We start from the raw sequence: 228370 nt of genomic DNA on the forward strand, positions 1-228370 counted from the left end.
ATACAATGTTGTATATCACCATAATAACCAAGAATTACTTAATTGGTGCCAATGTCAGTGTCCTTTTCCGTAATAACTCATTAAAAATACATCAGAAAAATAACTAAATATTCAAAATATATCAAGTGGAGAAATCTACCCCTTCCCCTATCTTATGCAGGAAACATGATTGAGGACGGGGGATAACATATCGACACACCCGGAAAAGAAATCAATGATGTAAGTTCAATTTTTGGCCAGCCAAAAACAAACTTTAATGTAACACCCAACAAATTCCCCCAACCCCTCTCATGTTCCCCACTCCTCTCTCACACACACAGCCATAGTAATCAAGTGTCATTTTCATGCAACATTGCATGCAATTTTGTTATTTATGTCCGGAGAAATAAAGGAAAGATAAGCCACCATTCCATGTGGAAGGTGGCGAAACGACTATGATTCCTTTGAATTCTATGGGGATATGGAAAGGACATGGAAATCAACATGAACATTTATGCTTATTTGGAAAAATGATTTCAGGACATAATGTAGAGCATAATAGAGTGGAAATTTTTAGGTAGGAAAAAATATTTAAATTGCCATGAGACATGAATGGTCAAGAATTAATTAAAAGAATACAAATTAGATTGAAGATTCCAAATATTTTTCAAAGACATTCATCAAAGCCATAGAATATAACATGCCTTCAGATTGTAAGCTATCCATTGGGTGCCAATTTTCTCCTTAATAGGAAAATTTATTTTTTTAATTAATTACAATTTATTTCGCGTTCCAACCTATTATATTTCAATATTACCCCATTATTGTTTACAAAGAAATTATGAAATTATATTTCCCATGGAGTTCATTTTTCGTTTTTTTTTTGCCTTTCACAGTGGAGAGAGATAATGAGGTTTTATTGTTGCTCACAGTCCTGACATTTCATCAACAATTCAAAACAAAATATTAGTTCAAAGGATAGCAACACACACACACAAGTACAGAGTTTTACAATATTTAATAGCTCAATGGGTAGTCAAATTACAGGACAACAAAGTTCAATGGACTTTGCAAATGAAAAACAAGGATATTTGGGATCAAAACTCAAATATAAAAATTGAAATTGTAATTCAGCTAGGCTGAATGGAAATTTTTCTAAACTAAATCGTATTTAAGACACGGTAAATTGAAAAATACCCATGAAAATCAACATTCAGCCAGGCTGAATTGAAAATTTCCTATAGAAATTCTCATTCAGCGTGGCTGAATTGAAAATTTCCTATAGAAATTCTCTTTCAGCTAGGCTGAATTGAAAATTTCCTATAGAAATTCTCATTCAGCTAGGCTGAATTGAAAATTTTCATATAGAAATTCTCGTTCAGCTAGGCTGAATTGAAAATTTTCATATAGAAATTCTCATTCAACTAGACTGAATTGAAAATTTCCTATAGAAATTCACATTCAACCATGCTGAATTGAAAATTTCCTATAGAAATGCACATTCAGCCAGGCTGAATTGAAAATTTCTTATAGAAATCTACATTCAGCCAGGCTGAATTGCAAATTTCCTATGGAAATCCTCACTCAGCCAGACTGAATTGAAAATTTCCTATAGAAATTCTCTTTCAGCTAGGCTGAATTGAAAATATCCTATAGAACTTCTCATTCAGCTAGGCTGAATTGAAAATTTCCTATAGAAATTCTTATTCAGCCAGGCTGAATTGAGTCATTCACAAGGAAATTTTCATTTAGTCAGGCTAATTAATACTTTGTAAAGAAATACGAATTCAACTAAACTGAAAATAGAATTTAATTGTAATGAAAAATAAGCAGCATAGTTTCAGGCTCTTTTCTCTATCATCAGTTCACAGTTAACAATCTCTGTTAGATATTTAACAATAAATGTTAATTGTGGATAGCTGTTAAAAGATGGTTTAGACAAACGCCTGAAGGTATGCTAAGAATTTTATTTAAATTGTGAATTATTAGTGAAGTTTTAATTATCCTGATAAATATTATTCGGGCTCAATGGAACATGTTATTAAGTTACTACAATTCAGCTAAGCTGAAATGAAATTTTGGTATTATAAATTTAATTCAGCTAAGTTTTAGTGAAAAGTGCATTCATTATGATGACTGTATATTGCATGCATTACACATATTATGTTATGCACAGCGCCATTCATGTGTTTGTTTTTATGCCATAACTTCAATGGACAAAGAAGAACAAAAACAATTACAAATTTGCAGTGATTCATAAACCATAAAAATAGCAACAACAACAATTACATCTGATATCCGAATAAAAACATAACATAATTTTATTAGAACGATTATGAGGGATAAAAGCAAAACAGAGGAAACATAAAAAAATATTTCATGTAAACTGTGTTTATGGTGATGGTTCTGCTGCGAACGATGATGATGGCGTCGGTGATTGCTCCAAACTTTTACTCTGCACCAAAATATGATTTAATTTAAAAGTACACTGAGAAAATACCAAATTCAGCCTGGCTGCATGTGGTTTTCCATAGGAAATTTTCAATTCAGCCTGGCTGATTGTGGATATCCATAGGAAATTTTCTATTCAGCCTGGCTGAATGTGGATTTCCATAGGAAATTTTCAATTCAGCCTGGCTGAATGCGAATTTCTATAGGAAATTTTCAATTCAGCCTAGCTGAATGTGGATTTCCTTAGGAAATTTTCAATTCAGCCTGGCTGAATGTGGATTTCCTTAGGAAATTTTCAATTCAGCCTGGCTGAATGTGGATTTCCTTAGGAAATTTTCAATTCAGCCTGGCTGAATGGGAATTTCTATAGGAAATTTTCAATTCAGCCTGGCTGAATGGGGATTTCTATAGGAAATTTTCAATTCAGCCTGGCTGAATGGGGATTTCTAGAGGAAATTTTCAATTCAGACCGGCTGAATGTGAATTTCTAGAGGAAATTTTCAATTCAGCGCGGCTGAATGTGAATTTCTATAGGAAATTTTCAATTCAGCCTGGCTGAATGGGGATTTCTATAGGAAATTTTCAATTGAGCCTGGCTGAATGAGAATTTCTATAGGAAATTTTCAATTCAGCCTGGCTGAATGGCGATTTCTATAGGAAATTTTCAATTCAGCCTGGCTGAATGGGGATTTCTATGGGAAATTTTCAATTCAGCCTGGCTGAATGGGAATTTCTATAGGAAATTTTCAATTCAGCCTGGCTGAATGGGAATTTCTATAGGAAATTTTCAATTCAGCCTGGCTGAATGGGGATTTCTTTAGGAAATTTTCAATTCGGCCTGGCTGAATGTGGATTTCCATAGGAAATTTTCTATTCAGCCTGGCTGAATGAGAATTTCTATATGAAATTTTCAATTCAACCTGGCTGAATGAGAATTTCTAAGGGAAATTTTTAATTCTAAACTGGCTGAATGGGAATTTCTATAGGAAATTTTCAATTCAGCCTGGCTGAATGGGGATTTCTTTAGGAAATTTTCAATTCGGCCTGGCTGAATGTGGATTTCCATAGGCAATTTTCTATTCAGCATTGCTGATTGTGAATTTCCATAGGAAATTTTCTATTCAGCCTGGCTGAATGTGAATTTCCATAGGAAATTTTCTATTCAGCCTGGCTGAATTAGAATTTTTATACGAAATTGTGCAATTCTACCTTAGTGAACTACAACTTCTTTCGAAAATGTCTTATTCAGCTTAGCTGAATTGCAATATTTTTACTAAATGTTTACTTATGCCTATTTAAATTATGATTTCTTTAAACAAATTGTACTTCAGCTGAGCTGAATTACATAAATTCTTCCAGTGTATTGTTACTAAGCGGCATAGATGCGTTAAATAAACATTGTTTTGAGTTTAGAACAGTTATTTGGGTTTCTTGGTTGAGCAATTTTTCAACTTTGCAAAACAAAATTTAAAGAACGGAAGAAAGAAGAATTGTTGATTTGTTTGTGGGGTTTTTGTTGTTGTTGTTTTTTTAGCTGGTTTTGATGATCGTCATGCCAACAGAAACAACGAACACGACTTGAAATCAAAAGAAATATTGTGATAATTTTAGAACAATTGTTGATAATTTCAAATAGGCCTAGGTAAGCGGCAGTAATTTGAAAATAAAATGGAATTTAAAAGCAGATTTCGAATTTCGTGTGGGGGAGGGGGATTTCCTTGTATTTTTTTCTGAACATTGTTTTCTAATTTAATTTTAATTGCCCAATTGTGTATTGTGGTGACTATTTGACTCTTTCTTGAGTGGGATTTCCGACCCAAGATTAAACCGCACTTTGAGGTGTGTCTAATTACCCAACCCTTTGTACGAGTGCATCTATCGTGTGGGTTGGATTTCAAAACGCATTAATGCATCTTTGAAAGACATGTCGGAATTGGTACTCCATCATTTCGGTTTGAGGGTGGGGGGCATTCATCTCCTTTTTGGGTATTAATCCCAGGTGTGGTTGTACCTCAAAGGAAAAAATTGTGACATATTTTCTAAATGTCACAATTTTATATGTGGGTCACTCTTTTTACAGAGACTAACAACAATTTTCCAATTACTAATCTCCACTTTCAGACCTCTATAATTCCAAATTGTCTTCCTATAACCATCAATCACTCATCAGCCACTTCGTGTTGATTAGCAGCAGCATTGATTTTCCGTATGGTTTTTTGCCTACATCTTCAGACTTTTTTCTTCATCTTCAGATTTTTTTCTTCCTCTTCTTCTTATTGTTTTTCTATGACGTTCCAGTCCAATTTTTGCGTTCCAATTGGCGCTTTCATTAAGTTTTTGTTTTTTTGCTATCCACTTATCCAAGACGTCGGATGATCGAAAGCGCTAACACCGATTCCACATGGCACACAAAAATTATGACTAGACTAATGGCGAACCAATTACCCCAGTGACTAAATATTGGCGAGGAAAATCCACAAGAAAATGGCAGAAAAAGTGAAGAAATTGATTTGAAACAGAAGAGAAAAGGGGACCACAACAAAAAATAAGTTTCGCTGGCAATAAAAGTGATCTAATGGCCCATTTATTGATTTGGATCGATGTGATCTACATATGCAAAGAAGAACAGTCATTCGATGTTCTCAAAAGCACAAATGGTTAACTAATAGTTCTATGAAAAAAACTCAGGGGTCTTCAAATAGGCAGTGAAGAATTTGTTTAAAACCTCTAGACTTTCTATAGGAAATTTTCAATTCAGCCTGGCTGAATGAGAATTTCTATAGGAAATTTTCAATTCAGCCTGGCTGAATGAGAATTTCTATAGGAAATTTTCAATTCAGCCTGGCTGAATGAAGATTTCCATAGGAAATTTTCAATTCAGCCCGGCTGAATGAAGATTTCCATAGGAAATTTTCAATTCAGCCCGGCTGAATGAAGATTTCCAAAAGGTAATTTTCAATTAAGCCCGGCTGAATGAAGATTTCCAAAATGAAAATTTTCAATTAAGCCCGGCTGAATGAAGATTTCCAAAAGGAAATTTTCAATTCAGCCTGGCTGAATGAGAATTTCTATAGGAAATTTTCAATTCAGCCTGGCTGAATGAGAATTTCCATAGGAAATTTTCAATTCAGCCTGGCTGAATGAGAATTTCCATAGGAAATTTTCAATTCAGCCTGGCTGAATGAGAATTTCTTTAGGAAATTTTCAATTCAGCCTGGCTGAATGAGAATTTTTATATGAAATTTTCAATTCAGCCTGGCTGAATGAGAATTTCCATAGGGAATTTTCAATTCAGCCTGGCTGAATGGGGATTTCTATAGGAAATTTTCAATTCAGCTTGGCTGAATGTGGATTTCTATAGGAAATTGTCAATTCAGCCTGACTGAATAAAGATTTCCATATGAAATTTTTAATTCAGCCTGCCTGAATAAAGATTTCCATAGCAAATTTTTAATTCAGCCTGGCTGAATGTGGATTTCCCTGGGAAATCTTCATTAAACCAGGCTAAATGAGGATTTCCATAGGAAATTTTCAATTCAGCCTAGCTGAATGAGAATTTCTATAAGAAATTTTCAATTCAGCCCAGCTGAATGAGAATTTCTAAAGGAAATTTTCAATTCAGCCTGGCTGAATGAGAATTTCTACACGAAATTTTCAATTCAGCCTGGCTGAATGAGAATTTCTATAGGAAATTTTCAATTCAGCCTGGCTGAATGTGGATTTCTATAGGAAATTTTCAATTCAGCCTGGCTGAATGTGGATTTCTATAGGAAATTTTCAATTCAGCCTGGTTGAATGTGGATTTCTATAGGAAATTTTCAATTCAGCCTGGCTGAATGTGGATTTCTATAGGAAATTTTCAATTCAGCCTGGCTGAATTAGCATTTTCATAAGAAATTTTCAATTCACCTAAGCTCAATTACAATTTCTCAACTTAATTTTTAAGAAAATTCGAAGGTCTCGTTTTTGAACAGGTTAATCCTCAGTACTGATTGCCTGAAGATTTTTTTAGTTTATTTCACCCTCCACGTAATAGAATTCCGGTGGTTAGTAGTTCTCTTCCGATTCCCAGCACGTGTTTGCGGCGTTTCAGTCAAACCAGAGCAAGGCCCGAACAAACATTCCCAAACAATTCAGATTTAGAGCACTTGTGTGTAGTTACATTTAACCACCGCCCGTCAATGCCAAGTGCGGATGTTTAAATAATTTACCCACCATAAAAAAATCCCTTCTCTAACAACAGCAACAACAAAAATGTTCCCCCATAACTAAAAATAACAACAAAAAAACCGACTGACCCTAAACCAATAATTAAAAAAAATGGAAATAAAAATTATGCGCTTTTTTTGTTGTTGTGGTGGTGCCTAGTTTCTGTCAGTCCATCATTTAGTTATTAAGTCATGCAGTCAGTCATTCCGTCTAGTGCAGCTTATTTTCGAAATTGACAACAATTGCAATTCCACAACAGAATGTCTGTCCGTCTGTCTCTTTGTCTACCTTTGATGGTTGGTTATTCAAAAAAACTAAAAATGAGTGACAGAGGGTCATAACGTTGGACACAGACAAAAAGAATAGCAACAAAATCCAAATAACAACAACAAAGGGGTATTTGGTCAGACATTGAAACAGAGAGACAGACACAAAATGGAAAACTTAGCACCAAAAGCAGCTACGGCGAACTCGAAAAAAATGTTGACCCAGAAATAACATCAATTAAAAATTGTATGAATGTCAGTACGTGAGGCCGGCTGAAGAGTCCAACACAACGACTAACAAAAAAGCGGAATTTTATTTTTGTTGTTGTTATTTTTTTGCTGGTGGTGGTGATGGTAATTAAGTAGTATTTGTTTACTTTTTTGTGTTTTTGTAGTTCATGAAAAACCCCACCAACAATAAAAAAATTTTTTGATCGTGCTCTCGATTTTTTTTTTTTGGATATAAACAAATGTTCCGATTTGCTACCGGCTGTTATTGCTCTGCAGGTCATATTGTGCTTGATAGACTTGATCGTCATCATCATTATAATAATTATTGAAAATTAGTTCTATTTTCACTTCGAGGCAAAAGGGAGGTGATCATTTTCTCTAAAATTTCCAAAAGAAACAAAGCTTAGTTCAGGTGGAGGTAGAAAAAATACCTACGAATTGTTCAATACATTTTTTATAAAAAAAAATTCCCCTCTAAGGTCTCCGATTTTTTTAATTCGAAAAAATGCCTCACTGGGTCATAGACTTTTTAGGAAAAAATTCCTTCTTCTTTTTCAATTTTTTCTATAACAAAATGCTCCGAATTTGTTTTGTTAGAAAAAAAAATACCAGTAAAAAATTATCAGTAAGGCTTCCGATTTGTTTCTATACAAAAAATGCCTCACCCCAAAATTTTTTTCTAAGGAAAAAATGTCTCGCTGAGGCCTCCGAATTTTTTTCTATACCAACAAAATGTCTCAATGAGGCTTCCGAATATTTTTCTATAGAAAAATGCCTCACTTAGGCCTTCAATTTTTTTCTATCGAAAAATGGGCTCCAAATATTTTTATTCCCTACCGATTTTTGCTTTACAAAAAAATTCTCCACTGAGGCCTCCGAATTTGTTTCTATAGAAAAAAATTACGTCACTAAGGCGTCCGCTTTTTTATACGAAAAAAATGTAAAATGTATCACTGAGGCCTCCGATTTTTTTCTCTATACGAAAAAAATATCTCACTGAGGCTTCCGTATATTTTCTATAGAAAAAACAAAATGCCTATAAGGCCTCCACTTTTTTTCTAAAAAATGGCACACTGAGGCCTCCGAATTTTTTTCTTTACCATAAATGCTTTAATTTTTTTTCTATAGCGAAAAATTCGGAGACTTCTGTCAACCAATTTTATATCTATAAAAAATGCCTCTCAGAGGCTTCCAAATTTATTCATAAGGAAAAAATGCCGTTCTGAGGCTCTTGATTTTTTTATTATATGTTTTTTCTATAGGAAAAAATGCCTCACTGAGGTCTTCTGACTTTTTCTTTATGACCCACTGATGCCACCATTTTTTTCTATACCAAAAAAAAAATGCCTCACAGAAACCTCCAAATTTTGTCTATAGAAAAAATGTCTCACTGAGGCCTCCGAATTTTTTTCTATAGAAAAAAATGACTTACTTTAGTCTTCTGATTTTTTCTATAGAAAAAATGCCTAACTGATTTTTTTCTATACGAAAAAAATGCATCATTGAGGCCTTCGAAATTTTTTCTATAGGAAAAAATTCGATAACTGTGGCTTTCGAATTTTGACTTATTGAGGACTTCTGATTTTTTTCTATACGAAATAAACTTCCTCAATTAAGCCTCTGATTTATTTCTGTCGGAAAATGCCTCACTGAGGCCTTTAAATTTTTTCCAATGGAAAAATGCCCCACTAAGGCCTCTGTTCCTTTAGAAAAAATGTCTCACTGATACCTCCGAATTTTTTCTATAGAGAAAAATATCTCACTGGGTCTCCGAATTTTTTTCTATACGAAAAAAATGCCTAACTGGGTCTCCGAATTTTTTTCTATACGAAAAAAATGCCTCACTGAGGTCTTCAAATTTTTTCCAATGAAATAATGTCTCATTGAGGCCTAAGATTTTTTTTTTTTTGCAGAAAAAATGCCTTACAGAGGCCCCGACATTGTTCTATACGAAAAAAAGCCCCACTGAGGCCTGCGAATTTTTCTATACCAAAAAAAAAGCCTCACAGAGACCACCAAATTTTTTCTATAGAAAAGAAAATGCCTCACTGAGTCCTCTGATTTTTTTTTTCTACTGAGGTCTTCTGATTTTTTTCTATACGAAAAGAGTGCCTCAATTAGGCCTCCGAATTTATTTCTGTATGAAAAATGCCTAACTGAGGCCTTCAAATTGTTTCCAATGGAAAAAATGCCAACCAATTTTTTAAGGAAAAAAAATTACCTCACTAAGCCTTCCAAATTTTTTCTATAGAAAAAAATTACTTCACTTAGGCTTTCGAATTTTGTCTATTGAAAAAATGCCTCACTGAGTTCTTCCGTTTTTTTTCGAAAAACTGAAAAATGACGCCACTAAATTTCTCTCTGTAGGAAAAGTGCCTTATTTTGGCTTCCGAATATTATTCTATATCACAAGATTTTTTCTATACCAAAAAAAAAAACAAAATGCTCACAGAGATCTCCAATTTTTTCTATAGGAAAAAAATGCTTCACTGAGGCCTTAGAATATTTTCTATACAAAAAAATGTTTCGCTGAGGCCTCCGATTATTTTTTCTATAAAAAAATATGGCTCACATAGGCCTTCGATTTTTTTCTTAGGAAAAAAGTGCCTCACTGAGGCCTCCGAACCCATATATAGAAAAAATGCCTCACAGAGGTTTTTTTTCTATAAAAAATACCTCACATAGGCATCCAAGTTTTTTCTATAGAAAAAAGGCCTCCGTTTTTTCTATTCGAAAAAGAATGCCCCAAATTTTTTTCTTTGCGAAATAATTCCTCACTTTGGCCCCTGAATTTTTTTCTAGAAAAAAAAAAATGCCTCACTGCAGATTTTTTTCTATACGAAAAAACCCCTTCTGAGGCCTTGGTGGCCTCAGTGAGGCATTTTTTCTATAAAAAAAAATTTGGAAAGCATTTTTGTATAAAAAATCGTGGACCTCAGATAGCCATTTTTTATTTAGTTTCTAATCAAAAAACCTTTAGTTCATCTTGACCTTATCTAGAAGGTAATGACCTTATCGAAGTGCATCCACTTCCACATTTGGAAGTCAATTGAATTTGAATAAATGTCAAAAAATGTTTGACAATTAAACAGTGAAAAAAAAAATGTCAAGTCACCGAACTCAGGTGCAGAGTACACACACATAAATAAATATGTATGTAAGCGTGTGTTGTTTCAGCTGTTATTTTTTGGGTTTGAAAGCAATCTAGAAATCCATAATAAGAAGGAGAACACATGCACACACACACAACAAAAATAGTTTATGTTCAAAAAAAATATGTAGTTCAGTAAACTTGGTTAGGCAAGGTCAGCAAAAAAAAAAACATAAAAAAATAATTGTTTCAGTTTTTTTTCTAGGGGATTTTCGATTTATATTTTTGCTCCATTAAATTCCCAAACACGCATTCGAATAGCGATTATTTATGATAGGTGTTCGTTCGGCTACAAAATACCGAGTGAATCCAAACGTCAAATTAGTTCATAAATTCAAAAACAACTACTACAGCTGGAGCGAACATTTATGATGGAGGTTGGATATTTTTTTTTAAATATTCCCCCCACAGTTCCCCGTTAATTAGTTTCAAGTTTTGTGTGTTTTGCATTTGGAGGGATTTTTTTTTTTTGGTATTTTTCTGATGTCCGAAAAACATTATTTCTATAATTGAGCATAAATCGCCGGCAATTTGATTTTCTCATTTAGTTGTTGTTGTTTGTTTCTTTACTTGGACGCCTGGACATTAATATTCTGTGCAAGATTTTGAAGTGTGGGAAATGGGTCACCACTACCACAGCAACTTGAAAAAAAACAAATTTTCTTAACCAACATTAATTGGAAGCAATTTAGGAACTTGGGAGGAAGTTCGGAAAATGAGTTTTACTTTAGAATTAAGGCTTGATTTTTTCTAAAAAAAAATCTGAGGCCTGATTTGAGGAGTCATATTTAAAAACAATCTGAGGACTTCGATTTTTTAATAGAAAAAAATTCGGAGACCTCAGTGCACACTGAGGAATTTTTTGGTATAGAAAAAAAATCGGAGACCTCAGTTCACACTGATGTATTTTTTCGTATAGAAAAAAAATTTTTCGTATAGAAAAAAATTGGAGACCGCTGTTCGCAATGGGTATTTTTTTCGTATAGAAAAAAATTCGGAAGACCTCAGTTCACACTGAGGTATTTTTTTCGTATAGAAAAAAATTCGGAAGACCTCAGTTCACACTGAGGTATTTTTTTCGTATAGAAAAAAATTCGGAAGACCTCAGTTCACACTGAGGTATTTTTTTCGTATAGAAAAAAATTCGGAAGACCTCAGTTCACACTGAGGTATTTTTTTCGTATAGAAAAAAATTCGGAAGACCTCAGTTCACACTGAGGTATTTTTTTCGTATAGAAAAAAATTCGGAAGACCTCAGTTCGTATAGAAAAAAAATTTGGAGACCTTAGTTCGTACTGAGGTATTTTTCTTCATATAGAAAAAAAATTGGAGACCTTAGTTCGTACTGAGGTATTTTTTTCGTATAGAAAAAAAATTCGGAGACCTCAGTTCACACTGATGTATTTTTTTTCGTATAGAAAAAAATTCGGAAGACCTCAGTTCACACTGAGGTATTTTTTTCGTATAGAAAAAAATTCGGAGACCTCAGTTCACACTGAGGTATTTTTTTCGTATAGAAAAAAATTCGGAGACCTCAGTTCACACTGAGGTATTTTTTTCGTATAGAAAAAAATTCGGAAGACCTCACTTCACAGTGAGGTATTTTTTTCGTATAGAAAAAAATTCGGAAGACCTCAGTTCACATTGAGGTATTTTTTTCGTATAGAAAAAAATTCGGAAGACCTCAGTTCACACTGAGGTATTTTTTTCGTATAGAAAAAAATTCGGGAGACCTCAGATCACAATGAAAAAAATTCGGAGACCTCAGTTCACACTGAGGTATTTTTTTCGTATAGAAAAAAATTCGGAGACCTCAGTTCAAACTGAGGTATTTTTTTCGTATAGAAAAAAATTCGGAGACCCCAGTTCAAACTGAGGTATTTTCTTCGTATAGAAAAAAATTCGGAGACCCCAGTTCAAACTGAGGTATTTTTTTCGTATAGAAAAAAAATTCGGAGACCTCAGTTCAAACTGAGGTATTTTTTTCGTATAGAAAAAAATTCGGAGACCCCAGTTCAAACTGAGGTATTTTTTTCGTATAGAAAAAAATTCGGAGACCCCAGTTCAAACTGAGGTATTTTTTTCGTATAGAAAATAAATTCGGAGACCTCAGTTCAAACTAAGGTATTTTTTTCGCATAGAAAATAAATAGGCCTCATTATTTTTTGTAAAGAAAAAAATTCGGAGACCTCAGTTCGTACTGAGGTATTTTTCTATTGAAAAAATCCACAGACCTCAATTCACACTGAGGCATTTTTTTCTAATAACAATCGGAGACCTCTTTGAGCATTTGTTCTATAGAAAAAAATTAGACCTCTGAGGCATTTTTTCTATAGAAAAGAATCGGAGACCTCAGTGAGAAATTTGTTTCTAAGAAAATTGGAAACCTTTTTAATCCAAGCCATTGTTAATAAATCAACGATTCTACCAAATCCACTTAACTTCGTGCTACTAATTATAATCGCTAATAAAATTCTTTCAATGTCCTCCCTTAGGCTTAGGAGCACCTGTGTTTTGTAAGTGCGGAAAATTCCCTCCTTCAATTCCCTTCAATTTTTCTAAGTGCTAATTTTTTATTAAATATTTAAATAATTTGGCAAGAAGTGCCAAAAGCAACCTACTATTAGCGATAGTTAAGCCTAATGGGTTTTTTAATAGTTAATAACAAAAAGAAAACTTTTAATGACTAAGAATCACTTTTTAAAGTTTATTCACACCTTGGCAAGAGGTTATTAACTGAGAAGGTGTTATTTTTTAATTTACTTAGCAATTAAAATGGTTAATAATTATAAACGCCAATGTGATCACCTGCGATTTCTAACTTGGCTGAATAGCTTACCAATTTTTTTTTACATTTCAGTCTCTCAGCATGTGCGATAAATGGAAAGCTGAAAATAGAAAAAAGAAAAATAATTAAAACTTAGTTATAATTAAAAATAAAAAAAATAAAATAGTATATAAGAATAAAATAAAATATATTACTAGAAAAAAAATAGAAACAAATTCGGAGGCCTCAGGTTCGCCACTGAGGCATTTTTTTATAGAAAAAAATTCGATGGCCTCAGTTCGCGACTGAGGCATATTTTTCTATAGAAAAAAATTCGATGGCCTCAGTTCGCGACTGAGGCATTTTTTTCTATAGAAAAAAATTCGATGGCCTCAGTTCGCGACTGAGGCATTTTTTTCTATAGAAAAAAATTCGAAGGCCTCACTTCGCAACTGAGGCATTTTTTTCTATAGAAAAAAATTCGAAGGCCTCAGTTCGCCACTGAGGCATTTTTTTCTATAGAAAAAAATTCGGAAGCTTCAGTTCGCAATTGAGGTATTTTTTCTATAGAAAAAAATTCGAAGGCCTCAGTTCGCCACTGAGGCATTTTTTTCTATAGAAAAAAATTCGAAGGCCTCAGTTCGCCACTGAGGCATTTTTTTCTATAGAAAAAAATTCGAAGGCCTCAGTTCGCCACTGAAGCATTTTTTTCTATAGAAAAAAATTCGAAGGCCTCAGTTCGCCACTGAGGCATTTTTTTCTATAGAAAAAAATTCGAAGGCCTCAGTTCACCAATGAGGCATTTTTTTCTATAGAAAACAATTCGGTGGCCTCAGTTCACCACTGAGGTATTTTTTTCTATAGAAAAAAATTCGGAGGCCTCAGTTCACCACTGAGGTATTTTTTTCTATAGAAAAAAAATCGGATTTTTTATATAAAAAACATAGGCCTCAGTTCGCAATTGAGGAATTTTTTTTTTCTAAAAAAAATCTGAGGCCGCAGTTTGCCAATTAGGCATTTTTTATAGAAAAAAAATCGTAGGCTTCAGTTCGCCTTTGAGTTATTTTTTTCTATAGAAAACAATACGGTGGCCTCACTTCGACACTGAGGCATTTTTTGCTTTAGAAAACATTTTAGATGCCTCAATTCGGAGGCCTCTGTTCGCCACTGTTCTCCACTGTTCGCAGTTTTTTTCTATAGAAAAAAATTGGAGGCTTCTGTTCGCCTCTGTTCGCCACTGTTCGCAGTTTTTTTCTATAGAAAAACAATTGAAGGCTTCTGTTCGCCAGAGTAATATTTTTCTATAGAACAAAATCGAAGCCAATTTGTCACAAAAGCATTATTTTCTATAGAAACAATCTCAAAAGGCATATAAAAGCGAGCCAACTGATGGATCACGTAGAAGGTGAAGGTCACGAATCCGATCAAAAAATTCGGAAGCGTCAGTTCGACCCTGAGGCTTTTTTCTATAGAAAAAATTCGGAGACCTAATTTCGCCACTTAGACATTTATTTCTAAAAAAATTCGAAGGCCTCAGTACGCCTCTGAAGCCTTTTTTATGGAAAAAATCAGAGGCCTCAGTTCACCACTGAGACATTTTTTTTTTATAGAAAAAAATTCGGAAAATTCTGTCATCCGACTACTGAAGAATTCTTCCTAAGCAAAAGACCACAGAAGTGTTTTATTCAGAACTTCTAATAATTAATTTTGCAATCACTTCTGCTTAGCTTTTATTTTCGTTTCTTATCTAAGCGCCATGTGGGAACCGCCCGACCCCAAATAGGCAAACCAAAAAACAACAATAACAAAAATGTGATAAAAACAAACAGATGCTAGACACCGTTCGTGTAACATTCTCCCACATGTGAGAGAGAAATTGGTGTGGCTTGGGTCGGACGGTTGGTCGGTCGTCAGCAAATGTCATAATGATGTTACACGATCGACCGACTCAATGCTCTTGCCTCCAAACACAACATGGCTGTTGTAACGTCTCTGATGCTGAATTTAATTTGATTAAGTCTGAGATTTTTTTTGTAACGAGTACTTCAGCAGATCTGTATTATGTTTTCATATGAGATATGGAGAGGGGGGCAAGATGGGAGAATTTGAGGTTATGTTTGTAAAGATTTGTTTTCATTTTTCATATGTATGAGGAGAGGAGGGGGCTTTCGTGTTATTGTTTTTTCTCTACTTTTTTCAATATTATGCAATTAGTATGGGATCTCATATGTGCGGTGTTGTAATGTTACATGGGAGTGGGAGAGAGAGAGGGAGCTGCAGATGAGGAGCGATGGGCGATCACTTGTAAAAAAAGGTGATTAACCAGCGACCCAAGTGTTGGCGTGCCTGTGCACCCAACAGTACAATAGCATCCAAGTGAATTTGTATCGGTATGTATGTGTGTCGGAATGTTCCGCTGAAAGTGAAATGCTCACTTCAAGAGGTGTTAATATCAATCAAAATTGTTTTGCTTTCTTCGTGAGATTGTTGAAGTTTTTTTGTCTTCGTTTCTTTCTTTGACGGCGATAAGCATTAATAACTATTTCACGGTCACTTTAATTTATGGAATTTCACTTTGGAATTGAGTCGAATATTTTTTTCCAAAGCGTTAAATATTTGTGGGGTATTCCAAGAGATATACATATGAAAAAGTGGGGTTGGAATTATGTGTAATAGGGAAATAGTTGCCTTAGGGTCAACTGAGGCATACGAATTATTTTCTATATGAAAAAATACCTAAGCGAGGCCTCTAATTTTTTTCTACAAAAAAATTGCGTGAGTGGTGAACCGAGGCCTACGAATTTGTTTCTATAGAGAAAGAAATTGCTCAGGCCTCCGATTTTTTTATAGAAAAAATGCCTCACTGAGCCTTCAGAAATATTTTGTATGGAAAAAATGCCTCACGGAGGACTCTGATTTTTTTCTATGCGAAAAAATGCCTTACTGTGGCCTCAGATTTTTTTTTTATACCAAAAAACCCTCACTGATGCACTTTTAGAACAAAATACCTCATTGAGGTCTTCCGGATTTATACGAAAAACATTTTTTTCTATGATTCACTGAGGTCTTTTATGCGAAGAAAATGCCTCCTTAAGCCTCCGATTTTATGTAAAAAATTGTTTCACTGTGGAATTCTGATTTTTTTCTATACGAAAAAATGCTTCACTGATGCCTCCGATTTTATACGAAAAAAAGCTTCACTGAGGCTTTAGATTTTGTATTAACAAAAAAATTTATCACTTTAAACTTCCGAATAATTTTTTGTACGAAAAAATACCTGCGGCCTCCGATTTTTTTTCTATGCGAAAAATTCTACAAATGTTTTCTAAATTTTTCCTATAAAAAATATCTCACTCCGAATTTTTTTATAAAAAAAATGTCGAATTTTTTTCTGTACGAAAAATGGCCTCCGTTTTTTTCTTTATGAAAAACGCTTCACTGAGGCTTCCGTTTTTTTCTATAAGAAAAAGTGCCTCTCTGAGGCCTCCTTTTTCTGTTGGAAAAAAATCGAAGGCCTCAGTTCGTCACTAAGGCATTGGGTCATTTTTTATAGAAAAATTCAGAGACCTCAGTTCTCTACTGAGGCAGTTTTGTAGACAAAAAATCGGAGACCTTTAAAAAAATGTTGAGATGTTTCGTTTAAAATTTTTTTTCTATGCGAAAAAATGCCTCCCTTTGGACTTCAGATTTTTTTCCATGCGAAAAAATACTTCAATGAACTGAGGTCTTCCAATTTTTTTCCAACAGATTTTTTTCTATAGCAAAAATGTTTCAGGCCTCCGGAATTTTTTTATAGAAAAAAACTTCAGAGTCCTCATTGATGCCCTTTTTTCTATAGAAAATAAAATCGGTCGCCAAAGTGAGGTATTTTTTTCTACAAAAGAAAAAAAAGACCTGAGTGAGGCATTTTTTTTATAAAAAAAATCTGAGGCCTCTAATATTTTTGTAGAAAAAAGACCAAAAATCACCTATAGAAAAAATACCTCACTTTGGCGACCGATTTTTTTCTATAGAAAAAGGGCATCAATGAGGACTCTGAAGTTTTTTTCGATTGGAAAAACTTCCTCACTGAAGTCTCCAAATGTTTTTCCATTGCAAAATTCTTCCCATTGAGGCCTTTGATTTTTTCTATAGAAAAAATACCTCAGTGTGAATTGAGACTCTACTTTTGTCTATACGAAAAATAAGCCTCTAATTTTTTCCTATACGTAAATATGCTTAGTGGGTAACTAGAGGCCTCCAATTTTTTTCTATACACAAAATACCTCAGTGGGTAATTAATGTCTCCATTTTTTTCTATACGAAAAAAATACCTCAGTGTCAACTCAGGACCCGATTTCTTCTATATAGAAAAAAAACCTTAGTGGTAAATGAGGTCTCCTATTTTTTTTTATACAAAAACAAAATACCTTAGTGCAAGCTGAGGTTTCTGAATTTTTTTTCTATACGAAAAAATTGCCTCACTGAGACCTCAGATTTTTTCTATAATATTCTAAATTCAATTTTCAGTTTATTTTGGAATTTCCAAAATGTTATTGAAATGCGCAATACTAATTTCAAACCTCCCAACCAATCAATATCGTGAATCCAAGTCATTTCATTATTCATTTTTATTCCCTGAGGAAGACATCCGTTCAATTTATAATAAATTGTTGTAGAGTCTCATTAAAGATTTGACGTTAAGTTGTAACATTTGGCAAACCCTTCTCCCTCCCCTTGTGTTTACTTCTGCTTTTCATTAGAATGCAAATCACGTTTATCTAATTAATGAGACTTGGTTTTTTTTTTTCGTGTCAGAGGCGCAAAAATCGAAAATCCCTTAGCTAATTAACATTCCTAATTATAATGGCTAATAAATTAAATAACAAAAACAATAACAACAAAAATTGAATATAAACAATTGTTTTCAATAAGAAATAAAAAAATAATGAAAAAACAAATTATAAAAAAAAACAAGACTAAACAAATTCTGGATTATTTTACGACTTAAACAAACAATTTTGAATAATTGCAAAATTAACGGCATATTTCAATTTTGTTTTTAATTTGGCATTTTGATTTAAAAAAGAAGCACAATTTCCATCTGGTCGAACTTGAAATACCCTCCACCATGTGTTGACCATTCAAAATACATAAAATCGATCGGAATTATTATATGGAGGCTATGCCACTCAGGTGAGAAAATTGGGTTGGAATCTTGAAAAAGATGGACTTATACTGCAAATAATCTGTGAAAGACAAATGCGGCTGGAAATGCGCCTATCATCGTACAAATACCTATAATAGAGCTGGACCTTTATATGAGGGCTATACACAGGGATCGACTGATATTTAAAATTGTTAATAGGAAGAATTGCCTCCCAAAGAGAACTTAAAATTAGAGTCAATTCGAATGAAAATCCTAAACATATTTAAATTTCGGATGTACTCTTATATGGGGGATATACCAAAACGTGGACCGATTCTTATAACTTGTGTTAGGAGGATTAGTCACTCAATGATAACCCAGAATTTAAAATTACAGCCAATTTGGTGGACAAAAATATCGAAATTTGGGAGGTACCATTAGGTGGGGACTACCCTGAGGTACCATTATGTGGGAACTACCCTGAACATTAGACTAATATTCCTAAAAAATTGCAACTCAAAAAGATAATACCATAATATCAAATTACAGCTAATTCGGTTGAAAAATTTGCCCAAATTCCCCAAAATATCAAAAAGTGGTACCATTATATGGAGACTACCTTGAAAAATGGACCAACATTCCAAAATATCAAATTACAGATAATTCTATTGAAAAACGTGTCCAAAAATTCTCAAAGTACCGAATAATGGTAGGTACAGTTTTATGAGGGCGATCCTAAAATATGGATCGATATTGATTATGTTTGGTGGGAAACTTTGACTCCCACTGAGAACCAAAAAAAATCTCTTGAAAAATGTGTCCAAAATTCAACAAATACCGAATATTGAGGGATACCCTTACATAAGGGCTAAGAGGAAACTTTTGTCAATATTGATAATTTTTTGGTAGTTAGATTTTCTAACCACTAAAATTATTCATTACCGGCAAATTTCGTTGAAACAGGTGCCCAATCTCCCCAAAATATCGAAATTTGGAAGGTAGTAAGTAGCGTTATATGGCGGCTACCATAAAAAGTGAATCGAATTTGATAATTGTTGGTCGGAAGAGAGAACCCTTAAATACAGCCAATTTGGTTAAGAAACGTGCCTAAAATACCGAAATTTGGTAGGTTCCGCTATATGACGGCTATCCTAAGCAGTGGATCAATATTGATAATTTTCCATGGAGAGATTTTGTAGCTTATGAGTATCCAAAATATATAACTAGGGCCAATTCTGATTATATACGGGTGCAAAATCTTTAAAATACCGAATAATGGGCGGTTGGGTACCGTTATATGGGAGCTACCCGAATGATTTTGACAATATTGATTAATTTTTCTACCCACCCAACTATCCAAAATGTCCAACTACAGCCAATTCAGTTCAAAATCGTACTCAGACTCCGTAAAATAGCGATATTTCCTATTGGTGATGAAAGACATTGGTGAGTATATGAAAACCACAGAGGATAAATTCGTCATAGGTCAAAGTGTGATCATTTTTTTTTTTTTTTTTTTTGTTTTGCTGGCGACCCTATTATACTTGAAGATATAGCTTCATATCTTGATTTGTAACTATTTTTAAAATTACGTTACTGCAGTAAATTCGAATGAGAATTTTTTTGGGCAGTACATTTCGCCCTTCCAACTCGATTGAACCGGACTCAAATGCTATGTTTGCTACAAAATTTGTCCTCATAAGATTTTGGGTGGGGCCCTCAAAGACGAGAAATCGATATAAATATTACCGTTTTAATGGTCTATTCTCAAGTTTACCCGTTTCTTGTCACCAAATCCCAATATGTATATATTTTGATAAACTCAGTTTACATTCCTTATTATATAGAACTGTCGGATTCGTCCGACTTATTTTCTAAACACAAATATATTGATACCAAATACGTAAAAAATAAATTTTGAACCGATATTCAGATAATATAACCGGTTTCAATGCCTTATATGCATATCATTAGCTAGTAAACATACATTTATTGACTTTATTATCTGAATATTCGGTTAAAAAATTTAGAAAAACGGTTCATTTTTCCCTCGAGCAATTAGTTACGTATTTGGCATAATTATATACATGCCTATGTCCTCCTGTCTGTCCATTACATATACTCAAATTACAACCCATTGTTTTGCCATTTTAAATGTAGACTCGATTCTGACCAAAATCGACTCCTACAGTTTTTGGTGATCTTCTTACAGAATTTCAATAGGTCTTCTCATAGACGACCAGCAGAATTTCTTAAAGTAGACATGAAGATCTTTCGGAGAATTTTTCTCTCAAACACCCCAAGAGCTGCCTCATCTGCTTGCACAAGTACGCATGCTTCTGATCCATATAATAGCACGGGTAGCGGTCTTGTAAAGTGTGAGTTTAGTCTGGCGGGAGGTTGCCTTGTTTCTAAACTGCTTATTACTATATACCCTATAAAATTTCCTGATGATCAGGTAATAATGTTTTTCGTACCTTTTGCGCCTCTAAATAATAACCGAACATTTCCAAACCTTATTGTCCTCAACACGGAGGCAGTTCGGAAAGTTCTTAGCCTAGCACAAAAGCGCGGTATACACAGAAAAAGTTGAGTGTTTTGGAAACTTCCATCTCTGGTATAAACACATGTTACATTTTGTTTCGATGTGGCAACCCCTCATATAGAAAAAGGTGTTCAAGAAATACGCATCCGTAATTTTTTAAAATGGAAAAATTAGAAATGCGTGCTTTCATTGTAAAAAAATTGCGGATGGGTGATTTTTGAACACCTCTTTCTATATGAGGGGTTGCCAGATCGAAACAAAATTTAACATGTGTTCATACCAGAGATGGAAGTTTCCAAAACACTCAACTTTTTCTGTGTATACCGCGCTTTTGTGCTAGGCTAAGAACTTTCCGAACTGCCTCCTATGGAACAGAAGCATGCGTACTTGTGCAAGCAGATGAGGCAGCTCTTGGGGTGTTTGAGAGAAAATTTCTCCGAAAGATCTACCGGCCGATTTGCGTCGACGGTGAATATCGGCGTCGAATGAACCACGAGCTTTACAATTTATACGCGGACATCGACATAGTCAGTCGTATTGAGCTGCAGCGACTACGGTGGCTAGGCCATGTTGTGCGGATGAATGAAAATGCCCCAGCTCAAAAGGCATATAAAAACGAGCCTACTGATGGTACCCGTAGAAGGGGAAGGCCACGAATTAGATGGAAAGACCAAGTAGAAAACAACATCTTGGAACGTGGTCTTCCAAATTGGTGGACTTGCGCACAAGACCGACGCGTCTTTTTTAAGCTCGGATTAAGGAACAACCGTTCTGTAACAAGCCAGCTAAGTAAGTAAGTAATATGGAAATAGGCTTGAGTGTTTTGATGGCGATCGGCCAACATTTAGTGGGCACGAAAAGCATAGTCTGGAGAAGTTGTCAGTGTATCAACGTGGAGCAGAGGAGGTCAACTTTGAATTATTATTAATTGCAAATGCCCTCTTCATAGGTACAGATTTGAAATATGTAAAAATATAAAATATTTACAGGGGTTTACATATTCGGGTGTTGTCTAGTATTACCATTATTATACTAGATGGCGCAGGTTGCATGCATATCTGAGACAGAGCCCTGCAGAAAGTTAATATCCACTGTATCACATTGGTCTATAGTCCCCTTTATTTATTTTTTATTTTTCCAAAATGTTTACAAAAATCTCTCATACTACTTCCAACACCCTTTCTCTTAAGAATGTATAAAAACAAATATTTTAATTGTTATTAGTTAAAAAGAAAACTTAGTATGCTTTCAAATCGCCTATACGATTAAACAACAATAATTTCATATTGGAATGTTTTGCCGGCATTACCAATTTCTTTTTCCCATTTTAATTTTCATTTTATTGTTGTTATTGTTTATTTACATATTTTTTTTCCTCACCCGGTGAAAGATATTCAACAGAGTCAAAGATTCCCCCGTCAACTAACTTCTAGCCATGGCTACTTGGATCTCACTCTTCACCCCGGTATAAATGGCAAATTAACACGTGATAGCTGTTGCTGGTGCTGCCGCTTCAATAGCTGTCCATAGCCATGGCCAAATGGGGAGAAGATGCGAAGACGAAAAAAAAACAAATCTTAAATGAAAATTTGTGTCTTGGAATATAAACAAGTTTCTTCAAGGTGGTGGTGGAAAAAAGTAAAAGTCTGTTAGGCATCGAAGTGGCAAAAAGAAGAGAGTGGTATCAGAGGAGATTTTTCCACTGTACAACGAAATTTTTCCAACTGATGCAAGAAGCAGAAAACTAAGGTTATTGCCTGTTGTTGTTTGGTTGCTCAAAAAATTACACATTGCTACCGGCAAACGTCGTTAATTTGTTATTTGACAATGAACATAAAAAATGGAAAATTGAGGGGTGGGGTTCGAAATTTGTAAGAAATTAAAAAAAAAAAACAATTACTGAAATTGTTGGCCATTGAACTTTCAACAAAAAATTATAATTTTAACCCCCTACCATCGGGAGGAGTGTATATTAAATTTGTCATTTCGGTTACAGCATCTTGAAATATTCTGCGAAGGTCTCCTATAAAGGTTAAGATTACGGTAGAGATCGCAAAATTGAAGGTAGAAAATTCTACACTTACATTGCTTCTACCCCTAAGATGTTGGCTATTGAAAATCGTATCCACATTTTGGTATTGATCCCATATAAAAAAAAACCGCTACGTTTTTGGAAGGTTTTGTCGAATTTTCTAATCAAAGTGGCAGTAATTTGGAAGTTCGGGTTATTATTTGCAGAAAATTGTCAATATAAGTCCATGTTTTGACATACCCTCCAATATCCAGGACCATTCCGATTACAGATAACTTGATTCTCTTAAGCTCACATTCCAAGCAAAATAACTGTTATTTGACATTCTGATCCATTTTTTGGCAAAAAATATTGAATATATGTAAGTCCATGTTTTGACATAGCCTCAACAGATTCTAACCGTATTTTCCAAGCAATTAAGTTATAAGTTGGCATTACCAGACTTCTGAGGATACAACACCACTACCTAGCAGGTCTTTCTATAGAAGCCCAGAAATTATTCTTTTAGAATACCAGAATATTTTCTTGTTGAGGCCGAGGGCTTCGTATAGAAGACCAGAAGATCTTCACATTGAATATCAAAATGCCTTTAAATACAAGAAAAACAGAATACCCAAAGGGCATTCTTATAAAAGACTAGAAGGTCTTCTTATAGAAATATAATGGTAATCTTATTGAAGACCAAAAGGTCTTCTTATAGCAGGCCTGAAGAAGACCTGAAAGCCTTCTTGTGAAATACCAAAAGGTATTATTTCAGAAAATCAGAGGGTTCACTTATAGAATACCAGTAGGTCTTCTCCTAGAATTCCAATAGATCTTCTTATAGAAGACCAGTAGGTACATAAAATACCAGTAAGCCCTGTTATAGAATTCCAGTATGTATTTTAATAGAATACCAGTAGGTATTTTAATAGAATACCAGTAGGACCACTTATAGAAGACCAGTAGGTAACTTATAGAAGACCTGTAGGTCTTCTTCTGTGTCCTCTTATAAAAGACCAGTAGGTCTTCTTATAGAAGATCAGTAGGTTTTCTTATAGAAGAACAGTAGGTCTTCTTATAGAAGACCAGTAGGTAACTTATAGAAGACCTGTAGGTCTTCTTCTGTGTCCTCTTATAAAAGACCAGTAGGTCTTCTTATAGAAGATCAGTAGGTTTTCTTATAGAAGAACAGTAGGTCTTCTTATAGAAGACCAGTAGGTAACTTATAGAAGACCTGTAGGTCTTCTTCTGTGTCCTCTTATAAAAGACCAGTAGGTCTTCTTATAGAAGATCAGTAGGTTTTCTTATAGAAGAGCAGTAGGTCTTCTTATAGAAGACCAGTAGGTAACTTATAGAAGACCTGTAGGTCTTCTTCTGTGTCCTCTTATAAAAGACCAGTAGGTCTTCTTATAGAAGATCAGTAGGTTTTCTTATAGAAGAACAGTAGGTCTTCTTATAGAAGACCATTAGCTCTTCTTATAGAATACCAGTTGGTCCTCTAATAGAAGATCAGTAGATTTTCTTATGGGAGACCAGTAGGTATTCTTTTAGACGCCACTTCTATAAGAATACCCTTATAGAAGACCAGTAGGTCTTCAGGTATGTCCTCTTATAGAAGACCAGTAGGTCTTCTTATGGAATATCAGTAGGTTTTCTTATAGAAGACCAGTAGGTCTTCTTATAGAAGACCAGTAGGTATCCTTATAGATGACCAGAGGATGTTCTTATATGTCATCTAATAAAAGACCAGTAGGACTTCTTATAGAAGACCAGTAGGTCTTATTGTATGTCCTCTTATAGAAGACTAGTAGGTCTTCTTATGGGATATCAGTAGGTTTTCTTATAGAAGACCAATATATCTTCTTATAGATAACCAGTAGGTCCCCTTATAGATGACCAGTTCGTCTTCTTATATGTCATCTTATCGAAGGCCAGTAGGTCTTCTTATAGAAGACCAGTAGCTCTTCTTATATGTCCTCTAATAGAAGACCAGTAGGTCTTCTTATAGAAAGACCATATTTTAAAAGGCCACAATGCCATCATACAGAAGGATAAGACTACAATATAAGACTGTTGTTAGACCATTTGTTCTTCCATAAGAAGTAGACCTATTTTTTATACAAGACGAGCTTCTGGAATTCAGGTGTTATTCAAGAGACTAATTGGTCTTCTGGAAGAAGACATAATTGTCTTCCAACATAATACCTAAGAGTTTTTATAAGAGAGCGTTCTATAGGAATACATTTTTGTCTTTTGTGAGGTGGCCTAATGGTCCTTTATATATGGACAACTGGTCTTCTATAAGACGGACATTATCGGCTTATATAATTCGCATTTCATATTTTGTAAGAACACCTTCTGATTACCTAATGTTTGCTCCCATTCCAAAAACCACCACCATTTCAAATATCATTCGGCATTACGTCAATTATGAAATACATATTCCAAAGTATCTCAAAACCGATAAAGAAATCCGATCATTTTCATGCCACTGGCCTCGTTTAGCAAATCCATAATTGCAATTTTGTGGTCTTTTTTCATTTTGGTCTTCAATTCGTTTTGCTGGTTTTATTCTTTAAAGTTTATACACCGCGATTATAATGAACTTTATACCAAGAATTAATTATGAATAAAAAACCAGAAAACAACAAATAAACAAAATCCGCATAAATCCCAACTCCACGGAATAGCAACACCTCGCCACACCACACCAAAGCTCTGAGTAAGATTTTCAAAAAGAGTCACCTCTAAAGAGTCAGACTCTAAGTGGTGCTTGATATTCCAAGCAACAACCGATGACGAAGTTGAAAACAACAACTTTGCCGCCAGAAGTTGTATTGCATACCAACTAACCAAAACAGCTTGGCTTAAACCAGCAAAGCCGGAGTCGAAGTGGCAGTATGAGTCATACAACAGTCCTCCATCGTCTTAACCACAAACAAAAAGAAAAACAGAAACGAAACCAAAAAAACCATTGTGAAGAGATGTGGGTGGTGGTTCTCCGTTTGTGCTGCTCAAAGTAAAGTGTTGATCAATGAAAGGATTTTTACCCAAGGCAATTGAATGTGAAGTAAAATAAATATAAATTTGAAACCAATTTAAGAGGGAGAATGATTTGTTTCCGACAGATAAATTTTGAAGATATTGGAAGAATTAAAAAGTTTACAAAAAACATAAGAAGAATTTTTATTAAAAAACTATAAGTCTTCTATAAGAAATTCAAAAAGGCTTTTTTATTGAAGGTCTTTTAATATTATATAAGAAGATATACTGGTCTTATATAAGAAGACTTATCGTGTTCTATTTCGAGAATTCTTTGATTTATCGATCTTCTTTTAGAAGACCCTTAACTCTTCTTCTACAGATTTCTATAAAAAGGAGTGGATGGTACTTTAAAAGAAGTATTACAAGGGCAGTTCGGAAAGTTCTTAGCCTAGCACTAAAAGGTCAGTATAAACAGAAAAAAGTTAAGTGTATTGGAAACTTCCATCTCTGTGTTAAAATTAGTTTCGATCTGGCGACTCCTTTCTATAGAAACGTATGTTCAAACCAGTGAGCGGAGCAGTATAGTCGGACGGGGCCGACCATACGATACCCTACACAACTACCACGGAACTCTAACTTTCTGCGGATGTATATTCCGAGCCTGAGCAATATTTCGTGATATTTGTACCCTCTTGCCCGATTAGAGGTAAACAGCTCCTTCCTCACACTGACATATTTTCCGAATATTACGAGTATTCAGTACAGCTATTGTCCAGATTCCCTTCACCGTGGGTTCTGTTGTGATGTTCGGCTTTCATTTGTGGTCTATAGATCGACTCGAAAATAACACAAAAAATTAACACCTTGACCATTACTGGAACCTCATGGAACATTTCAAAGCGATCAGCGATATAGTTCCGCTCTCTAGAGTGATAATGGGTTACTAAATAATATACGAATACGGAGATACCTGTAAATATTTAGGTGTAACTCCCACATCCGAGCAAATACAACAATATAATTGGTATTAATTTAAAGGTCTACCACTCCTCTTTGATATAATATAAACTTCTCGGGACTATGTCCTTCAGTGGTAAATATGTACGCTATAGAATAAAAATTTTGTCATTTTTCACACAAAAGTCAGGGTTCATTTGACCCGCTAAGTATTGACCGATCTTTATGAAAACAGGCATGCTTATTCCTTGGCCTGCTCACCTTCTCCATGGAAAATTTCACGATGTTCGGGCCATTATTGCGGCCTCTGGAGCGACCAGAAAAACCGACAAACATTTAGCATTTGGTCCATTTCATCCCCTAAATATTAACCGATCCTTCCCGAAAACAATAGGGGTCTTCATTGGCCAGAACCCATCCTACATGCAAAATTTCGTGAAGATTGGTCCATAACTGTGGCCTGTATCGTGTTTACAAATTATAATGGACAGACGGACGGACGGACACACATGTCTAGATCGACTCAGCTAGTCGAGATATGACGATCGGTATACTTAAAGGTGGGTCTAGGAGGCTGCACAAAGCTATAATACCCTGACAACATAGTTGTGTAGGGTATAAAAAGACACATCCGAAATTTTTTGCAATGGAAAAATTAGAAATGCGTGCTTTCATTGTAAAAAATGCAGATGCGTCTTATTTGAACACCTGTTTCTGTATGAAGGAGTTGCCAGATCGGAACAAAATTTAACATGTGTTCATAACAGAGTTGGAAGTTTCCAAAACACTTAAATTCTGTTTATACCGCGCTTTTTGTTCTAGGCTAAGAACTTTCCGAACTGCCCTCGTATGTATCTTGTACAAAATGGCTCACTACAGAAGAAGTCCTATTAATCTCCAAAAGGAGATCAATATAATTAACACGTTATGGTATTGTGGAAGGGGTTCATATAGAGGCCAGAAGGCCCTCAACGACTTCTTAACGAACACCAGAAGGCTTTTTATATAGAGAGCAGAGATGGTCCGTCAGAAATAGTGACGTAAATGACATACATTTCCGACGTATAATACATACGTCAGAAACGTCGGAAACCCACCCAAAACCATTAGGTTTTTTACAAAATAGCTGTTTCAATTAATCAATTTGGAAATTACGTACGCTTTACTCAAATTCAAATTTCGACGTTTACACCTTTTTGACAGTCGAAAACCTAAAAATTCGTCAGACGGACCATCCCTGATAGAGAGATTAGAAGGTCTTCCTGGTCTTCATAAGAAGATTTCTGATTCTTTGTAAGAATACCATCTTCTATAAGAAACTCTTCTAGTCTCCATTAAGACAGTCGAAAACCTAAAAATTCGTCAGACGGACCATCCCTGATAGAGAGATTAGAAGGTCTTCCTGGTCTTCATAAGAAGATTTCTGATTCTTTGTAAGAATACCATCTTCTATAAGAAACTCTTCTAGTCTCCATTAAGAAGATCTGATTATCTTTGAAGGAAGGTTTTATTATGGGAGACCGGAAGGCCTTCTTGTAGAAGATCAAAATATGTTCTTATAGAAGACCAGAAACTAGAGTATCAAGAAGATACGATTGTAGAATACCAAGAAGGCCTTCTTACAGAAGAATAACAAGGACTTCTTATAGAAGAAAATCTTTTATCGTGATTTTCGAGAAGACCAGGATTTCTTCTAATAGAAGAACAGTCAGTCCTTGATAGAATACCATAGATTAGGTTAGGTTGAAAAGAGGGGTGGATGATACCACCACATGTCCAACATGAGAAGGACAAGAAGAATACCCTAAATTCATCAAAAAATCTTCTTGTAGAAAACCAGAAGGTCCTCTTATTGGAGGTCTTTATATAGAAGATCTTCGATAAAATTACCTTCTGAACTGTACTTCTATCAGAAAAACTTCTGATCATCTATAATAAAAACTTCTGGTCTTTTATAAAAAGGCCTTGTAATCTTCTATAACAGAAAAATCCAGTTTGTCTTCCAACGACGATCTTCTGCTATACTATAAGAAGACCTATAGGTATTTTATAAGAATATCTTCCGGTCTTCTATAAGAATATCTTCTGGTGTTCTATAAATCGACATTTCCATCTTCTATAAGAGGATCTACTCATATTCTATAAGATGACCTTCTCAACTTCTAGAAGTAGATCTTGCCTTTTATAACGTGTTAATCTTCTATAAGAATATATTCTGGCCTTCTCTAGGAAGTACTTCAGGAACTCTCTACAAATACCTTCTGATTTTCTATACAAAAACCTCTTTGTCTTCTAAAAAATATGTTGTGATCTTCTATAAGAATACCTTGCGAACTTTTTTAAGAAGATCTCTTTATCTCCTATGAAAATACATTCATCTATGCAGAACAAATCGATACTTTTTAATATATGCCCCATATAACGGGTCAGCTACATTTTCGGTATTTTGAGGGTTTTAACCCAATTTTCAAACTGTAATTTTACTTCCAGATTTCTGACGAATAAAAACCATCCTCCCAGAGGTGTTTCTATACGAATGTCCCGTGAAGGTTAAGTTAAGTGGCTGTAATTTAGCATTCCTGGTTTTGGGTGGGTAAAAAATATCTATGCAGATATATTTCGATAAAGGTCTTTATTTTGACATAGCCACATATAAAGATCCCGCCCAATTCCGATATATTTAAGCCAAATTTTCTAAGGGAATTAGCTGTAACTTGGCATTCCTGATATACATCTTTGCCGACACATTTTAAGATTGCTTCATGTTTGGACATAAGTACTTCGAAGGTATAAGTAGAATTTTCTTCATTGGCTGTAATTTGTTTAGGGTGGAAATAACCGAAAATGTATAGGTTCCGCCATATTTTAGGTATTTTGAAGGTACTGATATCTGTTTCTCCATCATTGTGGATTTAATTTGGCATTCCAGATTAGTGGTGAATAAAAAAAAAATTTGTCATATAAAGGCTGGGACTTCTGTAGGGTTGTGACATTGACAAATATAAAAATATTCTATTTTAGCGAATAATGTAACTTCCTCACTGAAAAATTTTTCAGGTTTTGATAAGTTCTATGGTTGGTCATTGGCATTATTTGGCATTACAGCCTTCTGATAGGCAAATTTGCAATGTGGATCCGTCCGTCAATGTTTTGACATATAAAGCTTCCAACCGATCGACTCAAGCGAACTTTCAAAGTTTTTACAAATTTTTTGTTCATCTACACCAATTGAAAACATTGCACAATTTCCGATTTTTTCTTCGAAAATTCGTAGAATTTTAAGGGAAATCTCGCCGCACAGCTTATTTATATGTCGGACAACAAATCAAATCGAAAAATATCAAAAGATGAAATTAAGGAGAAAGAAAAAAAAATGAAAACATCAGCAACTGCTGATAACAAATGAAATGAAAATGGGAATTACGACACAATACCGAAAGCGTTTTAATTGAATTTTGTGTGTTTGTGTCCAAAAAAATGACAACAAAAACTACAACAAAAAGACAACCGAACAAGAGGCTTAATAAATTGGGCTGCTCTGACTTTGTAGTAGTTGTTCGAGTGTCTTTCAGTCGTTGTTGTGGTTGGGTAGATGTTGGGGATCAGGGGGTCCGATAACTGAATAACACTTGAACATTTGATTGAATGTAATTGAATTAACAAAAGAAATCTTAACATGATGTGTCTTGTTGTAAAATCTATTTAGCTGTTACTGTTGTTGTTGAAAATCTCATTGGGAGTAGTTCAATTATGAGATATGGACATGGGGATGGGGTCGCCAGACAGCAGAAATCTGGTGGATATTTGTGTGGCTCCCTTACTGTCTGACAGTATAAACAACTATTAAATAGATAATAATGAAATGGTGGGAGGAAGGGAATAAGCAAAAGAGAGAACAAAGGGTGTAGAGGTTGCAACGGCCACCCTTCCACTTTTAATCTTTGTTCATGGACATCAAAAGGGGCGCAGATTTTTTGTATTGCTCCATCAGTTCAAGTTTTAAATTGTAATTTTCGGTTTCTATTGTCGTTGTCGTCGTTGTTGTTGTGATTATAAATGTCAATGATGTGATTTATTTGATGCTGTTGTTATAATGGAGTGGGAGCGTGAGATATTCTGAGGGGGAATGTGAAAATACTCCAACGTTTATTCAATTAACCCGCAGTTAAGGGATTAACAACAGCTGGATATCTTAATTGCTGTTCTGACTTCCTTGTCATCGAATTTCGCCATGTGGGGGTAATTGGTGGGATTTTTCTGATCATTATCCCAATGGGATACTCAATTTCTTTTAATCAATTAATAAGGAATCGCCATGTGAGGAAATTATTAAATAGAATTAAAACTAAAAATTTAATTGTATGATTACCCTACTCTGAGAAGACGCATTTTGCTCCTCAGGGAAAAAAATAATCTCAAGAGCTAATATAGAAATACCAAATATAGAAGACCTCTTGGTCTTCAAAAAAAAAGTTATCTTAGCCTCGTATAGAAATACCTTTTGGTCTTCTAAAGGATGACATATTATTCTTCAATAAAAAACCATTGCAGGTCTCCTTCTGGTCTTCTATTAATATACCTTCTGATCTCTTATTTCCTTTTATTTGAATAAGTTCCGGTCTTTTATAAAATTGTGAGACAAAATCGAGGTCATGACCTTGGTGAGTATATGAAAACCACAGAAGGAAAACCAGTAAGAAAAGTAGTAAAGTCGGACGGGGCCGACTATATGATACCCTTCACCACTTTGGGTATATTCAACAGATGAATCCTAACAGACGTCGCATTTTTAAAGGCCCGCAAAATGAAATTGGATCCATAAACATGCCATTCTGCAACCTATACTAATTTCTTTCATTTGGTTAGATAAAGAAGCTATGTCTAAATCTGAACGGATTTCAACGATTTCAGGAAATTTAACTCACATGATTCTAGAACTAATTCATTACGCTGTGCCATATTTCGTGCAAACCGAAAGATATATAGGGAATTTGGTGGACCATTTACTTTAAATCGGACGAAAATATATATGGGAGCTATATCTAAATCTGAACCGATTTTCGGGAAACTTAACACACACACAATTCATTATGTGCCACACTTCATTCATTACTATATATGGGAGTTATATCTAAATCTGAACCGATTTTCGGGAAACTTAACACACACAATTCTATACTTCATTCATTACGCTGTGCAAAATTTCGTGCAAATCGAAAGATATATAGGGACTTTGGTGCACCATTTACATAAAATCGGACGAAACTATATATGGGAGTTATATCTAAATCTGAACCGATTTTCATGAAACTCAGCACACATCATTCTAGGCCTTATTCATTACGCTATGCCAAATTTCTTCCAAATCGAAAGATATATAGGGACTTCGGTGCACCATTTACATTAAATCGGACGAAAATATATATGGGAGCTATATCTAAATCTGAACCGATATTTTCCAATTTCAATAGGGTTCGACCATAGGCCAAATAAGTGACCTATGCCAAATTCCAAGTCCAAATCGGATAATAAATGCGACCTGTACTTTGTTCACAAAAATACATGGACGGACGGACGGACAGACGGACATGCGTAAATCGACTCAGAAAGTGATTCTATTCATATTCTCAAAAGGAACCATGTGTCTATCTCGTTTCCTTTTGCCTGTTACAAACATATGCACAAAGACATAATACCCTGTACCACAGTGTGGTGAAGGGTATAAATACGACATAGATCAAAGTTCGGGGATATGGCGTGTTCATTTTTTTCTGGCGACCCTATTATACCTGATTTATTACTATGTTGGTATTTATTGAGATTACATTTCTGCAGTATCGAATAAGATTTTTTCTGTAAGACATTTTGTCCTTCTAACTCGATTCCTTGAGAGTCCTTTTTGTCCTTAATTTATTGAACCGGACTTCAAATATCACAAGATGCGATTTTTCATTCTTGCAATGTTCTACAAAAATGTTGCTCATACAATTTTAGATGGGGTCCACAAAGACAAGAAATCGATATTATAACGTTTCAATGGTCTATTCTCAAGTTTACCCGTTTCTTGTCACTATTTCGATAAACTCGGTATAAGATTCTTATTATATACAACTATCGGATTCATCCGAATCATTTTGTAAAAAACATATATTTATCCCGAATACGTCAAAAAATAAGTTTCCTGGAAAAAAGAACCGGTTTCTTTTTAAATTTTGAACCGGATATTCAGATAATAAAACCGGTTTCAATGCCTTATAAGCATATCATTAGAATCCTAGTGAACTATCATTCTAAATTTATTTATCAAATTATAATCGGTTTAATTATCTGAATATCCGGTTCAAACATTTAGGAGACCCGGTTATTTTTTCCTCGAAATGTATTCCTTGTTATGTACAATTATCGGATTCGTCCGAAGTTATGCCAAATAATTAAAAAATAAATATATAAATTTCGAATCAGGTTTTCAGGTGAACTAACGTGCTAAATTTATTTAATCGGACTATTATCGGCATTATTATCTGAATATCCGGTTCAAACATTTAGAAAACCCGGTTCTTTTTTCCTCGAAATGTATTCTTTATATTGTAGAATGTCGGATTCGTTAGATTTTTTTTCTAAAACCATATATATTTCTGCCAAATTCGTAAAAAAATTTTATGAAAAAAGAACCGGGTTTTCGAAATTTTGAACCGGATACTCAGATAATAAAACCGATATCAATACCTTATATGCATATCATTAGAAAGCTAGTGAATAAACGTGCTAAATTTATTGAACCGGACTATTATCGGCATTATTATCTGAATATCCGGTTCAAAAATTTGGAAAACCCGGTTCTTTTTTCCTCGAAATGTATTCCTTATTATGTAGAATTGTCGGATTAGTCAGAATTACTATATAAAACCATATGTATTTTCATAAATAAATTTCGATGAAAAACGAACCGGGTTTTCTAAATTTTTGAACCGGATTTTCAGGTAATAGAACCGATTTCAAAACCTTATACGCATATCATCAGAAAGCTAATGAATAAACGTGCTAAATTTACTGACCTGGACTTTATCGGTTTTATTATCTGAATATCTGGTTCAAAAATTTTGAAACCCGGTTCTGTTTTCCCCAGTTTTTGTTTTTTTTTTTTTTTGATTTGGCATAGCTTTATATGCTTTTAGAAAATAATTTGGACAAACAGTTCTACATAATAAGGAATATATACTGAGTTTAGGGTTTTAGTGACAAGAAACGGGTAAAATTGAGAATAGATCAATAGAACCTTTAAATATCGGTTTCTCGTCCTTTAGGACACCACCTAAATCCTTATGAGCAACATTTTTGTAGAATATTGCCAGGATTACAAATTGCATCTTGCGATAATTCGAGTTCGTTTCAATAAATTAAGGACGAAATGGACACACAAAAATCGAGTTTGACGGATAAATGTTCTACAAAAATATTCCTCATTCGATTTTACTGAAGAAATGTCATTTCAAGAAATACATTCGATAGCTACAAATCAAGATATGCGCAGCTATGTCGTCAGGTATAATGGAGTCGCAAACAAAAAATAATCACTCCATATCTCCGAATTTTTTATTCTAGGCTTTTCATATACTCATCAAGGCCTTTCATCCCCAATAGGAATTTTACACTTCCCCAAAATCTTGTCGCACAGTATTATTGTTTAGGGTCGAAGTCCAATGGCATTGATCTGAACACCATTCACTTTCAACTGTACAAAGTATCGAAACCATTGCTCTTTTTCGGGAAAAGCTTCCGGTCCGAGTTTTCTCTTGAAGAGGTGATCCCAATTGACCAGCGATACCCTGTGATTCAATCTTAACGGGTCATGCCTTCCTCCTTATTATAGGAAATAAACATTCGATCGTTTATCTCCAAAAATAATTTTTTTCTTTGAGTGGGAAAATCCTTTAAATCATATTGAAATTTTAAATGCCACATAATTGGTAATAACCCTTCGAACCTCTTTATTACTATAATCTCCACAATCCCTTTTTTTGCCCCAAGTGTTCCACATCAAAGACTTTTCGAACCATTCCATTCCTTCTACAATCTGTCAAAAGTCATAACCTTTTCCCATTATAACACATCGTAGTTAATTGGAACGACTTGCATGGCAAAACAAAGAGCTGCAAAAACTCCACTCGAAGAGAACCCAACCTTAAGCAGATCTCAAAGAGAGAAGAGAATCAAGAAAACCAAATAATCCGCCAAGCTAAATTAAAAAACTAAGTCAAAGCTAGTAACCTGGCCTGAACCACAATAACAACAATAGAAACAAAAATAAAAAACCTAACCTCAATATGAGACGTGTGTTACAACATTGCAAACAAAGCCCAGCAACAACAGCTTCATGCGTCGTGTTAGCTAGCCAGCCAGACAGCCAACGATCCAACCGATTTGCTAGCCATCCAACATGTAAACAAACAAAAAATGGGAAAAACCAGAAAACAACTTGGAACTGGAAGTAAAAAACAGAATTGTTTTTGTTTTTTTGTTACTCAACAAACTCTGGAGGCCAGAAAGAAGGGAATAACTGGAGGCTACAAAGTAAAAACAACAACAAAAAGAGATATGAAATAAAAGAACGCGGCATAGGTCAGGTATGTGTGTGACCATAATTACATTGACCACAAAATCTCGGGTCAAAAGAATATTTTGCAAGGGAGATAAAACGTAGATGACAACGGACAAAGTATTTACAATGTATAGAGGACGGGTATAACATTTAAATTATATTTCATAATTAGATAAATTATCTAGCACACAGAAAAAAACATTTAGATTATATACAAAAACCTGATTTATCTGGTTGGTAAGGATGGTAAAGTGTTTTATCTGTGTAAAGAATCGATATTATCTGGAGAATGTGGATGTAGATAACATGGATAAAGTCTTTATATTATTTAGAGAACGTTAACAAAGTATCTAAATTATTCGGATAAGGGAGACAAAATAGTTACGGTATCTTGATAACGTGAATAAAGTATCTACGTGACTTAAGTATCTACGTTATCTCGTAGATAAATCATAAATGAATTGTTTGGAAACTAAAATCTATCTAATGTATATGTATAATATTGACATGGCATTTTATTATCTAGATAACATGATACTGCATTCATACTACATTATATGGATACCATGGATAAAGTATCTATATTGTACGGATAACACGGATAAGGTATCTATGGTATCTAATTGGCATGAATAGGGTATCTAAGTATCTAATTTAAATAATGTGGGTAAAGTATCTAGGTTATCTAGATAATAAAAATATACGTTATCTGGATAATGTAAATAAAGTATCCACGTTATCTTAGATAAGGCATATAAGTTATCTTTATGACTTAAATGAGGGTTAATTCCAGTGATATTTTTAGAATATGAATAAGGTGGATAATTTATCTAAGGTGTGAATAAAGCATCTATGATGTTTCAATGATATTGACATAATTTTAATAAATTATCTAAAGCGTGGATAATGTATCTACACTATATGCTTGACATGGATAAGTTATCTAAGGTGTGGATACTGCGTCTAAGGTATTCCAATGATATTTAAATTTCTTGGATAAATAATCTAAGGCATGGATAATGTATCTACGCAATTTAAATGGCGTAGATAATTTATCTAAGGTGTGGATACTGCATCTATGACGTCTCAATAATATTTAATTGATCTGGATAAATTATGTAAAGCGTGGATAATGTATCTACGTTATTAAAATTCATGGATAATTTATCTAAGGCGCGGATAATGCATCTAAGGTATTCCAATGATATTGAAATTTCTTGGATAAATTATCTAAGGCATGGATAATGTATCTACACAATTTAAATGACGTAGATAATTTATCTAAGGTGTGGATAATGCATCTAAGATGTTTTAATGAGATTTCGATGCCTTGGATTAATTATCTAAGGCACGGATAATGTATATACGTTATTAAAATTACATGGATAATTATCTAAGATGTTGATAAGCCTCTAAGACATCTCAATGACACTTAAATTAGAACTTGGATAAATATCTAAGGCATAAATAATGTATTAAACAATGCTATTTAAGCACTCACAGATAATTTATTAAGATGTGGAAAAATTATATAAACTGTTTCAATTGTATGTAAATGCCTTGGGATAATTATCTAATGCGTGTATAATGTATCTACGCTATTTAAATGGCATGTATAATTTATCTAAAGTATTTATTATGTATCTAAGGCCCTTCAATGATATTTCAAAGACTTGGATAAACAAAATAAGGCATGTGGAATGTATTTTTTTAATATGGATAATTTATCTAAGTTGTGGATAATGTATCTAGAGAATTCCAATGCAATTTAAATTGTACATAACTGTCGTAGATAATATATTATAATGTACGTGCGTAGCTTTTAAATTATCTGAAGTGCATTTACGTTCCTTAAATAATATTAAAAATTATCTAAGGAGTGTATAATATCTCTAAATCATTTTAATGTTATTTAAATTACGTGGATACATTATCTGAGGTATAATTAATGTATCTTTATTATTTAAATGTTGGTTAAATAACGTGGATACATTATCTGTGGCGTAGATAATCTTTCTACGTTGTTAAAACATATTTAAATTCCATGGATAAATTATCTAAGGGGTGTATAATGTATCTACATTGTTTACATGTTATATAAATGCCATGGATAATTTATCTAAAGTGTGGATAATGTATCTACATAGTTTAAATGCTATGCGCAATGTACTTATGTTGATAAAAAATATTGAAATTGCATGGATAAATTATCTTAGGTGAGTGCAATGTATTCATATTGTTTAAATGTTATTTTAATGACATGGATAAATTATCTAAGACATGGATAATGTATCTACTTTAATTAAATGTCATTTATATAATATGGATAAGTTGTCTAATGTGTGGATAAGTTATCTAATGTATCTACGCTGTTTAAATGTCCTTTAAATTATGTGGATACATTATCTAAGGGGAGGAAAATGTATCTTTGATAAAATGTAATGTAAATTAAGTAGATAAAGTATCTAAAGCGCGGATAACGTATCTACGTTGATTAAATACTATTTAAATTGCGTGGATAAGTTATCTATGACGTGGATAACTTATGTGCATTGTTTAAAGGTTATTTAAATGAATTGGATAAATTATCTAAGGCGTGGATAATGTACCTACGTTGATTAAATATAATTTATATACTATGGATAAGTTATCTAATGTGTGGATAAAGTATCTTCGTTATTTAAATGTCGTTTGAATTGTGTGGATAAATTATCTAAGGTGAGGTAGATGTATCTTCGCTGATGATATGTTATTTAAATTAGATGGATAAACTATCTAAAGCGCGGATAACGTATCTATGTTGATTAAATGCTATTTAAATTGCTTGGATAAGTTATCTATGACGTGGATAACTTATTTGCATTGTTAAATGCTATTTAAATGTCATAGATAAATTATCTAAGGCCTGGATAACGTATCTACGTACATTAAATGCAGTTTTAATTAGGTGGATAAACATCTAAGGTGCGGGAAATGTATCTACATTAATTGAATGTTATTTATAGCACGTGGATAAATTAACTAAGTCGTAGATAATGTATCTACGTTGATTAAATGTTATGTTAATGTAATGGACAAATTATCTAAGGCGTGGATAATATATCTACGTTGATTAAATGTTATTTAAATTATGTGGATATATTATCTAAGGCATGGATAATGTATCCATGTTGACTAAATCTTTTTTAGTTACGTGGATAAATTATCTAAGGCATGGATAACGTATCTACGTTGATTTAATGTTACTAAAATTACTTAAATATATTATCTAAGGCATGGATAACGTATCTACATTGATTTAATGTTACTAAAATTACATGGATATATTATCTAAGGTATGGATAACGTATCTACATTGATTAAATGTTCTTAATATTATATGAATAACTTATCTAAGGCTTGGATAATGTATCTACGTTGAATACATATTATTTAAATGGCTCGTGAAACGTATCTAAGACTTAGATAACGTATCTACATCATTAAATTCTATTTAAATGTCATCGATAAATTATCTAAGACATGGATAATGTATCTAAATTGTTAAAATGTTATTCAAATTGGGTGGAAATATTATCTGAGGCGCGGATAACGTATCTACATTAATTAAATTGCATTTAATTACATGGTTTCAAAGTTAACTAATGTGGATATATTATCTAAGTCGTGTATAATGTATCTACATTCATTAAATTTTATTTAAATTACACGGATATTTCATCTAAGGCATGGATAACGTATCTACGTCATTAAATGTTAATAAAATGAAGTGGATAAATTATCTACGATATGGATACGATATTTAAATGGAACTAAAATACATTTATTTGAAAATATTTATTATTCTTAACTAAAACAAATATCACAAAATTTATAATTTGTCATAAAAATGTTTTTATTAAGATGTCATAATACAGATTTATCGCATCACATATCACTCACAAGCCGCCGTCAGTGTCACATTTATTAAATACATAAAAAAGGCAGAACAATAAAAATCCAGTAGCATAGCTTTAAAAATTCGTTGTTCTGTCAGCCCGTTGTTGATGGCGAAAAAAACAAAAGCATTGGAATTCGATATTAGCGCCAAAAGTGTAACTGACAAAAAAAGATTGTGTCACCAATTCTCTTTTCTTGCCCAGAGATAACGTCAGATTACAATCAGAGATGCCGCCGACAGCTAGAAGAACGAAGACATCAAATAGACGAAGAAGTAAATTTTGTAATCAATGTTTGAGAGTGGGGATATTAGTTTCAGGTATTTATTGGCCATGACTGTACGGGTTTACATTCCACTTTTTTTTTACTTCTGAGTATTTACAACAATACACAAGAAAGGAAAACTGGTTATTTTGTACAATTCAAGTTGTTGTTGTTGCTATTTGTTGTAGTAGATTATTATCTGTGTGTATTTTTCTGTTTTGTTTTGTTTGTGTGTGTGTATTTTGGCCCTAAAGACATCCAGAATCTTAGCACAACAGAACAAAACAAACGGAAATGTGTTTAGACGGAATGACAGACAGGCAGACAGACAGACGGACAGTGGTGGACAGACTGAACGTCTGTCGGACATTAAGTAATTGTCAAAACGCCACCATGTTAGACAAGTGGATGATGAGACAAAAGAAGAAGAATACGGAGAAGAGGTAAGGGAAGGTGATGGTTAATGATTAAACACAAGAAGACAAAGTCGGGGTAAAGGCTGCGTAAAGGGGAAGCAGGCTTTGTGGAATGCTTATAAAATAACCGATTAAAATTATGCAAAACTGATTATAACATTAAACAATAAAAATAAAAAGAAATACAAATACAAATAAATACGGCCGCCGGTTTGGCCCCGGGCGAACTTCACATTCCATAGAACAAACAAAACCCCCTAAAAAATTAAAAATTCCGAATTGAAATCTTTTCTGTAGAGTTATGAGACAATGTATCGAACAATGTAAACATATTTTTTATACACCAGTACCACCTCCCCCAACACCGAATGAACGAAGCGACTCGTTACCTCACTGATGAGGGTTTCAACAAACAAATCACGTACTATGATCGGAGCCGGAGTGCTGTATTTCATTTTGGCCAAATCAAACACGTTTATGACACACACACACTCACACATACATAAAAGCAAAACAAATGTCCAATTACGAATGACAATAACATTAAAGAAATTAAATAAACAAAGAACCGATTTTAGAGGGTGGAGCAGGAACCTAAGGTAAGCTTGGAGTTAAGGGGATGGTAGGGCGAAAGGTGGAAGCATTACCTGGATTGAATTATATTTTTAGGTTCCATTGAATATATCTACGCCCTTTAGATACATTTTATAAAAATTCCAAACTACATAGATAATGTGGATAAAGTTTAGATAATTCATGTGCCTCAGTTAAGCAGATAAATAATGTGAATACAAACATTAATAATAAACAATACATATCTAAATTAATAAAATGTTATCTAAATTAATAAATGTTATTTAAAGTGCACGCATAAATTATCTAAGGTGTGGATATTGTATCTAAATTGTTTAAATGCTATTTTAATGACATATATAATTATCTAAAACATAGATAATGTATCCACACTGAATAAATACTATTTGAATGATCTAGAAAATTTATCTAACGCATGGATAGCACATTATTAATGTGTTTTAAATAATTCTATATTTATCTAAGTCGCAGATATTGTATCTACGGTGTATGGATAAATTATCTAAGGTGTGGATAATGTATCTATGTTGTAGAAATGCTAATTAAACAGTTCTGTTAAATTATCTAAGACGTGGATAATGTATCTACGTTGTAGAAATTATGATTAAAGGAATTTTATAAATTATCTGTGGTGTGGAAAATGTATCTACATAAGATACATACAATTTGAATGATGTAAATGAATTATCTAAACCATTGATAATGTATAAAACGGCATTAAAATAATTTCTATATTTATCTTTGTCGTGAATAATGTATCTATGATGTACGAATTAAGGCGTGGATAATATATCTATTTTGTAGAAATTCTACTTAAACAAAGTTGATAAATTATCTGAGGTGTAAATAGTTTATCTATGTTGTAGGAATACTAATTTAACAAAGTTGATAAATCATCTAAGGTGTTGATAATGTATCTACATTGCATAAAAACCATTTGAATGATGTAGATAAATTATCTAAAGCATTGATAATGTATAAAACGGGATTTGAATAATTTATATATTTATCTAAGTCATGAATAATGTATCTATAGTTTACGGATAAATTATCTGAGGTGCAGATAATGTATATATGTTGTAGAAATACAATTAAACTTAGTTGATAAATTATCTAAGGCGTGAATAATGTAACTAAGATATAGAAATGCTAATTGAAATAATGTGATAATTTATCTAAGGGGTGGATAATGTATCTATGATATAGAAATGCAAATTTTACTATATGGATAACACATGTAATTTATCTAAGGCATTTCAATGATATTTAAATGTTTTGGATAAATTATCTAAGGTGTGGATAATGTATCTACGTTATTAAAATGACATGGATAGTTTATCTCAGGTGCGGATAATGCATTTAAGGCGTTTCAATTGTATTTAAATGACTTGGATAAATTATCTAAAGCATGGATAATGTATCTACCTTATTTTATTGACGTGGATAATTTATCTATGATGTGGATAATGCACCTAAGGCATTTCAATGATATTTAAATGTTTCGGATAAATTATCTAAGGTATGGTTAATGTATCTATGTTATTAAAATTATATGGATAATTTATCTAAGGTGTGTCAAATGCATATAAGGCATTGCAATGATATTTAAATGTTTTGGATAAATTATCTAAGGCATAGATAATGTATCTAAGTTATTAAAATTATATGGATAATTTATCTAAGTTGTGGATAATGCCTTAAAGACCTTTCTATGACATTTAAATGATTTGGATAAATTATCTAAAGTATGGACAAATTATCTACGCTACTAAAATTACATAGATAATGTATCTATAGTGTGGATAATGCATCCAATGTCTTTTAAAAATATTTTAATAACTTGGATAAAATATCTAAGGTATGGATAATGTATCTACGCTATAAAAATTATGTGGATAATTTATCTAAGATGTGGATAATACATCTAAGGCATTTCAATGATATTTAAATGTTTTGGATAAATTATCTAAGGCATATATAATGTATATATATAAAATTATATGGATAATTTATCTAAGTTGTGGATAATGCCTTAAAGACGTTTAAATGAATTGGATAGATTATCTAAAGTATGGAGAAATTATCTACGCTATTAAAATTATATAGATAATTTATATAAGGTGTGGATAATGCATCCAATGTCTTTTAAAAATATTTTAATAACTTGGATAAAATATCTAAGATAATCTGGATAATGGATATCTGGATAATGTATCTAAGTTATTAAAATTGACTGGATAATTTATCTAAGGTGTGTATAATTCATCTAATGCCTTTTTAAATATATTTCAATGACTTGTATTAATTATCTAAGGCATGAATAATGTATCTACGTTATTAAAATGACGTGGATAATTCATCTATGGAGTCGGTAATGCGTCTAAGGTGTTTCATTTATATTTAAATGGTGTGGATAAATTATCTAAGGCATGGATAATGTATCTACGTTATTAATATTACATGGATAATTTATCTTAGGCGTAGATAATGCATCTAACGTGTTTTATTGATATTAAAATGGTGTGGATAAATTATCTAAGGCATGGATAATGTATCTACGTTATTAAATTGGCGTGTATAACCCTTCTAAGGCGTGGATAATGCACCCAGTGCCTTATGAGGATATTTAAATGACCTGGATCAATTATGTAAGACATGGATAATGTATCTATGTTATTAAAATTACATGGATAATTTATCTAAGGCGTGAATAATGCAATAAAGGCGTTTCACAACTGTATTTAAACAATTTGGATAAATTATCCAAAGCCTAGATAATACATCTTAGGTGTGGATAATGCATGTACGGTGCTTCAATGACATTTAAATGACTTGGATAAATTATCTAAGGCTTTGATAATGTATCTACCCTATTAATTGGACGCGGATAATTTATCTAAGATGTACATAATGCGCCTAAGGCATTTCAGTGATATTAAAATGTTTTGGATACATTATCTAAGGTATGGATAATTTATCTACGTTATTAAAATTACATGGACAATTTATCTAAGGCGTGGATAATTCATCCAATGAATTTTAAAGATATTTTAATGATTTTGATTCATTCTTTAAGTCATAGATAATGTATATATGTTATAAAAATTAAATGGAAAATTTATCTAAGGTGTGGATAATGTATGTGTAATTCAATGGATACATTATCTGAGACATAGATAATGTTACTATGTTGTTAAAAACATCTTTATATTGCATAGATAAATTATCTGAGATGTATAAAATTTATCTACATTATCTAAAAAACTTAGAAAATATTTTATTTTATCCAGATAATGTATCTACACCATCTCCGCAAAGGAAATGATGTCATATATGCCATAGATAAATTATCTATTGTATATTTAACCTATTTTATTTGCCACAAATCATCGTTTCCCAACAAATTTGTGATGAATTTTGTATTTTTTTTTTTTTTCAAATAAATTGAAGCAATTACTCGTCCATTGTCCGCGTTATATATTGCATTATGAATTGGCAGTTTAACCCATATATCAATGCCGGTTTTTTTTTTTTTTTTTTTGTTATAAATTCCATAATTAGTCCATAATATTGCAGTTTTTGCTTACAACATTTATTACAAAGCTTTTATATGACACGATGTTTACACTACTAATTTGTTGCTGTTGCACTGCAATTCAATTATTTTATTAGCTTTTCAGGTTGGAAACAGAAAAATGTTCGTTTCGTTTTTTTTTCGAAAACAAAACAAACTAAAAAAAATGTTGTGCGAAAAAAACAGAAAACCATTGAAAGGAAATAGCCACAGTGTTGAGTGTAGAGCGAGAAGCCGACAACCACAACAGCAGCGGCAGAAACAGCAGCAGCAGACAATAAATTAAAAGTGGCAAAACGACTTTCAACATCAATGTTAGGAACGGAGCTATTAGAGTTGTTTGTATTCTGTTTTATTGTTTCTATTTTTTCGGTTTTTTTTTAGTTTTATTTTTTCCGATTTGGTATTTAATTTTTAGTTCTCAGCTCTACTCTTTGTGCCCTGAATTTATTGTCGAATTCTCTTGTTTTTATACTTCGTTTTTGAATTCTAATGGAGGAATACAAGCAAAAATAATGATTCTTGATCTAAATCTCCAAGTCCAATGATAAAAAAAAACAAAACAAAATTGAATTGAGTTCGTTTTCGTTGTGGTTGTTGTTGCTATTTCAAAATTGAATTGTTTAGTTTTTGTGACTTAAAGTTGAGATTATTTTTTTTTTTTTGGAAAGGAGCCATTGATTAGTCATACTTCCGCCAGATCATAACATGACATGCTAGTGAAGTGACTAAGAACACAAAATTTATAATTTTTTTTCAGAACAATTCTTAACAATCTTAATGGTTCTGAGTTTTTTTTTTTTTTTTTTTTTTTTTTGGTTTCTCCACATAAGTGGCTTAAAACAAAAGACTATTAAAAAGACAATAACCGATAATTTTCGGACATTAACTAGGCGAAGTTGTTATGGTTGGAAAAAATTCTCTAAATTGTCTTCTATTTTTTTTTAATTCTTTGGATTTTTTAGCAGTCCCAGATACATCGATTTCCTATTTCTCCCATGTTTTGCCAAATACTTCCCACAAAGTTATCGTCTTTTGTTATAGAAAATTAACATATTCATAAAATGTTCTAATAACGACGGTATATAAACTAGACAGATTTGACGAACCTCCATGGTGGATTATCGATTACAGAACTGGTTCTTCTGAATAGACAAAAATAATGCAAAATATTTTTAAGTTTCAAGAACATAACTTCATCTACCCAAGTATTGATATATAGGTACATTTTAAAAAAATAAGTTTATTTTCAAGCTTCAATTGAGTTATAATAATTTAAAAAAATGTCACCTATTAATTAATTTTTTTTTTCAATTACGAACTCTAATGGAGAAAATTCGGTATAATTGATCGATACCGTAATAATATTAATCGATAACGGTATTGACCATTGGATTCTATCAAAGTGGTCAGAAATTGACATTTTGGATACTCGAGGCTTTACACCTCGATTTTTAATTGGTATCCCTTTCAAAACAAATTCCTCCCATTTCTGGGCGATTTGAAAAAATCATCCAGATGATATGCCTTAAATGACTGCAATTTGACATTATGATTTTCAAACGAAATCGGTAAGTAATATGGGTCATTGTTGAACCCACATACAAATTTTTGCCAGCAGTCGAGCTCAAAATTCAACTTTTCAATTTTTGCCTCTGACCAAAGAGTAGATTTTTGGTTTTAACTAAAAAGTCGACTTTTTCACCTTTGGATTTTGTCAAACATGTTCAATATCGATTTTCGACTTTTAACGAAAAATCCAAAATCGAATAAAAATTTGATTTTGAGACAATAAACCCAGATGTGAGGGAAGAAATCTCCAGATTTAGAAAAATGTCCCTTAATTTTAGTATTATTAAATCGGTAGTTGCATGACCTGAAGCTAGTTCTTATCTCTTGGCGAGCATTCAAACTACTTATTAGAGTCGATAGCTTGCTCAAAGCTGAGATACTAAGACCCGCAGGGGCATTATTTGAAACCGAACTGGATGAACGAGATGTCTGCTACCAGATGGTGCAGTAGAAGGCGTAGATTGGGGGTTGATCTAAACCAACTCCTTGTCCCACAGAACTCAAAGAATTCATCGTTGTTATTGGCATGTTTTTATTGTCCTAGTTATATTAGTTAACACCCTTTTCTTCAATACTTTTCCACAATAAAAAAAATCCGCACAAATTCTTCAACCACTACTTTCTGGTGAAACCAATAATCGCTGTGATGTAACAAAACAACAATCATACACAACAACTTCGTTAAAACCCAAAATTTTCAAATTTCCAACAAAATTGTCCGCACAGTTCCAAAAATCACGTTGGACGCTAGATTATAAAGAAAATCAAACGACGACTTTGCGATTTTCTCAAAGATCAAAAGTCGACCTCGACTTTTTCAAGACAGAAAAAGGTGAAATATAAAATTTGCCATTCCGTTTTTACACCTCTAAATATTTGTCGGATAAGGTACATTCAAAAATCAATTGGTCTCAATAAGCGACATTTCTCGAGGCCTTTGAATACTTTTATCACATTTCGGTCATTTTAAAATTCTTTACTCGCTATATATTTCGCTTCTTAAATCTCTATCGTGGTATCCACATTTCTTCACATTTTTGTAAATGAATCTACTACCTTAGCCCACTGTTTACTATACTTTTGTGGCCTCGCAATTGCAATCTCTTCTTATTTTCTAAATACAGAAATAAGAGACAAAACAGAGGGCGAGTGCCCTTCTATCTGCTAATTATACTTCTTTCAATCCTGTATATATAAAATAATATAGGTAAAAACAGACCTAGGTGCCACTTCAGATTTCCAACACCTTATATTACAGGTTACAATAGTTCATCATAAGGTATCTGTGTGATCTGGCAGTTGACAATATATTTCATCGTATTTTGGCCATTTGGAAATGTTGTATTCGCTACATAAGGTCCTTTATATTTCGGCAATAACTTCTTACTAATCCCCATCGTTGTATCCACATTTTGCATTACTTCGAAGTCACCTTATTTTAATTTATGTGTTATTAACGTTTCGATAGCCTTCACTAGAATAGCGTCTTCTTTTATTTCATCATAATAATACAGATCGGCCAGCCTGCCTTATGTATACAGAATTACTCCTTTATAAGGTACCTGTGTGATCTTAAAACTTTTAATAAATTTTATCACATATCGGTCATTCGGAAGAACTTTACTCTCTACATAAGGCTCATTATATTTCGACAATAACTTCTTGATCTTGATAATCGCGGTATCATCATTTCTTTTTACTAAGAATAATCTTCCGTCATTCGAAAGCACATTAATCACTACATAGAACAATAACTTCTTGTCAATAACTATTGCGGTATCAAAATTTCGTAAAACTTCTAAATTATGCTAGGAAGAAGTATATTTGCAAATATCTTTGATAACAACTTGCAAACGTTTCTGCAAAGAAAGATTTTGGGTAAAGTCAGTTTCTGCTTTACTTTTGGAGGTGTTCCCGAATCTGTCGATCGAAGTGGTCCCATAAATGTTGTAGGGTTCAAGTCGGGTGACTGTGGCGGAGATTCACAAACGAATCTAGCCCTAGTATTTCATATTCTTTAAAAACATTAAAATAAAGTACTTTGTCCATTATTTCGTATATAGCAGCCGACATGCATCTCCATATCATGGCTCCAGCACCACTGTATTTTACGGTTGTTTCTATGCGCTTCCTGCTAATGCTTCGCAATGCATTTTCCACGTTGAAACACGTACATCCGATTTATAAATATAAAATGTACTCATCGGAGATGATTACTTTTTCCCAGAAATTTATTCCCTTGCTTCGATGGTCTTTTGCGAAGTAAAGGTGCTTCGTTTGGTTGATATTACTGATCTGTGTTTTTTTCCGCATATTCTGGCACTATATCCAGCGGAATTTAGGTTTCTGGTGCAGTACGTGGGTGAACATCGGTACCAGTCCTCTCTCCTTTATCTCTACTGAAATTTCTCTTGACGAACTTTTGGGCTATTATTTTTATTATTTCACGGTTATCGCGTACAGATAACGCAGGCGGTCGTCCAATCCTTGGCATATATATGCGCTCTGGGCCAGCATTTATATTTTTATTATTCCATTAATAGTGGTACATGGACTATTACAAACATGTGCATATGTTTGTAACAGGCAAAGGAAACGAGATAGACCCATGGTTCCTTTGTAGAATATGCATATATTGCATATATTTATACATGTCCGTCCGTCTGTCCATGTTAAATTGTAAACAAAGTGCAGGTCGCATTTATTATCCGAATAGGCCCAGAGAGTGTTTCTATGTTACAATACTTCACACATGAGGTTGAAAGGTTTGAAAATCTCTCTTTAAAAAATATCAATATGAAAATTCGGTATTATAGGGATTTTGATCACGTTTCTCAACCGAATTGGCTCTAATATGATATTTTGAGTTTTCATTGGTGGTAAAATGCCGATCGATCTTTGTTTGTAGCCTCCTTTTAGGTATTAGGATTTATGGACTGTCTATTTTATAATGGATAAATATTAAAATAAGTTGCATAGTTCGACAGTCAAATTAATCGAATCTTTGAATGTTTATTGATTTAATTTTATAAATTAATAACGCAAAATAAATTTACCTTTGCTTTATTTTTCGATAATCTGCAGATTTTTTGAAGATATATTTTTCTGGTCAGCTGATCCGCTTTTATCTGAAATTTTTTTTCTTTCTTTTTTTTTTTTGAATATTTAAATCTCAATTGTTTTCTTTTTTGTTATCGATTTTTGTTTAACGGTTTTTTATTATTACTTTTTTTTAATGATTGCAAAAGACGTTGATATAACGATGAAAAATTGACAATGGGTGACGAACGACACACACTCACGCAATTCGATGACAAATATGGAGATATGGTCAATGGACCAAATTTTTTAAACAAAAGATGCTTTTTTAATCGATTCTGCAAAAATTAAAATGAAAAACGAAATTTTGTTTATCAATGAAATGAATTTCAAAACTGTGTTTTTAAACGGAAAAATAAACAACAAAGATGTGATCGTGATGAAGATGATGAATTTATGCCCGCCGTGACTCTGGGTTTATGTGGAATAATGCGTAGTGTTGTTGCTGCTGCTAACTTTTTTTGCTGTTGTTGTTGTGTTGAGGAAATGCTATGGCTATTTTTATGTTTTCGTTTTACGCTTTGTTTGGTTGTATTTCGTTTTGCAAAAAAAAAAAAAAAAAAATTGTATCACTTTCAAGCGTCTGATGTTGGTTGGCCAGTGCCAATATTGGACAGCCAAGACTTAATAAAACGACACACAACACATAACCCCGACGAACAGAAACAACAACAATGACATGACGACGACCATGGTGGTTGTGGTGATCTCCAACAACATCTGTTGTTGGCCAACTTTCATTAATAATATTTTTTTATAAAAAAAATAATCATCAGCATTAATTTTTTAACAATTTTTTTCTATTTTATTTTTTATTCTATTTTTCTTTTTTTATTTATAAAAAATAATTCTTATTTTTCTTTTAATTTCTCTTTAATTTTCAACACTCACTTTTATTTATTTAAAATTTAAAAGAAACGAAAAAAAAATACACACAAACTTGTTTTCTTGATTTCATTTCGATTTCGCGCAATTGATTGGTATTAATTTTTCTTTGTTATTTTTTTTTCTTATTTAATTCGATCGACAGCACAGACTCCCCACATTGACTGGGAGCAGACAGACAAACAACAACAATCATTCAAACAAAAAAAACCGCAAGAATTGTCTAAAATACGAAATATATCGCCCGCCGTATACAACGACCAACCTGTTTCAAAGTTACTACTCGAATGAAATTCCATTTGGTTTGCTGTGTTTGCCGCCCCATCAACACTACTGCACACACACACACACTGCCACATACAAAAAGTCATGCACACGTTCGCTCTACTCCACGGTACTCCCATCGTATCATCATCATCATGATTGTAACCATGCAGAGACGGATAGTCGTCAAACAGCTCTCGATTTTCATTCAAATGTGGAGCTCACCATTGTGTGGAGAGGAGCACAACAAGAACGAGAGAGAGAGAGACAAGGAGTGCGAGAGTATATTCTGTGTTGTTTATGAATTTTGTCATGGTGAAGCTGGAGCTAATAATGTTGCTTGTTTTGTTCCATTCTGTTGCTGTTTTGTTTCATTGCATGTAGTACATCACACGAACGCACACACACCTACATACATATGCATGTTGTTTATATGGGGAGCCGAACATAATGATTTTGTTATAACAACAACAAAACATCACTGCTGCTATGCTGCTTACATGTTTACTTTATGCTTGGTGAGTATGGGGGAAATAACTGTGTGGGAGAGAGATACAGAGTGTTTCTCCTTTAAAGGGCACATGTAAGAGAGAAAAGATTTGAGAAATAATATCGTTTTGTTGTTGTTGTTGATCTCTTTAAACAGTGGTTATGGGGCTGGAAAAGATGGAAATTGTTTCAAATGCCTATAACTTTGTTGAAAGTTTACGTATTGATGTGAAATAAAATGCATTTTGAAGATAGAAAAACGTAGTTTCTTTAAAAAAAACCTTGAACGATTTTTTCCGTTACTGAGTATTTTTTTATAAAAAACAAAATCTGACTTCCATTACTGAGGGATTATTTTTTCTATAAAAATCAGATGTTATTTAACGAAGGTCTACGGGATAACTGTATGGTGTGGAGTGGGTGTGTCTTCTTCAGTGACTAATGGCAACTTTCACATAATATGGCCTATCCTTACCATTTGTTGTTTTCATCTTCCTCTTTCGTAAAGTTCGGTTGACCCTTTTGGCATTCTCGGTCTTTACGGAAGAATCCGATTCTCCGCTGTTCCTCTGAATATTCATCCCAGATTCATCGCTCTCAGTTGAATGCTTACCGTAGCAGTGTCCTTTAACCTTGAGTTGACTCAGCTTTCTCTCTATATCAGCCGACGGAAAGCCACTATTCTTTTTTACGTGTTTGGCATTCGTCTGCTGTTCTGGATACCTAACTTTCTTTGACGCTTCCAAGAAAGTGGAGACAACTTATCCTTCTGGGCATCAGTTTGCTCGTCACAATTGTTTCTCCGGTTTATCCTGACCAATTTCCGCGTTTGTGCCCCATATATCTGATTTGGCCTCTCCTTCCACCATCTTCGACATTCTAAGGCTGACGTCAGAGTGGGCGCGAGAAGCGATGCTATGATATGCCGCTAGACGATGCTATAAACCTCTGCGTGTGTTTTCCTATGGCATAGCGCAAAAGCTGTCAGAGTGGTTGCTACGCTACAAGCGAGTGCAAGCCATAAAGCGTGTTTTGCAATGGTTTATAGCAAGAGCTCGCTTTGGCTCAGTTAGAGTTTCTTTGTTTATTATTTTAGTTTACCGCTATTGATCGGTTTTTGGCATCGTTCTTTTGCATCTTATCGAATTTTAATGGCATGGACGGATCTGTCGGGATTTTTGTGGACTCCAAATTTGGAAAAAATGAGGAAAATCGATGCAGAAATATTTGTTAATTTCATGAATTTTCTTTTAAAAATAGCTTTGAAAATATTTTGCGATATGGAAAATTTTTCATCTGAATCCTTCTTGAGTCAATAAACACCAGTTTACAACAGAAATAGGCGATGTAAACCAACAACACGCTTTGCTCTCTATAGCACTCACTCTGACATACTATAGCATTGAAGTTGCATGAACTATTATAGCATATAGTATCGAATCGCTTCTCGCTTGCACTCTGACGTCAGCCTAAGACGATTGTGTTATTCATACTCTCGTTTTCAGAAAACGACTTTTTCAAAATTATTTTCCCACCTATGGGCACATTCCATTTGTTTATCCTATTGGCGCATAGTTTCTGACTCACAAAACTTCAGTAAATCTTTTTGTACCCGATTTTCTAGGTTAGTGTCGTACTCGTAACTGGTTTGTTCTGATTCGTTTTTTAGTGATATTACTCTCTTATTACCATAGTCCTTTGGTTTCGAACAATTCTCCATGGAGTTTTTGCTAATGCACTTTTCTCAAATTTGCTTCTTCTAAATAAATTATTTTCATTGAGAGAGATTACCAGTGGCGCCAACGGTCGGTGTTTCGATCTTTTCTATATTTCTGAAATAAACGACAACAGAGTATATGTTGGCAATTTGCGGACTACATTGATCTTCCACATTAAAAGGAACTTTTCTGACATTTGTATCTTCTTTAGTTTCCAAATCCATGGTGCACATATCATATTTTTTTCTGCTTCTTCTATATAAAATTCTTCCAGGTTTCGAGTTTTCAACTTTCCGTTGGTTATTTCAGGTGATTATTGTACTGCTGCCTTTGCATATTATCCTTCAAGATATTAACTTTCCCTCTGATGTTCGTTAAGATTACTCCACTGTTCCGCAATTTTTATCACTGTTCACCAAACAGGCGCCCGTGGGCGCTTTGGGAGAGTACCAATACAATCACAGTTCTGTGTTCGAACTCAACATTATTCTCGACATCGAACATGTCGTATGCTTTGCAATGCTTTAACATAGACGATCTGTACCGAGAGAGCGAAAATTACTCTCCCAACGGATCTATGCGTGTGTCCAACACAATCATAGCAGTTTGCATATGTATTGTTGGCTAACCCTGATTTAGATCATGTCTCGGCATTGGACCGCACATGTGCACTCAGAGAAAGCGCGAGCGTAAACAACCACCAATCAGTCTCGTTTGAGCTGTTGATGAAGGTGGTTGTGTTGTCGCTTGTTTTTATGATTTTGATCGTAGCAATGTATTATTGCAGGCGAAGTTTGTCGAGAGAACGAAAGTTACTCTCGCACACTTTGTGTCTGTGTGACCAAACAAATGCATATGTATATGTGCCGACCGCTAATTTAGATGGACCTTCAAACAAGCAAGCAACCCTCTATGGCCTAGGTGTAAAGTTGATTTATAATACCCCATCCATTCCTTAGCATGTTAAGTCAAATAACATAACTCACCCACAGTGACCTAATCACTCTGCAAGAAATTCTTAATATAGAAATATTAATATAATGCAATAACATTAAGAAGGTCAATAACATAATAAATAATATTTGTGAGTGGTGGATGGGGAATTATCGATATGATTTGTAGGCAAAAGGACAATGACTATCAATATGAAAGTGAAGGGAGGGAGTGTGCTGAATATTTATTACAACATTTGTATAATAGCCAAGAGATTACAGATAATAACCAAACCTTTAAATGTTAGGGAAATTATATTGAGGTAGGTGATTGGTTATGACATCGAAACATGAAATATTGGTGAATGAATATTTTATAAAATACATTCACATAATAATGTAATATTCACATAGAAATATATCAACCTAACTTTCATATTTAGATGATTGTAGAACCGCATCGAAAATGGAACTATTATGATGGCAGAGAAGATATAAAAAATATAAAATGGCCAATATTCCCACATAGTTATGTCCATTTTTAATAACAGACGTAGACTTCTTTGGTCCCGTGAACATCTCTCTGAAAAATTCAAAGAATACCACCTGCCAAAATGTATATAGCTGGCTTCGTTTGTTTCTCAACCAAAGCGTTTAGCTTAGAGTTAGTATCTGATTTGTCTTCTGATGCTTTTATTCTTTCTCTTAAATGATTTGTCGCGGGGCTGCTCGTCGAACTTCCCATATCATTCAGTTAGAGCTTTTCTGTCCACCTTCCCCTAATTTCGTTTGTTGTTGACCATATTCTTATAGTTTTTACTTTTAAGGTCTGTCCGTTGGTTCCAGGAAAAGTTTGTCGCAACGTAAACAAAGCTTTTCGCTCTTTCTGGATTCTCTCTTCACATTAATTTTATGATTCATTTTTTTTTTCATTTTCATTTTTTTCATTTTTTTTTCACTTAATACTACCCACTTCGGGACTTTAGATATAATTTTACGAAATATATCTTGAGCATGTCAACGTTTTATTCACATTAATTCCAATCAGTTCCTTGTAGCTTTCGAGAAAGTCGGTGGGAGGTCTGGCATATCCTTATACACATCCTTCTGCAGTTCGTTCTTGTTTCCACGGTCCAACTTAGCCAGTTTCCTCTTCAGAGCTCCAGTTAAATGCCCTTTTCTTGACAATAACTTCCCATCGTACATGGACTTGAGGCACATTAAACTGAGCCACGTGGCTAACGGGTTGCTAGTCGTTGTCGACTTCTTCCTCTATGTGCAGTTCGGTTCGTCATTTTGGTACACGCGGTCTTTGCCGAAGGTTTCGAGCGCTGTCGTTTTACAGTACATTTTATCATCGACGGTGATTTTTATTCTGAAATCATGAAAGAAGTCCAAGAAAGGTGGAAGCGTACTTTGCACTGACTGCATTATGTCTTTTATGGAACATCTGAAAAATATAGAAGCACGTAGCATTAGTGATACCAACATTTATGTGTGTCCCGCCAGGTCGGTCCTTCGAATTCAATAAAGAGGAATTGAACTAATAAACACTGGCAGCGCTCGTTTTGTGCATACTAGAGCCTGTTTTGGCGCTCTCATTTAACGGATTCCGGTGGCAGCCTCCTTTATCATTGGGTTGGAGCAGCTTTCTCTTTGTATTAGCCGAAGATATATACCTATTCGTCGCTTCCGAGGAAGTGGAAGGAAGGTGAGGTTCATCTTTTGTGTTTTGCTTTCCACTCTTGTATCTTCGCTTCAACCTGGTCAGATTCTGCCTCTGTACCCTAGATAAATGTTTCTCTCGTATCGAGAGCTTCACAATGTTCCACATTGTTATCAGCCACCTCGTTCTTCCGGCATTCTAAGACGGTTATGTCGGCCTAACCTTCGTTTTCCGACTCGGAATATGGTCCTCCGTCTGCTTTTGGCTCTTGTTTATCCCGTTCATCATATTATCAGCCCTCCAGCACCTTCGGCATTTTAATGCGATTATTTACAAATTCAGATTTGTTTTCACCAACCCGTTGGTGGCTTGCTGATTTTGAACTCAGTTCCATTTTTAGACTGTTGGCTGTGTGCTTGTAGCCTTACTCTCGACTAAAGGTGGGTAATAGTGTCGCGATTCTAAAATTAAATTGAATATGGGCTCACCTGTGGTATTGCTGCAATGTTAATATTAGTTTGAAGAATTATATAGCAGATTGTTCATCATTTCTGTGACATAAATTACTCCTGCGTATATTTCTGGACCGTAAACATAAATAGTTATAGGTAGATTTTCAATTTTAAACCACTGTACCACACCAAATAACAATCCCTTCTAAGAGCTCCGAGAGCCAATATTGATATTGCAATGTGATCTCTTTCAAGAGAGACATACCACTACCACACAAACTCTAAACAACAATTTCCAAATTTAAATTGGCTCTGCTTTTTCCCTTCCTTTCTCCTCAACGTTATGTTACTTTGACATCCGGTCAATGTGGCCGAAAACAAAAATCAAATGAAAATAAAACAAACAAATAATAAAAAAGGTAATGAAAACCTGTTTACCATCAGATTGTCGTTTGCAGTGCATACCAAAGAACAACATTAACCTGCACTCACACAAACACACTCACCCACCGATACACACAAAACACTTGTAAACAAATAATTACAACAACAAATTCACAATAACTAAGTGGCCATCAGCGTGACCGCTGAAAAATTTCGAAAAGTATCACAGAAAGTATCATTTTTGAAAAAAAGTGGCACAAGTCTTTTGAAAAGGTGGCACAAAAAGTGGCACACTATTTTGCTACATATTGACATGGAATCTATATATGGACGGTACTTACAAATTTTAAAATCCGACAAAAGCTATGTGTTTTGTTCAAATATTTCAATATATATGAGGATTTTAACAAAATCCACATTATTCTCATCCCAAGCCTGTATCCTATGAAAAGTCATTGTAGACACTATTCGATACTCAATGGAAAATTTCGCCTCAATTGGGAAAAAGTCTTGTATACGGGAGCTATATCTATATCTTAACCGATTCTCAACAATTTGGATAGGTTAAACAAATGAGACATACTAAATTGCATCCTATTCGGATAATTAATGTTACCTTAATTTGGGTTACAAAAATACTTTCCGTATGTCAGGATGTAAAAATTCTAATAGACAATTTCAATAATAATTCATTAACCAATTGAAAAACGGCCCACTTGAATATTTCCTTAGTAAATATCCTCGTGTAGGAGCATTTTAAAACAAAGTGGCAAAATATAGGAAGAAGTTGCACAAAATTTCAAAAAGTGGCACATTTGGTATCAAAATAAAAAAGTGGCACAAGAGTGGCAAGGCCGAAAAAAAGTATCAAAATTGCTACTTTAGTGGCAAAACGGTCACGCTGGTGGCCATTGAATGCATTTCAACACCTCAGTGGTTTTACCAATTAATGGAATGATTGTTTACATTTCTCTCTCTCGTGCTCTCTCACTCTATCTCTCGCCCACTATGCACAAGAAAAATCACAGTTGAATTGGGAAAATGTGAACAGAGAGAGAAAGAGAAGAGACATTGTTAACAGATAAGAGATTATTTAACAGAATTGAAGTAAATGGATTTTTCTGGGAATGAGTAATGTACAGTTAATCAGGAGAGCAGGAGTTGGTAGCAAAATAGTGAACCGAATTTCCGAATCCTTATAAGACTAACAGCACCAACGGGGAGAAGGTTTTCGGCTGTACATCAAACAGAAACACAAATCGCCTAAATCAACAGGAAATATCGCAGCTCATCATGAATCGTGCAAAAAGCAACGGCTCTGATTGGCTCTAACATGGCGAAGCCCAGGCTTATCTTAGTCCCTCTTTCATCTCAATTGTGGACACTGACCTCCCCGCGATGCCACCTGGGGAGCTATTTTTATCACCCAGTGAAATAGTGAGCTAATATGTGTCGCGAGTTCACCCATAAGAACTATAAAAATTGGGTTGAAGCGTCGGGTTTGTTGCCCACTCTCGGAAAATCCAACCTACTATAAAAAAGCAAAGAAAACCTAACCCCTAATGTTGACGATCCCCGCAAACGTATAAAGGACGACGATCTGCGAATCTGCACTTGGAATGTGCGCACGTTCTACACTGCGGATTTATGGTTAACATGAGAATGAAAGACCTCGTCTCCAGATTCACTCCAGTAGATGAGCGAATTTATCCGACCGAAGATAAAGATGAACCCATTATCCTACCGAAGATAAAGATGAACAGACCAAAGACATATTTTACGAGCGCCTAGAAACAGCATATGACCGTTGCCCTGGCCATGACATTAAAATTCTGCTAGGAGATTTTAATGCAAAAATCGGAAGGGAAAATATCTTTGTCCCCACCGTCGGAAAATTCAGCCTCCATGAAGAAACATCAGACAACGGTATGAGATTGATTGACTTCGCGGCAGAAAAAACATGGTAGTTAGCAGCACCAGATTCAAGATTCTCGATATACATAAGGCCACTTGAATTTCTCCCGATCGAACAACGAGAAATCAAATCGATCATGTTGTGATAGACGGAAGGCATTCATCCAGTGTATTAGACGTTCGATCGATCCGAGGAGCGAATATCGACTCGGACCATTACTTTGTGGCAGCCAAGGTTCCCACCCGTCGTCGTTGAAAAGCTGCAAACACAACAGGTAGCAGAGGCCTACTCCGCTCAACTAACCCAACTGCTTGACGAAAGCACCCATTGTCCCGATAATAATATAGAAGCACAATGGCAGAGAATTTCCCACTCCCTACCAACTGCAGCAAAAGCAACACTTGGGTACCAAAGACCACCATCAAAACATCCGTGGTACGATCAGGAGTGTCGTAATGCTACTGATATGAAAAACGCAGAGAGGAGAAACGTATTTTCAGAAAAAAGAAGAAAGACCAAGAAAAACGTGAGCGTTAGCAAATCGAGATGTACAGGAGTCAGAATGAAGTCCGAAAATTCTAACAACGGGTAAAACACCAAACCGAAGGCTTTGGTGCATCCTCCTGTAGAGATAAAGAAGGAAACCTGGTGACAGTGTGCTGAGGATCTGGAAGGAGCATTTTGAGTAACTTCTGGTATCAAATAGTAGCAGTGAAGTGCATACCCCAGAACCAATAATAGATGACGGTATAGAGTGTATAACACCTAGCCAAGATGAAGTCAGAATAGCAATCAATCGGCTGAATAATAAAGCAGCAGGTGCTGATGGGTTACAAGCCGAACTATTCAAGACTGGTGGTCAGATGTTGGTAAGGAGCATGCACCAGCTGATTAGTACAATTTGGCTAGAAGAATGCATGCCCAATGATTGGAACCTCAGCATCCTGTGTCCCGTTTACAAAAAAGTAGACAAGACGATATGTGCCAACTATAGAAGAATAAGTCTCCTTCCCATCGCATATAAAGTGCTACCCAGCGTACTGTGTGAAATACTGAAGACAATGGTCAATGACATTATTGGACCATACCAATGTGACTTCAGACCTGGCAAATCCGCCATTGATGAGATTTTCACTCTGCGCCAAATCCTGGAAAAACCCACGAAAACACATCAACACATTCCACCTATTCGTCGACTATAAAGCCGCATTCGACAGTCCTATTCGTTCAGAGGTGTATAAAGCCATGTCTGCGTTTGGCATTCCTGCAAAATTAATTCGGCTATGCAGGATAACTGTAACAGGCACAAGGTCAGCCGTTAAAGTAGGAAAGGACCTATCGGAGCCCTTCAATACCGAACGAGGTGACAGCTTGTCGTGTGATCTTTTTAACATCCTACTAGAAAAGTTCATACGAGACGCAAAGGTGAACAGAAATGACACTCTGTACACCAAACAACACCAGTTACTCGCCTACGCCGATGACATCGATATAATGGGTCGAACATTGCGAGTGGTAACAGCCACCTTTGAACAAATTGAAAAGGAGTCTGCCAAAGTGGGTCTGGCAGTAAACGGCGAGAAGACTAAGCTGATGGTATCAATGCGCAAGACGTCCAGTAGACTCGGACCAACTGTGGAACTTGATAACTACAGCTTCGAGGTAGTTAAAGACTTTATATACCTTGGTACCGCCATAAATAAAACGAATGATATCAGTTTTGAAATTCGGAGAAGGATTGTGATGGCCAACAGATGCTACTATGGTCTAAGTAAGCAGTTTAGAAACAAGGCCACCTCTCGCCAGACCAAACTCACACTTTACAAGACGCTGATACTACCCGTGCTATTATATGGATCAGAAGCATGGGTACTTGCGCAAGCAGATAAGGCAGCGCTTGGGGTGTTTGAGAGAAAAATTCTCCGAAAGATCTACGGGCCGATCTGCGTCGACGGTGAATATCGGCATCGAATGAACCACGAGCTCTACAATTTATACGCGGACATCGACATAGTCAGCTGCAGCGACTACGGTGGCTAGGCCATGTTGTGCGGATGAATGAAGATGCCCCATCTCAAATGGCATATACAAATGAGGCTACTGATGGTTCCCGTAGAAGGGGAAGGCCACGAATTAGATGGAAAGACCAAGTAGAAAACAACATGGTCTTCCAAATTGGTGGACTTGCGCACAAGACCGACGCGCTTGGAAATCTTTTTTAAGCTCGGCTTATGGAACAACCGTTCTGTAACAAGCCAGCTAAGTAAGTAAATAATGAAGAGCCCATCTTCCAAAACAAAACGATAGCTATATCAAGGTTAAGTATCTGGGAGTAATTCTAGACAAGAAACTTAAATGGAAAGACCACATACAGCAAAGGGCTGACAAGGCCCAAAGATCCTGGTGTTACTGCAGAAGAATTGGGTTTCAATCCAAAGATGATACAAGAGCGTTATTAGAACAATTCTAACATATGCGTCTGTTTTCTGGTGGACAGCAATGGATAACAAATGTAACGTAAAAATGTTCAAAGAACGCCTAGGAATATGCGGAGCAATGCGTACAACACCAACTAGGGCCCTGAAGACAATATTATATATACATCCAAGAGACATCCAAATAAAATATGAAGGGACAGTTGCAGCTTTAAGACTTAAAGCAATGGACGAGTGGATAGACACCGGACACAACACACCGCACAAAAACATTTTACAGGCAACTACTGAAGTCAACATTCAATACCATTGATTCAGACCGTATACCTGAAACGAGAGTTATGACCCGGTGCGAAACTATAATACCAGATAGAGAACAATGGAATAGCGGAACACTAGTTCAGATGCCGCCTGGTAACTGTTGCTACACAGATGGCTCTCGATTAGGAGGAAAAACTGGACTGAGACTTTTTATCGAAGAACCGGGTACCGAAATTTATCTTCGTCTTACAGATCACAGCACGATCTTACATTCGGAGGTTCAAGCTATAACAGAGTGTCTTAACTGGTTAATTTCAAACCAATTACAAAATACAATAAATATTATTACGGACAGCAAGTAAGCTATAAGGGCAATATCTTCCAAAACAGTTAAATCCAAAACTGTACTGGAATGTATAAATACCATTAATGATTTCTCACAACAAGGACCAGTGCCACTGCACTACCCACAATAGATGTGAATACCGCCCAACCCTTTAGCGAAACACGCCAAGAAATGAAGGAATGGGCGAATGAGACCCACAAAATCCTTTGGGATAATGAGGGGACAGGAAAAGTCACAAAAATCTTATGGAGCGACCCAAGTGAAGACAAAACTAAGCAAATCCTAACGCTAAACAAAAATGAAATAACCCCGACTGACGGGTATTCTGACTGGATACCTCGTAGTAGTAGCATGTGCAGAGCGTGTGGGGAAGACAGTGAAACGCTGGAACATATCCTGTGCCATTGCCCAGCATTTACATGCCTTCGGAGACGATTCTTGGGAAATGACACTCTTCACGGACTAAGCGATCTGAGGGGGTGTGAATGGAGAAGATTGAAGGAGTTCGCAAAAAACACGGAATTCCTAGATTCATAGGGGAATCAAACGCTAATGTTCTTGACTTGACTTTCTCCGCATTTCTAGAGCGCACAATAGGCCTCAAATGACTTACGTGTATGTCCTTCTCATTTTGGACATGTGGTGGTATCATCCACCCAATATAGTACATTTACGCGCTCCATATATTGTCTTAAACACTATCGGAGGAATCATTCGAATGCTTTAGCAAATCCTTTATCCGACAAGTCTGCGAAATAGAGTTGGTTCATAAATGTATGCCAGGCATGGTTCATAAGGAACAACTTGTCTGGAAAAATAATACAGAATGTGTCAACTCAATAAACCTTCTTTCACCTCCCTTTTCCCCTAATCACGCCTTTTATATTTTATTTTAGCATCAACTCTCAATTTATTTTCGCTGATATGGCCACTGTCATCTGCAAATGAAAGGCGTTTTAGAAAATCAATTCATTTGTTTAAAAAACAACAATAACAATTTATTGACATCACAACTAAATAGCAATTAATTAATATACATTTATAATTGTTTCATCTACATACCAGTATTGCTGTAGATAATTTCATAGGAAATCAGACACGAAACGCCCCTTCTTTCTTCTGAACTCGTGCAATGATCAAGCTTTGTGCAATATTCCATTTGGCCTTTTTCCGTATCTGTTTGTGGTGGTTTCGAATTACTCATTGCATGCATGGGACACCCACTGTTTTTGGACATGTGGTGTTTTTTGTTTTTAGAAGCAGAACCTATAACATTGAATGATAATGGGTGGACAATTGTATATCTCCCGTAAAAGAATACCTATTCTTCTTAATTTCGATCATTTTTAGGAGATCGATTTTTTTATGAATGAATGAATGAAAAAAGACTCTTCAGATTTTTACTGAAAATAGAGATGGAACCTCAATTTCTAAGCAAAGATCACCTCAGCACTGAAACATTATTACCAACAATTATGAATGTCCAGCGACAGAAATCATTCGATGTCAATATAAAAGAATGGAACAACTATATAATAAGGCTGACACAGTAGATTTGATCATTGGCGGCGATTTTTTTCTGAGATCATGGAAGAAGTCCGAGGAAAAGAAAATGGTTACTTGCAGCGTATAGTACATTAATTAGCCTTGTCATAGAAGATTAACTGATCTTCCCATGAAAGGCTAATTTATTTTCCAATAGAAGACCAATCGGTCTTCGGTCAATCGGTACTGACATAAATCCTCCTTTTAAAAGTGAAATGGGTCCTCTCAGAAGTCATTCGAAGTCAATATATAAGAATGGAACAACTATACTTTAGCAGATCCTTTATTCAGTATGTCTGACAGAGTACATTTTAACATCGGCGGCGATTTTTATTCTGAGATCACGGATGAAGTCTAAGAAAAAGATGAAGGGTAATTTACATTGGCTGCATTTGGTATTGTAAGGTACATCTAAAAAAAAATCCACCAGAGGAAGCATCCGAAGTCAATATAGAAGAATGGAACAACTATACATTAGCAGAATTAAAGAGATATGATAATCGAACGCGATCTTTATTCTATCAAGGGAAAAGGTTAACAGAAAACCATACCGGCTGAATTTTGTACTTAAAGGACGTACAGTTAATGAAAGATAGAAGAGATAACTTTAGTGCTACCAACAGTTATAAGTTTCCAGCCAGTGTAGTCATTCGAAATCAATATAGACGTATGGAATAACTATACTTTAAAGTGTGATAGAGTAGATTTGATCACCAGCGGCAATTTTTATTCTGAGTTCATCGAAAAAGAGTCTAAGAATAAATAATACAGCAGAGTTCTTCTCATAGAAGATTAATTCGCCTTTTCATTGAAAATTAACTGACCTTTTCATGGAAGACTAATTGACCTTCCCAAAGTCTGGTCATAGCAGACTAACCGGTCTTCACATAAAGTATTGATATGAGTTCTACACCTAAAAGCAAATGGGTCTTCTCATAGATTACCTCCAGATAAGTTATCAATAGGCGCTCTTTTAGAGGATCAATAGGTTCTCTTTTAGAATCACAGTAGATCTTCTTATAGAACTACAGTAGGACAGAAAATGGGGTCAGGTGGATGAGTTTTGACTTGGGGATAGAAAAGATCCTATTTATTAGGTGGACCCTTTGGTCTTCTCTTGGGAGACCTGTTGGTCTATTTCTCTCGACTAGAGTTATTTTTCCTGGCGATGGTAACTTGGGTGAATAATCTTTTTGTACCAAAGCAGATTCTACATCATCATTTAACATAATTTTGTTAGGCTATTGGAGTTAAAAGAAGGCAGACAGTCGCAGTTCTTTCAGAGTGAGATATTGACATGATTGAATGTCCCTATATTGTCTTGTACTCTAGCTAACATACCATCCTGTACTTTATCGGCCATTGACGTTTTTATATTTTCTTGGACTTATTTCCTGCCCTCAAAATAAAGTTCGCCGTCGGTAGGCCAATTATTTAGTTCCATGTTTTGTAATGACAATACTTTTGTTGAGGTCGTCGCAGTTCTCAGGATATACATTTTGACAGGATTGGAATGACCTTCAATTATTCTGTACCCACTGTCCAACATATCAAACTAAGCTTTGCCAACAAATATTCCTTCCAATGGCAGGTCATTGGAGACCAACAGTTAAAACTAAAAATTCGAAGACTATATAAGAGAATGGAACAACTATACTTTAAGCGGACCTATACTCAACAAGTCTGATGAAGTAAATTTTACCTTCTATAGAATGCCATTAAAGACTGAGGAAGCGTTCGTACTACCAAATGTTATGAGTGTCCAGGCAGAGGAATATAGAATAATGAAAAAGCTATACTTTAACAGGTCCTTTATTCTACAAGTCTAACAGAGTAGATATTAACATATATATTTGAGATTATAAAAATGTCTAAGAAATGTCTTCCCACCGAAGACTAATAGGTTTTCCCATAGAATTCAAGAAGATTGACAGAGTAGATTTAATTAGTGTCCAGCCGGAAGAGTTATTCGAAGTCAACATAAAAGAATGGAGCAAATATACCTTATACTTTGGGTAAATTTCTGTGAGTCTATAGAAGGAGTCAACGACGCTGCTAGGTTTCGAAAACTACTATCCAAGGACCCGAAGTCCATCGGTAGTATTAAGAAGCAGGATGGAGCGTGGACGGACTCAGGTTCTGAGACTCTAAATCTCCTAGCCGAGACTCATTTTCCGGGTTGCAAAGACATGGATACCATCGACGGTGACCGTAATGACACTCGAATCCATAAACCACTCACTTAGGGAAGTTGGCATTCCTGATACCCTGACATATTGGATAGATAAAATGCTTAACAGCAGGATTATAAATTCAAGTGTGGGGGATGCAAAAATCAGGAAAACGGTAACTAGAGGCACACCTCAAGGAGGGGTGCTTTCGCCGTTACTATGGCTACTGGTTATTAATATCATATTAAGGGAATTGGACGTGATAGGTATCAAAGTTGTAGCTTATGCGGACGACGTGGTGCTATTGATCTCCGGAAAATTTCCGTCTACGATCTCTGAGCTTATGCAAAGAGCCTTACTGACGCTGTCACGCTGGGCCAGGGCAAATGGTCTTGGTGTAAATCCAACGACGACGGAACTGGTAATGTTTACTAGGAAGCGTAAGCTCGGCGTTTTTGTTCCACCAACATTGGATGGGGTGCAACTTCACCTATCCCCCGAAGCAAAGTACCTTGGCACAATCCTGGACTGTCAACTACGATGGAAAAGGAACGTTGAGGAGCGAGCGAAGAGAGGAATGATTGCACTCTATGCATGCAAGAACTCCATTGGGAAAAGCTGGGGGCTAAAACCATCGACTATACACTGGATGTATAACACTGTGGTGAAGCCCATCTTGTCCTATGGCTCTCTTGTTTGGTGGAACTGGCTGAGCCTCAAGTCGACATCTAGTAAATTAGACAAGGTACAAAGAGCCGCCGCGATTTTAGTTACAGGAGCCAGAAGGAGTACGCCACAAGCAGCTTTGAACGCAATGCTGGATTTCAAGCCTTTGGGCCTCAGCATTAAGTGTCAAGCTGCGCGTAGCGCCCTGCGGCTGCATGAACAAAATCTCTGGCGGAACTGTACATTTGGGTATAGTAGTGTTCTGAATGAACCAGGTATAGCTTTGGACCAACGCATTAAACTAAGCGACTATATATCACCAATCCTTAGATTTGACGATGTAGATGTCGTAATTCCTAGTAGAGACGACTGGAAACGAAGTAACCCTCCTCTGGACGGTCTGGCTTTCTATACAGACGGATCCAAGATGGAAGAAGGCACTGGGGCAGGCGTCTACTGTGAAAGGTTAGGCCTTGAGTTAACCTACAAGCTGGATAGCAACTGCAGTGTTTTCCAAGCTGAAATCTTCGCGATCTGGAAGGCAGCAGAATTGATAAAAAGTCTGGATGCTGAGGTCGTTGAACCGGTGACTATCTTTGTGGATAGTCAAGCGGCTCTTAAAGTCATCAAATCTTGTCACATCAAATCCGAAGCCGTCCTCAAGTGTAGAGCAGCTCTGGAAGAACTTAACCGTAGCTATCGGTTGTGTTGGGTACCAGGACATTGTGACATTTTGGGTCATGAAAGAGCGGACGAACTAGCTAGACGAGGATCTCAATCCACCGATCTAGAAACTGATGACTCAATCAAACCACCCATATGTCTTTTCTATAGGAATTTTGAGGCATTCTTTGACGAAACAGCCTGTGAACTTTGGCACAACGAACCTAGGTGCAACGTGTCAAGATCCATTTGGCCGACTCTGTCTACCAAAAGAACGCGCTCACTATTGAACCTGAGTAAAGCCGAAATTAGAGTGGTGACAGGAATCATCACTGGTCACTGCAACATCAGGGCCTTCACTAGTAAATGGGATCTCGATGCAATTGATTACTGTAGACTCTGTGTTGACGAGGAGGAGGCGGAGACAATTGAGCATCTCCTGTGCCAGTGCCCAGCCCTGGCTTACAGGCGGCACAGACTAATGGGTGCTCATTTTCTACCTAGTCTCAGCCTCTTCTCAACAACAGAACCTGCTCTAATCTACAGCATAATTAGAAACATAAAGTGGTTAGGAGCATACAACCTTGGCACGTAACACTTTTCTGTCTGACTCATAGGACCATCGACCTTCACTCTTAACTCCTTTAATTCACAAATCTTCTCTCCCCTACAGATCTATCTCTTGTCTCTTCACTTTCGCTGTATCTCTTATTGTGGATGATCACAACGGACCTAACCGGTCTCAGAGTGTCGCAGTCATACACGTGACTGCACATCCCCAAACCTAACCTAACCTAATTTACCAAACATTTATTCAATAAGTCTGACAGACATCGGCGGCGATTTTTATTCTGAGATCAAGGAAGAAGTCTAAGTAAAAGATCAAAGGTTATTTGCAGAAGTCCTATTATAGAAAATCAATAGTACACAAATTGGTCTGGTCATAGAAGTCTAATAGGTCATATCATAGAATATCAATAGGTCTTCTCCTAAAAAAACAAAATGTCATAGCATAGGTCTTTCCGTAGCCCAATAAATTTCATAGAAGGGCTTCTCCTAGGAGACCGCTTGATAAGACCAATATATCTTCTCATAGAAGACCAATCGGTCATCGCATAAAAGACAAATGAGTATTCTCATTGCGGACTAAAGGCTCTTCTTAATAGATCTTATACAAGACCAAAAGATATTCTTATAAAATACCAAACGGTTTTCTTATCAAAGTCTAAAACTTATTTTTATAGAAGACCTTACTTACTTACTTAGCAGGCTTGTTACAGAACGGTTGTTCCATAATCCGAGCTTATAAAAGATTTCCAATCGCTTCGGTCTTGTGCGCAAGTCCACCAATTTGGAAAACCACGTTCCTTCTACGGGAACCATCAGTAGGCTCGTTTTTATATGCCTTTTGAGCTGGGGCATTCTCATTCATTCGTACAACCGTAGTCGTTGCAGCTCAATACGACTAACTATGTCGATGCCCGCGTATAAATTGTAAAGCTCGCGGTTGCTACTGTCTGCAGGGTTGCCCTATACGCTGCGTTTTTCACATCAGTAGCATTACGACACTCCTGGTCGTACCAGGGGTTTCTTGGTGGTGGTTTTTGGTACCCAAGTGTTGTTTTTGCTGCAGTTTGTAGGGAGTAGGCAATTCTTTGCCATTGTAATTCTATACTATTATCGGGACAAGAAGTTCTTTCTTCAAGCAGATGGGTAAGTTGAGCGGAGTAGGTCGGCTACCTTTTGTGTTTGCCGCTTTTCGACGTCGAGTTTCCGTGTTGTGTTAGATCGCACCTTTGCTGCTACATTAAGACGGGTGTGTACCTTGGCTGCCACAAGGTAATGGTCCGGATCGATATTCGCTCCCGGGGTCGATGGGACGTCTAAAACACTGGATGAATGCCTTAACTCTATCACAACATGATCTCGTTGCTTGATCAGGAGGGATCCAGGTGGCCTTGTGTATATCGAGATGCTTGAATCTGGTGCTGCTAACTATAATGTTTTTTTTTTGCTGCCGCGAAGTCAATCAACCTCATGCCGTTGTCGGATGTTTCTTCATGAAGGCTGAATTTTCCGACGGTGGGGCCCAATATATTTTCCCTTCCGATTTTTACATTAAAATCTCCTAGCAGAATTTTAATGTCATGGCCAGGGCAACGGTCATAAGCTGTTTCTAGGCGCTCGTAAAATATGTCTTTGGTCTGTTCATCTTTATCTTCGATCGGAGCACGGGCGCAAATGAGACTTCGCTTTTATACGGATTATAGCAATTCGCTCATCTACTGGAGTGAATCTGGACACAAGGTCTTTTATTCTCCTGTTAACCATAAACCCGCAGCCAAATTCATGGCAGCTATAATACAGCTGCATTTCCTGTAAGGCTTTGTACTTCTTGAGTACATCCGCCAAAGCATATACTGCGCCTGTTCTGTACAACGTGCGCACATTCCAAGTGCAGATTCGCAGATCGTGGTCTTTTATACGTTTGCGGGGGTCGTCAACATTAGGGGGGTTTGGTTTTCTTTTTCTTAGCTTTTTCATAGTAGGTTAGGTTTTCCCAGAGTGGGCAACTAACCCGACGCCTTAGCCCATTTTTTTATAGTTCTTATGGGTGAACTCGCTGCACATATTAGCTCACTATTTCATCGGGTGATGAGAATAGCTCCCCAGGTCAGTGTCCACAATTGAGATGAAAGAGGGACCAAGATAAGCCTGGACTTCGTCATGTTAAAGCCAAACAGAGCCGTTGCTTGGTATCTATCATCCCCTACGCCACCCTTTAGAGAAGACCAATAGGCATAATTATCAATATGGAATACCAATAGGTCTTCATATAGAAGTTTAATAAATGACTAATAGATTTTTCTCCTAATGAATGAAACGTAGATCACTTCAGAGAAGACCATGTGGAAAATAAGTCTTCTTACTGCTACATGGCATGTCAAGCAATAATTAAATATTTTATATTATATTAAAATCTCTTGATGAATATTCAAATTTCGCTTAGAAACTTGTAGGTAATTAAAATATATTTATTCATGCTGCATGCATAGATTAAACTCGCACATGAGATGACTGCAATCGATGATGGTTGCAATGCAAACATTGTTTTTTTCTTTCTTTGCCGATTGCTTGCAAATAACTAATTACAGAATAATAATCGCTTATAACAACTTCGTTGAGCATAGTTAATTGTTTCATAGATAGTTGTTTAATTTAATGAATACATTTAATGATAGTGAAAGTAAAAACAACACCAACACTAGATGGAGTAGCAAACAAAAATCAATCATCAGAAAGCAACAACAACAACAAACATCAAAGTTTGCAACCAACAACTGTGTAACTGTGGAGTAGCGCTAAACAATTGCATGATCAATAAGTGATTGGGCGGTTTATCGGAGGGGGTAAGGGAACATTTTTTTAAAAATTAGTGAGCTAGGTATGTGGTTAGCCAATTCTCAACACATTTGCTTGTGTTTAAACGATTTTAAATGAATTTTTTTGTTTCTTTAAAGACTGAAAAAGAAAAACATCCACGCAAAAATAACACAACAAAGAAAGAAAAGTTGATAATAAATTATTGGTTGGCGTTTCAACTTCGTTATTGTTTCTTTTTTTGTTTTTGAAATAAAATATGGTAAATATTTGCATAATAGAAATAACAAAAACAACAACAAAATCAATAAACCATATGAAACGAAAATGAAAGTTAATAACCAAACGGCAACAATAACAACATTTCATGCTGTCATGTAATGCAAGAAGAAATAGTTTTTGTTTTTCTTTTTTGTATTTTAAAAATTAAAAAAATATGTATGTATATATTTATTGATATATGGTTAATAATTACATTGTGTGTGTGTCTCTACTACTGGGTTTACACTAAATCATATAACAGCTTTTAAACCGAATATTATTTTAAATAATGGGGGCTTCGTTTTTTTACTGCAATATTTGATGTTCCCAATCTGTTAGATTTAGTTGGGGTTTGAAACGCTTAACAGGGCCTGAAATTAGAAAAAAAATAAATAATCATTAATAATTAACAGGAAATTTGACAGGTTCGTTAAGGGAAAGCGGTTTAAAGGTCCTCTCACAGAATGTCACAAGGTCTCCTTAGTCTTCCCATATAATGCCAGAATATGAAACATTTGAAAATCAGCCAGAAGAATCATTCTTAGCCAATATAGAAAAATGGAACAACTACACTTTAACAGATTCTTAATTTAACAATTCTGACAGATTAGATTTGATCATCGGCGGCGATTTTTATTCTGAGATCATGGTCTAAAGTCTAAGGGAAAGATAAAAGGGATCTTTGCAGAGATATTTTTATAGAAGTTCTATATGTCTTCCGACAAGAGACCAAGTGTCATTCCCATAGAAGACTAATTGGACTTCCTATAGAAGTTCTGCCAGAGGAGTATTTCCAAGTCAATATAGAAGAATGGACAAAATATACTTTAACAGATCATTTATTCAACAAGCCTAAAGTTCAATAGGTCTTCCTATAGAAGAACATAAATCTGCCAAAGGAACAATTCGTAGAAAATATAGAAAATGGAACAACAATATTATAACAGTATGGCGGAGTAAATCATCGACTGCAATTTTTATTCTGAGGTCATGTAAGAAGTCTAAGGAAAATTTCGAGGTACTTTTCACAGCTAAAATAAATCCACAGAAGAACACACATAATAAAAGGAAATTCTAGTGCTACAAACATTTATGAGCGTCCAGCCAGGGGAGGAATCATTCGTAGTCAATGTAGAGGAATGGAACAACTATACTTTAACAGATAATTTATTTAACAAGTCTGACAGAATAGATTTGAACCCCGGCGGCGATTTTAATTCTGAGATCATGAGAGAAGTCTAAGAAAATATAAAGGATTCTTTGCAGATCTCTTCTCAAGAGTTATTCTTCCTATTGAAGACCGTACCGCGGGTGTCAGGTGCCCCTGGATCTGTTGATCCAGCCTGACAGTTGGTGTGGCCCCCAGGGGAGCTTCGCGGGGGTTGTGGTTTCGCTCCTCACCAAGGGAGAGAGTATGCCTTCTGCATGCTCTCTAATTGGTACAACACTTTGGTGCTGGTGCGCTGGTGGGCGCATATCCGCCTGTGGCTCAGCCACTGCGAGCTAGGCCTATGGGCAAGTACTTGCACAAAACACTTCAAGATACTGAAGACCAAATTTCTGCCAGTGGAGTAATTCGTAGTCAATATAGAAAAATGGAACAATTTATTTTGGGATAATGGAATAAGTCCAAGGAAAAGGTAAAGAGTTCTTTACAGAGGTTCAAAAAGTCTTTCCACAGAAATTCAATGGGTCATCCCATGAAATAATACAGGTCTGTCAGAGGTTGCAGTCAATATAGAAGAATGGAACAACTATACATTAACAGATCATTGATAGCGGAAAGGGTAAAGGGTTCTGTGCCGAGTTATTCTCATATAAGTTTAAAAAGTCTTCCCAAAGAAGACCAACATTTATTCCCATAGATGACTAATTGAACTTTCTTTGGAAGAACACACTTCTGCCAGTGGAGTATTTCGTAGTCAATATAGAAGGATGGAACAACTATACCTAACTATATACCCTCATTCAACAAGTCTGACAAAGTGAATTTTGAAAGATAAAGAGTTCTTTGCAGAGGTTCAAAAAGTCTTCCCACAGAAGATCATGAAATAACACAGGTCTGTCAGAGGTTGCATTGGTAGCGGTTTTTATTCAGACATCATGGAAGAATTTGCAGGAAGATAAAGGGACTTTTGCAGTGTTCTTCTCACAAAAGTTCAAAAAGGTCTCCCATAGAAGAATAATTTGTCTTTCCAAAAAAGACCACAGGTCTGCTAAGCTAATAAAGGACTAAAATGTCACATAGAAAACCAAAAGACTTTTACACGTTATAAGACCAGAAGTTTTTTCAATAGAAGAACGGAATGTATTTTCCCCATAAAAGAGCAGAAAGAATACCCAAATGAAAATTTGAAAACCATATTCTAGAAGAAGGTCAAAAAAACGAGAAGGTTTTCTCTGTTATCTCTGATCAATATAGAAAAATGGAGCAACTATAAATTAGCAGATCTTTTATTCAAAAAATCTCGGACTGTTTAGATGTGATCATCGGCGACAATTTTTATTCTGAGATCATTGAAGAAGTAAGAAGAAAATATAAAGGTTTCTTTGCAGTTGTTCTCATAGAAGTTCAATAGATTTAACCCCAGAAAACAATTTTGTCTTGCCAAAGAGGATCAATTGGTCTTCTTATAGAATATCAATAGGCATTTTTTCATAGAAGAAAAATAGGTCATCTATTAGAAAAGCAATAGGTTTTCTTATAGTAGCCCATTCGGTTTTCTGATAGAAACCCTATAGGACATCTTACTAAATACGAATAGGTCTTCTTATAGATGACAAATTGGTCTTATGGAAACCCTATAGGTATTCGTATAGATGGCCAATAATTTTTCTTTTAGAAACCCACTAGGACTTCCTATACAAACTCAATAGGTCTTCTTGTAGAAACCGAGAAGAACTTTTTATAGAATGCCAATAGAATTTCTTATAGAAACTCAATAGAACCTCTTATAGAAGCCCAATAGGCGTACACCAATAGGTTTCTTATAGATAACCAAATTAAATAAGTCAGAAAATAGGATCAGTTGGAAATGTTTTAGCTTGGTCTGAAAGTAAGGTCAGGTAGTTGAATTTTGGTTTAGGAATAGAAAATATCCAAAAATTTCTGTTGATCATTAATGTTTTCGTCTGCAATAGGTCCTCATATAAAATATCAATTGGTCAGAAAATCATCCACATAAGTTATAGGTATATAAAAAAATCTTCCTAAAAGGACACAACATAGATTTCCAATAGTTAGCCATATAAAAGACCAATAGTTCTCAGAAATGACCAAAATGACTTGTTGTAGACCAAGGACTTGTTATAGACAGACCAAGAGGTCTGAAAGTAAGGTCAGTTGGTTGGATTTTGGTTTGGGAATAGGAAATATCCAATATTTTATGAGGACCATTAGATGCCAAAATGAATGTTTTCGTCTGCATCATCAAGATCAATTGGTCAGAAAATCATCAAACTGAGTTATGGGAATTAAAAAAAGTTCCTAATAGGATACCACATAGTTATTCATATAGAAGACCAGAAGTTCTTCCTCAAAGGGTCAAAGGTCTGCTCACAAGAGACAAAAAAGTATGTTCATATACCAGAACAAATTTTCTCCCCATCAAAGACACGAAAGTCTTCTTCGCATAGAAGAGCAGAATATATTCTTCCCGTAGATTACAAAGTCTTCGAACTGAAGATGCAAGAGTCTACTCGTGTAGGATCCAGAAGTCTTTTCATTTAATGTCAGTTTGTTTCTTTGAATTGCGATATGTCCTCATATCGCATAAGAATAGAAATTCCTCTTATTCTTGAATAAGGTCATGAATTCGTAGAAGATCAGAATGTAGTATCATAGAGGATCAAAAGGAATTTAACTCATAGAAGGTCAGAAGAACTTTTCTTAATGGAATTGAACTTTTCCTCGTAGTGGAGAAGCAAATCTTTTTCTAATAAAAGACCAGAAAGCTATCTTCCTATAGCAGACAAAATGTTCTTCCCATTGAAGACAAGAAAATTTTCTTTGCATAGAAAAGCAGAATGTATACTTTCCATAAAATACCAGAATTAAACATGATCATTAAGTTCTAACAGAAGATCCAATAGTCACCAGAAGGTCAATAATTTCATTGTCCACAGGTTGCGGATAGTGGAAAGCCCAAACTATTCAATAGGTAGCTGTGAATAACAAATAAACACTCGCGGACAATCAACGGTCTCAGGGGGAGTCTCGAAGGAAATGACCGAGTGCCTATGATCCCTGATCTGACGAGGCGAGAATGGCGCCCCTAATTAACCATCTCAAAGGTTTGGGTCACTACCTCTCAAAGTGACCCCCTAACACTGGGGTGTCGTGCGATCTCGTGCCCACCATCGTTCTATGGTTTGCAGTCAGGGTCTCGACTGTATTAGAACGGAGCCCTGTTGATAGCTGCCAAGTCCTTGCCGTGGTAAGAGGCTATGCCATGGTTGACCTCAGTCCCTCACAACAGCACATTCCCCCATCACGGGAAAGGAAGTTCCTTTTGATCAAGGGGACCCTCAAATTCATACGGAAGTTCTCCAGGAACTATCCGAATGATATTGAGAGGGACTTCTTGATTGAAAGGATCCCTATACCCACGGTATAAGAAGGAGAAATCTCTCGGAGGTCCTAGTACACATAGGATACTGATGTCTACGACTTCTAAACCTCCAAGAAGGCCGATAAGGCACAAGCACCCTCTGTCAATCCACCCCCTGTCGAATGGTGAAAAACCGATATCCATGTCTGTGACAATTGGGTAGTTGTTGGTGGATGCGCCAAAGGTAGCGAGCGCGAAGCAGGTGCCGACGTTGACTGGGCCTATCTCTGCGGCAATTGTAACTCCGGGTGCCAAATCTCAGCCGCAGCCAACAGCTGTCAAGAGAATGAGGTCCTCGGAGGAACAACAACTTGCTGCCAAGAGACCCACGCAGTCGTCAGCTGCACAAAGCTCTGTTTAGTTTGCGTCGGCAGTAGTCTCGTAGGAGAAACCTGCCAAGAGCGGTGAGTGTGTGGTGAAAACCTCGCCTCATTTGAAAGGAAAGACGGTGTAGTCGCAGAGTTCGCTACCGATTCTGCTGGCGAGCAATATTTGAGGAAGAATATAAATAAAAGTCCTTTGTAGAAGACCGAAAGATATTATAATAGTGGACCATTACTTCTTATACAAAGAAAATGGGCTACTTTTAAAAATATCGAAATAGGAATCAAAATAAATTCAGAAGAAGAAAACAACTTCCAACTTACTTAGCATAGCATAACGTTGTTCATTCTTCAGCTGGGTGTAATCCACATTGGGTCCTTGCAAAAATTGTTGACCACAACTTTGTAACATTTCTTCAATCCAAATGTCATCGAGGGAATTTTGCATCACTGCCAAAAGATGTTTATAACTTGTTTGTAATTGGTAAGCCGCCTGATCTTCTTTCACTTGTAACAATGCCTTGCAAGTATCACGAACATGTTGCTGCTGACCATAACAACGTATTATCTGATTATAGAGGGCATCTATTAAGGCAATGTCTTCGAATGGATTGCCTGGCTTCAAGCTTAAGATTTTGCGTTCATGCTTGCGACGATTTTTGCTGGAACGGAACGTTTTGCTGAAGAGAAAAAATGCATCTTGTTAGTCCCAATCATGAGTAAAGAAGGGAGGAGGAAAAATAGGTAATTACCCTGTGCCTCTGGAACTGGCAGTGTAACGTGATGACCGTAAACTTGTAGTATCCGACAGCAAATCACATTCATCAATATCAACCTGATCATCATCACCGCCAAATTGTGTTTGTTTTTGACGATTGAGACGCACCTGCGACAAACGTTCCTTGTGCTGGCTAAATAATTCCTCATCTGCGGTTATGGAATTGAGTAATACACTTTGATAGGCCAATAATTCCGGGGTGACAAATGATTTTAATAAATCTTCCTCATCTGGACCTTGCTGTGATTGGGCCTCAAATATGGCCTTCAAGAATAGTTTTCCCTTGGTCAGGCACTGTAAAGATTCCTTGAGATTTTGTCCATAGGTCTTGGATAAATGATAGGCTTCATCATAGCGGCCATGTTCTTGCAAAGGTACCACCAAAGATCTGGAAAAGAAAAAAAGTCTTTTAAATATGTTTCTTTTGAATGACTTAGATTTATACTTACACTGCCACTTGTGCCACATCCTGATCACCCTGCCTGGCCAACAGCAGAGCCCTCTGCCAATCCAGTGTATGTTTAGCACTCAATAAAGCCTGCTGCAAATTACCACCTCTTTCATACAGAATACTGGCATTTTCCAATTTACCATTTGCCCTCAAATGATCGGCAAATGCCAAACAAATTTCCCTATAACATTCCGGATCATTTTCATAGGCCTGCAGCGAACGCGAGTAATATTCATGACGTTTGATAAATTCCAATGCTTCAGGGAATTTCTCACGACCACAATTGGCAATGTGCTGTAGAGCCTTTTCGAAACGTTTTAAATGTTCATCGATTTTAAATTTACGATAATTCAATTCGTAACCCTTCAATTCATTGAGGAATGCCAAAAATTCTTTTGGATCTTTTTGGGATTTTTGTGCGACAAAGAGAACCAAACCGAAATCGTATGTGCCCAAGGCAACATTATAGAGTTCATTAACATCGACCAGATAGAGAAGATATTTAAGGGCCTCTTCGGCACCCACGGCAGCCGCCGAATCATTATGGGTATTTTCACGTTTCTTTTCCTCCCAGATGAGTTCAAGGGCTTTTTCAATCTGTTTCAATTTCACATAGGCTGTAATAATGGGTAGACGGAAACGTTTCTCACTCGATTGTTCCATGCGTACACAAAGGGCTTTGCAAATGTACTCCACTTTGTTTTCGATTTTAAAGCCCTCCGGATAGCTCTGGGAGTCCTGTTTATAATTACTGGCGTACATGGTTTTCGTGAAGTCCTGAAAGACGAAGAAGAAAAAGACATTTGAAAAAATATTTTTAAAAATTCTAAAAATATATTTTTGAAACTCTAAAAATCGTAATATGTTTTCAAAATTCTGCGGAGGAGTGAATTTGAAAAAATATAAAATCTCTCAAAGGCACATATTTAAAAAATATCCATCCTAAGTTTGGTTATTTAAAAACAGAAATTAAGATCCCTTAATAGCGTGAATTTTTTTAAATTATTTTTTGAAGATTCAAAAAATCGTGGAAAATTTAAATCCCACAAAGGCGTGGATTTAAAAACATATTTTTTAATATCACATAGAGGCTTGGAAAAAAAATAAGATGGATTTTCAAATGGAATGAAAACCCAACATACTATGAAAAAGCTAAGAAAAAGAAAACAAACCCCAAACGACCCCCGCAAACGTATAATGGACCACGATCTGCGAATCTGCACTTGGAATGTGCGCACTTGTACAGAACAGGCTCAGTGTTCGCTGTGGCGGATGTACTCAGGAAGTACAAAGCCGATATTATTGCCTTACAGGAAATGCGATGGAAAGGGACTGGCGTAAGTAAATCAGATGATTACGCCCTGTATTATACCTGCCATGAAACGAGACGTGAATTCGGCTGCGGATTTATGGTTAACGGTAAAATAAAAGACCTAGTCTCCAGATTGACTCCAGTAGATGAACGAATAGTTATAATCCGTATAAAAGCGAAGTTCTTCTACATCAGTCTCATTTGCGCCCATGCTCCGACCGAAGATAAAGATGAACAGACCAAAGACATATTTTACGAGCGCCTAGAAACAGCATATGACCGTTGCCCTGGCCATGACATTAAAATTCTGCTAGGAGATTTTATTGTAAAAATCGGAATGGAAAATATCTTTGGCCCCTCCGTCGGAAAATTCAGCCTTCATGAAGAAACATCCGACAACGGCATGAGGTTGATTGACTTCGCGGCACTAAAAAACATGGTAGTTAGCTGCACCAGATTCAAGTATCTCGATATACACAAGGCCACTTGGATTTCTTCCGATCGAACAACGAGAAATCAAATCGATCATATTGTGATAGACGGAAGGCATTCATCCAGTGTTCTAGACGTCCGATCGATCCGGGGAGCGAATATCGATTCGGACCATTACATTGTGGCAGCAAAGGTACGCACCCGTCTTAATGTAGCAGCAAAGGTGCGATCTAATGTAACACGGAAACTCGTCGCCGATAAGCTGCAAACACAACAGATAGCAGAAGCCTACTCCGCTCAACTTACCCAACCCTTTGTCCCGACAATAATATAGAAGCACAATGGCAGATAATTGTCCATTCCCTACAAACTGCAGCAAAAGCAACACTTGGGTACCAAAAACCACCACCAAGAAAACCACCACACAGCAGTAATAGCTGCTACAACAACAACAACCAAGAAAACCAAGGTACGATCAGGAGTGTCGTAATGCTACTGATATGTAAAAAAACGCATAGTATAGGGCAACCCTGCGAACAGTAGCAACACGTGATGCGATGGAGAACTATCGAGAGAAAAGGAGAGAGGAGAAACGTATTTTCAGAAAAAGAAGAAAGAACAAGAAGAACGTGGGCGTGAGCAAATCGAGATGTACCAGAGTGAAGTCCGAAAATTCTACCAACAGGTAAAACACCAAACCGAAGACTTTGGTGCAAGAATCAGAAATATCTATGGGCCGATCCCCGTTGACGGTGAATATCGCCGTCGAATGAGAAAGGATGACGATGCCCCCGCCCAGAAGGCATATAAAAGCGAACAAGCTGATGGTTCACGCAGAAGGGGTAGGTCAAGAATACGTTGTAAAGATCAAGTCGAAGACAACATCGCCGAAAATGGTCATTCAAATTGGAAAAACGTGCCTGAAATATTTTCTAAGCTCGGCTTATGGAACAAAAGTTCTGTCACAAGCCAGCTAAGTAAGAAAGTAATTGTTCTTAGGGTCCTTTAAAAATGTTCTTTAAAAAATCCACCCTTATTAGCCTTATCATCCTTCAAATATTTTTAATAAAAAAAATCACGCGAATATACTTTAGGGTTCCTCAAAAATGTTTTTTTAATCATGCTTATTGGCCTTATGGTTCTTCAAAAAGTTTTCATTAAAAATCTACGCTAATTGGTCTTAGGGTCATTTAAAAATATTCGTTAAAAAAATCCACGCTTATTATGGTCCTTCAAATACTTTTAATAAAAAAAATCACGCGAATAGGTCTTAGGGTCCCTTAAAAATATTCTTTAAAATATTCACGCCTTTTACCCACAGGGTCCTTTAAAAATATTCTTTAAAAAATCGACGCTTATTGGCCTTAGACTTATTTTAAATATATTCTTTAAAATATCCTAGGTTATTGCCCTAAGGGTTCTTCAAAATATATTCTTTAAAAATCCACGCTTGTTGACCCCTTAGGTTCCTTCAAAAAATATACTTTAAAATCCGCCTTTATAAGCCTTAGGATAAAAAATGCATACTTATAGACCTTTGCGTCATTTAAAAAAGACTTTATAGACTTCTATAACATGACATTCTGCTCTTCTATGAAAAGATATTCTGACTGTCTTTAAGAAGACCTTCCTGACTTCTATGAATAGACCTTCTGGTATTCTTTTCGAAAACTTTCGAAAACCTTCTCTTCTATAAGAAGTATATTTAAGTATTCTGTGAGAATTCCTTCTAGTCTTCTATGAGGAAACCCTTATTTATCAATGAGAAAACCTTCGGAGAAGAAATTTTAAATTATCTAAAACAATTATAACTCACCTCATTCTGCAAATCGCTGAGGAATAAATTTAACCAATTTGGATTTTGTATTTCCTCGAGGAATATATCGATTTTCTCCATAAAGGTACACAAATTATGATCACAAATAATATTGAGATTAATGCGCTGTTTGCGTAGCACATCAAAGGCCAGACAATACTTTTGGACATCGAGTAGAGCACCCACCAATTCCAATGATAACACCCTTGGACAAATTGCTTCTAAATTACCACGAGGCATTTGTAGGACAGTTCGCGCAGAATTAAGAACAGTTGTCACGAGCTTGGCACCACGTTCCAAGCGGCGTTCATCAACTAAACGCATATCGGACAATCGCAGAAAATGCAATGAAGTCAGCTTGGTAAAGGTTAAATAATTTCCAGCCATACAAAATGAGGTGACATCAGTGGCAATACGTTCCTGATCAACATATAAACATTGATTATTGCTCAAGCAAATGGTATGGGTTTCAGCATCGTTGGGTTGTATGAAGGTTTCCATTTGATCGATATTTTGTTGCAGCTCCAGGTGAAGGCGACTTGATGTTTCCCGTTTCGAATCGACATCGTAAACCAATTGGGTTATGCGATTATCATCCAAGGTTTGATAAAATAACTCGCAGGGTTGTTCTTTGCCCGAGGGTATTAGACAGGAAATTATTCCCGGTATTTTCACAGCAACTGTGATTTTATAACTGTCGGGAAGATCGACAGCAAGGAAGTGTATTTGACTTGTTTTGTTTTGCGAGAAACTGGCCACCAAATAGGTATCTTCAAAACTTTCAAACCATTGTAAGTTTCCATATTGTAGAGGGAGTGCGATATCGGAACCTTGCAACTCCAAACAACCTTGGCTGCTGAATGCGGTGACATTTGACATATGCGATTTGTAATAATGTAATTTATGCTTGGAATCCAAGATACACAAATGTACCTCATCTTGAGCCTGGGTTAGGGTTACAGTTGTTATGTAGGAATCTCCTGCTGTGGATTCTAATTGCAAGGTTTTGGTACACATGGGTGGTGGTATAACAGCTTTCGAAAAATCACTTAATAGCAATTGATTACCATCAATTACGGCCACCAAACCGCTGCGATTCAAACGATCAATGGCCCAATACCATTTGTATATCAAATATCTGCCACTTTTGAAAATAATGTGTAGAGTTTTCTCTTCGCCAATGCGACTGTCCCAGGTGTAATATGTGACTTCATCGTCTTCTTCTCCTTCCATATGGATTTCATTAAAATCCAACACCTGTTTCAAATACCAATGATAATTACCAATGGTATATAAATAGATTTTCGATTTCGTTCGAATGCTAAGAATCTCTGAATCGGAGCTCCATTTTAACTCTTCAATGGGTGTCTGCTGCAAATCAAAGGGTAAAGGGATTTCTCTGTGACGCAAACCATTCTTTTCAAACAGGGCAATGGTACTTTTATTGGGCAATTTTTGAGGCATGGCAATCCAATTACCGGAGGGCCTCCAGGCTGTGGGACTATAGAGATTGGCTTGTTGTTCACCAATAAATTGCAGCTTGCCCTCTTTATCGAATACTTTGAAAGTGCGGCCCTTTGAGGGGCTAACATAGGAGACGACAAAATAGGCACCATCGGCACGCCAGCTAATGATGATGTCCTGCAAAGGAAAAAAAGAGGAATAACAAATATTAAAAACAACTTCGATAAGGTCGGTCGGGTCGAAATTTTGTATCCCTCACCATGAGGAACCTACCAAAAATAAATTCCGACGACTGTTAAAAACTGAAATGTCAAATTACAGATACTTCGTTAGGAATATGAAGCTAGAGTCTTCAATACATCTAAAACGGTTGCGGATCCTTTGATGGAGGCTATCTTAAAATTAGGTCCCTCATTGAAAATTTCCACCAAAGATGTTTTCCTCCTTTTGAGACTCCGAAATGTCAAATTACAACCACTTCGATTGGAAAATAAGGTCAGGTCCTTTAGAAACCTAAAACCGCGGCGGACCCCTATATGGCAAGTTTTCCAAAACATGGACCTACATTGAAAACTTTTTAACAGGAACTATTTTTAGGCTTTAAAAATTCAAAATATCAAATTGCAGCTACTGCGTTTAAAAAAATACAGCTGGAACATAGAATTTTCCGAATTTGCCTTTACATGAGGTAAAGGTCCCGTTTATTTCGGGTATATTGGAAAACATCGATCTTCAGTGTAGGTCTATCTTACGTGAGGTTTTTTGATCAACTTTGTTTTGGACAATGAGGCTAGGAACTTGAAATATCAAAAAAAAAAAAACGGATTGGAACCTTTATATTGGGACCTATTGTAAAACATTAAACCATATTAAAAAATATTCTGCGAGTAAAACCCAAAATACCCCAAATCTCAGCAACTTCGGTCGATAAATGGACCAGGGTCTTTAAATGCCGAATTCGGATCGGATTTTTTTTAAACTTAGTTGTCAGGAGTATTTTTGGGAAAACTATGTTCAAATTACTGAAATTTAGTTTCGAAAATTTGACTAGAATCCTCATCTTAACGAAAATAGGCGGAATTCTAAGATTGGGCCTATTAAAAAAACATGGAACTACATAGAAAACCTTTCGAAGTTTTTTTTTAGTTTTGGAGAAATCGACCTTCTAAGTGCCTAAAATCCGTCGGGGACCTTTTACAGGAACTATGTTAAAACATGGACCCCACAAAGAGTTTTTTTTTTAGTTTTGAAGAAATCGAATTTGCAAAAATGTAGGACCTCTAGGTCGTTCTAAGGGCATAAAAACGGTCGGGGACCTTTTTTAGGAACTATGTTAAAACATGGACCCCACAAAGAGGTTTTTTTAGTTTTGCAGAAATCGGACCTTCTAAGGGCCTCCAATCAGTCGGGGGCCTTTTGTAGGAACTATGTTAAAACGTGGACCCCACAAATATTTTTTTTTTAGTTCGGATCCATTATACGGAGCCTATGGTAACAATTTCAAAGCGATCCGCACCCGGCCCTTTTATGAACATCGACCGCAGATTGATCAGATTATTTCAATATATATTCTACCAGAAAAGTCCACACGTCCCGACAACATATATCTCATTCACCAATCCACTTGGCTAAAATTTCAAACCTATCCGAATCCGAAACTAAAAACCAATTTCTTCTCCTCTGCTTAAATACTTACCTTATTAATTTCCTCCAAATTGACCGGCGTCTCGACCTCCTGTTTCCTCTTTGCCGCCTCCTTACCCTCGGAACCATGAAATTGTGTCTCCTTTTTACCCCAACCCACATTGACAAACCCACCCTCTGCCTCAGCCTGATCATCACACAATGGATGCTCTGTCAATGGATCATATGTACAGGTCATAACAACAACATTATGTTCTTTGGTAACAAAAACAACAACTTCTTGATCGGGACTCCATGCCATACATTCGATACCAACATCACAGAAGGTACCCTCGTTCATTTGCAGGGTTTCCGGATTCACCAGCAACACTTCGCCACCTCGGGTGGCCAAACATATTTCATTATCCAAAGCTAAATATTCGGCAGCCACAATATCTGGAACTTCGGCCAATACTTTGGGTTCTTCTCCCCCTCCGGCAACAAATGAAAACAATTGACTCTCCGTTACGGCATAACGAACTTCATTGGCAAATTTCTGTGAATTGGGATTGACCAAAAGAATTTGTGGTTGCTTGACGGTGTCCCCGTAGGATTGGCAATATTTTAACTTTAAGTTCCGCATGGTTCTGTTATTTTTTTAACTGGAAAAATAATTCTTCTATTGGAATGCACGTGTGTCGTGCGGACCCTTTTGCAAAATATCAACGACTGGTGTAGCCAATCGTGAGCAATCGTTTATTTACGAAAGTGAAAGAAAATGAAATGAGAGATAATGGAGTGAGTGTTGCCAACCACAACAGTGAACAGTGCTTTAGGAGTCAGTTAGTAAACAACGTAACGTGGTATAAAATTAATAACCAACATGGAGGTGGGAAGTGCAGCAGACCCTATCTCCTCTCCCTGATAAAAATTTTTGAAGAGGACTCTGATGTCAGAATTTTATCGAAGATTCTCTAACATTTCTTCCGATTATTTTCCAAGAAATCTGCATAAATTCTGAAAGGAAAGGAAATTTAACTTTAGAATTGCCTGGAACATACATACATTTGACGGAGTTGGTTGATAACTACTCTAGACACAAACACTACTTCATCCCACCGTGGAAGATTTACCAGCAGAGTGGTGCAAAGATTAGATTTCTATAATAATTGTGTGTGTGTGTGTGTTGCTATACGGCACCAGGTGACTATTGAGTTGATGATTATTTGCGTAGATAAATTCAGAGAATGAAATAACAAACATAAATAATATTATCTATGCATCACTAGATGGCTCTGGATGTTTGTAGATAAATAATTTACCAGTTTTGTCGTTGTCCACACGAGTTTAGGTGAGTAGTTGGCATCGCCGGAACCGTGTTCGTGTAGTTTATGATTATTGGCCACGCGAAACTCCGAAAATTATGTGATTTGTTTCTCAATATGCAAGAAACTTCAATTAACCGTATACAAATTTTCGATTGTTCCCTTTATATGGTCTGTTCCCGAACTCAAAAATTTACTAATTTTTATGGATGGTAGTATGGAGGGTATATTAATTTTGTCATTACGTTTGTAACACATCGAAATATTCATTTCCGACCCTATAAAGTATATATATATATATATTCTTGATCAGGGTAAAATTCTAAGACGATCTAGCCATGTCCGTCCATCTGTTGTAATCACGCTATCTTCTGAAATTTTGCATAGAACTGTCTTTTTTCTGCAGGAAAATCAAGTTCGAAGATGTGCTATATCGGACGACGTTTAGGCATAGACCCCATATAAGGGTACCGACCCATTTTCGGTGTTTTGGGGACCGATATTATAAATATAAATAAATAATATATTTTCTGGTGACCCCTATAGAACGGTACCCCCAATTTACGATATGTATTTTGATTTTTTTAAGCGCGCTTTTAGACCGAATTCGCTGAAATTTGGTACAATGAGTTCTTATTGGGTACGATATTTCTCCACTAAAAATTATAAATATAGGACCATTTGGGGTTCTTAAGCGCGTTTTTCAACCGAATTCGTGTAATTTGCTAGTCGCATAGGTAACAAATCGTCCTACGAAAAATTATTAATATTCGCCACCTTTTAGGGGTAGTTCCCATATAACTCCCTTCTTATATTAAAATAGTTAGCTGATTAGTTCCGTGTTTAGGAGTTGTCCCCATATCGACGCCTCCGAACCATAGTATCCTAAGTCGACTTTAATCGCATGGCACGTACGATAAAAAAAAAACATCCATACTTTGAAAGCTTTTACTGAAAAACTCACATTTCAGACTTAGCATACTATGGTTCGGAGGCGTCGATATAGGCGTATTCTACCATAGTAGGGGATAGTCGTTACTAGAAATAGTCAGTTTTACCCTACAAATTATGGAATTCTAAGACGATTTAGCCATCGGTTGTAATCATTCCGCTTTCTAAGGAAATCGTATTAAAAATAAGCTCGAACCTGACGACAATGAAATATATCGTCCAGCATTTAGGCACCTCCCCCATATAATTATACCTCCCGAAGGAAAGAATTGAGACACAAAACAAAAATATTGGGTTCAAAATTGACATATGTTGGTCATATATATATATATATATATATATGACATATGTTGGTCATTAATATACAATCCTTGCAGAATTTTGAGGATTGTATATTCCACCATGCGTTATTAGTTAGTATCAGTCCACGCTTTGGGGTTTTCATTAAAAATGTTGACTATATTTTCATTTCAAATATCTGTCAGTATATCTATGGTAGAGGGTATCCAAAGTTTGGCCCGACCGAACATAACGCTTTTTCACTTGTTACTATTTTCTTCGATGTAATAAAGAAACAAATTTTATTGTAGTAAAAAATTGTACATTCTTGCAGGTTCCGGAACAGACCAATAATTTTTTCCATGACATAATAAAAAGGTAATTGGTATTTTTCGTTATATTGTATATTTCTCAAATTGAGAAAGGGATTTAATATAGAACGACAAGGAGGATATTTTTTATATATATTAACCACAATAAGTCCGGAAACTTTTTTACTGCGACTATTTACAATTCCTGGAGCTTTTTTTTTTGATTTTAAGTAAATATGCCGATTTGATGCACTGGTCTTTCAAATGTTTCGTTTCAATGCAATATCGATTGGTGTAGACTTCAGTTGCATATATTTTCATATTTTAGTTAGGAGAAAGGTCCTTCTGTTTCTGCATCAATGTATCAGTACAAGTCCTCATACCCCTATAAACTTTCCAATATACACTAAAATGCCAAATTTGTGGCTTTTCATTTGGAAAATGCTGCTAACCCCCGAAAAGTAACGAAGATTGGGCGGGACTGGGCCGTTGCTATGCCTATTGGTAATTAAGAGCCTTACTGACGCTGTCGCGTTGGGCCAGGGCGAACGGCCTTGGTGGAAATCCAACAAAGACGGAACTGGTAATGTTCACTAGGATGCGTAAGCTCGGCGTTTTTGCTCCACCAACACTGGATGGAGTGCAACTTCATCTATCTCCCGAAGCAAAGTACCTCGGCACAATCCTGGACTGTCAACTACGATGGAATAGGAGCGCTGAGGAACCTGCGAAGAGAGGGCTTATTGCACTCTATGCATGCAAGAATTCCATTGGGAAAAGCTGGGAGATAAAACCATCTACTAAACACTGGTTGTATAACACCGTGGTAAGGCCCATCCTATCATATGGTTTTCTTGTGTGGTGGAACTGTCTGCGCCACAGGTCGACATCCAGTAAGTTAGATAAGGTACAAAGAACCGCCTCGATTTTAATTACAGGAGCCAGGAGGAGTACGCCACAAGCAGATCTGAACGCAATGCTGAATTTTAGGCCTCTGGGCCTCAGAATTAAGTTTCAGGCAGTGAGTAGCGCCCTAAGGCTGTATGAGCAAAACCTCTGGTGAAGTTGTACCTTTGGGCATGGTCGTATCTTGAACGAGCCAGGTATGGCATTGGACAAACGCGTAAAACTAAGCGACTATATATCACCATCCTGAGATTTGACGATGTAGATGTCGTTATTCCTAGTAGAGACGACTGGAACCGAAGTAACCCTGGACGGTCTGGCATTCCATACAGACGGATCAAAAGATGGAAGAAGGTACAGGGGCGGTCGCCTACTGTGTAAGGCTAGGCCTTGAGTTAACCTACAAGCTGGATTGCAACTGTAGTGTTTTCCAAGCTGAAATCTTCGCGATTTGGAAGGCAGAGAAATTGATAAAAAGTCCAGATGTAGAGATCGTTGAACCGGTGACTATCTTCGTGGATAGTCAAGCGGCTCTTAAAGCCATCAAATCTTGTTATATCAAATCTGAGGCCGTCCTCAAGTGTAGAACAGCTTTGGAAGAACTTACTTACAGCTATCGGCTGTGTTGGGTACCAGGACACCGTGACATCTTGGGTAATGAAAGAGCAGACTAACTAGCTAGACGAGGATCTCAATTCACAGATCTAGCAATTGATGACTCAATCAAACTACCCATATGTCATCTTTACCGGAACTTTGAGGCGTTCTTCGACGAAAGAGCCTATGAACTTTGGCACAACGAACCTAGGTGAAAAGTGTTAAGATCCATTTGGCCGACTCTGTCTGCCAAAAGAACGCACACACTGTAGAACCTGAGCAAAGCTGAAATAAGAGTAATGACAGGAACATTACTGGTCATTGTACTATCAGGGCCTTTACTAGTAAATGGGATCTTGATGCAATTGATTACTGTAGACTCTGCGTTGATGAAGAGGAGACAATTGAGCATCTTCTGTGTCACTTTCCAGCGCCACAGACAAGTGGGTGCTCATTTTCCAACGAGTCTTATCTTCTTCTCAACAACCGAAAATGCTCTAATCTACAGAATAATTATAAACCTAAAGTGGTTGGGAAAGTACAACCTTGACACGTAATATATCTTCTGTCTGATATTTATAGCCATCGACATTATTCCAATCTTACCTTCTTATATCTTTCTGTAAGTTTCTCATCTCTCTTTATTTCCCCAAGAGTTTACACATTCAACTGCTTACAAAAGTTGCATGTGTAAATCCCAACGACTTTTACTTTATTCCCACTGTGTTTCGCCTTATTTCGGTGAACAAAAAAAACCGTTCGAATTTAACGTCATTTCTATTTTTTTAATAGACATAAATCGATATAGCAACTAAAAATTCGATTTTTTTCTCCTTTTGCTATTAAATGGCCAAAAGTCGATCTACATAACCCTAGCCTAAAAAACGACATTTCGATTTTCTCCTCTTCGCGTGGTTTTATATTTGTCGGGATCGGGATCGGTGTTGAGAGTTTCTCTCTCTTGAGAGAGTAATTAGAGTTGCGCTATTTTTTAATTTTGTAATAAGCGTACTTTTTGTTCACAAAAGGTACGAAATGATATAAACGTACCAAAACAAAAAGTAGATTTTTTTATTATTTGTGAATACATTTACGCTTAAATTATAACATATATTATTTATGCAAATAACTGGTCTAAATATTGGCCAATGTTTCTCGATAAATATGATTTATTATCATTTGTAGAATTTTAGGAACCTTTTCGTACTTTTTTGTTCCTACCTGTGGTAATGTTCGCAACACAACAAATCGATAAATCGATTAAACGATAGTCGATCAACAAATCCCTGCACCAAAAAGAGACGAAATTTTTTTCTGTGTGTGCGAACGACAAAACGACGGAACTGAAAGACGGAATATTTATACAAAAAAAAAGTAGAAAAATAAGCATACAAAACAAACAAATTTGCAACAAAATTATGCACTAAACGAAAGTGCTGTGGCCAGAGAATGGTTTAGGCAAATACTTTTAACCGTAAAACAATGGGAAATTTATGAAAAGTGGCTTATTTGAAATTGAAGAGAAGAAAAAAAACGACGAATATCAAGTGAAAAAGAAATGCGAAAAAAGCAGGAATTTTTGTTATGTCTCTGTGTGTAATATGATGGAAAAAATTGTGTAAAGTGTACGAGAGATTGTGTGGCTGTGTGTGCGGTACATATATGTATATGTATGTTGTCAAATATGCGTTTTAATGTGTTCGTCGACAAGATGATGAAAAATATTTTGAGAAACAAATAAAGAAAAAAAATCAAACGAAATAGAAGGAAAAAAGAAATAAAACAAAAATATTGCTGAAACAAATAAAAGGCAAAATAAAAGTTCGTAGTAAACGAGTGTGTGTTGTGATTTTTATTATTTTTTGTGTTTCGTCTTCTCTCTATCTTCTTTCATGTTGAGCAAACCCAGGCAGCAGCAGCCACCTATAAGAAAGAAGTAATAAGAAGTGTATCCAAGAAGATAGCAAAGCCAGTGCAAAGTGTTAAGCAAAGAAAAATATTAAATACAAACAAAACAACATCCAACGAGTGAACAAGAAAAATACCACAATAACAACAACAAGAAAAAGGCCTGGCCGCAAAAAGAGAGAAAGATCCAGACGACAAACGACCAAAACAACCTAGCCAGCCAGTTAGCCAGCAAACGAACGAATCCAGTAAGAAAGGATAGAAATTCCAATAACAATAAAAAAAGAAGGTGAGTTTTGCAATGTGAGGAGATATCTAATAATTACAAAAACAACAACTACAATATGGTATTTTGTTAAAAAAATAATCATGTTTATTTATGTTGAGTAGTTGGTGTTTTTGTAGTTGTTTTTTCTTTCTTTTTTGGTTGTATGACTGAAGGCTGCTCTCATTTCAATAAATATTATTACACCTGTGTGCCCATTATATTAGGCGGTGACATTTTCTGACATTGTTGTTTGTGCATGGCAGATGATTTCCCTCTTATCTCATTTGAACAGACACTTTGCTTGCTTGCGCTCTCTCTCTCTGGGTTGTGCTCTGTTATTAATGATGCCTCATCTTTGGTTTTCTTATTGAATATTAATAATATTTGCTGTTGACATTTTATTGCCTCACAATTTGGTTATGTTTGTTGTTGGTGGAAGAGTTGTGTGTAGGGGGAGGGGGTGGGGAAAGAGACACAGAAATAGAGTAAATGAATTTGTTGTGTTGCAATTGTGCCATATTTGGCAGGCTGCTCGGGCAAACTGTGTTGTGTTTTTAATTGTTAAAATAACAAAATCAAATAAAAACACGATGAGACAGGGAAATGGGGAGAGAGAGAGGGAGGGAGAGAGCACAATGCCAATTGTATGCCTGGTTGTTCATGATGATGAGTATGGGAAGCAAATAATAATGATGTTATCCCTAGTAGACAGGGGACTTCCTACAAATGAGCACATTTGGCATCAAGCTGTGTTGTGGTTAATTGTTAAAATAACAAAATCAAACAAAAACACGATGAGACAGTGAAAGGGAGAGAGAGAGTGGAGACTACAAATGAGCACAATGAAGTTTGCCAATTGTATGGCTGGCCGTTCATGATGATGAGTATGGAAGACAATTATCCCCACCAGACAGAAGACTTCCTTTAAATATAGATATAGTAAATCAAATTGTTTTGCAATTGTGCCGCATTTAGTAGCACCTTTTGTGAACAAAAAGTACGCTTGTTACAAAATTAAAAATAGCGCAACTCTCCCAAGAGAGAGACGAAACTCGTTTGATAGTATTTTTTGGTGTTGTTGTTGGTTTTTTGGGTTGGGGGAGAAATAGAATTAAATTTTGCACGGGCAAGCAGTCTTGTGATTAATTGTTATAATAACAAAATCAAATAAAAACACGAAACAGTGAAAGGGAGAGAGAGATAGTGGAGACAAAGTATGCGAATGAGCACAATGAAGTTTGCCAATTGTATGCCTGGCTGTTCATGATGATGAGTATGGAAAACAATAATAATGATGTTATCCCCACCAGACAGAAGCCTTCCTTTACGTTTGATAGTATTTGTTGGTGTTGTTGTTGGTTTGTAGGGGAAGAGGGAGACAGAAAAATATAGTAAATCAAATTGTGCCGCTGCTCGGGCAAGCAGTGTTGTGATTAATTGTTAAAATAAAAAATAAATAAAATGTGTGAGAGAGAGAGAGTATGCTAATGAGCACAATGAAGTTTGCCGTTAATGACGATGAGTATAAAAAACAAAAATAGTAATAATGGTGAGTTATCTCCACAGACAGAAGACTTCCTTTACCTTTTGGGGTTACGTTGAGAGCGGGGAAGGGGTGGTAAAGGCATAGAAATAATAGTAAATCAGACTGCTCGGGCAAGCTGTGTTGTGATTAAGTGATAAAATAAAAATAAAATAAAATAAAGTGTGAGAGAGTGTCAGGGAGAGTATCCAAAGGAGCCTAATGAAGTTTGCCAATTGTATGGTCGTTGTAATGATGAGAGTAATAATAATCATAATGAAGTTATCTCACCAGACCGAAGACCGACTTCCTTTACGTTTGATAGTATTTTGTTGTTGCAATTGTACCATATTTGGCCACAGGATGCTCGAGCAAGCAGTATTGTGATTTATTTGTAAAATAAGAAAGAGAACATGCAATGGGCACAATGAAGCTTGCCAATTGTGCATGATAATATGTATGGAAAACAATAATAATGAAATTATCCCCACAGACAGCAGACTTCCTTTGCATGAGAGAGATAGAGGAGAGAGTGGAGGGAGACTGAATGAATGTGTGGAAGCAAAAGCAAATGAGCACAATAATGAAGTTTGCCAATTGTTAATGATACTAATTATGAAGTTATCCCTCCCGCCAGACAGAAGACTTCCTTTACGTATTTCGATAGTATTTTGTTCTTTGTGGTGTTGTTGTTGGTTTGTGGTTTTGTTTATTTTCGATTTGTGATTTGTCTTAAAAAAATATCACGGCATAAATGACCTGAAAAAAAGAATCTGAAAATATTTTAAGTGGTGAATATTTTTTTCTTTCATATCTCAAAACTGAGAACTCTTATTTTTTTCTTATTTTGAGCAGCAAGTGGGAGCAGGAAATTTAAGTACTTGTTGTTTTTTCTTTTTACTGTTGTACTTCTTTTCATCATTATCATCATTGTTGTTGCCGTTCGTTGTCGTCGTGTAAACAACACCCACATTTTGCTGAAGGACATTTTTTTACATCGTTGTCTTTGTTGTTGTTATTATTATCTCTGAAGGATGCTTAGCCACCTCTCATTGCTATTCTCTGTTGTATTCTTATTTTTCATTTCTCGCTCTCTCTCTCTCAGAATATGTTTCTGCCGTTAAATAGTATTTCTTATTTTTCGTTTTACTTTACACTTTAACATCCTTGTATGTTTTTTACTAGTACATAAAGGACGCGCCCAAATTTTCTTCTGTTTTGCTTTTGTTGTTGTTTTTGTTTGGGAAAATCATTGTAGTATACATTACAAAAACATAATGTTTTTTTGTGTTGTGTTCGTTGGCAAAACAAAACCTAATTTTCCCCATGTGTTTGCCATTCTGATTGAAGGGGAAAAAATACACATAATATCCCGAGAAAAATTAACCTTGAATTAAATAACAATATCCTGTCCCCTGCTATGCAGAACAAAAAAAGTATTAACCTTGAATAATGTGAATTGCAAATTAGGTCTATTAGGAGGGAGATGCGGAAGAGGTGATATGTCCGAATGATATTTTTTATTCTTGACCTGTTATAATATTTTTTTCGTAGAGCTTAAAAATAGGGCACTTTGAAAGGTGGCAAATATAAAAATAGGCAGATGCGCAAAATTGCCAATATTAGATGCTGAGAAGTTATTTGCCGGAATAAATAAACTAGTATTTTTAATGTGGATTTTAGAAGACTCCCATTCCCGCTTTCTGGAAAATTTGAATTTTGAAAATTCTAATGCATTAAGGATGAGTTTGAATTATTTGAAATTAGATTTTTGGAAAATCACATACTTTCGACCACAAACCAAACTGGAAAATAGTGATCTTCTCCGATTGATAGCTATGTTGGTCCGTGTTAAAATTTTGAAACCAATTGAATTAATATTTTTGAGTTATGGTGCCCGATTTTTTGAAACCAAAAAAAGGGGTAGGATGTCCCCCATGAAATGGATTAAATTGGTCTTTCCTCTTGCAATACCTAGAACAATCTTTCCAATGTCTGTCGGTTGAAATCTCTAAAGCTCGAGGTTTGAAATTTTTTTATTGACATAGGTACCGCACTTATTGGTCCAAGATTTGGAATAGCCCCATATGAAATGTTTCAATTAATTTTTCTGATAGAATTGATAGTTATTTTGGCTAAAATAACTCCTCGTAGAATTACGGAGCTTGTCGAGCATATCGATTGCTAAAAAAAAGTGTCAGACAACCTCAATATATGTTCCATCATTTCATAACCATGCCTGGAGTTCAGAAAATTCGCCTGTAGTTTCTTTGGAGAAATACCCAATCCTTCTGTAGGTTCGGGTAGCAGAGGGGTATTTCAGGTACATGGGCATAAATGCAGCTGTTCGTAGGTCGAATATGCGAATTAAGTCCTAACTTAATTAAATTGAAGTCCCAACAGAATTAACAGTAATTTAGTTGTTCGGAGCAGGACGATCAAATTGATGGCACAATATTGTGTAGAGTGAAAGAGGAGGATAACACAATTCATTGTGTCTTCTTCGGGTCTGCAAATGAGATAACCTGATGACAGACCTGCTCCGATTTATCTAAACGTACATTTCATAATCATAAGAAAGTCAATTGGATACAGATCAGAGAATTCACCAGTCATTGCTTCAGAGTACTACCCAATTCTTCTGATGTTCGGATAGCAGTGGGATCTTTCAGAGATACTTTCACTCACTTATGCATTTCATAATCATGGAAAGCCATTTGGCTAGATATCAGAGAATTTACCAGACGTTGCTTTAGAGAAATCCTTTCACAACAGATCTTTCAGGTTTTGTAGAATTTAGGGCTCACATTCCCCAATTGGAAGAATGTTTTTTTTTTTTTGTTCATTTTACGCCATGGAAGTCTATAATTGGTGAGGTATGACCTGATATTTACACTTCGAGTCTTTATATGCGGAATATTTCCTTACGAACTGAAGGGTGGCTTTACAACCACTTGGAGAAAGCCTTTATAGACGTGCTGGAGGAAGATCTTATAGACGAACTAAAGGTAGCCTGATGAGAGTCTTCATAGCCAAGACGGAGGGAGGCTTTATAGAGGAGCTGATGGGATGCGATCTGTGGGGCTTCTTTATAGCTGGGTTGGACGTCGTTTTTATAGACCACCTAGAGGGAGTTTTTATAATCTAAAGTGAGTCGCTAATATTGATTAGCTAAAGGGAGTCTCTCCTAAAGATGAGTTGAAAGGAGTCTTTACTATAGACGAAATGAAAAGAGTCACTACTGTAGATAGCATGAAAGGAATATCTACTATAGATAATTTGAAAGGAGTTTCTACTATGGATGAGCTAAAAGAAGCCTTTACTAAAGACGAACTGTAGGGATTCTCTACTATGAATGAGCCGAAAGGAGTCTCTACTATAGATGAACTGAAGGGAGTCGCTACTAAAGACGAAATGAAGGGATTCTCAACTTTAGACAACCTGAAGGGAGTCTCTACTATAGACGAACTAAAGTCAGTTTCTACTATAGATGATGGAGGAGATGGATATTAAGGAGTCATTTAGATGCCATGAAGGCAGACTTTATAGACATCCTGGAGTGTAGACGAGCAGGATAGAGTCATCTACAAATATGACTTAAGTGGCGGCTTTATAGATCACCCAAAGGAAGACGAGAAGCGGAAAGTCTTTATAGAAGATCTGAAGGGAGTCTTTATAACCCGGGTGGAGGAAGTCTTTATAGACGAGCTGAATAGAACCTTTGGAAGTTCGACTGTATCGCAAATGTACTATACGAATATTTGTCTTAAAATAAGTATTGCTTAATTAGCAAAAATAGATACGGAGGCTTTCGAAGTAAACCCCTCCCCCATCCCATATCAATAGCAATATGTAAAATAACCTCGATAAAAAAAATAGACATAATTGTAATTGCTATTACCAATTTCGAAACACACCTCTAATACCACTTTAATGTTTCTAGATCTCTCTCTAAAATATTATACTAATATCCATTATCCCGCCCCAATTACTGACAAATCAATAACAATTCACTAAATCTTTTTCCAAACAATTACCTACCCTCCCACCCGAAACGAAAAAAAACCCGAAATTTGCTTTTCCTATCAACAATTTTCGAGCATTTGTTAAAGAGAGAGATTATTGTCTTATCATTGACAGACGGACGGACAGACTCACACAAAATTTATAAGCAAATATTTATGAAATTGCCAATGGGACTGATGAGTGCCTTAGTTAAGGTGTGTGTGAGCCGTGTGCGTCGTCGTCTACCTTGGTATATTTTATTTGCAGAATATCTAGGCAAGACCACGACGACGATTCACCTTAATTTTTATTTTGGTTGGATTTTTTCGATTTTTTTGTTTCTTTTTTCACTACACCCAACTGCAGATACACACACCTGTCTGTGGTGATAAAAATTTTTTGTATTTTTGCTTCTATTTTTGTATTTAAAAATAAAAATGAAATTTGGTCTGTGATGGTGCTGCTATTCTGCCATGGCATGGTGGAGGAAACACCACTGCCACCACCACTTCTACTTGAATTTTTTTGTAGTAACAAGTGTTATGGTAATGCGGATGTGGATGTTAGCTGGAAGTTGCAGTGTATGCTTTTGTTGTTGTGTTTGGTTGCATTAGTGCAGGTGGTGGTGGCATTTAAATGAGGGAGAAGATACCGGCGACAAGTACTTTGGTTTTGTAGATCATAAAATGGAAGGGAATCATTGAGGAGGAGATATGAACTGAAGGGAGAGTTTATAGAAGAATTTGGAGGAAGTTTTTTATGAAGTAGTGAAGCGAGTCGCTATAGACAAGATGAAGGGAGTTGCTATAGATGAGGTGAAGGGAGTCTTTATAGGCGAGCAGAAAGGAGGAGTTTATAGACAAGATGAAGGGAGTTGCTATAGATGAGGTGAAGGGAGTCTTTATAGGCGAGCAGAAAGGAGTTTTTATGGAAGAGCTGAAAGTAGCCTTTATAGGCGAGCTGAAGCAGGGAGCCTTTATAGGCGAGCTGAAGCAGGCAGCCTTTATAGGCAAGCTGAAGCAGGGAGCCTTTATAGGCGAGCTGAAGCAGGGAGCCTTTATAGGCGAGCTGAAGCAGGGAGCCTTTATAGGCGAGCTGAAGCAGGGAGCCTTTATAGGCGAGCTGAAGCAGGGAGCCTTTATAGGCGAGCTGAAGCAGGGAGCCTATATAGGCGAGCTGAAGCAGGGAGCCTTTATAGGCGAACTGAAGCAGGGAGCCTTTATAGGCGAGCTGAAGCAAGGAGCCTTTATAGGCGAGCTGAAGCAGGGAGCCTTTATAGGCGAGCTAGGAGTCTCTAGACAAGCTGAAGCATATCTGAATGGAAATTTTTTAGACGGGCTGGAAGGGGGTCTTCATGGTTGGACTTTATAGACGATTTAAAGGGTGTCAAAAAATATGAGTTTCAAGGAGACTCTACCTCAGATGGGCTGGAAGGAATATCCACTATAAATGGGCCGAAGGGAGTCTACTATAGATTGGTCGAAATGAGTCTCTACCAGGGACGTACGCAAGGGGGCGGCCCGGGGGGCCCGGGCCCCCCCGAAATGAATTTTATTCACAGAAAATTTATGTTCGCAGCAGCGAATTTTTCCATTTTGTACTACCGGGCCCCCCCCGAAATGAAATCCTGAGTACGTTGCTGGTCTCTACTATATATGGGCTGAAGGGAGTCTCTACTACAGATGAACTGAAAGAAGTCTCTACTATGGTCTATAGATAAGCTGGTGAGAGTCTCTACTATAGACGAACTCAAGATAGTATAAATGATCTGAAAGGAACTTCTACTGTAGACGAGCTGAAAGGAGTCTCTACTATAGATGTGCTAAAAGGGAATCTCTACTATAGACGAACTGAAGATTAGTGTCTACTATGATAAGCTGAAAGATGTCTCGGCTATAGATAAGCCCAAAGCAGCCACTATGGAAAAGATCAAAGCAGTATCTACTAAATACAAGCTGAAGGGAGTCTCAACTATAGATGAACTGAAAGGAGTCAGCACTATAGACAAGCTGAAGGGCGACATCTGTAGATTTCTTTAGAGGAACTGGTTGGAGTCTCTACCAAAGACGAACTGAAGGGAGTCGCTACAATAGATGGGCTGAAATGAGCCTCAATTATATATGAGCTGAAAGGAGTCTCTACTATAGCTGGACTGAAAAGAGTCTCTACTATAGTTTGCCTGGAGGGAGTCTGTACTACAGACAAGCTGAAAGGAGTCTCTACTATAGTTGGGCTGAATGGAGTCTCTATTATAGACGAACTGAAGGGAATCGCTACTATAGATGAGCTGAAGGGAATCGCTACTATAGTTGGGCTGAAGGAAGTTGCTACTTTAGATGAGCTGAAAGGTGGCTACTTTAGATGGGCTGAAGGTAGTCTCTACTATTGATGAACGAAAATTAGAAAATAGCGATGAGTGTTTATATGAGAAAATCTTTCGAAGTATAAACAGAGGGGAGCCTCATATCTCTAATATGGAGGAGGTTTTTGTAGAATACCCATAGGGAGTCTCATAAATCTGATATGGAGGGGATCTTTGTAGATCACCACAGAGGAGCTGGGGGGTCTCTATTATAGATGAACTGAAGGGAGTCGCTACTATAAACGAGATGGAAAGGGTCTCTACTATAGATGGGCTGAAAGGAGTCTCTACTATAGATGAGATGGAGGGAGTCTCTACTATAAATGATTTGAAAGGAGTCTTTATTATAGACGAACTGAAAGGAGTCTCTTCTACAGACCAACTGAAGGGAGTTTCTACTATAGATGGTCTGAAGGGAGTCTCTACTATAGTTGGGCTGAAGGAAGTCGCTACTTTCGATGAGCTGAAAGGTGTCTACTTTAGATGGGCTGAAGGTAGTCTCTACTATTGATGAACTGAAGGGAGTATCTACTATAAACAACATGAAGGGGTCTCTACTATAGACAAACTGAAGGGAGTCTCTTCTATAGACAACATAAAGGGGTCTCTACTATAGATGGGCTGAAAGGAGTCTCTACTAAAGACTTATTGAAGGGAGTCTCTACTATAGGCGAGCTAGAGAGAACTAATATTATAGACGAGCTGAAAAGAGTCTTTACTATAGATGGGCTGAAAGGAATCGTGACTGTAGACAATCTGTAGGGAGTCTCTACTAAAGATGAGCTGAATGGAGTCTATATAATTTATGAGCTGATGATAGTCTTTATATACGAACTGAAGGTATTCGCTGCTATGGACTAACCGAAGGGTTTCTCTACTATAGCGAAGCTGAAGGGAGTCACTACTAAAGACGAACTACTGTAGATAAGCTGAGAGGAGTCTCTACTATAGATGGACTGAAAGGAGTCTCTACCATAGACAAGCTGAAGGCAGTCGCTACTATAGACGACATTTAGGGGGCTTTATAGACGAGCTGAAGGGTCTGGTGGCAGCCTTTATAGAAAGGCTGAAGGGTGTGTTGAAGCAATCTTTAAAGACGAACTGAAGAAAATCTTTACGTAATGTTGGTCGTCATAATAGACCAGCTAGTGGAAGCCTCACAGCTGGTTGAGGCACCAAAATATATATTTTTAAATTTTCCACCACTGTGTCGCTTCAATGAATCTTGTCTTATTTGCTACTCGTTGCTTGCCAACATCTACCGACATATGTTGCAATTCCACCACCATCACAACCAACATCTACACTCCTCCACCCTCTACCTCGTCAACCGTTACACCGTTCGGCAGAAAATTCCACAGCTCCACAGTTTTATTTGTTCTTCTTTTAGCGCGTTTCTTTCATTCATTCTTTCGTATTCCCTACTCAAAAAAACAACAACAATTTCGTCATTGTTGTTGTTGTTCTGTTGAGAAAAATCGCTTATTCTATTTTTAGTTTGAAATCAAACAAATCGGTCGGTCGCATAAACTGCAACACAAGAGACTCACACACATATGTACTTGCAACCTCTTTTTGTTGTTTTTTTGCTGCAACATATTTTTCTTCTTTTGCTCCGTACGGAAAGATAACAGCAACAACAACAACTTGGCCAACAACAATGGAATGCTTTTTTTTGATTTTTTGTTGTTGCTTTTTTTTGAAAGCATGCAACACTACTCAACCGCGTTGCACATTGTAGTTGCAGTTGAAGTTGCAAATGACTAACGTTGCAGTAACTGCAAGAATTCGACGCTGCAGTAATAGTTGTTGTGGTTGTTTTTTGGTCTTCGAGTTTTTTACTTGCAACTTGCAACATAGAAGCAGAACGGAGGCATGCCATACATTGCAAACTTTTTTTTTGTGTGAGGGTGTAATAACGTTTGTGCATTCCATGTTCTTTCCCCCCCAGTAGGATATATTCTTTAGATAAACAAAGATGATGATCCGCTTGCCGAATAAAATGTCAAAATTAGGTTTATTTACTTGAGAATCGATAACGAAAATTAGAAAATGGCGATGAGTGTTTATATGAGAAAATCTTTCGAAGAAAATCTTTCGAAGTGTAAACAGAGGGGAGCTTCATATTTCTAAAATTCTGGAGGGGGTCTTTGTAGAATACCCACAGGCTGTCTCATTAATCTGACATGGAGGAGTTCTCTGTAGATTCCCTCAGACGAGCTGGAAGGAGTCTCTAATATAGATGGGCTAAGAAAAGTCGTTACTATAAACAAGATGGAGGGAATCTCTACTATAGATGGGCTGAAAGGAGTCTCTACTATAGATGAGCTGCTGCGGGGAGTCTACTCTAGTTGGGCTGAAGGGAGTCTTTACTATAGACAAATTGAAGGGAATCGCTACTATAGACGAACTGAATGAAGTTTCTACTGTAGATGGGCTGAAGGGAGTCTCTACTGTAAACAAGCTGGAAGGAGTTACTACTATGCACTAATTGAAAGGAGTCTCTAATATAGACAAGAGGAAGGGAATCGCTAGCACAAAGGAGCTGTAAGGAGTCTCTATTATAGATGAACCGAAGGCAGTCTGTACTACAGACACGCTGAAGGAAGTCGCAACTATAGACGAACTGAAAGGAGTCGCTACTGTAGACGGACTAAAAGGTGTCTACTTTAGATGTGCTGAAAGGAGTCTCTGCTATAGATGAATAGAAGATTGTCTCCACTATATTGATGGGAGTCTCTACTATAGATTACCTGAAAGGAGTCTCTACTGTAGGCGAACTGAAGGGAGTCGCTACTATAGAAGAGCTGAAGGGAGTCCTTACTAAAATCGAATTGATGCGAGTCTCTACTATAGATGACCTTAAAGGAGTCTCTACTGTAGGCAAACTGAAGGGAGTCGCTACTATAGAAGAGCTAAAGGGAGTCTCTACAATAGATGAGCTGAAGGGAGTCTCTACAATAGACGAGCTGAAGGAGTCTCCATTATAGAGTAGTTTACAGGAGCATCTACTATAGACGAACTGTTGGGGAAAACTCTACTAAAGATTATCTGAAATAAGTCTACTATAGATGGGCTAAAATTAGTCTATACTATAGAGGGACTGAAAGGGGTCTCTACTGTAGATTAGCTGGAACGAGACTATCCTATAGACAAGTAGAAGGGAGTATCTACTATAGATGGACTGAAAGGAGTCTCTACTTAAGATAAATTGAAAGCAGTCTCTACTATAGATATGCTGAAGGTCTCTACCATAGATGAGATGAATGTAGTGTCCTACTATAGATGTGCTCAAAGGAGTCGCTACTATAGATGAGGTGAAGGGAGTCGCTACTATAAACGAACTGAAGGTAGTCTATACTATTGATAAGTTAAAGGGAGACTCTACTACAGGCATGCTAAAGGCAGTCCCTACTATAGACAAGCTGGAAGGAGTCTCTACGATATACAAGCTAGAGAGGATCTCTACTATGAACGAGGTGGAAGGAGACTCTACTATATACAAGCTAGAGAGAGTCTCTACTATAAACAAGCTGAAGGTAGTCGCTACTATAGAAGAGCTGAAGGAGTCTCCACTATAGAGTAGTTTACAGAAGCATCTACTATAGACGAACTGATGGGGAAAACTGTACTATAGATGATCTGAAAGAAGTCGTCTACTATAGATGAGCTAAAATTAGTCTATTCTATAGATGGACTGAAAGGGGTCTCTACTGTAGATTAGCTGGAACGAGACCCTCCTATAGAAAAGTAGAAGGGAATAGCTACTATAGATGGACTGAAAGAAGACTCTACTTAAGATAAATTGAAAGGAGTATCTACTTAAGAAAAATTAAAAGGAGATTGTAGTCCCTACTATAGATGTGCACAAAGGAGTCTCTACTATAGATGAGGTGAAGGGAGTCTCTACTATAGATTACTTCAAGGGAGTCTACTATGGTTGACCTGAAAGAAGCCTTCACTATAGATGGGCTTATTTCAAAAGACACTTTTCAAATGAACTGAAAGGAGTCTCTACCATAGATGAGATGAATGTAATCCCTACTATAGATATGCTGAAGGGAGCCGCTACTATAGATGAGGTGAAGGGAGTCGCTACTATAAACGAACTGAAGGTAGTCTTTACTATTGATAAGTTAAAGGGAGGCTCTACTATAGACAAGCTAAAGACAGTCCCTACTATAGACAAGCTGGAAGGAATCTCTACTACAGACAAGCTGAAGGGAGTCTCTACGATAAATAAATAAGCTGAAGGGAGTCGCTACTATAAAAGAACTTGAAGGAGTCGCTACTATAAACGAACTTGAAGGAGTCTCTACTATATAAGAACTTGAAGAAGTCCCTAGTATGGGCACGCCTGGAATGAAAGGAGTCTCTAATTAAGATAAATTGAAAGGAGTCTCTACTATAGATAACCTGAAGGTCTCTACCATAGATGAGATGAATGTAGTCCCTACTATAGATGTGCTCAAAGGAGTTGCTACTATAGATGAGGTGAAGGGAGTCGCTAATATAAACGAACTGAAGGTAGTCTTTACTATTGACAAGTTGAAGGGAGATTCTACTACAGACAAGCTAAAGGCAGTCCCTACTATAGACAAGTTGGAAGGAGTCTCTACTATAGACAAGCTGAAGGGAGTTTCTACGATATACAAGCTAGAGAGGGTCTCTACTATGAACGAGGTGGAAGGATTCTCTACTATATACAAGCTAGAGAGAGTCTCTACTATAAATAAGCGGAAAGGAGACGCTACTATAAACGAACTGGAAGGAGTTTCTACTATATAAGAACTTGAAGGAGTCCTGGAGGCTTGAGATTCCTTTTAGCATATAGATGAGCTAAAATGAGTCTCTAGTAAACGAACTGATGGGAGTCTCTACTATAGGCAAGCTGAATGTAGTTTGTATTATAGATGAATTGGAAGGAGTCTCTTCTATAGACAAGTTGAAGTGAGTCGCTACAACAGATGGGCTGAAAGGAGTATCTACTTCCAATGGAGGGAGTCGCGACCACAGACAAGCTGAAGGGAATCGCTTCTATAGACGAACTGAAGGGAGTCTCTCTTCCTCAAACAGGGGAATCGCTACTATACACTATGGAGGTGGAGAAAGACCTTATAGACGAGCTGAAGGGAGTTTCTCCTATAGAAGAGTCGAAGGGATTATCTGTACAAGGTCCAAGAGGAGTCTTTATAGATGTCCTGAAGCAATTTTTTATATACAATCTAAAGGAAGAATTTATAGATGGGCTTGAGGGAGTCTCTACAGGCGAGCCCAAGAGTGTTTTTATAGACCAAATGTAGGGACCTTCCACACACAAAGTGACTGAGGTCTCTGTAGACGACTAGAAGGGAGTATTTATAGACGAGCTCCCTCAAGGGGTTCTCTACAAGCTACAAAGTCAGGGATTGGTAGTAGAGTCATATAGGTGAGCCGTAGTGTCTTTATTGATGAACTAAAGTGGCTTGCTATAGACCAGTTGAAGTGAGTCTTGGCAGACAAGCTGAAGATAGCCTTTATTGACAAGGTCAAGCGGGGCTGAATGGATTCCATAGAGACGAATTAATGCAGGGCTGAAGGGTGTCTTTATGGACGAGCTGAAGGGATTCTTTGTGGTCGAGCTGAAGGGAGCCCTCATAGACGAGCTGCAAGTCTTCATAGATAAACTGAAGGGAGTCTTCATAGACGAACTGAAAGGAGCCTGAAGCTGAGCTAGTAGTAGTCTTCTTAGATAGGCTAAATGAAGTGTTTATGACAATCTATTCTATTTATTTCTTGTTTCTCCCTTCATTTCTTCCTTTGTAATCCAAAGAGACTCTGGCAGAAGATGTTACAAGTCATTGACCTTTAAAATAAAATTCCAAAAAATCCAACAATTCCTGCCCTGCACAATTTATTGTCACCATATCAGCCTCATTGTCCCACATTTAAAAATCCACACACACACAAAAATCATAAAATTTGGCAACTCTCCCAAAAGCCTTTACAACAATGTATTTATAGTTTTTAATAGTATTTTTCTGTCAAACGTTAGTTGTGTAGTATGATCTCGTTGCTTCTTTTATTCGCTTACTATTTTCCAGCCTTTGCTTTTTGTTTGTGTTCTCATTTAGAAGTTGTAAATTTCCCTCCTCCAGTTCACACACACACACGATTTATTTTTTTTTTGGCACGCCAACAATGCATTTTGTCTCCGAACTCCAAAAACGGGAGACAACTTTGGAATTTCTATGCTGTGAAAATTTAAGTTTTTTCTACCTTTGTTGTGTGTCAATTTGTACCTTTTGTTGCATTCGCAATGACGATGACGTCGTATTCAGCATTACTGCATTGCATTGCATTTTGGGCGTGAGATAGTTCTAGTTTTTTCTCCGGTCGATTCCATTCAAAATGCCTTCCTCTCTTACTGGTTGCAGATATTGCAATAATAGTTCTGCATCACCTCGGCTTTGAATAGAGCCAGCAGTTCAGTTATGTTCGACTGGCCATTGCCGGCATTCGATAGACCACAGCAGCAGCAGAGCCATTGCCAATATGACGTCACATACCTGTAATTGCTGCGGTTGAATGCACACGTTGCAAGTTGTCTAGTATACGAGAATACTACCCATTTGATGATGATGATGTCGATGTTTACGATGCAGGCATGCATGAATGCGTATGCAGATATATAGGTGTATAGATATGTGGTATGCAGGTTTGCTTTGCTTCCCTGTCTACTGGGTATAAGCATGAAAAAGGTGCGCTCTTTTTGGGCATGTTGGAGAGAACAATTGATTTGAGTATTCAATGGTCAAAATGCAGTCAATGGGGGGAAATTTGTACGTAGTAAAATTTTCCGGTAATTTTAAGGGGGACTGTGTTCGTAGTAAAATTTGGTAAAATGTGGAAGATAATTTTTTTTGTATAAGATGAAGTGAGTTCGATAAGTTAGATGAAGGGTATCTTTATGGACGCACTGAAGAAAGTCTGTACGGAAAAGCTGAAAGCTGGCTCTATAGATAACCTGAAGATGCCTCTATAAACCAGCTGAAGGTTGCTCCTGTAGAACTGCTGAAAGCTATTTTATACTTCAGTTGATAGCTGACTATAGAGGCACAGTTTCAAAGGGTGTACAGTCCCCATAGACCAATCTGAAGGCTATATCTCTAGAAAGACGATCTGAAGGTAGTAGCTACTATAAACGAGCTGGAAGGAATCTCTACTATAGGCGAACTGAAGGCATTCTCTACTGTAGAAAAGATGAAGGGAGTCGCTACTATAAATTCGCTGAAATGATTCTTCTAGATGAACTAAAATGTCTTTATCGAGGAACTAAAGTGGGTTTCCATAGATAAGCTGAAGGGGGTATCTGTAGACGAACAGGAAGATATCAATACAGACAGACTGAAGGCCGCACAGCCCCTATAGAGCAGCCTGAAGGTAGTATCTCTATAAACGCGCCTGAACCTCTTCCTGTTTCTATAAGCCAGCGTGAATGCTATTCGGCCAGGATGATAGGCAGGCCTGAAGGCTGTGTCTCTATAGGCCAGGATAAGCCCACCTGAAGGCGGTCCTGTCTAAATAAGGAGGAGGCTGTGTCTCTATAAGCCAGCATGAGGACTATTCAGTCTCCCTATAAAGCCTGCCTTCAGCTCGCATATAAAGGCTCCCTTGAGCTCGCCTATAAAGGCTCCCTTCAGCTCGCCTATAAAGGCTCCCTTCAGCTCGCCTATAAAGGCTCCCTTCAGCTCGCCTATAAAGGCTCCCTTCAGCTCGCCTATAAAGGCTCCCTTCAGCTCGCCTATAAAGGCTCCCTTCAACTCACCTATAAAGGCTCCCTGCTTCAGCTCGCCTATAAAGGCTCCCTGCTTCAGCTCGCCTATAAAGGCTCCCTGCTTCAGCTCGCCTATAAAGGCTCCCTGCTTCAGCTCGCCTATAAAGGCTCCCTGCTTCAGCTCGCCTATAAAGGCTCCCTGCTTCAGCTCGCCTATAAAGGCTCCCTGCTTCAGCTCGCCTATAAAGGCTCCCTGCTTCAGCTCGCCTATAAAGGCTCCCTGCTTCAGCTCGCCTATAAAGGCTCCCTGCTTCAGCTCGCCTATAAAGGCTCCCTGCTTCAGCTCGCCTATAAAGGCTCCCTGCTTCAGCTCGCCTATAAAGGCTCCCTGCTTCAGCTCGCCTATAAAGGCTCCCTGCTTCAGCTCGCCTATAAAGGCTCCCTGCTTCAGCTCGCCTATAAAGGCTCCCTGCTTCAGCTCGCCTATAAAACCTGCTTCAGCTCGCCTATAAAGGCTCCTGCTTCAGCTCGCCTATAAAGGCTCCTGCTTCAGCTCGCCTATAAAGGCTCCTGCTTCAGCTCGCCTATAAAGGCTCCTGCTTCAGCTCGCCTATAAAGGCTCCCTGCTTCAGCTCGCCTATAAAGGCTCCCTGCTTCAGCTCGCCTATAAAGGCTCCCTGCTTCAGCTCGCCTATAAAGGCTCCCTGCTTCAGCTCGCCTATAAAGGCTCCCTGCTTCAGCTCGCCTATAAAGGCTCCCTGCTTCAGCTCGCCTATAAAGGCTCCCTTCAGCTCGCCTATAAAGGCTCCCTTCAGCTCGCCTATAAAGGCTCCCTTCAGCTCGCCTATAAAGGTTCCCTTCAGCTCGCCTATAAAGGCTCCCTGCTTCAGCTCGCCTATAAAGGCTCCCTGCTTCAGCTCGCCTATAAAGGCTCCCTGCTTCAGCTCGCCTATAAAGGCTCCCTGCTTCAGCTCGCCTATAAAGGCTCCCTGCTTCAGCTCGCCTATAAAGGCTCCCTGCTTCAGCTCGCCTATAAAGGCTCCCTGCTTCAGCTCGCCTATAAAGGCTCCCTGCTTCAGCTCGCCTATAAAGGCTCCCTGCTTCAGCTCGCCTATAAAGGCTCCCTGCTTCAGCTCGCCTATAAAGGCTCCCTGCTTCAGCTCGCCTATAAAGGCTCCCTGCTTCAGCTCGCCTATAAAGGCTCCCTGCTTCAGCTCGCCTATAAAGGCTCCCTGCTTCAGCTCGCCTATAAAGGCTCCCTGCTTCAGCTCGCCTATAAAGGCTCCCTGCTTCAGCTCGCCTATAAAGGCTCCCTGCTTCAGCTCGCCTATAAAGGCTCCCTGCTTCAGCTCGCCTATAAAGGCTCCCTGCTTCAGCTCGCATATAAAGGCTCCCTGCTTCAGCTCGCCTATAAAGGCTCCCTGCTTCAGCTCGCCTATAAAGGCTCCCTGCTTCAGCTCGCCTATAAAGGCTCCCTGCTTCAGCTCGCCTATAAAGGCTCCCTGCTTCAGCTCGCCTATAAAGGCTCCCTGCTTCAGCTCGCCTATAAAGGCTCCCTGCTTCAGCTCGCCTATAAAGGCTCCCTGCTTCAGCTCGCCTATAAAGGCTCCCTGCTTCAGCTCGCCTATAAAGGCTCCCTGCTTCAGCTCGCCTATAAAGGCTCCCTGCTTCAGCTCGCCTATAAAGGCTCCCTGCTTCAGCTCGCCTATAAAGGCTCCCTGCTTCAGCTCGCCTATAAAGGCTCCCTGCTTCAGCTCGCCTATAAAGGCTCCCTGCTTCAGCTCGCCTATAAAGGCTCCCTGCTTCAGCTCGCCTATAAAGGCTCCCAGCTTCAGCTCGCCTAAAAAGGCTCCTTCAACTCTCCCTGCCATCAGCTCGCATAGAGCCTCCTTCGGCCTGCCTATAAAGACTCCAGCTATAAAGACTTCCGTACTATGTCTATAAAAAACTTCATACGCCACTCTTATAAAAATCCCTCCCGATAGACAACCGCCATCAGCTGATCTTTAAAGACAACTATCAGATGATCGACGGAGACGCAATAATCTGTAGAGATCGCTATCAGCTGATTTTAAGTGACAGCCATTAACTTGTGTTCAGAGCAGGGTCGAAGAACCTTTTTTACGCTTTTTTCACACGAATTGCTCTCAAAGAGGGCAGGCACGAGGTGGTTTGCGTAATTAATGCGGCCACAGCTGATCAATACAGTCAGCCATCAGCTGATCGATAGATACAAACCTCAGCTGTATCCAGCTCTTATTTCTTGAATATTTTAATATTATTTTCTTTTTTTCTTTTCAGGTAAGAAATCGCAGAATAAGGACTATTGGATCCATAATAGTATCCAGCTATATGTAAAGGTAAAATATGATTCATATTTATTGATTCTATTTGTAGAAGGCCTAATGACAAATGTTCTCAAGAAACATTTTCCATTCAATTTCTAAAATTCCATACCGACATTCCCCTATCCCACTTCGATTACCTCAGCCTGTTGCGTGTGAGATTGCCTTCAATTAGTTCCCGATGTTTTTCAGATTTTTTCTTCTTCTTCTGCTTAAATGTAATTTAACGGTAAATGATGTATGTATGTATGTACGAACGATGGTGTTGTGCAACTTCTTCAATTTATCACACCTCATTCGAAACATTGTTCCAGCAATTGGCAGAACAAATGGAAAGCGAATAGAAAAAAAAAACAAGAATTCTCGATTCGATTTCCACTGTTGGTGTTTTGCAAAAAAGGAAGGAAAAAAGAATTTCCAATAAATTCTGAACCCCATTGCATGGCAAAGATTTCGAATAATAATCAACAAATGATTTAGTTTTTGTCTAACCCCTCGTCGCCCCTTCACCAGCAATCCTACTCTGCAGCATTCTGGTGTGGAGGCAATCACGTAGCAAAATAATGGAAAATATTATTATTATTCGCATTATGGAATTGGCTCCAGCCAACTAAAGTACTGTTATAAGAAAAAAAATAAGAAAAATCCCCCTTCCATCCATTCATATTCATATATTCGCCAGCCGAACATATGTCAGGGCGAGAGAAATATAATTCCGTCTAATCCCAGCAGTCTAGAATTTATTTTTTTATTTTGTGCTGAATTGTGTTTTTTTTCCTCACTTCTTTTTATTTTTTCGTTCTTCTATTCATTACAAATGAAAGAAATCGGAAACTTGTAAAAGAAGTGCAAAAAAACGAACAAAGCTTCGATATAAGAACTTCTGAATATGCTGTAGACATTCAACAAATAAAAAAAACCGAAATCCAATACTTTTGAAATGGACATCAGCTACTCTCGAACCAGTGCAAAATGTTTTTTTTTTTTTGCTTATTTTTCGCCCAGCTCAAATGGTCTGCTGGACTTCTTTAGTTCATATTGTTTCTGTGAAAATCTACTCCTAGACAATCTGGACTGCCACACTTGGACAAGTGGACAAAATTTAATTAGAAATTTCTTTGGAACAATTTTTTTGTTACTTGGGAAACATTAAATTTTTAGATTTGTGATTCGGAGAATTTCCGATTCATGCTTAATGACAACATTTTGTTTCTTATAGAAAAATGGATGATGTTCTTTATCTTGTTTGGACTTCAACACCCTTCAAATTGTCTACAGAATGCCTCGTTTACAAATCTATAGAGACTTACTCCTGCTCCTATATTGAGACCACTCATTTTCATCGAAATATACAGCATTGATCTGATTTATAAAGACAGCCTTCAGTGGATCTTTAAAGACATCGATCAGCTGATTGCAGCTATCAGCTGATCTCTAGAGACAGCCGCCACTTGGATGAACTACAAAACCCTTCAACTCATCTACAGAGAGTCCCGTTTGCTAATCTAAAGAGACTCACTCCTGCTCCTATATGGAGATACCATCCTTCTCATCTAAATATACAGTCTTGAGTTGAACTATTAACTCAAGACTGTATATTTAGATGAGAAGGATGGTATCAGCTTTCAGCTGATCTATAAATACACCTATCAGCTGATTGCAGCAATTAGCTGATCTATAGAGACAGCCACAACTTGGTCGATACAGCCATCAGCTGATTTATAGGTACAGTCATCGGCTTTTCTATAGATTTAGCCATCAGCTGATACACCAAGACAGTCATCAGCTGGTCTATAGAGGTCCGCCATCAGCAATCAGTTGTTTGCAAAAACAGCTTATCATGGAAACCATGGAAACAGTCTGCAGTTGATCTGGAGAGACAGTCGTTAGCTGTGGCATAGAGGCAGCTGTTATCTGATGTGAACATACAGCCTTCAGCTTACTCATAATGACAGTCATCAGCTGATTTATAGATACATTCATCAGATGATCTATGGAGACGGCCATTGGCTGATTTTTAGATACAGCCCCCAATTGATGTACAGATGTAGTCATCAGCTGATCTATAGAGACAGCTGATTATTGATCTTTAGAGACAGGCAGCAACTGATTTATATATTCCGCCATCCGCTGATTTATACAGGCAGCCATCATATGATCTATAGAAACTGGTGTCAGCTGATCTATGTAGAGAGTCATCAGCTTGTCTGTAGAGACAACCTTTAGCTGTTCTATTGAGGCAGCCATCAGCTGATACACAAATACAGTCATCAGCTGGTCTATAGAGGTCCGCCATCAGCAATCAGTTGTTTGCAAAAACAGCTAACAGCTTATCCATGGAAACAGTCATCAGCTGATCTGGAGAGATAGTCGTCAGCTGTTGCATAGAGTCAGCTGTTAGTTGATGTGGAGATACAGCTTTCAGCTTATTTATAGTGACAGTCATTAGCTTATTTATAGATACATTCATCAGATGATCTATGGAGACAGCCATCAGCTGATTTATAGTTACATCCCCAACTGATGTACAGATGTAGTCATTAGCTGATCTATAGAGAATGTTGGTTGGTAGAGATAGAAATTAGCTGTTCTATAGACAGCTGATTATTGATCTATAGATACAGACAGTAACTGATTTATATATACCAACATCAGCTGATTTATAAACACAGCCATCAGATCTATAGAAACTGGCGTCAGCTGATCAATGTAGAGAGTCATCAGCTTGTCTGTAGAGACATCCTTTAACTGTTTTATTTGAGGCAGTCATCAGCTGATACACAAAGACAGTCATCAGCTGGTCTATAGAGGTCCGCCATCAGCAATCAGTTGTCTGCACAGCCATTGAGTCAGTCATCAGCTTATCCATGGAAACAGGCATCAACTGAACTGAAGAGAAAGTCGTCAGCTGTTGTATAGAGGCAGCTGTCAGTTTATGTAAATGTACAGGCTTCAGCTTACATTCATCAGATGATCTATGGAGACGGCTATGAGCTGATTTATAGATACATCACCAAGTAATTTATAGATGGAGTCATCAGCTGATCTATACAAACAATCATCAGCTGAACTTTGAAGACAGCTGATTATTGATCTATAGAGACAGGCATTAACTGATTTACATATACCGCCATCAGCTGATATATAAAGACAGTCATCAGATGATCTATAGAAACTGGCGTTAGCTGATCTATGTAGGGAGTCATCAGCTTGTCTGTAGAGGCAGCCTTTAGCTGTTCTATTGAGTCAGCCATCAGCTGATTTTTAGATACATCCATCGGCTGGTCTATAGAGACAGACATCAGCTGATTTATAGATACAGCCATCAGATGATCGATAGATAGAGACAGCAATCAGCTGATATATAGAGACAGCTATCAGCTATATATAGAGACAGCTATGATATATAGGGACAGCTATCATCTGAACTCTAGATAAAATCATCACCTGTTTTATAGATCAAACATCAGCTGTTCTGTAGAAACAGATACACAGTCATCAGCTGATTTTAAGATACAGCTTTCAACTGATTTATAGAACCAACCATCAGATGTATAGACACAGTCATCAGCTGATCTATTGAGGCTAACATCACAGCTGATGCATATATCACAGCTGATCTATGCAGGCTACTATCAGCTTATCGATAAATACAGTCATCAGCTGATTTAAAAATACAGCAAGCAGCTGATCTATAGATTCAACAATATATGGATCTTAGGTTAGGGTTGTTAGTAACAACCGTCCACTCGGAGACTATGTCCATTGTGATCATCTTTTTTTACCTGCAAATAAATAAAAAAGAGAGTGGAAGAGCAAGGAGAAAAGGTAGCGAGAGAAGAAGAGCGGAAGAACGGTTATTTTAGCCATGTCAAATTTTTGACAAAGTCTAGGATCTGGTTTGGGTCTATTTTAGAGAAGAAGGCTAGTTTATCAATTTCATATCTTCCAAACGGTTTATCTCTTCTGGTAATCAGCGATGGACATTTATAGAGGATATGTTCATTTTTTTCTAGTTCTTCTTCGTCCTAACATAGACGACATTAATCCTCTCCACTGGAGTCCCAGTTCGAAGTGAGATATCTAATCTTGCAGTGACCTGTTATGATCCCCACAACGATTTTGATCTCCCTCTTATTGTGTGTCAGTAGTGAAGACGTTCTTTTGCGAAAGAATTCAGGCCAGATAGATTTTGAGATTTTGCAAGCAGGCTCTCTCAGTCATCTATTGCCGACTACCTCACAGTAGAACGAACGGATTCTGCTAATGAAATAGCCGATTGGAGGTTTCACAGATCTCTCAATCGGAAGATTGGATGACTGTGGACCCCCTCGAGCATGCTCGTCGGCTGTCTCATTCCTTTCAATGTCAATATATGTCCTGGAACCCAACATAAACTAACTATCTGTCGTATATCATTGGACAGCTAAAGGCCCAGTTAGACAGGGTTGAAAGGGCACCCTATAGGATGTGTGCAATTGTCATTAGAAACTTACCCCCAAACAGCAGGACTACATCATCGGAGTAAGCTACAACCTTTATCTTGAGATGATTGAATTTCAGAAGTATTCCATTTACCACCAGAAGCCACAAAAGGGGAGATAGTACTCCTCCCTGTGGTGTGCCTCTGTTGACAGATTTCCTCACGGAACTCTCTCCTAAGGATGAGTTGATAATTCTGCTTTGCAGCATTCTATCAATCCATTCCGGTAGGAGTGAGGGGATACCTGTACTTACGAGAGCAGAATGGATGGCTTCCAGCTTCACATTTTTGAAAGCTCCCTCAATGCCGAGGAATGCTGCCAAAGTGTAGGCAGAGGACTCCATATTCTTCTCGATGCACCCAACCACCTCATGCAGGGCTGTATCCACTGATCGGCCTTTGATGCATGCATGCTGGGAGTTGTTAAGTCAATAATGTTCCTAATTTCTGGTCATAATGTTCCTAATTTCTGGTCATAATGTTCCTAATTTCTGAGTCTAGCAACCTTTCTAAAGTCTGGAGTAGAAAGGAAGAACGACTAATCGGTCTATAGTCTTTTGGTAGCGTATGACTCGGCTTCCCGGCTTTCGGGATGAAGGTCACTTGTTACTTCTTTCCATAGACTTTTGGTATATACGACAGAAGTAAACAAGCCCTAAAGATGTCCTGCAGAGATGCCAATACTCGTTCATCTGCGTGTTGCAGCATGGCCGTTATTATACCATCTGGACCAGGAGACTTACAGGGTTTAAAAGTGTTTATCGCCCATACCAGTTTTGGATAGCTTATAATATTTCATATCAACTTCTCCTCCTCCCTGATGCACACACTGCGCACTCTCCCTATAGTCCTTACAACCAGGAAAGTGGGTTGACAATAAAAATATCAAGAGTCTCACTGCCAGAGTTTGTCCAAGTTCCATCACTTCGCTTAATACTACCTATAGATTTTAGATCTTTAGATAGTACTCTGCGAAATCTGGCCGCTTCGTTGACTCCTTCGTTTGACTCACTATAGCAGTATAATGGAATGAGGATATTGTAAAATATTCATTCTAAAATTTGTTTTAAGAATCAAAAATATTTTTCAAAATCCACGCCTTGGAAAGCCACTGAAAAAATGTTATTAAAAAATCCACGCCTTGGAATGCCATTGAAAAAATATTTAAAAAAAAATCCACGAAAGGGTTAAAGGAATTTAAGGAAATAAATGCAGAAAAATATTTAAAAAAATCAAGCTTTTAAAAGATTTTGAAAATATTTCAAGAAAATCTATGCCACTATAAAATTTTTTTATTTGAGGCCAAATTACATTTTTATACTTTATGATACTTTATACTTTAAGCCATAATAGAAAGACCCAGGTCTGACGTGCGAATAAAATTAATTTGGGCACACTAGCAGTATATTATTCTCTTGAGGAATTTTTATGTAAACTGTTTTTGTTTTTAAATGTACTAGCAGCCGAATTTTTTCCACCTAAAATGATTTATTGCATTTTGTTTGTTATTGTTTCTTCTATCCCATAATGTTCCACCAAAATAATTTTCCAATTGAATTTCCCCCCATCAAATTACAATTATTCTATCTAGCTAAACACTCTCCCTACCCAAAAAAAAAACTAATTAATTTCCCATTTCCAAAAAAATCCAATTGTTTTTTTATTATCAAAATGCGTAATTACAAAGTCTACTTTGTAAAGGTTCAACTCTCTTATTTCCTCTCCAACATGGCCAAACAAATCTAACTCTTCCTCACTCTCACTGTATTTCTCTTCAATTGTTTACCCACCTTACCAATTAAACGAGCATTACAATGTAATTACAATTGTAATACTACGATGATGACGACGGCGGCGGCAATAACGGCGACTGCTGCTACTACTACTTTTACACAGTTAATATAAGCAAGAGAAATCATGAAGAGAGTTGAATTTAGTAACTGGGGAGATAGAGAGAGTAGTAGTTGGAGTTACACTCTTGTTGTTTCGTTGAATTTGATTCGTGTATGATGAAGTTGTTTTGTTTGATATTTTTCGTTGTTGTTGCTGTTGTTGTTGAAACAACAACAACAACTGACTGAAACTGAAATGCAGTTTCCGTTTGTGTTGTGTGTGTTTTTTTCTGAATAGTCGGACAGTTAATAATAAAACTTGGCGTTAACAACATCGTAAGAGCGGTTAAAAAAAAACGGGGCTTAGAAAACGAAACGTAACGTCGTAAATGAACAATAAACGTAAAACCGTTTGAAGCAACTGTGTGTTTGTTTTTGTGAAAATGAAACTTAAAATGGAAATATATTTATTTCAGTAGAAAAAAATAAAGAAAAAAAGTAATGGAAAATTTAAATAAAACATATTAAACTTGAAACAAAGGAAATATATAAAAGAAAATTTATTTTAACTAATTTGAAACATGAATATTAAGAACGAGGAAAAAATAAAAATTAAAAAAAATATGCCAAAAATAAAAAAATTATAATATTAAAAATAAAATAATGTGAAATATATTTAGGAAATTAAATTAATACGGTTAACACACATAATAAATATTAAATAAAAAATAATAAAAACAATACAATATATTATTAAAAATATTTAATAAAACATAAAATATAAAAATAATAAACAAATTGGAGTTTTTATTTTAATAAACAATAAAATGGAACTAAATTAAAATCTAATTAATAACATAAAAATATAAATACAAAAAAGAAATACATAAAAATTAAAAAAAAAAATAAAAATTAAAAATAAAAATTAAAAATAAAAAATTAAAAAAAATTAAAAATAATAAAAATTAAAAATAATAAAAATTAAAAAAAAAAATAAAAAAAAAATAAAAATTAAAAATAATAAAAATTAAAAATAATAAAAAATAAAAATAATAAAAATTAAAAATAATAAAAATTAAAAATAATAAAAATTAGAATAAAAAAAAAATTAAAATAAATTAAAAAAAAAATTAAAAATAAAAAAAAATTAAAATTAAAAAAAATTAAAATTAAAAATAATAAAAATTAAAAATAATAAAAATTTAAATAAATTAAAATTAAAAAAAATTAAAATTAAAAAAATTAAAATTAAAAAATTAAATTAAAAAAATTAATAACAAAAAAATAAAAATTAAAAAAAAAATTAAAAATTAAAAAAAATAAAAATTAAAAATTAAAATTAAAATTAAAAAAATAAAAATTAAAAAAAAAAAATTAAAATTAAAAAAAATAATAATTAAAAAAAAATATAAAATTAAAAAAAATTAAAAAAAATAAAAATTTAAAAAAAATTAAAAAAAATTAAAAAAACTAAAAGTAAAAAAAATTATAAAAATTAAAAAGTAAAATTAAAAAAAAAAAAAATAAAAATAAAAATTAAAAAAAAAAAAAAAAAAATAAAAATTAAAAAAATAGAAATTAAAATAAAATGTAAAAATAAATAAAAATAAAAAATATATAAGACAATTATAAAATGTATTTATTAAAACTTAATACAAAAAAATAAATAATGAATATTACAAATATAAAAATAAATAAAAAGCAAAAATTTAATTTTTATAAATTTATAATAACAAAAATTAATCAATTAATATAAACATAAATAAATAATATATATATTTTTTTAATAAAAAATATATATTTTATTTTGGAAATATAAGTAAAAAAATACTAAATTAAAAATTATTTAAAGAAATAATTTAAGAAATTAATAATAAAAATTAAAATAATTGAAAAGAATCAAAATTTTATTTAATTTAAAATCATTTTTTATAAAATTAATTTAAATTAAAAATAATTAATTAAAACCAGATTCATAATAACATAAATTATATAAATATATATTTTTTTATTAAAAATAATGTCAAAAATAAACCAGTGAGCGGAGCAGTATAGTCGGACGGGGCCGATCATATGATACCCTACACAACTACCACGAAAAGCAAATTTTCTGCGGTTCTATGTTCTGAGCCTGGGCAATATTTTGTGATATTTGCACCCATTGTACCGATTAAAGATCAATAACTCCACTTTCTAACCCTGGCATATTTTCCAAAATATTTTTTCTTGAAGTGAATTTTTACGCCATAAAATAAAAAAATGGTCTTAGGTCAGGTTTTGATTGATTTGACCCTTGGAATATTGACCGATCATCATCTAGACAGCCGCTCTAAGTATTTGGTCAGATCCCCTTCACCTTGTAACATATGTGATGTTCTGCATATAATAATTGCCTCTAGAGCGACTAGAAAATCTGACAAAATTAAATTTTTCGGTTCATTGCATCCCCTGAATGAAATCTCAACTTCACCGAAAACTGTAGCCCTGGTCCATGACCATAATCGGAACTGCATGTACAATTTCAAAGCGATGAGCACATAGTCACCTTTACCTAATTACGCATAACTCCCACATCAGTGTATATACAGCCATATAATTGGTATCAATTTGAAGGTCAACAACTCCTCTTGGATATACTATCAACTTCACGGGTATTTGTCCTTCAGGAGCAAGTATATACGCCCCAGATTAAAAATGTTGTAATTTTTCACACAAAAGTCAGGGCCCTTTTGACTCGCTAAATAATGACCGATCTTTATCAAAGCAGGCATGCATAATCATTGGCCCGATCCCCTTCTCCATGTTGTTTGGCCCATAATTGCGGCCTCTGGAGCGATCAGGAAAACCGACAAAAATTAAGTATTTGGTCCATTTCATCCCTTAAATATTAACCGATCTTTACCAAAAATAATAGGGGTCTTCATTGGCCAGAACTCATCCTACATGCACAATTTTTTGTCCATCCTACATGCAATTGGTGCATAACTGTGGTCTGTATCGTGTTTACAAATTATAATGGACAGACAGACGGACGGACGGACACATATCTAGATCGATTCAAGTAGTCGAGATATGACGATCGGTATACATAAAGGTTGGTCTAAGATCAATATTTCGTGGCGTTACAAACTCTTGGGGCTGCACAAAGCTATAATACCCTGTTGTGTAGGGTATAAAAATATAAATATAAATTAAAAAAATATATACATATAAAATCAAAAATATAAAAAATAAAATAATCAGAAACTAACTAACTTTTAATATTATATATATATATATATTATATATAAAATATAATAAAAAATATATTTTAATTATAAAAATTATATAAAAAATATATATTTAATATATTAATATAATAAAAAAAAATGGAAAAATAAAAAAAGTATAAACATATTAAAATTAAATTTTATAATATTAAAATAAATAAAAAAAATATATATGTAAATAATAAATAAAAAAATATATATGTAAATAATAAATAATAAAATAAAAATAAATAATAATAAAAAAATAAATAATAAAATAAAAATAAATAATAATAAAAAAATAAATAAATAAAAATCTAAAAATTTAATTAAAAAAATAATAATAATAAAGTAAAATAAGAAATGGAAAATAGATATTTAAATATATTAAAACAAAAAATAAATAAAAAATTAGAAACTAGTTTAAATAAAATTAATTTTTATTGTATTAAAATAAACAATAAAAATCAGAATCATAATATCAGATATATATTTAAATAATACATTTGCATAATATATATTTTTTAAACTATTTGTATATAATTTTTTGCATAAACAAAAAAATTATAAAAAATTAAAAAAAAAAATATTTTTTTTAATTTTTTTTAATTAAAAATATAATTTTAAAAATTTATAAAAAAAAATTAAAAAAGTATTTTTTAAATATATATTTAAATATAAAAAATAAAATAAATAAATCATTAAAAAATAAAAATATAATTTTAAAAATTTATAAAAAAAAATTAAAAAAGTATTTTTTAAATATATATTTAAATATAAAAAATAAAATAAATAAATCATTAAAAAATTATTTTAAAACAAAACATTTATTTTAATAAAAAATATATAAACTTAACATATTAAAAAAAAAAATAAAAATAGAATTTTTAACAAAAATTAAAAAAGAAATTTAAAATGAAAATTAAATACTTATAAAATATTAAATAAATCTGATTATATTAACCAAAAATTTAAGTTTTTTAAAAAATAAATTTAATTTTAATGTTTTAAAAGCGATTTAATTTCATTAAAAATAAAAAAAATAATAAACAAACATTTATTTTAAATAAAACAATTTAAAAAAAAAATCAAAATATATTTTAAACAGTCAGAAAATAAAGTAAATAGTTGTGTTGCTGCCGTTGCCGAAAAATACAAATAAAAATTTTAAAACTTAAACAACTGAACATTTAAAATAAACTACATCAAATTTAAAAAATATATATATTAATAAAAAACTCTAAAAAATAGTGCCTACATAAGCAGTATTTTTATAAAGAAGTAAATTTTATTTTCTTTCCTTGATTTTTTTATTTTTTTATTTTTTTTAAATCACTCTTCGAAAGTGCTAACCAAAAAAATCCAAGAAATACGAAACCATTACCATCGCCAACAACAAGGAAATTAAACAATTAAAACCAAATGTTAATCCAAACGAGGGTGGATGGGTAGGGTGTAATAATAAATCTCCCTATATTTTTGTATTTTTCTCCTTGGCCACAAATAAATGGATCGTCTAACAGAGCAGACACACACAAACTGCCAGCTTAGATTACCATTTGTTTGCCTAGTTTTAATTCATTTCGTTTTCTGCTATTGCTATCGACTGTGGTTGCCCCCCTACCCCTCCTCTGTGATTTAGGAGGCATTTGGTCGGCTTATGGTCTGAGGTTTCCTGCCACAACCATACACATAGATGTATGTCTAGTAGGAGGCAGCCTAACCACGATTAGTCATCAACTGGATGGGAGTACTCTCCTCCATTGGCGAACTTTACAAAATAGAAATAGAAAATTATTGCAATTCAGGGATTGAAAGTTCCCAGGTCTGGCAAAGAGAACCTAATAAAAAAAATTTATAATGAAGAGATTCTAGTCTCATTGTAAAATAGATGAATAAAAATAAACCTCGACGATCTAGGTCTTCTAGGTATACATCTAATTTAACAAATAACAAAATGTACGTAAAGGCAGAAACCGCTTCTCAAGACCGATGGGTTGAATATTGTTTAGATCTAATGCTCTCTTGCTTCGGTGACAACCTAGTATAAATATGGTTTGAAATATCTTGTTTCGAACTTCATTGCAATAAATTATTGGTATAAATTTCTAGTACATTCCCTAATATCCAACGGAATATTCGATCAAAAACGGTAGTCAAATGTTGTCTAAAAAAATTATTAATATAATTCGAACGATGAGCCCAATTTACCCAAACTTTGCACATCTTAATATGTTTACCAAACCAAGATAAAATCTGAAGGTGATACTCAGGCTTCTAAACACAGAAGATATTTTTGGAGGATGGTATATCTATACAATACATCTTTGAAAGAAATTTTGTTCATAGGAGACCTCTTAGTCGGTTTTCAATTAAGGGTCTCCTTTTTATAGAAGACCACTTTAGAGGATTTTCTATATAGGATCTATAGGAGAGCCCATTCAAAGGGTATCCAATGTGAAAACGATCCATTTAGAGGGTATTCTTACTACAGTGTACGTCTTCAGAGGATGTTCGATCTATAGAAGTCCTCTTTAGAGGGCCTTCAATCTATAGAATATCACTTTAGAAGATCATCCATCTGTAGGAGGCCCATTCAGAGATTCGCCAATGTGTAGAGGATGATTTTCGATCTATAGGAGACCGATTTAAAGGATATCCGATGTAAAAATAACAATTTGAAGGTTATTCTTACTGCAGAATTCTCCTTTAGAGGGTTCGATCTATAGAAGTACTCTTTAGAGGACGTTCAATATATAGAATATTACTTTAGAGGATCATCGATCCTCTTGAAATCCCTTCGATATATAGAAACCCCATTTGAATGGTCTTCTAACTATAGAGTACCTCTTTTGGGGTCTTCTAACTATAGTAGATGGTCATCGATCCAAAGATTGCGCCATCCTGTGGAAAATGACAACACTTAATTAGCAAAGATCCCAACCAAAACTAAAGCAGCGATATATAACAGCCCTAAAAAGTAGGACTAGAGTTAGGAAAGTGGTTCGATCTTCATTTTGTTCCATAATTCGTTTTCTTTTATTCAATCGTATTTAGTCCAAAACCATTAGATCTGTGAATATACGGGAACATCTAGATGAAAGATTGAAGAAAAATTAACTTAATCGGACCTAGTACCGATCTTTCTTTTGTGAACTAGTTCCTTTTGAGCTAACGAGTCAACATTAACCTCAACACATGAGAAATACGCTAAATAGGAATGTCATGAGACAAAATATGATTAGCAAGGATCCAAACCACTGCACAGAATTCAAGAAGACATTGTTTCCAGTCCTATCCTAGTCCTATCTACTAGAAATAGAGTTTGGCAATATCGTTCTTGAAACGGTAAGATCCTCAAGCGGAATTAGATTATTCAATTAGTTCCATAATTCCTACTAGTTCAATCGTTCATTGTTTCTCAACAAATAATTCGGCCAATATACGAGAAGGTCTAGATGAACGATTGAAGCAAGCGGAACTAGATGAACGAAATTAGAGGACCTAGTACCGATCTTCCATTTGAACTAGTTCCAAAACACCTAATTGTAAACTCAACACAAGAGAATAACATCAAACAACATCTGGAGATGGCGCCACCCCGAGTAAAAGAGCAAAACTAAATAAAGCAACGACTCCAACCACTGCACAAAATTGAAGGTGGCATTGTTTCTAGGCAATGATAGGTGGCGTCACGTCAACTAGGACTTAAGTTGGACAATATCTTTACTGATTTAAAGTCATAGTTCATATTAGTTCCATCGTTCACGTCACTTTATTCTGTCAAAGCACGTGAAGATTTAGATAAACTATCGGATCTTATGAAATTAAACGAGAGCAAAAAGACTGTATAAAGATCACGAAAGAACCGAACCTAGTACCGTTCGTTAGTTTTGTTAAATAGTTACTATGAACTAATTCGCTCTGGAACGACCAAACCTTAAATATGAATAGCAGAAGATAGAGCCACATAGAGGAAAATGGCTGTGGTAAATAAATCAAGAACCACAACCACTGCAAAAATTCAAACAATGGTTGGTGCCACCCAGTGGAAAACTTACACACTAGCAAGACATAGATGACAGCGCCATAAATTAGAGTTATTTTGAACTAGTTCGTTCCGGAACGACCCATACTTAACCTCAACACATGAGCTTAACAAAAAATTTAAAGGCCTAGTTCGTCTCGCAACGATTTAACTCTATATCCGCAGGCCCCTGACATTCTATTAGCTAACATTAAAACCTGAGGCTGGATATAGCACCACCTAGAGTAAAATGGCAGCAATTAATAAACAAAGATACCAACCACTGCACAAAATTTAAGGAGACATTGTTTTTAAACAATCATAGAAGGCAGACTCATCACATAGAAAACAGACTCATCACAGCAGATCAATAACCTACTTGGGTGGAATAAAAAAAACATTGAAACGAAGCTAGCACAAGGACAAATCGAGTAAGATGGCCTAAAATCCTATGCTCCGAGAAAATAGCTCACATAAATACATGATGATTGAACCGTTTTCAAAGTAGATTGAGCACCGACTACAAAACTGATACATCAAAAAAGGAAGCACAAATGTTTCCTCACTTTGCGGATCATATTTTATTGTGTCATTCTTTCTAGGTAACGATAGATGGCAGCCCCCGAATATATACTTTATACTTTCTGTAGAATGTATGGTCTAAAGTGATTCAACCATTTTCGAACTTTTTTTAAACACCCAGCGGGTTGTTTCACTTCGAGGTTTATATCTCAGTCCATTTTTTCCCGATTGGCGTGGATTTTTATAAAATATTTTTGCAAGGTCTTAACAAAGGCCCTTTAAGAGGCTTCTATCTAAAGAAGATGTCATGTATGATGAAGAGCCTTCTGTTAATGGAATACCCTTCAAAAGGCTTCTACATATAGAAGACACCCTTGAAGGGGCATCTGTTTATAATAGATCCTTGGAGGAGTTTTTATTTATGGGAGAGGTCCTTGAAGGATCTTCTTTTTATAGGAGGGCTTTTACATATAGAAGACACCCTTGAAAGAACTTCATTGTATGGGGGCTTCTATCCATAGATGATGACTTCTATGCTTCTATGCTTAAATTCTTAAAGAAACTTATATTATCGAAGACCCCCCTTTAAAGTGATTTTTGTTATAAAAGATCCGTTAAGAAGTTGTTCGAAATCCGTTTAGAGGCTCTTCGATATATAGAAGACACAATCAGAAGGTCTACGAACTTAAGGAAACCCTTTCAGAGGGTCTGCGATCTCTATAATACCCTTTAAAAGGATTTTCTATCTTCAGAAGGCCCATTTAGAGGGTCTTCGATCTATAGAAGACCGTTTTAAAGAATTTTCGATCTACAGATGACCCGTTTAGGGGGTCTTCTATACCGTTTAGAGGCTCTTCGATCTATATAAGATCCGTTTAAAGGTTCTGACATCTGTATAGACTCTTTGATCAATAGAAGACCAATATAGAGGCTCTTCGATCCATAGAAGGCCTCTTTAGAGGATCTTCGATCTAAAGAGCACCATTTTAGAGAGCCTAATCACACCAGGAATCCGCTTTAGAGTGTCTTCGATCTATAGAAGATCGCTATAGAGGAACTTCCATCTAAAGATCCGTTTAAGGGGGTCTTATATCTATAGAAGACCTGTTTATAGAGGTTTTTTGATCTATAGAAGACCCGCGTAGAGGCTCTGCGATCTATAGAAATTCTTTCGATCTATAGAAGATCCCTATAAAGGGTTTTTTAATACAAGGATAGACGACCCCATCTAGAGAATACCCCATAAGATACCTTCCCTACATATAAATCTCCTTTAGAGGACGTAAATGTATTAGGTCTTTCACTGCGGTAGGTTAGATCTTGAAGAAAATATTTCGATGCCCTTTCCAAAAATGCATATCAAGCAGTTGTAACCCTCGTCATTTTTCTATTTATTTATTTTCCCTCCATATGGAATTTAAGTCTGAAATTAAAATTAGGCTTGGACCTCAGGAAAATATTGGCCTTGTGGCATTTTCGATGCCTTTTCCAAAGATGCATACAAAACCTTCGCCGTTTTCCTACAGTGTGCCCTTACCTATTTTCCCTCTATACATGGAATTTAAGTTAGTGCTTCAGGAAAATATTGGACTGTCGCTATTTTCGATGCCCTGTCCGAAAATGCCTATTAAATAGTTGTAACCCTCTCCGTTTTCTTACAATGCCACTTATCCTATTTTCACTCAATTTATGGAATTTAACTTGGACCACTTTGGAAATTAATAATTGGTTAGAACTTCAAGAATTTATGTAGGATCACTGTGGTGCCCTTATCCCTAGAATTTTCCCTTTATATATGGAATATAAGCGTCTTTAGGGAGACTTTTAGAAAACCCTCCGATAAGTGGTTTTCTTTAGATAGAGTCCCCTTCAAGGATGTTTTTTTAATAAAAATCAGCCTCCTGTTTATAAACCTCTATTCTCCCTAAATTTCTGTTTAAAATCCCCCCCGTCCAAAAATTATCCAGGTGAGAGAAATGTAATCGATCACATTGACAAAAAAAATTGTAGAAATGTGTATTTAATGAAACAACAACAAAATCTAAGAGACAAAAGAAGTTTCAATTCCCCCACCATCCAACTGCTAACATCCTCTCCCCCCGATCCGCAATAAAATTAAGCGATTCAAACATATGACTGATTTTTTATTGTTCACGGAACGAAAGACGAAATGTCGTCGTTGTCTTCTTCGTCGTCCACTTTCACTTGAATGGCAACTGAAGAAAATAACAACAACAACAAAAATAAACAGCCACAGCCATCCAGCCAAGTGGCACAGCGGCAGCAATGCCAAAAACACGAAGAAAAATAAGAAAACGTTTTTCATGGATTTAACGCTAAAAACGAATGGATGGAAACCAAGAAAACAACAACAACAGCAACAACAACGTTAAAGAGTGGAAAATCTACACAAAATGTTTGTTTGTTGGCTGGCTGGTCGATAGGTTGGTTGTTCGTTTGTTTCGCGAGAAAGGCGAGAAAAAGCGAATAGCGTACAAAAATAACAACACAAAGTATTGAAAAAATAGCAAAGAAAATTTGCGCGCTGCTGGTAAAAATAGGTTTCCATTTCAAAGTGCAAAAACAAGAAACAAAGAAAAATGGCAAATTTCCATTGTTTGTCAAAAGAAATGGGAAAGGAAGACCGGGGGTAATGGGTAAACAATTGTGACGCCAAAGCCTACATCAATGATGATGATGCAGATGCTTCTGTGCCACCACTGGTTGACAGTGACAATTATGACAAATCATCAGAAGAAGAAACATCGTTTTATTGGAGGAATAAAAAACATGTTGTTGTTATTGCTTCGATTTGAAAATATTTTCATTTCAATTTTTTATAAACATTTTTAATTTCTTTTACGAGAAATTTCTAACGCGATCTCTCTCCATCTCTCTGATGGTATAAATTATAATACATGGACTTAGAAGTACCGTAACATTTTTTTGGTCTGGATTTTTTGTAAAGACTATAACCCTTAAAGGGGCTTACAAATGGTCTATAAATGAAAGCTTAAGAAAGCTTCTATATATATGACAGACCCTTTAGGGGCTCTCTTTATATGTACGTGGTAGACACCTTAAAGGGACTGCTATCTATAAAAGATCTCTCCTATCTGGGGATAGCGCCACCTAGAGTACATTGCAACAAATAATAAGCAAGGACTCCAACCACTGCACACAATTCAAGGAGACATCGTTTCCAAGCAACCATAGATGGCAGCTTCATCCCCAAGGACTGGCTATAACAGAGCAATCATCTACTTAGCTGGAATAAAAAAAAACATTGACATGATAAACGAAACTAAAACAAGGACTTGTCTCTTTATTGTAGATACCTTGAAGCGGTTTCTATTATTAAAAATGGCTTATATTTATAGAATAAGGACGTATTCTATAAATATAAGCCATTTTAATGCCTTATGTTTATCGGAGACCCTTAGAAGGTTCTTCTATTAAAAGAAGATTTCGTGTAGGAGCTTCTATTCAAAGAAGAGTTACTTGAAGAGCCTTCCGTTAGTGGAAGATCTTCTTTAGAGGGGGTTCAATTTATAGAAAATGTCCTTGAAGGGGCATTTGATTACAGTAGACCATTGGAGGCGTTTCTTTTCATAAGAAACCCACATGAAGCGGATTATATTTATACGAGATCCATTTAAAGAGCTTTCTGTTTATTGGAGACTCTTAGAGGAGCTTCTATTTATAGGAGAGCCTCTTGAAGGAACTTCTATCTATAGGAGATATGAAACTTTTATAGTATACTTCAGCTTCTATTTATAGAAGTACCCATTATAGAGATTTCTATTAATTGAAAGCTCCTTTGAAGGGCCTTATATTTATTGAAGACACTTGAAGGGGCTGCCATTCTTACAAGATTCACTTGAGACCCCATTTAGGGGAACTTCTATCTATTCTATCGGTTGGACTTCCATCCACAGAAGACTTCTTAAGGAAACACATATTATCGAAGACCCATTTAAAGGGTTTTTTATTATAAAAGCGCCGTTAAGAAGATGTTCGACATCTGTTTAGAGGTTCTTCGATATATAGAAGACACCTCCATAAGGTCTACGAACTAAGAGAAAACCTTTCAGACCGTAGGTCTATAAAACAATCGTTTAGAAAATCATCGGTATATCTTTTAGGGGATCTTCTCCCCTTAGAAGGCCTCTTTTGTGAAGCTTCGATCTATACAAGACCATTTTAGAGAGTCTTCTAACCCCAGGAGGAGGTTTTAGAGTGTCTTCAATCTATAGAAGTTCCCTTTTCCTATTTAGAGCCTCACCAACTATGAATCTATAGAAGAGCCGTTTAGGGTACTAGGGGATAGAGGTTCCTTGATCTATAGAAGACCAATGTAGAGACTCTTCGATCTTTAGAATGAGGGTCTTGAATCTATAATTCGATCTAAAGAAGACCCATTTAAGGGGTCTTATATCTATAGTTTAGAGGCTCTTCGATATATAGAAGCCTCGCTTAAAGGCTTTTCGACACATATAGGCTCTTTGATCTATAAAAGACGCGTGTAGAGGTTAGTCGATCTATAGAATGCCTTTTTTAGAGGGGTCTTCGATCTATAGAAAAAACGTTTAATTTATAGAAGATCCTGTTAGAGGTCTTCCCTTATTAGAAGTCTCCTTTAGAGGGTCTACACATAGTGGGCCTTTCATTTATAGAAGATATAATATATAAGACCATTTAGATTGCCTTCGATATGTAGAATACCCCTCTAGAGGCCTTATCTTTATAAAAATTACCATATAGAAGTCCCCTTTAGAGAGTGACCTTTGAACTATGGAAGACTCCATTAGATAGTATTCGATACATAGAATACCTCTTCAGAGGGTCTTCAATTTATAAAAGGAAACCTTTAGCAGATCTTCGATCTATAGAAGAAGGTCATCCAAGTATAAAAGTACTCTTTTACAGTGACTTCTACCCATAGAAGATCCTGTGGAGGATATTCTAACTATAGAAGACCCCCTTTTAGAGTGTCTTCGGACTTTACATAGCATTCAATACATAGAAGTCCTCTTTCGAGGGTCTTCAGTTTATAAAAGAATCCGCTAGCAGACCTTCGATCTATGAAAGACCTTTTTAGAAGGTGTTCTGCGAATAGAATAATCTTTTACAGGGACTTCTATCCATGACCCTTTATCCTTTTAGAGGGTCTTCGATCTATATAAACCCCTTATAGAGGGTCTTCGGTATGTAGAAGACCCCTGTGGAAGCCTTCTCTCTATTGAAATCTCCTTTCAAAAGCCTTCAGATCATAGAAAACCCTTTTATAGTGTCTTCGGTCGTTGGGAGACCTCTTTAGAAGAGCTTCGAACTATGGAAGACTCCGTTAGAGTCTTTTGAGTGTCTTAATTTTATAGCAGAATCCTTTAGCGGATCTTCGATCTATTGGAAAACTGTTTAGAATATGTTACACGAATAGAATACTCTTTTACAAGAAGATATCTGTGGAGGGTCTTCTAACTATATATCACACCTTGCTAGTGTATTATATCTGTAGAAGACAACATGGGAGGGCCATTGATCTGTGTAGGGAATTCTATCTTCAAAAGAACCGTTTAGAGGACGTTGTATCTATAAAAGAAGCTTTAGAGGATCATCGATCTATAGAAGAGCTCTTTGGAGAGTCCTCGAGCTATAGAATGGCTTTTTAGAAGACTTCTATCCATAGAAAATCTTTTTAAAGGGGCTTTGTATTCTCTATATTGGTCCTCTTAGACCACTTATGCATAAAATAGTACGATAGCGATGATGGGTAAACACGTATTCTCTTTTCGTCAGTCCTTTTTTTCATTTGATGATGGATTCTCAGTTTTGCTCTCATACACTTGCTTTTAAATTTGGTCAGCTCAACATAGCGTTAGGCCCCCTTATCGTAAAAGGAGTTCAGTTTTATAACTTCCTCATTTTCCTTTTTTAACAAAAATTTTGAAAAAAAAATTTTTCAATAAAAAATGGAAAAAATTCCTCAAAAAAAATGGTTTTAAAAAAACTTGAATTGCATTGCGATGATAATGATGATGGGTTGTTTAAAGATTTCCAAAACAATAAAATTTTGCGTGTGTCCATAAAAATATAATGCATACCCTCATCAACTCCCCCGCCTCTTCTCTCTCCAGGCTTTTGCTGGCCACAACGCAATCGAAATTTCGTTTTTTTTTTTTTGTTTTTGCTGGTTCTCCTCTGACACAAAACAATTGCACGCATGACTTAGACCCCGCGCACATGGCAATAAATATTACATCCAACCAAGCATTTCATCCATACATCCATCCCACTACTCCGACAGTTAGCCAGCCAGCCAGTCACTCACTCAGTTACTTAGTTAACGCATTCGTCCGTTACGTTATGACGAGGCATGCGCAACTTGTTTGAAACGTTTTCAGTATTTTTTTTCTTCAGTGTTTTGGTATTTCATTTCAATTTTGGAGCTGCCAAAAAAATCTGAATCGAAAAACATGTTTATTTGTTGTGCGTCGTTTCGTTTGTGTTTTACTACTACTATTTTTTTTTTACTACAAAGCTCCGTCCGACCATTCAAAAGGCATTGACGCTTCTTCAGTTCAAACAAACAACGAACCAAAAAACCCCATAAAATATATTTTAGCATTCGAGGTTTGTTGATGATGGGTTTTTTATTATTTTTTTCGTTCGTTCGTTCGTTTTTTATTCCAAAAAAGAGAAACACTTTCACTATCCGTGGTGGCTCTGCCGCCCGGCGGCGGTGGTTAGGCTGATTTAATGTATTCGATAATATAAACGTCGTTTTGCTGTAAAAAATCGCTTTTATTCCCTAAACACTTCATAGCCGGCTGGCTGGAGGTCAATTCCCACATTCACACAACTTCATCGTCATCATCGCCAGTCTTCGGTCTAAACTTGATCATCATTGCCGAATTTTGTTTTTATATCATTTTTAGTTGCTGTTGTCAGATTTCAAACAATACCCCTCCGAAAGACCATGAAACGATATTCGTATTCAAATGATGATCTTTCACTACAAAATACCGTTTATCGTCAGGTTTTTTTATTTTAAGTTTTTTTTTTTTTGTTTTATTATTTCTTTTTTCTAACCTGACCTAACCTAGGCCTATCGATTTTCATATGAATAGATTGTTGTGCAATTTTTTATATTTTCTTTCAAGAGGAAAACAAAGCCCCTTCCCAGTCTTTCTGGTCTGATTGGCGAAACACCCCATTTAATATTTCAATATCTTTAATATTTCAATATCTTCTGAAAATCCATATTGAAAATTTCAAGGTTCCGAATGAAGAAATATTAAAAAGGAAATATTTGGTAAAACAAAAATTTTGAAGGTCTTACAGAAGATCTGTGGAATAGAAAAATGCCCTGTTAGGAGGGTCTCATTTCTATAGAAGGCCCCATTAGAGGGTCTTCAATTTATAGAAGGCCCCATTAGAGGGTCTTCAATTTATAGAAGACTTATTTTATAGAGTCTACCTGTTGTTGGTCTTAAATTTATAGACATCTCATTGTGAGGCTCTTCTATCTGTAGAATATCCCTTTAGAGGGTCTTTTATCTATATAATCCCCTTTTGATTCTTTAGAGATCATATAAGGCTCCTTTATATTGTCTTCGGCCTGTATTTTATATCATTTTATAGCAGAATGCTTAAGCGGATATTCGATATATACAAGACCTGTTTAGAAGGTCTTCCATGTAGATGACGACCCTTTTAGAGTGCCTTCGATCATTAGGAGACCTCTTTAGAAAACCTTCGAACTGCGGAAGACTCCGTTAGATGGTCTTCGATACATAGAAGGCCTCTTTTGAGGGTCATAAATTTTAGCAGATTTTTGATCTATTATTCTTCTGAAACCCCATGGAAAATTTCAAGGTTCCCAATAATGAAGAAATATTAGAAAGTAAATATTTGGTAAAAAAAATATTGGAGGTCTTACAGAAGATCTGTAGAACCCTCCCTAGTAGGAGGGTCTCATTTCTATAGAAGGTCCCTTCTTTAAAACGTACATATACAGGGGCTTCGATCTATAGAATACCTATTTTAAGTAGCTTCTACCTAAAGAAGACCCCTTTAGTGGAGCTTTTATCCTTAGGGGATCCCTTTACGGAGGCTTCCCAACATAGAAGATACTTTTAGAAAAAAATCTATTCTTTAGATTATCCCCTATACATAGGTGACCCCTTTAGAAATGCTTTAAAACGCAGAACACACGTTTAGAAAAACTTCTCTTCATAGAATTATCCTTTTGAAGGTATTCAATTTATTGAAAATCCCTTCAGAAGATCTGCGACCTATTTCAAATTTTTATCCCCATAATTTTCTTTTAGAGGGCCTTCAGTTTCGAGAATACCTCTTTAGAAGGCCTTCTATCGGTAGAAGACCTTTTCGGAAGGTAGTTTATCTATAGAAGACCTATTTGATGTTACTTCTATCGATAGAGGACATATTTATAGGGACTTCAATTTATAGAAGAATCCTTAGAGGGGATTGTATCTAGGGCAGACACCTTTAGAAGGTCCGGACTCTATTAAAAACCCCCTTAGAAGGGCTTCAATACATATCAGACTGCTTTAGGGGGTCATCAATAAGTAGGAGGCCTTTTTAGAAGTCTTCCATCTATACCTGACCTCCTTAGAGAGTCTTCTATTCATAGAAAATCCCTTAGAAGGGTTTCTGTACAAATCAACCTTCCTTAAAAGGTAATTTATAGGCGGGATGCCTTTTTAGAGGGTCTCCTATCTATGCATGACCCTCTTAGAGGATTTTTTTTATCTATAGAAGACGCTTTGAAGGGCTTCTATACAGATCAGAGCTCTTTATAAGGTCTTCTATACAGATCAGAGCCCTTTTTAGAGGGTCATTTATCCATAGAAAACCTATTAGAAGGGCTCCTACGCTGATCAGCTTTCCTTCAGAAGGTAATTTATAAGCAGGAGGCCTTTTTAGAGGATCTTCTATCTATATATAACCCTCTTAGGGGATATTTTATCCACAGAAGACACTTTGAAGGCTTCTATACAGAGCAGGCCCCATTATAAGGTCATATATAGGCAGGAGGCCTTTTTAGAGATATTTTATCCATAGAATACCCCTTAGAAGTGCTTCTATACAGATCAGACTCCTTTAGAAGGTCATCTATGAGGTGGGGGCATTTTTGGGGGGCTCCTGTCTATACATGACCCCCTTAGAGGTTATTTTCTGCATCAAAGACCCCTTAAAAGGGCTTCTATGCAGATCAGACTCCTTTAGAAGTTCATCTATAGGTGGGAAGTCTTCAATTTATACCTGACCTCCTTAGAGTGTCTTCTATCCATAGAAAACCCATTAGAAGTGCTCATATACAGATCAGCCTTCCTTAAAAGGTAATTTATAGGCAGGGGCCTTTTTAGTAGTATTTTATTCATATAAGACCCATTAGAAGTGGTTCCATACACATCTCTATACAGGGTCTTATAACCATAGAAGACCCTCTTAAAAAGGTTATGTAGCCCCCTTAGATGGTCATCTATAGGTGGGATGCCTTTCTAGGGGACTTCTATCTATACATGATCCCCTTAGAGTTTCTTTCATCGATAGAAACCCACTTAGAAGGGCTTCTATACAGATCTGTCTCCTGTAGAAGTTCATATATAGATAGTAGGCCTTGGATTCTTTGAATTTCAAATGAATTTCTTTGAATTACAAATGAAACTCTACGAAATTCAAATTGAAATATTCGAATTACGAATGAAAATTTTTAAATTTCAAATGTAATTTTTTGAATTTCATACGAAAAGTTTAAAATTACAAATGAAATCTTGTGAATTACAAGTTACATACTCGAATTACAAGTGAAATGTTATGAATTGCAAATTGAGTTTTCGAATTACAAATGAAATTCTCGAATTGCAATTGAAATGATTTGATTAACATTTGAAAATGGTGTATACATGAGCCTCTTAAGGTTATTCTAAACGTAGAAGACCCTCTTAAATTAGTCATATATCCCTAGAAGACCCTTTAGAAGATAATCTATAGGTAGGATGTCTTTTTAGAGAACTTCTATCTAGACATGTCCGGCTTAGAGGTTTCTTTTTTATCCATAAAATACCCTTAGAAAGATTTTTATACAGATCAGACCCCTCTGTTTACAGCTGAGAGAATTGTTTCAAATAATAAAGCAGACCCTTGGAAATCTAAAAAGAGAATATTTGATTTTTTCCAATACGTCTGATCGATCTAAAAAAAAAAAAATCGGAACTATGTGTCTTTAGTATTTTTTTTAAATAATTCAAGTTAGACAATAATTTTAACTAAAACAGCATACTTTAGGAACTCTAAAACGATTATATTTTATTTTCCCTACGTTCAGACATGTCTGATAAAATTCTGAAGGAATTCGAAACTAAGGGTCTTAAATATTTGAAATTAATTTAACTTAAGGGAAACCTGAGGAAATTATTTCAACTAAAAAATTTATATCTGAGAGAATTATTTCAACTAAAAATCAAACCTTTGGGGATTCTCAAAAAAGAGGAGATTGGATTTTTAACGATATGTCTGACCGAACTCTAAAAGAATCGGAACTATGTGTCATAAGTACTTACGATGTTATTTAAAATGATTAAAGTAAAACAAATTATTTCAACAAATAATAATAATTTTGAAACTTGAAAGGAGAATTTTTTAATTTTCCAATGTTCAGACATATCTGATAAAACTCTGAAGGATTTCGGAACATCGTGTCTTTAGTATTTACAAAGTTATTAAAAAAAATTAAGTTGCAGAATTATTTTAACTAATAAAGCAGGCTATTAGAAATATGAAAAGTGGAGATCTAATTGTTACCTACGTTCAGACAAGTCTGATAAAAATCTGAAAAAAAAACCGGAACTATGCTAAGTCGACATAGCATGTTTTAAAGTTCTTCACGTTTTTAGATACTACGGTCCTTAATTTTAAATTCACTGAAATTTTGGTAATCATCGGCCAATCCAAACCAAAGTTATAAGCAAAAATGTACTTAGCATGGCACGTACGATTAAAGAAACTTCCATACTTTGAAAGCTTCTATTGAAAAACTCACTTTTCAGACTTAGCATACTATGGTTCGGAGGCGTCGATATGTCTTTAGTATTTTTATCAATGTGTAAGATAAATTTAATTGACATAATTATTTCAAATGAAAAATACAGACCATTAGAAATGTAAAAAGAGGAAACTAATTTTCAGACAAGTCTAATAGAACTCTGAAGAAATTCGGAACTTCCTGCCTCAATTTCTGTTAATAAAATACCTTTGAAAATCTGTAAAGAAGAGGTTGGAATTTTTTTCCGATCTTGAAAAATTTTTTCCTACTTTCAGACAAGTCTGATAGAACTCTGAAGAAATTCGGAACTACCGCTTCAATTTCAGCTTGAAAATTAGTAAAGAAGAGGTTGGATTTTTTTCCGATCTTGAAAAATATTTTCAGTTATTATTATTTTTTTACTTCTAACTAATTGAATAATTAGTCTGACACAGCCATAAATTACTCAGTGAGTAACGTAAGACATAATAAAAATGTCGCAACATCCATCATTAGGTTGGGTTATAGTGTGGTGTGAAGGAATGAGTGACGGACGGTCGGAATGTGTGAGATAAAATGGGTCACTAATTATTCACAAAAAAAATCCTAAGTTTTATGGCGTGCGGTAATATTTTTTTACAAGAAAATTAAAAAAAAATAAAACACAGCTAATGATTAAAAAACGCAGGGAATGGTCATCATCCCCACTTCGTGTGGGGTAATTAAGACTGAAGAAGAAAATTCACGGCTTTGTGAGTTTTCTATTTTTGACGTAATCTTTGTGGTAGTGGACCTGGCTTGGACGATGTCTTTTTGTTTTGTTTAAAGATGTGAAAAAAATCGCTTAACAACTTAGCACAAAGCTTTTCGGGCAACAATAATTAATTGTTGAAAAAATTATGACAAAAAATCCAAAACAAAATAAAAAATTCAAATGCAACCCTATTGAAATTGGGAAAAATAGGTTCAAGAGACACACACACACATATATATATTTAAACATTTAAAACAATAATCAAATTTTTTTTTAATCATTTAGGTCTAGAATGCGATTGCATAAAAGAATCTCATATATGGTTTCCGATTTTATGTAAATGGTGCCCCATACTCCCTATATATCTTTCGATTTGCACGAAATTTGGCACAACGTACTGAATTGAGCCTATAATGATGTCTGCCAACTTTCGAGAAAATCGGTCCAGATTTAGATATAGCTCCCATATATAGTTTTCCGATTTCATGTGAATGGTGCACCAAAGTCCCTATATATCTTTCGATTTGCACGAAATTTGGTACAGCCTAATCATTTAGGTCTAGAATGATGTCTGCCAAGTTTCGTAAAAATACAAAAACAATTTAGATATAGCTCCCATATATAGTTTCGTCCGATTTCATGTAAATGGTGCCCCAAAGTCCCTATATATCTTTCGATTTGCATGAAATTTGGCATAACGTACTGAATTAAGCCTAGAGTGATGTCTCCCAAGTTTCGAGAAAATCGGTCCAGATTTAGATATAGCTCCCATATATAGTTTCGTCCGATTTCATGTAAAAGGTGCCCCAAAGTCCCTATATATCTTTCGATTTGCACGAAATTTGGCATAAAGTACTGAATTGAGCCTAGAATGATGTCTGTCAATTTGCGAGAAAATCGATCCAGATTTAGATATAGCTCCCATATATAGTTTCGTCCGATTTCATGTAAATGGTGCCCCAAAGACCCTATATATCTTTCGATTTGCACGAAATTTGGCATAAAGTACTGAATTGAGCCTAGAATGATGTCTGTCAATTTGCGAGAAAATTGGTGTGATTTAGATATAGCTCCCATATATAGTTTCGAAATTTCATGTAAATAATAATTCAAGTCCCTATATATCCTTCGATTTGCTCATAAAATTTGGCATGACGTACTTAATTAAGCCTAGAATTATGTCTGCCAAGTTTCATGAAAATCGGTCCTGATTTAGATATATCTCCCATATATAGTTTCGTCCGATTTCATGTAAATGGTGCCCCAAAGTTCCTATATATCTTTCGATTTGCAGTAAGTTTGGTACAGCCTAATCATTTAGGTCTAGAATGATGTCTGCCAAGTTTCGTGAAAATCGGTCCAGATTTAGATAGATATAGCCCTTTTTATTATAGATTGATTTTATGTAATTGACGCACCATATATATTTTCGCCCGATTTCAAGTAAATTGGGCATCAAACTCCTCATGTTAGTCAGATTGACATCAAAGTTTGCATATCGTACAAAATTGAGCATAAAATTATATAGTTGCGTTTTCTAGAAGTACAGACATAGCCCAACGGATGACCTATTTATATTTCTTTGAAGTCGATTTATATACTTTATGAATAGATCTAGGTAGATTCACATTTAGATAAATATCACACATTTTATTTCACCCAATTTCATGCTAATAGTCCTGTTTAATATACCCATAAGGGTATCATATATTTCGGCCCCGTAGAAAACTACTTTCCTTACTGGTTTTTTATTAAAGATGTAAAAAAATCGCTTAACAACTTAGCACAAAGCTTTTCGGACAACAATAATTAATTGTTGAAAAAATTATGAAAAAAAAATTCAAATGCAAATTAGATTAATAGGGGAAGACACAAACACACAAAGAGCTTATAAACATTTAAAATAATAATCAAATTTTTTATTAACAAATGCGATTGCATAAAAAACTCTCATGGCTTCCTGTTCCCTTGCCAACCCTCTCTCTTCCAAACACTTTGGTTAAACGTGCAGCGGGAGGAAATATTTTGTTCATAACAGTGGAGCTTTTGTTTTTCAAAATAAATATAAAGTGGACAATATTATGAATGACTTTGTGTTTTTTTTTGTTAAAAATACAAAAACAACAAAAAACGACATTAATGAATAAAATCCTAATAAAAAAAATTATTCACAAAATAGTCGTGGTGGTGGTGGTGGAATCCCATTTAAAAAAAGAACGACCGAACGAACAGGTGAACTAAAAACTGGCACACCATCTGACTGTCTGTCTGACTGCCCGTCTCTCTGACACAAATTTCTGAAAGTAAATGGAAATTATTAATAACGCACAACAGCAACAACAACATCACTCACAATTCACAAGCGAATGAGTCAAAAATTGTAGCAACACCAAAAATTGGTGTGAAATAAAAAAAAACAGAAATAATTCAAGCAAACATGCTAATTCAACCGCCATAAAAGATCACAAGAATGAAATAAAAATAACACAAAGCAAATAAAAACAAAGTCAAATATTTTTAAAATTAATGTGAATATTTTTTTTTTACTTTTCGTAATGACCTGCACTGTGAACCATTGTGAATGAATGCAGGTGTTTTGGTGATAAATTTAGAGGTTACTAAAAAAATTTAAATCACAAAAAATGCATGGGATGAGGCAAGAAAATTTCCAAACACAAACAATGCTGAGCAGATTTTTTATTGAAAAGAATTATAAAAAGAAAAAAATTAAAACCTAAAATGTAGAAAAAAAATTATTTTTCTAAAAAAAATTTTGAATGTTTTTTCTGTAGAAAAATATTTTTTTTCATATTATTCTAGAGAAAATAAAAATTAAAAAAAAAATTATAGGAACAAATTTTCTAAATTATTATACCCTCAGCCTTATGGCTAAGAGTATAAATATCACCTTGACACGGTGAAAATGTGTCTCATCGAAATATTGGTTCTAGACCCCATGTTTCTTTGGACCAAATTATTTTCAGAAAAATTTAATATCATCCAAACTTTGCCCATCTTATAATTTCTTTCAAACTTAGTTTTAGTTCGAAGATGGGGAATATCGGTCCACTCCTTCTAGCACCTCCCTCCCACACAGGGGCTAGGACTAAATGCCGGATATAGTTCATATATAGTTCATTATCGAACCTCAAGTTCTAGTTTTTTATCTCGATATCCTCCGCAGGTGAAATGATTACAATAAATCAGATAACTATTTTAAAATAAATAAATATAAATAATTTTTGGTAGGGAGATTTATTACCATATACAACTACAAAATACCAAATTGCAGCGAAATCGGTTGGAAAACGCGATCAACAACCCCAAAATACCGAAAATTGGGGGTACACTTATATGGGGGCTATCCGAAAAAATGGACCCATATTCATAATTTTTTGTGGAGAGATTAGGAAGTCAAAATACTAAATTACAGTCAATTCGGTGGGAAAATACGATCAAAACCCCCAAAGTGCAGAAAATTAGGAGGTACCCTTATATGGGGGCTATCCGAAAAAATGGACCCATATTCATAATTTTTTGTGGAGAGATTTGAAAACTATTAGGAAGTCGAAATACTAAATTACAGTCAATTCGGTGGGAAAATACGATCAAAATCCCCAAAGTGCAGAAAATTAGGAGGTACCGTTATATGGGGGCTACCAGAAAAAGTGAACCTATATTGAAACCATAATTTTTACAGCCAAATCGGTGGGAAAATACGATCAAAATCCCCAAAGTGCAGAAAATTAGGAGGTACCGTTATCCGAAAAAATGGACCCATATTCATAATTTTTTGTGGAGAGGTTTGGTACCTATTAAGAACCCAATGTACCAAATTTCAGCGAATTCGGTTGAAAAACGAACTCAAGAACCCCAAAATACCGAAAATTGGGGGTACCGATATATGGAAGCTATGCCTAAATCTTCCCCAATTTCAATAGGGTTCGTCCTTGGGCCAAATAAATGAGTTTTTATCGAAAAAATCAGTCCATATAGAAAACATCATACCTGGATTTTTTTATAGAAAAACCAAGCCTTTCTTTCTCAGGAGGTTTTTCCATAGCAAGAAAAAAAACAGACCTAAATTCTGGAATTCTTATACCCTTCACCAAACAGCATAGAATTCTTTTCTGAGCCGATTAATGCATGTACGTCCGTCTATCCATGTTATGTTGCAAAGTACAGGTCCCATTTTTTTCCGATTTGGATGAAATTTTGAGCAGACCACTTATTTGGCCCAAGAACGCACCCTATTGAAATTGTTGAAAATCGGTTCAGATTTAAATATAGTTCTCATATATAATTCCGTCCGATTTGAGGTAAATGATACACCAATCTTCCAACGATTATTTGATTGAGACGAAATTTTTAATATCCCACCTTACAGGTTGGCTTAGTGAGTCTACAGTGCAGTGTGTTAAAGTTCGTTTAAATCGGAACTGATGTATGATTTGTTTCTATAGAAAAAATAGCCCTATGGCGCTTAACCATAGTTCCAGAATCTTTCTTTAGCTTGTAGATCATCACAGAAACCCTCTTCTATCTTATGACCGTCAGTATACATGCGACAGACCATTTGGAAGAGGTAGAGTACCTACCATGACCAGATAGGTTACTTTAACTTAGATATGTTACTTTAAAGTTCTGAGATAGGAGGGTAAATAGTCATTGGAATTGGAATGTTAATAAATAATATATTACATCCACATGTATAGGTTATTTGCGTGACCAAAGTGTAAGGTCCCCGAGCTGCATTACCCTTGGACTGATTGCTTGAAATCGAATTAATAAATCAAGCGGTTCGAAATTTTTAATCAGTTTCAATTTGGGCAAAGGATTGCTTCTTGAATAAGTAGCGATGCCGACCTTTGCATACTGCCTATTTTGGAGAAAAGCTTTGTCTTGCTAAATTTCTGCCACCAGACAAGACATGCATATGTTCATATGTATCCTTCAACCAGTGAATGCTATATACCTGCAATCTCCGGCTCTTCCTTATGTAAGACGAAAAGAATTCTAAGGAATTGGGCGGTATTTTTTTTTTGTAGAAAAATGTCCTCATGAACTAAGATCTTTTTCTAGAAAATCAATCCTCAGGAATTGAGAGCAACTTCTATTCCCCAGGAAATCAGGGGCCACTACCTTAGGTCTGAGATTTTTCTATAGAAAAATATTGTTCTATAAAAAATCCTCAGCAACAGAGGTTTAAATTTTTATCTGTAAAAAAAGGACCCAAAATTTTGATAGTTTTTTGTTTTGCCATGACTTTTCATTGTTTTTCTTTAAGTGTACGAAAGAAAATGGGAAACTAGAGCACGTACACGACAGATAGACAAACAGACACACGCTAATGACTGTTGCTTTTTTTATTTATTTTTTGGTGTACAACAACAACAACAACACACACATGATATGCCCCACATTAGGTGTCCTCCCCTCACCTGCATTCTTGGTTTTGCCCCCATCCATGGCGGCAATATCCAATCAAACATTGTCGGGATGCGTGACGAACGGTGGCTTGAAGTTAAGTGTAACAGCCAGATCGACTTGGGGTACTTGTATTCTTCTATCTACACACCGTGAGAGTTGTGACACCTCCCATTGTTGCTGCTACTGCTGTTGTTGTTTGACTTTATTTACCGTTACCCCAGCTACTTGACTTGAATTTTTCTTCTTCTACTTCTTTACAAATTGATTATGGCTTTGGCTTGAAATGTGCTCGCCGCCACCACTAAGTAGCGCTTAAAGTCGCGTCGTCTATCTGTGTCCCAAGCGGTGGTTATTGCGGAGTCCATAAAATTGGTGCAATTGTTGCTGATACTCTGCCACAAAAATAACAACAACAAAATAATAAAAACATAAATAAAATACTTACAAGAAAATCATGTTTACAAAAACTCATAAAAATAAACAACAACTCCATACACCAAATAAAGAGCGGCGTACTTTTACTGTTTTACCCCGTTTTGGCGACGATGACAAACAATAATTAAGGCACAGTGTTTCAAAATTATACCCAAAAATTGAGGACTTTTTTGTATACATCAAATTCGAAGTTTATGGAGATTATTCGTGAGGTCCCTGAGGTAAAATTTTTTTAATGAAAAAAAAAAGCAATTCTCAGTTCTATGGGGACAAATTTTTATACCCTTCACCACACTGTGGTACAGGGTTTTATGTCTTTGTGCATATGTATGTAACAGGCAAAAGGAATCGAGATAGACCCATAGTTCCTTTTGAGAATATGCATAGAGTCACATTCTGAGTCAATTTATGCATGTCTGTCCGTCCGTCCGTCTGTCTGTCCATGTTAAATTGTAAACAAAGTACAGGTCACATTTATGATCCGATTTGGATGGAATTTGGCCCAAGGACGAGCCGTACTGAAATTGGGAAAAATCGGTTCAGATTTAGATATAGCTCACATATAAATTTTCGTCTGATTTTATGTAAATGGTGCACCAAAGTCTCTATATATCTTTCGATTTGCATGAAATTTGGCTCGAACCACTGAATTAAGTCTTTAATAATGTGTGTTAAGTTTCGTGAAAATCGGTTCAGATTTGGATATAGCTCCCATATATAATTGCGTCCGATATAAGGTAAATGGTGCACCAAGGTCCCTATATTTGCCCTTCAATTTGCCCGAAATTTGGTATAGCACACTAAATTAAGTCTAGACTGATGTGTTCTAAGTTTCGTGAAAATCGGTTCAGATTTAAATATAGCTCCCATATATATTTTCGTCCCATTTTATGTAAATGATGCACCAAAGTCCCTTTATATCCTTAAATTTGCACGAAATTTGGCACAGTGTATTGAATTAAGCCTAAAATAATGTGTTCTAAGTTTCGTAAAAATCGGTTGAGATTTTTATATATCTCCCATATATATTTTCGTGGGATTTAAGGTAAATGATGCACCGAAGTCCCTATATATCTTTTGATTTGCTCGAAATTTGGCACAGCTTACTGAATTAAGTCTAGAATGATGTGTTCTAAGTTTCGTGAAAATCGGTTCAGATTTATATATAGCTCCCATATATATTTTCGTCCGATTTAATAGAAATGGTGCACCAAAGTCCCTATATATCTTTCGATATGAATGAAATTTGGCATGCCCTACTGATCTTAGTCTAGAATGATGTGTTCTAAGTTTCGTGAAAATCGGTTCAGATTTCGATATAACTCCCATATATGATGTGTTCTAAGTTTCGTGAAAATCGGTTCAGATTTCGATATAGCTCCCATATATATTTTCGTCCGATTTTGAGTAAATAGTGCACCAAAGTCCCTTTATATCCCTCGATTTGCACGAAATTTGGCACAGTGTACTGAATTGAGTCTAGAATAATGTGTTCTAAGTTTCGTGAGACTTTACTACTTTCTTTACTGGTTTTCTTTGGAAAAATGCTCAAGTCACTGACGTCGGATTTTTTTTATAAAAAAAACCATTTTTCCTGAGGATTATATTTTTCTTAGAGAAAAAGTTCTCAGGTCTCTTGAGGATTAGTTTTTCTATAGAAAAAAACTCTGGTCCCTTAGGATTATTTTTTCCCGATAGAAAAAATCCTCACTTCCCTGAGGATTACTTTTTTCTATAGAAAAATATTCAACATGTTCCCTATTACTTATGTATTATGTATTACTTTTTCCGATAGAAATAATCCTCAGGTCCCTGAGGATTACTTTTTTTCTATAGAAAAAAAATCCTCAGGTCTCTGAGAATTACGCTTTTCTATAGGAAAAATTCCTCAGGTTCCAGTAGGATTACTTTTTCTATAGAAAAAAATTCCTCAGCATCCTGAGAATTTTTTTCTTTAGAAAAAATTTCTCAATATATAGAAAAAAATTCTCAAGTCCCCGAGGATTACTTTTTATATAGAAAAAAATTCCTCAGGTCCCCTGAGGATTACTTTTTTCTATAGAAAAAAATTCCTCAGGTCCCCTGAGGACGACTTTTTTCTATAGAAAAAAATCATCAGGTCCACTGGGGATTAATTTTTTCTATAGAAAAAAATCATCAGGTCCCCTGAGGATTACTTTTTTCTATAAAAAAAAAAAAATCATCAGGTCCCCTGAGGATTACTTTTTTCTATAGAAAAAATTCATCAATTCCCTTATGATTTTTTTCCCCGATAGAAAAAATCCTCAGCTCCCTGATGATTACTTTTTTTCTATAGAAAAAAAATTCATCTCTCTAAGGATTACTTTCTCAGGCCTTAAAGCCATCTTCTTTCCATTTAAACATTCGCTGTTTCTGTCATATAGGAAAATTGTTTTTCGGCCCAAAAATTTGTTTTTTTGGTCTTATTGTTATCCGCAAATGCCCCCTTCCTCCTCATTTCCCCCTCAGTAGTTGACATTTCCTCATTTGTAACATCAAAAGTAAACATCCGAATGGGTTTTATTGTTCCGTTTAATGTTTTTTGTTATTGTTTTTGTTCTATGGCCTGACAAAGCCATGCTCTAAATCTCGTATACAATACGCCAAAGAATATGGCCAAAAGGGAGAGAGAGAGGGTGAAATCATAAAACAAACAAGTTCAGTTTAAAAAGAACAACCACCCACCCTTTGATGATGAGTCGGACTACGTGTGTTTGGTGTGCCCAAAACTGAATTCACTGAAGTTCAGTGAATGATTTAGGCGGCGGTGGTGCACCAATTTCGTTTTGGTGGATCTGTCTGTTCTATTGTCATTCGCAGGGTCGGTTGGTTCGCTTAGTTGGTTGATGGTCGGTAGCTACGGCGTTCATTAACTTTGTACTACTTTTGGGTTAATAAACTTTCACACACCGAGAGAGAGAGAGACGCAACACACACACTCACCTGCTTACTCATGGTCTGGCTGACGGTGTGACAGACTGACTGACACATGATGAAGCACTTCTTGTCTCATTTTTTTTTTTTTTTTTTTGTGTAAAAATTACCAATGAACGAATTACAGAAACAGAATAAAATTTTCATTCATTGTTACCGCCGACACTACCACACGATCCGACCACCACCTATAATGAAGAGATGGAAGACAATGCGAAGCGACACACCGCCTTGTGGTACGTCAAACGTAACACGTTAAATGAGATTGAAAAACAAAAAAACATGGCTTTAAATTGTTGCCGTAGTTTTCCCGTCAAACAGCTGTGTGACAGTTTCATTTTTCTACGACAACGGATTGACTGTTCGGCTGACTAACTGACTGTTCGGCTGACTGACTGACTGACGAAGAGCACCTCCGAAGTAGCACGGTATAAGTTTCAAGATGTGGAAACAAATGAATTTGTAGGTTTTCTTTCTTTTTTTTAATGGTTTCAGTGTGTCACAAAAAAAAAATACGCCGAGGTAGCGGCAACAGAAGCGGCAGCGACACCTCTACCACAAACCAGAAGTTTGTCAACACGAAAAAAAATAAAAACAACAACAATTAAAACCAAAAATAAAGTTATTGTAATATTTAGCGCAAACTCAAGTACCTACCTACCAAGTATGCGGAGAGGAGGGGCACAGTGTTGGGAAAAATCTCAGGAGGAAAAAAATTCTCATAGTAAAAAATCGAACCTAAGTTCATAAAGACCTCAATTCCGAGGATTTTTTTCTATAGAAAAAAATCAGACCTCCGTTTCTTAGAATTGTTTTCTATAGAAATAATCTGAACCTGATCCCATTTCTATAGAAAAGAAATTCCTCATGTCCCTGAGTACTACTTTTTTATATAGAAAAAACATTTTTCAGGTCTCTGAGGACTACTTTTTCCTATAGAAAAAAATTCCTCAGGTCCCTGAGGACTACTTTTCCAATAGAAAAAAAATTCCTCAGGTCCCTGAGGACGAATTTTTTCTATAAAAAAAGTCCTCAGGTCCCTGAGGACGACTTTTTTCTATAGAAATAAATTCCTCAATCCCCCTGAGGATTACTTTTATCTATAGAAAAAAAATTCCTCAGGTCCCTGAGGATTACTTTTATCTATAAAAAAAAAAAATTCCTCAGGTCCCTGAGGACGACTTTTTTCTATAGAAATAAATTCCTCAATCCCCCTGAGGATTACTTTTATCTATAGAAAAAAAATTCCTCAGGTCCCTGAGGATTACTTTTTTCTATAGAAAAAAATTCCTCAGGTCCCCTGAGGATTACTTTTTTCTATAGAAAAAAATTCCTCAGGTCCCCTGAGGATTACTTTTTTCTATAGAAAAAAATTCCTCAGGTCCCCTGAGGATTACTTTTTTCTATAGAAAAAAATTCCTCAGGTCCCCTGAGGATTACTTTTTTCTATAGAAAAAAATTCCTCAGGTCCCCTGAGGATTACTTTTTTCTATAGAAAAAAATTCCTCAGGTCCCCTGAGGATTACTTTTTTCTATAGAAAAAAATTCCTCAGGTCCCCTGAGGATTACTTTTTTCTACAGAAAAAATTCCTCGGGTCCCCTGAAGACTACTTTTTTCTATAGAAAAAAAATCCTCATGTCCCTGAGCACTACCTTATTCTATAGAAAAAAATTCCTCAGATCCACTAAGGATTACTTTTTTCTATAGAAAAAAAATCCTCAGGTCCACTGAGGATTACTTTTTTCTACAGAAAAAAATTCATCACGACCCCTGAGGATTACTTTTGTCTATAGAAAAAAATTCCTCACGTCCCTGAGGATTACTTTTTTCTATAGAAAAAAAATTCCTCAGGTCCCTGAGGATTACTTTTTTTCTATAGATAAAAAAATCCTCAGGACCCTGAGGAGTACTTTTTTTCAATAAAAACATTTCTCTGGTCCCTGAGGACTACTTTTTTATTGAAAAAAATCTTCATCTCTGTAAAGACTATTTTTTAATAGAAAAAAAAAATCCTCCTGCAAAAAAAAAAAATCTCAGTCCCTTAATGCCTTATTTTCTGTTTGGAAAAAATTCCTCAGGTTCCTGATGACTACTTTTTCTATAGAAAAAAATGATCAGGTCCCTGAGGACTTCTTTTGCTATTGAAAAAAATCAGACCCCAGGTCCCCATGGTTTTTGGAGGCTTTGAAATGTTTAAATTCCTTGTTGTTGCTTTTGTATTTGGTTCGTATTTCTTGGAGTTAATATCCTAACTTCGTAATCTCTTAAAAAAATAGCTGTAATAAAAAATTTTAATTTTCAAAACAAACCGAAAAATATCCAAATAATCTGAATAAAATCCAAATATGTTTTGTACGAAAAACAATGGTGACTACGATCAGAATAACCTGTGATGGTGTATTCATACAATCCAATTCGTTTTTAACCTCAACTGTGTCATCGCCATCAACTGCTGCTGCATCATCGTCATCTTCAAATCTATTAACAACCTCATCTACAACAACCACACCATCATCTTTGGAAGATACAACAACATCATCGGCATTTCCATCAACCACCACCAATTCGTCCAGTGATAGTCGCACCATAACACCTGAACAGGAAGAGGAGGAGCAGGAGAATAGCTTTAATTCCACAAGCAGTTCGTCATCATCATCATCGCCAAACAGCCTAACCCTAACCACCAATGGCAGTGCCAAAGATCGTTCCGAATCAAGTAATTTCAATTACAACGAAGTGCGAACGGCAGAGGTATCACAATTAAGGGAAAAAGATAACCAAAGATCATCCTCCAATTCTCCCACGGGCTCTATTGTTTCCACCCTAAATTCTCGAAATTTGTCGGGAAGTCCAAGTAATCGCAGTTCGAAACGACCTCGGACCCCTAAAAATGATAATCGTCGGCGGTATTATTTTGGCAGCAACAAGGTCTACTGGTGTAAACAATCCCTGCTAAACGGAGGCATACCCGCTTCGCCAATATCCCTACATAACGTTGGCTTACGAAGGGGAGGAAACGAATCGAAGTTATCCTCGCGAGTAAATCTAACACGTAGTGCCAGTTCGGTTACCGATAAAGAATTACAACAACAAAAGAAATATAACAGCCAGCAAGAAGGTCATGGTGGAGAATCGCGTTCTCCTCGACGTGCCGCCCATAAACTTCTAACAGCCTCGAATAGCCTGAACTCTTCACCGCTTTGTTCGCACACAAATCAAAAATTTAATCTCAAGGATTTCTATACCTTCTCTTCGAGTAAATTGAAAGCCTCCCCCAACTCACCTGGGGTTATATTAGCACCTCCAACAACAAATATCTCCTCCACCCACAACAAAAATTACAATAATCGCAAATCTTCACCCAAAACCATATCGGGTGGCACCTCAATATTCCTGGTCAATGGTGGTGGCAGTTCAGGTGGTGGTGTTGGTGGCGCTTTCAGTATTAGCTCCTCAGCCTATAAAAATTCAACGGCCACACCGGGTGATTCGACACGACTTTTAAGTTTTCTTCGCTCCGCAAGGAAGCTATATCGCAACAGTATTCGTCTGAATCATCAACATTCGCATCAGAATCAGTCCAATTCTCAGCATCCAGCGTCCACTAACAATAAATCTAATGAAACCGAAAACCAAAGAGATGAAGTCGATTCGATCGCAGCTGGCGTAAATTCATCCAATAATGTTCCTACCTATCGGGATAAATTAAGGCAGAGTTATTTATTCGGCCTTAAAAATTTCTACAACCAACCAAATGACAACAACAATAGTGGCAACAACAACTACAGCGGCAGCAGTAAAGAAAATCCTACAGTATTAAGTGAGGAGTGGTTCGGTTAGTATTTTTGATTTTTCTTTTCTTTTCATTTTCAAAATTTTGTAAATATATTTTTAAGGACCTATTTATTTGAAGAAATTTTCTCCTCAGGGTCCTGACGAATTTTTTCTATAGAAAAAGTAATCCTAAGGGACCTGACAAATTTTTTTCTATAGAAAAAAGTAATCCTCAGGGGACCTGATGATTTTTTTTTCTATTGAAAAAACCCTTAGGGACCTGACGATTTTTCGCCTACATAAAAAACGTAATCTTCAGGGACATGACGAATTTTTTTCTTCACGGGCCTGACGAATTTTTCGCTACATGTCCCTGATCTCCAAACCCGAAGAATTTTCCTAGATTAGGAATCCAATTTCCTGAACAAAAAAAATTTTGTGTTGAAGAAAATCAATCACGTTTTTTCTCTGCGAGAAGGAGTCTACGGATTTTGTTATCAGAACTGAATTTCAGATACAGCCCCAAGTAAATCTTAAAAAAAGACCCAACCATTTATTATATGAATATAAACCGATCCTGTAGAACGTTTCTTTCCAAATGAAATGTAGCCGAAGCCCCTGATACTCTTATAACTAATGCATCAAAGCATGAATATAACATAAAATTGGAATATCTTGGGGATAGCGCCACCCAGAGGAAAATGGCAACACAAAATAAGCAAGGACATCAATCACTTAAAAAAGTCAAGAAGGCTTTGTTTTTAGGCAATGATAGATGGCAGCAACATTCCTTGCGGAAGTCATATGCTAACAAAAGGAGTAAAAGGAGAAACAATTATAGAAACACATCGGTGTGGATGGATATTTTGCAAGACTCTAAACCGATGGGGGGCTTTTTTAGAAGAGGGACTAACATTCACCTCCAGATGAAATGCATTCGAAACTACCTGGAATTTGTATAACCAAAATTGTCATCAAAACATGAGCAAATCACAAAATAGGTATGTCGGGAAAATATCGCCACCCAGAGGAAAATGGCTACACGAAATTATTAAAGACACAAAGTACTGGGAAATTTCAATGAGACATTGTTTCCAGGCAAAGATAGATGGCAGCCACCCTCACATAGAACAAGCTTCTGTGGCAATGGACTAAACACATTGGAGTGGATGGATAGTGTGTCAGACTATAAACCGATAGGTTTTGGGTTTGAATGTCAGCGGAGAAGTAAACATTTTTTTTTTCAAAGTGATTTTCGAACATTTCAAAATTTCTAATAACAAACGCCACCAAGAGGTAAATTGCAACATTAAATAAGCAAGGACCCCAACCACAGCACAAAAATCCAATTAGGTGTTATTTGTAGGCCCCAACAGATGGCAGCACCATCATCTAGGACAGGCTACACCAGATTCGGATTGGCTGTAATTCTGTATTATTGGATGTCATTGGGTAGAAAATCTTCCTACTAAAAATTACCCCAACCACAGCACAAAAATCCACGAAGGTGTTGTTTGTATTCAACAATAGATGGCAGCACCATCATCTAGGACAGGCTACAGCAGATTCGAATTGGCTGTAATTCTGTACTATTAGTTGTCACTGGGTAGAAAATCTCCCTCAATATTGGCCCAATCTTCAGAATAACCACCATATAATGACGCCCTACCATTTTTCGATAGTTTGAGGACTTTGGGCACGTTTATCAAACGAAATGGCTTTAATTTAGGTATTTTATGTTATCATTTGAAAAATCCCACCAATCTTCCTACCAAAAATCTCCCGAAATTCAGTATTTTGGTTATATTTTTCAAACGAATTGTGGGCTGTCATTTGGCATTTTGTGTTCTCATTGTAAATATCAGTAAAAGGTTCAGTTTTCGGTATAGACCCCATACAATGGCACTTCCCAATATTCCTCATTTTGGGGAGTTTTGGGCACGTTATTCAACCAAATTGATTGTAATTTGGAATGTTAGGTTCTCATTGTGTAGAATTAGCCCACATTTCAGTGTAGACTCCACATAACGATATTCTTTATTTTAGGTATTTTGGTCCCGTTTTTAGTGTTGTTCCATTACACCATATAGCATTAGATATCTCCCGAATTTTGGTATTTTGTGGGAGGGGGGTTTTCAACTAAATTGGTTGTAATTTTATATTTGGGATTCTATCCTTAACAAAAGTATAGATCCACGTTTTGGTATGGTCCAGATCTTCTTTATAGGTACCTTTGATGGTCCTAGGCGCATATTCCAACCGAAGTGAATATATATTTATATTAAGAAACAATATCCTAATGATTTGAGAAAGGTTTTTTTCTTGAAGGAGTGAAAACTTTATTTGAATTTTTCAAGATTTCGGGAAAATATACTTTAAATAAAAAACATTAATGAGATCATAAACATAATTTTTTCTCAACACAAAATTCCTCACAAACTAAATTTTAAGTTTTTTTTTTAATTGTAAAAATTCCATAATGTACTGGGGAATGATAATTGGTATTGGTATCATTGACATTTTTTTGCTATGTCGTCTTATATTGTTGTTACACATGTTACATATTTGTACTATGCAAATATCGCAATTAATTCATTAATTAAAGAACGTGCTTGCGAAGTCATTAAACTATCGTACAAAAATTAGCAGTGACATTAAAAGTTTTCGACATCAACACATGAGCATAACACAATATAGAAATGTCTGGAGATAACGCCACCCAGAGGAAAATGCCAACACTAAATTATCATGTTGTTTCTAGGTAACGATAGGTGGCAGCGTCATAATCTAGGACAGGCTGCATCACCGATAATGGATATGCTTTGTTAAAGATGTATTATCCCAAGAGGAGTAACAGGTGAACAAAAGTTGTGTGGCTAGGAAGTGGGACCTTTGTATGGGCTTATTTAAACACATCGGAATGGATGAATAGTGTGTCAGACAACAAATCGATTGAATTTCAGGGTTTCAATCCCAGAGGAGAAGAAATTCTGCCGTTTTCAAGTTGTCAAAAAAAGATTTTTATATCATCCTTCAAATGAAATTCATCCGAAATCCCCCTGACATTCGAATAATCAATCTCGGCATCGTCACAATAGGCATGTCGGGAGATAGCGACAACCAGTGGAATTTGGCAAGGACCACAACCACTGTATAAACATTCAGGCATGCGTTGTTTTTAGGCAACGATAAAATGGCAACCCATTCATCAGGACTACAAATCGATGGAAACTTAGGGTTTCATTCCCAGAGGAGAAGAAATTCTGCGGTTTTCAAAAAAAAACTTTTACTTTTAAGTGATTATTTATACTCTTTCGAGTCGAGCTTGATGATCTGAATTTTGCAATGAAAAGGAAAGCCAGGAGAAGAACCTACGTACCCACCAGTATGCGACGCGTTTCGCCGTTGGTTAAGCGGCTCATCAGGCATATTGGGCTATGTGGCTTTACAAAGATCGTACGTTGATAACTTGTATTTATTCCGCCCTGATGCGAAACTTGCATATGCGAATTAAATTCAAATTTGTCAAAGTTCGACATTTGTCTTCATTCTAGGAACAGTCCTTTTCAAAGCAGATTTTTGTTGTAGCGATGGATAATTAATCCACACACCTACAATTGCTTCCATGGTATACACATGTTTTTGCGCAACCGTTTTGGAAGTGTGTTGATAGCTCAGAACGTTAAGTGGTTTGGCAACATTTGTGTTGCTCGGAGGACCTAGGTTCGAGCCCTAGCCGTGCTCGGCTGAAATTAATTTTTGTTATTTGAATTTCTGTGATCATTTGAAAGTGATTTTAAGTGATTATTTATACTCTTTCGAGTCGTGCTTGATGATCTAAATTTTGCAATGAAAAGGAAATCCATTGCAAAATTTAGATCATCAAGCTCGACTCGAAAGAGTATAAATAATCACTTAAAATCACTTTCAAATGATCACAAAAATTCAAATAACAAAAAAAACTTTTCAGATAAAATTCATCCGAAATCCCCCTACCATTCTAATAAGCAATCTCCGCATAGTCACAATATTCATATCGGGAGATAGCGATACCTAGAAGAATTTGGCAAGGACCACAACCACAGTATAAACATTGAAAAAGGCGTTGTTTCTAGGCAACGATAGATGGCAGCCCCTATTTTGGATCATTATCAATATTGGCCCAAGTTTCAGGGTAGCCACCATACAATGGCAATCTCCCATTATTCCGTATTTTAAGGATTTTGGGGACGTAATTAGGTGTTTTAGGATTTTTTTAGTTTTTTTTTACGAACTCGAAATATTGGCATTCCAATGATTACATTTTCCCGAATTTTAAGAAGAAATTATATTTGAATTTTTTGTTTTCGTTTTTTTTTTACATTTTACCATCTATCATGTGCGTGTGACTAATCGCCAAACTTAAATTTAAATTTCACACTGCAAACAAAAATTTTTGTACGATAGTGTAATGACTTTGCCGAGCACGTTCTTTATTTAATTCATTAAATAATTGAGATATTTACATATTCAAAATTATATATGTCACATGTGTAACCGAATTATAAAACGACATAGCGAAAGAATGCCAATGATAATACCAAATATCATTCCTCAGAGTATATTATGGAATTTTCCAATGAAAGCAAAAAATCCAAACCCATGGGAGTGAGGAATTTTTTCTTAACACAAAAGGTATCATCATGCCCTGAGGATTTGTTCTATTTACAAATATATAATATTGATAAAATGGAAATACTTTAATGAAAAAATATTTTCAATTAATTATAGAAAGGTTTGAATATCGTCGTTATGTTCGTCCGAAATTGATCACCTAAAATTGATCAGAAATTTTTTTATAGGTATATTGGACTATTCGGAGGTATATATTTTTAAAAATATTTTTTTCAAAGAATAACAAAGGCGTAGATTTTCTAAAAATAGTTTTTCAAAGTCCTGGATATTTCAACAATATTTTTTCAAGGGCTATCCTAAGGCGTAGATTTTTATACCCTACACAACTATGTTGTCAGGGTATTATAGCTTTGTGCAGCACCACGAATTTGTAACACCGCCAAATATTGGTCCTAGACCCACGTTTAAGTATGCCGATCGTCATATCTCGACTAGCTGAGTCGATCTGAGTCGATCGTCTGTCCATTATAATTTGTAAACACGATGCAGGTCACAGTTATTGACCAATCTTCACGAAATTTTGCATGTAGGATGGGTTCTGGTCAATGAAGATCGGTTAATATTGAGGGGATGAAATGGACAATATACTTAATTTTTGTCGGTTTTTCTGGTCGCTCTAGAGGCCGCAAATATGGCCCGAACATCGTGAAATTTTACATGGAGAAGGGGATTGGGCCAAAGAATGAGCATGCCTGTTCTGATAAATATCGGTCAATATTTAGCGGTTCAAATGGGCCCTGACTTTTGTTTGAAAAATTACAAAATTTGTATTCTATGGCGTATATATTTGCCCCTGAAGGACATAGACCGGAGAAGTTGACAGTATAGCCAAGAGGAGTGGTTGGCATTTAAATTGATACCAATTATATTGTCGTATGTACTCAGATGAGGGAGTTACTGTTAAATATTTACAGGAGCTTACGTACTGAGATATTATTTAGTAACCCATTATCACACTATAGGGCGGAAATATAGCGTTGATCGCTTTGAAATGTGATTCCATCAGATTCCAGTTATGGTCAAGGACAACGCCTATAACTTTCGGTGCTGATCAGATAATAATTTTGGTATGAAGTGGACCGAAAACCTAATTTGTTTGTGTTTTTTTTTTCGAGCCGACCTATAGGCCCCAATTATAAGCCGAACATCACAACACAACTCACGGTGAAGGGAATCTGAACAATTAATTAGAAGAGCTGTACTGCATATTAGTAATATTCGGAATATAGGTCAGTGTACAGAAGAAGTGGTGTAGACTTCTAATCGGGCAAGAGGATGCAAATATCACGAAATATTGCCTAGAATCGAAATAAGCATTCGTAGAAAGTTAGAGTTCCGTGGTAGTTGTGTAGGGTATCGTATGGTCGGCCCCATCCGGTCTTAAAAACATATTTGTTTAAAATATTTTTTTTCAAGGACGATCCTAAGGCGAAGATTTTTTAAATATTTTTGGCTATAAACAGGCGTAGATTTTTTAAACATAATTTCTTATATTTAAAAAAAGATTCAAGAGCTATAAAGAGGCGTAGATTTTTAAATAATATTTTCCCGTATTTTTTAAATATTTTTTCAATGACTATTCTAAGGTATATATTTTTTTTTTAAATATTTTTTCACAGCTTTAAATAAAAATAAATGGGCCGCCACCCAGAAGAAAATTGCAACACTAACTAAGCAAGGACTCCAACCACAGCAAAAAATCATGGAGGTGTTGTTTCTAGGAAACAATAGATGGCAGCCCCATCATTTATTGCAGGTTACTACAGATATGTTTTGTATAGGCTCTGTGCTCCCATAACAGTGCTAAATAAACAGTCTTTCGAACAAATATTTAAAAAATTCGCACATATGCATAATCTCTGAAAAAAATATATGTTTTTTTCAGAATATGTTTTTTGTTGTATTACAACATGAATACCGACCAACCAACCTCGTTCGTTGTTGCGTTTTATTGCCTAATTTGTTTTTGAGATTTTCATTGTAAATTCCAGCCATTTCCGAATAGCGAACGCTCATGTTTGAAATTCAATAGAGAAATAGTATTCCGATATTTTTAACATAAAATATTCAGTTTTTTTATTTTTGTTTTAAAAAATACAACATTGTTGCAATACACTTTGTTTTTATTATTTCGAATGGGCAGCGCACCTAGGTACAGGTGGTACCCCTCTATACGTACATCATTTGAGCATAACAACAATTGGAGTAGCCCTGGCTAATTGATGGCGGCTCACTCGGTAATGCAACAATAACAATAATAACAAAATCAACAATAAAAACAAAAACTCAACACTTGTGTAACATTTCAGTTGTTGTTGTTTTTTATTATTGTTTTTGTTGCCTTTTTAAGTTATTATTCAACTCCAGGTATTTGTGTATTGCAAAGCAAACATCAATCGATCCATCGATCAGAGGTTGAAATGCTATGCGTTCCGTAAACATAAGCACCAAAAATTTGAATTTGGAAATCCCTGCCTGTTATCGATCGATCGTAACAATGTGTGCAGTTCCTCACCAGTTTATCTGATTTTTAGTCGGTGCGTTAACCAGTCAGTCAGTCCGAGTTAGTCGCGTGTTATTTCCACAGTCAATATTCCGCCGAGGTAATTGTTTGTTTATTTTATTTATGTGCTAATCACCGAATAAATCGACAAACGATGATGTTGATGATGATTATCTATTGAGTGGTGGAGGGTTAGGTTGGCCGGCATGGCTGACTGGCTGGCAAGTGCTGAATATCGAAATTAATTCACACATATGTATGAAAATAAAATGTTGTTTATTTTATTATTTTTCTCGAAGTAATGCAATGTGATAATCATTTAAAAATGTTTTCTGTTGTTGTTGTTGTAATATTCCAAAAGGAATGTGTATTTCAGCAGATTTAACTTAACTAACTTCGCCATATAACCGAACAACTAAAATTTCGCTTTTATATATATAAATTTTTTACAACTAAAATTTGGATATTCTTTGAAAAAATATTTTTAAACCAGTGAGCGGAGCAGTATAGTCGGACGAGACCGACCATATGATAACCTACACAACTTCCACGAAAATCTAACTTTCTTTGTTTCTATATTCTGAGCATGGGCAATATTTAGCAATATTTGCACCCTCTTGGCCGACTAGAGGTCAACAAATATTACTAATATTCAGTACAGTTCTTCTAATTACTTTTCCAGATTCCCTTCACCGTGTAGGCCACAATTGAAAGCCGAACATCACTGTACGGCTTTCAATTGTGGCCTATAGATCGACTCGAAAAAAAATATTCTGTCCACTTCATCCCAAAATTATTATCTGATCATCACCGAAAATTATAAACGTTGTCCTTGATCATACCTGGAGACTCACGGAAAATTTCAAAGCGAACAGCGCCCTCTAGTGTAGTAATGGGTTACTAATACCAATACGTAAGCACCTGTAAAGATTTAAGTGTAACTCCCACATCCGAGTACATACGACAATATAATTGGTATCAATTTAAAGGTCAACCACTCTTCTTGAATACACTATCAACTTATCGGGTCTATGTCCTTCAGGGGTAAACATATGCGCTAAAGAATACACATTTTTTAATTATTATAAATAAATATTGACCGATCTTTATCAAAACAGGCATGAAAATTCACGATGTTTGGGCCTCTAGAGCGACCAGACAAAAATAAAGTTTTTTGATCCATTTCATCCCCTAAATATTAATCGATCTTTACAAAAAACAATAGGGGTCTTCATTGTCCAGAACCAATCCTTCATGCAAAATTTCGTGAAGTTTGGTCCATAACTGTGGCCTGTATCGTGTTTACAAATTATAATGGACAGACGGACGGACGGACACACATCTTGACTAGACGGACACACAGGAAACGAGATAGACACATATGAGAATATGCATAGAATCACTTTCTAAGTCGATTTATGCAGGTCCGTCCGTCGGTCTGTCCATGTTAAATTGTAAACAAAGTACAGGTCGCATTTATGATCCGAATTGGATGAAATTTAGCGTAGAAATTGGGAAAAATCGGTTCAGATTTAGATATAGCTCCCATATATATATTTGTCCGATTTAATATAAACGGTCCCTATATTTTTTTTGATTTGCACGAAATTTGGTACAGCCTAATCATTTAGGTCTAGAATGATGTGTGTTAAGTTTCCTGAAAATCGGTTCAGATTTAGATATAGCTCCCACGGGTACGTACGCAGGGGGGAGGCCGGGGGGCCGGCCCCCCCGGAATGAATTTTTTCCACTGTAAATTTATGTTTACAACCGCGAATTTTTCATTTTGTACTACCGGGCCCCCCCGAAATGAAATCCTGTGTACGTTGCTGAGCTCCCATATATATTTTTACCGATTTAATGTAAATGGTGCACCAAAGTCCCTATATATCTTTCTTTGAGTCTAGAATGGCGTCTGAGCATTTCGAGAAAATCGGTTCAGATTTAGATATAGCTCCCATATATATCTTCGTCCGATTTAAGGTTAATGGTGTACCGAAGTCCCTATATACCTTTCGATTTGCATGAATTTTGGCATAGCGTACTGAATTGAGTCTAGAATGCAAAGTTTCGTTAAAATCGGTTCAGATTTAGATATAGCTTCCATATATATTTTCGTCCGATTTTATGTAAATGGTTCACCAAAGACCCCATATATTCTTCGATTTGCACGAAATTTGGCATAGCGTACTGAATTTGGTCTAGAATGATGTGTTCAAAGTTTCGTGAAAATCTGTCCAGATTTAGATATAGATCCCATATATATTTTCGTCCGATTTTAGGTAAATGGGGCACCAAAGTCCATATAGTATATATTTCAGAATTTGGCATAGCGTAGAAAGATGTGTGATAAACTTCGTGAAAATCGTTCCAGATTTAGATATAACTCTCATATAAATCTCATAAAGATCTCATATTAAAGTTCGTTCAATTTGATGCCAATGTTCTTTCGAAAAGGCGGAAGCATATGTAGAATATACCCAAAATGGTGAAGGGTATTATATAGTTTGCCCAGTCCGACTTTACTACTTTTCTTACTGGTTTTCCTAAAGAGTTTTGTGGGTCTCATTCGCGCCCATTTCCCCATTTCTTGGCGTGTTTCGCTAAAGGGTTTGGCGGTATTCACATCTATTGTGAGTAGTGCAGTAGCACTCCATCCATAGGCTTGGACTATTTCTGCAAAAGTTTATCTTTGATCTCTTGGCCTCATAATCGTATTCTCAAGATTCTTGAAGTGAAATGGAAATTGGCAATTACCATAGAACAAAGAAAAGCTCTGACGCCGAAGACGAAGAAAACAATTTAGAAATGCTATTTCTTCATTCCATCTAAGATAGTTAAAATAATTAATCAACGGCACATAAACAAAAAAATAAGGAAGAGTAAATTTTAATTAAATAATAAATGCAAAAAATTAGTTCACATACATCTATGTATACAATATGTGTAAGTATGTAGCGTGGTGTGGCTGGCAGCGATCTTAATTTCTTATTCGTATTCATCAAACAATGAATGGTTGGATGGGTGGATGGATGGATGAATTACTGACTGAATTTTGTTGAGACAATGTGAATAATTATTGTGAGTTAATTTATGCTCAAAACGAATGGACGGACGGCGGGAGAGCGGGCGAAGGAATGAAAAAAACTAGGGAAGTTAACAAATTTTTATAGGTCTGCGCTTCGCTGTTTCGTTTCTTTCAGCTCCCACCTGATTTTGTTTTCTTTTTTAAAAAAATATTTCATTAACAAATATTTTGCAATTAGTAGCTAGCGAAGCATATTCCGCACATAGTTAAAAAATTATGGCGATGATTATCATGATCATATTTGCTTATGTCGTTGTAAAAAATAACATCCAGTTATGAAGAAATATATCGAAATGTAAATATATGAACCCAAATTAGTTATGCCACCTGAAATACTGAGAAGGAAGTTTCCATTTAAAGGGGCCTGCAAAAATAATTAGAGGCTTTCAGGTCAACAGAGGAAGTTCGTTTTCATATTTGCATAGTGAAAATTATGGTGAGTGGAAATTAAAAATAAATAAAACCAATCGGAACTTTTCAATGGAGGGGTAACTATGTCCTCAAAATAACAATTATGAAGTGTGGCGATATATGGGGTCTACAGTGACCAATGCTAATAATTCTTTGTAGGAAGACGATGAGAACTCAAAAAAAAAATCTTTATATAAAGTGGAGCTTAAAGGCCTTTAAATAATATCAGATTCTTTGAAAAATCTGATCTGGAAGATCACTATTTATATACCCTGCCAATTTTTCTCTTTTCCAAACAAACCATCCATCCTATTTATAATCGAAAATTCTTAGCCTATCAATTTGGGGTATCATTTCATAATTGCACTCCACCCACACAAACTCACACACATATGTGTGTGTGAGTATCAATATGACAAATGATTCATCTCTCGCGATTAAAATACACCCACACATATTTTTTTGCATAAAAATAAAAATAAGTTGCAAATTTTATTATTTTTTTTTTGCACTTTGAACAAAGGGTCGTCTTTCTTGTGTGCATGATCATCATTATTGGGGTACTCAACACACACATGCGCACATACATATTTACATATGTGTATATATATATATATGACTTTATGAATATGCATTAATTGCATCCATCACTTAAGTATCGTTCCGTATTCACTTGAAGATGTTTAATTTAAAGTTTACTTTTTTCTTTTGTAAATTTTTGTTCGTCAAGCAGCACTTAGAGGAGAGCTACTAACCAAATACGGTATGACTTCATCGATGTATTACTCAACAGCCGCTGGTTATCATGTCTCCGACAAGTGTAATTGTTTACAGTGGGAAGGAACAAATTCTTCCAATACCTTTTTGAGATCTATCAGAGATATTTCAATATAGAAAAGGAGCACTTCTGTATAGAAGGAAAATTTTAAGGATTACCTCAGGTCAGAGGTCAATAAGCCAAAATATATTTTTTATTTATTATTTTTTTTTTTTTTTTTTTTGATGTAAGGGAGGATTTTTAAAAAATATTTTTCAAGTACTATTCGAAGTGGTAGATTTTATGGGTATATTCGCAATCTATGCGATCAGAATTTCAGTGAGTCTATATAGAGGGTTGAAGCGCCAATGAGTCTATATAGACGAGCTGAAGGGTCAGTGAGTCTATATAGACGAGCTGATGGGTTAATAAGTCTATATAGACGAGCTGATGGGTCAGTGAGTCTATATAGACGAGCTGATGGGTCAGTGAGTCTATATAGACGAGCTGATGGGTTAATAAGTCTATATAGACGAGCTGATGGGTCAGTGAGTCTATATAGACAAGCTGAAAAGTCAGTTAGTCTATATAGACAAGCTGACGGGTCAGTGAATCTATAAAGACGAGCTGAAGGGCCAGTGAGTCATTGAGTCTATATAGACGAGCTCAAGGGCCAGTGAGTCTATATAGACAAGCTGAAGGGTCAGTGAGTCTATATAGACAAGCTGAAGGGTCAGTGAATCTATATAGACGAGCTGAAGGGTCAGTGAGTCTATATAGACGAGCTGAAGGGTCAGTGAGTCTATATAGACGAGCTGAAGGGTCAGTGAGTCTATATCAGTGAGTCTATATAGACGAGCTGAAGGGCCAGTGAGTCTATATAGACGAGCTGAAGGGCCAGTGAGTCTATATAGACGAGCTGAAGGGCCAGTGAGTCTATATAGACGAGCTGAAGGGCCAGTGAGTCTATATAGACGAGCTGAAGGGCCAGTGAGTCTATATAGTCGAGCTGAAGGGCCAGTGAGTCTTTATAGACGAGCTGAAGGGCCAGTGAGTCTATATAGACGAGCTGAAGGGCCAGTGAGTCTATATAGACGAGCTGAAGGGCCAGTGAGTCTATATAGACGAGCTGAATGGCCAGTGAGTCTATTTAGACGAGCTGAAGGGCCAGTGAGTCTATATAGACCAGCTGAATGGCCATTGAGTCTATATAGACGAGCTGAAGGGCCAGTGAGTCTATATAGACGAGCTGAAGGGCCAGTGAGTCTATATAGACGAGCTGAAGGGCCAGTGAGTCTATATAGACGAGCTGAATGGCCAGTGAGTCTATATACATGGAGGTTGATATTAACTTAGAAAAAAAAATTGATTCTTAGACCAGCTGGCCATTGAGTCTATATAGACGAGCTGAAGGGCCAGTGAGTCTATATAGACGAGCTGAATGGCCAGTGAGTCTATATAGACGAGCTGAAGGGCCAGTGAGTCTATATAGACGAGCTGAATGGCCAGTGAGTCTATATAGACGAGCTGAAGGGCCAGTGAGTCTATATAGACGAGCTGAATGGCCAGTGAGTCTATATAGACGAGCTGAATGGCCAGTGAGTCTATATAGACGAGCTGAATGGCCAGTGAGTCTATATAGACGAGCTGAATGGCCAGTGAGTCTATATAGACGAGCTGAATGGCCAGTGAGTCTATATAGACGAGCTGAAGGGCCAGTGAGTCTATATAGACGAGCTGAATGGCCAGTGAGTCTATATAGACGAGCTGAATGGCCAGTGAGTCTATATAGACGAGCTGAATGGCCAGTGAGTCTATATAGACGAGCTGAATGGCCAGTGAGTCTATATAGACGAGCTGAAGGGCCAGTGAGTCTATATAGACGAGCTGAAGGGCCAGTGAGTCTATATAGACGAGCTGAAGGGCCAGTGAGTCTATATAGACGAGCTGAAGGGCCAGTGAGTCTATATAGACGAGCTGAAGGGCCAGTGAGTCTATATAGACGAGCTGAAGGGCCAGTGAGTCTATATAGACGAGCTGAAGGGCCAGTGAGTCTATATAGACGAGCTGAAGGGCCAGTGAGTCTATATAGACGAGCTGAATGGCCAGTGAGTCTATATAGACGAGCTGAATGGCCAGTGAGTCTATATAGACGAGCTGAAGGGCCAGTGAGTCTATATAGACGAGCTGAAGGGCCAGTGAGTCTATATAGACGAGCTGAAGGGCCAGTGAGTCTATATAGACGAGCTGAAGGGCCAGTGAGTCTATATAGACGAGCTGAAGGGCCAGTGAGTCTATATAGACGAGCTGAAGGGCCAGTGAGTCTATATAGACGAGCTGAAGGGCCAGTGAGTCTATATAGACGAGCTGAAGGGCCAGTGAGTCTATATAGACGAGCTGAAGGGCCAGTGAGTCTTTATAGACGAGCTGAAGGGCCAGTGAGTCTATATAGACGAGCTGAAGGGCCAGTGAGTCTATATAGACGAGCTGAAGGGCCAGTGAGTCTATATAGACGAGCTGAAGGGCCAGTGAGTCTATATAGACGAGCTGAAGGGCCAGTGAGTCTATATAGACGAGCTGAAGGGCCAGTGAGTCTATATAGACGAGCTGAAGGGCCAGTGAGTCTATATAGACGAGCAGAAGGGCCAGTGAGTCTATATAGACGAGCTGAAGGGCCAGTGAGTCTATATAGACGAGCTGAAGGGCCAGTGAGTCTATATAGACGAGCTGAAGGGCCAGTGAGTCTATATAGACGAGCTGAAGGGCCAGTGAGACTTTGAAAACGAGCTAAAGACCATTGAGATTATATAGACGAGCTAAAAGACCTGTCGATCTATTTAGACGACTTGAAGAGCCAGTGGATTCCTAAACGCGATCTGAAAGGCCAGTTAGTCTATATAGACGAACTAAAGAGCCAGTGTGTTTATATAGGTGAACTGAAAGGCAGGTGAATCTCTAAAAACGAGCTAAAGACCCTTGAGTCTATATAGCCGAACTGAGGGCCAGTGAGTTTATGTAGGCGAAAGACCAGTGAGTCTATGTAGACCAGCTGAGGGTTCAGTGAGTCTATATAGACGAGGTGAAGGGCCATCGAGTCTTTGCAGGCGATCTGAATTGTTAGTTCAATATAGACAAATTGAAGTTCAGGGAGAAAAATGTTCTCAGTGACTGCAAATTTTTTCTCACTTCCTATATTTTTTATATTTCCAAACAAAAATTTGATCTTTTGTTTGAAATCATTGTTTAACTTTGTTTGTTTATTTGCACAATTTCGAGTTTTTTTTTTTTTTTTTTTTTTTTTTTTGTGATAAATTTTTGTATTGCGTTGCAAAAAAATCGGAGAAGTAAAAAACAAACGAAAAAAATGGGCATGTGAATGACTGACTGAATGATTCACAACGCAGCACATTCACAACACAATTGTGTCGTTTCGGTTTGTTAATAGCTTTGTATCGCTTATAGGGTCGTCAATTTTCGTTTTTTTTTCGATCTTGTTATTCAAATTTTCATCGTCGTCATTCTCGTCGTTGTGTTCAACAATTTAATTTGCATTTCATTTCAATTCAGAAAAAATTAAAAAAATAAATAACATTGCTACCGTTTTTCTGTGTTAAATGTGTTTGGCAAGAAGAATATTAATGGGTCTGTCTGTCGTTTTTTCTCGATTACCTCGCCCATATTTTTGTGTTAATGACAGGTTAATTTGTTGAAAAAATTCAAAATGGGAGGGGGAAAAATTTTCCCAACTACCTTGTAGGGAAAAATAAAGTCCTAAACAATTGAAAATATAATTATAATAAGGTATTTTTTGGATCTACGGAATAGGTTGCCTATTGTCCAAGCCCTGGACATTGCAATTCAATTTCTAAACCATGAAAGAAATGGTCCTTCGAGCCCAATTAACTTCATTATAAATAAGCTGAAGGAAGTGTCTATAAACGATTTGAATATAGAAGCAGAAAGCAGTCTTTATAGAGAAGCCGAAGCAAGACTTTATACAGTAGCTAATTGTAGTCTTTGAAATGTCTTTTGACCTAACAAATGGTGCTTCGAGCTAATTCGCATTAATTTTTAATGATACGATTTAACAAATGGTCCTTCAGCTATTTAAAGAGCTGAGTTATGGGTCTCTATCGAAGATATTAATTAAGTCTTTATAGAGAAACAAAAGGTTAGACGTATCGAACTTTAAATAAAATAAATGGTCCTTCAAGCTATTTAAAATATCTTCTGCGTCTTTGATCTTTATAACCCGCTTATTTTGTACCTCTACTCTGTGAATGTAACTCCAAGCTTTTGTAGAATATTTCCCATTATCACCAACAACAGAAAAAAATCTTAGCGGAAAATTAATTAAAAAAACTCAAATTCCCATAAAGTTACGACAAAAATATAACGAATCGGTAACTGTGTCGTCGTTGCCATCGTCAAACTAACTGCAATACAGCAACAACCTGCTGCTCGTGTCTGTCTACCTCAGATTGATCTGAGGAAAATATTAGCAGACAATACCATTTTTTTTTTGTTTTGTTTTTGCTTTTGTTGTACTGAAAACGAAAAAATAACATTAAAAAATAACAACAGAAAAAATACAAGTTTGTGTCATGTAGATATACCAGGTCCGAGGAGTTGAAGGTGTGTGAAGGGAGTCTTTATATATGAGCTAAATATATAAATGATCTATAAGCGAAATGAAAGGAAGACCAGGTGAATGAAGTCTTTATGGACGAGATGAAGGGAGCATTTTTGGCGTGCTGAAGGGAGCTGAAGGGTGTATTTATTGTCGTGCTGAGACTGACGGACCAGTGAGTCTATATAGACCACCTGACCGGCCTGTGAGTCTATATAGACGAGCTCAAGAACCAACTCCTTTTTATAGAAAGGAGTTGAAGGACCAGTGAGTCTATAGAGAGGAGCTGAAGGGCCAGTGAGTCTATATAGGCGAGCTGAAAGCCAGTGAGTTTATATAGGAGAGCTGAAGGACCAGTAAGTCGATATTGGCGAGCTGAAGGCCAGTGAGTCTATATATACGAGCTGAAAGACCAGTGACTTTATAGTGACAAAGTAAAAGTCATTCAGTCTCAGTAGGCGGTCTGAATCGCCACTGAGCCTATATAGATGAGCTAAAAGACCATTGAGTCTATATAGACGAGCAGTAGGGTCACTGAGTTTATAAAGACGAGCTGAAAGCCAGTCATTCTACATAGACTACCTTAAAGGCCATTGAGTCTATATAGGCAAGCCGAAGGCCAGTGAGTCTATATAGACGAGCTGAAGGACCAGTGAATCTATATAGACTCAGATTCACTATATGCTGAAGGGCCAGTAAATCTATACAGAAGATCTTAAAGGCCAGTGAGTCTATATAGAAAAACTGAAGAACCAGAGAGTCTATATAGATTAACTAAAGCGAGCTTTAGGTCCAGTGAGTCTATATAGACGAGGTGAAGGGCCAGTGAGTATATATAGAGGAGGTGAAAGGCCAGAGAGCCATATATCGACGCCTCCGAAGAATAGTATGCTATGTCTGAAAAGTGAGTTTTTCAGCAGAAGTTCTTAAAGTATGGAAGTTTCTTAAATCTTACGTGCCATGCTAAGTACATTTTTGCTTATAATGGATAGATGATTACCAAAATTTCAGAGAATTTAAAATTAAGGACCGTAGTATCTAAAAACGTAAAGAACTTTAAAACATGCTAAGTCGACTTAGCATACAATGGTTCGGAGGCGTCGATATATGAGCTGAAGGACCAGTGAGTCTATAGAGAGCAGCTGGAGGGCCAGTGAGTCTATATAGATGAACTAAAGCAAGCTTGAGGTCCAGTGAGTCTATATATGTAAACGAGGTGAAGGGCCAGTGAATTTATATAGAGGAACTGAAGGGGCAGTGAATATATGTAGACGAGCTGAAAGTCCTGAGAGGACATATGAACAAACTTTACGGCCTGAGAGTCTATGGAGACGAAGTGAAGGGCCATAACGTCTATATAGACGAGTGAAAAGGCCAGTGAGTATATATAATCATGTCGAAGAACCTCAGAATCTTTATACATCCTGCTGAAGCAAAAGTCCGTATGTACGAACTAGAAAAAAAAAACAAAAGTTTTATAGACAAGCTATAGTATCCAGAGAGCTTAATATTGACCAAGTTAATGCAAAAAAGCCTCTATAGCCAACCTATCAGTTAGTCTTTATTTAGGTGGTCGTCTTCTATATAAATGTAGCATTTTTAATCTTTACCCTTCGATTCCTCAGTCCAAATGTATTTTTATCGTAAATGGCAACCCTCCATCCTGCTATTTTCCGATGCCTCTTTTTTTTTTGTTATTCCACATGACCGACCGGAATTAAGCTTAGATTATTTATGATTTCCCGTGGAATGGTAGTCAGTTAGCTAGTTATGGTATGGTGTGGCATAGTGGTATGTTTCTGAATAAGTTTCATTGTAATATGCGTCTATATTATGCTACCAACAACAACAACAAAAACATATCTGGATACATCTGCCACGGCTGCTAATATAAAGGCGTAACAGATTTCGTATCGAAAAAAAGCGGTTGGTTGTTGATGATGTCGGCAATGTGGTTGGTTTTGTTGGGAACACTGACGTACAATCGTATCACCAGTCAGTTCTCCATTCAATAAATTAGAATGGAACTGAAGCGATGAGTAGGCAATCCAGTCAGCTAATAGAAAGTGAAATGAATTTTGAAATGATTTTTGTCAAACAGTTTTTTTTTTCTTTTTTGGAGTATGAAGTTTGAATCTGAACTACATCAACTCGCCAATAGAGACTCCCTTTAGCTCACCTCTTGAGACTCCCTTTAGTTCACCTACAAAGACTCCCTTCGGCTAGTCCATAAAGGCTCGCCTATAAAGACTACTTTCAGTTTGCCTATAAAAGCTATAAAAAGGTCCCTTCCGCTCATCAAAGGTCCCTTATGCTTTTTTGTAAATACCCCCTTCAGCTCCTCTGTAAATAACCCTACAGCTCATCTATTAAAAATCCCTTCAGTTCGTCTGTAGAAACTCCCTTCAGTTCGTCTATAAATACTACCTACGGATTAAACTTTTTCATATTTCATAGGACACATATTTTAAAACTCACCACGATTTGCATATTTCCTTCTCCTCCTTAATATTAAACTAATCACAACTCTCTCTTTCCCTCTCATTTCAGATGAAGACGCAATACCAGACACCAAGGAAAATGAAAATCCTCTCGAAGTGAATCTAAAGTCTTCAAACAATGTTATAGATGGTTACGACAAGGATACAACCACAACAACAGACCAAACAGTGCTAAATAAAAGCAATAGCAACAACAACATAAAATCCCTCCATGAACACAAAACAGGAAACCTTACCAATAATAAAAATAACAATATCAAGAATCTAAGTGTAAGTGAATCAAACCGATCTAATGGCACATCTCTAGAAATTTCGGAGATACAGGAAGTTAACAAAGAAGAAGAAGCTGAAGACAGCACAAAAGCATTATCATCATCACCAACATCCTTTGCACAACAGCAACAAACACTTATAGAAACCGATAGCAATAATAACATCAGAAGTAGCAGCAGTAGCAAAGACGACAACAGTAGCAGCAACAACAGCCAATCGCAGTTGAGCAGCCCAGCAACTGCGAACAATTCAAGTTCGAAGACGACAGTTATGAATAGTCACGCAACTGCAACACAAAACGGCGGACAAACAACAATCGTTGGTCATCATCGGGGTTTCTCACAGCCAACGGTAACGGTGGCAACATCGAGCACGGGCGGTGATCCATGGTTTTTGCAATCAACCGGGCATCAAATGCCACCAACGGCTCCATTGCGTCATAATAAACGTCCAGCGCCACAGCCAGTGACAGCGGCTGCTGGTGGTGGTTTGGGCGGTGGTCCCAATAATCCAAATTCTTTGCTAGCCAATAACAGTGTAAGTGCTGGTGGTGTTGGTGTGGGTATCGGTGTCGGCGGTATTGTCGGCATCGGCGGCGTTAATAGTGTTGGTGGTATCGGTGGTGGTGGTGTTGGTCCCATCATCACAAGCAATATAGCATTACAACAGCAATTTAGCCAATCCCAACCCCATATTGTTGCACAATCATCATCATCATCTGCATCCGCATCAGTGTTAACTCATCATAATAATGTGGTAATGAATCATAAATCATTTGATGTAAATAGACATACAAACATACATAGTCGTATATACAATTTTCTTTTGTAGGAAAAGGAAAGTCCTTGGACCCCCTTTTGGTCCGCCAATGAAGGCTGACTTAGGTCTTATCAAAGTTTTTCTCAGCATAGCTATGAATTAGCGCATTATCTGCTCTAAAAAAAGTCGTTCGGGTCGTCCATAAATAACAAATTTTGGACTACTTTTAGCTCGTCAAAAAAGTCGTCTAGACAGACCACCTTGAGTGCTTCTATAGAGATGCAATTAATACTGCCTTCAACTTGTCCATAAAGGCCTTCATCAGCTCCTCTCAAAATATTCCCTTAAAGTCGACTACAGAGACTCCCTTCAAATCGCCTATAGAGACTCCCCCAAGTAGTCTATAGAGAATTCCTATTATGTCGTCTATTTAGACCCCTTCAAGTCGTCAATAGTAATCCCCTTCCAGTCGTCCATAGGAAATCCCTTCATCTCTCTAAATAGAGGCTTCACTGAGATCGTCTACAAAGCTCGTCTAGAGAGACTCATTTCAGAACGTCTTTAAAGACTTCCTCCAACTCGCCTATAGATACTACCTGTTATCAACAATAGAGATTACATTCAATTCGTTGTAGAGACTCACTTCTGTTCACCTATAGATACACACTTCAGATCGCACATAGATATTCCCTTCAGCTCGTCCATAGAGACTTCCCAAGCTCGCCATTAAACACTTTGTTAGCTTGGCTATAAGACTCCCTTCAGCTCCTCTATGAAGACCCTCTTCAGCACGTCTATAAAGGCTTCTTTCAACTCCCCTATAAATACTACCTCCAGCTTGTCTATAGAGATTCCCCTAAACTTCTTTATAAAGACTACCTCAGTACGTTTAAAAAGACACCCTTTAGGTTGACAATACTATAAAAAGGCTCCTTTCAACTGACCTATAAAGACTTCCTTCAGCTACTCTACAAAGACCCCCTTCAAAGTGCCTATAAAGATTCCCTTCAGCTCGTCCATAGAGACTTCCTCCAGCTCGTCTATAAACACTCCTTTCAGCATGCCTCTGTGGATCTCCCTCAGCTCGTCTAAACTACTATTTTAAGCTCGTATATAGAGGCTCATGTTAGCTGTCTTTAAAGAGACTCTCTTCAGTTCATCTATAAAGATTCATTCCAGCTCTTCTATGAAGACTTCATCCAGCTTGACTATAAAATATCCCCAGCTCATTTCCTCCCTCCTTCACCTGGTCTAAAAAACTCTATTTAGCTCCTCTATAAATACTCCTTTCAACTCGCTTTAAATACAAACTTGAGTCTTCCATAAGGCTCCCTTCAACTGACCTATAAACAATTCCTTTAGCTTGCCTATAAAGACTCCCTTCAGCTCCCCTCTACAAAGACCCTTTTAAGCACGTCTATAAAGACTTCTTCTAGGTCCCCTATAAAGACTCTCTTTAGCTCGACAATAAAGGCTCCTTTGGACTTACTCAGCAAATCTTAAAGGACTCTTTTCAGCTCGTCTAAAAATATACCTTTCTTTTCTTCTATAGAGACTCCCTTCGTTCGTCTATAATGACTCCTTTGAACTCAAATCCCTTGAACTCGTCTATAAAGGCTCCCTTCATATCGTCTATAGAGACTTACTTCAACTTCCATATAAAGAATTCCTTCAGCTCCACAACAAAGGCTACCTTTACCACCCCTTTAAAGACTTCTTTGAGCTCGCCGTAAAGACTACCTTCAGTTCGCCGTAAAGACTCCCTTCTGTAAAGATTTCCTTCAGCTCGTCTGTAAAGACTTCCTTCAGCTTGTTTACAAAGACTCCCTTCAGCTCATTTAAAAATACTCCCTTCAGACCCTACCCCTACCAATATCCAATAGCATTTGAATTAACTTTCATCCACTCTCTATGCACTGTTTATATTCCAAATTACATCTTGTTTTGTTGTGTTCAAAATTAATAATTTGTTTTTGTTGTTTTGTCATTTTTTTTCAGAATCAACATCACAATGCGATTCACTTGTCCTCGCATGCACTTAATAGTCATAATTTAATAACAAATGCAACAGGTGGTGGTGTTGCTGGCGGTGGAGGCAGCACTATTCTCGGAGGTGGTGGTGGTGTTATAAATGCCGCTGCCAATCATTCACCCAAATCGCCAAATCAACATCCAACACAACAGCAGCAGCCACATCAACAACAACAATCCCACAATTTAATGTCAACATTTGCTCCCATCGTTGGTTCGGCATCGACAGCTTCATCAGTTACTGCTGCTGCAGTGGCCAGTGTTACACAGCAACAACAACAACAGCATATGCAATTATTGTCGGCAGCAGCAGCGGCCAATAATTGTAACAATAATTTAATGTCATCTTCATTGAATGCAGCTCACAGCAGTGCCATGTCACTGCACGAACGTGGTCTACCACCCAAAGGTATGGGTCTGACGGCAAATGCCGGCGGTGGTAGCAATATGTTACTTCATACGCAACAACAACAACACCCTGCCCAACAACAACAACAGCAGCAGCCGCATCATCAGCAGCAACATCATGCCAATCAAACGTCATTGGTCATAAATCCAGTGGTGGGTGGCGGATCGGGTATGACAACGTCATTGCACAGTTTCGATATAAATGGTGCAGCTGTTGTTGGTAATCCCGTTGCCAATACACAATCATCATGGGCCACACCATCATTGTCACCCACATCGGGTATGGCACCCAATCATCATTCAATTGGTGGTGGTGTTCCACATGGTCAGCAACCGCACAAAAAATGTGAGGTTAAATTGAATGCAATGCCGTAAGTGTCAAAAGGATGATGATTTTGGAATGTAAATAAATAACTGCTCTATTTTTTTACAGTTGGTTCCATGGCAGCATTACCCGTGATGAAGCTGAACACTTGCTACAGCCCCGCGAGGATGGCCTGTTCTTAGTGCGTGAATCTACAAATTTCCCCGGTGACTATACACTCTGTGTATGCTTCCAGGGTAAAGTGGAACATTATCGTGTCAAATATTTGGAAAATAAGCTAACCATTGACGATGAAGAATATTTTGAAAATTTGGGTCAGCTTGTTGCGGTAAGTAAATGTGAAGATTATCTACTTTCAAATACTTCTTTCAGTTCGTCTATAAAGACTACCGTCAGTTTGTCTATAACATGCTTCAGTTCGTCCAGAATGGCTTTCTTCAGCACGTCTATAAAGACCCCTCGCCTATGAAGACTCCGTTCATCTCGTTTATAAAGTCTTCCTTTAACTTGTCTATAAAGACTTCCTACAGTTCGTCTATGAAGACTCCTTACAGCTCGTCTAGGAAGACTCGCTTTAGCTTACCTATAAAGTCCGCCATTAGTTATAAAGACCCCCTATTGCTAATCTATAAAGACTCCCTTCAGCTCTCGTCTATAAAGACTCCCTTCAGCTCTCGTCTATAAAGACTCCCTTCAGCTCTCGTCTATAAAGACTCCCTTCAGCTCTCGTCTATAAAGACTCCCTTCAGCTCTTAAAGATTCCCTTCAACTCTCGTCTATAAAGACTCCCTTCAGCTTTCGTCTATAAAGACTCCCTTCAGCTCTCGTCTATAAAGACTCGCTTCAGCTCTGGTCTATAAAGACTCGCTTCAGCTCTCGTCTATAAAGACTCCCTTTAGCTCTCGTCTATAAAGACGACTCTCTTCAGCACAGTCTGCTTTCAGCTCTTCCACCTTCAGCTCGTCTATGAAGACGCTTTGCTACTCGCCTCCTCCATTCTGTGCCGCATAATTTGCCACAAATGTCAATAATGTATTTATCTCCCCCTCTCTGTCTCTCTCTCTCTTCTCCACACAGCACTATGAAGCCGATGCCGATGGCCTGTGTACACAATTGGTAAAATGTTTACCTAAACAGGGTAAACAGGAATACTGTATCAATTCAAAAGATTTCATCGACAAAGGTTGGGTTATACCCGAATCGGATTTGCAGCTACGCGAAAGCATAGGCAAAGGTGAATTTGGTGATGTAATGTTGGGTATATTGCGCAATGAGAAGGTGGCTGTAAAAATGCTTAAAGATGAGGGAGCTGTACAGAAATTCTTGGCAGAGGCTTCGGTTATGACGTAAGTTCACAAATTCTGTTTTTATATAATTACAAATATATAATTTTTTGTTTTTTTTTTCAGAACACTGGAACATGAAAATCTAGTGAAATTCATTGGTTTAGTATTCACTAGTAAACATCTGTATTTGGTTACTGAATATATGAGCAAAGGATCACTGGTTGATTATTTAAGATCGCGGGGACGACAGCATATAACTAAAAAGGATCAAATCAATTTTGCTTAGTAAGTTGACAGACCCAAATTCTTCTATAGTCAGTCGCATGTATGAATTCCAAATTTATTTTAAATTTTAGTGACACAGCTTCGGGTATGGAATATTTAGAAGCGAAAAAGGTTGTTCATCGTGATTTGGCTGCCCGCAATGTTCTCATTTCGGAAGACTGCGTTGCCAAGGTATCTGATTTTGGTTTGGCCCGCGAAGAATGCTATAATCTGGATGTCGGGAAATTGCCAATTAAATGGACAGCACCCGAGGCATTGAAAAATTGGGTAAGTTTCCGAGTTTTAATTAACTGTTTTTATGTAATCGATATATAATTTATTTTTTTTTCTTCTTTTGCAGCGTTTCTCTAATAAATCCGATATGTGGAGTTTTGGCATTTTATTATGGGAAATTTATTCATTTGGTCGTGTTCCTTATCCTAGAATTGTGAGTATTTTTTTATATTGATTATTAAAAATATAATTTATTAAAATATAAAAGAAAATCAAATATAGCTTTGGAAGACATGAGGGCTTTTCATAGAGGAGCGTAAGAAATGCTTGTTTAAAAACAAACAGAAGGAGGGAGAAGACAATATCATATTCCTAAAAAAAACAGATATAATCTTCTTCGAAAAATGTATCAAAATGTCTTCTTTTAGAGGATCAAAAGACCGTTTTATAGGAGGCCGGAATGCCCCATCATGGAGAACAAAATTTGCCTTAAATTTTTTGAAGACGAAATATTTTTTTAAATTATCCTAAGATTGATTTAGAGAAGTCCAGAATGTCCCCTTAAAGCAGACTATTAAGGCTTGACAAAGATTTACCGGAAATAATTATTTACAGAAGATTGTAGTACCTTCTTATAGAAAACCCCAACGATTTCTTATAGATGACTAGAAAATCGGCATATAGATTACAGGAAGTTTAAAGCCACGAATTTGTGATAGAGGAGAACAGAATACCTTTTATATAAAGTACTAAAAGTGTTGTTATAGAAGCCCAGAAGTATTCTGAAGATGGACGAGAAAAACTCTTAAATAATATATTCTTATCCGAAAAAAGTGGCCTTATTATAGAGGGCCAGAAGAAAATATTTTTAGAAGGCTAAAAGGGCAGAAGCTCCTCTTATAGGAGCCAGAAACTCTTCTTATAGAAGGCCGGAAATGATTCACATAAATACTGAACTGCTGATGATTACATTATTGAAGATCTCTGACCTTCAGTTATACAGTTACAGGTATTTTTATAGAATAAACTTCTTCTTATAGAAGGCCAGAGAAGTTATTCTTATGGAGGACAAAGGTAATCTTATGGAAGGGCTTTTTATGATGGACCATAAAGAAATTGTTTTTATGAACAATTTGCAGGTCTTTTTATGGAAGACTTAATGGTATTCATATAGAAGGTGTTCTTATCGGGGGCCAAAAGTACTTTTTATAACAGTTAATCTAGAATGACTCCCTGCTTCAGCTCGTTGACGAAGGCACACTGTTTCAGTTTGTCTGTGAAGATCCAGACATTCAGCCAATCTATAAAGACTCCCTTTAGTGGCCTTTAGCTTGTCTCTATAGACTCACTGGCCCATCAGCTCGTCTATTAACACTCCAAGCCCTTCAGGTCGTCTATATAGACTCCAAGCCCTTAACCTCGTCTATAAAGACTCCCTGACCTTCAGCTCGTCTATAAAGACTCCCTGACCTTCAGCTCGTCTATAAAGAATCTCTGACCTTCAGCTCGTCTATAAAGACTCCCTGACCTTCAGCTCGTCTATAAAGACTCCCTGACCTTCAGCTCGTCTATAAAGACTCCCTGACTTTCAGGTCGTCTATAAAGACTGCCATTTCTTAAGCTCGTCTATAAAGAGTCCCAGGCCTTCAGCTCGTCTATAAAGATTCCCAGACCTTCAGCTCGTCTATAAAGACTCCCAGACTTTCAGTTCGTCTATAAAGACTCTCTGACCTTCAGCTCGTCTATAAAGATTCCCAGACCTTCATCTCGTCTATAAAGATTCCCAGACCTTCAGCTCATCTATATAGACATAATGGTCCTTCAGCTATTTTAAAAATACTCCTTGGGCTTCAGCTGTTCTATAAAGACTCCCAGACATTCAGCTTGTCTAAAAAGACCCAACGCCCTTCAATTCGTATATAAAGATTCCCTGACCTTCAGCTTCTCTATAAAGACTCCCAGACCTTCAGCTCGCCTATAAAGACCCCACATCCTTCAACTCGTCTATAAAGACTCCCAGACCTTATGCTCGTCTATAAAGACTCCCTGACCTTCATCTTGTCTATAAAGACTCCCAGACCTTCAGCTCGCCTATAAAGACCCCACATCCTTCAACTCGTCTATAAAGACTCCCAGACCTTCAGCTCGTCTATAAAGACTCACAGACCTTTTGCTCGTATAAAGACTCCCAGACATATCTATAAAACCTTCAGCTCGTCTATAAAGACTACCTGACCTTCATCTCGTTTATAAAGACTCCAAGACCTTGGCTTGTCTTTAAAGACTCCCTTCACCTCCTCTATAAGACCTCCTTCCAGTTCTCTTATAAAGTCTCCCTAAAGCCTCCTACCTACATTTGCGCCTTTAAAAATTTCTTCTTTAATTCTTATTAATTGTATTTTTTATTTTCACTCAATTCATTTCAGCCACTAACCGATGTTGTGAAACATGTTGAAGTTGGCTATAAAATGGAAGCACCCGAAGGTTGCCCACCTGAAATCTATGAAATGATGAGACAAGCCTGGGACCTAAATCCTGCCAAACGACCAACATTTGCTGAATTAAAAGTGAAACTTTTACATTTGAAAAACAATACGGCGTGAAAATTTAGTTATTGCCAATAACGTAACAACAAGAATAGCAACAACACCACTACCACCTTTTAAAACGAAAACCAATCCCTGCAGCAGCTGTTACAATTTATAATTTAAATAATAATTATTATTATAACAACTGAAAAACACACATACACATTTATATATAACAAAATGGATACTAAGTAGTAATTGCAACAACAACAACAAAAAATTCAAAATCTAAAAATTGAGAAAAAACACCATTTATTTATATATTATATATACCTAAATAATAGGAATATACAAAACAAAAGATTTTTTTGGGCGAGTGAAACAAAAAAAAAATAAGTGAAAAAAGTGAATGTGTATTTACAACAACTATTTAAAAACAAAATCGTATATATAAATATTACAATAATAATATTAATAATAATTAAATAATTATTCTTTATATATAATTACTAAGAATATAAATTAATGCAAAACAACAAATAAATAATAACAATAATTTAATATTAAGACGCAACAACAACAGCAGACGTTATGTAAAAAACAACAACAACAAACCAACCAATCAGTAACATTTATATTATAATTATAATCATTTATATATTATATAAAACAAAAAACAAAAACAATTATATTTTTATCATTAGAAGAGTATAACTGATCCTCTACCCGCCCCCTCCCCCTTCTCTACTAAAATAAATGTTTTTTTGTAATGTTTTAAAACATCAAAGGCTACATTAAACAAACTACTTAACGCAACAACAACAATAACAATCCTCTGTTTTTTAATTTAAAAAAATGTTTTTTTTTATTCTATTTTTTATTATGATGTTTATTTTTTAAATATTTGTATTATTTAAAAATAAAAAACAAAGCCAACAAACAATACCCAAAAACAAAACATTGTCTCCCTCCCCTACTACGACGACGGGTTTCTTTTTCTTTCTTTATGGAGAAAAGAAATCAACCAACAACAAACTATACAATAACAACACTTATTTAAACACACAATTTTCCTCTAGTTTTAAGGCTTAATCTTAATGAAAAGAAACAAAAAACAATAACACAAAAAATATATACAATATATAATTCTTGATTTTATGTTATTTATAAAAGAAAATTCGCAACTTTTTATTAGTTATTTTTTTTTTTTCTTATGCCACTAATAAAATCCCGCCATGGATAGATACAAATACAGCCACAGAATGTAGTAAGGCAATAAGGAATATTAAAAGAAGCGGAAATGTGAGGATCTGCCACTCCCGAAAGCGAAAAATTGTTCTCTAGTTAAACCTCTCCCCAATGAATATTTCAAAATAAGGCCGACATTTTCTCGGCACTTTGGAATTGATTTTAATGAATATTTCTCCCGATATTGACTGAGACGTTTTCCTGTGTAAGAAAAAATCCACTGTCCTAAATTATAGTTTTTTTTTATCAAGAATAGAGAAATCGCGTCTATGTAGTGTCATAAGACGTTGTCAAGGTCGGGACGATACCACCCTATTCGCTAATACCTCTCAGGATTAAAGAAGGTCATTAAATTAATAATCATTACAGTTAAACGTAATGCGTTAAAACTGTATCTACGTGCGTCACTGTCAGCCATCCCTTCCATATGGAAGATAGTATTGGCAGTACTAGCCACGTTGGTAAACGATTGTTTTGGGTGAAAAGCGCTAGTATAATTAGCGCTTATCATATGATTTATAAGGGATGATAGGATTCAACTGCCCGCCTATACGGCTTGTAGGTATGTCAATGACTTGATTATGCAAAGATACAATGCTTGATCCAAGGTTGAAATTCCATGGATTAATATATGTGCTCTTACTAGAATTAGAATATAATATTGCGTCACCAAACGCAACGTTATCCAGACAAAATGTTCCGGAGATTTTTATTACTAAATAATCTCCCACATTTGGTCCAATATTATGATTAATGGTACATGAAGATCTAAAATTCACGTCAAATTTACGTCCGGTTGAGACACGAATTTCATTTGAACCATTAAAAGTTACAGTAACGTTATTTAGACACAAATGGATCCTGTGTTATGTAATGGGTACCATTCAAAAATCCCTCCTACACTAATGACTTAGAGCGGTGAATGTCAGTAATAAACTTAGCAGCTTCACGTGAAAACGTTTCTAAATCATTTAGCATAGAGTCACCGCTCATAGGCGTTGACCCTATTAGTTTAGAAATTAAATGCCGTAACGTTTGGTTCGAAGATGTGTCACCATTTAGTGTTACATTTTGAACCTCAGACTCTATAGCATGTATTAGCAGAAAGGTACTATGGAAGTCGGAAATAGACATATCCGTGAAGAATTGATAACTCTAATTTTACTGAGTATATTACCAACCCTTTCGATTGTGAAGAATAATTTTCAAGACTGCTATGTTCAGCACTATCCTTTTCTATCAGCGAACAATGCCACTAACTAGATTGGTAAACTTTGATTAACTTTGGCATAACACCTGGGAGAATTACTCCTTCCCCATAGGAATAGTACTACTTCCCTATAAAAGAATTACCCCTGATAAAGGCAGATATGATTTCCTTGATAAAAAGGAATATTCCATTCTCTGCAAAATAAGTTAGGAGTGAATTTGTCTGCCTTCACCAACGGTGTTTTACAAATATTTAGAAGCATCCTTATCTTGTCATGGCCCTGATTGGTAGAGCCAAAGTCTACGCAGACTCTTTTGAAGGTCTTGGCATGGTTTGATTCACTTTCATTGTAAAACGGAACCCCTAGAACATTTGTCATTTTCTTTGTGGGGGAAGGCACCTTTGTTCATGTCATTGGAATTCGATTCGATTTGAAATTCAGTTTGAAGAAAATGTTCAAAATCTGCTATGATAGAATTTTATATTTCCTTACGAAATAATTTCCCTTGACTTGAGAATGACTCTTTAATTACTTTCTCCATATATCATAAGAGAAATTCTACTGACAGAGGCTGGGCTATTTTTTCCTGGCTATTAAGGAAACATCCTGTCTATTCAATTAAATTAAGTACTAGCCTGTCTAGCTACATTGTCGTTTATGCAATCACGAGATAGGAACTAGTTCCCTGTTTACTGTGCGATAGGTCTCCTAGGAATTAATGCAATTGGAATATTTTGGGTAGGATATAAACATATGCCGGTAAAAGGCCTGTTGTACGCTCTAAAAATGAAAGAGATTTGACTTCTTATCCCCCTTGGGTGTAATTCCCCAAGAATTGTGTATGAAGTCTTGCAAAAGCTGGGTAGTGGCAAAGGACATTTTCCAGCATTTCGCTGTATTCCCCACATGCTCTACACCTGCTGCTCCGCTCGCAAATAATCATGTGATAATGTGCCTCTCAGTCTGAGATTTCCTGTGAGAATACCTGTCAGTCAGCTGATTTCTTTTTTCCCAAATCATGGCAACAATATGCTAGATAAACATGCGACTAACAAAAGTTTCGATACGGTACAATGAGGACATATATTAGAGTTCATTTCATGAGAGCGTATGATTTATATTATTTGCCTGTGACATGGGTTATTTGATGCGTATACGTAATGACGTAAAGTATACGCAGCATTGACTTATGAAAAGATTACAATTCAAGCTGTATATGTAGTTAAGGGAGGACTCATAAAATGTTTATGGATTTGGTCGCCTTTCTAAGCGCCCTGAATGAAATTTTTAACGTGAAGCCAATTTTAAAGGCTTCACAACAGCGGAGTGTATGATTGATATTTTTTTCATGTGGCGTATACGCAATGACATAACGAGTGCGCAGGGTTGACTGAGATTAACCTGCTTGTATGTAATGCGGAATTATATGAGGATTCAAGAAATATTTATGCGGCTTTGTCGCATTTCTGAACGAGTTGGATGGAATTTTCAACGTACGCGCAAAGCCAATTTTAGACCCCCTTGAAGTGTATACAAATTATTTGATCAGGATAAAATTCTAAGACGATATCCGTTCTACTTCTTCTTTAATCACGGTATATTTCCAAAGAAGTGCAATATCATTTTAACTTTCCTGTACACAAGGGCCTTTATTCTACTATCAGTATTTTGAATTTAGCAATGCTTTAACATTGTCGGAATATGTTAGATTTTACTTATATCCCCCATATTACTGGGAATTTTTGGAATTTCAAAAAGGCGTTGAACACGTTGTTTAATCTAGTTGTTTATACCTTATTGGGTATCTCCATATCCCATCTCCCTGTTCTCCAAAGTTATTTAAATTGGTTAATCTTTGGATACTCCATATAATTATATTCCGCATTTATCGGTATTTTAAGGATTTTTTACACCTTTTCAATTTGATATTTTGGGTTCTAATGTGGCAGAAAATCTTCGTATCAATATTCTTCATATAATTGAAATTTCTTGGATGGTGAAAGACATCTAAGCACAGAAAATGTTCAATATATTTGTCAAAATATACCCCATATAAATAGGGATGAACTATTTATTTGGTACTGGTATTTAATTTTTTTCTATTTAAATTTCCTCTGGTTCTGTCTCCATATTTAGAAATGCAGCTACGTCCACTGGCTGTAACCACAGATATTCTGGAGTAAGATGAGTACATTTGACGGGGCAATTGAATAAGTGCAGTGTGGTATGAGGGCCGTACCACATGCTGGGCAGACATTATTTGCGCCCAAGTGCTGCCGGCAAGCGACTTGAGGACCTTGTTCCTACTTTTCAACTTATCGCAGATAGCTGTGCTTTACGCAGACGATTTAAACATACTGTCGAATGTCACCCCGAGTATTTTGGGGTAATTTGTGGTCGGATTGTATGCCCCTCGACCTGAACATTCAACGACATTCTCATCTCCGCAGTCCATGTGGTGAATAATGTGGCTGACGACTTCGTGGCGGATATTTTCATATTCCTCGCTTTAAAGAAGGCTGCTAATTCGACGAGATAGGCATTCAACCTTACACATTTGTCCTCAACAATGGGATCCGACGCCATGATCGTACAATCATCTGCATATGTAACAATTTCTATGCCGTCCGGAGGGCGTGGAATACCGAAAGGGTATTCCGGAGAAATCTCACCACCCTGGGGATTCCCTGTTTAACTCTACGGGGACTTCTTGTTCCGGAACTTCATGTACGACTGGCATCCACACATATAGTTAATTGTCCAACGTTTCAAACTCGACCGGAGGGAAGTGCTCTCAATGTCCTCAAATAGCGTGGCATGGTTGACAGTATCAAGGGCTTTTGATATGTCAAACGCTACCAACACTGTTCTATCGCACTGCTGGTTCTGGTTAAGTCGATGCACGATACACTACAATTTATACGTAACATTCTGAATGTCTATATGGGAAGGATAATTGGGTCTATGTTTTGTCATAACCTCATATTAAGGTCCTGGCTTATTGTGGCATAATTTATCCGATTTTCTATCTCGTGGCTGGTCTCTACCCTTATCTTATTTCTTCTAATCATTGTAAAATTTACCCCAGTCCTTTGTTATTGTATTTTTATTTCCTGAAAATATTGTATCCTTAATTAAACAATCTTAAAAAAATTTATATCAAGAAAAACCTAATTTTGCGTAGAAAAAATTATTCAGCCTTATTCTGGATATTTGCTAGGGAGATATCTCGCATGTAGAAAATTTTCGCTTTCACATTCTCGCCTTATTCTGAATGAATAGGGAGATGCAAAAAATGCGAGATGCTGATTCGAGTTTTCGAAAATGGTGGTTGAAAAAAAGATTCGTGTTGCCATGTCGTAAATTAAGTTGCAATGTGTGTGGCCATATTGTAATTTAAGTTGCAATGTGTGTTGCCCCATTGTAATTTAATTGTGTAACATTTTTCAATATATTATTTATTGATTTTTGTTATTAAAAAATGTTACTTTTTATTGTTTTTTAAACTTTATAGCAATACAAATTTGAAATATCAAGAATCCGCTGTATAAATGCTTTGTAATTAAAAGAAAATAAATTAAAGTTTGAAAATATGGCAACCTACAATATGGCATGTGAAACAGCTGTTCATTGTTTTGATGCAATGTGTTGCAACAACTACAATAGATTACAAATAAAAGAACATTTTTTTTATGATGGCAAAACACAACGAATAATAGGAAGAAATCTGCGACTTAATTAATTAATTCACAGTTTATTATTTCACTACATAATTGTGTGCCTTTTTATTTAATTCCGATATTTTATCTCCCAAATTCATAAAGTGGCCTGTTATGTTATGATTTGCTCCTACTCCTTTATTTCTTCCTTCAAATCATGCACACCATAATTTTGAAAAAAAAAAAATATTTTTTGTTCTTTCATAATTTTTATTTAAGTTTTTCACTGTTAAGCGGCTCATCAGGCAAATTTGGGTTTTCCATAATTTTATTCTTGAGAGACATATCCTCACCCAAAATGTCTGTATTTCGCCTCCAAAATGCATCAAACTCGACTTAAATATTACTTATTACCTTCATACATCCCTTGGCAATACTTGGTTCAGCATACATCGTTATCAATAGGTTTTCCAATGGCATTTTATTGGTTGTTTTCCAGTTAAAAATTTGCTTACTATCATTTATAATATTCTAAATCGTCATAGAATAAGTATTGTGTAAATATTTTTCATAAAAATAGTTATTACTTATGTTTTTGTAGTCAACTCCCCTTAAATTTTTAGCGAAAAATTTCGCACAAAATTTCCTACTCCCTGTAATTCAGAATACCTAATTTTTCCCCAAAGCGGATTTTTTCGCTTTCGAACTTCATTCAGAATAAGGCGAAAGCGAGAATGCGAAAAAATTCACTGGAAAATGTTGTTCAGAATAAGGCGAAGGGAAAGAGCGAGTAAATTCACATGGAATTGACATCCAGAATAAGGCTGGTTTTTTTTCCAAAAAACTAAATTAAAAAAAAATCAAATTATAAAAAATGATTAACTTAATTGTACATTTATCATATGAAAAGAAATTGCATAATAATAATTTTTATAAATTTAAAAAAAAAAATTGTATGTTACTTTTTACTTTTTTTTTACTAATTATCTATTATTATCATTTCCCCTTTTTCTGTATCTAATTAGGAATCTCCCATTGTTTTTAGCTATTCTTTTAAACTTATTTTTAATAATTTTTAAAATATGGAGAGCATATACCTTAAAAATAATATGTTGATTTTATTATATACATACATATTTATTTGTTGTTAAAATTAATAACATTAAAAGCATATTTTTTTCTATTTGTAATATTATTTTTATTATATTTATAGTTGTTAGCATATATTTAAGATATATGTTTGATTTATTATTATTTTTTTTTTTCAAAAAATATATATTATTTTACTTTCCGAACATCTCTATAAATGTTTTTTTAAAATAAATTTTTATATAAATATTAGAAAAAACAACACAGAGAAACCCATGGTTATACAATACACATATAAATATTATTATTTTTTTGTTTGATTTCAACCAAAAATACAAGCTAGCAATTTAACCATACCCTCCAAAATTTATCTTCCTTTTTTCAATTGAATAAAATCAACAACAAACAACAACAACCTACAATCTATATACATTTATATATATTATAAATAAAAAATATAAATATATATAAATAAAAAAAATAATATATATTTTATTTACATAGAAGATTTCTACTTAACAAAACGAAAAAAAACAACAACAATAGAATACACCAAATCGTTTAATAAAAATTAATAAAAAAAACAAAAATTAAAAAAAACGTCGACTATCCCTCTCCTGTTATTTTGAAATTGAAAAGAAAATCAGTCCTTTTTGGCCCCCCCTTTAACAACAACATTAAATACTTGCATACATATTTAAAATAATATTCAAATAATTTTGATTGAAAACAAATTTTCACTTATTCGAGTTTTTGAAAAAAATATTAAAAAAAAACAGATATGGAACAAAATTTAACACAAAGAAAAATATTGTATGAAACAAAAACAACAACAGTAAACAACGTATTTGAATTCAAATTAAATAACTTAAACATAATAAAAACACAACAACAACAAGAAATAAAGAAACAAACAAAATAAAATATTAGTGTAAAACATAAACAAAAAAAATATGATGTGTTGTTTTTATTGTATTTTTAATGAATTAGGGTGTTAGGAAAAAGACGCCCTATAGCTCTCTCGTCCAGCTCGTGCATGAAGACTCCATCTAGTTCATCTAGAAAAACTACCTCCAGCTCGTTGAATAAATACACTTGATGGGTTGACAGCCCTTGGTCGGAAGTTGATTCCTCCGAGTCAATCCGGCACATAGAACCGGCCGTCGTGGGATTGGATTGGAAGATCCTTCCTGTTCGTCAACACAACAAGATGTTGTCGATGCAATACCTGTTTGGGTGTTATAGGAGTAGCCATCCAAACCGTTACCTAAGAGACAGGCACCCACCACCAAGGCATGTCAGGAAGTATCTCCATGATCTGGAGAGAGAGGTCCAAAGGTACAAAAGGGAGCCTCTAGATCAAAAGGGCTATCAAGCAGGATTGAATCGTACTCAGTCGGATGCAGTTGAGGAAGCAATGCGAGAGTATCGTGTGAATACCATCCTCGAAGATCACCCGCCTACAATAGCTGCAGAAGATCAGCAGCTACCTCGACAAACCAGAGTGGTCTTGGATAACCGCCTCAATTCATATTGGGGGCACGAGTTGATGGAGAGATCGACAATATCTGCCCGGCATGTGGTACACCTATTCAACTGTCCAGCCAAACCCACTCACCTAACCCCATCTTCTCTTTTAAGGCAACCGATAAAGGTCGCAGCCTTCCTGAACTTGGAGTTGGAAGCAGTACCAGATTAAGGAGAATAAGAAGAAATGTACAACAGTACAAGCTGCTACAACAACAACCACCTCCAACTCGCCTACAAAGATACTCTTCAACTTCTCTATAGAGACTGCCTCAGATCGTCTAAAAAGTCTTTCTCCTGTTCATCTATAAAAATTACCTCCAGTTTGTCTATAAAGACTCCCTTCAACTCCGCCATATAAACTCACCTCAGCTCTCATAAAAAGACTCCCTCCAGCTCGTATATAAAGAAACACTCCAACTATTCTATAAAGACTCCCTTCAGGTCATCAATAGAGACTTACTTCAGCTCGATTATAGAGACGCCCTCAGGTCGTATATAAATCCTCCTTTCAGTTCGTCTGTAAATACATACTCACTTCAGCTTGTCTATAAAGACTCCCTTCAGATCGTCTATAAAGACTTCCTTCAGGTCATCTGTAGAGACTCACTTCAGCTCGTTTATAGAGACTTCCTCTCAGGTCTTCGTAAAAGACTTCATCTTGTCGATAGAGACTCATTTCAGCTCATATATATATATATATATAGACTCGTTTATAGAGACTCCATTCAGCTCTTCTATAAAGAATAACCTCAACCGAAAGCTTCTTTGAGAAAAAAATATCCCCTTGGGAGAACGCCTAAATATCTCCACAACCTCAAAAGTGCCTTCTATTCATGCAACAGTGAACCATAGTCCGGCCTTTGTATATAAATAAAACGATTATAAGTATTTTGTAACAACTGTTGATCTGCTTCCCAGGGTAAAATTGACATGCCAATAAATGGCAACCGATCTTCGGGAGCAATATTTGGTATTAACTTTGATAAATTTTTTAAACGTTTCGGATTGGTACGATTGATGTTGGTTACTTTCTTCGTGAATGGCTTCTCAGCATCGTCCATATAAATACAGCAGTTTATAATAATCTCGATAACTTCAGGACCAAATGGATCAACATTATTAAAACCGACAATATTTGCTGGAGTTAGATCAAATAGCACCGCACCGACCTCAGTACAAATGGCATGCAGTAGAGTTTCCTTTCCCCATCGTTTGGCTCCCATCAACAATATCGAACGTATAAGGTGAGACATGAATTATGTTTTTGTTCCCAACCCAATGGTGGGATACAATATTTCGTTAATATTTGGCGTATATCACCGGGTGAGGGTTTTATACCAATATCGAGCGGCAATGGTTTTGTCGTAATTCACTCAACCTTGTTTCGGTATATTTCCCTAAAATGTCATTTGTAATCAATTCTTCATACAACGATTCAGTGGTACGATCGGGTGTTAAATCTTTTTTCATTTTTCTTACCGGATTGCCTTGCCCTTTTAATATTTTTCTTAGCCTTCTTTCCCGATTCCGGTCTGTGGGGAGAGCAGGGGGAAAATATTTATTAAATTTCAATTTAGTTTGCTTTGTAATATGAATTTCTTTGCCAACCTGTAGTAGCTCCAATTCCTGCCGCATAACATCATCGACCACCTTTCGGAAATCTTCTTTCAACTTCATCGTGTTCTTCGACATAAATCATATCGTAATAATGACTTTGTTTAATATTCACCGATTCATAATTTTAAAAGTGAAGAAAATCAGCAAGAGGAGCCTTAGAAGTTATGTTGGACTCCATCCAAATTATCTTTAAAAATTTTCCCTCATTAAATTTGTCTACAAAAATTCAGTTCAGTTTTTTTTTCTTTTTATAAAGACTCCATTCAGTACATCTTACGATTGTCTAAATATTTGCCTTTTTAGGTACCCCAAATAGTCCTCCTTCAGGTTTCCTAAACTTATTGGTCGCCTTAATAAACCTTCTTCGGGCCCATTCTTCAGGCTATTAAATTTTTAATTGTTTTTAACCACCCACTTTACCTTTCAATTTCCGCTCATATATCTGGCAAATACATCGATTGTGCAAGCTGCAGACCTCCACCCCATTCATCGAGATTTTCATTGATATTCATATCACCACAGCGTGCTGGAGATTTGGATTTCTCTTTCCTTTTTCGTGATTCCTTTGATGATCTGGCCGAAGATCGGCTAACTTTACTTTCTGTACCCGGCCTACTAATGATATACAACGAACCGCCTTGATCTTCGGAAGGGAATTCAGGAAGTTTTCCACTGTTTTTCATAAAAAATTTTAATCCATTCCCGAATTTCATCGGCAATATCCTCGGTCATATTCGGTCCATCTTTGGTTCGAATTTCTTCACGCACCAATTCCAAGGTGAAGTCATAGTGTTCTTGTAAGGTCTCTTGGTTGGCATAGCGACGTTCGTAGATCTGAAATTGTTTATGAAATTAGAAGGAGAACTTATTTCTAAGGGAATTTCCAGGGGTTTATAAAAAACTCCATCCAGATCGTCTATAAAATCTCCCTCCAGGTCGTCTAGGGGCACCTTTTAGATCGTTTACCAGATCCAGGTCTTCTATAAAGACTCCCTGGCCTTCAGATCGTCTATGAAGACTCCTCCTGACCTTCAGTTCGTCTATGAAGACAACCTGGCTTTTAGCCCGTCTATAAAGACTCCCGGACATTCAGTTCTTCTATAAAGACTCCCTGACCTTCAGGTGGTCTATGAAGACTTCCTGGCCTTCAGATCGCCTATAATCCCACTCTGACCTTCAGATCGTCTATGAAGAGAACCTGACATTTAGCTCAACTCTCTGACCTTCGTCTATAAAGACTCACTGACCTTCAGGTCGTCTATAAATACGCCCTGGCCTTCAGATTGTCTATGAAGGCTCCCTGACCTTCCGCTCGCAGACCTTCAAATCGTCTGTAAAGACTCCCTGACCATCAACTGGATTATAAAGACTCCCTAACATTCAGTTCGTCTATAAAGACTCCCCGGTTCAGACTCCCAAAGATAATAATTTCCCCTATCTGTTTCTTTAAGAATCTCCCATCCATTCTAATTTCTTTCTTCGTTTCATTTGTTTTGAATTCTTGGGGCACCCTCCACAGGTGTGGTGAGTTGTTTCCCACCACCACTAGCAGATGTTGTTATTGTTTGCAGTATCACAATAACCCAAGGGGAACCATAGTAACTGGAAGCGGTTTCAACCATCTGTACTAACAACTTAAATAGTACATTCACAAGGAAGCAGCTTACCAGACCAGACACATCACCCGCTACCTATTCCGCAATGTCCAATAGTTATTACAATGAAATTTGGCATTTATCTCAACATGAACTGGAACTGCTGGCCATTGAAGATTTCCAGCGACAAAATCAAGATGTTGAAACGACGATTGCTGCGCAGGGTGGAACGGATTTGGTGGTATTGGATGAAAGTTCCCGCAAGGCCATTGTGCAGGCTACCACCTATGAATTCTATCTGAAATATATCTGCATTGCAAATCGCCTAGAGGAGGTCTACGACAAGATGATCCAGCCGCAAAAACGACAATTGATTCGTAACATTCTGAATGCTTGTCTGGGCAGGATAATTGAATTGAAACATGACTTGGTCAATATTGACCTGATGGAGTTCAGTTATAATGATGCGGTAGTCGAACGTCTGAAACTAACACCCATTGATACTGAGCTAAGGGTGCCAAGATATTTTCTACGCGAACGACGCAAAGAAATTGAACAGCGTAATAAAACGATGCATGATATCCTCGTAAAGCTGGGTTGGGTTGAAGAGAATCCCGTGGTCGAACAGATAACGGAAATTGAAGCTATTCGTCTCATTCAAATGCATGAGAGAGCTCGTCAGGGCCGCCTAAGGGCGCATTTTATGAAAGAAATCCGAATGCTCAAGGAGAAGGGGAAAAATGAGGAAAAAGATAAAGATCGGAATGATGCTGGGCTATTGGCTGCCATGAAAATACAAAAGATGTGGAGGGGTCATACGGATCGTCGTAAGACAAGACGTCGTAAATTGGATGAAATGATTTTGATTGGAATGGTACCACCACCACCATCGGTGCTGAAGGCCCGGGCCGAGAAGGTGGAAAAACTGAATGAGGTATGTAGGATTAAGATGATAAGAAGGGGAGTTTCTATAGAAGATCTACTGGAGATTTTATAGACCAGGTGGGCGAAGATTTTATCAGAGACGAGCTGAAGGTCAAGGAGTCTTCATAAACGAGCTGAACGACAGGGAGTCTCCCCAGACGAGTTGAAGGCCAGGGAGTCTTTATTGGGGTAGTTTAGGTCGGGTAGTCCCTATAGACAAGATGAAAGTCAAAGGTGTTCATAGGTAATCTAAATGTCAGGGAATCTTCATAGACGATCTGAATGTCAAGGTGCCTTTATAGACGACCAGAAATCTTTATAGAAGAGCTGAAGGTCTGGGAGTCATAGACGAACTGAAGGGTTTAAAGAAGATCTGAAGGTCTGGTAGTCATCATAGACCCTCTGAAGGTCTGGTAGTCTTCATAGACCCCCTGAACGTCAGGGTGTCTTCATAGAAGATATGAAGGTCAGGGTGTCTTTATAGACGACCTGAATGTCAGGGAGTCTTTATAGACGATCCTAAGATCAGGGGTCTTCATGGACGAGATGAAGATCGAGGTGGGTTTATAGACGATCTGAAGGTCTGCGAGTCTTCAGAGATGATCTGAAGGTCAAGGAGTCTTTTTACATGAGCTGAAGGTAAGGAAGTCTTCAAAGACGATATGAAGTTCAGGAGTCTCTATAGACGAACTGAAGTATGTTTTTATAGACAAACTGTAAGGGGCTTTTTTTCTGGATGGTGTCTTTATAAACCCCCGAAAATTCCTTTAGAATAATATAAATTCTCCTAATTTCATAAACAATTGCAGATCTACGAACGTCGCTATGCCACCCAAGAAGCCTTCCAACAACACTATGAATCCACATTGGAATTGGTACGTGAAGAAATCCGTACCAAACATGGACCGAATATGACCGAGGATATTGCCGATGAAATTCGTGCCTGGATTAAAGATTGTTATGAAAAAACGGGAAAACTACCAGAATTCCCAACCGAAGATCAAGGTGGTTCATTGCATATCTTTAGTAGGCCGGGTACAGAAAGTGAGGTAAGCCGATCATCGGCCAGATCATCTAAAGAATCACGAAAAACGAAAGATAAATCAAAATCACCAGCACGCAGTGGTGATTTGAATGTCAATGAAAATCCCGACGAAGAGGGTGGAGGTTTGCAGCCGGCACAATCGATGTGTTTGCCAGATATACGAGCGGAAATTGAAAGGTAAGGTGGGTGGTTAAAAAAATAAATATAGTAATTTAAGGGTTTGAAGTATGGAAAGACTAGAAGACGGTTTATAAAGATGAGCCATGAGATAAGGGAACATGAAGGAGGAATTTTTTGGGTACCTATATAGGGTAAATATTTAGTCTACCATACAACGAAATTTTTTATATAAGTGCTGAAGGAAGACTTTAAAGACAAACTGAATGGAGTCCTTATAGATGAACTAAACTGACTTTTTGTAGACGAACTGAGTGAGGAATTATTTATAGATGAGCTGTATGGAGTTACACTTAACATCTAAGGATCTGCTTTTTGGTCTTATTTTATTTTCCAGATTCAATGAGGTCTGGCGGGAAAAAGATGAATCGGGCAATATGAGACAGAGTCATTATTACGATATGATTTATGCCGAAAAATACGATGAAGTAGAAAAAGAATTTCGAAAGGTGGTCGATGATGTTATGCGGCAAGAATTGGAGCTACTACAGGTTAGCAAAGAAATCCAGAACACATAAAAAATAAATTAATAATATTTCTCTCTCCCCACAGACTGCCATCGGAAAGAAGGCCAAGAAAAATAATAAAAAGGCACGGCGATCCGGTAAGAAAAGTAAAAAGAAAAAGGAGAAGGATTTAACACCCGATCGTACCACCGAATCATTGTATGAAGAACTGGTTACAAATGGCATTATAAGGAAATATCCCGAAACAAGGTTGAATCAATTTCTTGGCGACAAAGCCATTACCGCTCGTGATGGTATAAAACCCTCACCCGGTGATATACGTCAAATATTAACCGAATATTGTATCCTACCATTGGGTTCGGAACAAATACACAATTCATGCCCGCTAATACGTTCGATATTGTTGGTGGGTCCCAAAGGATCGGGAAAGAAGACTTTACTGCATGCCATTTGCACGGAGGTCGGTGCAGTGCTTTTTGATCTAACTCCGGCAAATATTGTCGGAAAATATCCTGGTAAATCGGGTTTGATAATGCTGATCCACTTGGTCCTGAAGGTATCAAGATTATTACAACCTGCTGTCATCTATATGGGTGATGCCGAGAAACCATTCATGAAGAAAATACCCAAAACGGATCGTACTGATCCGAAACGTTTAAAAAAAGATTTACCAAAGTTAATACGAAATATAGCTCCTGAAGATCGGGTGCTGTTTATTGGCACGTCAAATTTACCTTGGGAAGCAGATCAAAAGCTGTTACAACAAACCTATAATCGTTTTATTTATATACCAAGGCCGGATTATGGTGCGCTGTCGCATGCTTGGAAGACACTTTTAAGGTAGGTTCAATGACAGGATTTATAGGCGGGATTGTAGTCTTTTATAGACGAGCTGAATGGTGTCTTTACAGACGGATGACATTTTTAACAACCGGGAGGATGCAGACTTCCGCGACAAATGAAATTTTGATATATCTTCATAATTTAATTTTTAATACCTTTTTCATAATTTATTTTTTTGTAAAAACTTTTCTTTCATGTCCTCCCCCAGTGAATATTCTGGTGGCTTATCAAATTTAGATTGCAGCGTTATGGCAAAAATTTCCGATGGCTATACGATTGGAGCGGTTAATGCCTGTCTCAAAGAAGTACTGACATGTAAACGTAAATTACAGTTGCGATCTCAACCGCTGACCCATGCGGAATTAATAAATGTTTTGTGGTAGGTCACACATTTTTATTAAAATTTATTGTCTTTCAAAAATATTTTCATTAATTGATCTTTTTTTCAGCACCCGGGATCCAGTCTATCGTGAAGAAGAGGAAGCCTATGAATCGTGGTGGGCAAAAACTCCATTGGGGCGGCGTAGACAAAAACTATTGGAAATCGAAGAAGAGGCACGTTTAGAGGAACAGGCCTTGGCTGCCAAACAGGGCAATGGAAAGAAGAAAACTTAATTGATATAGGTTTAAGATACAAATTGACGAAAAAATAAAAATAAAATTTTTGGAAGCACAAATATCGTAACATTGATGTTTTTGTTGTATATAAATTCCGCATTTATATTTCATATTATTTTAGATCAAAACTAAATTCTTTAAAACCACTTTTACAATATAGTTTTTCAATTCGTAATTCTATTGGTAGTAATTCTCGTATGCTATGAAGAATATCAGGTAATTGTTTTGTTATTTCATCGACATAATCTCCAAGGCACCATAATATACTAATGTGGAATGAGGGATCCTGAAAAGAAACAAAAATATATGAATAAAATATGTATCTTAACTTTAAGGGTACCACTTAGAAGAAATCTGAAACTTTACTGATTACAACAAAATAATTGTCTACTTTCAAACATATAGAGTTCCATAAATAACCTGGAGGGAGTCTTTTTATATAAGGTGGAGGGTTTTTTTATACGAGCTGGAGGGAGTCTTTATATGGTCTCTAAACCCTTGACAAAAAAACCCACGTCGATTGGTCGTTTAACTCTTAACAAAATATTCTTTAAAAATCCACGCCTATTGGTCTACTAATTCTTGACAAAATATTCTTTAAAAATCCATGCCTATTGGTCTACCAATCCTTGACAAAAAATTCTTTAAAAATCCACGCCTATTGGTATACCAATCCTTGACAAAATATTCTTTAGAAATCCACACCTATTGGTCTACTAATCCTTGGAAAATATTCTTTAAAAATGCACGCCTACTAATCCTTGACAAAATATGTTTTTAAAATAAATTTTGTGTCGTCCTTGTGTTTTTATGTATTTTCCATGTTGTTGTGATCAGTATACAAAAATCTACCATAGATAAGAATCTCATTTTTTCCTTAGAGGCACCTACAAATTTGTTTTATAAAACAAAATACTTAATCGCATATTAAAATTTCACAGACTTTACCTCATAAAATGTTGCCAATTTAAAATTCAGCATAACCTGATCCACTTTCTTTAAAATTTCAAGCATTTTTTCCAAATGAATATCATCGACTTTAATGGCCACAAAGGTACGTGTGCGTTCCGCATTTGTATAGGCTTTCAGTTGGCTCAGAGATATAGTAAATCTACAAACAAATTATGAAATGGCAATTAAAAACTTTTAAAAGGATATTATTACCTTACCTCCCATTTGCCGTCAACTCTTCTTCGAGATTTTTTACAAACGATTCAATAAAATGATATTGTAAAATAACCGTTCGACTTAAACTAATATGCGGATCAGTGCATATTTTAAAATCATATTTAGTGTCCAGCTGCTTGAGGCACATTTCTTGTACATCTTCTAGCAGTTGTTTTGGTGTTGCCACAAAAACATATGTGGCCCAATTACCTCGTTCATGTTTAAAACTTCGTATACGTCCTTCGTGTTGTGAGGGATCGTCTATGACTTGATCATCCGGTGAAGGCAATTTTCGTTTACCAAGTAATGTTGATGCTTTGGGAAGGATTACTCTAAAGATTGGATTCGTAAGAAAATTAAAAAGGAATTTGTTATGTATTGTTATTAAGCATGCAAAAATTGTTTCCAAAGGGACTAATATCGCTTATAACCACCAATTTCGCTAGTACCTTGACTGCCGTTATAAACGTTTCGTCTGAAATTCAATTGCAAAATTTCCCGCCAAAACATTTAACGGAGACCATAATTGAACATATTTTTATTAAGCACAGTGTAATCATATGTTTTAGATGTTTGTATTGGTTTATATTTAGCACTTACTTTTTCTTTTCTAATTGCTGACTATGATCCTCTTTTCCATTTTCTTCAGTTTCCGATTCTGACGTACTACTATAATTCACTAAAAACATCTTAAATTATTTTTTATTTTTTTTATTTATTTCATTTATTTTATTTTACAAACGAGACGAATTGCAATGTTTACAACAATCAGCTGTTATACCAGAACGGGTATAAAGAGTTCACTGATGACATTTCAATGCAGAGATGTTACAACTAGTTACGTTGAAGCAGAGATGGAAAATTGTAATTACTTGCAATTAAACTTAAATTTGTAATATGTGCGTCATTCAAGGCCTATAGATAAGGTCACCCAGGGAGACCAGCTGGATATCAGCAGCCACTCAAGTTTTCTGTCAAAATGCATTATTGTGACTTCCATTATGAAAACGTAAACAAAGTTCAAATTTTTGACATTAGACTTGAGAAAACAGCTGTTTTCCGATTTCCATTGCTACCTGGGTGACCTGATTAATAGATCTTGGTACCATTATTATGGTGGGGCTATGATTACAATCATATACTCTTTCTTCTTGCAGAAATCACATTTCCAGAGATATTGCATTGGTCAATATTAAATACAATAAAAACGTTCGAAGAAACTTACCGAATTTCAGAGGACTATATCACAGGATATAAAAACTTCTTCGATATTATAATTAAATAGACACCTACCCCTATTATTAAAAAAAGATTTAAAAGAAGATACATGGGAAAATACAAGTATCACAATAAAACTTTGGAGGCCCATTCATATAGATATAGATCACGACATAAGAATTGCAAGAAGATGTCTCCCCAGGCAAACTATCTTAATGAAAAACTTACTTAAGAGGGCTCCAATGGTACATACGGGAACCACTAAATCAAAAGGCCTACCAAGCAGGTCTGAAAGACATTCATATAGATATAGACGATTTTATAAGAACAGCAAGAATATGTCTTCTCTGTCATATTATCTCGATGCAACACTTGAGTGTGTGTTAGTTATGGGATCATACTTGCAATAACCTTAGGACAAACTTTCCAGGCCCATGTTAAGGGCGATCTCCATGATATAAAAAGAGAGACTCCATTGTACATACGGATCGAAAGATCTATTAAGCAGGTCTGAATAGCGTTCATATATATGCAGCCAACCACGCTGTAAAACAATACCGTATAATTATATAATCGGAGATAATTCCCCATCCATCGGAGCAAAGGAGAAACCACTGCGTGGACAAACACTAGTAATCATGGCGTAGTTCGGAAGTTCTAGTATCATTCTAAAGCTTAAAAAATACCCATCCAGCGGTGACTTTCTGACCAGGATTTTTTTTAAATCCTCACTAATATAATAGATTATTCTTTGCAGTTCCCAAAATGGTGCGATAAGATTCCTTACGAATATTCATGACCGGACTGATTGATTTTCACCGACCATAAAATATTTATTTCATCCATAACAAAATAATTACTTCCAGACGGACGCGTTAAAACATAATTTTCATTTCAATTAAATTTAAATAAATTTCAATTTATTTTGAATTTATTTGACATAGTATTCAAAACAAAACACACATATCGACGCCTCCGAACCATAGTATGCTAAGTCTGAAAAGTGAGTTTTTCAGTAGAAGCTTTCAAAGTATGGATGTTTCTTTAATCGTACGTGCCATGCTAAGTACATTTTTGCTTATAACTTTGGTTTGGATTGGCCGATGATTACCAAAATTTCAGTGAATATAAATTAATGACCGTAGTATCTAAAAAGCATACTATGGTTCGGAGGCGTCGATATACACAAATATGTATTTTGACTTGTTGGAACAAGCCACCTTGAGAAAAAAATTGCAAGCAGCTGTGCCCGCCCTACCTTGTAATTATTATGCCATGATACGGCGTATCTCGAAATTATTTCCTGCCTATTTTCTACTTTACTTAATAATCACCCCTCGTTGAACCCATTTTGCCATACGTTTCATTTAAAGATTCCCACAGCACATGCCACAAAAATCCTCAGCTGATTTCCAAAAAACAGCTGATTTTCCCAAATGTCATTCGCACTTTTTTTGGAAAACATTACTTTGTATGTGCATGTGTGTGTATACGTGATTTATTGTACGTTCTTCACGCTGCTACTGCTGCTGCTACTTTAATAAAAAAGCCATAAACCCCTCTAGCAAAAATAAATGTTCCTAATTGGAAATTGAAAGGATAATTGGTGGACATTAAAGAAATATGAGATTAGGTGCTGTATTATATGTGTACAAAGGTGAATGGGGGCTGCCATCCATTGATTTCGAGTGTTTGCGCGTTCTGGTATGTGTCTTGTCTCTAGCAAGAGTAGTAATTCCGAACATCATGATAGCTTTTAGTTGCATCATACTAAATACTCCACATCAAATCCTTGGATAATCTTAAAAAAAAGTTATCCAATTGGAGTTGAGAGTATTTAAATATGAATTGTGGTCAATAATGTCTTTTGATTATCTTGAATTTTGTTTTGTCTTTCATTTTTTAGTGCTTGATCAAATTTACCCGCTGTCCAGTCGTTATTGAAACAAATGCCAACCCCTTGCGTTCCGGTGCCGGCAAATTGCCGTATCTACAAATAGGCGATGAAAAATTTGTAGGTTACAGACAGATAAAGAAACTATTAGACAAAGAGGTGAGTGTGTGCCGCTGAATTTGGAAAAAAGCAAAGAATGTTGCAACATGTCTTAACATGCAGCCAAATAAGGCTAAGTGCATATAATACTCTTTGAGTGTAATGACCTAATGTTACCTACCGCTTCTTAAATTCTATTTATAGGGTTATGCCATAAATCACGAACTTCGCAAAAAGGATCTCCACCTCTCAGAATGTTTTGCAAATTGGGTATTTACAAAACTGCATGTCTACTATCACTATTATTTATATGGCGAACCGAATAATTTCGATATAACCCGTGCATTATATGCCAAACGAACTCCATTCCCATTCAATTTCTATTATCCGTCCACGTATCAAAAGGATGCCCATGATATTGTATCGATAATGGGCGGTTTTGATATCGATGATAAATTGGAAAATCACAATGTAGAATATGTAAGTAAAATTTGTAATTAGAATTTTAATAATTAATAAGATCAGGATGGTGCAACCGTCTCAACTCATATTGGGCACGAATTGATGGCTCAATTTCCAAAACTTGTCCAATAAATAATAAAAAATAAATGGGAAAATACAAAAACCCACGTGGAATTTTGTAGGCCCACATCTCAGAAAATATGGAATTCCACATGAAAAAAGTTTATCATTATAATAAGGGCACCCTAGAAGAACTTTTGCTAAAAAAATTCAAAACGATTAATTTTCATTTCTCTTTTTTTTCTATCATCTTCTTTTAGATTACCAGTGAGGCCAAGAAATGCATTAACGTACTCTCGAAACGTTTGGGACGCAATTTATGGTTCTTTGGTGACAAATATAGTGAATTTGATGCCATAGTATTTTCCTATTTAGCGATACTTTTTAAAATCACTCTACCCACAAATCCCATACAAAATCACCTAAAAGGCTGTCCAAATTTAGTGAATTTTATTAATCGAATATCTCGTGATATATTTAAGAAGGAGGCATTCAATTCGATTAATACCAGCAAAGATAATGCTTCGCCCAATGATCCCATGTTGACGGCAACCGAACGCAAGTTCCTAGAATCGGAAAAGAAAACGAAAATATTGGCTGGTATTGGAGCGGTGGTAGCTATGGGTTCGTTTGCAGCTATGAAAATATTTTATAAAAAGGTACCAATATAACACAATTTTTTATGATTTTGAAATAATTCATTAAATACTTTCATTTCAGTTCTACAGTTCGAATGATCATTATGATGTTGGCATACATTATGATGACGATGATGATATGGATGAAGATGATATGGATTAGAATAGATAATTGGATCAACAAGACAAAATTACAAAAGAAAAAAACTGCCTTCGCCTTTTTCTTCTACTTTTCCGTGGGTTTTATTTAATAAGACACCACGTACACACACACCTACATTGCATAAATGGTTTTTTAGTTTGCCTATCGAAAGAAAAAATTTATTAAAATAAAATTATTCATTTCATATTATTAATTAATATTTTTATTGAGAAATAATTATTGCATTTTTTGTTTTGTTTTTGGCTTGCTTTGCATCTTTTAGTTATTATTTTTGAATTATGTTGTTTCTTGGATTTTTAGTTTACTTTGAATGCCAAACACTTGGCTGTATACAGTACAAGAAATATAATATTTTACTTGTTTCGATACTTTTTGCAAATTAAAATAATTTCATTGAAATAAAAAAATGTATAATGAAAAATGGATTGATTTGTTTGGATCATTTTAAAGGATGGAAGGATATATGTATTGGGCACGAATTGATGACTCGATTTCCAACACTTTTCCCAGCATATGAAATGGTTCATACGACATGTTGCACCTATTGAATTGCAGAAATTTGGCTGTTGATTTAAGACGCAGCAGAATCTCCTCTTAAATAAAATATCATTGACTTCTTCGATAAAATAATTGCATTTTTACAATCAAAAGTCCAACAGTTTCCAAAAATGAATTGATTTGTTTGGATGGAAGGATATATGTATGAGCAAAGGTATAAATTTGAAAGATATTGTTTTTATTCTAATATTGATATGAGATTTAAATCATTGGGGTTAAAGAATAGTAAGCGTGGACTTTTTTTAAGTGCATCGGAAGGACTCTAAGCGTTGATTTTTAAAACAATCAACCTTATTCTGAACATCACCGATTTCCTTTACAAGCGGGCTACACAGATTACAACTAAAATTACAATATGGCAACACGAATCTTTTTTCAACCACCATTTTCGAAAATTATAATAAGCATTTCGCATTTTTTACTTCTCCCTATACATTCAGAATAATACGAGAATGTGAAAGTGAATTTTTTTCACAAGCGAAATATCTCCCAAGCGAATATCCAGAATAAAGCTGTACGATTTGTTAATGAATATTTTATGCGAACTTGAAGGACAATAGACTACGATTTATTAAGGAATATTTTGTTTGGACCTGAAGGACCATAATCGTGATTTTTTTACCAAATACTTTATGTGGATCTGAAGAATGATAAACGTGAATTTTTTTAAGAATATTTTACGACCTTAGCGGATTATAAACGTGACGTTTAAATTATATTTCCAACATTCATTTATTGAACTACAAATATTCTATGTTTTTTTTTTTTGTCCTGTCACTCGTCTTTGGAGTATACGGGTTTTAAAAGAAACGCCATCTCATTATTCTCATTACAGCTAAGTAGAAAATTCTTCTGCTGTATCCTGTCCCATGTGATGAGGACGCCATCTATTGTAAAGTAGCGAGATGTAATATTTTTTTGACAAATATTGAAAACCATATCGAAAAATTTGCACAGAGATTCTGAACCGGGACCATTAGAGTCGTTGTGGCTTATTTCAATAAAATTAATACGGAATTAAAAGAGCAATTTATATTTCATTTTCAAAGACAATAATTTAGTTTTTTAGAAATAATAAAAATGTGTATTTTTTTCTTTTTATTTGAAAATATTTTTTGTCAAATATGTAAACTTATGGCTAATCATATCATATTATAATATTGCGAAATATTCGCAAACCAAGAAAAAAACTAAAGGAAAAATGAAATTCAAGCCTTTAAGGCTTCCTGCAATTTTCTCCGTGCCATATTTACACGATCCTCTTGCCGTCGTATATCATCATCCGATATGAGTACACCTTGCATTAACGGCTGATCGGGATTAATGTATGCTGTGGCGTTTTTTTGAAATTCAGTCTTAGTGGCAGTTTGTCCCGTCACGGGTGTATTCAGAACATGCAATGCTGTGGCCAACGATTGCATAACAGTCTGTTCGTGTACATTGGGACCCAATGGTTTAATACTCTTTGGTAAAACAATATCATCAACCTCTTCGCCGGTGGCATGACATGCGCGCATATTTTCTAAGCGCTTCTCCCAGAATAGCTGTTTCGGTTTGTCTTGGGCCACCTGTTTGGTGTCATGTTTGACTTTGTTCCATTCATGATTGCGTACCACAGTGACGGGTTGTTTAAATATGGAGGCGGTTTGACGTATGGGTGGAACCAGGGAAGCATCTGTACGCATAGCACGACTGTTGGGAAAGATGAAATAAAATTTATTAATTAAAAAAATCGTGATTCAGGGCATAACAACTTATTACATAAACGATAAACTAAATTTTGCAATGAAATTGGGTTATTATGGTCTTTCATTTTTCCAGTTGGTACACATCTTAACCCCATTTCATTGTAAACATAATAAGACAACAATTTGGAGTCATACCTCCAAACCATTGTGTTATGATCTCAAAGAAGGAACAGCATGCAATTAGGAAAAAAAAAACTTAAAAATAAGTGCAAATCACAATGCCGATTTTTTATCCATTTAAGGAGCCAATGTTGTTGTAACGAAAAAAACATGTCATCACTTTTTTGTGATATAAAACAATTTCTCTTCAATTTGCCAATCACTATACGTATATATATTTATATATGGATATGAATGTATCTCTAATAAGAACTCTTCATGAAGACATGACATGCAACACAATTTGCCTCTCTAGTAGGCTCCTTCTTCTACCTGAATTCTAACTGTTGTTGTTGCTTAAGATTAGATGATGATATATTCGAGGAAGCTGACGACGAAGATGATGATGCTGCGGACGAGGACGACGACAACGTTGAAGTCGTTGCAGAAGTTGAACCCAATATATTATAACTGCTTGAGGGTGTAGCTGTTTGTAGCGGCGATTTATGTTTGCGTTTTAAAGAGTGTCCCGCAGCCACGGATGTTTGTGGCACTATTGTAATACTGCTGCCGCCAATACCACTACTACCAGCACTGATCGATGTTCCTGGCAAGCAACGATATAACGAAATAGATGGTGGTGGTAATTGCATTGTAAATTTGCCTTTTTGGAAATCAAAACTGCTTATGTCTATGGCATCTCCTAAATAACGAGCTAATTGGGGTTTACTATCAATGCGTTTTCCGGTGGGGCTTTTTTTCGCAGGAGAGTAGCAACATCAGCAGCAAAAATACGTAGGCATTTTTTGTTGGGAGTATTTTGTATTGTTGTGGTAGATTTTATATTTTTGGGAAGGGGTAATCAAAAAAGTTGGTAAAGTCGCATATGAGGTTTTTATTGAACAAAAGGTGAATATTGTTTCTTTATTGGTGTATGTGTAGATATATTTCAAGTAATAAATATTTTTTACAGGTGGGTTTTACGTGCTTTCTGTTAATATACTCAAAGAATTTTCTGATTTTATTCCAGCCATCGCTTGCTTACCTATAATAATAGACATCAACTTTTCCTGCCGAGATTCCAGACTTTCGCAACACCTCTTCTCTCTGCCAGCCTTTTGGCAAGGCATTGCAGTCAACTTTTTTACGTTCTATTGAAATATTCGAGCTCATTTGCATTCTATATCTGTTAAAAAAGAAAATAATTTTAAAGTATTTTTCCTAATTTTAATGGCTGGATTTTAATACTTTTATCACAACACAACAATTTTCTTGTATTTCGTATGTTGTCAAGTTTGTTGGTGGAACGTGGAACGCATTCACGCGGGCTGGTTACTGGTTACTTGAAACCATATTAAGTACTCTCTCTTTATTTTCTATTCATTGTTTACAACAAAAATATTTACAAAAACAAAAATTTAAATCAAAACAAAAAAGAAATAGAAGTGGAATCATGGTATAATAATAGGTTCGTTCGTTTACTCAATAATTTGTACAAATTATTACGAAATGTTGTTCGTTTACCCCAAGGTGTATTAAATAAGGTGTAAGTGACAATCATATGGTTTTAAACTTTTTTCTTTATTGTTTGTAAAGTAAATTGTCAAAAACATTTTCAACAATTAATTACGATTTACAAAAATTGAATTTAAATTTAGGATATTGATAAAAAATATTTTCATAGAGAGGGACGAAAAGCAAACTTAGGCTTAAATCAGTTTTAAACCTTTTCGCTGATTTGATTCAAAGTTTAAGTTTTGTATCCCGTATTGAAATCTGTTCATAAATCCTAGCTACACGTACGTAGCCTATATTGGAATAGGCAGATTCCAAAAATCAATCCAAAGGTGAAAGTCTTTGATATTCTCCTATAGACAGATTGCACAAGGGCAACACAATTTCCTTGATTTAGTCTTTGGCCGGGGATTTACGTCCACCAAACTTCCATTAAGGAGGCGAAATTTGAAGGCAATTCTTCGAAAAAAATTGTAATTTACAATATAAGCAATATCACCAGGAACCAAGGGCTACACGTTGGAAACATTTCAAAAGAATTCGTGACCGGGTCTTAAACTTTAAATTGCCAAAAATCCAAAAAAAAAACAAATTCCTTAATTATTCTTCAAAGAAAAGTTCTTGACACAAATTAATAAACATAAATGGATAATTGTTTTTATTTTGTTTTTGTCAAAAACTAATTGTCAACATGACAATTTAATTTCTATAACAGCAATGTTGTTTTTGTAAAATGTTAGTTGTTGTAGCTGATGCATACACCTTATTAAATACACCTTGGTTTACCCAAAAGTCCAGTAAAAGAGCATGAGTTGAGAGGGCAGATTTGACAATTGAGTTACTAAGTATTTGCAAATACTTACAAGGAAAAATTTACTCAAAAAGAATTATCTTATACCATCAGCTGAAATTTAATCAGCTGTTTTGTTATGTTTTGTAAAAAAACAGCAAAATTGTTATCAAGTTTTGTGAATTTTATTTTGATTTTGTATTATTAAACATAAAAAAGGATGAAGGCAAGTATTTATAAACAACATAAATTTTCCGCTTGTTATCCATTTTTCTAATAAAAATGCTGCTATTTTGTTTGCGCCAAATTGTTTGTTGTTGTGAATGTTGTTCATTTACCTTTTGCAATTTTCTCTCTTGAGAAGGAAAAAATTCGGTTTTTTACTCTATGCAAATTCTTAAGCGGTGTACACACTATCATTTTTGAGTGTCAACTTTTTTATCGATTACTGACTGTCCAACAACCATAAATATTTTTGTGGTTGCCTGATGAATGACAAACATGTGAGGCCACACTATCAAACAAGCAAAATTTGGGCAAGAGTGCCATTCAAAAATGATAGTGTGTACACCGCATTAAGGGCTCAACAGAATGTTCGCGTTGAGCGTTTTTTGTTATCGCGTTAACGCACGCAAAAGGTTAAAATGTATTTAACTCCGAAGCGCAGCGCACATCAACTTCGAGCGTTTGTGTTATCGTTTCCTTGTGGTTGTTGTATTTTCGATAACACATAACGCAACGGATGGCTCAACGCGAGCATTCTGCTTAGCCCTTTACTGAGTAAATGTTACTGGGAAAGTAAACGAACGCACTTAATATAAGGCCAAGATCTATTAATAAGATCACCCAGCTAGCAAAAGTCTGCTGTTTTTCTCAAGTCTAATGTCAAAAACTTGGGCTTTGTTTACGTTTACTAGTTTCTTATTGTAGTTACTTTCCTCCATATAGTTCCTTTGCTACATATAGTTCCGGCTCCTAGACAGTTCCTTTGAATCTCCCTCTTTCATTGTTATTTTTTGTTTTTTTTTTTTCGCTAACATAGTTCTGTGTTGATAAAAATTAAATTAAAAAATATTGAAAAATACAATGATGATTTCTATTTAGTTTAATAAGCACAGAATATGTTTTTAAATAAATATATTTAAAAAAATGAATTAAATAATTTTACTATTTACACACATGGTACAATAATAGTACGTTTACATTAAAAATCACCCAACAGGAAAATTTGGAACGCATTCAATTCGAAATTGTTCTTTATTAAATGTGCTCCTGTATTCAATTTACTCAATCTGCCTGCTGGGAAAGTTTGAGGAAGCAAATCTTTATTCAAGGAATAACTCGCTATTCCCAGCATTTTCAGATGTGTTACACATATATATGGCAATGGCTCAATTATAGGAAAGATGTGGAAGCGATAGAAATATAAATTTGATAGATTTTCATTCATGTTTTTCAATTTTTATTTTGAGGATTCGAAAATATTTCATTTTCAAAATAAAAATAATTTGATGATAATTTGTTTATTTGTTTACATTTTTCTGTCAAATGAGTTGACACTAGTAGAACTTACAAAAACAAATTTCCATGTGGTTGTTGTATCGTTTTTTGTACAACAACACTTGCTGTTACCTTCTATTATTATACCATGAATCCTCAAAATAAAAATTGAAAAACATGAATGAAAATCTATCAAATTTATATTTTTATCGCTTCCACATCTTTCCTATAATTGATCCATTGCCATATATGTGTAACACATATGAAAATGCTGATAATAGCGAGTTGTTCCTTGAAGAAAGATTTGCTTCCTCAAACTTTCCCAGCAGCCAGATTGGGTAAATTGAATACGGTTGGACATTTAATAAAGAACAATTTCGAATTGAATGCGTCCCAAATTTTCCTGTTGTGTGATTTTTAAAAACATAATTTGTCAAATTCATATTGGCACTAGTATTACGTTGGAATGAAATCATCTGGGATTTGCTGTTACCTTTTATAATTTTACCATGCTTCAAATCATGCCTACGATAATTTTGAAAAAAATATTTTTTGTAGATGAGTTTTTCACTGTCAAGCGGCTCATCAGCAAATTTGGCTTTTCACCAAAATTTATAATATTTTTTTCTTGAGAGACAGACTGACACCCAAAATGTCTGTATTTCGCCTCCAAAATGCATCAAACTCAGCTTAAATACTCCTTATTACATTTGGTCTGTTCCAGTACTTTTTTAATAGTAAAGCTAGTAAAAGGGAATCATTTCAAAATCACTCTCAGAGTACTAAATAATTTAAAAAATCGGGAACGCAAATCTAGTAGATATGCCAAAATTAGCAATACTTCAAAATCAACAACTCTACTCTCAATTTACAACTGAGAGAGAAAAACTGTATGACAAATGGCCATGACGAATAGTGTAAAGTGGGCCATAGTTGTGTGGTGTTTCACTTATAGTTGGGTTAACCATTCACATTGCATTAGCACTTCATAACTAGAGAAGAAGCAGATCTAATAAACATTTTTTTGTGGATAATCGACTTCTTTCGCGTAAATTCTCATAAAAAATATTTAAAAAATTACTGATATTTCAAATATAATTAATGTTTGTGAGCTTATTATGAATGAATTGGATTTCTCCCTTACACGCCGCCTGCTCTTGATTGTTATAGTTTTGGTCATTATATTGTTTATAAAGCAAACATTGTCTCAGTACGAATAAAAAGGATCGATCTCTGTTGGACACTTTAGGGCGAACAATGACGAGTACAAGCAAAAGACGTGTTTCCTATTTTTACAATCCCGATGTGGGAAATTTCCACTATGGTCCGGGTCATCCAATGAAGCCACATCGCTTATCGGTGACACACAGTTTGGTCATGAATTATGGGTTACACAAGAAAATGAAAATATATCGGCCCTACAAGTAAGTGTGGAATATGGTGGTAGTGTATTTTTGATGGGATACAATTTAGTGGTCTGTTCCCGTACTGCAAGAATAAATTTGGGACTTTTACTTTTTTGGCGTCATCAGGACAAATAGACATAATTTATAGTATATGTGTATATAACAAAATTTTCCCAAACTGCACTTGCACTATATTGTATGTTAATACATTTGTTGTTCTCCATTTTAGAGCCAGCGCCCAAGATATGTTAAGATTCCACAGTGAGGAATACATTGAATTCTTACAACAGGTTACCCCTCAAAACATACACTGCAATTGTAAGTAGTGTTCTAAATTTTTCGAAAGAGTTAAATTCAATTACTGCTTATTTTACAGCTGTCGGCTACACAAAGTATTTGTCGCATTTTAGTGTGGGCGAAGATTGTCCCGTGTTTGATGGTCTCTTCGAATTCTGTTCAATGTACACAGGGGCATCCTTAGAAGGTGCACAGAAACTTAATCACAATCATAGTGACATTTGCATCAACTGGTCGGGCGGTTTACATCATGCCAAGAAATTTGAAGCCTCTGGATTTTGTTATGTCAACGATATCGTAATAGGAATATTAGAACTATTGAAATACAATCCACGTGTTCTTTATATAGACATTGATGTACATCATGGTGACGGAGTACAGGAGGCATTCTATCTCACCGATCGTGTAATGACAGCATCATTCCATAAATATGGCAATTACTTTTTCCCGGGAACGGGCGATATGTACGAAATTGGTGCCGAATCGGGACGTTATTATAGTGTTAATGTCCCGCTTAAGGAGGGCATAGACGATCAAAGCTATTTTCAGGTTTTCAAACCCATTATATCGGCTGTAATGGATTTCTATAGACCCACCGCAATTGTTCTACAATGTGGCGCAGATTCTTTGGCTGGCGATCGTTTGGGATGCTTTTCTCTGAGCACCAGGGGTCATGGAGCCTGTGTGGAATTTGTCAAGACATTTAATGTTCCTACTTTGGTTGTGGGCGGCGGCGGTTACACACTACGCAATGTGGCAAGATGTTGGACCCATGAAACCTCATTGTTGGTAGACGAACCGATCAGCAATGAATTACCTATGACTGAATATTTGGAATTTTTCGCTCCTGATTTTACTTTGCATCCGGATGTTAATTCACGACAAGAAAATGCCAATTCAAAACAATATTTGGAAGCGATTGTAAAACATGTCTACGAAAACTTGAAGATGTGTCAACATTCACCCAGTGTACAAATGGTGCAAGTACCACCCGATGTTGTCGATATGGAAGAATTGCGTAATATTAAGGAAGAAAAAGAAGACCCCGATGTACGTACAACCCAGGCGGAAGAGGATAAAATGGTTGAGCCGAAAAATGAATTTTACGATGGTGATCAGGATCAAGATCGTGGAGAAAGCAATGCTGACAGTTAAAAAGAAAAAGTGATGTATTTTTTTTAGTTTAATCTTTAGGTTAAAGTTAAAAACTACGGCCGTAATTGATGTCTTATAATTTATTGATAAGAAAAAAATATAATATATACATTTACAAATTATAAAAAAAGAAATCTTTAAAACAGATATTCTTATTTATTGGTCATACACATACATATATTTTAGCCAAATGGGGAGAGGGGAGAGAAGGGATTACACGACAGATGTAAATATTCAGATTCGTTTACATGATCGTTCAAAATCACTTCTAGGACTTAAAACTGTAGCATTAGGAATAAGTATGTTGGGAAAAAGAGACTGTTTTGAGTAGAAATTCACCAGCCAGTTGTTGTATTGGCCAAACGACGCATACGTCTTGTGTTACGATCTTGATCACGAATTTTCTTCTCCATTTCGGCATCGGTCAATGTCTCCAAGAATGGTGCCCAAGCATCAGCATCACTGGGATTACGAAATGGTACATCAATTGTGGACAATGGCGCCTCACTGAAGGCATATGTGCGACAATGCCAAGACAACTGACCACGAATACTATAGGCTATGGCCGTAACAAATTCTCCACCCAATCCAAGCTCGGCACACAACTTTATAGCAAATTCTTCGGGATTATTATTCTTCTCGGACATATCCCATTCTACCTGATCCACCAAGGAAGTGTTTCCAACATGTATGTTCAGTTTTACAATAACCCTCTGATCGGAACCTTCTTCAATAATTGGTGGATCACTGGGGAAGGCTTCAATTTGCTGACGTATGGCTTGAGAAATAGCTGGGACAAATGGTATAGGATTCAGATCCAAATCATCGCAAAGTACCTCAGCAAATTGTTCTGGTGTGATCATACTCTCGTTCTTATTCCATGTGAAAGTGTCACGCAATTTTTGCCCCTCCAATTCCATGTCGAGACGTATGGGAACCAAACATTCCTTTTGTGCGGCATTCTCTAAATTTGCAGTTGGATCTGTGTCGTCAAAGCACATTGGAAATGTTCGGATTTTCTTGGTATGTACACGATTGCGATTTATTGGTGTTGCCTGTGGGACTGCATCCAAATGCGAAGAGTTTGGCATAGTGGGTACATATTGTGGTTGTTTCTTGGATTTACTTTCACGCGGCAATGGTGCATCTGAGGTGTTGACAGATATTGCCCGATATCTAGAAATAAAAAATATTGTAATATCAGGATTGGAGATCTTGTATAGACTTACTTTTCATCATTCCCCGCAATAATATCATCCACTTCACATGCCCTCAACAATGAAACGGAGCTTGCCAAGATATGTGGACTCAGTCCAGAATCGGCCAGACGTTTACGTTCCTCATTTGACAAAACGATACGAGTCATACCGGGATATTTCTTGTATAAAATACCACGAAATAGTCGTAAATAGTTTCCCACCTCTGAACCTACATAGTAGTATTCTCCACCTTCTTCAAGCTGGAAAGCCACCGGTTTATCACCGTATGTTTGTACGGACATTTTGTATATATGCTTGCTTGTTTTTTTTTAATACAAAAATTAATTAATTAAATGTTTAGTTTAATATCAATTCACAATCCACTCGGTCTACTCAGTTGTTTACGGCGTCTTTATGTATCCTGCATTTCTTACAATACGGAGTCAGCTTCAAATGGAAACGGCGTTAATAAGTTAAATGTAGCGGCAGAAAACTCTCTTCAATTCACAGCGGAATGATAACATACATAAATAATTTGATAGCAGTTTACTTTCAATAAAATTATTTTTTTATCGAAAGGGGATAAGGGAAACTTCGGAATCTTAATTATTTTACTCCACCATAAAAAATACTGGCGATATATTTTGAGTTTTGCAAAAATACTTTAGTTATTTGCAAAATAACAAAGAGAGTGAAACTTCTGAGAGACACGAGTTGCGAACTGCAATTCGGTTGGCCATTGACGTTTTGCACACAATGAAACGTCGACTTCACCCTTGGCGTGCGACAAAAGTTGTCAAAACGCTAAACAGCTGTTGGTATGTTATTCAATGTGTCCGGACCACGACCATTCGTGTAGAATTTCTTTTAAATTTTGTTAAAATATTAAATTAAACTCGATAAAATGTCCATGCTAAGGTCGTCAGTCACATTACTGAATCTAAGTAGAGCTTTAATTCCAAAACAAAACCTGAGTAAGAAAAAAGAAATAATTTTTGTCATGTCTCACACTAACACCGGTTATAGTTTCTAGTCGATCGGTTAAACGATGGGTTGCTCCCACACTACGTGAATTAAATAGACGATCAAAGAAATTGGGACCACAACAGCCACAACCACGTTCCGGTTTTGTTGAATGGAATTACCGGGCTGAGCTATTCGCATTCGGCAAGAGGCTACAAGAAGAATTCCAAATACCATTGCTGCAAACTGCATTCACCCAACAATCGTACATTGCCCAAGAAGAATTGAAGCAGCGAGATCTGGGAATTGAAAATGTTGATATACAATTGTCACATAATCACGAACTTTCGGAGCGTGGTGAACATATAATCAAAGAATATGTTGATGCTTTTATTGGTTATTCCCTACCAAAAGTACCCGCAGAGGGTAGAAAGGCCATTGCCTCGTATTTGTTAAGCACAGAAATATTATCCAATGTAGCTTTGAATTTGGGTATGAAGGAATTACTTTTAGATGCTGAATATCCACCATCGACCAATTCAATGTCCAAATCATTGAAAGCTGTTGTTGGTGCCTTGGAACAGTCTTCGGGTATGGAAAGAGCTTTTCTTTTCGTTAGAGATTTTGTGTGTACGCAATTGAATCAAAAGGATATACTTGAGTTGTGGAACATCGAAAATCCTGAAGATATGCTGAAGCAACAATGTCAGCAAAAGAAATTGCCTGCACCCGAGCCACGTCTATTGGGAGATTGTGGTAAAAATACTGTCCTATCTGCCTATCATGTTGGTTTGTATTGTAATAAGACACTGATTGGTAAGGGTTTTGGTGAAGATATACCAACAGCTGTTAAAACTGCATCCTTGGATGCATTACAAACAATGTTCGACATTCACGATAATATGAAACCGTTCGATTTTAAAATACAAGTTCAGAATAAAACTGCGAAAATTAATCAATAAATTGTTGTTGTTGTAGAAATTAAAAAAAGAACATGTTTTTAATTGTTATTATTGTATTTGAACATTGTATTTCAATAGAATGAAAGGAGTGAAGAAACCCCTGCTTACCAACACTGGACATTATTAGTTGAGGGAAATTTTTAATTAGCTGCAACTTATAGGATTAAATAGGGGTTTCGTAATCAGTAGGGGACATATTAATCACTGAAGATTTGTTTGTGATTCACAAACATACGTATATATAACTTTTATATGAGAAGTCCCCTTAATTCACATTCAAGATTCAAACGGAGTCCCTAAATTCAAACATATTGCATTTAATTATATCTTTAAAAACATTTATCACCTTCATTAAAGAGTTTATTCGATTCGGACAAAATTGAACCTATTTTAATGCAATTTCGTTACCCATTTCAACTTCTTTGTTTTAACATTCTACATCTCTAAAATTGTTTTTTATTTTTATCTTTCTTTTATTATTTATTTTACATTTCAAATTAGCTACTTAAAATGTGTAGAACTTATTATGTTAACAACACACTCACTACAAGCTTATTTTCAGCAATCACACATTTAACTATATTTTAAGCATTGTCGATCGAGGGGGCATATCTATTCATTTGTTTGTTTTTCGCATTTCACAAATTGTCAAGATTTCTTTGAAAAACAACAAATTTAAAAACCATCAACCATTAAATTGAAAGTTTTTTGCTTATTCATCGGGATTTTTTGTTTGCCCTGAATTTGTAGTGTTGGTGGTTGTCTCTTCGGGTTTACTCTCCAGTGAGAAGGGTGGTATTTTACAATCGAACATATGACCATCTTCACGTTCTAGACGAAATGTGCCCCACATATGGCCGCTGGGAGCTTGTAGACTAACATGACTGCTATATTGGAAAGCTGGCAGACGGGGACTTAGTATAGGCTCTTGGCCTACAACACCCCGGCCGCGTACTGTTTCCAATGTACCTGAGAGTGAAAATATACGCCAGTGTCTTTCGCGTAATTGTACTGTCATCATACCGAGATTTTCCAAACGAATGGAGTAACGCCACTGAAATGGAAAAAAATATGAAAATAAAATCGAATAAAGATTCCCCAATGAATGTGGGGCTTTTAGAATCATTTAAAGGTATTTTCAGCACTAGTTGTTAATATTCATATTCATTATTATTATTTTTTTTTAAATGGAAACTCTTTTTGTACTCACCCAATAAACCGAAGAAGCAGGAGTTTCACGACAGCCCATATAGAATGGTATCACAGTTACACGAATATTCTCCGTTGTCTCCTTATGTACATCACTCAATTCCAACCAAGGATGATTTTTTTCTTGCCATGTCTTTAGGGTGTCTTTCGCCTCAAATGGAGGATCTTTTTCGGGGGCATAGCCCAAGAACTTTTCAAAAAGTTCATGCTGTAATGGTGTTTTTTCCGTTGTCGAATATGGCATAATATCATCGTGCGACACATAATCTAAACCAGGTATAGCATAAAGGCTACGATTTGAATCCTGATTACCTAAAAAGGTCACTGCTTCCGTTTGGGCGCGCTATTGGAAGAAGAATAATAATATATTGATAACAGATCGTTTAAAAATATTTCGATGGTTAAAATGAGCTTTTAAGTTGCGGTTTAAATGAACTTTAAGTTGCGGTTTAAAAAAATATGCAAGTTGCTTTATTTTTTAGAGCTTTTTCTGAGCCGTTAAAAAAATTCAAAGCTTTTAATATGTAGTTTGGAAACTTTTTTAAAGTCAGAAGGAAGTTTGTAGATGTATTTTCAAAAGCCTACAACGAGCATTAAAGCGCATATGTTGTATATTTTTATTGTATATATAAAGCTAAAAGATTTTCAATGCCTACAAAAAGCTGTTAAGGGGAAGAAAATATATTTCCAAATCTACAGAGCTTTTCAAGCGCTTTTAAAAATGTTCGAAGCTTACAAAGAGCTCTTAATATGTGGATCAAGGATTCGTTTTAAAGGTCTTAACCCTACGATCTATATTATAATTCCTTTGGGATGTTGCTTGCAGCCTGGTTTCTTGCAAATGTTGCATACATTTCATGTCTTTTTTATCCTGTTGTCTGGCAAAGTGCCCCAATAACAGCATCCTGTTATAGGCTTCCTGGCATCGGTAGGAGCAGCCGCAGAAGTGGATGTTTATTTTCTGAGTTGCTGGTAGAAAAAGGGTGCATTATTTGATTGGTTACTCTTTCTCACTTATTGGCGCATATAATTCTCCAACAAGTGTACGAAAATTGTTATTTTTTTCTTGTTGTTTGATATGGAAAGTTTCTGTTGTTGTCATAATTTGTAATTTGTAGCATCGCATATCCACTATCTGCCGCGATACGCAAACAATTATTCGTCGATTGTTTAATTTTCTGTAGGCCCATAATGTTTTGCGAGATTGACATTCAGCATTTCCTAAATATCTCGTATTGTAGCAGCTTTGTCTGTGCGCTGCCTCTCGATTCTTGTTCTCGCATCATTAACACGTATAAAACGAATAAGATCCCAGAAGCGGTTTAAACCCATTGTTGCACGGAATAGAGTATGAGGAGTTGCGACCATAAATCCCTTGTATTTTCATCATTGGAATGATTTGCTCCTATCATTATCAACATTCCAATAAATGCATATATTTCTGCCACTGTCGAAGGATAGCCTTCAATTGACGCTTTGTTGGGTTTGCTGTATTGTAGGCATTATAAGTTGAATTGTTTTTTTTTTTCTATTGTTAAATAACACTTGAAGCATTGTATACCAGTCGTACTTTCCGTCATTCGGAATGGACCACTGCGAGTTTTCTTCAGCCATATCAGTTTCGATGTCACTTTTATCTTCAGACACGTATTATTCATTTTGCATTGACGTGCCAATAGCGTCTGGAACTTCCTTGTCATTGTCTTCACTTTCGGAGTCTTGCACTTCTCCCGTAAATACACCTCCTTCTTTCTCAATTGCATCTAAAGTTTGGTCATCATTGCCATCTCTAATCATATTATCAGGCATGGACTCAATGTATCGGCTTCTGGATTCTCCACTCCAACGCAAATATTGTCTTTCAGCTAAATATTCGTTGTTCATTGTTCTGACAAAATAATTGAAATGTGCTGCTTTATAGCATTTTTTAACATTTGCTACTTATTCCTATTGTGAGCCTTTTAGGTAGCAACATTTGTTCAGTTGGGACGTAAAACATAAGCCTTTTTAATAATCGATGTATATATTATTTTATTTGAATATAATCTAAAAAATTCACTTGAGGTACACTGGTTATGGACTCTCGTTTTTTCAGGTGGTTATGGATCGCAGGGTTAAGGCGTAAATTTTCACAAATTTCTACATAAAGCTTTTAAGACCTCGATTTTCTTTTTAATATTTCAAATTCTACAACGAGTTTTTAATGCGTAGATTTTATAATATAAATATTTCAAACTAGACAACGAGCTTTTTAGGCGTAAATGTTAAAAAATAAATATTTTAAACCCTGTAACGTAGATAGCGAAGATATTAAAGAATTAAACATGATTTTTGAGCTCTGAGGTCGCGAATTTTTCTTTCTCTCCATTTTCAAAAATACTTACAATATAGGGACAATCACGAGAATCGATTAAAACTTGATAAAATGTCTGAACTTTTCCCTTGACTTCTTTGGTGTTTGATTCGTTTGTATCGCCAACTGTAGATGCTGTTGTTTGGCTATTCACATTATCAGAAGTGGATGGTGATTTTGTTGCATCTGCATTTTCTTCCAATGGTGACTTGGAGGCTAAAAACAAATATAACTATCTTTAAAAAGAATATAGAATTATTTGATTCGCATACTTGTTCCGGCTGCTGTATCCACTTTCTCCACAGCGGGCGACTTCCCCCTTGCTACATTGGCACTTGCAATATTTGTAGTTTGTGCTCCAGCTCCGCCTGCTGTTGTTGTTGTTGCAGGTTTTTGTTTATTAGGATTGTGCAGATCACGATCATATACTCTGGCTTTCCATGGAAATAGGACTACACCACGATAACCAAATATTTTATGTAGGAATAATTGACCAGTTTCATATTTACTATCAACTTTGGCCGCTTCCAAGCGACCCACTTCGGCCAATCTACAAAATAACAACAACACAACAATTACAATGCGTTTATTTCAAATTTTAGGAAATCAACTGCAGCAAACACTGGCGACAGTTTGTTGCTTTGTTTGCGTTATGCAACTGAGTGCATCAATCTGCCCACACAACAACAATTTCATGTGAACGGTGAACTTGTTAAGGGCGCCAAATTTCTAGAATGTAAAATTCTATTTCTGGGTTCCCCTTGTAACATCGCACGTAATGCAGCATGCGAAATACCTATGACCCACCTTGTCTGTGATGCTGGCTTCTTTAGAGTCCTCCTAACTATGCACATTGCCGCCGCATTGATAACACCAAATGAAGTTGTGCTCGTTGCATGTTGTTGTTGTGTCCACAATATCCTCTGTAATACCCCCATTTACTGCGCTTTGCTCGTTTTTAATTTTTTTGTTTGCGGTCAACTGCGAAATTTCGTTTCACAATTAAATTGTGTGTGAATTTTGTATTCGTCCTAAAACAAAACTAAAATGTTATGGAATCAAATGTTGTCAAATGATTATTAAAATACAATAAATGTCAAATTCTGGCCACATAAATCACAAGCTTTGCTAGAATTACTTGTTTTTCTTCGTTTTAATATTGAAATTGTTTCATATTAATTTAATTTTATTATTTTTTTATTATTCTTTTCTAATGAAAACACAGACCAAAGGGGAATATTTGCAAAACGAAATGTCATATGAAAAATTGTAAACACGGTGAAGTGTCAGTGCGAACGGACATTGTTGCCATAACAACAGAAAAATGCAAAATTGCAAGTGATGATAACAGGCATGGCACAATAAATAGGTAGTCCATTTAGCACAGCTGATGATTCGATTAAATGTCTAATGGTCTGTTCCCGTACAGCTAATTTTTACTATTTTTTTCGATATTATATAGGAAAAAAGTGTTATCGTAGTAAAAAGTAGAGGATTCTTGCAGTAGGAAAACAAATCAAAAGTGCGTTATTTCTACTTGAATTCGATGTGCAATGTTGCCAAACTTGTTTTAGTTGAGGAAAAAAATTGACAGATGGTTGAGATAAAAACAAAGATTTTTGTTTTGATACATCACATTATTATTGCAACAGGCACTCAATGTCAGTGACTGATAATTAGAAAAATTAAACCTTATTAAGAATATAGTAATCTTTAAGTTTGAGTTTATATTAAACTATATATTTTCACACATGGCATAATTACAGAAGGTAGTCGCATTTGAGAAATTAATAAAGGCAACCATTTTTAATTTGGAAATCATCTATCAATTTCAAATTGTTTAAAAAATAAATTCCATAAATTTTTATGCATGTCGAAAAAAATAAATATGTATACTTTCTGTAAATAAATATCTCAATTTTTTATTAATATTGCTCTTAAGGTATAATAGATGTATATAGATCAGCAGTGCCCAAAATAGGTCCCATGGGCTGTCGGTGTATGTCAAATTGCTCACACATACAATTATAAAAGAGAAACATTTGAAAATAAAAAATATTTTCAAAATTGTCATTCATTTCTTTTTGTTTTCATACACTACACCGAAAAAATGGGGATATTTTTGGCAAACATTAGTTCGGAACAAGTCGAAATATGTGGCCGGATGAAATTTGGTACACAAAATTTAGCTATAATTGCATTGAAATAAAAAAAGTTAGATTTCTAGATGCATTGTGTGCTAAATTTGAATATAAAGTTTAGATTTAATAAATTTATATATATGTTTTTTGTTTTTTAAAGTCAATCCCTTTATATGATCATTTGCACGACTTTTTGCATAGCGTACTAAATTAAGTCTAGAAAAATAAAAATAAATTAGAAATAGCCTCCATATATATTTTCTAAATTTCTTTCGATTTGCTCGAAATTTTGCATAGCGTACTGAGTTAAGTCTAGAATGTTTTTTTTTCGCCGAATTATGCGTGTAATTGAAAAACAGTTCAATTAAGCAGGTATCGGATAATTGGTTCCTCGGCTAATTGAACAAAAATTTGTGCAAATTTTGATGTGCAATTAACCGAAAAATACTGTATTTATAGATTATTTTTCGATAACTCTCGAAGGCAGCAACCGATTTCATTTAAACTTTGCATATATTAATATTTCTATGGTATGGTACATTCCCCACAAAATGCTCAAATTTATGCTAAAAATTAATTTTATTATAACATGCAAACGGACTATCCGATTCAAACGAAACTTTGTACAACCTACTATCCGATTCTAACGAAACTTGGCACAACCTATTATCTTTACCAAGCCTAGATCAAGTTTGAAGATGGGACCCATTGGTCCACTCTTTCTGGTACCACTCCCACAGAGAGTCAAAATTGTCAATATTTATAATACCAATATCAAGCTAATGGAATGTCCGTTTTGAACTAAACTTTCGACAAACTATTACCTTTACCAAGCCTAGATCAAGCTTGAAGATGGGACCCATTGGTTCACTCTTTCTGGAACCTCCCCCACAAGTGGTCAAAATTGTTCCAAAAATTTATTATATAATAACATGTCAGATTTTAATGAAACTTTGTACAACCTATTACCCACAAATGGTCAAAAGTTTCAATATTTATAAATGCAATGGCATCTCAGATTTGAACCAAACCTTGTACAACGTATTATCTTTATCAACCGTAGATCAAGTCCGAAGATGGGAACCATTGGTCCACTCCTTCTGGTACCTCCCCCACAAATGGTCAAAAATTTCAATAGATTAAGTCCAAAGATGCGAAAATGTTTGTAATAGATTTACTACAAGGTTACAAATTTGTATTAAATCCATTTTTTTGGTTATACGTAAAAAAAACTTTCATTCAAAATTCAGCAAAATTTATATTAAATATGAGTATTTTTTATACCCTCCAGCACGAGTTGGAGTATATATTTAATTGTAACACTTCGAAATATTTACCGGAGACCCCATATAATATATATATATGTATATACTTAATCAGAATAAAATGCAATGTTGATTTATGAATGTCCGTCTATTGAAATCACTATAGAGCTCGCAATATATAAGACAAAGAAACTTTGCTACTGTTTGGTATTGAAAATTGGATAATTCAATCCACCTTTTGGTATGGACCCTTATAATGATAGCCAACAATATTCGATATTTTACGAATTTTTCCACCGAATTGGCTGTAAATTGGTACTTTGGTCAACATCGTTCAACTTTTAATTATATTTTCCATATTTTGGACAAGAATTTTAACCGAATTGGCTCTAATGTGGTACTCATTGGGTGCACAAATCTTGCTACCTCATATTTACCATGACAAAACCTGTCAATTATGAAGGTCCCCAACGATTATTGGTATTTCAAATATTCACCTAATGGTGTACTACGTTTTTACTTGTTTTAAGTAGTTTTTCTACTTCATGTAGTATAAAACCTTATACGGTAGGATATGTTTTGAGAATAAAGGAAATATATATATATATATATATAACATATGAGCGAATAAAATACCAAACCCATACCTCCAAAAAGGTTTTGAATATAAACAAAATTGTAAATCACAGATGAACGGTATGGAATATTTGAATTGATTCCATCTTTTCAAGTTGTAATATTTTATCTCGTCTATAAAGACACCTTTCGGCTCTGTATAAAGACATCCTTTAGCTAGTCAATATAAAGCCTCTATTCAGCTCGTCTATAAAGACTCCTTTCAGCTTCAGTCTATACAGACTACCTTTATAAAGACTCCGATCAGCTCGTCTATAAATCAGCTCTATATAAAGACTTTTCTATAAAGACTCCGATCAAATTTTCTATAAAGACTCCGATTATATAAATACTCTCTTTAGGTCTAGTCCGCCTAAAAAAACACGAACAAGACATCCTAATTAAGTTATTAATATAAACAAGTTACTAAATTATTTCAAATGACAATAACTTTATTAACTCTAAACATTTACATAATAATTAAAAAATTATATTCACATATTGCTTTACACAGTACAGCAAATATACGTTATAAAACCATGGAGCTGCGTATTACATTAGAAAAATAAATATATATGTTTTATTTGTTTCGATTGGATCCATTTACCATTATATACCGGGTTTCTTCCAATCAATGTTTACGGACTTCGCTGGCTACTTGCTTTCTGATATCTTTGTATTCATCCACTCCCATCATTGGCTTAATGACTATGGGATATAAAGTTGCTCCGATGCCACCGACAAGGGCTCCAACAAATAGAACAAATCTAAATCCTTTTAATGGTGCTCCCATATTTTTTCCCGTTTGTTTCCTCCTGATATCGTGCTGTGTGTTTATGAAATTTCAGATGATGACCCTATACGACCAAACATATGTTGTAACAGCTGTTACTTATGGAACAGCTGATATCTGGATTATCTGTCAAAACACATTTTTCATTTGAATTCGCCGCGCAATGCTGACAACATTACAATAGGAGTGTCTGGTTAGTCTCTTTTGCTCTTTTACTGAGAAAAGTAAACAGACAACATTTAGTAAGTTTTTTTCAAATAAACAGCTGATTCAAGAAAACATTTGATTTGCGCCAAAAAAATTATTCAATACATTGCCCTCTATCTGGAACTTGCCTAAAAATATATAAGGAATTAGTTTCTAATTTAATTACTAACGAATTATCTTCCATTTTCTGTAATTTTTATACAACTTTACTTCAAATTGAACTTTGCAAATTAAAAAAAAAATTGTTTAAAATGTTTGTGTTTGGTCAAAAATCAGCTGATCCAAAAATGGCTGAGTTTGCAAAATCTTACTGAATAAAATTCTTTCAGTAAACTCCAGTAAGTTTGGTGTTCAACTGTCAAACTTGCTCTCTCACTTGACTCTCTTTTATTGGATTTTTGGGTAAACAGACTAAACATTTGGTAACAATTGTTACCAAATATCGAGGCAGTGCTAATAATAGGTTCATTCGTTTACTTTCCAGTAACATTACTCAGTAAAAATTTGCATAGACTAAATACTAATTAAATGTACATCCAGAAAATGATTGCATCGACAAAGCTGATTAAAACTACAAACAATTTGACGCAAATGGATACCATGGGAAAATTGATTATGTTTATAAATAGATGCTTTTTTCATCCATTTTAATGTTTTATAATACAAAATCAAAATAAAATCCACAAAAGAAGCAATTTGCTTGAGAACAATTTTGTTGTTTGTTTGTCTCAATTTACTCTCATTTACTGGACTTTTGGGTAAACAAACAACATTTTGTTATAATTTGTACAAATTATTGAATAAACACAATTCGTTTCTGTCGAGGCGAAAAATATAATATTCGCTATGTAAATTTGACAGATAATCAAGATAAAACAGCTGTTTTTTACTAATTATTGCATCATAAGAAATATAAAAGGCGTTACCAGCATAGAATGCTAAAAAAACGCTAAATTAAAAAAAGTCGTTCAAAAATATGCAGTGTCTTGTTTATAGATGCTCCCTTCAGCTCGTCTACAAAGATTTTCTATAAAGCCTATAAAGACTCCCTCTTAATTCCCTTTTATTAAAACTCTATTTAGGTCGTCTGTAAAGACTGCCTTCAGGTCCATTCCATTCAGCTCGACTATGAAGACTGCATCCAGCTCGTCTATAAAAACCTCCTTTCAACTCGTTCGTAAAAATTCCCTTCAGCTCGTCTATAAATACGCCCTTCACCTCGTATATAAGGACTCAATTTGTATAGACTCTGTAAAGACTCCTTTCAGCTTGCCTGTATAGATTCCTTTCAGAATATAGATGATCTATAACAAAAAAATACGAATTTATGCAAATTAATATTAGTTTATAAATCCATAACCTATAAATTTTTTAATAGAACATAACCTATAAATTTTACAATAAAAAAGATAATTAAAAGTTTAAAAAAAAAACTTTAATTTTTTTATTCAAAAGCAATTATATGTCAAAACAAAAATACTTTATAACTTTGTTATTAGTTTTATCCAAAAACGTATGGGGGCATATGCTAAACGCGTATAAACACCAGGATAATAAGGATCAGCACAACCGACACCCCATGAAACAACACCAACTAATATACCATTTATTGTTATGGGTCCACCACTATCACCTTGGCAGGCATCTGTACTGCGGGCTGCTGCACAAAACATACTACGACAAAAGAAAAACAAATATATTACTAAAATTTTGATTTAAAAATAAAGGATTCAATACACACGCATTTGTAACGCCACCATGCATTTTCAAACTGTTGTGACATTCGGCTTGATCGACCGTGTAGACTTTTGTGTATTTCAACTGAAATGACAAATTATGATCGGAAGAACTCTGATGGCCCCAACCAGATACTATGGCTACACTTTGATTTGGTATTTTTTCCGACAGTCCAGGTAATTTAATTGATCGTACATACATATCGGGGCGATGGAATGTATTCTCACGAACTTTCAACAACGATACATCAAAGTTCATTGTTTCCGGATTATAACTGGGATGAGTGTGAATTTGTTGAACTGGTACTATGACACCATCTCGTGTTCTCCATGTACTACCCATACGTAAGGTTACTTCTCTGGGTGTGTGCTCAACGTCATGTACACAGTGGGCGGCTGTTATGGCCCAAGAATCGCTTAAAACCGAAGCACCACATATATGTATTGTCCTAAGCCTTAAGGAGAGCTGTGAATGTGTGTGATTTTTGAAAAAAATATATATTAATATATTAGTGATCAGCTATTATTTTTTTTTTTTTGAATAGTTTTCTTTTTTCGCACTTACTTGAAATGGAAAATTTTCTATAAAACCATTTTGCCCATTTACTATACGAAATTTTTTTGCCTCAATCCTTTCAATATTTCCTAGAAATATCAAAATCGTTAAGAAGTAAAATATTAACTTCTGCATTATTTCAATATCTATATCACACTAAGGCAGCAACTAAATATCCAAATATCCAGTCATTGTGATACGAAATAATATGCATGTAGCTTATAAATGCCAAAATTGATAATTTCATATTTATCTTGGGTAATTTCAGGGGTAACATCACAGCAATTAAGAAGATATCAATTTTAATTTGCTTCCGATTGGTTTGGTGGTGGTAGCAGAGCTGAATCACAATTCTCCGAAATGCTGATAAAAACAAAATGCCATGAAGAAAACTGTATTCTCTACAGCGATACAGAGCGTTATTTATTTATATTTAAGGTGTGCAGTAAGAGATTATAAATAAAATTAGGTCATTATGATTAAAGAATACATAAAACAAATAATGCATTTAATGGGTTAATTTCAGATTACTCCCAGTTCGTCAATAAAAGACTGCTATGGACTTGTTGTGTAGTTTTCAAAAAATTGGACCAATTCACAGATATATATATATATATATATATCTGTCGTGGAAACGATCCCTTTTTGTGCTTATGTCTGCTTGGTAATTAAAAAATTTTTAAATTTAAATAATTTATGACAAAAACATTTATTTTCTTTAATAAACATTAAATTACAAATACACTGAATGTATAAGTACACGATCTCTAATACATATATGTATATAAAAAATATACTCTAATTTGTGGACATAGAAAAAACTAGTGTATAAATATTTAGAATGATTAGAAAGAAATAAACATTTTAACAATAAAACTGCATACGTTTTTCTTTTTTTAAAATATAAATGAAATGTTGTCATCATGTAGGCCATAATAACCCTTAAAATTCAATAGCTCTCAATTGTGCGTCAATAGCAAACAACAATAACAAATTCATTTTTTTTAGTCAGCATCTTATCTTTTCTATCAGTCAGTTTTCTTCTTGGCACAATTCCTGATTATCCTTTCGAAGTGCAAGTGTAGAATGTAATCAATAAAACGTAGTGGTCCCACCAGCAATGCATGGAATAGATTTTGGAAAACACCGTCCCAACGGAAGAGGCCGCCGCCTAATACTGTCAAAATCCATGATTCAGCACCAAGGATGGAAATGAAATTACCTTTCTGCAATGCAGGAAATTTTTAATTAATTTCATTTTTAATGGAGCAATAATAATATGGATTATTAACAACTTACCAAAGCATCATTTACAATTTGTTTTGCCACCGCATCGGGTTCAGCTAAACCACCACCACCAGAAATTAATTTCGTTTCCTGAGGCTTTGTTTTATTTTCATTTTCAAAGCCAGGTGTATTGGTATCGGCGGGCAATGCCAATGTCACACTCACACCCAAGTGGCGACTTTCCATGGCAATCGTTTCAGCCATGCCCCGCAATGCATATTTAGATGCCGCATATGGTCCATAGCCATAGATGCCAAATAGAGCCGCCTGTGAGGCAGTTATTACAATAACGCCCTCCTTAGCCTGTTTCATTTTGGGCAAAACATAACGCGTGCAATTATAAGAACCCCAATAATTAACATCCATCAGCTTTCTGGCATCTTCGACGGAAACCTCTTCGAACACACCACAAATGGCCAAGCCAGCACAATTGACCAGCATGTATATATCACCGAATTCTTTTTCAATTTCCGACAAACATGTTGCAACATTTTCATAACTTGTCGACAAGTCGAGGCAACGATATTGGAATTTTTGTTCGGGACTTTGTCTTATCACCTCCATGAGGGCAACAGCACCACCTGATAAACACATAAAACAAATCAACACATTTTGTAATGTAAACAAATCGAACAAGCCGGACAACACGCAAACACACCTATGGGTGCGGTCATAGAGACGTACGCTATACTTACTCAACATTTTCTCATCTCGTGCCAAAACGGTAACATTAGCACCACGAAGTGCGCACTCCACAGCCAAACGTAAACCGATTCCTTTACTGCCTCCCGTAACCACCACATGCTTTCCCACAATACTCTTGGCCCGTTTCCTTGTTACAAACAGATAGACTACAACATGAGCCAATATGGCTAGGACCACATACAAGGCTATCTCCCATGTTTCGGCTGACATTCTGGTAGGCTGGCTGACTGACTGTCTGGTTTACTTGTCGTCGCCGTTGTTGTTATCTTGAAAAGGAAATTAGTAATTACATTTACCAGTTTGGACTTTAGAAAGTGTGTGAGCTGATATACAGATCGATTAGATACCCCTTGATTAAAAACTAAATGTGAAATGTTGTTATTTAATATATATTAAAAAATACCTTATTTCCTTAAAAAATAACTTTAATTGAATTTAAATTCAATTTGATATAAATTAACAAAAAAAAACTATCCGAACAAGTTCATGGGAACTATTCCGCAAAATGAATGATTGGAACTAGATACAGTGCCGACTTATTAGGTGACTAATAAGTTCAGATCGTATTAGTACAAGAAACAGCTGTTTTTATCAATGCAAACATGGTATAATCAGTAAGGTAGCCGCCATGGCACAATAAATAGGCGCATCTGACTTTTTTAATAACAGTCAAAGTGCGTAGTTTCTATTTGCAATATTGCTAACCATGCGAAATATTTTATGGAAAAATTTGACAGATGGTCGAGATAAAAACAAATGTTTTCGTTTTGATACATCACCTTATTATTAAATCATGGTAACCGCCATGGAATAATATGTATGTAGTCCATTTAGTTCAGCTGACTATTTTGTTAACAGTCAAAGTGCGTAGTTTCTATTTGAATTCGATATGCAATGTTGCCAACCACGGTATATTTAATAAGTTAGACGCATCGGGCCAGCTGTTGATCCAAATAAATGTCAAAAATATTGTTGTAGAACCAAAAAAATAAAAAAAAAACAAAATTATAAATGAAAATCTCCGAATTTTGATTAAAATTTTCTACAAGAATTTGTGTAACAAAATCTTATGAATCTCTTTATTTTGGATTTTTTTTTGACATATCAAATACAACAACCGATGTTTGTTGTAGAAATTCGCCTATGCGGCTACCTTAAGAAATATATACCATGTTGCCTACCATGAGAAATATTACAAGACAAAATTTGATAGATGGTCGGGTAAAAAACAAATGTTTTTCTTTTGATACATAACCATATTATTGCAACATGGTAGCCTGATAGGCGAATGATGTCTCGATTAACTGTTAAAGTGTGTAATTTCTACTTGAATTCGATGTGCAATGTTGTTGGACTACCTATTCATTAACTGTCAAAGTTACGCACATTGGCAATTAATCGAGCCATCAGCTGCTCTAAATGGACTACTTATATATTGTGCCATGAGACTACCCATTTATTGTGCCATGGCCCGATAATAAGGTCGCCCGATAAGGCCAGATGATTTCACCCGAGCTGTAAAAATGCTTTCAATTTTGACTTAATCGTATGAAAACTTAAACAAAACATTTATACTGTCAAATGTTTTGTTGGGGGATCATAACCCAATAAACAGGTCGAGTAATAAGCGAAATGATTTCATCAGAACTGTCAAAATTTGACTTACTCGTGTGAAAACTGTTACGTGCCACCTACTTCGGTACTATGGTGTATCTGTGGCCGCTAGCTCAGGAGCCAATAATCAGGGCGGTTCCATCCCAGACACCAATAGTCCTAGAGGACGAACAATTAAATTTTTATTTCGACAAACATAAATAAAGACAAAACTATACAACACAAACACCTGGTACACCTGAAACAAGGGAGATTGGTGGTTTTACTCCCACACTTGCCCACCCTACCTTGACCCTCAGATCCTATTAAAAATACAACATTTTAAGGGCCCCGAATTCCACATACACTCACCTCATTACAATATCCTAACTCTCCTCTCTCACAAAAACAATCAGAACATCATATTATTTTTAACAAACAAATCAAAAACAGTTTATTGACATAATTTCCTTAATAGATAAAACACAATAAGAATGAAACATTAACTATTCTCTATAAATTTTGTGATTCATTAAACATTGGATTTTTACCCTTTCTTTATGTAGATATCACGCAATGCCAATATAGGCTTTTCTCCTAAATATTAAAATTGTTATACCTTCCTAAATGAGCTCGCTTAGTAGGTTTTTGCTGGACATATTAATTAGTCCACACTAAACACAAAACAACCTACATAAATTGGGGCAACCCTATAATCACTATATCTTACGAAAAAAACCTAGTTAATGCTTCTTACATATAGATATTTAGAATCATTATTTTATAAACACTTATGGACAACACAACTTAACCTAAGAGTTTAAATAGTATTGTTTTTGTAATATTATTAGTTTTAATCGATTTTTAAAATTTTCATAATTTTCAGATTTCTTTAGTTTTGGTTATGCCTTTTTATAATTTTTAATTTTTTGTAAATAACATACTTCTATTCTTTTCTTTCTTTTCAGATTATTTAATTTTCTTGTGGTGATGATGCCAGTTTTACATATGGAATTGGTAAGTACTATTTTTGTTACCTGGATTAATCCAAAAATAATAATAATTGATAACCTTTCCGTTTTATTCCTTTTCAGCACACCTACAGCCGACGTCTTCCTCGGGATAAGGCAGAACCCGGTTCTTTGGCGCTTGCTGTTGTTGCCGTCTTTATTGTGGCTGGGGCCAATTTGGTGGCTGTTTTGCGGCGCTTATTTGTGGCCAATGCAATGGCAGCGATTGTGGCCTGGAATAAGTTGGTGGCTGTTGCGGTAGCGGTTTTTTGTGGCCGATACAATAAAAACTGACCTCTCCGTTTTATGTTTGTTGGGGAGGTCAGTTGAAACCTCAGATTTTTGGTTAGTTGGCGGTACACTGGAAACACAAAAAAAACGCACAAAAAACAACATAAGTCGACACAATCACACACTACACAATGACTTTACACTTACGCTCTGTTTTTAACGCCCACAACATAAATAAAAATCTATTAAGGCAGATTTAGGCCTTTAATAAAACTAATATTCGAGTTTGTTTTATTTTCTGAAAAACTGTCGTATCGCACCACTGTTCAAATGAGAGCGCATTTTTCCCTTTGGGGTCCTTTTATACTGCAGGGGACGACGCCGAATTTTCCCTCTTTTCGGGCTTTTCTTTTTTTTCTGCTGTTTATCATTTTTTCCTATCTACGACCTAGCGATCCCTATACTTATCGCAGAGTTGCATATCCGATTAATAAACATCGATACTAATCGGTGTTAATGCAACTCTGACAGTAGCGGCAATTTTTGGTACCACAGCATTTCCGCTTCATTTCTAAAGTGCCGGTTTTTGTGGTCGGGAGGTCACGGACAATTTTTCCTTTTTATTTAAATTTTTTTTATTTAATTAAAAGAATATTGGTGAGGCAGTCAGTCCCACGCAACAAAACTTCACCATTCCCTCGAAATTCGATTGGGATGGTGATGTGCGTGGTATTGTGTTACTGGACGCGTCGTATTGGATACATTCGGGAATTTATTGAAAAGACGCCCGAACATGTGATTTTTATAAATGTTGGTTTTTTTCCAACAATCCGTAGCCATCGGTGGCAACCAACAGGTAAGTTCTTCATATTTCGTATAATATCATTACTAACCCTTTAATTTTGGTGTATTTTCAGGAAAAAGTGTGTGCAAACAAATGTTTCATTGGCTGGCTGTCGGCGTCCCTATTGTTACGTGTGTGTACGTATGTGCGTACGCTGGTTCATTCAGCCGCCAGAGGTGTCTCAACTTAAAATCACACACACGCACACACATACCTATTCTACACGTTAAGCCGAAACCAACAATGCTCATTCATAGCAGACAGCTACAAGCAGGCATTAATATGTTACGTGTTGTTGTGTGTGAGTGTTCATTGATGTGGTGTTGTCAATCGTTTTGCCTGTTGAACCAAACCAAAACCAAGAGAAAACGCAACCAGCCATACAGGTAGCATTTATTTTTTTGTATGTTCTTGTATATTTTACTAATTTACTTTCTTCTATTTCAGGTAATAAAACGGGACATGACGATTGCAATAAAAATCCATTCGAGACAAAATTGGCCATAGCAACATCAGGGATAATAATTTGATTGATGGCAGGGATTAATTATTTTATGCTGTTTCCCGTGAAGGAGTCAACACAATCGCAGTGGAGGAATTAGGCAAATTATTGCCGGTCATCTGGATTCAAGGAAATTTAATGGTGAGTTTACATATTTGTTGAATCAATCAGTGAGTTGTGGATTTGTGTGTGCTATAAAAAGTGTGTAAACAAATCATAAAATCAAAACGTTGGTCAAGGCAATGGACTGTGTTATGGGTTTTGTTGTGATGGCGAGGAATGTTGTATAGTGCTACATGAGAGAACTGATGGTTTGCAGAATAATATAGCATGCGATAAGAAAATAATTATGACGAGAAAAAGTGTGAATAATAATGTGGCATGCGATAAAAATATATTGGAATATGTGTACGAAACGGAAATTATTGAATTGTGTGAAAATGTACTCCAGGAGATACTACAATCAAAACTCGCATGCGATACAAAAAAAATTATTATGGAATTATTTGAAAACCTGTCTCAGAAATCCAATAACAGAATTTAAGATGCACATTTCCACCTCACTATTGGTTTATTAATTGAATAATAATAACTTAAATTTAATTTGATCCTGCTTTATATTTTATTGATATTTATTTTCTATGTGCATATTTATTTTACATTGGTTTCTTTACGTATTTGTGTTTTTATTTGGTTTTGACTGATTTCAACTTAAAAAAAAAACTAGTATACATCAAAAAAAAAAAATATCTCGAAATTAATTCTTTATTTAAAAATAGATTTGTAAAAACATGAAAGATATATTTCAAATCTGGGAAAAAGAACAATTTTGCAATTAGAATTGCTTAGAAAAAATGTGTGTGGTGACCAATTTGTGTTGTTCGAGTTCATCGAATGTGGAAAATAAACAATAGTTTCCAAATAAGATCTTTTGCTCCAAGTACATTTTTTTTTTTTGTTTTTTTTTGACAATAGATGTAGGTGAAGAGCAGTAATTTTGAATGAATTCGATTTTTGTATGACTTGATATTTGGGCTATGTTCTGAGGTTCTAAATTCCTTGAATATGTGCAGGGGGGGTTTTATTTATTTCTATTAAAGAAAAATGTTTATATTTTCGGATCTCATTATTTTAAATCTCTTTCTTGTATTTTATAATATGTTCTCTATTTCGTTTTCGGTTAGATAATTGGATTCCAGAACTATTATGGTTGCTTGGGAAGTTATTCTATGAGTATTTTGTTTTCTTTTGTCGTTCTTATTTATATTTGTTGTATTCTATTCCGTTGCCTACAAATCAATGGTTTTATAATTTTTTTATCCTTTCAAGAACTCATTTGTCCCAACGTGGGGAACTCCCACGCCCTGATTCTAGTCTCAAAAGCCGGGTTATTGCAAAGAAAAATATAAACCAATATTTCTAAGAAATGTTCTAAGCAAACTTTCATAAACTTCTGCATTTCTTCCTGGTCTTTTCTTCCTAGCTTTGATCAGAAGAATTACATAAGAGTAGATGAATAGCTGTCAATAAATATTTAGGAGCAGTTTTTTTTGTATTTATATTTTGAATGTTAATATCTGGGAAGTAATTGATCTGCTTGTTGGAAAGAATGGAATAGCGTTTACTTTATTTTATATTTTTCCTAATTGTGATATAAAATGAGGATAACAAAATCCGAGTCGGAGCAATCTCAAGGGTTGTCTGGATTGTGGTACCAATTGATTTCCTCCTCTAGGTCCTCATTAAAATAGACATTGTTTTTTTTTTTAACTTGGGGAACTCACACGCCTGATTTAGTTTTAAAAGCCGGGCTATGAAAAATTTATAAGTGTCGCAGGTACAGCATAATCACGAATACTTGTGATTTTGCGGTATCTGTAAGGAATGGTAAATTTTATAAATACTTTAATGCATATAGACAAAGTAAATTGGACTTCTGTCTAAATTTAATTAATCTAATATTGCACTACAGGTATTTTATAATTAAAATTATATTGCACTTTCTAACTTTCATCCGGCTAATAAAAAAATACCCTCACAAATGATACAACACTCAGTTTTCAAACAATTTCAAAGCAACACGGATTAATTTACTTAATCTAATATTGCACTTAAAAAATATAGTTTTATCACAGATTATTGCACAATTGTTATTGGGTATTTATATAAACAAAATAAACATTGTGTATAATAATCAAGGCCTTATAGATTAATTTACTTAATCTATTATTGCACTTAAAGTATTTTATCACAGTTTATTGCGCTTTTGTTTACATTTTTAAATCTTTGGCGTGGAAATTACCAAGTGGTTTCCCCTGGAGCGTCTCTAGCTCATACATATTATTGCCCACTGGCTTTACTATTCTACATTTGAGGAATTTCTTGCAGAACTTGGCATTAATATTATTTTTGAAGTCTGATAATGTATGATTCCTCCTGTACACTTCCTGGCCTGGTAAAAATTTGACAATACGTGCTCGTTGATTGTACCGTTTGGCGCTAGATAAGTGGGCTTGGTGTAGGCTTTCTTTTATACGCTCTCGCATTAGTTCTAACTTCTCTGACCTATTTATTTGACGGATCTGGTGATCGGTTAGGGATAGGAGCTTTTTGGCTAATTTGTAGTCGGTTCCACTAGTGAACATATTATAACCAAATAAAGCGAAAAATGGATTGATTCCTGTCGCTGAATGCACCGATGTCCTTAAGGCTTGTTCAATTTCCTCTAAATAAAGGTCCCAATCCCGGTGATCCTTTTCAACATATGTTCGTATGGCAGCTAATACGGATTGATTTACTCGCTCTGATGCGTTGGATTGAGGGGAGTAGTAGGCCGTAGTGATGTGGTTTATTTTGTAGTTATTTATCATTTCTGCGAAAACTTTTGATATGAACTGTTTTCCATTGTCACTGTGGATGATCTCTGGTACTCCGAAAGTATGGAAAACTTGGTTTTCCAGAAATTGTACAACGTTTTGTGCAGTGGCCTCTCTCATCGCATGCAGGAAGGTGAACTTTGTAAAGTGGTCGACGACAACGAAGATGTAGGCGTTTCCTTTTTTCGATCTCGGATACTTTCCCAGAAAATCGATATACAATTTCTGGAAAGGTCTCTGACTTATAACTTCGCTGCCTATTGTAGGGTTCATATGCTGATTTGCGGGCTTCGTTTCTTTGCACGTTACACAATTTCGGACATATTGTCTGACCTGTGAGGACATCTTTGGCCAATAATAATACGTTTTCAACCGCTTAAGAGTTTTTGTGATACCGTCGTGCACTGAATTTCCATATTGATGTGCTTTCTCAATCAGAACATATGTTATGTCTTGAGGTACCCACAGTTTCCATTCGAATTCCATAATTTCTTCTTCAAAATGCTTGGTTCGAATATATATCTTGTCGTTATCCACTTTTAAATCTGGTAACCTCTCTTGATTGTCTTTAATAGTTTTTCGCAATTCGGCATATTCATTACTTTCGAATGCGGTGGTTTCGAAGTCCAAGAGGTCATCGTCGCTTAGTTCTTCTATAATAATTCCGGACTCGACAGGCATTCTAGATAGGGTGTCGGCTACCACGTTTTCGGAACCTTTGCGATGTTCAATCGAAAAATCGTAAGCCTGGAGTTGGAGTGACCATCTCGCCAGTCTTCCGCTCAGGTCTTTTAAAGACATCAGCCATTTGAGGCTGGCGTGATCGGTGATAATGGTGAACTTCATAAGCTCGACATACGGACGGAATCTTTTTACCGCTAATACTGCTGCCAAGCATTCTTTTTCCGTAACAGAGTAATTTCTCTGGGCCGAATTTAATTTCTGCGAGTAAAAAGCGATAGGATTCTCTCCCCCACCATCATTTTTCTGGAAGAGCACTGCGCCTATACCGTACTCTGACGCATCGCACTGAATAAAGAATTCTCGGCTAAAGTCAGGATGTCTGAGAACCGGTGCTGATGTGAGCGCATGCTTTAGGGACTGGAAAGATTGCATAGCGTTGGTGGTCATAATAAATTTCTGCCCCTTTTTTAACGTATCTGTCAGGGCGGAAGATATAGAGGCGAAGTCCTTTATAAACCTTCGGTACCATCCTGCGGTACCGAGAAAACTACGGACTTCCCTTGGCGATTTCGGTGGTGGTATCTTTTGTATAGCGCTGACCTTTTCCGGATCAGTCTTCAACATTCCGCTACCAATGATGAATCCGAGATATTTTAGTTCTCTAAAACAAAACAACGATTTTTTGAGTCCGATCGTTAAATTGGCTCTTTGCAGACATTCGGCTACTTCCTCCAGCAATTTCAGGTGATTCTCAAAGTCGTCGGCTATTATTAAGAGATCATCCAAGTAAATGAAGACATTGGACTTAAGTCGTCCTGGAATAACCTTGTCCATCAATCTGCATAACCTTTGTGCCGCATTACATAGGCCAAATGGCATGACCCTGAATTGATACAGAGGTCGACCTGGTACTGTGAAGGCTGTATATGGCTTTGCTTCTTCCTCTAATTCAATCTGCCAAAAGGCATACTTCAGGTCGACGCTACTGATATAATGGGTTTGATCGATCCTGCTTAATATCCCATCGATATTTTGTAAGGGATACGCATCTTTCACTGTAAGGGCATTTAGTTTTCTCGCATCGAGGCAGAAGCGATTTTTGTTCGGCTTTCTCACTACTGTGGTGCGATTGCTCCACGGCGAATCACTCTCCTCAATAACTTTCAGAGCGAGCATATTATCTATTTCGTTGTACACTATTTCTTGGACGGCAGGCGATAATGGATAATGCTTATCCTTGACAGGATTTGCACCTTCTACTAATTTAATGGCATGTTTTTCAAGTTTCGTGCAACCTAGTCCATTTTTCTCAAATGTTGGGAATTTATTTATTATTTCATCAAGCCTTTTCCGCTGTTCAGACGACAGCTGATGCATATTTTTATTTTCATTGGTAGAGTTACCATGAATTTGCTTTTGCAGGTCTAAATTGATTTCTTCGATGGGGAATATGTCAGGGGCAATATTAAATAATCTCCAAAAGTCAGTTCCTAAATAAAGATCTTGTTCGAGATCCGGACATAAATAAAGATTCATCCTTGCCAATTGTTCTTGATAATATACCTCTACGTTAACTTTTCCAATAATTCGGTGTGCTTTCCCTGACGCAGTACTAACATTTGTGTCTTGGGGGTCAACCGTTAGGTTTAATTCTTCAATTATTTCTCGACAATGTTTACCAAGAATCGAAACTGTGGCTCCGGAATCTAAGAGACCTTTTATTTCTTTGCCTTCTATTTTTATAATGGCGTATGGTCTAGGATCTTTTTGTGATTTGTATCTTATGACGGCTTCAGAAATTACTTTCTTTAGTTCCCTACATTCTTTCTGTCTTTGCCTCATTTTCATTATCCTCGATCTATTCTTCTGATGTTTATTTGATTGTACATCTGTTGATTTGGAATTATCTGTAGGTTGTGGTTCTTGAAAAATTTCAGATCTTCTTATTTCGTAATGGTGTTGTCTGACCTCAAGTCCTGTTTTCTTTCTAATAAATCCCGCATTGCTTCGAAAGTCGTCCGCCTAGTCTTGAACCTTTCATTTAAACCGTGTTTTAATGATTCCCAACCGTTTATGTTATTAGATCTTTGTTGGAGCCAGAACCATTCGTATGCTGGACCAGATAGGAGAATGTGGAACTCAT

General features: G+C 35.8%; 13 protein-coding genes and 1 pseudogene across 14 annotated transcripts; 5 read left to right on the plus strand and 9 right to left on the minus strand.

The window, feature by feature from the left end:
* Positions 1–69480: 69480 nt before the first annotated feature.
* Positions 69481–82448, minus strand: LOC133329215 (elongator complex protein 1). Its single transcript, XM_061537709.1, has 6 exons — positions 82057–82448; positions 78897–80537; positions 75335–76113; positions 74860–75273; positions 74432–74787; positions 69481–69545 (listed from the first exon to the last, which is right to left on the minus strand). The coding sequence occupies exons 1-6, from the start codon at positions 82342–82344 to the stop codon at positions 69481–69483; spliced, it is 3543 nt and encodes a 1180-aa protein (XP_061393693.1). The 5' UTR covers positions 82345–82448.
* A 1698-nt stretch (positions 82449–84146) lies between these two features.
* LOC133329208 (large ribosomal subunit protein mL44) lies at positions 84147–205651 on the plus strand. 2 transcript variants are annotated; one of them, XM_061537700.1, is made up of 3 exons: positions 84147–84157; positions 204555–204669; positions 204722–205651. In XM_061537700.1, exons 2-3 carry the CDS (start codon positions 204600–204602, stop codon positions 205618–205620), a joined length of 969 nt encoding a protein of 322 aa, XP_061393684.1. In that variant the 5' UTR covers positions 84147–84157; positions 204555–204599; the 3' UTR covers positions 205621–205651. The 2 variants fall into 2 exon arrangements, with proteins under 2 accessions (XP_061393684.1, XP_061393685.1); XM_061537701.1 differs by lacking the exon at positions 84147–84157 and having other exon boundaries at positions 204600–204646; positions 204699–205651.
* Positions 143605–171851, plus strand: LOC133329216 (serine-rich adhesin for platelets). Its single transcript, XM_061537710.1, has 10 exons — positions 143605–145093; positions 156442–156507; positions 164105–164406; positions 166627–167438; positions 167501–167720; positions 168470–168738; positions 168802–168963; positions 169035–169230; positions 169304–169390; positions 171603–171851. The coding sequence occupies exons 1-10, from the start codon at positions 143623–143625 to the stop codon at positions 171777–171779; spliced, it is 3762 nt and encodes a 1253-aa protein (XP_061393694.1). The 5' UTR covers positions 143605–143622; the 3' UTR covers positions 171780–171851.
* On the minus strand, positions 181269–182118 carry LOC133329218 (dynein regulatory complex protein 11-like; annotated as a pseudogene).
* LOC133329219 (dynein regulatory complex protein 11-like) lies at positions 183760–187724 on the plus strand. The gene is made up of 6 exons (XM_061537711.1): positions 183760–184587; positions 185387–185799; positions 186137–186290; positions 186352–187106; positions 187318–187488; positions 187559–187724. Exons 1-6 carry the CDS (start codon positions 183760–183762, stop codon positions 187722–187724), a joined length of 2487 nt encoding a protein of 828 aa, XP_061393695.1.
* Positions 187840–189583, minus strand: LOC133329220 (U6 snRNA phosphodiesterase 1). The gene is made up of 4 exons (XM_061537712.1): positions 189495–189583; positions 188897–189226; positions 188676–188838; positions 187840–188013 (listed from the first exon to the last, which is right to left on the minus strand). The coding sequence occupies exons 1-4, from the start codon at positions 189581–189583 to the stop codon at positions 187840–187842; spliced, it is 756 nt and encodes a 251-aa protein (XP_061393696.1).
* On the plus strand, positions 191734–193428 carry LOC133329199 (metaxin-1 homolog). Its single transcript, XM_061537691.1, has 5 exons — positions 191734–191816; positions 192019–192165; positions 192310–192585; positions 192888–193286; positions 193348–193428. Exons 1-5 carry the CDS (start codon positions 191736–191738, stop codon positions 193426–193428), a joined length of 984 nt encoding a protein of 327 aa, XP_061393675.1. The 5' UTR covers positions 191734–191735.
* LOC133329200 (methyl-CpG-binding domain protein 2) lies at positions 195195–197038 on the minus strand. The gene is made up of 2 exons (XM_061537693.1): positions 196879–197038; positions 195195–195678 (listed from the first exon to the last, which is right to left on the minus strand). Exons 1-2 carry the CDS (start codon positions 197010–197012, stop codon positions 195195–195197), a joined length of 618 nt encoding a protein of 205 aa, XP_061393677.1. The 5' UTR covers positions 197013–197038.
* Positions 200893–202500, plus strand: LOC133329204 (histone deacetylase 3). The gene is made up of 3 exons (XM_061537697.1): positions 200893–201062; positions 201274–201362; positions 201421–202500. The coding sequence occupies exons 1-3, from the start codon at positions 200896–200898 to the stop codon at positions 202494–202496; spliced, it is 1332 nt and encodes a 443-aa protein (XP_061393681.1). The 5' UTR covers positions 200893–200895; the 3' UTR covers positions 202497–202500.
* On the minus strand, positions 202832–203997 carry LOC133329209 (SWI/SNF-related matrix-associated actin-dependent regulator of chromatin subfamily B member 1). Its single transcript, XM_061537702.1, has 2 exons — positions 203726–203997; positions 202832–203672 (listed from the first exon to the last, which is right to left on the minus strand). The coding sequence occupies exons 1-2, from the start codon at positions 203995–203997 to the stop codon at positions 202832–202834; spliced, it is 1113 nt and encodes a 370-aa protein (XP_061393686.1).
* A 681-nt stretch (positions 205652–206332) lies between the features above and the next one.
* On the minus strand, positions 206333–210079 carry LOC133329221 (polymerase delta-interacting protein 2). Its single transcript, XM_061537714.1, has 5 exons — positions 209990–210079; positions 209518–209732; positions 209214–209317; positions 206831–207172; positions 206333–206674 (listed from the first exon to the last, which is right to left on the minus strand). Exons 1-5 carry the CDS (start codon positions 210034–210036, stop codon positions 206333–206335), a joined length of 1050 nt encoding a protein of 349 aa, XP_061393698.1. The 5' UTR covers positions 210037–210079.
* A 3755-nt stretch (positions 210080–213834) lies between these two features.
* On the minus strand, positions 213835–213996 carry LOC133329222 (uncharacterized). Its single transcript, XM_061537715.1, has one exon. It carries the CDS (start codon positions 213994–213996, stop codon positions 213835–213837), a length of 162 nt encoding a protein of 53 aa, XP_061393699.1.
* A 1688-nt stretch (positions 213997–215684) lies between these two features.
* Positions 215685–216542, minus strand: LOC133329223 (trypsin-3). Its single transcript, XM_061537716.1, has 3 exons — positions 216531–216542; positions 215945–216405; positions 215685–215877 (listed from the first exon to the last, which is right to left on the minus strand). The coding sequence occupies exons 1-3, from the start codon at positions 216540–216542 to the stop codon at positions 215685–215687; spliced, it is 666 nt and encodes a 221-aa protein (XP_061393700.1).
* Positions 216543–217523: 981 nt separating this feature from the next.
* Positions 217524–218697, minus strand: LOC133329206 (3-ketodihydrosphingosine reductase). Its single transcript, XM_061537699.1, has 3 exons — positions 218478–218697; positions 217795–218363; positions 217524–217721 (listed from the first exon to the last, which is right to left on the minus strand). Exons 1-3 carry the CDS (start codon positions 218695–218697, stop codon positions 217524–217526), a joined length of 987 nt encoding a protein of 328 aa, XP_061393683.1.
* Between the last annotated feature and the right edge of the window lie 9673 nt (positions 218698–228370).

The sequence above is a fragment of the Musca vetustissima genome, unplaced genomic scaffold, assembly GCF_032173495.1.
Source record: "Musca vetustissima isolate MV318-11 ecotype Yass unplaced genomic scaffold, APGP_CSIRO_Mvet_v1 utg19330, whole genome shotgun sequence".
NCBI lineage: Eukaryota > Metazoa > Arthropoda > Insecta > Diptera > Muscidae > Musca > Musca vetustissima.

Coding starts and splice junctions, on each gene's coding strand:
- LOC133329215 (XM_061537709.1), bottom strand. CDS start 82,344: ATGAACGAGGGTACCTTCTGTGATGTTGGTATCGAATGTATGGCATGG. Junction 80,538..82,056: donor ATTTGGAGGAAATTAATAAG/GTAAGTATTTAA, acceptor TTTCCTTTGCAG/GACATCATCATTAGCTGGCG. Junction 74,788..74,859: donor GCCAGTTCCAGAGGCACAGG/GTAATTACCTAT, acceptor TTTTCTCTTCAG/CAAAACGTTCCGTTCCAGCA.
- LOC133329216 (XM_061537710.1), top strand. CDS start 143,623: ATGGTGACTACGATCAGAATAACCTGTGATGGTGTATTCATACAATCC. Junction 168,739..168,801: donor GCAGAGGCTTCGGTTATGAC/GTAAGTTCACAA, acceptor TTTTTTTTTCAG/AACACTGGAACATGAAAATC. Junction 169,391..171,602: donor GTGTTCCTTATCCTAGAATT/GTGAGTATTTTT, acceptor AATTCATTTCAG/CCACTAACCGATGTTGTGAA.
- LOC133329219 (XM_061537711.1), top strand. CDS start 183,760: ATGTCCAATAGTTATTACAATGAAATTTGGCATTTATCTCAACATGAA. Junction 184,588..185,386: donor AGGTGGAAAAACTGAATGAG/GTATGTAGGATT, acceptor AAACAATTGCAG/ATCTACGAACGTCGCTATGC. Junction 187,489..187,558: donor GAATTAATAAATGTTTTGTG/GTAGGTCACACA, acceptor TCTTTTTTTCAG/CACCCGGGATCCAGTCTATC.
- LOC133329220 (XM_061537712.1), bottom strand. CDS start 189,583: ATGTTTTTAGTGAATTATAGTAGTACGTCAGAATCGGAAACTGAAGAA. Junction 189,227..189,494: donor CAGCAATTAGAAAAGAAAAA/GTAAGTGCTAAA, acceptor TCCAATCTTTAG/AGTAATCCTTCCCAAAGCAT. Junction 188,014..188,675: donor AATTGGCAACATTTTATGAG/GTAAAGTCTGTG, acceptor GTTTCTTTTCAG/GATCCCTCATTCCACATTAG.
- LOC133329199 (XM_061537691.1), top strand. CDS start 191,736: ATGAGATTAGGTGCTGTATTATATGTGTACAAAGGTGAATGGGGGCTG. Junction 191,817..192,018: donor TCGAGTGTTTGCGCGTTCTG/GTATGTGTCTTG, acceptor TTCATTTTTTAG/TGCTTGATCAAATTTACCCG. Junction 192,586..192,887: donor AAAATCACAATGTAGAATAT/GTAAGTAAAATT, acceptor ATCTTCTTTTAG/ATTACCAGTGAGGCCAAGAA.
- LOC133329200 (XM_061537693.1), bottom strand. CDS start 197,012: ATGCAAATGAGCTCGAATATTTCAATAGAACGTAAAAAAGTTGACTGC. Junction 195,679..196,878: donor GTTGATGTCTATTATTATAG/GTAAGCAAGCGA, acceptor CTTTCCCAACAG/TCGTGCTATGCGTACAGATG.
- LOC133329204 (XM_061537697.1), top strand. CDS start 200,896: ATGACGAGTACAAGCAAAAGACGTGTTTCCTATTTTTACAATCCCGAT. Junction 201,063..201,273: donor AAAATATATCGGCCCTACAA/GTAAGTGTGGAA, acceptor TCTCCATTTTAG/AGCCAGCGCCCAAGATATGT. Junction 201,363..201,420: donor TCAAAACATACACTGCAATT/GTAAGTAGTGTT, acceptor CTTATTTTACAG/CTGTCGGCTACACAAAGTAT.
- LOC133329209 (XM_061537702.1), bottom strand. CDS start 203,997: ATGTCCGTACAAACATACGGTGATAAACCGGTGGCTTTCCAGCTTGAA. Junction 203,673..203,725: donor ATTGCGGGGAATGATGAAAA/GTAAGTCTATAC, acceptor TTTTATTTCTAG/ATATCGGGCAATATCTGTCA.
- LOC133329208 (XM_061537700.1), top strand. CDS start 204,600: ATGTCCATGCTAAGGTCGTCAGTCACATTACTGAATCTAAGTAGAGCT. Junction 204,670..204,721: donor AATTCCAAAACAAAACCTGA/GTAAGAAAAAAG, acceptor CACCGGTTATAG/TTTCTAGTCGATCGGTTAAA.
- LOC133329221 (XM_061537714.1), bottom strand. CDS start 210,036: ATGTGCATAGTTAGGAGGACTCTAAAGAAGCCAGCATCACAGACAAG. Junction 209,733..209,989: donor AAGCCAGCATCACAGACAAG/GTGGGTCATAGG, acceptor GTTATTTTGTAG/ATTGGCCGAAGTGGGTCGCT. Junction 206,675..206,830: donor CTGCTTCTTCGGTTTATTGG/GTGAGTACAAAA, acceptor TTTCCATTTCAG/TGGCGTTACTCCATTCGTTT.
- LOC133329222 (XM_061537715.1), bottom strand. CDS start 213,996: ATGGGAGCACCATTAAAAGGATTTAGATTTGTTCTATTTGTTGGAGCC.
- LOC133329223 (XM_061537716.1), bottom strand. Junction 215,878..215,944: donor CATGGTGGCGTTACAAATGC/GTGTGTATTGAA, acceptor CTTTTGTCGTAG/TATGTTTTGTGCAGCAGCCC.
- LOC133329206 (XM_061537699.1), bottom strand. CDS start 218,697: ATGTCAGCCGAAACATGGGAGATAGCCTTGTATGTGGTCCTAGCCATA. Junction 218,364..218,477: donor ACGAGATGAGAAAATGTTGA/GTAAGTATAGCG, acceptor TGTGTTTATCAG/GTGGTGCTGTTGCCCTCATG. Junction 217,722..217,794: donor AAATTGTAAATGATGCTTTG/GTAAGTTGTTAA, acceptor CCTGCATTGCAG/AAAGGTAATTTCATTTCCAT.